We start from the raw sequence: 288,358 nt of genomic DNA, 5'->3' as shown, positions 1-288,358 counted from the left end.
TCATTAAGGTTTCGAGGCTGGCGTTTGGCAACTCGAACCTTCAGCTCCCTCCACAGATTTTCTATGGGATTAAGGTCTGGAGACTGGCTAGGCCACTCCAGGACCTTAATGTGCTTCTTCTTGAGCCACTCCTTTGTTGCCTTGGCCGTGTGTTTTGGGTCATTGTCATGCTGGAATACCCATCCACGACCCATTTTTAATGCACTGGCTGAGGGAAGGAGGTTCTCAATCAAGATTTGATGGTACATGGCCCCGTCCATCGTCCCTTTGATGCGGTAAAGTTGTCCTGTCCCCTTAGCAGAAAAACACCCCCAAAGCTTAATGTTTCCACCTCCATGTTTGACGGTGGGTATGGAGTTCTTGGGGTCATAGGCAGAATTCCTCCTCCTCCAAACACGGCGAGTTGAGTTGATGCCAAAGAGCTCCATTTTGGTCTCATCTAACCACAACACTTTCACCCAGTTGTCCTCTGAATCATTCAAATGTTCATTGGCAAACTTCAGACGGGCATGTATATGTGCTTTCTTGAGCAGGGGGAGCAGGGCGCTGCAGGATTTCAGTCCTTCACGATGTAGTGTGTTACCAATTGTTTTATTTTAACAGTTTTCTTGGTGACTATGGTCCCAGCTGCCTTGAGATCATTGACAAGATCCTCCCGTGTAGTTCTGGGCTGATTCCTCACCGTTCTCATGATCATTGCAACTCCACGAGGTGAGATCTTGCATGGAGCCCCAGGTCAAGGGAGATTGACAGTTCTTTTGTGTTTCTTCCATTTGCGAATAATCGCACCAACTGTTGTCACCTTCTCACCAAGCTGCTTGGTGATGGTCTTGTAGCCCATTCCAGCCTTGTGTAGGTCTACAATCTTGTCCTTGACATCCTTGGAGAGCTCTTTGGTCTTGGCCATGGTGGAGAGTTTGGAATCTGATTGATTGCTTCTGTGGACAGGTGTCTTTTATACAGGTAACAAGCTGAGATTAGGAGCACTCCCTTTAAGAGTGTGCTCCTAATCTCAGCTCATTACCTGTATAAAAGACACCTGGGAGCCAGAAATCTTTCTGATTGAGAGGGGGTCAAATACTTATTTCCCTCATTAAAATGCAAATCAATTTATAACATGTTTGACATGCGGTTTTCTGGATTTTTTTGTTGTTATTCTGTCTCTCACTGTTCAAATAAACCTACCATTCAAACTATAGACTGATCATTTCTTTGTCAGTGGACAAACGTACAAAATCAGCAGGGGATCAAATACTTTTTTCCCTCACTGTAAATAGGGAAGAAAACAGTACCACACAGGGTGATTTCAAGGTACAATACCTCATATTTCTATGATTTCACTTCAGAGCTGAGCTGCTCTGTTAGACACCAAAGCATATGCAGTAGAAATGAACATACTGTAATGGAACATGTAGATACTGATCACATACATATGCCACTAGCCCCTATTGTATAATGTGTCCAATGTGGAGACATACAGTACATGACCACTAACCATGTGATAAAGAGTGGGCTTAATCATGATGTAGAAGATATATGATCTATGTTTCATATCTTCTCATGTGCCAAATACATTTTTAAACGGGTACAAGAACATCGCAAATCTCTTCCACTGGTCATGGATATGTCAAGTTTTAAAATATTTAGATGCTGAAAATTTGAATGTACTGAGTGCTGAAACTGTACCTTATCTAAGTAAAAACTAAACCATTTAGTATAGTGTCATTTTCCTTAAAGTAAATCCTGAAGTACTGCCTATTCTTTGACCTAATGAGTTTATTTTGGCCTTTTATCGATGTGCCTGGTATAGAGATTTCAATTTGAGTTGAATTCCATCTCCTAGTGCATTTTGGGTCATACTTTATTATACCTCATGTAGTACACATATAGCATGTTTTTTCTGCATGGCTGGGTGCTCATTGAGGTGTAACATTTTTCATGTGATGGGCAGGTGAACCTATGGTTTTGTGACATTTCTTTGTTATTCAACATGGTAGCCAAGTGCTATTTATTGGAACTTTGCCCTGAAAATAAAATGACACTATTACAATACGGTCTTGGATGATGATGGTGATGATATGAGGATAGTAGTAGTATGATGATGGTAGTCTCATGTTTCATTAGGGTATTGCATTTGGGAGGTAAAGTATTATCTGGTGTCGCAGAGATGGATGTCCAGTAAATGAGATCAACATGCAAGGGAAAAAATCTGATGCAATCAGTGATGTTGCAAAGTCAGACCATTATCAAATCTTTCTCCACCCCCCTTCCCCAAACACACACCCTTCCATCTCACCAACAACACCTGTGCCCTGCTACCAATCTTTCACGTCTCAGTCTCTCTCTCCACTGACAAACTCGAGCTTGCTGGGGCAGGCAGGCGGTGGGCAGAGGGCCCTGATGAAAAACGATGTGTTCGTCCGAGAGCTGTCAGAAAACTAGGTCAGCTTGCTCCTTGCCACACAGGTCAGTCCTCTCACTGTGGGTTCCTGATTGCCCTGATAATTAATGAACCTGTCTGTTTTAACACTCTGCAAGAGAGTCATACTGCACACTGAATGATGTAAAGCACCCAGCAAGCGATACAATAGCACCAACATTAGTAATCACTCCATAGCATTGGATTAAAATACAGCAGCGTTGGTAAGATTCCATATGGCTGTTCATGTGGCTAGAATAAAGTGATATCTAATCATTCTACCTACAGTTTGGCATGTGTAATTTTCAGGTACAATCTACTCTTGAGCATCTAGACCATTAATCCGTTACATTTAATCTGTTGCATTTTACTTGTAGAGCATTTTGGATTCAAGATGTAACTTGGATCCGCATTAGCTGTAGCAAAAGCAGCAGCTACACTTTCTGGACAACCCTAAGCACACAGCCAAGGCAATGCAGGAGTGGCTTTGGGACAAGTCTCTGAACGTCCATGAGTGGCCCAGCCAGAGCCCGGACCTGAACCCAATCAAACATCTGGAGATACCTGAAAATAGTTGTGCAGCAAAACCCCCCATCAAACCTGACAGAGCTTGAGAGAATCTGCAGAGAAGAATGGCAGAGACTCCCCAAATACAGGTGTGCCAAGCTTGTAGCGTGATACCCAAGAAGACTCGATGCTGTAATCACTGCCAAAGGTGCTTCAACAAATTACTGAGTAAAGTGTCTTAATACTTATGTAAATGTATTTTTTTTTATATATATTAAAAGCTGTTTTTGCTTTTTCATTATGGGGTATTGTGTGTAGATTGATGAGAAAAAGAAAAAAAATATATACATTTTTGAATAAGGCTGTAACGTAAAAAAATGTGGGAAAAGTCAAAGTCTGAATAGTTTCTGAAAGCACTGTATGTGTGTCACATATGTATGTTATTTAATTATACAGACAATTTGGATTTTTCATCACAAGAATATTTCTCATAAAAACCAGAAGTGATGCAGTCAATCTTTGTTCTACTTGAAGCCAACTGAGACTGGCACGGATGTTCTTGATATTAGCCCTCCGTTTACAGTGAAGAGCAAGACCCGCTGCTCTGTTCTGGGCCAGCTGAAGTTTCCCAAGGTCCTTTTTTGCAGCTAACCATATAACCCGGAAATAGTCGAGATGTGTCAAAACCAGAGCCTGCAGGACTTTTTTTGTTGATTGTATGAATACTCTATCTGGCTTTGTATTGTCAGTCTCTCTATTTTTTCATGAATGAATCCTGATGGGTGCACCTCAGCCACGCTCAAGGTCCTAAACGATATCATAACCGCCATCGATAAAAGACAATACTGTGCAGCCGTATTCATCGACCTGGCCAAGGCTTTCGACTCTGTCAATCATCACATTCTTATCGGCAGACTCAACAGCCTTGGTTTCTCAAATGACTGCCTCGCCTGGTTCACCAACTACTTCTCAGACAGAGTTCAGTGTGTCAAATCGGAGGGCCTGTTGTCCGGAACTCTGGCAGTTTCTATGGGGGTGCCACAGGGTTCAATTCTCGGGCCGACTCTTTTCTCCGTATACATCAATGATGTTGGTCTTGCTGCTGGTGATTTTCTGATCCACCTCTACGCAGACGACACCATTCTGTATACTTCTGGCCCTTCTTTGGACACTGTGTTAACTAACCTCCAGACGAGCTTCAATGCAATATGACTCTCCTTCGTGGCCTCCAACTGCTCTTAAATGCAAGTAAAACTAAATGCATTCTCTTCAACTGATCGCTGTCCGCACATGCCCACCCGTCTAGCATCACTACCCTGGACGGTTCTGACTTAGAATATGTGGACAACTACAAAAACCTAAGTGTCTGGTTAGACTGTAATCTCTCAATCCAGACTCACATTAAGCATCTCCAATCCAACATTAAATCTAGAATCGGCTTCCTATTTTGCAACACAGCATCCTTCACTCATGCTGCCAAACATACCCTCGTAAAACTGACTAGTTAACCTACCTGGTTAAATAAAGGTGAAATAAAAAAATAAAAACATTTTTTAGAGCCTAATTAACTTTAAAACATAACATATTGCTTTACATGAAGTTAAAATAACACCTTAAATACAGAAAATGAATTTCCTGTGTACATGTATACGTTTTAATTGGGAAATTATGTTTATTTACAGTGGACGATATGACATTAACTGTGTATTGTTGCCATAAATGGGTTTTATAAATGTTCAAACATAACCTTATTCAGTATTACTATGATTGAGAGTTACTGTAAATGCAGTCAATTATTTATAATCAGGTCTTCATTGACATGGCATTAACATACGTTGCATTCATTCTCTACTCTCACATATTCCTGTTGTTTGTGGTCATTATTAAATCATGTATTCTGATTGGATCATTTTGGAAAATAAGTTTGACTTGGTATGCTAATGAAATACATTACTACTTACCAATTACTACCAATTAGAACACACTGATCCACCTTGATAATATTGTTGCCAAGGTTTAACAACAACAACAACAACAGTAACAATAACAGTTTTGTTTAACTGAAAAATTGAAAACTCGGCTATGCGACAAGACCAGTCTGAGCCATGATGGGCATCTTGTCTCCATTATACCCTGTTAGTTTCCCACTCTACTGTGGCTACAAAAGAAACTACAATCATTGATTCGCCTGTTCCCAGGATTGTTTACTCTGATTGGTGCACTTACAGTAAGTGAATGTATGGAAGACAAACAAAATAACCCATTTAGCTTTGAAACAACATTGTTCGGTTAAATAAAGGTTCCTGTTAAGCCTGGACAGGTGAAAATAGTTTATTTACTGTAAAATCTCCTCTGTAATCTAAGAAAGTAAAACATCGATAAATAAAAAGCCCCAAAAGCCACCCTCTCGCCAGACCATGTTTCCTTCCACCTTTCCTGTCATTGTACTTGTTTACTGCTGCATTTTTCTCCTTGTGTCTGGGGCCATAAAGCCAGAGAGAATCCAGGAGCAGAATTACAGTAAATAAAGTACACACCGGAGCAGGGCCAGCAGAGGTGATTAGAGCTCTCCTTGGTGGAGGCCTCATGGGTCAGTCTGACTGGCCCTCTTTGTGATTGTGGTGAAGTGCTGGAGGATAATGGATTTATTCCCAGTCAACACAAAGACATGCCCAGGCACACACTAGCATGCACACATGCTTGAGTGTTAGTGATGGAGGGGGGGGAATCGATACACTTACATTGGGATATAATATAATTTTTTACGATATTGCAATATTATAATTGCGCTAGTCGGCTGTACTTGCGCCAAAACTGTTTTTTTTACCCTTCTAAAATGTGTTTTCTCATGCTTCTCATGGAATCCTCAGAAACGTGAGAATCGCAAAACATATCGTATCAACACCTAAGTATTGTGATAATATTGTATTGCGAGGTCCCTGGCAATTCCCAGCCCTAATGAGTGCCCGCACACACACAAGCACGCACACACACACACACACACACACACACACACACACACACACACACACACACACACACACACACACACACACACACACACACACACAATATCTGTCATGTCAGAACACTGGCACGAGACCTAACAGGACTGCTGACACAATATCTTTCTGAAATTGTTTGACAAAATTGCAGAGTTTCCACCATTTGATTTCAACAGGAGCACCAGGCTCGAAAAACTATGTACAGCAAATTGCTTTAGTGGAGCAAAGATTTGATTTTGAGGCTCGTTTAGTCCTTGCTGAGCGAGCAAGTTGTCGTCTTCAGAGAGTAGCCAAAGGAGAGATGAAAGTACTCTTCTCCTTAACAAGCATCTCAGTTTCATACTAAAAAGGACAGAAAATACAGCTACTGCTATGACTACAGAAAACCTGATGTGTTAACAAATCAAATTGCATCGGTCGCGTACGCATGTTATCGTGGGTGTGGCAAAATGCTTGTCTTCCTAGCTCCAACAGTGGAGTAATTCCTAAGAATACAAAACAATGCACAAAATCCCCAAAATAAAAATTAAGAAATTAAGAGATAAAGAAATATTAGAATGAGCAATGTCAGAGCCCGGAGTATAAATACAGTACCAGTCAAAAATATTGACTTGCAGCTTCATTAAATAGTATCCGCAAAACACCAGTCTCAACGTCAGCAGTGAAGAGGCGACTCTGAGATGCTGGCCTTCTAGGCAGAGTTGCAAAGAATAAGCCATATCTCAGACTGGCCAATAAAAAGAAAAGATTAAGACGTGCAAAAGAACACAGACACTGGACTCTGCCTAGAAGGCCAGCATCCCGGAGTCGCAAAATTCACTGTTGATGTTAGATTGGTGTTTTACGGGTAGTATTTAATGAAGCTGCCAGTTGAGGACTTGTGAGGTGTCTGTTTCTCAAACTAGACACTCTATTGTACTTGTCCTCTTGCTCAGTTGTTCACCGGGGCCTCCCACTCCTCTTTCTATTCTAGTTAGAGCCAGTTTGCGCTGTACTGTGAAGGGAGTAGTACATAGCATTGTACGATATCTTCACTTTCTTGGCAATTTCTAGCATCCAATAGCCTTCATTTCTAAGAAGTTTGACAAGTTTCAGAAGAAAGTTATTTGTTTCTGGCCATTTTAAACCTGTAACTGAACCCACTAATGCTGATGCTCCAAATACTCAAATAGTCTAAAGGCGGTCAGTTTTATTGCTTCTTTAACCAGGACGACAGTTTTCAACTGTGCTAACAAAATTGCAAAAGGGTTTTCTAATGATCAGATAGCCTTTTAAAATGCTAAACTTGGATTAGGTAACACAACGAGCCATTGGAACACAGGAGTGATGGTTGCTGATAATGGGCCTCTCAACACCTATGTAGATACTCCATAAAATAGTTGGTAAAGGTACACGATAGTGTACCTTTACCAACACCTCTCTGTATTTTGATACGTTCTGGGATGGGGGCTCCTGAGTGGATGGGGACTCCCGCAGTGCAAAATGCGTTGCTACAGATTTGATACCCGTGCCGGCCGCCACCAGGAGACCCATGAGGCGGCTATTGGTTTTAATTTAGAATCCTCCATTCCTGTATATGTAATTGTTGGCGGAGAGTCACGTCAAATGTTATGCTCTTAGTGTAATCTTTACTTTAACTAGGCAAGTCAGTTAAGAACAAATTCTTATTTACAAGGACAGCCTAATCCTTCCTCCCCGTCAGGGAATTAAACCCCGGTCTCCCACATGCCCACATGACACAGGGATTCTTTAGCTAAATAGCCCAGAAATGGAGCCTACTCCCGACCGTCACGTTGTAAAGCCCCATATTTTCCGTTCCATCCCAACGGAAAACCAGAGGGTTTTTTATTTTTCTTGGAATAGAAATACCATAATACGAATCAAATTAATTAAGCAAACTGTCTTAATGTCGTAAAATCTGTCCCATATACTATGTTCTTACAAAAAAAGGTTTTAAATTCTCTAGTAAAGCAACTATTGAAGGCTATCAAATGCTTCTCAAAGATGCCCTCTGGTGGTCAAACTAGCACTAACTAACATTAATGGTGCCAGTGGTTGACACTTAAATAACGTGCCATAGAATTCTGCGGCACCATGCAAACTGTGCCGCTGTACGCTAAAGGATGAACCACTGTAAATGAGTCTTATGATTTATTTAATAGTTTTGATGTCTTCCCTATTAGTAAAAATAGTAAAAATAAAGAAAAACCATGGAATGAGTAGGTGCGTCCAAACGTTTGACTGGTAACGTATATACATTTGTAAACTCGGCAAAAAAAGAAACATCCCGTTTTCAGGACCGTGTCTTTCAAAGATAATTCGTAAAAATCCAAATAACTGCACAGAGCTTCATTGGAACGGGTTTAAACACTGTTTCCCATGCTTGTATAATGAACCATAAACAATTAATGAACATGCACCTGTGTAACTGTCGTTAAGACACTAACAGCTTACAGACGGTAGGCAATTAAGGTCACAGTTATGAAAACTCCATCAGTGCTCAGACTGTCCCCAATAGGCTGAGAGAGGCTGGGCTGAGGGCTTGGAGGCCTGTTGTAAGGCAGGTTCTCACCAGACATCACCAGCAACAACGTTGCCTATGGGCACAAACCCACCTTCGCTGGACCAGTAAGGACTGGCAAGAAGTGCTCTTCACTGATGAGTCACGGTTTTGTCTCACCAGGGGTGATGGTCGGATTCGCGTTTATCATCGAAGGAATGAGCGTTACACCGAGGCCTGTATTCTGGAGCGGGATTGATTTGGAGGTGGAGGGTCCGTCATGGTCTGGAGGTGTGCATGACCACGCAGTCATGGGTGAACAGTGATTACAGAAGGGGTCTGAGCACCCACCCTTGTGGGGCCCCCGTGTTGAGCGTAGCGGAGGTGTTGTTGCCTACTTTCACAACCTAGGATTGGGCCTTTAGGAAGTCCAGGACTCAGTTGTAAAGGGCGGGGTTCAGACCCAGTGATGAGCTTGGAAGGCACTATGGTGTTGAAGGCTGAGCTGTAGTCGATGAACAGGATTCTAACAAAGGCAATCCTCTTGTCAAGATGGGATAGGGCAGTATATAGTGCGATGGTGTCATTCGTGGATCTGTTGAGGCGGTATGCAAATTGTAGTGGGACTAGGGTGTCGGGTAAGGTGGAGATGATATTATCCTTAACTAGCCTCTCAAAGCACTTCATGATGACAAGAGTGTGTGTTACAGGGCGATAGTCATTTAGTTCAATTACAGTACCCTCGAAAGTGGGAACAACATACTGGAATAGGGAGAGATTTAATATGTCCTTAAACACTCCAGCTAGTTGGTCTGCATATGCTCTGAAAACGTGGCTAGGGTTGTCGGCTGGTCAACTTGAGAGGGTTACCAAGCTTGCATTTCTTTATCATGTCTGCCACGTAGAACAAGAGCTCACAGTCCACGTGAGTGGCGGCGGTCTGCGTCGGCTGAAGGGGGCAAAGAAGTCGTTTAGTTTGTCCAAGTCTGCGCGACCTGGCTGGTTTTCCCTTTGTAATCCACGATTGTCTGGAGTCCATGCCACATACAGTACCAGTCAAAAGTTTGGACACACCAACTCATTCAAGGGTTTTTCTTTATTTGTACTGTTTTCTACATTGTATAATAATAGTGAATAACACATCAAATTATGTAGTAACCAAAAAAAGTGTTAAACAAATCAAAACATATTTTATATTTGAAATTCTTCAAAGTAGCCACCCTTTGGCTTGATGACAGCTTTGCACACTCTTGGCATTCTCTCAACCATCTTCATCTGGAATGCTTTTCCAACAGTATTGAAGGAGTTCCCACATATGCTGAGCACTTGTGGGCTGCTTTTCCTTCACTCTGTGGTCCAACTCATCCCAAATCATCTCAATAAGGTTGAGGTCAGGTGATTGTGTAGGCCATGTCATCTTCTTGGTCAAACAGCCCTTACACAGCCTGGAGGTGAGTTTGGGGTCATTGTCCTGTTGAAAAAAAAATTATAGTCCAAGGCACACCTGTTAATTGAAATGCATTCCAGGTGACTACCTCATGAAGCTGGTTGAGAGAATGCCAAGAATGTGCAAAGCTGTCATCAAGGCAAAGGGTGGCTACTTTGAAGAATCTCAAATATAAAATATTTTTTTTACCTGTTTTTCTGTACTGACGTGTTTCCTGTTCGATTGCCTTATGGAGGGCATAGCTGGACTGTTTGTACACGTCCATGTTCCCAATCACCTTACCATGGTTAAATGTGGTGGTGGTTCGCAAAGTTTTGCGCAAATGCTGCCACCTATCCACGGTTTTTGGTTTGGATAAGTTCTAATCGTCACAGTGGGAACAATATCCTCTATGCACTTCCTGTTGAACTCAGTCCCCGAGTCTGTGTATAACATCACTGTTATTCTCATAGGCAACCAAGAATATATCCCAGTCCGCGTGACCAAAACAAATCTTGAAGCATAGATTTTGATTCGTCAGACAAACGTTGAACAGTCCTTACCACAGCTAGTTCCTGTGTAAGCTTCTGCTTATAGAAAGGGAGGAGCAGAATGGAGGTGTGATCTGATTTTCGAAAAGGAGGGAGGAGGAGGGCATTGTAGGCGTCCCAGAAAGTGGGAGTAGCAATGGTCAAGAATTCTTGATGAGCGGGTAGTGCAGGTGTGTTATCATTGTTGATAAAACTTTGGTACTGTTTTCCTCTTGTGGTTTCTTAAAGTTCCCAGCTACAGTAAGTGTGGCCTCAGGATATGTGGTTTCCAGTTTGCACAAAGTCCAGTGTTGTTCCTTGAGAGCCATTGTGGTGTCAGCATGAGGGGAATTACACATGGCCGTGACGTCCGTGACGATGATAATTAAGATAATTATCTCGGGAGGTAATGCGGTCGGCATTTGATAGTGAGGTATTCCAGAGTTGTAGAACAAAAGGACTTGAGTTCCTGTACGTTACCACAATCACACCATGAGTATTTATTCATGAAACATACACCTTCGTCTTTCTTTTTCCCAGAGAGTTATTTCTTCCTGTTCCAGTGATGTACGGAGAACGATGCTGGCTGCATGGACAATTAGATCTATCTATGATTGTCAAATTGTTTGAGTCGGATAGACATTAAAATCCCTTTCATTCTGTCATGTTTTAAAAATTCCAAAGACATTTATCATTAGTTTGACTTTCTGGTACTTCAAATAATTTTTTCTCAATCAATCATTTAGTCTCTCTGACTTAAACTGTTACTGCCTATCACAGAAATCACTACTGTTAAAACACAGAGCTGAGGGATACATGTTACATCTGCTCCAAAGCTCATTTAAAACTATCAATTGAAACAGCAGCCATCTGTTAGAGGGGAATGAAGGAGCAACGAAAAGAGAGAGAAAAGGGAATTGCAGAAGAGTTTCTTTTTCACCTGCTGAAAAGTCAATTTACCTACCTAATGTTCCTACAACACTGCATTCCATTTACCAGGGTTTAGAAGTCCTTTCAAGTCGCGAAAAAGGTCACATTAACTTCAAAGTCTCAGAGAAAAAGTTTGTTTAGCTCATAGCAGCACAAACAACTTTTGCATAGCGCCAAGAAAGGCACTGCAATTCTAGCACCCTTTGATATATAAAAGGCAGTGTTTTTGTTGTTGTTGTTGTTGATCAGATTCATAAGAATAAATGTTGTTTTCACTTATGTATTTCCTGTTCGTTGAATTGTGGCTCATACAGCTATGCATTTACACAAAACGGCCAGACAGAGGAGTGTGTTCAAGAGAGCTGGAGCGACTTGGCGAATTAAGACCTCTCATTTCCCCCTCGCTTATTACCAAATTATAACACCGCCTAGCTGGGAAAAATACATCAAATTGTGTTTTATGATTAGTTGATTTGTTACTCTGTGTGAAAGGTGAAAATACTCTGGAGAAATGCTATTTCATAAGAATGTGTCTTTTTATATTAACGTCTGGGGTAAACAGGCAAAGAAATAGAGAACAAGGGAGGCTGAGAAGAAAAGCAAGAGAGGGAGGATCAACATTGAACCGTAATGATGGAGAATAGTGCTGGTTAAGCACCATGGACAGCCCCATGTGGTTTAAACACCATGGACAGCATCAATTGTTGCAATTACCATTATAAGTAGACTGTTGTGGTTCAGCACCATGGAAAGCTACACAGCAATCTCCAGCAGGACAGTGTTATGGTTCAGCACCATAGACAGTGACAAATGTTACAATTCACATCAGGTGCAGTGTAATTCAGCACCATGGACACTGTCAATGACACAGTCAGGAAAATGGAGGGTGAGCAAGGGAAAGGAGGGACAGCAAGTGAGGGAAACCCATAATAGTGGAGGATAGCACTTTTATCAACACCCTGGATGGCGTTGACTGATTCAAGGCTAATGTGATTCACCACCATGGACAGTGTTGGAATTTACCCCAATATCAGGCTTTGGAAATTCATCACCATGGACAGCTCTACAGCGAAACCCAGCAGCAGGAGCTCAATACATTGCAAATGTACACCTCTCAATTACCCATAGGTATTGCTCTGTATGAATGTTGGCAGAGAGAATGACCTTAGTGAAACTAGCACAAAGGTGCGCTGCTGCTTTCACACCAGAGATTCAGAGACCACATTCGTTAGTCTCGTGATGAAAGGAGTCAAAAGTGTGCGCTGTAGAACGGACCACTTTATGGGGGCTTTTGAAGTGCCTTGCCTCCCTGTGGAGCTTTGTAATCGGTGGGCGGTTTTGGATTTGGATTTCCAACCAAATTTCAAGGGTCCCCCGCTGTTCCTTCGCAAACAAGTGCTCTCATTCCAAGTGACACAACAGACTTATTCGCTACAATGGATTAGAGTAGTAGACACCCATTCCCTCCCCCATCTCTCTTCATGGATAAACTCCTATAGTGAGTTACAACCATAGACACAGTGCCTCTGCGACAACTCTATAGCTCTAACCTGATGAAAAATGGGGTCTATCAACTAGAGGTCGACCGATTATGATTTTTTTTTTTTTTTTCGCCGATACCGATACCGATTATTGGAGGACCCAAAAAAAAGCCGATGCCGATTAATCGGCCCATATTTTTATAAATTTTTTGTAATAAAGACAATTACAACAATACTGAATGAACCCTTATTTTAACTTAATATAATACATCAATAAAATCAATTTAGCCTCAAATAAATAATGAATTTCAATTTGGTTAAATAATGCAAAAACAAAGTGTTGAAGAAGAAAGTAAAAGTGCAATATCTGCCATGTAAGAAAACTAACGTTTAAGTTCCTTGCTCAGAACATAAAAACATAAGAAAGCTGGTGGTTCCTTTTAACATGAGTCTTCAATATTCCCAAGTAAAAAGTTTTAGGTAGTAGTCATTATAGGAATTATAGGACTATTTCTCTCGATACGATTTGTATTTCATATACCTTTGACTATTGGATGTTCTTATAGGCACTTTAGTATTGGCAGTGTACCAGTATAGCTTCCGTCCCTCTCCTCGCTCCTACCTGGGCTCGAACCAGGAACACATCAACAACAGCCACCCTCAAAGCAGCGTTACCCATGCAGAGCAAGGGGAACAACTACTCCAAGTGTCAGAGCGAGTGACGTTTGAAACGCTATTAGCACGCACCCCGCTAACTAGCTAGCCATTTCACATCGGTTACACCGGCCTAATCTCAGGAGTTGATAGGCTTGAAGTCATAAACAGCGCAATGCTTGAAGCATTGCGAGGAGCTGCTGGCAAAACGCACAAAAGTGCTGTTTGAATGAATGATTACGAGCCTGCTGGTGCCTACCATCGCTCAGTCAGACTGCTCTATCAAATCATAGACTTAATTTTAACATAATAACACACAGAAATACGAGCCTTAGGTCATTAATATGGTCGAATCCGGAAACTATCATCTCGAAAAAAAAAATGTTTTATTCTTTCCGTGAAATACGGAACCGTTCCGTATTTTATCTAACGGGTGGCATCCATAAGTCTAAATATTCCTGTTACATTGCACAACCTTCAATGTTACGTCATAATTACATAAAATTCTGGCAAATTAGTTCGCAACGAGCCAGGCGGCCCAAACTGTTGCATATACAGTGACTCTGCGTGCAATGAACGCAAGAGAAGTGACACAATTTCACCTGATTAATATTGCCTGCTAACCTGGATTTCTTTTAGCTAAATATGCAGGTTTAAAAATATATACTTCTGTGTATTGATTTTAAGAAATGCATTGATGTTTATGGTTAGGTACAGTCATGCAAAGATTGTGTTTTTTTCGCAAATGCGCTTTTGTTATATCATCCCCCGTTTGGCAAAGTTGGCTGTCTTTGTTAGGAAGAAATAGTCTTCACACAGTTCGCAACGAGCCAGGCGGCCCAAACTGCTGCATATACCCTGACTCTGTTGCAAGAGAAGTGACACAATTTTCCTAGTTAAAAGAAATTCATGTTAGCAGGCAATATTATCTAAATATGCAGGTTTAAAAATATATACTTGTATATTGATTTTAAGAAAGGCATTGATGTTTATGGTTAGGTACACGTTGGAGCAACAACAGTCCTTTTCGTGAATGCGCACCGCATCGATTATATTCAACGCAGGACACGCTAGATAAACTAGTAATATCATCAACCATGTGTAGTTAACTAGTGATTATGATTGATTGATTGATTGTTTTTTATAAGATAAGTTTAATGCTAGCTAGCAACTTACCTTGGCTTCTTACTGCATTTGTGTAACAGGCAGGCTCCTCGTGGAGTGCAATGTAAGACAGGTGGTTAGAGCGTTGGACTAGTTAACCGTAAGGTTGTAAGATTGAATCCCTGAGCTGACAAGGTAAAAATCTGTCATTCTGCCCCTGAACAAGGCAGTTAACCCACCGTTCATAGGCCGTCATTGAAAATAAGAATGTGTTCTTAACTGACTTGCCTAGTTAAACAAAGGTGTAAAAAAATATATATATTTAAAATCGGCCAAATCGCTGTCCAAAATACCGATTTCCGATTGTTATGAAAACTTGAAATCGTCCCTAATTAATCGGCCATTCTGATTAATCGGTCGACCTCTACTGTCAACCCCCAGACCTCAAATAATTATTGTTTTCTTTGAAATACCTGTACCTTAGCTGAGACTTGATTGAGTTTGCCTGATGCAATGGAACCAATGGGATAGTCCAGAAAGTGCAAACCCCCACTTCTGGGAGGCTTGATCAAACTCTGAAAGTATTTTTAATTAGCAAATACTAATTAAAGCTAGAATTCTTCATTGCGTTTTCACATGTTTGATATATACCCATTGATTATTGAACAATGTATCTTAGAAATGCCTTAGTTCAACTTTCGTACCCCATCAGAACCCAAAATATAAGCTCGTTATACTGCAATGTTGTCAATAAAGTAAATGTAAACAAACACTGTATAGTCTCAAAACATGGTAAGTAAAAATATTGTTTTGATATCATGGATGGTCAGGCCTTGCATACAAAGCTCTCGCTTTGTGTGGCTCATCCCTCAACTTTGTTTTACCAAAACACAGGTGGGATGAATGATTAAGGATTAAGGATTCCAGCTTTAAGTCTGTTCTTTCACCAGTGATCAAACCACTGTGATTAATGAAAAGAAAGATGGGGAGAAGTCTGTCCATAATAAAGTGTTGCTCTGCCTTCTTAACAATACTATCAACAAGGCAGGTCCTACAGGCCCTAGTTTTGTTGCACTTGGACTACTTTTCAGTCGTGTGGTCATGTGCCACAAAGAGTGTGTGCCACACAGCTGGCCCTTAAAAGTACATGGGGAGCTATCATTAATGATATAGATGTCAATCTCTCATGGCTCAAAGTGGAAGAGAGATTGACTTCATCATTACTTGTTTTTGTAAGAAGTGTTGACAAGCTGAATGTACCGACACCCATGCATACCCCACAAGTCATGCCACCAGAGGTCTCTTCACAATCCCAAAGTCCAGAACAGAGACTATGGGAGGATTAAAGAGCCATGACTACATGGAACTCTATTCCACATCAGGTAACTGATGCAAGCAGTTGAATCAGATAAAAAAGAAAACAGGTCAAATACATCTTATGGAGCAACAGGGACTGTGAAGAGACACACACACAAAGGTACAGACACACGCATACGCACACAAGCACTAGCACACACATTCTACAAACTGTGACAAACCTCTTCAAGGTTAGGAGAGTTTGCCACAAATGAAGCAGGAGACCGTCACCAAAATGAAAGTTATTTCATTTCTCCGTCCTGGTCCACCCAGGCTGCAGGCATGGTCAAGGAAAGCAGGGTTCGGCACATGAATCGGGTTCTTGGTAGGTCCAGATCCAAACACCAACAGGTAAATCCAAACAGTCCAGGTCATACACGGTAAATCCAGACTATATATATTGTCACTTTCTCTTTCTCTATGGTTCACAGATCCCCCAGGTCCTTTCTTTCTCTCTTCCTGGTTTGTCTTGACCCCTTATCTGTGGATCGACCCCTTATCTGTGGGTCGGCCCCACCATCCGATCGCTCCCCTTGCTTCTGGGGATTGTAGTTTTTGAGGTTGGACATTTTGTGATCTGTAGTTCTGGTCGGGGTGGCCATTTTAGTGAGAGGGCAGAGCTCATTTATTAGTTCTGCCCTCACATATCTGCCATTTATCACCATTTATGTCCCCTTCGCCACAACACGTACATTGTAATATTGTTGTATGGTGATATTATACATTTTGTATTGTAGATATGCTGTGGTGTAATAATGTTATATGACGTACTGTTTTATCTTTAGTTTTATATGTAATGTAAGTGCCTTAACGTGTTTGGATCCCAGGAAGAGGAGCTGCTGCCTTGGCAGCGACTAATGTGGATCCCTAATAAATACAAATACAAATCATCCATTGTGACCCCGTCACGTTTGTCTGCTCCAGATCTAGACTGACAAACCTCTCTGCAGCTGTTGTGTAAAATTGTAAGACAGGGTGGCTGTAGCATATTCCTGGGGTTTTCATCTCCGTGTTTTTAATAATAAGGGTGTGTGTGTACCACTAATCCACGGCACTACTGGAGGCCCTCCTAGGCTAGAACTGAGGCCAAGCGAGGCCGGCATGTAATCCTACACAGATAGCTTGCCCTTCCATCTCATTTCCTACCATTATCAGCACACTGGACTCGCATGCATTTTAATCAAATTAGCATATTCTCAGAAGCCCCTCTCAAAGAGGCTGAGGAAGGTAACTTGCCGTAGGGTACTGATTGTGAGCCAAGTAGTGTCCAAGTTTGGGGCTGCTGCTTGGGAACAGAGCTGGTGTTGTGACAGTGAGAAGACTGCAACTCTACATATTAGGAGGCTGTGTCCTGTTGCCTTGGCTCACTGCCACCGATGTAAGAGGGCAAGGCAGCCCGGAGGACACTGGGTAAATATTTTGTGTCCGGAGCAGGATCATGTGGTGAGGCGATAGCGAGGCAGGATTACACGGAGGTCAGGGCAGAGCGGGAGCTCAGGGTTCACCCACATCAGCAGCACTGCCATGCATTAGGCTGCCATTCAGAGTGCCTGGATCTGTGCATTAGACTGGCTTGGATAGAGTGTGATCCAGATCTATGCTTCTGAGTAGAAGTCAGAGTAGAAGGTAATCCATATCCTTGCCATCTGCAAAAGATTTTTGAAGCCAACTTTCACGAGAGTAGAATTTCCCGAGCAAGGGCATGTACTAACCACACGTCTTGTCTGGGGGAGACATTCCAGTGGGCGAGTTTGTTTTGCATGACGTACTCGTAATCCCAACCCAACCTTTATTTACCCATTACGATGCACTCAAGTTCCAAACTCCATTTTGGAAATGTTTCTGGCTCGTGCCACATAGTCCGTTTTCAAAGGGATTTGTTGGGTTTTACGGGCAGTAGCTCTTTAAAAGTCCATAATGTAGTTTTGTGTAAAACTTGACTGATTTGAAATTGAAGTGGTAGTTATAGATCTGTCACTCTCATTGAAACCAATTCTGATAAGGTGTAGATCAGTTCTATGTGCGATATCTTTATGCTTCCGGTCCGTAGCTAGCTAGCTACACGTCTTAACAAAAGACTCCACTATGTAAGTATCCATTTCAATAGAATGTCACTGCGACAACTGTTGATAGCCAGAGCAAATTTACCAGCTATGCCTATCTACTCCAATTTCAGAGCAGGGGTAAAAGATAGTCTAGCTAACTACATTTTCATAAATTACACATTTCTAATTTTGACAAAGTCGTTTTCATTTCAAATTAAAATGTACTGTAAGCTAGCGAACATTAGCTGGCTGGCTCGCTAGCTAACATTACATGTATGAGCTTATTATTCGTATCTCAGAGCCATCTGCTTGGCTAGTTATAGCCTAACGTTACCTAGATAACATTGAACCTGGTTGGTTAGTTACCTGAAGATTCATGAAGGGTAGTAACGTCATGAGTTGGGATAATGGTTCATTGTTTACCTAGCTAGCTACATGTCTTAACAAAAGACTCCACTATGCAAGTAACCATTTCAATAGAATGTCACTGCGACAACTGTTGATAGATGTAGCTGGTAAATTCGCTCTGGCTATCTACTCCAATTTCAGAGCACTCTCGTCTGAGTGTGCCAGAGCGCTTAATAACTGACGAATTTACGAACACTCAACACCCGTTGAATATGGCCGGTGTTGCCAGCAGCACATTGCAGTCACCAACGCTCTGGATAACATAAAAACAGCCTAACCAGCTCTGCTAGGGTGAGTAAAATGGTCAGTGAGCTGTTCTCTCATTTGCTAGCCAAAGTTAGTCAGTTAGCTTGGGTGCTTGACTGCTGTTGTTAGGACAGAACGCTAGGATCAACCCTTAAAGATGGGTAGACTAAGAAGAGCTCTTCAGTAGGTACAAAAACATTGAACGTCCCTTTTCTCAAAAGTGAGGTTAGAAGTTTAGCAACTTTCAAGTCAGAATTACTTTCCCATTGTTCCTCAAATACAGTGTATGATATACCATTTTCTATATCTGTGTCTCCGCTTTCATGCAATGTAAAAAACACAATTTCAAATTTTGCTACATCAAATCAAATTTTATTTGTCACATGCGCTGAATACAACAAGCGTAGACCTTAGCGTGAAATGCATACTTACAGGCCCTTAACCAACAGTGCAGTTCAAGAGGAGTTAAGAAAATATTTACCAAATAAACTGAAGTAAAAAATTACTTTAATAACAATAATGAGGCTATACAGGGGGTACCGGTACCGGTACCGAGTCAATGTGCGGGGGTACAGGTTAGTCGAGGTACATGTAGGTAGGCGTGAAGTGACTAAGCATAGAAAATAAAACAGCGAGTAGTAGCAGTGTAAAAAACAAATGGGGGGGACTAAGTACACACCCCTGAGGAGCCCCAGTGTTGAGGATCAATGCGGCAGACGTATTGTTGCCTACCCTAACCACCCGGGGGCGGCCCATCAGGAAGTCCAGGATCCAGTTGCAGAGGGAGGTGTTTAGTCCCAGGGTCCTTAGCTTAGTGATGTGCTTTGTGGGAACTGTGGTGTTGAACTCTAAGCTGTAGTCAATGAACAGCATTCTCACGTAGGTTTTCCTTTTGTCCAGGTGGGAAAGGGCAGTGTGGAGTGCGATTGAGATTGTGTCATCTGTGGATCTGTTGGGGTGGTATGCGAATTGGAGTGGGCCTAGGGTATCTGGGAGGATGCTGTTAATGTGAGCCATGACCAGTCTTTCAAAGCACTTCATGGCTACCGGCGTGAGTGCTACGGAGCGGCAATCATTTAGGCATTAATTTATTGCCACCAAGGCCAGCCGGTGTAACTGCTGAACTGCTTGCTGACTGTACACTGCAATGCATGATTGTAGCGGGTTTACTAACGTGTTAGTTCTAGTTGCTACAATGATGTAGGTAGGCTGTGTGTAAAGGTTAGTGGTTATGATATAATGGTTTGGCTTGGAAAGTTTTTTTTGCCTGGTGTGTTGTGCACTATCCATAAGTCCATAAGCCAATGGAAAAGGTGAGAGGAGGAGAGCCTGTAGATGCAAGAAGGAATTCTACAACGTTCAAATGATCATGCTGTTTGCATGTGGCTGCTATGAAAGTTAACTGTGTTTTTGTGTTATCAAGGGTGTATTAATTCCAATGGAAACTCTCATTTGCAAATGTTGGACTAATGATTACACCCTAGATCAGATAGATGCAGGCAAGAGTGTGCAAGGCGGTATTGAAGGTGTCACTGTCTGTCACCTTGATTACTCAAATGTTTCTCTAGACCTGTGCACCTTTGTTGTAAACTGTAATTCATAGGCTAGGTTGTAGCAACCTCATGATGGGTTTAGGGAAAAATGTTGTATCATATAGTAGCCTAAACCTATCGATGTTACATTGAGCTGGGTGAATGGTATATGAATGAGAGTCATTCAATATGCTGTAATTATTGTATCCCTACCATCATATCTAAGCCAATATGAAACCAATCTCAATGAAAATTCACAAATCAACTTGACTGGAGGTACACAACACACTTCCCACCTTTCGTCATCAGCCGTCCGTTCGTTACTGAAAACCACATACCGGATATTTTAACATGGTCGTTAGCAATTGAGTTTTAAGAGTAATTATTGTGCCTACCTAGCTAAAATTCTAGACTTTGGATTAAAACGAGACAATAGCATCCATAAAGTGACAATTGAACTTAAAAAATTTGTTGATGCAACAGTTTTTATTAAATGTATAATTTATCGCTCTCACATGCACACTTCCGTCCATTAAGAAAAGATGTGGTACCTTTTTGTAGCATTTCAGCACCGGGTCAGTTGCTCGGCAACAACACAGCTGCTTGTAACATGCTGTCAGTCATAAGAAGTGTATGGAACAAACCTAGCTACCGTATATAGCTAGCTATATGATGGTTTTCAAGCTGAGGTCATCAATAAATGAAAACACATATTTTGATACACTAGGTAGCTAACTAGCTAATGTTACCTAGCTAATGTTAGCTTGCTTGTACAAAGTTCAGCAACTAGCCTTTGTAGTTAAATAACACTAGTCAGCTGAAAGCTAGCTAGCTAACGAACAGGCAATTAAAGGTAGCCAGCTAATGAATGTGGTTTTGCTTTGATTAGCTAGATAGCTAGCTAACATAATATGACAGCAGTCAGATGACAGCTAACGTTGGCAAGGTAGGTAACCAACAAGCAAGAAAAGTAGTTATCTATAATTTGCAAAGTAAGATTTTTCACGTGTGGAAGACATCATGTGTAAACTGCTGGTCTAGACACTTGCGTGTAATCGAAATACAAACAAACGTCCTTGGCTGTAATGATAGCCAATTAACTTTAGTTAGCTAAGTAACCTTAGCCAACGTAAGACCAACATTAGCTAACGTGTATGGCCAATTCATTCACCACAATATATCGTACCTGTCACAACGTCCACAGAAGGTGGCGCCTCTCCCCGGTCAGGCGGCGCTCGGCGGTTGTCGTCGCCGGCCTACTAGCTGCCACCAATCCATGTTTCAGTGTCTGTTGGTTATGTCTGTTTTAGTCTGCACCTGTTCCTTGTTTGTCATTAGTGAGGGGGTAGTTAGTTTGTCTGTTTTCGTTTGGGATTTGTGCGGGATTGTTTGGTGTTACGTTATTTGTAGTGGGCAGGATTTATGTATGTATTACGCAACGTATTTGGATAGGCATTAGGGTTGCCGGGCTGTCCCCGTCTATTTGGAGTTTGGAGATATTCTCCTTCCTTTTGTTGATTGTGCACCCTGGCTTGTCGCTGTATTTGCTTTGGGCTTGATTAAACGTTTGTTCAACGGACCTCAGTCTCCTGCGCCTGACTTACCCCTTTCCTGCTATCTTGGAGAACGTGACAGTACCTTCTTATACAAAACATAACTACTTAGTTATGTTAAGTTTAAAACCACCAAACTTTGGAAAACTGCTACATTATCACATTCATTTTAATTGCACAGAGCAAGCTACAGTAAAATTAAGACGAGGTAGCCAGATTTCAGACAGAAGAAACATTGCAGTTAGCTATGCTACATTTCCTCGACTAAGAACAACCAAGACCACAACACAAACCATAGCCAATAAAGTAAATTGCTTTGTTAAAAAAAAAGTCAGTTTGCTATGTTGAACCGCATATAGTAAATGGTTGAACCCCAAACGCACATGTAAACAGAACCTCAGTTGTGCATGCTAGCATCAGTTACCAGACTGACTGCTGTCTTGACATTATTATAATCCAAATGTGTGCTGACTGATCAACACTGTGTCAAATTACATTTCAGTGTGTTCACAGAAAACGTAGTCCCCATCCACAAGTGAAACATATCAGGGGTTTGTGCATAGTGCACCAGGGTAAAACAACATCAGAATCATTGCTTGCTTACAAGATTTGCCATGTGCCAGCCTGCTCTCATAGACTATAAATAACATAGTAAAGGTAAATCTGGAACACTGAAATTAGTATGATATGATAGGTTTAGTATGGTTAGATAAGAAAAAGGTTTCTTAAGGCAAAAACAAGGATGGTTGGTCGGGTTGGAAGGATGGACGTATTCGTAACATGTCACAAAATTTGCCAATCGTAACATATCATACGAATTGTAATTCGTAACATCATATGAATTGTAATTTCTAACATATCATACTAAATGGAGTGTGTTGTGTTTACAGTACGTACAGAATAATATGAAATGCTAGGAGATCAGTTTGCAGCCTGCAGCAGAGTGCAGTCAAGTGCAGTCAAAATAATAATTAAATGAGTCAGTTTTGCACAAATCAACTGTTTTAGTTTATTGTATTTTAACGAAGCAAGAGAAATAAACCTTCAATCACTAAAGAGTAAATTAACAAAATCATTTTGTAACGAATGCTTCCAGATATTTCAATGATTTGTCTGTCGAAGTCAACATGTTAAAACAGGATTCATAGTGTAATGGTTAAAGTTACCGCTTGTGGACCTGAACATTGCGGGTTTGTCTCCCAGAGGAAATATTTTCATCATTCTGCCGTTAATAGTTTTGAAAGCCCCCTCCCGATACACACAGTTATTTGAATTTATTAGGTGGCTATTAAAACAGCCTTTGCGTTCATGGAGAGGCAGGCAAGTTTGGAAAACCCTGCGCTACAGTACTGCCCAGGGACACAGTGATTTATGGCTGAGTGGCGGATTGTTGGCATGTGCCAGTCACAGAGAAATGCAAACACCAGCTGGTTGACAGAGTGCCAGGCCATCTCTATGCGCTTCTTGTTGTCCTCCTCCCACTGGAACATCCAAGTCATCCACTGTGTGATGTCAGAGTAGACCACCATGTCCCAGGGAACGTTTGGATGACTACCTCCAAATCAGCTCGCATCTAACGCACCAGGGCTGTCCGCTTTGTGTCCCAAGTTGTTTCCAACTAGGTGGATGACTATGATATATTCACAGTCACACCTCGCCTTGGCAAGAGAGAATATTTCAGAACCCTTCCATTGAGAGCAGCTCATCCATATTTTGCACTCCTATAGTCATCTAGACAGCTACATTGTGTAATCTCATGGTAAATATTTGCTTCAGTCTTGCCAATTTGCTTTGAGAAAAGATCAGTAGGATTATGAACTGGGATTTTATCAATAAATAAAATCAATAAAAAGCACAACACAGAGGTATTATAATAATAATAATGTGTAATAACGTTGCATAATCCAAGTTATGTTTGTACTTGTATTTCTTTTTGCAATAAAGATGGTGATGCAACAATAATACACATTTACAATAGGCCTATATCTAAAAATGCATACAAACAAATGAGATACAGTATATATATAATTTGGTTGTATGTATTTTTATATATAGGCCTGTTGTAAATGTGTATTATTGTTATATAAACCATGTACATCATTTTAATAGCAGGACACTGTAAAGTCCATTATCCCTCTGAATAGTATGAGCTACTGCAGTAGGTCAAAGGTCTGCTGGAAAACCTTGGTAGAGCATGTGTGGAATAGGCATTGTGGTGCTCATGTGAATTTCCTTTCTTTCTTCAGACCAATGCATACGCTCACTTAAATAATATAGTTTTTTTGTTTTTAATAGAAATAAGGCCATGCTCCCGAAAAAAAAATGGTCCTCCCTCTTCATAAACGACACCGACCGCCACTGGATTCCACTGTAGTAGTGCCTCCAGTGTATGTGTACCACAGGCATATTTGTGCATGTAGAAATGTTGGTGAAAGGGGATGTAGACATGTACTGTACATTTAATGTATTAGGAATTGTAAACAAGCATAATATGGCAGACTGGATTGTGTTACCTGTGATAAGAACCAGTCCTTTTTCAAGACATTTTCATTTCCACTTTAAGATAAGCCTCCAGCAGGTATATCTCTCTGGTCACCCCTAAAGCCAACTCCTCCTTTGGTCATCTCTCCTTCCAGTTCTCTGCTGCCAATGACTGGAACAAACTACAAAAATCTCTGAAACTGGAAACACTTATCTCCCTCACTAGCTTTAAGCACCAGCTATCAGAGCAGCTCCCAGATCACTGCACCTGTACATAGCCCATCTATAATTTAGCCCAAACTACTACCTCTTCCCCTACTGTATTTATTTATTTTATTTATTTTGCTCCTTTGCACCATATTATTTATATTTGAACTTTGAACTTTCTTCAAATAACAAATCTACCATTCCAGTGTTTTACTTGCTATACTTTATTTCCTTTGCCACCATGGCCTTTTTTGCCTTTACCTCCCTTATCTCACATCATTTGCTCACATTGTATATAGTCTTATTTATTTTTTCTACTGTATCATTGATTGTATGTTGTTTTACTCCATGTGTAACTCTGTGTTTTTGTATGTTGTCGAACTGCTTTGCTTTATCTTGGCCAGGTCGCAATTGTAAATGAGAACTTGTTCTCAACTTGCCTACCTGGTTAAATAAAGGTGAAATAAAATAAAAATAAATGAATAAGCCACAATAAAGCATTAATTAGCGGTGGTGGGTAACCTAGCGCTTAAGAGCGTTGGGCCAGTGACCAAAAGGTTGCTGGCTTGAATCCCTGAACTGACTGGGTGCAAAATCTGGCAATGTGCCGTTGAGCAAGGCCTTTAACCCTAAGTGTGCTGGATAAGTGTTTGCTAAATTATTCAAATGTAAATGAATCAGTTGACACTGACCTAAATTTAAGATTAAAAAGAGTATTTGTCTGCACATCAACCTCCTTTCCCAAAGCTGTCTATGATACACAGTAGCGACCGGTCATTCATGGCAGGTGGGGCTCTGCGCCACACTTTTAGGACTTGCCTGTTTTGCTTGTTATTTTGGCATTAATACGTGTCATATATCAGTTTGCAAAAAATGTGCTGAAAAAAAATGTCATTGAGTTATTAAAGCCGCATACAAACATGTTCTCTTTTTTGCTTTCTTTAGTAAGTCAGCTCCAAAATGCAGGTATTTCAGCCTTGCTCAGTGCTTTCTGTGGTGGTGGGGCTAGCCAGCAGAAAATACAGAGCGTTGCGCCTGATTGGCTCAGTTTTCTGTCATGATTGGATCCGTTTTCTGTCACTCATGGGACAGTACGTCATCCCCAATTCTAAGCCTAGAGCCTGAAAATGTGGGTTCTGCCATAGAGTTATGTTAGAAGTGCCCATCCAAGAAGGCTCAAGGTCATTGGCCACAGAGAGAACGACATCAAATCACGTTATATCTACAGTAGCTTTGATTGGACAAAGCTACTGTAGATATATAACATCTTAATTTCAAAGTCTTAGCTAGCAGTCATCATCAGTTGTCATTAAGTCGACAATCTACTGGCAAATCCTTTTTAATCCTTGTCATATGAAGAGAAATAAAGATAAATTATAGATAAAACGTATCAGTGCTCATCGGCCACTGTACATAAAGATTACACAACAAGTTGGAAATCGCAAATACAACAATGAGTTGTTTGGAAAGAATCAGTGGCTAACTGCAAGCGTTGCAAATCAACCACTAACATTCGCCTGCTATTCAATGGAGTGGCTGTGTTTTTTTCTGAGTTCCCGCCATAAATTCAGAGAATTTCAGACTTTGATGACAAATTTTAATTACATAATTTGCCAACAAAGGACCGCTGCGCCATCTTCACAAGGTGAGTCCAAAAATGTCTTGTATGCTGCTGCATAAATGATTTAATATGCCAAGGATAAATGTATACAGCAGCTAAGTAATACTAGGTGTATGTTGTGTAGTAAGCTGTTAGTAGAACATGTGCCTCACCCTAATAATTTGGTCTATTTTCACCAATGCGGTATTGTAAACACATCGTTCGTGGCCCGGTGTGTGCTTGTTTGGCTACTTTTTTTGTACAGCTTTGACAGTGCTACTGATAGTAGTTGTGGTGCTTGGCTTGCACATGGAAATTCAGCACACACAACATTCTATAATAGAATTGTGTTATTTTACGTGTCAAATTAAAGCTTATTTAGTGTTAGATGACATGTATCTTTTTTGACACGCAAAGACCCAAACGGCATTCAATGTGCCTCACCCTAATTTTCAACTCTTAATTTCGCCTACTGTTCTAACTTAGTGGTGCACAAATAGCCTATAACCTGTTTTAGAGGAATGTAATCGTCGAATATTGTAAGAGCTTTCCTTGTCTGTTTATATGCACCATTTATTTATCCTACGGTTCTGACGTGTACAGGGAGTACACTGTAAGAACGGCCTATGTTCTGAATTCTGAGGCTGTACATTTCAAAAGTGCTGAACAAATAGTTATATTGACAACGTCCGTCGTCGCTTGCTCATTAATGTCTTAATCGAAATGACGTATTGCTTCTTATCTGCTTGTTGTCCCTTTAGGACATAGTTCGTACATCTCAAATGTCAGTAGAAACCACATTTGTTTAAGCAAGTCTGCCATATCAGCTATATTTTATGTGTAGTGGCTTTGCTGGCATGGATCAAACTTTTTTTGTTTGTTTGCCCCACCAAGATTTACATGATGAAACATACACACATGTAAATAGTGCCACACATGCACTCACATGCAAATAGTTGGCCTTGCTGTTTTGATTTTTGTTTGTCTTGACGTCCTTTGTTTTTGCGTTGTTGTTTTCTGTTGTTGTTTTCTCTTCTCTTCATTTTGTTGGTTGTTGGTGCATTGGGTGGTTGTTTTGGTTGGGTTGGAGGGGGATGGTGGCTTGGGGGGAACAGTGAAGGTTTGTGTGTTTGTCTGTGTGTGTGGGGGGGTGGGGTGGGGGGGTGGAGGTTTTTCGGGAGGGGTCTATGTGGTTGTCTCGGATGGTTGAGGTGCAGTACTCTGGGAACTGTGGGGGGATCTTAGATGGTTGGTGGCTTGGCCTTTGGGAGCTTGGGCCGGTGGCTGGTTCAGGTCCCAGATTTAACTTGGGAGATCTGTCGACGTGCCCTTGGGAGGGGCGCTTGACACTGGTTGCTCCCGTGACTCGCATTGGATGGGATTGTCTGAATTTTTGTACTGAATGTAATGTAAATGTTGAGCGGTTTCACTGCAGTTAGATTGTATGTTATAAAATAAAATCCTGCAGTGAGCCCTCGTGCAAAAATAAAATCTCACTTTAAATCACCCGTTGTCACGTCCTGACCAGTAAAAGGGGTTATTTGTTATTGTAGTTTGGTCAGGGCGTGGCAGGGGGTGTTTGTTATGTGAGTTTCGGGGGTTTTGGTTTATGTTCTATGTTATCTATTTCTATGTGTTTATCTAGCTTTTCTATTACTATGTTAGTTTTGTCAATGACCTCCAATTAGAGACAGCTGGTTGTTGTTGTTGTTGTCTCTAATTGGAGGCCATATTTAGTTGTATTTGTTTTCACTTGTGTTGGTGGGTGGTTGTTTCCGGTATAGTCTGTGCACCTTACTGCACTGTTTTCATCATTTGTTTTGTTTAAGTGTTTTTCTTTAATAAAATAAAGAAGATGATCAATATACCCGCTGCATTTTGGTCCACTCCTTACGACGCACGTTACAGAACCACCCACCAAAGAAGGACCAAGAAGCGGAGGAAGGAGCAGAAGGAGAGCTACTTGGAGTCGTGGACATGGGAGGAGATCCTCGATGGAAAGGGACCCTGGAGCCAGGTTGGGGAGTACCAGCGCCCGAAGGAGGAGCTGGAGGAAGCTAAGAGGGAACGAAGGAGGTATGAGGCATTATATCCTCCATTTCAGGAGGAGAGGAGGCAGCCCCAAAACATTTTTTTGGAGGGGGCACACGGGTAGTTTGGCTGGGCCAGGGGTGAGCCCTAGGCCAACTCCCTGTGCTTACCGTGGGGAGCGTTTGGCGTGGAGAGCACCGTGCTATGCGGAAGTGCGCACGGTCTCGCCCATCCGCACGCACAGTCTGGTGCGGTCGATACCAGCCACCCGCAAGTGCCGTGCTAGAGTGGGCATCCAGCCAGGAAGGAGTATGCCTGCACAGCACATCTGGCCACCAGTGCATCTCCTAGGCCCAGGCTACCCTGCGCCTGCTCTTCGCACGGCAGCCATCATTCCTCAGCACAGCCCAGTTCGCCCTGTGCCAGCACTCCGCCCGTGCCGGGCTACAGTAACAACTCAGCCAGGACGGGCTGTGCAGGCCGTGAGCTCCAGACCTCCAGTGCGTCTTCAAGACCCAGTGTAATCCTGTTCCTGCTCCTCGCACCAGCACCACGCATCAGGCCTCTAGTGCGCCTGCCCAGTCCAGTACGTCCTGTAACTGCTCCTCGCACTAGCCCTGAGGTGCGTGTCAATAGTCTGGCGCCTCCAAAGCCAGCCCCACGCATCAGGCCTCTAGTGCGCCTGCCCAGTCCAGTATATCCTGTTCCTGCTCCTCGCACTAGCCCCGTGGTGCATGTTACTGTTCTGGCGCCTCCAAAGCCAGCCCCATGCATCAGGCCTTCAGTGTGCAGTCCCCGTCCAGAGCTTCCGGCGACAGTTCCCCGTCCAGTGCTTCCGGCGACGTCCTACAGTCCGGGACCGACAGAGACGGCCCACAGTCCGGAGCCTGCAGAGACGGCCCACAGTCCGGAGCCTCCAGCGACGCTCCTCAGCCCGAGGTCCCCAGCGACGCACCTCAGCCTGAGGTCTCCAGCGACGCACCTCAGCCCGAGGTCTCCAGCGACGCACCTCAGCCCGAGGTCTCCAGCGACGCACCTCAGCCCGAGGTCTCCAGCGACGCACCTCAGCCCTAGGTCTCCAGCGACGCACCTCAGCCCTAGGTCTCCAGCGACGCACCTCAGCCCTAGGTCTCCAGCGACGCACCTCAGCCCTAGGTCTCCAGCGACGCACCTCAGCCCTAGGTCTCCAGCGACGCACCTCAGCCCGAGGTCTCCAGCGACGCACCTCAGCCCAGAGCCTTCAGCAGTTGTCTACAGCCCTGAGCCTTCAGCGGGGGTGGGCAGGTTAGAATGGGGACTAAGGCCGGAGCCAGAGCCACCTCCGTAGTTGGAGGATGGGGGGGGGTGTAGCACGGAAGCCGTCGTTGATGGTGGCCACCCTCCCTTACCTCCCTTTAAGTTGGGGTTATTTTTTGTGGGGTTTTTGTTTTGAGGTGCATTCGGGTCTACACCTTTGGAGGGGGGGTACTGTCACGTCCTGACCAGTAAAAGGGGTTATTTGTTATTGTAGTTTGGTCAGGGCGTGGCAGGGGGTGTTTGTTTTGTGTGTTTCGGAGTTTTTGGTTTATGTTCAATGTTATATATTTCTATGTGTTTATCTAGCTTTTCTATTTCTATGTTAGTTTTGTCAATGACCTCCAATTAGAGACAGCTGGTTGTTGTTGTCTCTAATTGGAGGCCATATTTAGTTGTGTTTGTTTTCACTTGTGTTGGTGGGTGGTTGTTTCCAGTATAGTCTGTGCACCTTACTGGACTATTTTCGTTGTTTGTTTTGTTTAAGTGTTTTTCTTTAATAAAATAAAGAAGATGATCAATATACCCGCTGCATTTTGGTCCAATCCTTACGACACACGTTACACCCGTTAGACAATTTGAGTGGAAGACAAGTGTTTGTTAACAGTTGCCAGGGGAGGCAATCCCCCCATGCAGAACAAACAATTGTGGTTTCATTTGAGAAAGGTGCTATTCTCCTCCAACAGTAGAGATACAGTATATGTAATGACAAGGCATGTGGTTATGCAACATTGTAGAGATTAAGAACCAATAAATGCTATGCTGTAAATCTCTAAGAAGTACAATAGCTATATTCTAAGTGGTAGGTGTCTCAGGAAAACAATAAGTGTTGTTTTCCAATTTTTGCATTCATTAATGTTAGTCAACAATACACATATACATATATATACATAATGCATAAACACAAACGTTTAGGCATGCATGTAATATCATAGATGTCCCTTGTGTCCCTTATGTAAATGTACCTATCCCCTTTTAGATCTTGACAGATGACAGATGCCTGTAATCCCTAGACGTGACATCATCCCTGTCCGCTGACTGATTCTCCTTAGCTGCCTGTTCTAAATGCTGATCAACATTATAATCTCGGGGCACATACATTTGCATTATTATTACCAGGAAATAAATGAATGACATGTAAAAGTGAACATCCGGTTTAATAAATATTGTAATCCCTGTAACTGAATACCAATGCATTGAACAGTATTAATCCATAGAACAGGGATTACAATGCAGGATACATTCTGTGAAAGGAAACATTTTTCTTGATTGCTTATCTTCTCTTCATGAGAAGTATGTTAATGGACATAATGGTTGCATTGCCCAGCTGTCTCTACACTGTTCGTTATTTGTACCACCAAAACTAGTGGCAACTGAGCTGCCACCAGCGTGAAGGAGAAGAAACCTTAACTTTGGTGGAGTATTGAAACATATCATCCTGAGATGTTTTGAAACATTACATGGTGTTTTGTATCACCACTTAATCAAGTGTTTAAACCAATCTTTTTGGTTTGTTTGTTTTTTTTACAGTGTAGCTGTGATGTGAGTTTGTAAAATTCCAATGAAATATAACATCTTGCTGACCCAGAAATCAGGTTTTCAATGCCGGCTTCCGCCTGTCCCACTTGCACTCCTTCTCTGTCTCCTCCTGTTTCTAATGTCAAAATGAAAAAATACAACCAATTAAAGTGGAATTCGACAACAACAAAAAAGCTCCCTAGCCCCTACTCATCAATTTTAAGGCTATAAACTAATTTACATTTCTTAACCATTTGATTGTATGAGAGACTCAGACTGCAAAAAATAAAAAAAATTGTGTTTTAAGCCTGCTGTTTACATGCACTGAAACCCCAAAAGGTGTTTTCAAAACACTCTCTTAAAAACATCAATATTCAGATTGAAGAAACACTTTGGGTGTTTTGGAGTACTTCTATTCTGCTTTAAAACACTGTTTTTGTGTGTATCAAAATGCTTTGGTTTACGTTCAAACACACTCCAAACGCCTGATCTCAGGTTATGTGCACTACCTTTCATGGTTTCAGTACACAATCAAGGTGTTTTGAGTCGTTCTATTTTTACAGTTTACAAGCAGTTAAAGCAAATGACTGTTTGAACATTAACACTCCACACTGTGAGCATGATATTGGCAAGGACATCATCAATACCAATCAGTATACAGGATATGCCTGGGTTTTTATACTTTTTTAAACAAAACCATTGTCTTACTTCAGAGAAAATATGAACACAGGTTCTGGATGTGATGAAAGTGAGTTATAACAGCCATTTTTGCAACACAAAACAGAACAGCCACATACAGTGCATGAGGAAAGTATTCAGACCCCTTGAGTTTTTACACATTTTGTTACATTAGAGCCTAATTCTAAAATGGATGAAATAAAAACAAAATCCTCATCAATGTACACACAATACCCCATAATGACAAAGCAAAAACAGGTTTTTAGATTTTTTTAAAAATCTATTAAACGTAAAAAACAGAAACTTTATTTAAAGTATTCAGACCCTTTGTTTGAGCGTAGAAATTGAGCTCAGGTGCATCCTGTTTCCATTGAACATCCTTGAGATGTTTCTACAACTTGATTGGAGTCAAGCTGTGGTAAATTCAATTGATTGGACATGATTTGGAAAGGCACACAAATGTCAATAAAAGGTCCCACAGTTGAAAGTGCATGTCAGAGCAAAAACCAAGCCTTGAGGTCGAAGGAATTGTTTGTAAAGCTCTGAAACAGGACTGTGTCGAGGCACAGATCTGGGGAAAAGTACCAAAAAATGTCTGCAGTATTGAAGGTCCCCAAGAGCACAGTCGTCTCCAACATTCTTAAATTGAAGATGTTTGGAAACACCAAGGCTCTTACTAGAGCTGGCCGCCCGGCAAAACTGAGCAATTGGGGAGAAGAGCCTTGGTCAGGGAAGTAACCAGACCAAGAACCCGATGGTCATTCTGACAGAGCTCTAGAGTTATTCTGTGGAGATGGGAGAACCTTCCAGAAGGACAACCATCTCTACAGCACTCCACCAATAAGGCATTTATGGTAGAGTGGCCAGACAGGAGCCACTCCTCAGTAAAAGGCACATGAAAGCAAGCTTGGAGTTTGCCAAAAGACACCTAAAAGGACTCTCAGACCAAAGAGAAAAAATATTCTCTGATCTGATGAAACCAAGATTGAACACTTTGGCCTCAATGCCAAGCATCATGCCTGGAGGAAACCTGGCACCATCCCAATGGTGAAGCATGGTGGTGGCATTATCATGCTGTGGGGATGTTCTTCAGCGGCAGTGGCTGGGAGTATAGTCAGGATCGAGGGAAAGATGAACTGAGCAAAGTACAGAGAGATCATTGATGAAATCCTACTCCAGAGCGCTCAGGACCTCAGACTTGGGAAAAGGTTCACCTACCAACATGACAACGATCCTAAGCACACACCCAAGAAAACGCAGGAGAGGCAAGTCTCTGAATGTCCTTGAGTGGCAAAGCCAGAGCCCAGACTTGAACCCGATTGAACATCTCTTGTGACACCTGAAAATAGCTATGCAGTGACGCTCTCAATCCAACCTGACAGAGCTTTAGAGGATCTGCAGAGAAGAATAGGAGAAACTCTCCAAATACAGGTGTGCCAAGCTTTTAACGTCATACCAAAGAAGACTCAAGGCTGTAATTGCTGCCAAAGGGTTTTCAACAAAGTACTGAGTAAAGGGTCTGAATCTTTATGTAAATGTGATATTTCATTTCTTTATGTTTAATACATTTGCAAAAAATTCTAAAAGTCTGTTTTTGCTTTGTCATTATGAGGTATTGTGAGTAGATCGATGATGGAAAAAACGTTTTGATCCATTTTAGAATAAGACTGTAGCGTAACAAAATATGGAATAAGTCAAGAGGTATGAAAACTTTCTGAATGCACTGTATTCCCAAAGAAACTGTAGACTAGTGTAACTCTAACAAAACTTCCTCCAACTTTTCCAAGATGGCAGCCATGATTCTTAATTAGCGAGGCAAAGACTAGCTGTGTTATTTTACTATCTGCCTTTGTGGAGAAGGTATTCTTTCTCCACAACTTCAAAGCATTCGGATTATGGAGTCTATGGTGGTCGTTTGAAATTGCATTGACTCACCATACCCAAAACATCTCTGGGTCTGAGAGGATTTTTAATGTCCTCTCAACAGGTTGAAGTGATGTTATTTCAACCAATCCAATCGACCTCGAACACATCCATGAACACACACTCCACGTCATTTATTTAAAGTAGGCTGAGGCTAATTGTCATGTAACACACCAAAAGTGAAGGTGATCAAACTGGATGCGATGGATTTTGCCTCTTTCCTCGTTTTCTATCTCTGTAGAAGTGTGTGTAAGCTATAATCGAGCCGACGCTTTGAAAGGCCTGTGAAACTTAGATCTCAGTACAAAGCAGGAAACGCCTTGCATTCATCAAGAGGTTTTGCATCCCATTGCAAAGAAGGAAGAAGCATTGAGAAGAACAGAACACATTTTTGCTCGGATAAAGTTTCCTCTTTTTCTATGCATGAGCAAAATAACCAACTACCACAGTCATTTCATACCTGCCCAGAAGGCATTATTACGACAAAATGTGCATGCCACAGGCCATATTCTACCAGCAAAGTCAATTGAGAGAAGGGGCATATTATTGAACTGATCTACCATAAATAACAAAGTACAAATTCATGAAAATTAAAGATGCATTTTCTTATATTTTATCACATCCACACCTTTGAAATGTGTATTAAACAGTGGCGTTATTAAACCTTGCTCCCAAACACACCCTGCATCAACCAGAGACAGATAAAACAAATCAATTGCCTTCATAGCAGATGCTTGCATGTATACGAGATATCTGAGAAAATGGACTGTGCCATAGCCAGAAGGAATGTTAGATGTGATGCTGAAGGGCCATGACAGGCAAACCCCTATCACCCCTCACTCAGACAAACAAATTCATGTTATCCTGACTGGGCTTCCCTCGGATGCTTCACACCCTGGTCAATTCCGTTGGCGTAGGGATTTTATTCCGAAGGCTAAGCATGTTGGGGCCATTTTAAGGATGACCTCAACATGGAACATGGAAGTATATAATTTTCATGACTGTAATCCCTAAAATAGTCTAGGATGGGTATCAACCTAAAGCTTATAGGGATAGTTTCCTTTTCGCAGGCTCTCTGCCGTGCATTTACAACAACCATGTAAAGACATGTAAACATGCACATGGAGAGCATTGTACACACATGTCCCCACGTAAGCATGCACACACTAATACAGACACTAATACAGACGTCTAACAAAAATTTTTGTGTAATGTAGACTTTGTGTGCAATCATTGTGTTTACTTTCAATTATAAGTAAGAACATGAAACTGACATCCCGTAATACTTTGCTCTTGGTTCAAGGTATAAATGAACCAGACAAATAGATAGTGTTGACTCCTTTCTAAACAGCTTAAGTAGTTGATTTTATTTCTCTATGATAAGTAAACCATTTCAAGCTGATTTAAATTTCAATTGGCATAGCAATCGTACCCTAATATTAAAGTCTAACCTTTAGCGTTTTGGCCATCAAGGAAAACGCTATGTCTGGTGCAAACCCAACACCTCTCATCACCCCGAGAACAGCATCCCCACAGTGAAGCATGGTGGTGGCAGCATCATGCTGTGGGGATGTTTTTTATCGGCAGGGACTGGGAATCTGGTCAGAATTGAAGGAATGATGTATGGCTCTAAATACAGTGAAATTCTTGAGGAAACCTGTTTAAGTCTTCCAGAGATTTGAGACTGGGACGGAGCTTCACCTTCCAGCTTGACGATGACCTTAAGCATACTGCTAAAGCAACACTCGAGTGGTTTAAGGGGAAACATTTAAATGTCTTAGAATGACCTAGTCAAAGCCCAACCTCAATCCAATTGAGAATCTGTGGTGTGACTTAAATATTGCTGTACACCAGTGGAACCCATTCAACTTGAAGGAGCTGGACCAGTTTTGCCTTGAAGAATGGGCAAAAATCCCAGTGGATAGATGTGCCAAGCTTATAGAGACATACCCCAAGATACTTGCAGCTGTAATTGCTGCAAAAAGGTGGCTCTACAAAGTATTGACTTTGGGGGGGTGAATAATTATGCACTCTCAAACTTTCTGTTTTTTTTGTCTCATTTCTTGTTTGATTCACAATAAAAAATATGTTGCATCTTAAAAGTGGTAGGCATGTTGTGTAAATCAAATGATACAAACACCCAAAAAATCTATTTTAATTTCAGGTTGTAAGGCAACAAAATAGGAAAAATGCTTTCACAAGCCCCTGTATACATAGATATTTCTTTAAATGTAACCTTTATTTAACTAGGCAAGTCAGTTAATTAAGAACAAATTCGTAAGTGGTAGGTGTCTGCAAAAAATGCAAAAATTGGAAAACAACATATTGTTTTCCAATTTTTGCATTCATTAATGTAAGTCAACAACACACATATGCATACACACACATAATGCATACACACAAACATTTAGGCATGCATGTAATATCATATATGTCCCTTGTGTCCCTTATGTAAATGTACCTATCACCTTTTAGATCTTGACAGATGACAGATGCCTGTAATCACTAGTCGTGACATCATCCCTGTCCGCTGACTGATTCTCCTTAGCTGCCTGTTCTAAATGCTGATCAACATTATAATCTCGGGGCACATACATTTGCATTATTATTACCAGGAAATAAATGAATGACATGTAAAAGTGAACATCCGGTTTAATAAATATTGTAATCCCTGTAACTGAATACCAATGCATTGAACAGTATTAATCCATAGAACAGGGATTACAATGCAGGATACATTCTGTGAAAGGAAACATTTTTCTTGATTGCTTATCTTCTCTTCATGAGACAAAACATGCTGTTGTCTTATCCTGAGGTAGCCTGATGTTTCTGCTGACTTAGAATATGATAGAGTATGAGTATCAAGTATGTTAATGGTCATAATGGTTGCATTGCCCAGCTGTCTCTACACTGTTCGTTATTTGTACCACCAAAACTAGTGGCAACTGAGCTGCCACCAGCGTGAAGGAGAAGAAACCTTAACTTTGGTGGAGTATTGAAACATATCATCCTGAGATGTTTTGAAACATTACATGGTGTGTTGTATTACCACTTAATCAAGTGTTTAAACCAATCTTTTTTTCTTTTTTTTTTTTTACAGTGTAGCTGTGATGTGAGTTTGTAAAATTCCAATGAAATATAACATCTTGCTGACCCAGAAATCAGGGGTTCAACGCCGGCTTCCGCCTGTCCCACTTGCACTCCTTCTCTGTCTCCTCCTGTTTCTAATGTCAAAATGAAAAAATACAAAAAACTAAAGTGGAATTCCACAAAAAAAAAGCTCCCTGGACTCTACTCATCAATTTTACGGCTATAAACGAATTTACAATTCTTAACCATTTGATTGTATGAGAGACTCAGTATGAAAAAAAAGAGAAATTGCGTGTTTTGAGTCTGCCGTTTACATGCAATAAAACCCCAAAAGGTGTTTTCAAAACACTCTCTTAAAAACACCAATATTCAGATTGAAGAATCACTTTGGGTGTTTCAGAGTACTTCTATTCTGCTTTAAAACATTTTTTTTTGTGTATCAAAATGCTTTGGTTTACATTCAAACACACTCCAAACGCCTGATCTCAGGTTATGTGCACTACCTTTCATGGTTTCAGTACACAATCAAGGTGTTTTGAGTCGTTCTATTTTTACAGTTTACAAGCAGTTAAAGCATATGACTGTTTGAACATTAACACCCCACACTGTGAGCATGATATTGGCAAGAACATCATCAATACCAATCAGTATACAGGATATGCCTGGGTTTTTATACTTTTTTAAACAAAACCATTGTCTTACTTCAGGGAAAATATGAGCACAGTTTCTGGTTGTGATGAAAGTGAGTTATAACAGCCATTTTTGCAACTCAAAACAGAACAGCCACATGCAGTGCATGAGGAAAGTTTTCATACCCCTTGAGTTTTTACACATTTTGTTACATTACAGCCTAATTCTAAAATGGATTAAATAAAAACAAAATCCTCACCAATGTACACACAATACCCCATAATGACAAAGCAAAAACAGGTTTTTAGATTTTTTTGAAAATCTATTAAATGTAAAAAACAGAAAAACTTTATTTAAAGTATTCAGACCCTTTGTTATGAGACTAGAAATTGAGCTCAGGTGCATCCTGTTTCCATTGAACATCCTTGAGATGTTTCTACAACTTGATTTGAGTCAAGCTGTGGTAAATTCAATTGATTGGACATGATTTGGCAAGGCACACAAATGTCTATATAAGGTCCCACAGTTGAAAGTGCATGTCAGAGCAAAGACCAAGCCCTGAGGTCGAAGGAAATGTTCGTAAACTTCTGAGACACGACTTTGTCGAGGCACAGATCTGGGGAAGAGTACCAAAAAATGTCTGCAGCATTGAAGATCACCAAGACCACAGTAGTCTCCAACATTCTTAAATTGAAGATGTTTGGAAACACCAAGGCTCTTACTAGAGCTGGCCGCCCGGCAAAACTTAGCAATCGGGGGGTAAGAGCCTTGGTTAGGGAGGTAACCAGACCAAGAACCCGATGGTCACTCTGACAGAGCTCCAGAGTTCTTCTGTGGAGATGGGAGAACCTTCCAGAAGGACAACCATCTCTGCAGCACTCCACCAATCAGACTTAATGGTAGAGCGGCCAGACAGGAGCCACTCCTCAGTAAAAGGCACATAAAAGCACGCTTGGAGTTTGCCAAAATGCCCCTAAAGGACTCTCAGACCAAAGAGAAACAAGATTCTCTGATCTGATGAAACAAAGATTGAACACTTTGGCCTCAATGCCAAGCATCGCGTCTGGAGGAAACCTGGCACCATCCCAATGGTGAAGCATGGTGGTGGCATTATCATGCTGTGGGGATGTTCTTCAGCGGCAGTGGCTGGGAGTATAGTCAGGATCGAGGGAAAGATGAACTGAGCAAAGTACAGAGAGATTATTGATGAAATCCTACTCCAGAGCGCTCAGGACCTCAGACTTCGGAAAAGGTTCACCTACCAACATGACAACGGTCCTAAGCACACACCCAAGAAAATGCAGGAGAGGCAAGTCTCTGAATGTCCTTGAGTGGCAAAGCCAGAGCCCAGACTTGAACCCGATTGAACATCTCTTGTGACACCTGAAAATAGCTGTGCAGCGAAGCTCCCCATCTAACCTGACAGAGCATCTGCAGAGAAGAGGATCTGCAGAGAAGAATGGGAGAAACTCTCCAAATACAGGTGTGCCGAGCTTTTAACGTCATACCAAAGAAGACTCAAGGCTGTAATTGTTGCCAAAGGGTTTTCAACAAAGTACTGAGTAGAGGATCTGAATCTTTATGTAAATGATTTCAGTTCTTTATGTTTAAAACATTTGCAAAAAATTCAAAAAATCTGTTTTTGCTTTGTCATTATGAGGTATTGTGAGTATATTGATGAGGGAATAACACTTCTTAATCCATTTTAGAATAAGACTGTAACGTAACAAAACATGGAATAAGTCAAGGGGTCTGAATACTTTCTGAATGCACTTTCTGAACGAAACTGTAGACAAGTGTAACTCTAACACAACTTCCTCCAACTTTTCCAAGATGGTGGCCATGATTCTTAGTTAGCGAAGCAAAGACTAGATGTATTATTTTACTATCTGCCACTGTGGAGAAGGTATTCTTTCTCCACAACTTCAAAGCACTCGGATTATGGAGTCTATGGTGGTCTTTGAAATTGCATTGACTCACCATACCCAAAACACCTCTGGGTCTGAGAGGATTTTTAATGTCCTCTCGACAGGTTGAAGTGATGTCAATTCAACCAATCCAATCGACCTCGAACACATCCATGAACACACACTCCACGTCATTTATTTAAAGTAGGCTGAGGCTAATTGTCATGTAGCACACCAAAAGTGAAGGCGATCAAACTGGATGCGATGGATTTTGCCTCTTTCCTCGTTTTCTATCTCTGTAGAAGAGTGTGTAAGCTATAATTGAGCCGACACTTTGAAAGGCCTGTGAAACTTAGATCTTAGTACAAAGCAGGAAACACCTTGCATTCATCAAGAGGTTTTGCATCCCACTGCAAGGAAGGAAGAAGCATTGAGAAGAACAGAACACATTTTTGCTCGGATAAAGTTTCCTCTTTTTCTATGCATGAGCAAAATAGCCAACTACCACAGTCATTTCATACCTGCCCAGAAGGCATTATTACCACAAAATGTGCATGCCACAGGCCATATTCTACCAGCAAAGTCAATTGAGAGAAGGGGCATATTATTGAACTAATCTACCATAAATAACAAAGTACAAATTCATGAAAATTAAAGATGCATTTTCTTATATTTTATCACATCCACACCTTTGAAATTTGTGTAATACAGTGGCGTTATTAAACCTTGCTCCCAAACACACCCTGCATCAACCAGAGACAGATAAAACAAATGAATCGCCTCCATAGCAGATGCTTGCATGTATACGAGCTAACTGAGAAAATGGACTGTGCTATAGCCAGAAGGAATGGTAGATGTGATGCTGAAGGACCATGACAGTCAAACCCCAATCAACCCCTCACTTAGTAACCGCACGTGGGCCTCAAAGTTCATGTTATCCTGACTGGGCATCCCTTGGATTCCTCACACCCTGGTCAATTCCGTTGGCTTCTGGATTTGAATTCCTGAAGGTTAGGCATGTTAGGGCCTTTCTAAGGATGGCCTCAACAAGGAACATGGAAGTATATAATTTTCATGACTGTAATCCCTAAAATAGTCTAGGATGGGTATCAACCTGAAGCTTATAGGGATAGTTTCCTTTTTCCTTTTCGCAGGCTCTCTGCCGTGCATTTACAACAACCATGTGAAGACATGTAAACATGCACATGGAGAGTATTGCACACACATGCCCCCACGCAAGCATGCACACACACACTAATACAGTCACTAATACTGACGTCTAACACACAATTTTGTGTAATGTAGACTTTGTGTGCAATCGTTGTGTTTCCTTTCAATTATCTGTAAGAGCATAAAACCGAGATGCCATAACACTTTGCTCTTGGTTCAAGGTATAAATGAACCAGACAAATAGATAGTGTTGACTGCTTTCTACACAGCTTAAGTAGTTGATTTTATTTCTCTATGATAAGTAAACCATTTCAAGCTGATTTCCAATTCAATTTGCATAGCAATCGTACCCTAAAATTAGTTTTTTTTTTCCCCTCTCAGGCCAATTTGCTGTAGGCCAGTGCTGAAAAGCATCATTAAAAACCTGGAGTGAGAGGGAGGAGTGGAAACTTCAAATCTAGCATCAAATTGCTCTTGTTCTATGAACCATTTACTTTACCTGTATGTGTCACTCTAAAGACAATTTCCCCCTGTGATTATGGTAAAATGAAAAGGAATTTTGGGACATTTTTTTATATACTGATATGGAACAGGAATGTACAATTGTCCCTATCTCTGTTGTTCTAACTATCCACCATGCTTGGTCACAGACAGGAAGAAAACAAGTATTAATGAAAACAAGATATCCACTGATTCTGAAGTGAGATGCACAGCATAGACACTAAGCAAAGAGGGTTCCTTAAAGGTTCTCTGGAAGGGTGATGGTTCTTTGTGGAACCATAATGACTCAAATAAACACTTTGAGCCCTTCAATGGTTCTTTGCCGTTCAGAAAAGGGTTCTTTCCTCTTATAATGATAATGAAAATGAAGAGCTGCCGGCTCATTTGAATATTTTGGGCCATGGTTTGAACACAGATCTTTTTTTGCAACTATGTGTGAGAGTGTCATTCCAGTTTATCCAATGTTTTGTGTTATACAGTGTCATGAAAAGGTGTTTGCCCCCTTTCCGATTTCCTCTATTTATTCACATTTTTGATACTGAATGTTTTCAGATCTTCAACCTTTCAGATTTTCAACTAATATTATATAAAAAGAACCTGAGTTTACAAATAACAAAGCAAATTCATACTTATTTAATTAACAAAGTTATGTAACACGCAATTCCCCTTTGTGAAAAAGGAATTGGCCCCTTACACTCAATAACTGGTCGTTCAACTGTAACGTGTATGCTGGGAGTTGGGAAGCAAGTACAGGGAGTGCAAATTGAATAAATAAACGAACATGGAACAAAACAAGAAGCACTAAAAGCGTACAGACATGAACAGAGTCAATAACGCCTGAGGAAAGAACCAAGCGGAGTGATATGTATATATATATATATATTTTTAAATGTAACCTTTATTTAACTAGGCAAGTCAGTTAAGAACAAATTCTTATTTACAATGACGGCCTACACCGGCCAAACCTGGACGACGCTGGACCAATTGTGCGCCACCCTATGGGACTCCCAATCACGGCCGGTTGTGATACAGCCAACCTAACTAAGAAATACATTTGATGATACAATTCTCCCCCCACCTTCCTTCTTGGCAAGAGTCTATTGTCCTGCTAATAACCCGTAATGCCACTGTACAACTTGACCTGTTGGGAGTAGGCTACAGTACTACAGTAAATAATCCTTACATTTCCATACCCAAACGGAGATTCAGTGAAAATAAAAATATTAATTCGTTATGGATCCATATGGAAAATGACATGCACAAGAGACGGTGGTAATATTTTTCCTTTAGAAACTATAATACATGGTGTCCAGGTCAGGATAACCAAAACATTTATTTTTCAAAGACTATCAAAAAGAATGTTGGTACTTATTTATTTTGATCCAAAGCCATGAATTAGTGAGTCACTCAGCTTTATGTAGGTGCCGAGGCTATATGACAACGCCATCAACTTGATTATTTCGCAGACATCACTTGCTTATATTCAGCGGAAGCGACCAGCCAGCTCATGGTCCTCGGGACCATCCCTTTGGTGGCCATCGTCCGGCGGCTGGAGCCGCGCGTCAGGAGCCGCACGTCAGGGAGGGGGTACTGCCACGTTTACTCCCGCCTCCCCTCCCCTTTACTCGACGTCACCAGTTGTCTTATTATTACGCACATCTACCACCATCGTTACGATCACCTGCACCTCATGACACTCACCTGGACTCCATCACCTTCCTGATTACCTCCACATATATTTGAGTTTCCGAGTGGCACAGCAGTCTAAGGCACTGCATTTCAGTGTAAGCGGTGTCACTACAGTCCCTGGTTTGAATCCAGGCTGTATCACATCCGGCTGTTATTGGGTTTGGCCGGGGTAGGCCGTCATTGTAAATAAGAATTTGTTTTTAATTGACTTGCCTAGTTAAATAAAGGTCACGTTGTACAACGCCATATTTTCCTAACGGAAAAGCTGAGGGGTTAGTTTTTTCATTTTTCTTGTAATAGAAACACCATAATATTAATCAGATTAATTAAGCTACGTTTCTTAAAATCAATCCCATGTGTTATGTTCTTACAAAAAAGGTTTTAAATTCTCTAGTACAGCCAATAACTTTCGGTTATTTGAAAACAAAATAATCTCCAAAATATTCTTAATGTTTTCGAACACTTGTTTTTCACAAGGGCTATTAGCAGGGCAATAGACATGATGTGGTCCCAAAAACACCTCTCTGACATAGGGTCCAGCACAACTCTTGTTGATGTCACTGAATGGCTCTGTTTAAGTAGTACTTTAGGATTTTGATACTTTGTGCAAGGCAATAGATCAGCATTAAAACAGTTGTGCATGGGGCCTCCTGAGTGGTGCAACGGTCTAAGACATTGCATCGCAGTGCAAACTGAGTTGCTACAGATGCTGGTTTGATACCGGTGCCGGCCGCGACCAGGAGACCCATGGGGCAACGCACAATTGGCCCAACGTCGTTAGGGGAGGGTTTGGCCGGCCGGGATGTCCTTGTCCAAAAAAATAGGCGTGGTGGGCTTTTGGTTTCTCTCCCTCTAAAAACAGAAAGAAATCATTCTAAATAACAAACTGGCTTTATTTACAAATTAGTAAGAATGTCTCACCCCATGTTCAAGAATGGCCTTTTTCCCATTCGTCAGATTTCAATTGCTCACTTTCAGTTATTTGAAAACGAAATAATCTCCAAAATATCGTTATTTTTTAAACAAGCCGTAGAAAGTTGGTTGCAATTTCAGTTTAGTGTACCAGAAAAAAACTGAACAAATAATGCCAGAAATATTGTGGTTAAAATCAAATATACTAATTGATAAAAAAAACTATCAATTGGAACTGTTAACAAGTGGAGGGGGGAAAAGTATTATTATTAACCCTGCATTACTTTTATATAAAAGCCCCTTTTTATTTACAGTAGTGATGGACAGCTGGAGGCATTTTGTTTTTCACCTGTAAATTGTGATGGTGACGGACACCTGTGAATTCTGCAAACAACGTTTCTAGGATGGGCTATTAGCAGGTGACGCACAGCGTCAACTGGGTTTGGCCGGGGAAGGCAGTCATTGTAAATAAGAACTTGTTCTTAACTGATTTGCTTATTGAAATAAACAACTAGCGGCAATATTATTTGGCCGCCCAAATTAATTGTGAAAATTGTTTTCATGAAAAAAGAACTATAAAAAAAATACTCCCAAATGCAATATCCCAAGAAGGAAGTCACTGTACCTAAATAAAAAATATTGCTAACTTGTTATGCAAGTGTTGCACACCAATGGAATGTGATTTTGATGTGCAGGCAGTCCTCGGTTGACTTATGCGATAGCCGGTTCCTGTTGTGAGTCTATATTGTGTTCATAGAGGAAAATGAGGATTTGCAGGTGTAAGATGATAAAATGCAAGTTTCTTTATTGTGCTGTATTCCTCTGAGCATGCCACCCACAACTCACACAGGGATTCGGCACTCCTGAGCGCATCCCTGATTTGGCTCGATGTCTGGAATTCAATCAGCTCAGTTTGAATTGCGGCCTCATCCAGTGAGGGTATAGTTTTCTTAGCAAGGGAGGAGAATTCTCCACCTGGGCGGACTGTGAGAGGATCACGTACAAACGCAATGATATCCTTGGGCATGCTGTAGTCTTCAAATCTGGTGGATAAGTTGTCCCTCAGCTGCTTGATGAAAACTTCCATCACCTCTGTGACAATGCTGCGGCCTGGTCCCTCTGCCTGTCATTCTTCAGTGTGCTGAAGTGCAGTAACCTTCCAGATGACAAGTCCAAATCGAACAACTCAAGCTTCCTAGTAAGGGTCTCAAATTTCTCCACCATGTCCACGACTGTTTCCTCTTCCTTGTAACTGCAGATTTAACCCGTTTAACTTACAGAATATGTCCACAAAATGTTTCTGCGTCAGGCCTCTTATTGGGGCGGGAAGACCACTGAAAGTTCTAAGCTAAGATTCATAATTACGTCTGAGATTGAATTATTTGCAAGTGTCTTATTTGAAATGAAAATATCGCTATGGAGAGATGACTGCATATCTCTGTACGTTCTTCTCTGAAAATCCTAATTTCATTATCCACCTTTCTTCTTGATACTTTTTGAGAGTGGCATTTTATCTTTCTATCAAGCACATTGTTCTGAACAAATGCTAACATTAAAAACATTTGTGTAGCCTTCAGTAGGCTATGTAGACCTGTTTTTCCCCAGCAATCAACGCACAGAGAAATAGACAAACATAATAATTTAATAGAGACATAGTGATTTTATGAGAATAATCAGATCAAAATTATTATCTTATTGTCAATGAATTTATTGTGTACTAATCATATGTGTTAAACATGTTAAATTTGTAGTGTAGGCCAATTAATTGCTAATATTATATACTTATTGTGTTCTGGCCCGCTGTCATCCAATTAGTATAATAGGATTTGAAGCAGTAGCCTACCCGGGTGTGATCAACTATTTCTGCACCGTTTCACACTGCTCTGAGACAAGCATGGGGACTGGTCTTGATAAATCAATGAGATTTTTATTTTCACTGAATCTCCATTTGGGTATAGGTTAGCCTACAATTAGGATGTGAAAATGGTCACGTTGTACAGCGCCATGTTTTCCTAACGGAAACCCTGAGGGTTTCGTTTTTCTTGGAATAGAAACACCATAATGTTAATTAAATGAATTAAGCTACTTTTAAAATCAATCCCATATACTATGTTCTTACAAAAAAAGGTTTTAAATTCTCTAGTACAGCCAATATTACAAAAATGTAAATGTTTCTCAAAAATGACCTCTGGTGGTCAAACTAGGACTAACTAGCATTAATGGCAACAATGGCTGGAACTTAAATAACGTGTCATAGAATTCTGCTTCAGCCCGCAGTATGACGCAACTTTTACAGGAAGATCCACTGTCCATCCACCCCTGCCAAAGAAGGAGCATTCAAAGTGCATGCTCTGTCTAGCATTGGCATTGACTGGGTCGGTCAGGTAAGATAGCATGACTTTTTTCACTTGTATGCAGTGGTAAGGTACTCAAAACTGTCATATTATTTTACAATGATATATTCATAAAGGATGTGTCCATACATGACAGGTAAGGTATCTTGAATGTATTTTAGAAAACTTGAAAAGTATGAACATTTCATACAAACATATATATTCAATGATACAATGCAGGATACTGATTACTGTCATTCTTTTTCACATAAGTATGAACCAAATGAGTATTGGTGACACAGTCACTGCCAGTATCATCAGCAGGGATGAGAATCAGTAAAGTCTCATCCACAGTGTGCAAGTTCATTTAATTTTGTAGCTTTCTGTTGTAACTTTTTTGATTGTGCAAGTACTCTCAGTCCTTAGCCTCGATGAGTCTCTGCTTGATCATCATCTCTCTGAAGACACAGGATTTTCATGGGAGGATGATGAAATGTCACAAATTCTGACAAGTATCATGTCCTGTGCGAAGATGACATTGTTGGACAACATGCATCTATTGCATATGACCTGAACTTGAGGGAATTGGTGACATTTCTCAGACTCTCTATTACTAATTGTCAGAAGAGGACTTGTCAAGCCACAGCACCCTTTGAAGTGAGAGTTAGATCAAGGGGCAGTGACATGTTCACTAACAATGCCTCAAATATTTGTCTGTCAGCCTTGCATTAAAGAAAATTGTGATAAATAGAAAGTATACCAGTATACCAGAAGAGGAAGGAATTTCCCTGCTGGAGTGTGCCGGGGGGGATTTAGTTTGGGCACACACAGAACAGGAGTTGACGTAGCGAATAACGTCCTGCGCCAAGGTGGGCCACCAATATTTTTTGGAGTGAGATTAAATGGTATGGGTGATCCCTGGATTTCCAGCGATGACAGCTGTTTATGCCCAGGTCAGCAGCAGATGCGCTCAGGAGGACAGGTAGTGGGTGCGGGTTCCCTCTCCAGAGCCTGGCGAATGTCCACATCTACGTCACAGACCACAGGGGCTACGACTCGAGAGGGGCAGGTCCTCCGGCATTCGGGTACCCAGTCCGTGATTATCATCCTTGACCATGAGATGGTGGGGTTATGGCGTTGGAGCCATGGGATGCCGAGGATGATCTTGTGAGCTGGTGCACTAATGATGAAGAAGGGAATGTATTCCTGATGAATGGACTCCACAGTGAGGGTGAGTGGTGTGGTGATGTGTGTGATGGTTCCGGATGCTAGTGGCCGATTATCAATGGCTTAAACCGGACGATGAGATACTCACACCTGCCCCAGGAGGTGGAAGTGCATGTGACCATCCCTCTGTTCTCGTGTATCCCGAGTTGGGATGTACCGGACACTGCTGAAGCTGGTGCCCCCTTGACCACAATAGGGACAGAGCCCCAGCTGTTTCCGTCTGTGTCGCTCAGTCGCGGGGAGGCATGTGACCCCTACCTCCATGGGTTCTGATTCTGAGTGGTAACTGAGGGAGGGAGGGAGAGAAGCAATGAGGGTGCCGACGTTCCCCAAGTAGGTTATCCAGACGGATGGCCATTGCGATGAGTGCGTCCAATGAGAGGTTGTCGTCTCGAACATGCCAGTTCCGTCTGGACCTCCTTGCGCAGTCCTCTTCAGAATAGCATACGGAGTACCGGCTCATTCCATCTGCTGGATGCTGCTTCTCACCGGAAGGTAAGCACGTACTCGGCATCGGTCTGATCATCCTGCCGAAGTTGGATAGGCGCTCACCCCCCTCTCTGCCCGCCGGTGGATGCTCTGCAGATTTTGCTTCGAAGAGACAGAATCCTTAGATCATTTGCTTTGGTACTGTCCATATGTAGCTTGTTTTTGGTCGCAGGTCCAGGAATGTCTGAAAAATTGCAACATTTTCCTGGAGCTAACTCTGCAGATAGCACTACTGGGTGATTTGAAAAGTCATAGTCAATCGATTAATAATATAATAATACTTTTAGCAAAAAATATATATTTTTAATTTGCAAGAGTATAGAAAGGTTCAGAACTTTTGTTAAACATCACAGAACAGTTGAAAATATATATGGCAAATAGAAATCCAGTGCGGATGGTGTTAAGAGATAGATGGACGGGGTTGAGTGGAGCTGAAGGATGGGACTAATAACAACAACATAGCTATTGTAAAATATACAGTACTGTGTCCGTAAAATGTATATAGTTTTAGAATCTTTGTGAAACAGCACAGTTAAAAATATATGGCAAATAGAAATCAAACTGGATGGTCTTCAGAAATACATGGGAAGTGTTGAGGGCAGTGGAAGGATAGCACGGATGGAAAAACAAACAAAAGATAACTATTGTAAAATAGATTGTGTCCGTAAAATGTATATAGTACTTCTAAGCTGGAAGTAGAAGCCTAAGTGTTGTTGATAATTAGTTTACTCCAATTACGAGAGGGGTGGTTGGGTTAGTGGAAAATAACAAAGGAAAATATATTTTTAAAATATACAGTATATACACTACCAGTCAAAAGATTGGACACACCTACTCATTCCAGGGTTTTTCTTTATTTTTAATATTTCTACATTGTAGAATAATAGTGAAGACGTCAAAATGATGAAACAGCATATATGGAATCATGTAGTAACCAAAAAAGTGTTAAACAAATCAAAACATATTTTATATTTGAGATTCTTCAAAGTAACCACCCTTTGCCTTCATGACAGCTTTCAACTGTTCAGATGAGACTGCATGAATCAGGCCTTCATGGTTGAATTGCTGCAAAGAAACCACTGCTAAAGGACACCAATAAGAAGACGAGACTAGCTTAGGCCAAGAAACACGATTAATTGACATTAGACCAGTGGAAAAATATGTTGGAAGCCAATTACATTGATGAAAGCTACAATCTATCGACATCTATAAAAAATATATATATATAAAAATAAATGCAAGACAATGCCTCAAATGTATTTCTTTTATTTGACAATATTTTTTCTGTTTTAGAAATGTTTCAATGGTCACATGGTATGGAAGTGGAACTCCTAACCAACAATTAAGTTGGGGATGCAGGCTGGGGATTTCATGCTGGCGTCGAACATTCTGCTCCCTGGGAACAACTACAGAAAGATCTCCCTTTTGTTCAGATGGGGGTTGTTTCCAGACTCCTCCTTCAAGGTACAGCAGCTGTAATTTGTTGGGGCCATCAAGGCGTTCTGGCAGCACAAACATCATGAAACCATTGACCGACTGAAAACAAAAGATGCAGTTGTCATACTTAGTAAATAAAATACTTATCATTTTCGTAAGGTTGGGAAATTAGAAACATAGCACCTTTATTAAGAGGAAGGATGTTTTTAAATGTATGAATAAAATGGGAAATATCTTCCAAAGTTCATGATTTTCTCAAATTGTTTGTGATACAAATGTAAAAAGCAAATCAGACATCCTTCCTCCCAATGAAGATACATGAGATTTGCCAGAACAATCTGTGATACCAAAACATTTTTTGGACCTTCCTGGTTTGAAATAACCCTTATTACATACAATAGACATTTTACAATATTATTGTAACACTACTGGACATTGTGCCCAGTACTCTTCTTATCCTCTCTGGGACATGTGGGACGCTAGCGTCCCGCGTCCCACACTATCAACAGCCAGTGAAATAGCAGGGCGACAAATTCAAAACAACAAAAATCTCATAATTCAAATTTCTCAAACACACAAGTATTAGACACCATTTTAAAGATAAGAGGCTCCTTAATCCAACCACAGTGTCCGATTTCAAAAAGGCTTTACGGCAAAGCATAACATTAGATTATGTTAGGACAGCGCCTAAACATGAAAAACCACACATCCATTTTCCAAGCAAGGAGAGGTGTCACAAAAACCAGAAATACAGCTAAAATGAATCACTAACCATTGATGATCTTCATCAGATGACACTCCCAGGACTCAATGTTACAAAATACATGCATGTTTTGTTCGATAAAGTTCATATTTATATCCATAAACCCCATTTTACATTGGCGCGTGATGTTCAGAAAATGTATTCCCACCAAAACTCCCGGTGAATGAGCACATCAATTTACAAAAATACTCATCATAAACGTTGATAAAATGTACAACAGTTATTGAAAGAATTATAGATACACTTCTCCTTAATGCAACCGTTGTGTCAGATTTTAAAATAGCTTTACGGCGAAAGCACATTTTTCAATATTCTGAGTACAGAGCTCAGCCATCAAAGCAAGCTATACAGTTACCCGCCAAGTTCTGGAGTCAACTAAACTCAAAATTAATATTATAAATCTTCCCTTACCTTTGCTGATCTTCGTCGGAATGCACTCCCAGGACTCCCACTTCCACAAGAAATGTTATTTTTGTTCGAAAAACTCCATATTTATGTCCAAATTCCTCTGTTTTGTTCGCGTGTTCAGATCACTAATCCAAAGGCATAACGCGCGAGCGCAAAACCAGAGACGAAAAGTCAAATAGTTCCATTGCTGTTTGTAGAAACATGTCAAACGATGTTTACAATCAAGCCTTAGGGTCTTTTTAACATAAAACTTCGATAATATTCCAACCGGACAATTCATTACAGAGGAAAAAGAAGGAGCGGCGCGCCAGCGTCCCTGCGCATTAGACAACTCACTGGTCCCAGGCAGTCCACTGATTGACTGAGCTCCTATTCTCTGCCCAGTAACAGTAGAAGGATGAAACAAGTTTCTAAAGGCTGTTGACAGCCAATGGAAGCCTTAGGAAGTGCAAAATGACCCCAGAGACACTTTAGTTTGAATAGGGATTAGATAGAAAAACTACAAGTCACTTCCTGGTTGGATTCTTTCTCAGGTTTTTGCCTGCCATATGAGTTCTGTTATACTCACAGACATCATTCAAACAGTTTTAGAAACTTCAGAGTGTTTTCTATCCAAATCTAATTTGGGCACGTATTCATCTGAATTTCTGAATACTGCCCCCTGTCACCAACAAGTTATACAGCAATGGAGAATGAGACCAAGGAAATCCTCTCCATCGTGACCATCAACAAAAGGGAAGCCTAGCAGAGCTACTGCAGAATGGAGAAAGAGGGCTTCATAAGGATGAAGCTGGTGACCCAAGTCCCACTGACTGAAGTCTGTAATGATGCCCACGCCCACATTTCTGCCCTAATGAATAAGTTTGGTTTTAATTTGAATATCAACAATAGACAAACACAACTAGACAACAGACAATACATGGCTCCAATAGTATCAACTCATAGTAATTCAAACAATAGTAATTTCATCTCTCAGTGGAATTCAAATTGTGTAATTGACATAATTGCACAGACTTGAATTCTCAAACATTACACACAGTGATATGCATGTTTTATCCTCAGAACCAGACAGGTTGATACAAAGAAATGAAGCACTCGCTTCATATGTGGCATGGGGCAAAGAACTTGGGTAAAAAAAAATGATGCTGTAAATGATTTATATTGAGGAAGTTATGCAATCTCCCCTGCTTATTATATTTTACTTTATGTTTCAACTGAAATGCCTAATTGAGAGAATTCTCTTAACCCACTTTTCAAACATTCTCTCAAAAAAGGCCGGGCAGCAGGCAGCGTACTCCATCCATCTCCAGTGGAGTACGGATATTGTCAACCACAGTGGATGCTGCTGAGGGAGAATGGCTCATAGTAAATGGCCAGAATGGAGCAAATAGAATGGCATCAATCACCTGGTAACCATGTATTTGATACCATTCCGCTCCAGTCATTACCACAGGCCCATTCTCCCCAATTAAGGTGCCACCAAGCTCCTGTTGTCAACCACTTCTGGTGGTGCTGTAAGAAGGCTGGGACATATGAAGAGTTCATTTTAAGTGAAATACTGTGGCACTAAAAACATCTTACTATTGGATCATATATACTTGTAATTTATATTTGTAATGGCTGGTATCATACTTGACTGTAATTTCAGCACTGTCATTACAGTGATTAATGATATTGCATGCTATTGTGTAGTAAATAAATGGTTACTGCTAAATGGTTTTCACTGCTGTAGAACATGAGAGGCATCCTGCACCATGCTGTAGAACAAAAATGGGCCTTCGGCAGCTGTCAGCATGACAGTTTTCCCGAGAAAGGCCCAAAGTCCTGGATGGAGAGAGGTTCAGCAGCCCACAAGACTCTGACTGAAATTGTGCTCAACAAGAGGTGGCTTAAAGTTATCCCCAAATACCTGGCTTTTAGGTATTGTAAATCATATATGTGTCATATATTTTTAGATGTTTGATGAGACGACACACATAAGGCTAATTGTGATGCGTTTCTCAGGTCAACTTCAGAGCTGGAGGCATTCCAGAATCACATTCTGATGTATGCCAGCAATAGGTATGCCATATGAGGACAGAACTCTCCTGGCAGCATTGGACTACAATCAACATCGAGAGAGGCCTGCTCTGAGGAACAAAGCTGGCAACAAGATGTGAGTGATTCCTGTTTCCGTACCGTTTTGGGCACTCATCTGTTATGTACATCTCCGGTAAGAACCAGAACCTGCCCGAACTTGTTCAATGCAGAAGCACATTTTGCTGCCTATTGGTTATATCTTGATATTGTAATGATAATTACTCGTTCCTTGCTGTTCTGTGTTCTATACCCTCAGCTACTACAGTACAGACACTTTAAAAAAAAAAAGTCCAAAAGATGGACAGTGCTTGCGAAGAAGAACCCAAAACCATAGTTAAATCCCTGAGCTGCAAGCAGGTGTGGTCAGACAGAGGTTGGCTTCCAATTTAGAAATGCCGAGGACCATCCCTTGTGTAGCCAGTGACCCAAGAAATCTTGGCCTTCTCCCTGACATTCCACCCATCCACGAGCTGGTTCAGACACATGTCAGCCGGGGGCTAGGTGTGAGTGATAAGATTCAAAACAGTGTTTTTAAAAAGGAGGGTCAAACAGTGTTTCTAGATGCATCTTTTCCTCCCTCTCTCTAAGATCTGAACAGCTGCACTGGCCGGAAACCCCATGTCCACATGCGCACACACATGCATGCATAAGCACCATACACACTGAAAACCAATAGCTAACAATTAGTTCCTATAGTTTCTAGTAAAAAGCAATTACAAATAACCACCATTGTTATTGTACATTGTGTTATTGTTCAGTACACTCTACTCAATTAAATAGACCTCATTGCTTATAAATAGCAATTGTAAATAACCTCGTGTTATTGATCATGTATTATAGAGTCCCCTCTACTCAATCCACCTGTAAATATGCCTTATGAATACTTTGTCACTCATGAATGTTGTCTTACGTCTAAATAAATGTAGTTACACAAAGTCAAATTATTTGTTCTATGATTCTGTTTAATTTTAAAATAATTAACTATTTGTGGAACAAATAAATAATTTTGCACTTACACTATTTTCAACCTTTGTTTGTAACATTAGTTGTTTCATAAACAGTGGGTTAGAGTTCGCAAACACATGAACAAACAAAACAGATCATAATACATGGACAGAATTCTCTAGGTCAGTCTGCCAGGAGTGAACCCTTTATGCTGGCCATTAGGGTCAGGGAAAGTGTCTCTGATGTCCCACACGCAGCAGCTTGGAATAACAATTCTGTGGCCCTGCCAAAGCGTGCCATGCTGCCAACAGATGAACTGCCAGTAGGCAGCATGCCTGTACTCTGCATGGTCTTCTCCCTGTTCCTCGCTTTCATCCAGGGCTAACAGATCATTCCTATAACCCTGATGTTCCTTAGGTTTCCAGGCTCCAGGCAGTATGTGTATGTGTGTGGCATTGTACAGATACAGGTATTTGGCCCCCCACCACAGCCCTTCTTCTCAAAGTCAGTTGGCATTTCACAACACATGCCACAGGTGCAAAAATCTAATCAAATCAAAGATTATTTGTCATGTGCGCCGAATACAACAGCTGTAGACCTTACAGTGAAACGCTTACTTACAGGCTCTAACCAATAGTGCAAAAAAGGGCCTCCCCCCACAACTCCACCACCTTCCTGGTTAGCCTGGATGTCCTCTCCAGCATCCTCATCAAGACACCATGCCTCTCTCTCTCTCCGACAGCTGTTTATGATACACCTAATGTTCATGAGTTAAAATAAGAGCTATATTTCCTGGTAGACATGAGTACCGGAGTTGACAATCTGGTCTAGATTTGGTTTAGACTAATCAGACATGGTGTAATGTGGCTTACAAACCTCCACCTATGCACTTCTATCTTGACTATGATGATCAACTCTCTCCCTGTCAGGGATATTTCCCAGATTCTGCCCCTTCTACCTCTTTCCCTGTTCCCGCCCCTGGCCCTGTTTGATCATCTTGCCCTACTCATTACATGGGCCCCTGTCTCTACACTGGCCCTCAGCAATCCTCCACGGACCCTTTGACATCTGCCCCTGGCTTTCCCTCTCTGTGTAGGTGTCACGACTTCCGCCGAAGTCAGTTCCTCTCCTTGTTCGGGCGGCGCTCGGCGGTCGACGCCGCCGGTCTTCTAGCCATCGCCGATTCACTTTTCATTTTCCATTGGTTTTGTCTATGTTTCCCACACACCTGGTTTTCATTTCCCAATTACTGGTCATGTATTTAACCCTCTGTTTCCCCCATGTCTTTGTGTGTGTTTGTTTATTGTTAGGGTCGGTATGTTTCCGGCTGGTTTGTTCCGGGTGCTGTGTTCACCAGTGTTGTATGGCAACCATTATTGTTCGCACATTGGTTTTGTTGGTTTTGTGACTTTGTGCTATTTTCTATAGTAAAGTGCGTTGTTCACTCATCTCTGCTGTCCTGCGCCTGACTTCATGCACCAGCTACACCCACCGCCTGACAGTAGGCTTATGTGTGCCATGTTCAGGCAACAGATTCTCCGAAAAGGAATAATTCAAGAATCAGGATCCGCCAAGTACATTTACATGTACCAGAAATTTGACCTGGTGAAATGGTGCTGCCAACAATTGACAGAAAATATACTCTATGTATGAATAGCAATTAGTAGATGGTAATAGTATTTACTGAAAATATTTTGTTGACCAAGCCTTGACTGATAGGTAGCTAGCTAACTTAGCTACAACTATTGATACATTCATATAGTCATTAAATATTAGCTATATTACCTCGACATGATCTGGATTTTTATGTTGTGGAAGAAAGACAAACGTGACTAATTAGCTAATAAAAATATACTCAATGTTTTGCTAATACATGAAATGAAAACAAGCATTTTATATTACAACGGACCTAACTTTAGCTAACTGTTATTCTGCTCCCTAACTAGCTCCCTAACTAATTTAGCCAGCTAGCTAGCTGACTAGTCTAGCCAACAGGCGGAACACAGCTAAACACTACAAAACATGCAGAACAGGTTGTCAGAAACTACATATTTTACAGAACAGAACGAAGTGTACAATATAATGCATGATGGCTAATCACATAAAATAATTGAATGTTTTATTCCAAAAGTACTTACCAGTATATTGGATTATAGTCCGACTGGATTGACTGCAAGGCTAAACTGCAATACGGCAGAGTGACAGTTGAGTTATAAACATCACTCAACACGTGAGCGAGATTACATATTGCCTACAATCGAGCCCTATGTCATCACCTCGCCTGGCTGAGAAATCAACTGCAAAATGTAAACAAACCTGAGGGGGTGAAAATTGAAAAAAGCTTGGGTATTTCCAGTGCTGTGGTGTCAAAGCATTGAATAGGTATAGTTAAGCCTTAATATCTCTTATTTGAGAGATATAAACCAAAATAGAAAGTGCATTATTTTATTTTCCACTTACTGAGTCTGGTTTTATTAGAGGGAACCATGAATTCTGCTTTATATCAGAGAATTCGATTATGTCAGGCCATCTGTCTGGGAGCTGAATCTGAAGCGCAGCGGAGTCATACAGCAAGACAAAGATCCAAAACACACAATCAAGTCTGAAAATGGCTAAAAAGCAACACATTTTAAGTTTTGTAATGGCCTTTAGTCAAAGTCCAGACCTAATCCTAATTCAGATGTTGTGGCAGGACTTGAAAAGAGCAGTTCATGCTTGAAAATCCACAAATGTTGCTGAGTTAAAGCAGTTCTGTATTGAAGAGTGGGCCAAAATTCCTCCACAGTGACGTGACAGACTGATAAACAACTACAGGAAGCTTTTGGTTGTAGTCATTGCAGCTAATGGTGGCACAGGCAGTTATTGAGTTTAAGAGGGAGAATACTTTTTTTTACACAGGGGCATTGGGTGTTGCATAACTTTGTTTATGAAATAAATGAAATAAGTATGTCATTGTTGTGTTATTTGTTCCCTCAGGTTCCCTTTATCTAATATTAGGTTTTGTTGAAGATCTGATAACATTAAGTATCAAAAATACGCAAAAATAGAGAAAATCAGAAAGGGGGCAAATACTTTTTCATGGCATTGAATATGACCATGGCCAGTTCTGTTGTCTTGTGAAAGACTCAAGTAAGGCCTTGCTTCAATTGAGAAATGTTGACCAAATCAGCTGTCCCAGAGCTAGCAAACCTTATTCAACTTGTCAATTAACACAATATTAACACCTATGGAATTTTAACAAATAGTATGGCAAACCAGAATAAAAAAACCCTGTATTGTTCTTGAAAAGGTTATTTGTAGAGCCTTTGAGATTGGGCTCCTGAGTGGGGCAGCATTCTAAGGCACTGCATCTCAGTGCACGAGGTGTCACAATAGTACTTGGTTCAAATCCAGGCTGCATAACATCTCATAGGGTGTCCCATAGGGCAGGGCACAATTGGCCCAGCGTCATCCGGGTTTGGCCCGGGTAGGCCGTCATTGTAAATAAGAATTTGTTCTTAACTGATTTGCCTAGTTAAATAAAAATATAGAACCATTCTCCATGAATATTCTATAAAGAACAAATAAAAGGCCCTTTTTTTATGGTTCTTTATAGAACCTTAGGGAACAGTTCTTTATAGCACCATAAATGTTCCATATAGAGCCTTATGAACACGGTTCTTTATAGAACCTTACAAAAAGGGTTCTATATAGCACCACAATCTGCTATGGTCAGCCTACAAGCCAAATAACCCTTATTTGGCACTATATATAACGTTTTTTGTGTGTGTGTATTTATGAAAGAATAACATTATGATTGAGAGTATAAACAATTAAACTGGGCCACTTGAAAACATAAAATGAACACAAATAAAGCAAGTGGCGTGTGAAATGATATTGCAAAACTCTGACTCAGACTTTTGCAAGTGGCCTGTGTGTCGCCCTCGCAATTTTACGGGGAACCGAAAATCACTTTGTATAGGGCTGTTAAATGCAAGCATGGTCAATCTTGAATCACTTAAATCTATTTTATATTGAAATATCTAGGCCTAATGTTTTAACTATGACTCCAAATGTGACATTTCAACCAAGGCATTTGGCATCATCTTCTGAATGCGCGCCTATAGACCCACTTATCAGTGGGCTGTGAAAAAAAATGCCGTTAGATGGCATGTGTGACAAAGAGGACGATAAAGCGCAATATGCGGTCAATGTTGGTCAAAGTTCAGATGGAACCCTGACTATAATAGTGTTGTAGGGGGCGAATGAGCGCGTCCTCCCAGCCTCTCACTGCCTGTCTCTCTCCTGCGGTTACCGAGACGCAGGCTGGTCGTGCCACCTAAATACCTCAACCAGCTATCTGCTGCTCTGCGTTATCCCCTCTGTGCCGCGGTGTACAGCTTGTGTGATTGTTGCAGAGGATTAGGCAACTCGTTTCTACAAGGTTTTGCTCTGAGCGCAAAATTATCCGCTATAGGTGTTTTGCCAAAAATCAACTAATTCTGAATTGAACAGTAGGCTATTGCTTTTTAATACATTTGTCCTGGTATGCTTTTAATCCTGTGCTATTTTTCAAGTATCTTAAGGAAGAATGGAAATCGATTCAAGTAAGGACGAATTACGATACATCCGAAATATAGGCTTACAGTAAAATTGAGTGAGCGTTTGAGTTTGATTGAATTAACTCAACATAGGCTACATTTGACCAGTTTCGCTGCACCAATATAGTGCCCGTCTTTCAAACTGCTGAGAGACTGGAGAGGTTGTCTCGCACTGAGTGAGTCGCTTTGGAACGCGCACTATCCACAGAGCGAGCCGGTGATGAAAAAGGTCGGGATGGCGATCAGTAGGCTAGCCTATATTGGACATTAAAAGCGATTTTGGAATAATGGTGAAGTGAAAATAAGATCGCCGAAGATGCAACATCTCCTTGGTAGAATACACGATGGACAAACGCCTGCCATGAATGGTAAGAAAAAGCACCTGTCCGTTTTGGGTGAGGTTTCATCACTATCAAGTCGTTAGAATGGCACATTGAAAAGTCCATTCATTTGTCTAAACATACTTTCTCATAGTAAATTATTATCAACATTTTCTATTAATTTGTGTGCAAATCATGGTGCCATTATTGGCAAAATATTTTGATGTTAGATGGAATTACTCTTGTGGTTGTTTAGGATATACTTCTGCATTGTATCATTTTTCACCCGCGCCCCTACCCTAGTCGCCTCCATGCCCCATGGTTAACAAATATTCAACACCCATGATCAAACCAGAATGTAAGATAACAATACCCATATTCATTCAGATTTTCGATTATTTCATAGAAAGGCAAAGGAACAAGTATACGTTTTTAGGGGACATATGAAAGGAGAATGAAATTGGACGTGATTATTATCTTAGTATGACCCCAGTGCAGATGAACGACAGTTATTGCTTGACTAACGAGCATTTCTAAATGCATGTTACTGACTATCTGGGCATGTTAACAATTTGGAGCCATCTCTGACCTTAACATATGAACCAATTTTGCACTCTCCTGTGCATGAATGCATAATACACATGTGACCCAGACTAAAGAGTGAACTGCTTGCATGGCTGGGATTTCTGGTTACCTTTCATCAATCTATTAAATAGGATTAGTCAACTTGGGAAAGCAACACTACTGGATACTGTGTTTATGGTACTTGCAGAGTAGCCCAAGTATTCGCTAGTTCTTGAAAAGGACTCCCTATTTCACATATTGAATTACTTTTGGGAAAGTAATCTGATTCAAAGTGTGGAGTCATCCTGAATAGGATGGGTTCCATTTGGTGGTGTAGATGGAAAGAGCACCATTGAAAAGAAACACCAAAAAAATGTGTTGGGTATTGATGTAGCCCATTCTTTTTACTCTCCATTTCAAGCGCTTATGCAATTAAAGTCATTTGTCCAATTTGCACATGCCCATGCCTGCACATGCCACAAGTCATTTGTCCAATTTGTATCATTCTAATGTTTTTTCGCGAAGGTTTTAGGGCTGGCCGATATATTGTATTTTAAGGTATGGATCCACATACCGGTATGGATTTTTACAGTACCAACTATAAATCTATTTAGATCACATTTTAAATAAATTAGAAGTTCTACACATTGGATCACTTCACTGTCAATTTTTATCCTCTGCCAAGGGATAATCTGCGGTGGAAGGTGGCCGAGCCACCTCGATGTTTGTAACACCATGAGACATCCCGAAAATTGTTCTTCACGCAAACACCTCTGTAGCGTCGGAACAGTTTGGCCTAGAAACTGCAAGTCCCACGGGACTCGTCTGAAGTCGGTACCGTCGAAGTGCCAACTTCTTTTTGTAGCGTCCGAACCGTTTGGGCTTCAAACTTTTGTGACCCTCCCCTCCAATGGCTTAGACTCTTAAGAATCAAAGGGATACTTTCGGATTCTGGCAATGAGTCCCTTTATATACTTCCCCAGAGTCAGATGAACTCTTGGGCACTATTGGCCCTGCTTCTGTGTCCAGTATCTAGTTGATGACCTTGACTCTCCTGTCAAACGCCATGCAGCCGCCAGTTCAAGAATGTGTGAAGAAAAATAATGAGCACCTTCCACAACATGTTCTCCAAACCTCCAGTTCTGCTTCTAAGATAGTTGTGGCACTGCTCCTAGATTCTCAGTCCTGCCAGAGCTGTGTGTGTCAGTCCACAGATGGGTTGGTCAGTACAGTATGGGTGAAGTGTTTTACAGAGGGAAGAAAGCCCTGCGAATACAGGGCCAACAATAGCTTTAATACCTGTACTGTGCATGCAGGAACACTAACTCCTTCCCTGGCAGTGCCAACTGTTCATGGCCAGAGCTCACTACAACATCACGCCAGGCTATACAGAAGGAAAGGGAACCTCGCTATAGTGCTTACTGCGAACCCACTGTCTGCTGTTTTAAGAGATGGCGTTTGCCTCACAGGGATTAGAGGCGTGCCTCTAATTGACTTAACATGAGCCATTTTACACCATACAACCCACAAGCACACTACAAACCCATGGTGACACATGCATGGAGATCCTAGCTCAAATCACCATGATGTGGTGGAGAGGTTAACCAATAAGTAACAGCCAATAAGACCAGAGCCAGATTCCGTCATTTTAAAATGTATGCTGCCTTGTGTGTAAAACAAATGCTGGGCTTAGCCCAATCAAACTGCTAATCTCTTGGTAATCACATATTAGGTACCCCACGTGAGTTTTGTTTACATTTAAGGTAGGCAACATTGAATATGTGCCTTGTATCTTTACTGAAAAATATTCAATATATTTGCAACCATCAGGGAACCGATTTTCTTTATCGCACAACATCTGTATTGCTAACTCATGCATTCATATGAATCCATCACCTCCTCCCCATCTGTATCTTGGGAGCCTCTGTGAATACACTGTAAATACAGCAGTTCTGTAAACAGTCACGTATTCTTATAATTGTCTTCAAATGACTACATTACAACCACTCTCATAAGTATACTTGATTCCTTATGCAGTTGTCATTTTTGGTCAATTGAATTGAATTACTTAATTTTTAAAGCAGAACTTCAGTATTCATTGTGAAATGGCCTGCGTGTTGGGTTGGATAGTGCCCAGGCAGACAGGTCTTTGGGCTCTCAAATAACACCTCTCTAAGCAGCCCCTGGGCTGGGCCTCTCAGAGGATCTGCTGGCTATAAATAATGGCACATATGTCGCCATGCTTCTGGCTGACGCACACTAAGCCCCATCCTTAGCTGCCTGCACAGTGCACTGGGACGCACAGTACAGAGAGCTCAATGCATGCACTGCTGTGTGGTATGACTGAGGAGCTGAGTGATAGGATATGTGTGTGTGTGAACGGTGGGTTTTGTGTGTGTGTGTGTGGGGGGGGGGGATTGGGGGGTGACATAGGCCTCAGGCGTGCCTCCCTCTTCATCTTTCTCGTCATATTTGTCATTCTTGTTTTATCACTATAACCTCACTCTATCACTGTTGTGTTCTTCATCTCCTCTCTCACTCTTACCCTCTGCCTCTCCACACCCACCCCTTCCCTTTCCTCCCACCCAGCTTGCACTCCTGACTGGCAGACTCTTAACCTGTCAGAGAAAGAGGTTACTGCCACTTTCTTTTGCCAAATATATTTCAGAGAATTTTATAGGCCCGTCAGCAGAAGGAAACAATAGCATCGCCATGGGACATGTAAAGACTGCTTGGTGTGCTAAGCACTGAAATCATGAAAATAGCATTACAGTTTTAAACCACAACACCAACCACAGGGGGACACACACAATTACTACAAAAATGCTGGCCAACAGGCCTGATATCAGGTGTAAGATGGGACAAAAAAAATGAATTCACAAGCTTTTCAGCTACAGGCATTCCCACAATGTCCATATACCAAGTTATAGTGAGTTAACACTTTCATTAATTGTCATTCCCTGACCTTAGAGGGACGTTTATTTTCCTCTAGTTTGGTTGGGTCAGGGTGTGATGTGGGGTGAGCAATCTGGTTTTTCTATTTCTTTGTGTTGAGCCAAGTATGGTTCCTAATCAGAGGCAGCTGTATATCATTGTCTCTGATTAGGAATCATACTTAGGCAGCCCTTTTTCCCACCTTTAGTTGTGGGATTTTGTTTTTATGTAGCTGCCTTTGAGCAGCCCCAGAACGTCACGTTTTCGTTTTTCTCCTGTTTGTTGTTTTGGTGAGTTTCATTTTCATTAAAAAGATGTGGAATTCCATGCACGCTGCGCCTTGGCTGATCTATGACAGGGAGTTCTAAGATGGCGATCGTGACAAAAGATCCCACCAAAAATGTACCAAGCAGCATGCCCAGGAGGAGCATGGATCCTGGGCTTGGGAGAAGAGAGAATGGAGGACGTCCTGGACCTGGGAGGAGGTAATGGCAGGGGATATGACCCTGCCATGGAAGCAGGTGGAGACGGTGCAAGCGGAACGGCGACATTACGAGGAGCTAACCCAACGACGGAAGCCCGAGGGGGGGGGGGGGGGGGGGGGCACACGGGCAGAGTCAGGGTGGAGACCTGAGCCAACTCCCCGTGCTTACCGTGGGGAGCAGATGAACAGTCAGTCACCATGTTATGCGGTGATTCGCACCGTATTTCCGGTGCGCATTCATAGCCCGGTGCGCTCTGTGCCTGTGCCCCGCATTTGCCGGGCTAAACTGAGCGTTCAGCCAGGAAGGATTGTGCCAGCTCAGCGTTCCTGGTCTCCGGTGCGTCTCTTCGGTCCAGGATATCCTGCGACAGCTCTACACACTGTGTCTCCAGTGCGCCTGCACAGCCCAGTTCGTCCTGTGCCCGCGCCCCGCACTTGCCGGGCTAAAGTAAGGATCCAGCCAGGACGGGTTGTGCCAGCCCTAAGCTCCAGACCTCCAGTGCGCCTCCACGGCCCAGTATATACTGTGCCAGTTCTACGCACAGTGTCGCCAGTGCGCCTGCACGGCCCAGTTCATCCTATGCCCGCGCCCCGCACTTGCCGGGCTAAAGTAAGCATACAGCCAGGACGGGTTGTGCCAGCCCTAAACTCCAGACCTCCAGTGCACCTCCACGGCTCAGTATACCCTGTGCCTGCTCTGTGCACCCAGTCTCCTGTGCGTCTCCCCAGTCCGGTGAGACCGGTTCCAGCTCCACGTAAGAATCCTCCAGTGATGATCTATAGTCCGAAGCCTCCAGTGATGATCCATGGCACGGAGCCTCCAGTGATGATCCATGGCCCGGAGCCTGTAGGAATGATCCATGGTACGAAGCCTCCAGTGATGATCCATGGTCCGGAGCCTGTAGGGATGATCCATGGCACGAAGCCTCCAGTGATAATCCATGGCATGGAGCCTCCAGTGATGATCCATGGCCCGGAGCCTGTAGGGATGATCCATGGTATGAAGCCTCCAGTGATCATCCATGGCCCGGAGCCTGTAGGGATGATCCATGGCCCGGAGCCTCCAGTGATAATCCATGGTCCGGAGCCTCCAGTGATAATCCATGGTCCGGAGCCTCCAGTGATAATCCATGGCACGGAGCCTCCAGTGATGATCCATGGCCCAGAGCCTGTAGGGATGATCTATGGCCCGGAGCCTCCAGTGATAATCCATGGTCCGGAGCCTCCAGTGATAATCCATGGCACGGAGCCTCCAGGGATGATCCATGGCCTGGAGCCTGTAGGGATGATCCATGGCCCGGAGCCTCGAGTGATAATCCATGGCCCAGAGCCTCGAGTGATAATCCATGGCACGGAGCCTCGAGTGATGATCCATTGCCCGGAGCCTCCAGTGATGATCCATGGCCCGGAGCCTCCAGTGATGATCCACGGCAAGAAGCCTCCAGTGATGATCCATGGCGCAGAACCTGTAGTGATGATCCACGGCACAGAGCCTCCTGAGACGATCTGCAGCCCAGAGTCTTCAGCGGCGGTCTGCAGCCCAGAGTCTTCAGCGGCGGTCTGCAGCCCAGAGTCTTCAGCGGCGGTCTGCAGCCCAGAGTCTTCAGCGGCGGTCTGCAGCCCAGAGTCTTCAGCGGCGGTCTGCAGCCCAGAGTCTTCAGCGGCGGTCTGCAGCCCAGAGTCTTCAGCGGCGGTCTGCAGCCCAACGTCTTCAGCGGCGGTCTGCAGCCCAACGTCTTCAGCGGCGGTCTGCAGCCCAACGTCTTCAGCGGCGGTTTCCAGTTCTGAGCCTCCGGCGATGATCCACGGTCTGGTTCCTCCGGCAACACAGCAGCGGGGGGATCAGCGGGTGGAGTGGGGGCAACGCCCGAACCAGAGCCGCCGCCAAGAATAGATGCCCTCCCCTATAGGTTCAGGTTTGTGGCCGGGAGTCCGCACCTTTGGGGGGGCGGGTACTGTCACGCCCTGAACTTAGAGACGTTTATTTTCCTCTAGTTTGGTTAGGTCAGGGTGTGATGTGGGGTGGGCAATCTAGTTTTTCTATTTCTTTGTTTTGGCTGAGTGTGGTTTCCAATTAGAGGCAGCTGTCCATCGTTGTCTCTGATTGGGAACCATACTTAGGCAGCCCTTTTTCCCTCCTTGAGTTGTGGGATCTTGTTTTTGTGTAGCTGCCTTTGAGCAGCCCCAGAACGTCACGTTTTCGATTTTCTCCTGTTTGTTGTTTTGGTGAGTTTCATTTTCATTAAAAAGATGTGGAATTCCATGCACGCTGCGCCTTGGCTGATCTATGACAGGGAGTTCGAAGATAGCGATCGTGACATTAATGGTGTAAATTCCTCCTGTAAATAAGGCATTTATAACACTTTTGATAATGCAACACCCATGAAGGTGTGATGACTGGTTTCATAAAGGGTATTATTAAAGGCCTTATGTATACCCTCTTGAAGTAATGTGTTTTCGTTATAGCATGGTTGGAACAAATAACAAAGAGTAGCATCATCTGATAGCAAAAATGTGGCTAAATATGAATTTATATCAGTCCCCTTCTAAAACTTAGCATGCATTTCAAAAGAGTGACAACATCGCTGGTCCATCAAATAATTATCATATACATTACTCTTACAGAATTTTCACTTGGGCGAGGATATTGGACATTTAATGAAAGCCTATTGGATGATACATTCTTCTGTCCTAGATAAAAGTTATAACTGACTTTTCCGACATAACATAGAGCAGATTGTATGGGACACTTTTAAATGTGCCTTTAGTGGCCATGCAATTCAATACTCATCTCTAAAACAAAAGCAATTTAGGTCAAAAGAGTCCTTATTAACAAAGGAAATAAAAGGACTAACAGTTCAGATATATAGCAATACAAACTGTACCATAGAGGCACAGAATATGTTAGAGGAAAAACAAAAAGAAATGGAGGAACTTATTCAAGAAAGATAAAGTGTAATGTATTCTAAAAAAAAAAGTGAACTGGATGGAATATTGGGAAAAATGCACCAAATTCTTTTTACATTTTCAACTTAGAAATGCTACCAAAAATAATTTACAGAAACTTCTTACAAACTATATATTCACCATTCAATATTTTGAAAGAGGATGTAAAGTACTTTAAGCATATGCTTTTGTTTCAGTCTCCTCCATTTCCACTAACCGAAGTCATTGTATGGATTTTTTTCTATTAATAATGTAAAATTAACATCTGTACAGAAAGACTCATGTGAAGGCCAAATTTCAGAGGAGGAACTTCTTGATGCAATTAAAGCCTTTAAGTCTGGGAAAGCTCCAGGGCTGGATGGCATAGCAGTTGAGGTATACCAAACCTTTTTTATGTACTCAGAGGAATGATATTAGTATGTTTTAACCACTCCTATAAACATTTTTGATGATCAGATACTCAACAAGAAGGCCTGATTTAATTATTACTGAAACAGGGGGAAAAAAATTATCTAGGCCATTTAGCAAAATGCATAGCGCATATACTGTAATTTAAAAGGTATTGTTGGATATTATTCATCCTAATCAGACAGGTTTTTTACACGGATGATAGGTTGAAGATAATATAAGACAAGTACTGGAAACAATTTAACACTATGAAAAATCTGGGAAACCAGGCCTGCTGACTTTGAAAAGTATTTGGTAAAGTACAACTGGAATTTATACATAAATGCCTGGAATATTTCAATTTTGGAGATTCTCTTATACAATGGGTTAAAGTTATGTATTGTAACCCTAGGTGTAAAATAGTAAATAATGGCTACTTCTCAGAAAGTATTAAACTGTCAAAAGGAGTGAAACAAGGTTGTCCACTATCGGCATGTCTATTTACTGTATTATGGCCATCGAAATGTTAGCTTCCGATCCAACAAAAATATCAAGGGGCTAGAAATCCACGGCTTAAAAGCGAAGGTATCATTGTACGCTGATGATTCATGTTTTCTTTTAAATCCACAATTTGGATTCCTCCAAGGTTCTTAGATACTTTTTCTAACCACTCTGGATTACAACCAAATTATGATAAGTATACTATATTACTTATTGGATCACACAAAAATACAAATACAACAATAAAATTGTCTGACGGTGATGTGGACATACTTGGTATTCAAAGGAATTATCTCACTGAAATATATTTTTATAGAAAGTTAGCAACAACAGATACGATCTTGATACTATGGAAAGAAAAATATCTGTCTATTTGTGGAAAAATCACCCTGATTAACTCTTTAGTCATATCGTAATTTACAGTTGAAGTCGGAAGTTTACATACACCTTAAACTCAGTTTTTCACAATTCCTGATACTTAATTCTAGTAAAAATTCCATGTCTTAGGTCAGTTAGGAACAGCACTTTATTTTAAGAATGTGAAATGTCAGAAAAATAGTAGAGACAACGATTTATTTTAGCATTTATTTCTTTCATTACATTCCCAGTGGGTCAGAAGTTTACATACACTCAATTAGTATTTGGTAGCATTGCCTCTAAATTGTTTAACTTGGGTCAAACGTTTCAGGTAGCCTTCCACAAGCTTCCCACAATAAGTTGGGTGAATTTTGGCCCATTCCTCCTGACAGAGCTGGTGTAACTGAGTCAGGTTTGTAGGCCTCCTTGCTCGCAAACTATTTTTCAGTTCTGCCCACACATTTTCTATAGGATTGAGGGCAGGGCTTTGTGATGGCCACTCCAATACCTTGACTTTGTTGTCCTTAAGCCATTTTGCCACAACTTTGGAAGTGTACTTGGGGTCATTGTCCATTTGGAAGACCCATTTGCGACCAAGCTTTAACTTCCTGACTGATGTCTTGAGATGTTGCTTCAATATATCCACAACATTTTCCTCCCTCATGATGCCATCTATTTTGTGTTGTGCACCAGTCCCTCCTGCAGCAAAGCACCCCCCACAACATGATGCTGCCACCTCCGTACTTCATAGTTAGGATGGTGTTCTTCGGCTTGCAAGCCTCCCCCTTTTTTCATCCAAACTTCTTGTGGATCAGTGGGATGCTAGCGTCTCATTTCAACAACTTCCGGTGAAATTGCAGAGCGAGAAATTCAAATGACAGAAATAGTGATATTTAACATTCATGAAAATACAAGTGTCATACATCAGTTAAAAGCTTAACTTCTTGTTAATCCAGCCGCTGTGTCAGATTTCAAAAAGGCTTTACGGCGAAAGCACAACATGCGATTATCTGAGGACAGCGCCCAGCACAAAAAAGCATTAAAAACATTTTCCAACCAGGCAGATGTGCTACGATAGTCAGAAATAGTGTTAAAATAAATCACTTACCTTTGAAGATCTTCTTCTGTTGGCACTCCAACAGGTCCCAGCTACATCATAAATGGTAATTTTGTTCTATAAAGTCCGTCTTTATATCCTCAAAAACTCAGTTTAGCTGGCGCGCTTCATTCAATAATCCACCGGTTTTCCTCCTTCAAAATGCATACAAAATGAATCCCAAACGTTACCAATAAACTTCTCCAAACAAGTCAAAGAACTTTTATAAATCAAACCTCAGGTACCCTAATACGTAAATAAACGTTACAAATTAAGACGGATAAATGTTATTGACATTACCGGAGATAAACAACAAAGTACGCGCATTCGCCAGTACACGTAACAAACACTACAGCCAAAATGAGAGCACTTAGAAAAACTACAAATTCTAGTTCATTTTTCCAAAAACAAGCCTGAAACTCTTTATAAAGACTGTTGTCATCTAGTGGAAGCCCTAGGAACTGCAATCTGGGAGGTTTTCCCTAAATATTAATAATGACAGCCATTGGAATCAATGGTGGGCTGAATCTTTTTTTTCTGGATGGTTTGTCCTTGGGTTTTTGCCTGCCATATCAGTTCTGTTATACTCATAGACATTATTTTAACAGTTTTAGAAACTTTGTGTTTTCTATCCAAATCTACCAATTATATGCATGTCATAGGTTCAGGGCCTGAGTAACAGGCAGTTTACTTTGGGCACGCTTGTCATCCAGACGTCAAAATACTGCCCCCTATCCCAAAGATGGTCATTATGGCCAAACAGTTCTATTTTTTTTCATCAGAGCAGAGGACATTTCTCCAAAAAGTACAATCTTTGTCCCCATGTGTAGTTGCAAACCGTAGTCTGGCTTTTTTATGGCGGTTTTGGAGCACTGGCTTCTTCCTTGCTGAGTGGCCTTTCAGGTTATGTCGATATAGGACTCGTTTTATTGTGGATATAGATACTTTTGTACCTGTTTCCTCCAGCATCTTCACAAGGTCCTTTGCTGTTGTTCTGGGAATGATTTGCATTTTCACACCAAAGTACGTTCATCTCGAGGAGATAACGCGTCTCCTTCCTGAGCAGTATGACGGCTGCGTGGCCCCATGGTGCTTATACCTGCGTACTATTGTTTGTACAGATGAACGTGGTACATTCAGGCATTTGGAAATTGCTCCCAAGGATGAACCAGACTTGTGGAGGTCTGAGGTCTTGGCTGATTTATTTAGATTTTCCTATGATGTCAAGCAAAGAGGCACTGAGTTTGAAGATAGGCCTTGAAATACATCCACAGGTACACCTCCAATTGACTCAAATGATGTGAATTAGCTTATCAGAAGCTTCTAAAGCCATGACATAATTTTCTGGAATTTTGCTTGCTGTTTAAAGGCATAGTCAAGTCAGTGTATGTAAACTTCTGACCCACTGGAATTGTGATACAGTGAATTATAAGTGAAATAATCTGCCTGTAAACAATTGTTTGAAAAATGACTTGTGTCATGCACAAAGTAGATGTCCTAACCAACTTGCCAAAACTATAGTTTGTTAACAAGACATTTGTGGAGTGGTTGAAAAACGAGTTTTAATGACTCCAACCTAAGTGTATGTAAACTTCAACTGTACCTATTTGCTTATGGCCTTACCTACACCTATTGACTTGTTTTAAATTATATGAGCAAAAAATCTTTCATTTCATTTGGAACGGCAATCCAAACAAAATTAAACGGGCCTATTTGTATAATTAATATGGGCAGATTAAATATTAAATATTAAAGCATAAAGGCTTCAGTCATACAAAGTTGTACTTAAATCCAAACTGGTAGTCTAGCAAATTAGCAAGAATGTCTCACCGAATGTTCAAGAATGGCCTTTTTCCCCTTATTCAGATTACAACCTCTCACTTTCAGTTAATTGAAAAGTAAATCATATATATATATATATATATATATATATATATATATATATATTAGAGGTCGACCGATTAATCAGAATGGCCGATTAATTAGGGCCGATTTCAAGTTTTCATAACAATCGGTAATCGGTATTTTTGCCGGTATATATTTATTTTTTAAACATTTTTTACAATTTTTTTACACCTTTATTTAACTAGGCAAGTCAGATTAAGAACACATTCTTATTTTCAATGACGGCCTAGGAACGGGGGTTAACTGCCTTGTTCAGGGGGGATTTGTTTTTGCAACCTTCCGGTTAGTAATCCAATCCAACGCACGAGGAGCCTGTATGGCAGCCTGCATACCTGTTACACGAGGGCAGCAAGAAGCCAAGGTAAGTTGCTAGCTAGCATTAAACTTATCTTATAAAAAAATGTCAATCTTAACATAATCACTAGTTAACTACACATAGTTGATGATATTACTAGTTTATCTAACGTGTCCTGCATTGCATATAATCGATGCGGTGCCTGTTAATTTATCATTGAATCATAGCCTATTTCGCCAAACGGGTGTTGATTTAACAAGCGCATTTGCGAAAAAAGCACTGTCGTTGCACCAATGTACCTAACCATAAACATCAATCCCTTTCTTTAAAATCAATAAACAAGTATATATTTTTAAACCTGCATATGTAGTTAATATTGCCTGCTAACATGAAATTGTGTCACATCTCTAGCGTTCATTGCACGCAGAGTCAGGGTATATGTAACAGTTTGGGCCGCCTGGCTCGTTGCGAACTAATTTGCCAGAATTTTACGTAATTATGACATAACATTGACATAACATTGACATAACATAACTCATAAGCATTCATTCAGACATCAATTTTGTGCGTTTTGCCAGCAGCTCTTCGCTGTGTTTCAAGCTGTTTATGACTTCAAACCGGGTGGGTATAATTTGTGGAACGTTCCAACAGGAATCTATTCCAAAAACTTTTTAAATAACAAGGTTGCCAAAAAACAACGCATACAAAGTTGTATAGTGGCAGAATAAGATACCGGGTAGTGAGTGGTATATTTCATTGCGTTTTTCACTCTACTTTGTATGCGTTGTTGGTTGGCAACCTTTTACTTTACGTTTTTTGGAACAGATTCCTGTTGGAACGTTCCACAAATTATACCCACCCCTTCAAGCCTGTCAACTCCCAAGATTAGGCTGGTGTAACCGATGTGAAATGGCTAGCTAGTTAGCGGGGTGCACGCTAATAACGTTTCAAACGTCACTCGCTCTGAGACTTGGAGTAGTTGTTTCCCTTCCTCTGCATGGGTAACGCTGCTTCGAGGGTGGCTGTTGTCGATGTGTTCCTGGTTCGAGCCCAGGTAGGAGCGAGGAGAGGGACGGAAGCTATACTGTTACACTGGCAATACTAAAGTGCCTATAAAAACATCCAATAGTCAAAGGTATATGAAATACAAATCGTATAGAGAGAAATAGTCCTATAATTCCCTATAATAACTACAACCTAAAACTTACCTGGGAATATTGAAGACTCATGTTAAAAGGAACCACCAGCATATGTTCATATGTTCCCATGTTCTGAGCAAAGAACTTAAACCTTAGCTTTTTTACATGGCACATATTGCACTTTTACTTTCTTCTCCAACACTTTGTTTTGCATTATTTAAACCAAATTGAACATGTTTCATTATTTATTTGACGATAAATAGATTTTATTGATGTATTATATTATGTTAAAATAAGTGTTAATTCATTATTGTTGTAATTATCATTATTATAAATAAAAAAAACAAAAATAAATCGGCAGATTAATCGGCCCTCCAATAATCGGTATCGGTATCGGCGTTGAAAAATCATAAATCGGTCGACCTCTAATATATATATATTTACAAAACATTATATGGGGGATTGGAAATGATGCAGAGAGTTACATTGATGGAAGCTACAATCTTTCTGCAAAATTTAAGCTGATCTACCACATTAAAAATGTTAAAAAATGTAGCCACCTTACTGAGCCTTTTTATATCTATACACTGCCATTCGTGTTCCACACTGCTAAGCAGTTTGTCAAAGCTGAGCTCTTGTGCATTGGCACAAATGATTTATCATGGTGTATATTAGTGATAGTGCAGAGATGACATCCTCCCTAAGTGTTTTGTGCTGTGAAGATATACAATGCCTTCGGGAAGTATTCTGACGCCATTACTAGATTAAATAAATACAAATCCTCAGGTATCTACATACAATACCCCACAATTACGAAGTGAAAACAGGTTTTAAAACTTTTGGGAAAATGTCTTAAAAATTAAAAACAGAAATACCTTATTTACATAAGTATTCAGACTGTTTGATATGAGACTCGAAATTGAGCTCAGGTGCATCCTGTTTCCATTGATGATCCTCGAGATGTTTCTACAATTCAATTGATTGGACATGATTTGGAAAGGCACACACCTGTCTACATAAGGTCCCACAGTTGATAGTGCATGTCAGAGCAAAACCAAGCCCTGAGGCTAAAGGAATTGTCTGTAGAGCTCCGAGACAGGATTGTGTCAAGGCACAGATCTGGCGAAGGGTACCAAGCCATTTCCGCAGCATTGAAGATCCCAAGAACACAGTTGCCTACATCATTCTTAAATTGAATAGGTTTGGAACCACCAAGACTCTACTTGGAGCTGGCCGCCCAGCCAAACTGAGCGATTGGGGGAGAAGGGCCTTAGTCAGGGAGGTGACCAAGAACCTGATGGCTACTCTGACAAAGCTCTGGAGTTCCTCTGTGGAGATGGGAGAACCTTCCAGAAGGACAATCATCTATGCCGCACTCGGGCCAATCGGGCCCTTGTGGTAGAGTGGCCAGATGGAAGCCACTTCTCAGTAAAAGGCACATGACAGCCTGCTTGGAGTTTCCCAAAAGGCACCTAAAGACTCTCAGACCATGAGAAACAAGATTCTTAATGCCATGTGTCACCTCTGGATGAACCCTGGCACCATCCCTACGGTGAAGCATGGTGGTGGCAGCATCATGCTGTGGGGATGTTTTTCAGCAGCAGGGACTGGGAGACTAGTCAGGATCGAGGAAAAGATGCACGGAGCAAAGTACCGAGAGATCCTTGATGAATACCTGCTCCAGACCACCCAGGACCTCAGACTGAGGCAAAGGTTCACCTTCCAACAGGACAACGACCCTAAGCAGACAGTCAAGACAATGTAGGATTGGCTTCGGGACAAGTCTCTGAATGTCCTTGAGTGGCTCAGCCAGAGCCCGGACTTAAACCCGATCGAACGTCTCTGGAGAGACCTGAAAATAGCTGTGCAGCAACGCTCCCCATCCAACCTGGCAGAGCTTGAGAAGATCTGCAGAGAAGAATGGGAGAAACTCTCCAAATACAGGTGTGCCAAGCTTGTAATGTCATACCCAAGAATACTCGATGCTTTAATCGCTGCCAAAGGTGCTTCAACAAAGTACTGACTAAAGGGTTTGAATACTTATGTAAATGTGATATCAGTTATTTAAATAATTGTTTTTTTAGCAACAAGTCCTAAAACCTGTTTTTACTTGGTCATTATGGTGTCTTGTGTGTCCATTGATGAGGGGAAAAAACGATTTCAAAAACGTCTGAATTCTCTCCGAAGGCACTGTATGCTGTTGCTAGGATGTGTTTGCTCTCATCTCTGGGTTGAGTGTTGTTTGGTGCTGTGTCATGAATGGTCAGAGTGCCCTCACTGTTGTGCCTGCCAGTGGAGGCTACTAGCCTGAATGTCAGTCAGAGCAGAAAAGGCATTAGACTAAAAGGCTCAAGAGATGAAGTATCCCCTGCACAGCACAGACAGGCACTGCACTCAACTATATAGGCCTAGCCTGGTCTCCCTAACTGCCTTATTCATCATGTTGGACAAGACAGCAGCAAGTCTAATTTGTCATTACAGCCACTACAATGTCTCCTCATCAGCCATTTATTCTGTCCTTGGACCAGTAGCATCCCTAAAACTGGGATTAGAAGGTCATGCCTGCCAGCCCACTCCATCACCCAGTGTACAGAAACATGTATGGGAGGAGAGGGGTATTCAAACAAAGGCATAGAGGTGGATTATACACAGGACGGAGATGGAGAAGATCTATTGAACTTATGCACAGATGCAAGATTAATTAGTTGAATTTTTGTGTCACTAACAAAATTTGCCCCCAAATGGTTAATCATGGCGTCTAATGCTAAAGGTGGGCTTATACATACAGTAGGTTCGGTTTGCTCCTAGCAGAACTTGGCTAGCCTAAACGAACATCTGTGCTCTTATTTAACCCAATTCAGGAAACTAGGTGCATGTCGCAAGTCACGACTTCACAGGAGAGCCGTTTGAATATATATATATTTTTTTTAATCAAAATGCGTTTTTGGCCAGAAATGCCTTCTCGAACATGTGAACTTTCATGTGCCTTAATAACAAAGTTGTATGTCATCTGTAAATACAATTGTTAAATTACGAGCCTTGTTGGTTAAGTCACAGACAAAAGGGAGCAGCCTTCCCACTAGCCATGATTGTTTGAGATAATGAGTGGGCTGGACATGCCGAGAGATGATTTGGGACTGGTCTGCCATATAGAATGCTTCTGTCTATTTGAGCTCGTCAGTCAGTAAACGTCTGCAAAAAGGCGTAATGAAATTGTTGCCAGCAGAGCTGGTTAGGCTGTTTTCATGTTATCCAATCATCGGCCAGAGCGTCAACTGTACGCTCCGAGAGTGAAACGAGATTTGTGGGGCTAAAGCTTAAGAGGGTGTGAACAATGCTGAATGGGTGTAGACAAAGAAGGTCAGACGTTTCTTGTAGTTGGTCACCAGGTTTGCACACATCTCAGGAGGGATTTTGTCCCACTCCTCTTTGCAGATCTTCTCCAAGTCATTAAGGTTCTGAGGGTGACGTTTGGCAACTTGAACCTTCAGCTCCCTCCACAGACTTTCTAAGGGATTAAGGTCTGGAGACTGGCTAGTCCACTCCAGGACCTTAATGTGCTTCTTCTTGAGCCACTCCTTTGTTGCCTTGTCCGTGTGTTTTGGGTCATTGTCATGCTGGAATACCCATCCACGACCCATTTTCAATGCCCTGGCTGAAGGAAGAAGGTTCTCACCCAAGATTTGACGGTACATGGCCCCGTCCATCGTCCCTTTGATGCGGTGAAGTTGTCCTATCCCCTTAGCAGAAAAACACCCCCAAAGCATAATGTTTCCACCTCCATGTTTGACGATGGGTATGGTGTTCTTGGGGTCATAGGCAGCATTCCTCCTCCTCCAAACACGGCGAGTTGAGTTGATGCCAAAGAACTCCATTTTGGTCTCATCTGACCACAACACTTTCACCCAGTTGTCCTCTGAATCATTCAGATGTTTATTGGCAAACTTCAGATGGGCATGTATATGTGCTTTCTTGAGCAGGGGGACCTTGCGGGCGCTGCAGGATTTCAGTCCTTCACGGCGTAGTGTGTTACCAATTGTTTTCTTGGTGACTATGGTCCCAGCTGCCTTGAGATCATTGACAAGATCCTCCCGTGTAGTTCTGGGCTGATTCCTCACCGTTCTCATGATCATTGCAACTCCACGAGGTGAGATCTTGCATGGAGCCCCAGGCCGAGGGAGATTGACAGTTCTTTTGTGCTTCTTCCATTTGCGAATAATCGCACCAAATGTTGTCACCTTCTCACCAAGCTGCTTGGCGATGGTCTTGTAGCCCATTCCAGCCTTGTGTAGGTCTACAATCTAGTCCCTGACATCCTTGGAGAGCTCTTTGGTCTTGGCCATGGTGGAGAGTTTGGAATCTGATTGATTGATTGCTTCTGTGGACAGGTGTCTTTTATACAGGTAACAAACTGAGATTAGGAGCACTCCCTTTAAGAGTGTGCTCCTAATCTCAGCTCGTTACCTGTATAAAAGACACCTGGGAGCCAGAAATCTTTCTGATTGAGAGGGGGTCAAATACTTACTTCCCTCATTTAAATGCAAATCATTTTATAAAATTTTTGACATGTGTCTCTCACTGTTCAAATAAACCTACCATTAAAATTATAGACTGATAATTTCTTTGTCAGTGGGCAAACGTACAAAATCAGCAGGGGATCAAATACTTTTTCCCCTCACTGTATACCATTTTGTAGCTTTGAGTCTCTACATTTGTTCAATGTAAAAATCACCATTTCAATGTTGCTACATAAGACTGAATAAAGGTGGTGAGTCACATATACTCCTTAAAGACCTTTGCTTGAAAATCTAGAAAAAGCGGCAACATAACTGTTGTTTGTCCCTCTTGAGCCACCGTAGCAACAACATAGCCTGTACACTCCCTCAAAATAGCCCAAATTAAAAGATAAATCAAGAAATCATTTTGTTTTGTTACTGCCTGAATTTAAATGTCTTCAATTGAGATTTAATGGAATTATGTTCTTAGAATTTTTTACAAATTAATAAAAAATGAAAAGTTTATCATGAATCAATAAGTATTCAATCCCTTTGTTATGGCAAGCTTAAGTTCAGGAGTAAACATTTGCTTAACAAGTCACATAATAAGTTGAATGGACTCTGTTTGCAATAAAAGAGTTTAACATGATTTTTGAATGACTACCTCATACAAAGCTCATCCTCACCCTCCATTTGGCAAATCTGACCATAATTCTATCCTCCTCATTCCTGCTTACAAGCAAAAATTATAGCAGGGAGCACCAGTGACTAGATCAATAAAAAAGTGGTCAGATGAAGCAGATGCTAAGCTACAGGACTGATTCGCTAGCACAGTCTGGAATAAGTTCCAGGATTCCTCCGATGGCATTGAGGAGTACACAACATCAGTTATTGGCTTCATCAATAAGTGCATCGATGACATCATCCCCACAGTGACCATACATACATACCCCAACCAGGAGCCATGGATTACAGGCAACATCCGCACTGAGCTAAAGGCTAGAGCTGCCGCTTTCAAGGAGCGGGACTCTAACCTGGAAGCTTATAAGAAATGCAGCTATGCCCTTCGACAAACCATCAAACAGGCAAAGTGTCAATACAGGACTAAGATTGAATTGTACTACACTGGCTCTGATGCTCGTCGGATGTGGCAGGGCTGGCAAACCAATACAGACTACAAAGGGAAGCACAGCCGAGAACTGCTCAGTGACACGAGCCTACCAGATGAGCTACTTCTATGCTCGCTTTGAGGCAAATAACACTGAAACATGCATGAGAGCACCAGCTGTTCTGGAAGACTGTGTGATCACGCTCTCCGCAGCAGATCTGAGTAAGACCTTTAAACAGGTCAATATTCACAAGGCCGCAGGGCCAGACGGATTACCAGGACGTGTACTGCGAGCATGCACTGACTAACTGGCAAGTGTCTTCACTGACATTTTCAACCTCTCCCTGTCCGAGTCTGTAATACCAACATGTTTTAAGCAGACCACCATAGTGCCTGTGCCCAAGAACACTAAGGTAACCTGCCTAAATGACTACCGTCTGTAGCCATGAAGTGCTTCGAAAGGCTGGGCATGGCTCACATAAACACCATTATCCTAGAAACCATAGACCCACTTCAATTTGCATACCTCTCCAACAGCTCCACAGATGATTCAATCTCTATTGCACTACACACTGCCCTTTCCCACCTGGACAAAAGGAACACCTATGTGAGAATGCTATTCATTGACAACAGCTCAGCGTTCAACACCATAGTGCCCTCATAGGTCATCAATAAGCTAAAAATAGACAGTATATATAGGCCTAGAGTGTCAAGCTTTGGTTGATTTAAAATGTAATCTTCAAGTAATAAATTAATATGTTTGATTCTCATCTCCATTTCAACCAAAAATTGAATTTAAAGAATAACACTAAAGCAAATCAAACTTTAGTTAAACATTTATTTAACGTTTGATTTGATTTAGTTCTATTCTTTAACTTAGATTTTTGGTTGAGATGGAAACATGAATCCAATATATCAAATATGAATTTGTAGACAAATTAGATATTGAATTATGTTTAGTTGTCAATTCAACCACATATCAACATTTGAAGGAGATGTGACTTATGCTTTAAGTTGGGGCCACCCCTTCCCATTCTTATCCCGGTAACGGGATTGCTTCACAAGATACATGGCGCGAAATTCAAAACAGCAAAAATCGAATAATTTCAATTTCTCAAACAATCAACTATTTTACACCATTTGAAAGATAAACATCCCCTTAATCCAACCACATTGTCCGTTTTCAAAGAGGCTTTACGGCAAAAGCATAAAGTTAGATTATGTTAGGAGAGAATATAGACAAAGAATTACACACAGCCATTTTCAATGCAAGGACATGCGTCACCAAAAGCAGAAAACCAGCTAACATTATGCACTAACCTTTGACAATCTTCATCAGATGACACTCCTAGGACATTATGTTAGACAATACATGCATTTTTTGTTCTATCGAGTTCATATTTATATCCAAAAACAGCATTTTACATCAGCGCGTGACGTTCAGAAAATGTATCTCCCCAAAACTGCCGATGAATTTACAAAAATACTCATTATAAACATTAATAAAAAATTAAACTGTTATTCAAAGAATTATAGATTAACATCTCCTGAATGCAACCGCATTGACAGATTTCAAAATAACTTTACTGGGAAAGCACACTTTGCAATAATCTGAGTACTGCACTCAGAAAAATACACTAGGCAATACAGATAGCTGCCGTTTTGGAGTCATCTAAATGCATAAATAACATTAGAAATATTCACTTACCTTTAATAATCTTCATCAGAAGGCACTTCCAGGAATCCCAGGGCCACAACAAATGTTGTTTTGTTCGATAAAGTTCATAATTTATGTCCAAATAACTCCATGCTGTTAGCTCGTTCAGTAAGCTACTCAAAATGTAGGATGTGCGAGAAAAGTGTCACGATGAAAAGTCAAACAAAAAAATCTATTTACGTTCGTTCAAACATGTCAAACGTTGTATAGCATCAATCTTTAGGGCCATTTTAACGTGAAACTTCCGTAATATTTCAACCGGACCATTCCTATGTCTTGAAACCATTTTGGAACACAGGTCCCTTCTCACATGAATGCGCGCCAATGAAGTGATGTCATTCCCTGGGTTACCAACTTCCCAGCCTTCTCATTCGGTCTCTGTTCATCATAGATGCGACAAACAACTTTCTAAAGACTGTTGACATCTAGTGGAAGCCTTAGGAAGTGCAAAATGAATACTTAGTCACTGTGTGTTCCATTGGCAATGACTTGAAAAAAGTACAGCCATTTTCATTTCCTGCTTGTATTTTTCTCAGGTTTTTGCCTGCCATATGAGTTCTGTTATACTTACAGACACCATTCAAACAGGTTTAGAAACTTCAGAGTGTTGTCTATCCAAATCTACTAATAATATGCATATTCTAGTTTCTGGGCCAGAATAGTAACCTGTTCAAATTGGGTACATTTTTCATCCGGCCGTGAAAATACTGCCCCCTAGCCCCAACAGGTTTTAATAGTTCTATCTGTGCCCCACTGACTTAGTTTGGCTTTAATGTCAGTTTGTCTAAAAATGTATAATTTATGTTGGATTCATGTTTCCATCTCATCCAAACATCTAAGTAAAAGAATAAGATTAAGCCATCCAAGTATTAGATTAAAACTATCCAAGTATTAGATTACATCTCTTTTAAATGTTGATATTTGGTTGCGTTGTCAACCAAAAACAATTCAATATTACTTTTGAAATATAGTTAATAGCCTAAAGTTAAGGCGATCTTACAAACTTATGTAACAGTATTTATTCAGCCATAAAATGAATAACATAGCCACATTTTGAAATTACTTTTAATAAATGTCTTCTTATGTAATCATAGAAAGCATGCATGTTCAAGATAGCATGCAAAGGTCACAGGCATGTGGAGAGCTTCACAATTCCTCTAATAATCTGTGCAGAATCTTAATCACTTGCAGTATGTACTTTTAATGGAATATCAACTTCAATTGAGGTCATTTGGTGGGGCTATTAGATGAAGCACAATTGTAAAACATTAAGTTGTTGTGTAAATACAAAATATCTGACATTGTGTTCCCATTTTAACTTTTTGTGCTTTAAATTATTGTAAGCGAAGTGATGACACATTTAGATGACAACTAAACCAAAAATCCGACAATGTTTTTCCATTGAAATTTGCTTGTGCTTTTAGATGGTTGAAAGCATGGCGATAACACATTGGGAATTCAACAAACTTCTGGCTGTCTTTTTTGAGTGGGTGAATAAAGGTTGAAATCTTATTCATCATCGTCTTAACCAAATATTACCCAAAGTTCCACAATTAAATGACGTGGTGTGCCCAGCGGGTTATGTCTGCAGCCAATCAAAGCTCAATCGTGGGACAAAATGTCCTAATTTCTTTGTCTCAAACTTGTCTGTGCATAGCCAAACTGGGCCCAAAGCCAAATCCACTCCTTATTTACATATTTATTCATGATTCTCTGATCCCTCTCTTCTATGGACAACCCAATCCTGCAATTGACAGGTCAGCACTTAGAGAGTTAGAAACCTGCCCCAACAGAATTGTATACTGAACAATATTTAGTTGTTTTGTCAAGTGGAAATGTGTGGCTGTATGATACAGGCCTTGCTGCAGGCATTTCTTGTTTTGGTAATTGATTAAGATATCATCTTTGCCCCCCCCCCCGCGCGCCCCGCGAAGCTTCACAGTCCTCCAGTGCTCCAAAAGTGCTGATTTCTTCGAGCAGCATGCATTCCATCACATCGTTTACAGACCAAGCTAAATCAATAACTTCGCTGCATCAAAGGCGCTGAGTGTCTCCAGAAACTGAGGTCAAACAACGGCAGAAATTATTCAGAGGCTAACATGTATTGTTGGTGCTTTTGAATTGTTATCTGTTCGATTGAATTATGCCTGTCCATGTCTGCAATAGCTTGGAACATTTGAGAGATTTAGGCACACAGTGCATACTTACCAGAATATCATGTTGAGTAAACTGCTGCCTACATGTTCTCTTATTATGATTAAAGAAATTTGAGAAATTAGAAGTACTGCTGGGTTTTACACACTTAAATGTAACAAAGAAACATACAAATAATACATTTGTGATATCAGTAGGTCATTATCATTAAAACGTCAAATTATGGTGCAGAGCATTCGGTTTGGCTGCTGAGGGGGCGGGGAGATCCCCAGCTCCGCTAAGACCATTGACAACTACGTGTCGTTGGCAAGGGATTGGTAAATAAATATTATAACTATTCGGCTTTAATATCATCACCTTTTGAAGAACATATTCAGAACTACACATTTCTGATTATTGCACATTTAGCTCTATCATCAGAGTTATACAGCAAGTAACTGCATGCTTTCATGATCAGTAAACATCAAGGACATATATTTTCATATACAGTGCCTTCAGAAAGTATTCATACTCTACCACTTGACTTATTCCACAATTGTGTTGCCTGTATAGATTGTCTTCTCTCAGTCATCTACACACAATACATCATGACAAAGTGAAAACATGTTTGTAGAAAATTTTGCAAATGTATTTAAGAATGAAATATAGAAATAACTCATTTACATAGAGTACCAGTCAAACGTTTGGACACACCTACTCATTCCAGGATTTTTCTTTATTTTTACAATGTTCTACATTGTAGAATGATAGCGAAGACATCAAAACTATGAAATAACACATAGAATCATGTAGCAAGCAAAAAAGTGGTCAACAAATCAAGATATATTTTATATTCTTCAAAGTAGCCACCCTTTGCCATGATGTCAGCTTTGCACACTCTTAGCATTCTCTCAACCAGCTTCATGAGGTAGTCACCTGGAATGCATTTCAATTAACAGGTGGGCCATGTTAAAAGTTAATTTGTGGAATTTCATTCCTTCTAAATTATTTTGAGCCAATCAGTTGTGTTGTGCCAAGGTAGGGATGGTATACAGAAGATTGCTCTATTTGGTAAAAGACCAAGTCCGTATTATGGCAGGAACAGCTTAAATAAGCAAAGAGAAATTACAGACCATCATTACTTTAAGACATGAAGGTCAGTCAATGCGGAACATATCAAGAACTTTGAACATTTCTTCAAGTGCAATCGCTAAAACCATCAAGCGCTATGATGAAACTAGCTCTCATGAGGACCACCATAGGAAAGGAAGACCCAGAGTTACCTCTGCTGCAGAGAATAAGTTCATCACTAGCCTCAGAAATTGCAGCCCAAATAAATGCTACACAGAGTTCAAGTAACAGGCACATCTCAACATCAACTGTTCAGAGGAGACTGCGTGAATCAGCCCTTCATGGTCGATTGCTGCAAAGAAACCACTACTAAAGACACCAATAAGAAGAAGAGACTTGCTTGGGCCAAGAAACACTCTGTGTCTTTATGAGACGCAGAGTAGGTGAACAGCTGATTTCCGCATCTGTGGTTCCCACCGTGAAGCATGGAGGAGGAGGTGTGATTGTGTGGGGGTGCATTGCTGGTGACATTGTCAGTGTTTTATTTAGATTTCTAGGCACACTTAACCAGCATAGCTAACACAGCAATATGTCAGCCCATCTGGATTTTGCTTAGTCTGAATATCATTTGTTTTTCAACAGGACAATGTCCCAAAACACACCTGCAGGCTATGTAAAGGCTATTTGACCAAGACCAAGAGTGATGGAGTGCTGCATCAGATGACCTGGCCTCCACAATCACATGACCTCAACCCAATTGAGATGGTTTAGGATGAGTTGGACTGCAGAGTGAAGGAAATGCAGCCAACAATTGCTCAGCATATGTGGGAACTCCTTCAAGACATTCCTGATGCATTCCTAATGAAGCTGGTTGAAAGAATGCCAACAGTGTGCAAAGCGGTCATCAAGGCAAAGGTTGGCTACTTTGAAGAATCTAAAATATTTTTTGGGTTATTCATGATTCTAGATGTGTTATTTCATAGTTTTGATTTCTTCACTATTATTCTACAATGTAGAATGAGTAGGTCTTTACAAGTATTCAAGTAGTCAAAAGTTTACTATTTGGTCCCATATTCCTAGCATACAATGATTACACCAAACGTGTGTTTACAAACTTGTTGGATGCATTTGCTTTGCTTTGTTTTGGTTGTGTTTCAGATTATTTTGTCCACAATAGATATTAATGGTACCCCATAACGACAAAGCAAAAACAGATTTTTGGAGGATTAAAAAAAAATTATCTCCCAGAGTCTGGTGGAAAGCAGACTGAACAAAGTTTCGTCTAGGATTTTGCACGTGCTTAGCTCCATTCCGTTTTATTTTTTATCCTGAAAAACTCTCCAGACCTTAACAATTACAAGCATACCCATAACATGACGCAACCACCACTATGCTTGAAAATATGGAGAGTAGTACTGAGTAATGTGTTGTTTTGGATTTGCCCCAAACATAACACTTTGAATTAAGGACAAAAAATACATTTCTTTGCCAAATGTTTTGCAGTATTACTTTAGTGCCCAGTTGAAAACAGGATGCATGTTTTGGAATATTTGTATTCTGTACAGGCTTCCTTCTTTTCACTCTGTCAATTACAGTGCATTCGGAAAGTAGTCAGACCCCTTGACTTTTTCCATATTTTGTGACATTACAACCTTATTCTAAAATTGATTAAATTGTTAAGGCTGTGTAAGGGAGGCGAAGTCAGGTGCAGGAGAGCAGAGTAGAGTAAACAGGCACACTTTTATTCCGTTCAACAATAGGCACAACAAATGACATAAGTGCCCAAATAACACAGAACATAAACTATAAAAGTATCGTGTGTGAACATACACCAGTAACAATGAACAATTACACACAAAGACATGATGGGGAACAGAGGACTAAATACATGTAGATTGATTGGGGAATGAAAACCAGGTGTGTATGGAACAAGACAAAACAAATGGACGTATGAAAAGTGGAGCGGCGATGGCTAGAAAGCCGGTGACGTCGATCGCCGAACGCCGCCCGAACAAGGAGAGGAGCCGACTTTGGCAGAAGTCATGACATAAATAAAAAATTTCTCATCAATCTACACACAATACCCAATAATGAAAAAGCAAAAAAAAAATGTTTTACATTTTTGCAAAGGTATTAAAAATAAAAAACAGAAATACCTTTTTTCTGTAACTATTCATACCCTTTGCTATGATACTCGAAATTGAGCTCAGGTGCATCCTGTTTCCATTGATCATCCTTGACATGTTTCTATAAGTTGATTGGAGTCCACCTGTGGTATATTTAATTGATTCAACATTGAAGGTCTCCAAGAACACAGTGGCCTCCATCATTCTTAAATGGAAGAAGTTTGGCCAAACTGAGCAATCGGGGGAGAAGGGCCTTGGTCAGGGAGGTGACCATGAACCCAATGGTCACTCAGACAGAGCTCCAGAGTTCCTCTGTGGAGATAGGAGAACCTTCCAGAAGGACAACCATCTCTGCAGCACTCCACCAATCAGGCCTTTACAGTAGAATGGCCAGATGGAAGCCACTCCTCAGTAAAGGGCACATGACAGACTCCTTGGAGTTTGACAAAAGGCACCTAAAGGACTCTCAGACCATGCAAAACAAGATTCTCTGGTGTAAGATTGAACACTTTGGCCTGAATGCCAAGCGTCACATCTGGAGGAAACCTTGCTCCATCCCTACGGTGAAGCTTGGTGGTGGCAGCATCATGCTGTGGGGATGTTTTTCAGCGGCATGATTTTATTCAGCGACAGGGAGTGGGAGACTAGTCAGGATCGAGGGAAAGATGAATGGGGAAAAGTACAGAAAGATCCTTGATTAAAACCTACTCCAAAAAGCTCAGGACCTCAGACTTGGGGCGAAGGTTCACCTTCCAACAGGACAATGACCCTAAGCACATAGCCAAGACAACGCAGGAGTGGCTTTCGGACAAGTCTCTGAATGTCCTTATGTGGCCCAGCCAGAGACCGGACTTGAACCCGATTGGACATCTCTGCAGAGACCTGAAAATTGCTGTGCAGCGACTCTCCCCATCCAATCTTACAGAGCTTGAGAGGATCTGCAGAGAAGAATGGGAGAAACTCCCCAAATATAGATGTGCCAAGCTTGTAGCGTCATACCCAAGAAGACTCAAGGCTGTAATCGCTGCCAAGGATGCTTCAACAAATTAATGTGTAAGAAGTCTGAATACTTATGTAAATGGCATGGTGTGAGGTTAGCAATCTTTTTACTACTTTAATACGCATATAAGTGAAGATGTGCCAATACTTTTGCTCCCCTAAAATGGGGGGACTAAAAAGTGTTGTAATCTCTAAACGGTTCACCCAATAAGGTTGAAAATACCCTCAAATTAAAGCATTGTAAACTCATAGTCATTGTTTGATTTCAAATCTAAACTTTTAGAGTATAGAGCCAAAAGAAGAAAAATGCTTAACTGTTCCAATAATATGAAGGGCACTGTATATATACTGAACAAAAATGCAACATGTAACAATTTAAACGATCTTACTGAGTTAAAGTTCATATTAGAAAATTAGTCAATTGAAATAAATTCAATAGGCCCTAATCTATGGATTTCACATGAATGGACAGGGGCGCAGCCATGGGCGAGCCTGGGAGGACATAGGCCCACCCACTTGGGAGCAAGGCCCACCCACTGGAGAGACAGGCCCAACCAATCAGAATTTGTTTTCCCCTCACAAAAGGGCTTTATTACACACAGAAATACTCCTCAGTTTCATCAGCTGTCTGGGTGGCTGGTCTCAAACGACCCCGCAGGTAAAGTTGCCGAATGTGGAGGTCCTGGGCTGGCGTGGTTACACGTGGTCTGCGGTTGTGATTCCCGGTTGGACGTACTGCCAAATTCTCTAAAACGAAGTTGGAGGCAGCTTATGGTAGAGAAATGATGGTGGAAATTCCTGCAGTCAGCATGCCAATTGCACGCTCCCTCAAAACTTGAGACAGCTGTGGCATTGTGCTGTGTGACACAATGCTAAGTGCACAAGGTGCACTTGTGTAATTATGATGCTATTTTATCAGCTTCTTACTATGGGGGGCGCAGAGAAAGAGCAAGAGAAGAGAGAAAAGAGGAGAAAGAGACACTGCAAAGAGAGCAAACAAGAAGGAGCAGAAAGATTGAGAAAGGGAGGTGCAGAGTGACATAAAGAGGAGGTACCGAGGGCGACAAAGTGATACAGAACCTGTCAGGTGGATGGATTATCTTGGTAAAGGAGAAATGCTCACTAACAGGGATGTAAACAAATTTGTTCACAAATAGTTTACACACACATAACCAATAATCTCTGATGAAAAAACACAAATGTAAAAAATTGGTGGATACATCATTCTGGAAATAAACTCTTCATATGCTGCTGTTCTATCGCACATGCAATGATGTCCCACAGACAAAACAGTGTGCGTTGTTTCCGGTATCTTCTTTATTGTCGTAATATCGTAAATGGATGTCGCAGTTTCACCATTAAAGTTGAGATCCGCATTAGGAGAAATAGAGCCACTGGCCACCTTAGGCATGTGTTGTTGTTTTTGTTGGGTTTATTAAAACGGTCGAGAGGAACTTCAGCATCAAGGTAAAAAAAAAAACGTAGTACATACTCTGCTGTTCTACGGCGCGTGCAATGATGGGCAATGATAATTAAACAGTGTTCATTATTTGAAGTAGTGTCTTTGTTGTTGGAATATCACAAAGGGACTTGGCAGTTTCACTGGCATTGGATTCCATCTTTAAGTATTCCATCTTTAATGTTTTGCCTATCAGAAGTGGAACCTGAGGCATTTGTCTCACTTGTTAGCTCCTGTGGGATACTAAGATGGCTAACGGGGGGTAAAGACATAAAAATAGATAAATTGAGCTGTGTGTCTCTCTCAGCCACCAGAGAAGAAGCCCTGTGTCAGCTCTTCCCCACTGTGGCCCTGAAATGAAACACTCTAAGCCATAGATTTATGGCGAGCTTCAGTTGGCCTTTGTGTAATTTTCTAAAGATTCCTTTTGCAATGAGGGCCAGACCTTAGCCACTCAATGGCCCTACTCATTTTTAGACGCCAATGCAAAAATAGACAGAGAGAAGGAACCAAAGGCTTAAAGAGGGAAAGATATGGAATAGACAGAGGGACAGCCAAACACAGAGAAAGAGCAAGAGAAGAGAGGAGAAAGAAACACTGCAGAGAGCAAACAAGAAGGAGCAGAAAGATTGAGAAAGGGAGGTGCAGAGTGACATAAAGAGGAGGTACTGAGGGCGACAAAGTGATACAGAATGAGAGAGGGCCTTACTCATGAATCATTGAGCAACGTATGATGAGAAAGAAACAAGGAGAGAGTGAGATGATGAAAAACAGTGACAGAGGAGAGAAAGAAAAATGATAGATGAGAGAAAGAATGTAGGCTGCAGCGAGTGAGAGCTGGGGAATGAGCAAGAAGCAGGGGAAGAAAGAGAGGAGTGTTACCCGGCATTGCGCAAGAGGCTTTCATTAACACAGGGCCCTATCTGAGGGGGGTACTGTGTTCATGTCAGTGTGCCACAGCTGACCCGCTTTCTGCCACACGCTGCGCCATGGCCCTTGAGCCAATTAGAGGCTCACATTGGCCCTGCTCATTTCCTTGCTCACTGCAACACCTCGGCATGCTCACTGCATGCTGAGTGAGTGTGATCTGAATGTGAAAGGAGACGCTTTAGGGGACAACGCCTCCACATGAACGCTCACTGAACACTCTCTTTATCTTTCTCTCTTGACGTGAACACTCACCTCTTTCTTGCTCTCTTTCTCTTCATCGCTCTCTCTCTCTCTCCCCCTCTCATAGAGATGATAGAACATGTTGGCTACTACAATAGCCTAATGCAGGGGAAAAGGGAAAGTTTGTTATTTTCACATTCATGCCCATTGTCACGCCCTGACCTGAGAGAGACGTTTTATTTCTCTATTTTGTTAGTTCAGGGTGTGGGGTGGGCATTCTAGGTGTTATATTTCTATTTTGTCTTTTTCTTTGATTGGCCTAGTATGGTTTCCAATCAGAGGCAGCTGTCTATCGTTGTCTCTGATTGGGAATCATACTTAGGCAGCCCTTTTTCCCACCTTCAGTGTGGGATCTTGTTTTTGTACAGCTCAGTTTAGCCTGCAGAATGTGACGGTCGGTTTCTGTTGTTTATTGTTTTGATTTAGTGTTCTGAGTTCAAATAAATGTATCATGAGCACTCACCACGCTGCACCTTGGTCTCCTCATTACGACGATCGACACACCCATATGTTAGACAGCGATTTCCTAATAGTACCAGCCAGGTTGTTCAAGATTGGCGTCGATTACGATAAATTAGACTTGGGTTTTGCTAGGGCTCTGTTGATCAGGTTGGATGGGGAATCCCATGACTCTGGATCAGAAGGTTACGTGTTCGATCCCTGTAGTGGCATTGACTTTCTTTGGGGGGGGGGGGGGGGGGGGGGGGGGTTTAACCCTATCCCAAACTTAATCCTAACCATAACCATTTGGAATGAGTGCCTAAACATAACCCTTACCTTCGAAATGTAGAGAAATGGAATGATACAGGGCAGCAGGAGCAACAAAAACACTTCGAAATTTGATGTTTGGAGTAACATTGAAATTTGGAGAACGTGGATAAACTTGTTGACAGGGAGCTCAGTATTGGTCTTATTACTAATACTGTATACAGTTGAACAAAAAGTCAAGGTACTGTAAATTACACGCATGCACTCACTCACGAATACACACACACACACACACACACACACACACACACACACACACACACACACACACACACACACACACACACAGCTGTGTCCCAGAGGATGAAGTATAACAGCTTTTGGAGTGTGTAGTGGGAGGGAGAACAGCAGGATTAGCATGGTTCTGCTGCTGATGCTAAAGCCACTGGAACTCAGCATGGGTCTCCTGCAGAATATAGCTTCCATCTTGTCTTTGATAACTCTCTATATAACACCCTATATTATATCAGAAAATGACTGCCCGAAAGGTCAAGATTGGGTTTGTTTTGAAATTACTCCCCTTCTTCGATAGCACTCTCTTCTTACATAAAGCTTTTATATCGGGGAGCCATGTGGCAAGAAATGTTAGGCAATTATTGGATTTCTAAAGGTCGCGAATACACTCTTAAAAACACACACGCATGCTTGCACGCACGCACGCACGCACACACACACACAAATACACACACAAATACACAAGCACACTCAAACATAACCGTTGTTATGTATGAATTAGTTCTATTAGGGCTGTGTAAAGATAACGCCCTCAAACAGCAATGCAACTCAGGCTTCTTGGCAACTACATTGGCCCTTATTTATCCTAGCTGCCTGGTAACTCGAGCGGTTTGTAAAGTGGTTATCTCCTTAGGGAGTAGCTGAAATATGTCCTCCCCTCCCCTTAGGGTAGTATCAGGCATGCCTTGGCAGAGATAAACGCTCAGGATTATTGTTGTCACCATGTTGGCGAACCTCCCATTGTTTTCTCCTGACATTGTTCACCTGTCAGAAATGCTTAGCTGCCTTTAGAGAGTTCTGTCTCCTCTCCACATGTATATAATTCACCCTGTTCTCTCTCCATGTGGCCCCCGCATGACTTTGTTCTTTGCACGTTGTCCTCAGCCATTGTATAATGGATGAGTGGCTTCAAAACTTTTGGTTCCCCCTGCTCAAGTGCTAGCATGTTGTGTTAACTTCATTAAATTATTCAGGCAATGAATGGCACTATTTCCTATCTCAAAGACATCAAGGATCAACTCATTCACCCTTGTTACTGAATTTGGCTCATGAAATAGCATGATTGTATAAAATAAATAGGTCATGATAATGTTTTCTCCTAATCTCCTCAATGGATACAATTGTTTACTATATCAACAATTGAGCGCTAATCATTGAAATGTTCAATACTTAGCATCCTTAATTAGCAGGCTTTTGTCGAGGACAACTCTATCCAGGGCATTACCTTTTTATGGCAATTTTCTCACACAGCTTCATTGTGTAATTGATATCCCGTTCACTGCATAGCCGTTCGTGCCAGGCAAGCCTGAAAAGAGGACGGAAGAGCCCAGAGGACCAGCGCAGCACACAAAAAAAGAGCTTTGAAGTGAAGCTAATAGTGGAGAATTCAACCTACATACGGCTGTGAAGAAGAAACACATGGTTGCTTTTCAAGGCCCACATTTTGTGTCATTTTGTGTTTTGTGTCTGTGTTTGTGTGTTTTAGGTTATACTATCCTTTTGGGGACCAGAAGTCCCCACAAAGATAGTAAAACAAGAAAAATTGGGACAAGTGGGGAAGTTTCACCGGTCCCCACAAGGAAAAATACAATTTTAGGCTTAAGGGTTAGGGTTAGAATTAGGAGTTAATGTTAGAGGTTTGGGGTTAAGGTTGGGATTAAGGTTAAGGGATATGGAAAATAGTATTTTAAATGGGAATCAATTTTTTGGTCCCCACAAAGATAGTAAAACAAACGTGTGTGTGTGCATGTGTGTGTGTGTTTGCATATATGTGTGTACACTCAGTGTTTGTTTATCTTTTTTTGCCTGGTACCACCCCTTTTTGTGTTATCGACACAGTTTGGAAAATCGTATAATGAATATTTGCGTGATACAGTACCGCCTACTTAATAACTGAGTCCTAACTGCCTCACTGCAGTAATTTAGGCAAGGCCTCTTGATTGGCATGGCATGATGTCAGGATCTGACCTTTTGGTTGCTCTAAATATCAGTTGTTTAGTGAAGCGGAGACCACAGTTTGTTCCCTACTCGGGCCTTGCCTCTGGCTGTGCTTGTACTGTGGAACCACATTACTAGTCCAGCTATTAGACAGATAAAATGTTAAATTTTTCCTTTGAAGTAAGCCAGCTAAGGTCTCGCCCACGGATTAGCCCCATTTCCCCCTCAGGCAATCAGTTAGTCTGCCAGACTGCCATCCGGCGCAGTTTTGGCCCAGCGTTGGCAACTGACCTCCTTAGGATTGACCGAGGTCAGAATGCCCATGTCAGGACAAATGCCAGATCAGACTTTTGATGCTCAAATATTAACACATTTTATATCCCTAATATCTGGGCTGTAGTTAGTAAATAATGTCAAAGAGCTTGTTTTCTGATAAGCACTTTATTTGATCGTATTTTCGTCAGTGACAGATTTGACTTGATGTATTTCATAGCTGATAGGAAAGATTACGTCGGCTCATGTTTTTGGAGGTATCGGGTAATGTTTTATATTTTGTAGACTACGATAGGGATTATGTCTGTATCATGTTTTTACCAACTGATAAGAGCTGGATTCTGCCTAATACAAAGTCAGTATTTCTATAAGCATCCTTACATAGATAAGGGTATTTTAAACCATCCTACTTTAATTTGGAGACAGCCTGGTCCCAGATCTGTTTGTGCTGTCTTTCGAGTTGGAAAACAGCACAGACAGATCAGGAACCGGGCTAGCTTTGAGACCAGTTAATAGCAAGGCAGTGCAGAACTGATCGCCTCTACCCTTTTGCGTCGCATCCTTAGGACGTGTCAGTGTGTATTGTGTTTTGAGGGGTATTGTTGTCTTATCAAAATGGATTCTTAGTTTGTACTCTGTAGCTGAAGATTGCGGCAATAACAAAGGGGCTAACGTGATAACAGAACCCTGAGCACTAATGCAGCCCAATGCATTATACATGGCCCAGCGGCCCTCCATTAGAGAAGCCTATTCCCCACTCTTTACTACTGCATGGGGAAGCAGAGCAGGTACAGCTATACCGTACAGTACTCCTCACAGTTTCTTTGCCTACCCCTCCTGCACTCTTCTTCGTCTGTAGTTGTCTCTAGCCGTCTCCATACAGCTGGTGAAAGCAGATGTAAGACAGGGTGGCTCTTCTGAGCACACCCAGACCGCCGTGACATCAAACAGAGATGAGGGGGAACGAGAGGAAGGAAGAGAACACACAGCACTTTGATGCGGAACAGGATTTTTTTTAAAATGCATGTTGACATTTGGCACCTTCATGTGTACTTCAGTAACAAGTTGTTAAAAAATGTCTTACAATGTGTCAAAGCAACATCCTGTATTCTTGTTAGTATTGAAACGTTGAGTTGTGGCATTGACTTTTGAATGGCACTGATCTGATGTACAAAGAGTCGTAACTGTCAAATGGAGGCTCTTAGCTCAGGGTTATACTCATAATACAGAGGTGTCATTGGTGTTGCCGTTGCCACTGCCTGCGAGAGTACATCTATTCTATTTTATGGGAGTTAAGTACTCCCATGATCCCTTGGATTATTACAGCATGATTTGGTGGATGCAAACTCATAAAGGGGACATTGGGGATTAAGATTGAACTCAGCCAACCCCAACATGTATCCTAATATTATGCTGTTGTGATCTTGGACCGACTGTTATGCCATGGCCATATAGTTAGTTAAAGGTCTCTAGATGGATAAACCCATTTTGGCATAGACATTGCCATTGAGGGCTTCCACCATTTTTAAGTAGTCAATTTGGACGGGGCATTTTATGGGTTAAGGAAGGATCACAAGATTCCATCTGGGTAATCAGTAGGGACCAGCTAATGAATTATACTTGTGAGCAAACATTGGGAGGCAGTATGCACCCTTTCAGTTTGTTTGCCAACTCATAGTAGAAGACTATAAATTACTTCTTTAAAATGGAGATTGCCTCAATAGTATATTTAAACTCCTTCAAGGGTCTCAGCTGCCTTATACCACTGGGATTAGAAGTTATTTGAGTGACTAAACAAGAAAATAGCCTGCTCCTATTTCCCGCTTACGATCATGGCGATAACTCAGACCTCTTCGATACTGTGGCCAAATCCAAACAGTTTCACTGTCTTAAAATTAAATTGCAAAACTGCTGGATTGCTCAATATGCTCTTTGATGCATTGACCAGAAATCATCTACATGGATATGCAGTATGAATTTAATGAATTAAGATAAATGAAAATCAATTGCTAAGGAGGAGTGGGGAAGTCGTTCTTCTCAACTGCCCTTGCCCCAGTAATAAAAAGAGCAGCCTTGCAGTTTCAGGCCTGTTAGTAAGCACAGCCAATGTAATATTTATAACATTTATTGGCTACAAAATAAAGTCCAGCTTTCCTGAATTTAATCTCCAGTTCACAAAAAGACCAAGGCTACGGGGGATGGCAGGAGAATACAAATCACCTCTCTGCTTCCCAGTGAAAAATGGCCTGCAGCCCACCATACAGCTATTTATGTCTCACTTAATTTTAATACCAACTTATGTGGGTCAATACTGCAATATCAAAACGGTCATGATACACTGAGTGTACGAAAAAGTAAGAACACCTTCCTAATTTTGAGTTGCACAGTCTCAATTTGTCGGGGCATGGACACCTACAAGGAGACGGAAGCATTCCACAGGGATGCTGGCCCATGTTGACTCCAATGCTTCCCACAGTTGTGTCAAGTTGGCTGGATGCCCTTTGTGTGGTGGTGGACCATTCCTGATATACACACAGGAAACTGTTGAACATGAAAAGCTCAGCAGTGTTGCAGTTCTTGACACAGACCAGTGCACCTGGCACCTACTACCATACCCCGTTCAAAGGCACTTAAGTATTTTGTCTTGCCCATTCACCCTCTGAATGGCAAACATACAGTACAGTACACAATCCATGTCTCAATTGTCTCAAGCCTTAAAAAAATTATTCTTTAACCTGTCTACTTCCCTTCATCTACACTGATTGAAGTGGATTTAACAAGTGACATCAATAAGGGATCCTAGCTTTCACCTGGATTCACCTGGTTAGTTTATGTAATGGAAAGAGCAGGTGTTCTTAATGTTTTGTACACTCCTTGTATATCAAGGTTACTGGACATGCAAAAAGGGGTGTTTTTTAAATAAAGATGACAAAGTGCTTGACTGAAAATCTGCTTGGTCATTGTGTTGTATGATAAGTGATGTACTATTGCTGCAGTTCTCCATCACAAAATGTGGTGGGGAGTAGTTATTGTGGTGCCTATACAATCTTAAATAGCTGCTGTTGTGGCCATGTTTGCCTATTAAATAAATGTGGTGCATGCTTGAGTAGCTAAAATAGAATTTAACAAGAAAGTACATACTGTATGTTCAGCTGCAATATTTGGCTGAGATTAAGTGTCGCTGTTCTTTCTCATGTCACTGTCCCTCACCAAATCCCTATTGTTGGTGTACTTGTTGGTTGTCTTACTCACTCCCTGAGTCTAAGCACACTAGACCCCTACCTCTTTATCAGCTTTGCCCTTTGTAAGACACCCTGCTATACAGGCTCAGTTCCTACGCATTGGGACAGGCATCACGTTATATTGGTAACCCCTCTAGCAATTCAAATAGAGCAAATTGGTTAAATAGATCAACATCAACTATTTATTAACCCATCCCCTCAATTGGCTACCTCGCCAAACCAGGCCAATTTAAAAATAGTCTTCTGTGATTTTGTTAAAGCTGACATCTTCATGAGAGAAGCAGTGGCACTGTCCCCCCTCCCCCAGGCACATGTATTATAGCTTATTTAAAAAAAAATAATAATAATAATCATAATACATATTCTGCTGTTGTATCGCGCGTGTAATCTCGTGCAATGATGTCTGACGAAGGAAAAAAAAACAGCGTTCGTTGTTTGAAGTAACGTCTTTGTTGTAATATCGCAAACGGGCGTGGCAGTTTCACCGCTACGGATTCCAACTTTAAGTTTATAACTAGGTCTATCTGTACACAACGACTCCATGCCGAGTCCATTTATATTGAATCAGGTTATAAATAGGCCACCACTTCAAACCCTGTCCCATTGCCTAGTAAGTGACATTCGAAGCATGTTGTTGGTGCACTCGGACAGTAAATATATCTCCAATTCAGTTCGAAAGCTTTCTCGTGATGCTTTCTCTGTGTCTACTACTGGGATGTACTGTATAGTAGTAATTGCACAACCTAACTAGAATAACCTTTGTGAACATACAATACCTTGGCAGGGCTTTCCATTGATTTCCAATGTGTTCTCACATACGGTAAAAAGCCCCATTCAGACTTCAGAAGGGCACCAGCGTAACGATGTACGCTGTGAGTCGGGAAGCAAGTTCAGGGAGTGAATACATTTAATAAATAAATGAGCAAAACAAGAACCACAAAAAGCGCACCGACATGACACAGGAACAATGACGACTGGGGAAGAAACCAAAGGGAGTGACATATAAATGGCAGGTAATCAAGGAGGGGATGGAGTCCAGGTGAGTGTCATTATGCGCAAATGCTCGTAACGCTGGTGACAGGTGTGCGCCATAAGCGAGCAGCCTGGTGACCTAGAGGCCGGAGAGGGAGCACACGTGACAACCAGGCATACTAGAAAACCCAACACACACACACACCAACATGCACACAGTCAGTTAAACGCCTCAGCAGTGTTTTCCCGAATCCTCTTCTTAATCAAGGTAAATAGAGTGGACCAAAGCTTTGATTACTCCAGATTCTGAGAAGTGATTTAATCCCTGTTCTGACCATCTCATTAAAGCCCCTTTAAATATCAGTCTAGAACCTTAAGATGAGACCCTCCTCAGTGACATGCAGTCTTCTTTCAGGGTCAGACACTGACTTTCACCATTAGGATGCAGGCCAGACAGGAATTTTACATGCTTATTATTGCACAGTTAACGTTTATTGGAATAGGCAGTGTGTGTGTGTGTGTGTGTGTGTGTGTGTGTGTGTGCGTGCGTGCGTGCGTGCGTGCGTGCGTGCATGCGTGCGTGCGTGCGTGCATGCGTGTATCCAGGAGTCTGCTTGATGGAATAACTGAATGTTTTAAGTAAATGTATACTGTAGGTATTAAACTGGCAACACACTCTTGAGATAAGTAGCCTAATTTGGGCGATACAAAGGACAGTCATTTATGGCCTCTGAGCATTTCTTCATGATCTATCACCACTGCGGTTGGGCTGCCTATAAAGGTGTATTTAAAGGTGCTTAACGCTGATAAAGGAGTAATACTAAATAATGTTATGTTGGACTCCGACTAGGCTGTCTTTAGCCTACTTCAGCAGTTGAATTGTGCTATCAACAGTGTCAACAGTAAACAGAGTCAACAGGATAGATGGCGAGAGGAAGAGGCAGTGCAGAGCTACTTTCGCAACGTTACTAAAACATACATATTGAGCCATTCTGCCTTTGTGACTGGTGGCTGTGTGTGTGAAGGGGAGGTTGTTGTTGTGCATGGGAACTGCAGTGTCTGTGTATGTGGGGGGGGTGTAACTGTGTGCGTGCGTGCGCGCGCGTGCGTGCGTGCTTGTTTTGGTACTGCATGCGACAGTGTGTATTCAAAGGCTCTGAAGTGCACCCACTGTGTTTTTGCACCTTCAGCCTGTTCCTCCTTTCAAAATGACTCCATGACTCCATCTTTCCTTTGCCAGTTTCCACCGAGACTGGAACTGCTCTGTGATGACTCACACAAACAACTATTGATCAGTTGTTTAAAAATGCACTTCTGCACTCTACAGTATCTACTGCTGTGTTTGAGTGTAGCCCTGCTAGTGCCTGTTAAGATCCGGCTCAATCCCCACAGTTCAGGATAAGGCTCCCATCTCCCATGCAGTGTTCATGTGAGGATACGATACAGTGGGCATGTGTGGAAGACGAGGATTTAGCCCAGATAATCAGATAAACTTGGAATGAAAGACGAATTGCCTTCGGGCATTCCTGTGCTTAACCTACTTAATTGTAGCATTCTCACTGTAACAGGTAACTGTTTAGTGGAAGGGGACATTCACATTAGGAGACTATTAGGAAGCATTACTTTGTAATTAGTCATTTAGCATGTCATTTAGCCCTTAGCACATTGAATTTGAATTTCAGCTACTGGTGGGCTGGATATTGTGTTCCAATACAATTATTAGGGTCCTACCATTTGGGATTTTATAGTAAATAATGTAATTAAGTTATCTGTGGTTTAGGAGCCTATATGGGTTTTATATAATTGTATAGATTGAGAGCAGTAAACTGTAGCAGCCAGGCCTCAAAGACTAGATGTACTATAGTAAACCTAAATCTGTGACACTCAAATGAGGATGATATGTTACATGTGGTATGGTTACATAAGACAGAAGGTTACTTAAGCCAAAAATGAAAGGAGGGAGGGAGGTTGGGTGGGTGTATAGCGTGAACGTCTAGCAACCCAAAGATTGAGTGTCTGAATCACATCACAGACAACCTTCGAATATTAGCTAATTAGCAACTTTGCAACTGCTTACTACATTTTTGCTTCTTTGTAACTACTTAGCCTGTTAGCTAACCCTGACACTAATCTTAACCCCTAACCCTAACTCCTAACCTTAACCCTAACCTTAACCCCTAACCCCTAGGTTATTGTACAAATTGCAATTCATAACAGATCATATGAAATGGATGATGGGCATCCACAAATTAAAACATACCATAGGAAACGTAACATATTATACTAAATGGAGGGAGGGAGATTTACATTTACTATGTTCTGTCTATCCCTGAGTCCAGGTTGGCTGTACTGGCAGTATCAATAATTATGGCTTGTACTATTATTATACTTGTAATGGACACTAATATTATATTAGCTGAAATTGAGAAGCATGATTGCAGTTGGGTAATCTTCCAGGAGAGAGCTTTTTTAATTTAAGTATTCAGCATGTGAGTCCAAAATGGCTGTTTTAGTTAAGAGGATATCTATTCATATTTCTACACCGTGCATGATTATTCAGTTCTGATTTTTGGCCTATGCCTAATGCCAAGCCCATACAGTAGTAATGTAATGTACCCCTGAAAGACATCATAAAGATGATCCATCTCAACCCAGAACCATATCATATACATACAGTATGACTCTCTCAACCCAAACACAACTTGACATCCAGTGAGGGCACACGCTGATTTCCCCCTAAGTGTGCATGTCCAATCGAACAGGACAACAATAGTCACAACATCCCTTCAGCGGTCTCCGATCTGAGTGTGTAAATGAGCGAGTCAGGAACTTGTAATGAGAGCAGAGCAGACTGCACACAGCGTGCGCAGAAAAACACACCGTTGCTCATTTCGTTTCTTGCTTTGTTTCATTCCATGCTCCGGCCTCAGAGTTCATTTGGGCCTGTCAAGATTGATAAGCATGCGTCATCATGCTCTGATTAAAATGTAATGTCTTCTCGATGCCATGTCATTTGAATAAGAGATAGATGGAGGAGGTAATGCAGTGGAAAGCAGAATAGATTTCATGCAGTGCTTCTGTGTGAAGCCTGGTGCACAGGAATAGCACAGGGTGGAGCAAGTCTACATCAACCCCTGGCAAGATGTTTAAGTTGCAGTCATTCATACTTGTGTGGACTAGCTAGATACCTGGTTCTTGAATGCGTTACCTCTTCTAGGTCTTTTCTCTTTTCTGGGTTGTGCATTGTTCTTCTTTGTTGCATTAGTAGTCAGGAGCATTATCATTATTGTCAAGGTAATGTAGGTCTCTGGTAATGTTTTTAGTCGGTTTTAGTCTTTCTTCCAAACAATTTAACAAATGGATGAAAAGCACATGGTAAACAGCGTTCACTCTTTGCAAACCCCGTTTGAGAGCGGACATGCAAAAACACTTTCTCCCCAAGCCTAGCGCACTTTCTCCCTTAGATGTGATGGACATTTTAAAAACATGTTTACTTTGATTTTGCATAAAAACATGCCTTAGCGAGACTATTTGAGGCGGATTCAGAGGGTGACAGGTGGAATTGAGGCGTCTTTTCTGAGGGGCACCTTTGTCAACCGTGTCACCCTACCTGAGTGACTGAGGACGGCCCTGTCAACACCAAGTCACACTGATGTTTATTCATGTCCCCAGAACAGACCTATATATAGCGGAGCAGAGAAGCTAGCGGAGAGAGATACAATTGCATTTCAAGGCAAAAATGAAAAACACCTTCCGGATAGGCTGTCAGCTGTATACACATTTTTATTTATTGGCTGGCTTCTCGAGACATTGTTTTGTCAGTGAGGCCTGTGCAGGCTGTTTCTATGTCGTATTGTTGTGTGTAGACATGGATGGTAATAGTTTTGTTCCATTAAGATTTAGTTGTTTTTCTCTGGACTTAACTGTATTTTCTCTAAGACCTTTTGCCACAAAAGTGGAAGGGTATGCAAATTATTATCACTTCACTGTGTACACTTTCTCCTGCATCTTGTAGAGAAGAGCAGTCACAGACGATTAAATGTGGAGCACACAGAGGATGGTCCATTTAAGACAAAGATGTCTGAAACTCTTACGCTATTAGCACGTTCATGCACATTCTGTCAGTCCATGTGTTTTCCTGTGTTCTTCTTACCTAATAGTATTAATTAATTACCTGGAAAGTCTTCTTTCTCTCTTTGTCTCTCTCTCTCGCTTTCTCTCTCTCTCTTTCTCCTCTCTCTCTCTTTCTTTCCACTGCCCCAAACCACTGTTTTTTTTCATGAGATTAGTTGTGCAGTTTGAACATAAATCATTCTAAAGCTGACAGTGGGGCTCGATTTGCATGACACAGCAAGATTCCTATTTAGGAAGTTCGTCTCACCTAGGAATGAAATACAAGGCACCATGGCTCACTGCAACACAACTGTGTTGGATTTGGGTTTGGGAGCTTATACTTTGCGATGATGATGCTTTCAAGCGAAATATCCGGGAGTCATGGCATCTAGGGGTTTAGGGTGATGATTTGGGGAGGGGCAGAGCTGCAGCAGCTAACTGTAATGACAAATTCTAGAATAAGTCCATAAGAAGAGACAGCGAAGCAAACCCATGTGTTGGCGATAGCCCCTTTTAAATCTCTGCCAGGGATGGGTGGTGTGTGTCTGTGCGTGTTTGAGCTCTTTAGCCAGACCTGACAAAGAAGCAGGTCTTACAGTTGTAGACACTGATGATCTAAGTAGGCAGGGAGGCCAGGGATTGAGGTCACATTACACCCAAACCAGAACTGTCCAACTTCATAATACGGCAGCTTGGCTCAACTTTTGAGTTTGGGTGTACAGTTTTTTTTAGTTACGTTTTTGGCTGAAATGCTTTGGCTGAGGTAATTCAAATGAAATACTTTTGGTCAGTTGAAACCTAACTATAGCTAACAGTTAACTATATTTTTGATGATGGTAATCTTTATGTGCCAACAAAACTACCGAACAACCAATCAAGTGCCAGATCCCTTATAATTGTTGCTTGACTTTGTTTTCTTTCCCCTTGCCAAAGACACACTGTGTAGCTTTGCCTCAGTAGCACCTGATAGGTTTCAGTGACAAGAGGAACCAACTCCAGCCAGAGGGCTGCTGCTACTTGTGTGCTGCTGTGCCTGGGAGAACTCATCCGGCAACACATCAGAAGTCGTAAATCCATTATTTATGCTCTCCAGAAACATCAAAAAGGTTTTCTTGGCATTCATGAGCACGATGAGATGGGATGCGTGCTAATCAGCCGAGCACGCAATCTCTGAAGACTCCTGGCCACCTCTGACCCTTCCAACACAGGGGGTTTCAATCAGAGCCTAGCCAATTCATTATTGATGTCAGTGTAATGGCAATAATAATAATAACATGGTGATTTAGCAGATGCTTTTATCCAAAGCAACATACTGTACTGATTAACAAGATATCTCAAATATGTGCTGTTGCTGAAATTTACAGCACTATGCATGCTCCAACCAGCTGAGCTATCTGGGCAACTATTTAGTGTCTACTCTTTAGTGTGCCTGCACATCAACTTTTTTTAGTTCCTTATATTTTGGGCACTGATGTCTCTAACTCTCTGCCCACTTTGGTATGTTACCTCTAGTACATCTCGGCCCTGAGTGTGAACAACCTGCCTACCAACCAATGCCATTATGACAGACACATCTTGCCTCTGGGGCAGGAAAGCCTTCACTGCATTGACTGGGGGCCTCATACAATGCCGCCACGCATTTTGAGAGGTGTGACACCACCTGCTCGGTGAGCTCTCTCTCTCTCAGTCCAGATGAATCATTGAAGAGGGAGGGAGGTGCAGTGAGTGAACTCACACTTTGTCTTAGAGAGTGTGCCTGGCTTCTGCTATCATGGCGTGCAGAACACCATGCCATGTATGATCAGTCCCAATACTGTGCCGTGTCCTACAGTCCAAACACTTTAGTGGTTAGAATCGTCCCAATACCTTGCAGTGTAAAACAGTCCCAATAACTTGCAGAGTAGAACAGTCCCAACATTTTGCAGAGTAAAACAGTCCCAACACTTTGCCATGTAAAACAGTCCCCAAAATGTGCAGTGTTCAACGGTCCCAACACTTTGACATGTACAACAGTCCCAACACTTTGACATGTAGAACAGTCCCAACACTTTGACATGTAGAACAGTCCCGACACTGCCATGTAAAACAGTCCCAACACTTTGACATGTAAAACAGTCCCAACACTTTCACATGTAGAACAGTCCCAACACTTTGGCATGAAGAAACAGTCCCAACACTTTGACATGTAGAACAGTCCCAACACTTTGACATGTAGAACAGTCCCAACACTGCCATGTAGAACAGTCCCAACACTGCCATGTAGAACAGTCCCAACACTTTGACATGTAGAACAGTCCCAACACTTAGACATGTAGAATAGTCCCAACTCTGCCATGTAGAACAGTCCCAACACTTTGACATGTAGAACAGTCCCAACACTTTGACATGTAGAACAGTCCCAACTCTGCCATGTAGAACAGTCCCAACACTTTGACATGTAGAACAGTCCCGACACTTTGACATGTAGAACAGTCCCAACACTTTGACATGTAGAACAGTCCCCACACTTTGACATGTAGAACAGTCCCAACACTTTGACATGTAGAACAGTCCCAAAACTTTGACATATAGAACAGTCCCAACACTGCCATGTAAAACAGTCCCAACACTTTGACATGTAAAACAGTCCCAACACTTTGACATGTAAAACAGTCCCAACACTTTGACATGTAAAACAGTCCCAACACTTTGACATGTAGAACAGTCCCAACACTGCCATGTAGAACAGTCCCAACACTTTGACATGTAGAACAGGCCCAACAATACCATGTAGAACAGTCCCAACACTTTGACATATAGAACAGTCCCAAAACTTTGACATGTAGAACAGTCCCAACACTGCCATGTAGAACAGTCCCAACACTACCATATAGAACAGTCCAATCACTTTGACATGTAGAACAGTCCCAACTCTGCCATGTAGAACAGTTCCAACACTTTGACATGTAGAACAGTCCCAACTCTGCCATGTAGAACAGTCCCAACAATACCATATAGAACAGTTCCAACACATTGACATGTAGAACAGTCCCAACACTGCCATGTAGAACAGTTCCAACTCTGCCATGTTGAACAGTCCCAACTCTGCCATGTAGAACAGTTCCAACACTTTGACATGTAGAACAGTCCCAACTCTGCCATGTAGAACAGTTCCAACACTTTGACATGTAGAACAGTCCCAACTCTGCCATGTAGAACAGTCCCAACAATACCATATAGAACAGTTCCAACACTTTGACATGTAGAACAGTCCCAACACTGCCATATTGAACAGTTCCAACTCTGCCATGTTGAACAGTCCCAACTCTGCCATGTAGAACAGTCCCAACTCTGCCATGTAGAACAGTTCTAACTCTGCCATGTTGAACAGTCCCAACTCTGCCATGTTGAACAGTCCCAACTCTGCCATGTTGAACAGTCCCAACTCTGCCATGTTGAACAGTCCCAACACTTTGCCATGTAGAACAGTCCCAACACTTTGACATGTAGAACAGTCCCAACACTTTGCCATGTAGAACAGTCCCAACACTTTGACATGTAGAACAGTCCCAACTCTGCCATGTAGAACAGTCCCAACTCTGCCATGTAGAACAGTCCCAACACTTTGACATGTAGAACAGTCCCAACACTTTGACATGTAGAACAGTCCCAACACTTTGACATGTAGAACAGTCCCAACACTGCCATGTAGAATAGTCCCAACACTTTGACATGTAGAACAAGTCCCAACACTTTGACAAGTAGAACAGTTCCAACTCTGCCATGTAGAACAGTCCCAACTCTGCCATGTAGAACAGTCCCAACTCTGCCATGTAGAACAGTCCCAACTCTGCCATGTTGAACAGGCCCAACTCTGCCATGTTGAACAGGCCCAACTCTGCCATGTTTAACAGTCCCAACTCTGCCATGTTGAACAGTCCCAACTCTGCCATGTAGAACAGTCCCAACACTTTGACATGTAGAACAGTCCCAACACTTTGACATGTAGAACAGTCCCAACACTTTGACATGTAGAACAGTTCCAACTCTGCCATGTTGAACAGTCCCAACTCTGCCATGTAGAACAGTCCCAACTCTGCCATGTAGAACAGTCCCAACTCTGCCATGTTGAACAGTCCCAACTCTGCCATGTTGAACAGTCCCAACTCTGCCATGTAGAACAGTCCCAACACTTTGCCATGTAGAACAGTTCCAACACTTTGACATGTAGAACAGTCCCAACACTTTGACATGTAGAACAATCCCAACACTTTGACATGTAGAACAGTCCCAACACTTTGACATGTAGAACAGTCCCAACACTTTGACATGTAGAACAGTCCCAACACTTTGACATGTAGAATAGTCCCAACACTTTGACATGTAGAACAGTCCCAACACTTTGACATGTAGAACAGTCCCAACACTGCCATGTAGAATAGTCCCAACACTTTGACATGTAGAACAGTCCCAACACTTTGCCATGTAGAACAGTCCCAACACTTTGACATGTAGAACAGTCCCAACTCTGCCATGTAGAACAGTCCCAACACTTTGACATGTAGAACAGTCCCAACAATACCATGTAGAACAGTCCCAACACTTTGACATTTAGAACAGTCCCAACAATACCATGTAGAACAGTCCCAACACTTTGACATGTAGAACAGTCCCAACACATTGACATGTAGAAGAGTCCCAATACTGCCATGTAGAACAGTCCCAACACTTTGACATGTAGAGCAGCACACCAGGGTGGGGTGTAGAGAGCGAGGAGGAATACCTCACTGTATCTCACAGCGTGAGAGACTGCCCCAGCTCCTGCTCTGTACTGATGCAGATTAAACAGTCCCACTTCTACTTCAGGGCTGCTTTAGATTGGCAGTGCTTTTAGTTCCCTGGGTTTGCAGACAGTGAATTTTAAAACATGCGTGTGCACACAATGTAGGGTGGTTCATTTTTTTGCCATGCATATGCCACAGTGTGCATGAAGACGTGATTTTAGCATAAGAACAAGAAGAGGTGTTACATGAGAAAGAGAGAGTGAGATTGAGACAGAGACAGAGACAGAGAAAGCACTTGGTGTATGTGCACCATCAGCAGGCTGGTCCCTTACAACATCAAAAAAAAAGATGTCAAATTTGCTGCAGTTTCACATGTGAAATAGCTGTTTTTACATGTTGAGCTTAAATTGTTAGTTATATTATAATTATATTTTCACATTAAATTAAGAGTTCACATGCAAGAAAACTCCCACCTATTAAAATCTCACTTTCACGTGTGGAAATCCAGATTCATGTGGGGTTGAAATAATGTTATTCTCCTCACGTGTGAAAAGATGATGTCAATATAATTAAATGAAGGATATATACCCATTGATTCTTTGAGAATATAACGTCATACCCCATCAGAACCCCAAATGCTGTATAAGCTTGTTTTACTCCAATGTTTGTAAACAAAATAAATGTAATCAACCAGTGTATAGCCTAAAAACATGGTTAAAACTTTCATTTTAATATTATGGATGGTCAGTACTTGCATCCATAGCAGTGGGGATTTTAGCATGTAAACCTTGGTGGGACAAACAAAAAAAAACAAAAAAAATGTATGCATGCCAGCAAAGCCACTGCACAACACAACACTGAACAATACATGAATTGCACTAACAATAACTGACGTTGCCCACAAACTGTTAGGGCATGCGTAAAGCTGTCGCAAAAAGCTGGGACAGCTTGTCCCAAGCAAAACATAAACCCAAAAGTATTGGTAGCAAAACAAAATATTGAAAGGAAATAATTTTGAAATGTGAGAACAAATGAATTGTAAATGGATGCAAGAAAATAGTTTTCAGTGATTTTTTTGATGATAACGTGATGAAATGAAACGCCTCCCTCTTTCCTGCAATTTCCCCTATCTTTGATTATGTTTCTTTGGCCTTTGCTTATGCTGCCTTTTTTTGCAAGTTGCAAGTTTTAGACCATTCATTCCCTGGATGGGAGTTGTAGTGTAAAGAGACTTGGACAATTATTCAAACAATCACCTTTATTCAACATCGATTCATTATTGCAATAATGAAACCGTCGACCTCACACACGAGGTGTCGAGAGCTTAACTGATAATGAAAAAACGGTGATCTTATATAGGCCATAAATGCTGTCAGTCATTTCTACCGTTCCCATAAGCTACTTTGATCCATCTCCTAGTTATCTGCATGGGATGTTGTTTTACTTCCAACCCGGCTTAGTTTCCCAGTTGCCAGGAAGATGAGACAATGAGTCTTTGTTCTAAACTCTTCTAGGCCATCTCTATCTCGGGTCACACACAAACATCTTGTCTATAGAATGCCAGCTTTTAGAATTTTATCACCAAGTCATTGTCAGCTCAAGCTAACCCTAGCAAAACCCATTTCCTTAACCAGGTGCCCAGACTAACTGCAGGAAGCTAGAGTGGACACCATAAAAACTCAACATTAGCAGGGCAGTCTTACTCTTAGCTAAATATATAAGCGTTTACTATTAATATCAAACAAATCAGGTAAGTATGTAATTTTTCCCTGACAGAGTACTAATGTAGCTTGAACTGGTGAAAATGTCTAAAAGTAATGTTTGAAAACCAAGTGTCTGAAAATGATGGGGTTTGTTCACACGTGTCCGAAAATCATGTGATTTTTAAATGTTTTTTTTGTAAGGGGTAAGCTATGGAAGAAGAACCTTCACATACTGCTTCGGTCCACCGGTGCGTGACCGAATTTGCCTGTGCTGCATATCTGCCATGGCCTCAAGTCACAGCTCTCTTATAAAGGGAAACTAACACAAGAAAGGAACATAGTAGGTCAGCATCTTCTTACTGAGGTGATCAAAGCAATATGGCGAACCTGAAAAACTCTCTGGTATCCCCTGATGTCTATTAGATTTCTAATTACTGAAGGACTTTTTTCCTTACCAACATTCATTAATAATTAAAAAGCTATTCGCATAGTATGATTCAACTTGGCTGGTAGGGGTTAAGATTGTGCTGAAAGGTTAAGCATTGAGTACCTCTCAGCAAATGTTGCTTTAAACCACTGTAATTAGCAGACAAACTACAAGCTGTAATTATTTCCCATCATTATTATTAACAGCTGGCTACATTCATTCTTAGGTAGATTTATGAATGTATGTTTTAATGTTTAAGCACTCATTTGTAATTTCAAATGAAGGTCACGGCTGTACAAAGCTTGTTTTTGTCTCGTTTTGTCTCTTTTTGTCTCTTTTGCCCATTTCGTTCACCATGGCATTGCAAGCCTATGAAAAAACTTCAATGGCATAATACATCTGCATTGGTGCTCCAAAGTTGTGAAAATGAGTGTGTTCCATATCTTAAGTCTCAATGGGCCATAAAAAAAAAATGTGTTCATCAGTTTTGTACAAAGACGTTAGACTTTATCCTGGCAGTGCTTCCCTTTGCCTCTGTGAATATTTAAGTCATGTTGTGCAGAATTATGCAAAATGTATGCAGTGCACATATTTTTCCTGCAAGGCCATCACAATATTTGTTGCACTATGGCTTATATTCCAGGGGGGTGAATACGATTCAGCAGCAGATGCCAAAAAGCCAAGTCATTTCTTGGAGAAGATTGTGTTCCTGTCGTCCTGTGGACTGGTGCAGGTGTCCCAGGGGTTAGGTATACATATCATCTACCAAAATGGGAACGTGTCCCGTCCTCCACTAAAGAGCAACAAATTAGGTCACATATGCAACAAAATATTTTGCTGACCAAGAGTTGTATTTTGAGAGCACTGTGTGACTATGAAAAAGAGTCTTGCAGATAATAATTGTTGTAAAAATCTAATCAAAATCAAATCACATTTTATTTGTTACACGCGCCGACTACAACAGATGTACAGTCGTGGCCAAAAGTTTTGAGAATGACACAAATATTAATTTCCACAAAGTTTGCTGCTTCAGTTTCTTTAGATATTTTTGTCAGATGTTACTATGGAATACTGAAGTATAATTACAAGCCTTTCATAAGTGTCAAAGGCTTTTATTGACAATTACATGAAGTTGATGCAAAGAGTCAATATTTGCAGTGTTGACCCTTCTTTTTCAAGACCTCTGTAATCCGCCCTGGCATGCTGTCAATTAACTTCTGGGCCACATCCTGACTGATGGCAGCCCATTGTCATGATGTGGCCCTCTTTGGGTATAGCGAGTACCCTCCCTCTCTCTCTTACCACCCCTCTCTCTCCCAACTACCAAGGCTCTGTTATCACAGGTCGTAAATTTCATGAGGAGACTCTCTTCCCCCCCGGCCATGCGGTATAGAGAGAGGGTTCACAGTAGAACAAAGGAACTTATTCTACATCACAGAACTTGAGAACTGAACAATATCCATGTTTTGGAGAATGTGTAAGCGGTCGGTGGAGAATTCAGCTACGAGCGGTCCATTTTGTTTTATGACTGTGACCTCAGGAAAGACAATACAGCCACATTATCATAACTCTGTTCATACAAGAGCCTCCGTTCTGAGGCTTGCATCTAATTATTGTATGAAATGAATGAGTTCAGACCATGCATACCTCGATAACCGAGAGGGATAAGGTTTGAGTAGAGACCATGCGTACCTTTAGTATAAGCTAAGGTTGTAATGGTTGTTAAACTCTGAGACTATCGATACCGACAGAATAAGAGCAAATATTCAATACTAATTACTAGTCTGCAGATAGAATTTATGTCGACTGAATGCGAAGACCGACAACCGCCGAAACATCCATTCTATGAGAACATTTCTGAATGTTACTCTGTCGTATCCATTCTAACCAAAGACTCCAGGGATGCAGAGAGAATCTCGGATTAACTTTCCAACAGAAAAGGACGATTCCAATAGAAATCACGATGACACACTGAGTGTAAATATATGTATTGATTGCAATTATTCCCGAATGAGTGAGCGTTCATGTGCAAAGGATTAGCATTTCAATTATTATAATTATCAACTGTGTAATGTCTTATGTCTTTCGTGCCCTTCTCAGTCCCTTTGTCTACCAAGCCGCCCTACCGGTTTAGCCCACTAGGGCACATCCCCTATCATTTCCTTGTAACCATACCTACTGTTTGTTTGTTTGTTTGTTATGCATTTATGTGATTATTTAGTTAGTTAGTACATAAATGATTAAGACAATTGATGTATGGATGATTCATAGCAAAGACTGGGTTTGTGCAGATAACCAACAATTTACGACGTTTGGAATGAGACTAACGTGAGGTAAAGAATAATTCATTAATTAGAAGACTAATTGATCAGATATTAAAATATCTGAAAAGTTATATTAGGAAAATTATAACTTTGTAATCTGAATATTTTCCTTGGTGCCCCGACTTCCTAGTTAATGACATTTACATGATTAGTTTAATCATGTAATAATAATTACAGAGAATGTATTTGAGAAAATAACAGTCTACACTTTAATGATGCCAAAGACACGACACCATTCTTGCATAATCAATGCTTGGAGTTTGTCAGAATTTGTCCACTCGTCTCTTGAGGATTGACCGCAAGTTCTCAATGGGATTAAGGTCTGGGGAATTTCCTGGCCATGGACCCAAAATATCTATGTTTTGTTCCCGGAGCCACTTAGTTATCACTTTTGCCTTATGGCAAGGTGCTCCATCATGCTGGAAAAGGCATTGTTCGTCACCAAACTGTTCCTGGATGGTTGGGCGAAGTTGCTGTCTGATGATGTGTTGGTACCATTCATTATTCATGGCTGTCTTCTTAGGCAAAATTGTGAGTGAGCCCACTCCCTTGGCTGAGAAGCAACCCCACACATGAATGGTCTCTTGATGCTTTACTGTTCACATGACACAGGACTGATGGTAGCGCTCACCTTGTCTTCTCCGGACAAGCTTTTTTTCCGGATCCCCCAAACAATCAGAAAGGGGATTCATCAGAGAAAATGACTTTACCCCAGTCCTCAGCAGTCCAATCCCTGTACCTTTTGCAGAATATCAGTCTGTCCCTGAGGTTTTTCCTGGAGAGAAGTGGCTTCTTTGCTGCCCTTCTTGACACCAGGCCATCCTCCAAAAGTCTTTGCCTCACTGTGCGTGCAGATGCACTCACACCTGCCTGCTGCCATTCCTGAGCAAGCTCTGTACTGGTGGTGCCCCGATCCCGCAGCTGAATCAACTTTAGGAGACGGTCCTGGCGCTTGCTGGACTTTCTTGGGCGCCCTGAAGCCTTTTTCACGACAATTGAACCACTCTCCTTGAAGTTCTTGATGATCCGATAAATGGTTGATTTAGGTGCAATCTTACTGGCAGCAATATCCTTGCCTGTGAAGCCCTTTTTGTGCAAAGCAATGATGATGACACGTGTTTCCTTGCAGGTAACCATGGTTGACAGAGGAAGAACAATGATTCCAAGCACCACCCACGTTTTGAAGCTTCCAGTCTGGTATTCGAACTCAATCAGCATGACAGAGTGATCTCCTGCCATGTCCTCATCAACATTACAGTTTTCAATGTCCCGTTGGTAGGATAGTCTTAATCATAGAGCGTCCAATTTGTTTTCAATGATTGCACATTGGCCAATAAAACAGAGGGTAGTGGTGGCCGACGAATTCTCACAAGGCACCCAGACCGCACACCCTGTATTTCCGTCTTTTCTTGACTCAAATGACGGGGATTTGGGCCTGGTCTCCGGGAAGCAGTATATCCTTCACGATGAACTCATTAAAAAAAAAACATTTGTCCAGTTCGAGGTGAGTAATCGCTGTTCTGATGTCCAGAAACTCTTCTCGGTCATAAGAGATGGTAGCAGCAACATTATGTACAAAATTAGTTACAAACAATGCGAATAACAAACAAAATAGCACAGTTGGTTAGGAGCCCGTAAAACGACAGCCATCCCCTCCGGCGCCATGATAAGGCTTTGCTGTGCCGTTGTTTCGTATTGCCCTAGAGAAACAATAGAGTGCAGATTAGTTTGAGTCATGGTTGCACCGTTACTTCAGTGAAAATGGCTTGCTTCTAGCTCAACCAGATCAAAAGATCTGACCCATATTACCACAACAACATTTTTATCTTCCTAGCGAATCGCCGGGACCATAAACAATGTCGTGGGCAGTGGTTGAAAAAGTGGTGGAAAAAGTACCCAACCGTCATAATTGAATAAAAGTAAAGATCTATTGAAAAGTAAAATACAACAGTACTTGAGTAAAAGTTTAAAAGTATTTGGTTTACAATATACTTACGGATCAAAAGTAAAAGATAAATCATTTCAAATTCCTTACATTAAGCAAACCAGACGGGACCATTTTTCTTGTTTTTTAATTTACGAATAGCCAGCAGCACACTCCAACACTTAGACAACCATTTAAAAACAAAGCATTTGTGTTTCGTGAGTCTGCCAGATCAAAGGCAGTAGGGAATATTTTCTTTATAAGTGTGCGAATTTGACCATTTTCCTGTCCTGTTAAGCATTCAAAATGTAGCCAGTACTTTTGGGTGTCAGGGAAAATGTATGGAGTAAAAAGTACATTTCTTTAGGAATGTACAGTAGTGGAGTAAAAGTACAGATATCTAAAACAATGACTTAAATAGTACTTTAAAGTATTTTTACTAAAGTACTTTACACCACTGTGGACTATTCTCAAACGACTTGAGCGTCTGTCTACGTCGTTAATAAAGGGATACTTCGGGATTTTGGCAATGAGGCCCTTTTCTACTTGCTCAGAGTCAGATGAACTTGTGGATACCCTTTTCATGACAAAATCTCGACTTATCCTTTCAACCATTTGTTTACACTTTGCTCAATCAAGTTACCTTTTTGGTTAGAGCTAAAAACCTGGTAACTTTACTATTATATCCAAACATTTTTGGGCACAAAAAGGTGGCGAATGAATGAATGACAGAACTCTTGCATGTTGTCATCACAAACCTGATGTTTTTAAAGAGACAGTGCACAATTTTCAATGTAATGCATCTCAATAGGAAAATAGTGCTTTTACACAATGTACAAACCTAATATTCCACGAATTACTTTGTAATTTCAGTGACAGGTATTTGTATCAACATTTTAGCTTTTATAATAAATTAATGTATTTATAGTTATACATATTGGTTTCTAGGGATTCTAAAGTAGCTAGAATTCATATAGGCCAAATATAGGCTGAATCAATTTAAGAAATCTTATTTTTTGTTGCTCCAAATTTGAATGTGGTGCTCCTAACATTTTAAAGTGCTACCAATTAAACATTTTAATTTAGAGCCCTGCCTATGCAGAACCAACAATGCATGTCTGGATCAATCTACACTCCTAAAAAAATATTCCTGTAGATATTTTTCTATTATCTTCATATTCATACCCTCGTAAAACTGACCATCCTACCGATCCTCGACTTCGGCGATGTCATTTACAAAATAGCCTCCAATACCCTACTCAACAAACTGGATGCAGTCTATCACAGTGCCATCCGTTTTGTCACCAAAGCCCCATATACTACCCACTACTGCGACCTGTACGCTCTCGTTGGCTGGCCCTCGCTTCATACTGATCGCCAAACCCACTGGCTCCAGGTCATCTACCTGCTAGGTAAAGTCCCCCCTTTTCTCCGCTCACTGGTCCCCATAGCAGCACCCACCTGTAGCACGCGCTCCAGCAGGTATATCTCTCTGGTCACCCGCAAAGCCAATTCCTCCTTTGGCCGTCTCTCCTTCCAGTTCTCTGCTGCCAATGACTGGAACGAACTACAAAAATCTCTGAAACTGGAAACACTTATCTCCCTCACTAGCTTTAAGCACCAGCTGTCAGAGCAGCTCACAGATCACTGCACCTGTACATAGCCCATCTATAATTTAGCCCGAACAACTACCTCTTCCCCTACTGTATTTATTTATTTATTTTGCTCCTTTGCACCCCATTATTTCTAATTTGCACTTTCTTCTACTACAAATCTACAATTCCAGTGTTTTACTTGCTATATTGTATTTACTTTGCCACCGTGGCCTTTTTGACTTTACCTCCCTTAACTCACCTCATTTGCTCACATTGTACATAGACTTATTTTTCTACTGTATTATTGACTGTATGTTTGTTTTACTCCATGTGTAACTCTGTGTTGGTGTATGTTGTCGAACTGCTTTGCTTTATCTTGGCCAGGTCGCAATTGTAAATGAGAACTTGTTCTCAACTTGCCTACCTGGTTAAATAAAACAAATAAAAAATATTCCTGTGAAAAACATGCTGCACTGTAAATTACGTCGAGATAGATAGAAGCGGTCAGGTGACAATGTAGCTGTAAATCATCTTAAAACAAGACATCTTAATGAAAATGACTGGTGGTGTCATTACATGGAGTGTGACTAAATGTGGATTGAGGGAACGATATTCTATACAATGTGGGGGTATAAATTGTTTATGCATATAGTTGTTGTAATGGGAACTTACCTGTTAGGGAGGAGACTGACTGTGAAAGACCACGAGCTCTCCTTGAGTTTCACAGATTGTGATATCAGCAGACGAAATTAGATATGGCGGGTGCAGTGTAATAGTATTGGCTCGGCCCCAAGGGAAGGATTGCGTATCGGTGTAATGAATTGCAGGGGAGGGAGTCCCTGGGCTTTGCTGCTCCATGTAAACACCATAATGGAAATATATTGGATTTCCTTTAGGCTCCTTGCACTGGTTAATTGCCAGATTGACAGACCAACCTGAGATCTTTATCCAAAAACCACCTAGAATACAGAGTTCCCTTCCCTAAGTGAACAGCCAGCAGAGGCATCCTCTGTGTGTGGTTCCTCTTTTTGGCCCCTTTTCTGAAGTTTATGAATATTTCACGCTAGTGTTTGTTTGCGTTTTTCTTTTAGGTGAGAGCGTAACCCGATGAAGTATGATACATGTATATCACATGCAAGGGAGAGCAATTGCCAAGAATTTTCTGGAAGAGGAGAACGAGACATACCTTGTTTACTGCCAACAAGGAGGCAGAAAGGTCAGTGCTCCTTGTTATACCACAAATTGCTCTACATCCCTCATGTTTGAACAATAACTTTGTTTTGAAATAACATGCTCACTCCTGGATTTGTCAAGATGAACACTTTCTAACAGTGTAGCCTGCCTATGTTGGCTTCAGAGGTGAACAGCAGTGCAGTGGGGAATCAGGCTAATTTCTTTAACTAATTAAACAGAACTGTGACTAACTACCCTGGATTTACGTAGAAACACACTTAACCTCCCAGTGAGATGTTGCCAACAGTCAATGCTACCTTCTAGCAGCAGACAGTGACGCCAATTAAGTAATTTAACTTTACTGTAACTAACTACCCTAGATGTATGTAGAAATATTGTCACGAATTGCTAGGAGTGGTGGTAGGAGTCAGGCGCAGAGAGCAGAGGTAAGGAAATAATGGATTTATTTTCTCCGGTACAAAACGGTCAACGCCAACACAACAGGCGTGTGAACAAAATGACCAACCCAGTAATAACGGGCACACAGTCCAGAAAGAAAATCAAGGCGAATAGCCAGCACATCCAAAAAGCACACTGACATAAAATAATCCCGCACAAACCTGGGCGGGCTAAGCAGGCTTAAATAAACACAAATCAAGACACTCAAATAGGGAACAGGTGCAACCAATAAGACATACAAACAGAAAAAGAAAAAAGGCTCAGCGGCGGCTAGTAGGCCGGCGACGACGACCGCCGAGCGCCGCCCGAGCAGGCAGGGGAGCCACCTTCGGTGGGATTCGTGACAAATATAGTAAATATCCCAATGTGATGTTGCTACCTGCCAATGCTACCTCCTAACAGAGATTCCATTTCAAACTGACACTGATCCACCTCTCAAAGTCGCAAGGCACTGAGAATGGCAGCAGACGAGCAGAGCAATGTTGGTGAAAAGTTTCCCTTTGTGCTGTGCAACTCATTAGAGACTAGACAGACACTATGGCTAACACAATCCCATTAGCCCAGGCTAGGAGTGGGAAAGGGTCAGACAAAGACACAGCCTCATCTTTATTTTATTCATTCGACTGAGAGTCTGTGTGAGTTTGATTGCTCTTCACTCACAGTGAGACGTGTCCTCCATTCGTAATCATGGCCAAGTCCATGGCATTAATTGTATGTACCACTACCATAGATTTGGCTGTGTAGGGTTTTTTTTCTCCCAAGGTTGATGATTCCCTCTGGTTTCATCTGTCGTCTCCCAGGACATACAGATTTATTTGGGTAACGGCGCTAAAACGGTGTAAATGCCATCTGCATTGAATAACAAATTGTTGATTGCAGATGCTACCACGGCTGCACGTACGCAGTAGCACCCGGGTAATGTGTTTGTCAGGTTTCTCCCATACCGGCCACAGCTGTTTTACGGCTGTGAATTCACAGAGACAGAGATGGGGATGTTTACAAAGCCAAAGATATCCTGCCTTAAAGCGCAGAGCCCAGGGCCTTGAGTGCTGCTGGAGCTACACTAGATACCCCCCTAAACTGTATCCTGTCTGTGGCTGGCTGGATCTCCCTGGAGGTATATGCTTTTAACCTTGACTCACTCCCCATTCCCAAGCCATTTGGCAAAATAAAGGAGGAAGGAAGGAACACACAGAGGTAAATTACACACATTTGACCACTCTCACTAGACAGGCCACTGGAGCCTGGGGAAATTAAGCTCCACTGATAGTCTGTACTGTGCTTTATCAAACAGTGGTTATCAGTCTTTATATTCATTAGGACTCCATTTGTGGCTGTCCTGTTGTTGTGGCTGTCCTGTTGTTGTGGCTGTCCTGTTGTTGTGGCTGTCCTGTTGTTGTGGCTGTCCTGTTGTTGTGGCTGTTGTTACTGGTCACAAAGCATTTCACACTTCTTCACCATCAAGAAAATCACTAGATTTGAGATTGATTTGCCCGGCTCAATGTTTTAGCAATTTCAATATCCCGGCTCCTCGGTTCTGTCCAACTTGGTGTAGATTAAAGGAGGATTGAGAATGAAGAAACAAGCACCACGATATACAAGGATCTTTTGGATAATTAAAGGGGACTAGAAACACTTCAGAAAGTAAAGAGATGTCTTCAATTCATTAATACTAAACAGGTGCATTGAACATGGCAACATCTCTATTTTGGGGGATTTTGATCTTGAACAATGTTTATTAGTGGTATGGGTAGCGCCATCGTGCATTGCTATAGCAACGACTGCGTCATTGGCAGTGTTGAGCAAATGGTGAGTTTTGGCATGGGGACTGAAAGTGAATGTTGCCCTTTCCTCCACTCGCCTCCAACTTCGACACTGCTCTGTCATTGAGATCAGGACAACAATGTTAAGGTAAGTAACTGATACAATCACTTTTATGTTGGTAATTATAATATTTACATTTTAGAGTATTTTTTCTGATTATTAAGATTAACTTTTGATAACAAGCCGAGTAGACAGTCAGCCGAGTAGACAGTCAGCAAGGAAGCTCGCTGGCTAGTACTTGATTTAGCTCTTGTCTTGTCTTTTTTTATGCTAATATTTTATTTGATAGCTGTACAAAATAAAATTATCTTATTGACACTTTGAAGAGTGTTTGTCTTTAGGCATTATTCAGAGCTCAAACAAATTTGCTAGTGATGCGATATGTAGCTAACCAGCCAGAGAGGGCTAATGCAGGATTGCTATTTTACCAGTAAAATGTATGATATCCATACTTATTATTATTAGCTAGCTAGCTAGACAACTACATAGCTAGATATCTCTTTAGGTGTTTGTTATCTGTGTCATGTTGTATGATTCCTAAAATAGTAGCTAAGCCAAGCTTTTTGACTGGAAGGTGATTGTCAATTATGTATTATTGTTATGTACTATTAGGACTATATACAGTGCATTCGGAAAGTATTCAGACCCCTTGACTTTTTAAATTATTTGTTACTTTACAGCCTTATTCTAAAATTTATGAAATAGATTTTTTTCTCATCAATCTACACAAAATACCCCACAATGACAAAGCAAAAACAGGTTTTTAGAAATGTTTGCAAATGTATAAAATAAAAATTGAAATATCACATTTACATAAGTATTCAGACACTTTATCAGTACTTTATTGAAGCACCTTTGGCAGCGATTACAGCCTTGAGTCTTCTTAGGTATGACATTACAAGCTTGGCACACCTGCAGTTGGGGAGTTTCTCCCATTTTTCTCTGCAAATACTCTCAAGCTCTGTCAGGTTGGATGGGGAGAGTCACTGCACAGCTATTTTCAGGTCTCTCCAGAGATGTTCGATCAGGTTCAAGTCAAGGCTCTGGCTGGGCTACTCAAGGATATTCAGAGACTTGTCCGAAAGCCACTCCTGCATTGTCTTGTCTGTGCGCTTAGGGTCGTTGTCCTGTTGGAAGGTGAACCTTCGCCCCAGTCTGAGGTCCTGAGCGCTCTGGCGCAGGTTTTCATCAAGGATCTCTCTGTACTTTTCTCCATTCATCTTTCCCTCATCCCTGACTAATCTCCCAGGCCCTGCCGCTGAAAAACATCCCCACAGCATGATGCTGCCACCATCCATGCTTCACAATATGGATGGTGCCAGATTTCCTCTAGAGGTTAAGCTTAGCATTCAGGCCAAAGAGTTCAATCTTGGTTTCACCAGACCACAGAATCTTGTTTCTCATGGTCTGAGAGTCCTTTAGGTGCCTTTTGGCAAACTTCAACTGGGCTGTCATGTGCCTTTTACTAAGGAGTGGCTTCCATCTGGCCACTCTACCATAAAGGCCTGACAGGTGGAGTGCTGCGTAAATGGTTGTCCTTCTGGAAGGTTCTCCCATATCCACAGAGTAACTCTGGAGCTTTGTCAGAGTGACCATCGGGTTCTTGGTCACCTCCCTGACCAGGGCTCTTGTACCCCGATTTCTCAGTTTAGCCGGGCAGCCAGCTCTAGGAAGAGTCTCGGTGGGTCCAAACTTCTTCAATTTAAGAATGATGGAGGCCACTGTGTTCTTGGGGACCTTTAATGCTGCAGACATTTTTGGTACCCTTCCCCAGATCTGTGCCTCGACACAATCCTGTCTCAGAGCTCTATGAATAATTATTTCAACCTCATGGCTTGGCTTTTGCTCTGACATGCACTGTCAACTTTGGAACTTTATACAGACAGGTTTATGCCTTTCCAAATCATGTCCAATCAATTGTATTTACCATAGGTGGACTCAAATCAAGTTGTAGAAACATCTCAAGGATGATCAATGGAAACAGAATGCACCTGAGCTCAATTTCAAGTCTCATAGCAATGGGTCTGAATGCTTATGCAAATAAGGTTTTTATTATTTATAAATTTGCAAACATTTCTAAAAACCTGTTTCCCGCTTTGTTATTATTGGGTATTGTGTGTAGATTTACGAGGGGGAAAAAATACTTTAATCCATTTTAGAATAAGGCTGTAACATAACAAAATGAGGAAAATGTCAAGGGGCCTGAATACTTTCCGAAGGCACTGTATTTCAGTGGGGGGTTTTTTTCTCTCTCTCTCTCTGACACTCTCTCTCAGACCTTTGTGCGGACATGCAGGGGCTGGAGAGAGTGGACAAGATGCTGCTGAAGTTTCAAAATGTCTGAGGGACAATTACACCCTCACAGGACACACCCTCACAGCCTAGCTGAGCCTAAATGAACTTCAATGTACTGGAGGACTTCTGTAGAAATTGTTGACTTTGTTACAGCAAAGTTAGAAAGGAGAATATGATGTGGTTTGTTTGTGTAGCACCTGAATGGGTGAGCAGTTATGTATTGTAGGGGACCAAAATTGTTTTAGGTAGTGGCACTCCAGTGTGTGACTCATTGCGCACATAGGCACTAGTAAAGGAACTCCAAGTCTTCACCAAGTATGTCAGACTGTCACTGGTAATTTCGCCTCTGTTTCATGCTTTTCATTTTTTTCCATTCTGCCTCTTTGTGTGTTAGGATATCGGCCTAGTGGAATGTAGTACAAAAGAAAATGACGTTGTAAAAGCCAATTTGTGTCAAAATATCCCTTATTCTTATCATATTTTCTAAATACATAACAATTTTGGTAACAATATCCCTGAGATGAATTTTGGATATAATGTTTTGGTCATGACAGCGATGTAACTTCCACATTGTTTTCAGGTTTGAATGAGACAATATATTCCCCTAACCTTGTTGTTTCAATAAAGTTTTTGTTTTATTCATATTATATTACTTGTGTATGTCTTTTCTTGTGTTTTCACATATAGTCCTCTTTTAACCGATCTCAGTCCTCTTTAAAGCGAACTTTGGGGAAAAAAACAAAGCAACATTTTTTTATTCACACTGCCCCTGCCTTTGAATGAGGACTCAAACTCTTTGCCAGTTCACTTCATCTATTTTGTGGTCTGGGTCCTCTTTGCATTCACATTGCTATGTTTAGAAATTAACCACAATCTTTTTCCAACATTCTCTAGGTTTTTACAAAGTGAAGGACAAGCCATTCAATCAGAATGAGTCATCGGACAGCTATATACAGTATGTGTTTAATATACTATCAAGATAAGAAAATGTCTGATCACGGAACATCCATATAATTATAGAAAAATACCACTGTTCTCACTAAAAGAGATTTAACTCATTCAAAGTTAAAAAAAAATGTATTACTATTCTGATTTCTGATTTTAAACCCTTACTAAATAAGGAAGACTCAAAATGTGACCGACCGGCTCGATTCGGTCTTATTTAGCAAAATTTGAAATTGTGTTTTTTACATTGGATAAAAGTAGAGACTCAGAGATAGAAAATGGTAAGTCATACACTACAGTTGAAGAACAACGGGAAAGTAATTCTACTTTTTGATAAACTTGTAACCTCACTTTTGAGAAAATGGCCTTTGAATGTTTTGGTACACATACAGTACTGGAGCGCTCTTCTTTGTCTACACCCATTCAGAAGCTTTAGCCCCACCCATCTCTTTAACTGGGCGCTCTGGCCGAGGAGTAGGGTTGATCTGAGCGTTTTGTCCTAACAACAGCAGTCAAGCACCCAAGCTAACTGGCTAATGTTGGCTAGCTACTTCCAGACAAAAATGAGAGAACAGCTCACTCTGACCTTTTTACTCACCCTAGCAGAGCTGGTTAGGCTGGTTTTGTGTTATATATAACTATCAAAGCAAATGGCTCTGAGATACGAATAATATTACTACACAGATCATACACATAATGTTATCTAGCTGACCTAACAACAGCAGTTAATCACCCAAGACAACTGGCTAATGTTGGCTAGCTTGCTTGCTATTTCCAGACAACAAATGAGAGAACAGCTCACTCTGACTATTTTACTTACCCTAGCAGAGCTGGTTAGGCTGGTTTTGTGTTCTCCAGAGCATTGGTGACTGCAAATGTGCTGTTGGCAACAATTTAATTACAATTTTTTGCCAACGTTTACTGACACCGGCCATATTCAACGGGTGTTAAGCGTTCATAAATTTGTCAGTTATTCTGTGCTTTGGCACACTCAGACAAGAGTCCTCTGAAATAGCCAGAGTAGATAGCCGGAGCGAATTTACCAGCTACGTCTATCAACAGTTGTCGCAGTGACATCATTAACATTCTATTGAAATGGTTACTTGCATAGTGAAGTATTTTGTTAAGACTTGTAGCTAGCTAGCTAAACAATGAACCATAATCCCAACTAATGACGTTACTACCCTACATGAATCTGCAGGCAGCTAACCAACCAGGTTCAATGTCAGATAGCTAACATCAGGCTATAACTGTCACGACTCCCGCCGAAGTCGGCTCCTCTACTTGTTCGGGCGGCGTTCGGCGGTCGACATCAACCGGCATTCTAGCCATCGCCGCTCCATTATTTCATTGTTCCATTTGTTTGGTCTTGTTCCCTGCACACCTGGTTTACATTCCCTAATCACACTGCATGTATTCATTCCTTTGTTCCCCCATGTCTTTGTGTGAAATGGTTTTTGTTACGTGTTTCGTGTTACGCGCCAGGCTGGGTTTTCCCCTGTATTTCCGTGGTATTTCACGAAGGATGTTTAATTGTTAAACATTTGCTTATTTTTGTGACTGTTTCACGCCTTGCACTTTTTACCTTTGGCTGAAGGTTTTTGACGCAGTGGCGTCTGTCTGTTTTATTGCCTCTGCCTAAATAAAGTGTGCCCCTGTTCACAACTCTCTGCTCTCCTGCACCTGACTCCTCCACCAGTAGCGCACAACCTTGACAATAACTAGCAAAGCAAATGGCTCTGAAATACAATTATTATTACTACACAGATCATACATGTAACGTTAGCTTGTGAGCCAGCCAGCTAACGTTCGCTAGCTAGCTAACAGTACACTTTAACTATAAGTGAAAATAACTTTCTGTAAAAATTTTAAACGTGTAATGTCTGAAAACGTAGCTAGCTAGACTATCTTACCCGTATACATGAATGAACGCTTCTCCCTCTGTCACAGATGCCGTGGCTGCCCTTAGTTTGAAGATGTAATCCAGAGGCAGGTGTTTTTCTCCATCTCATTAGTGTGATGGCTTTTGTCGTAAGGAGAAGGGGACCAAAACGGACCTAAGTATGATTCCCAATCAGAGATAACGATAGACAGCTGCCTCTGATTAGGAACCTTACTCGGCCAAAACAAAGAAATACAATACATAGAATGCCCACCCCATATCACACCCTGACCTAACTAAACAGAGAAAATAGCTCTCTCAGGTCAGGGTGTGACAATTAGCTATCAATCTCTAATTCCACTGATTTCAAAACTCAGTCCAGAAAGTGGAGAGCAACACTAATGCCGTTTTAAAACGTGATATCGTTTTTAAAAAAGCCTCGTTAGAAAGGATTACCTACTACACATACTGACCAGCTCAAATAGATGTGCTTCATGGCAGACCAATCTAAACTCATCTCTCTGGATGTCCAGCTCACCCATTATCTCAGACAATCATGGATAGCAGGAAGGTTGCTGACTTTTTTGTGGCTAAACCAACTAGGCTCGTAATTTAACAATTGTATTCATATTTACAGATGGCATACAAGTTTGTTATTTAGGCACATGAAAGTTCACATGTTCCAGAAGGCATTTCTGCACAAAAACTCATTTTCATAAAATAAAATAAAAAGTTTATGTTCAAATGGCTCTCCTGTGAAGTAGTGATGCGCGGAATTAGTCACATATGCTCTGTTTTTTCTCGATCTTCATTAGGAATTTGTGTAAATGGCAGCTTTTTGGGAAAAAAGTGTTGATTTTGTTTAAGATACACATTTTCACGTGTTTTTTCTTGACTGACTACCATTTGATTGATGTGGTGCTATTGTTTGTCATATCATTTGAAAGAGCTGTTTTTCAGCTTTCAAATATGTATTATGTTTTCATATATGGTTTGAGACCAACAAAGTATGCTCACTAATGCACACAGAGGTCATGGTCTCAGTTAATTCAGAAATTCCCAAACTCTCCTGCCAGTGAGGCAACAATGCCAATATGGCAATTTACAGTTACAGTTAGCTGGTGTTCTAAAGCCAAGTGTTTCCATTCCCCTTCAATGTGCTCTCCTTTTCACACAGATTGATCTTTCTTTCTCTTCTTTCCAAATGGATTTGTTCATAATTCATGGCAGTTTGGTGCACTGTGTACAGTGAGTGATCTATGTGTAGTCAGAGCAAGTCCCCCATGCCCACCCGTCTCTATTATACAGGCTCAGCTCAGAGCCAGAAACAGTAAAGCATGGCATGGCCTCTCTACTCCGCTCTGCAGAATGTTGCCAACATCCTCCACCCCCAGGCTGCTTTACAGAGCCTTTCATTGGTATGTGTCACTCACGACCCCGCTGATTCACCCTGGCTGGTCACCCGCCACTGGCCTCCAGTCACTCGCCCACGAACAACATGACAATGGCAAGCTAGCCAAGTATGTGCTGTGTGTGAGCCTAGGTGTGAATATCGCTGGGCTGCTGGAAGTGTCCAGCCATCTGCCAGTGCATATGGAAATAGCTCTGAAGCTTGGATAGACACCCTCTGAGCTCAGGAATTAGAGCATTTTCACTGAGGCATAGTTTTCACTGATGATGCTGTACAGTATATTGGTCCCTGTGGTGCTGGTGTCAGGCAATATAACACATGCACATTTGAGTGAATGTGATTTACACATTCTAGTCTTGTTGTGGTTTGTTTAGGTTGCCAGGATCATTTTAAAGTCTCATTTAGCATAGCAGATACAGTACTAGTCAAAAGTTTGGACACACCTAAACATTCCAGGGTTTTTCTTTGTTTTTACTATTTTATAAATTGTAGAATAAGAGTGAGGACATCAAAACTATGAAATAACACATATGGAATCATCTAGTAACCAAAAAAGTGTTAAACATATCAAAATATATTTGATATTTGATATTCTTCAAAGTAGCCACTGTCACGACTTCCGCCGAAGTTGGTCCCTCTCCTTGTTCGGGCGGCGTTCGGCGGTCGACGTCACCGACCTTCTAGCCATCGCCGATCCACTTTTCATTTTCCATTGGTTTTGTCTTGTCTTCCATCACACCAGGTTCCAATTCCATCAATTACATGTTGTGTATTTAACCCTCTGAGATTTCTGTTATTATAGATATATATTTTATATTTTCCTTGTTGCAGTTTTAATTTTGATAATGCTAAAGTAAAAAGCCAACTGCTTTGATCATTTGACATGTTTTTTTTGTGTGTGATCCATTAACCATCCTCATCCTCATCCTCATCACCTGCATCTGTGGTTAATGTCCTTGTCCGTAATTGTTTGTTGTAGTGCTTGTGCACGGTATGCTGGTATTTACCGGGTTTTGTTTGACCCATTTATTGTATTGTTCTGTTGACGGTGGTTTATGGTTATTAAACACAACTGTTGTAAATCAGTTTACGGTCTCCTGCGCCTGAATTCTCTGCCACCAGTAGGATCGCATTACAGCCACCCTTTGCCTTAATGACAGCTTTGCAGAAGCTTCGCATTCTCTCAACCAGCTTCATGAGGTAGTCACCTGGAATGCATTTCAATTAACAGGCATCCCTTGTTATAAGTTACTTTGTGGAATTTATTTCCTTAATGCGTTTGAGACAATCAGTTGTGTTGTGACAAAGTAGGGTGGTATACAGAAGATAGCCCTATTTGGTAAAAGACCAAATCCATATTATGGCAAGAACAGCTCAAATAAGCAAAGAGAAACTACAGTCCATCATTACTTTAAGACATGAAGATCAGTCAATACGGAACATTTCAAGAACTTTGAATTGTTTTTTCAAGTGCAGTCGCAAAAAACATCAAGCGCTATAATGAAACTGGCTCTCATGAGGATCGCCATAGGAAAGGAAGACCCAGAGTTACCTCTGCTGCAGAGGATAAATTCATTAGAGTTAACTGCACCTCAGAAATTTCAGCCCAAATAAATGCTTCACAGAGTTCAAGTAACATACACATCTCAACATCAACTGTTCAGAGGAGACTGCGTGAATCAGGCCTATGTGTTCGAATTGCTGCAAAGAAACCACTACTAAAGGACACCAATAAGAAGAAGAGACTTGCTTGGACCAAGAAACACAAGCAATGGATATTAGACCGGTGGAAATATATCCTTTGGTCTGATGAGAGACTTTTGGTTCCAACCGCCGTGTCTTTGTGAGATGCGGAGTAGGTGAACGGATGATCTCCGCATGTGTGGTTCCCACCTTGAAGCATGGAGGAGGAGGTGTGATGTGTGGGGGTGCTTTGCTGAGGACACTGTCTGTGATTTATTTAGAATTCAAGGCACACTTCACCAGCATGGCTACCACAGCATTCTGCAGCGATACACCATACCATCTGGTTTGTATTTAGAGGGACTATCATTTGTCTTTCAACAGGACAATGACCCAACACACCTCCAGGCTGTGTAAGGGCTATTTGACCAAGAAGGAGAGTGATGGAGTGCTGCATCAGATGACCTGGACTCCACAACCACCCATCCTCAAACCAATTGATGGTTTGGTTTGGGATGAGTTGGAATGCTGAGAGAAGGAAAAGCAGCCAGCATATGCAGCTCAGCATATCCAGGAACTCCTTCAAGACTGTTGAAAAACCATTCAAGGTGAAGCAGTTTGAGAGAATGCCAAGAGTGTGCAAAGCTGTCATCAAGGCAAATATATTTCAATTTTTGTAACACTTTTTTAGTTACTACAGGACTCCATATGTTTTATTTCATTGTGTTGATGTCTTTTACTATGTAGAATAATAGTAAAAATTAAGAAAAACCTTTGAATGAGTATGTGCGTCCAAACTTTTGACTGGTATGGTATGTGTGACTCAAATTGTTGTTAAACCTGTTATGGACAGGAGTTCTGCTAGCGGAGCCCCTCGCTACCAGCCAATGTAATAGCAGGGCGCGAAATACAAAACAGCAACAATCTCATAATTAAATTTTCTCAAACATACAACTATAATACACCATTTTAAAGATAATCTTCTCGTTAACTTTTTAGGGTATAGGGGGCAGTATTTTAAATTTCGGATGAAAAGCTTGTCCAGAGTAAGCTGCCTAATACTCGGGCCCAGAGTCAAATATTTGCATATTATTAGTAGATTTGGATAGAAAACACTCTGAAGTTTCTAAAACTGTTTGAATGATGTCTGTGAGTATAACAGAACTCATATGGCAGGCAAAAACCTTAGAAAAATCCAACCAGGAAGTGTGGAAATCTGAGAATTGTAGTTCTTCTCTTGAATCCCGATCGAAACTACTGTGTCTGTGGGGGTCACGTTGCACTGCCTAAGGCTTCCATTGGCTGTCAACAGCCTTCAGAAAGTTTTTCCATCATTGTCCTGTTACTGGACAGAGAATAGTAGCTCAGTCAATGAGTGGACCTGGTCCCGTGTGACTCAGTTGATAGAGCATGGTGTTTGCAACGCCAGGGTTGTGGGTTCAATTCCCACGGGGGACCAGTACGGAGAAAAAAATGTATGAAATGTATGCATTCACTACTGTAAGTCGCTCTGGATAAAAGCGTCTGCTAAATGACTAAAATGTAAATGTGGACTGCCTATGGACAAAGGGCTTGGTGATGTACAATCCCGCGAGCACGCCCCTCCTTCTTTTTCTTCTTGAATGAATACGCTATTGTCCGGTTGGAATATTATCGACATTTTATGTTAAAAATACCCTAAGGATTGATTGTAAACATCGTTTGACATGTTTCTACGACCGGTAATGGAACATTTTGACTTTTCGTCTCTGGTACTGCGCTCGCGCGTTATGCCTTTGGATAGTGATCTGAACGCACAAACAAAATGGAGGTATTTGGACATAAATATGGAGTATTTCGAACAAAACTAACATTTCTTGTGGAAGCAAAGGTAAGATAATATTTATAATACTAATTCAGAGTTTTGTTGATGCCAGAACTTGGCGGGTAACTGTATAGCTTGCTTCGATGGCTGAGCTATGTACTCAGAATATTGAACAATGTGCTTTCTCCGTAAAGCTATTTTGAAATCTGACAAAGCGGTTGCGTCAAGGAGTAGTGTATCTATAATTCTTTCAATGACTGTTCTAAATTTTATCAACGTTTATGATGAGTATTTTTGTAAGTTGATGTGCACATTCACCGGACGTTTTGGTGGGAATACATTTTCTGAACATCACGCGCCAATGTAAAATGCTGTTTTTGGATATAAATATGAACTTTATCGAGCAAAACATACATGTATTGTATAACATGAAGTCCTATGAGTGCCATCTGATGAAGCTCATCAAAGGTTAGTGAATATTTTAGCTGTACTTTTGGTTTTTGTGATGCATGTCCTTGCTTGGAAAATGGCTGTGTGGATTTTCTTGTGAAGTTTATGTCCTAACATAATCTAATTTTATGCTTTCGCCGTAACGCCTTTTTGAAATCGGACACTGTGGTTAGATTAACGAGAGTCTTATCTTTAAAATGGTGTAAATAGTTGATTGTTTGAGAAAATGAAATTATGAGATTTTTGCTGTTTTGTATTTTGCGACATGCTATTTCACTGGCTGTTGAATACTGTGGGACGGTCACGTCCCACCTAGCCCAGAGAAGTTAATCCAACCACATTGTCCGATTTCAAAAAGGCTTTACGGCGAAAGCATAACACAAGAAAAAACACACAGCCATTTTCCAAGCAAGGAGAGGCATCACAAAAACCAGAAATACAGCTAAAATGAATCACTAACCTTTGACGATCTTCATCAGATGACACTCATAGGACTTCATATTACTTTTGACTCCACCTCCTTTTGTTCGTGCGTTCAGATCACTATCCAAAGGCATAACGCGTGAGCGCAAAACCAGAGCCGAAAAGTCAAAATGTTCCATTACCGTTCGTAGAAACATGTCAAACGATGTTTACAATCAAACCTTAGGGTCTTTTTAACATAAATATTCAATAATATTACAACTGGACAATAACGTATTCATTACAGAGGAAAAAGAAGGAGCGGCGCGCCTGTGTGCTCGCGCAGTAAACAACTCCTTGGTCTCAGACAGTCCACTGATTGACTGGGCTCTTATTCTCTGCCCAGTAACAGTAGAAGCATGAAACAAGGTTCTAAAGACTGTTGACATCTAGTGGAAGCCTTAGGAATTGCAATATGACCCCACAGACACTGTAGTTTTGATAGGGATTCAATTAAAGAACTACAAGCCTCAGACTTCCCACTTCCTGGTTGGATTTTTCTCAGGTTTTTGCCTGCCATATGAGTTCTGTTATACTCACAGACATCATTCAAACAGTTTTAGAAACTTCAGAGTGTTTTCAATCCAAATATACTAATAATATGCATACCTTAGTTTCTGGGAGTGAGTAGGAGGCAGTTTACTCTGGGCACGTCAGTCAGTAATAATATGCAAATATTTGACTCTGGGCCCGAGTAGCAGGCAGTTTACTCTGGGCACGCTTTTCATCCGAACATGAAAATACTGCCCCCTATCCCAACAGGTTTTAAAATGTGTGTTGCATGAGAGAGATTAAACTATTTTCTGGGTGGCTGCACTGCCATTAAAGAGAGAGAACTTACTAAAAGTTCCAACCTTTTCTTTGGCACGATGTGTTGTGGTGCCATGAACAGAAACATACTAATTGCTCGTCAAGGCTATCCACAGACGTGCTCTGTTCTCAGACTAAAGGGAATCATATACACTGTGTACAAAGCAGATAACAATGTGTAACAGTGTACACCAAGGGGAGGGTTTTAGCTAGCGTTCTTGGCCCTCTACAGCTTAAGTTGCATGCTTTAATGTGTGCTAAGCTTTGGCACCACCTGTGATAGGTGGGTGAGGGATAAAGAGGATTCAATTTGATTGGCACGGTGGCATGAAGGTGACATGTGAATGTGAAATGTAAAATATACATTGGTGAACATTAAAGGCGCAATCTGCAATATTAACTACTGTTCAATGTTCATGTACATACATGCTGTACATTTATCCAACACCTTCCGTCAACTTTATAGCAAACCTAGTTGTGGGGTTTTGGTGGATAATGGCACATTCATTTCATAAATCCAGTCATGTTCTCATAGCACTAGGTCAGAAAATGTTATCATAGTTGTTACTGTAAATACTGTATATATCTCTATGCTGTATCTATATATATGGTTGTGACTGTGTAATAGAGAGCCATAAGAGAGATTTATGTAAGGGATGACATAAAGGCCAAATGCATATGCTGATGTTTGCATTACTCAGAATCTAGTGCTGTGTTCATACAGTGGGGGAGAGGCTTCTGGCTCCAGATGGTGCCACACGATTTTCATAGTATTACGACTGCAGTATTGTACAGTAGCTGTGACGCACACAGTCTTCCAAGCAGTGACCTCGCTTTTCTTCCGTTACATTCGCCATGGGCATCATGCACCAATTCTTTTAGAGGGACCACAAAGTGTGTGAGGATGGAAGCAGGGGTGGTCTTAGAATTTTCCAAACACCTGAGACTGATTTTTTCCTGCAATCTAAAACCATAATCATTATGCCTAATTCTATGTTTAAAAAAAATCATAATAATCTGCATAGGTTATCTAAGAATACATCTTAACCAGTTCAATTGTCATTTTAATTAATTCACTTTTATGCCTTAAGAGTTTAATACAACTGCCACACAGGTATAAAGTATCATAACCCAAGAATGAAAGCACTTTTAGTCTTTCCTGATGTCAGCTAAGAAAGTGAGACAACTTGAGTGACAGCCTGAAATGCCTTGGTAGCTAGTTATGAGGTTGGGAAATTGTATCACGTTTCAGGTAAGACCCAGATGCAGACAACGTCAAAGTAACAACAGTTTATTAATTGAACAGGGGCAGGCAAAAGGCAGGTCAATGGCAGGCAGAGGTCAGTAATCCAAATAGGTGGGACAAAGGCACAGGACGGCAGGCAGGCTCAGGGTCAGGGCAGGCAAAGGTCAATAATCCAGAAAGGTGGGGCAAAGGTACAGGACGGCAGGCAGGCTTAGGGCAGGCAGAACGGTCAACACCGGGAAAACTAAGAAACAGGAACAATCGAGAGACTGGAGCAGAGGGAAAACCGCTGGTAGGCTTGCCGAAACAAAATGAACTGGCAACAGACAAACAGAGAACACAGGTATAAATACACAGGGGATAATGGGGAAGATGGGTGACACCTGGAGGGGGGTGGAGACAATCACAAACACAGGTGAAACAGATCAGGGTGTGACAGATTGAGAGCCTACAGTATTTAGCTGGCTCACTAAAGCCAACTTCATAAAATTGCATGTTGGCTAGTATTACAGAGTGTCACGGCTGTCTAGGACCAGTGGAGATGTGGAATCAGGAGCAGGAGACAGAGGGCCGGAGCAACTGTGTTTTAATAATAATAGAAAAATGCAATAGCCGTAGGGCACCGGGCGCGTGGCGAAGTCCGCCAGGGGAAAACACTTTTCCCAAAATAAGCGCACTGAAAAAAAAAGCGCACGGGGCGCAGCCCGGCAATATAATGGACAATAACAGGATACAATCACAACTGTCCTGAGTGAACAATAAACAATCCCGCACGAGAACCCCAACTGAAAATACACACTAAATAACCCCCCACTAATGACAAACACAAAACAGGTGCGGGATAGACAGACAAAACCAAAAGACACAGAAACAACGATCGGTGGCAGCTAATAGGCCGGCGACGACGACCGGCGAGTGCCGCCCGACCGAGGAGGGGCGCCACCTTCGTTAGATACTGTGACACAGAGATACAACAAAACAGTTGTGTTTTATTCTTTCATCACTTCTTATGGATGGTGGCAGTATTGAGTCGCTTGGATGACTGACGTGCCCAGAGTAAACTGCCTCCTACTCACTCCCAGAAACTAAGATATGCATATTATTAGTATATTTGGATAAAAACTGTTTGAATGATGTCTGTGAGTATAACAGAACTCATATGGCAGGTAAAAACCTGAGAAAAATCCAACTAGGAAGTGATTTGTAGTTCTTCTATCTAATCCCTGTTCAAACTACAGTGTCTGTGGGGTCATTTTGCACTTCCTAAGGCTTCCATTGGCTGTCAACAGCCTTTAGAAAAGTATTTCATGCGTCTCCTGTTACTGGGCAAAGAATAGGAGCTCAGTCTATCAGTGGACTGCCTGGCAGCAGTGAATTGTTTACTGCGCATTCACGTTGGCGCGCCCCTCATTCTTTTTCTTCTGTAATGAATACGCTGTTGTCCGGTTGGAATATTATCTACGTTTTATTTTAAAAAGACCCTAAGGATTGATTGTAAACATTGTTTGACATGTTTCTATGAACGGTAATGGATCAGCAAAGGTAAGATAATATTTATAATACTAATTCAGAGTTTTGTTGATGCCAGAACTTGGCGGGTAACTGTATAGCTTGCTTTAATGGTTGAGCTATGTACTCAGAATATTGACAAATGTGCTTTCGCCGAAAAGCTATTTTAAAATCTGACACAGCGGTAGCATTAAGTAGTAGTATATCTATAATTCTTTCAATAACTGTTGTAAATTTTATCAACGTTTATGATGAGTATCTTTTTTAAATTGATGTGCACATTCACCGGACGTTTTGGTGGGAATACATTTTCTGAACATCACGCGCCAATGTAAAATGTTTTTTTTGGATATAAATATGAACTTTATTGAGAAAAACATTAATGTATTGTGTAACATGAAGTCCTATGAGTGACATCTGATGAAGATCATCAAAGGTTAGTGAATATTTTAGCTGTATTTTTGGTTTTTGTGATGCCTCTGCTTGCTTGGAAAATGGCTGTGTGATTTTTCTTGTTTTGGTGCTGTCCTAACATAATCTAATGTTTTGCTTTCGCCGTAAAGCCTTTTTGAAATCGGACACTGTGGTTAGATTAAGGAGAATCTTATCTTTAAAATGGTGTATAATACTTGTATGTTTGAGAAATTCTAATTATGCGATTTTTGTTGTTTTGAATTTGCCACCGTGCACTTTCACTGGCTGTCGTCACATCGATCCCGCTAACGGGATCAAGCCATAACAGGATAAAGATGGAATCAATAGGCTATATAGCTTGATCTTATTAATTAACAAACATACCTCCTGTGAGTCCTGCCCATCACCGGCCGCTAAAATCAAATCAAACATTGTGTGTGTCACTCGATACTCTCTCTCCTCCTCCACTGACGATACTGTCTGCATGTATTAGAGTCCTGCCTAGCATATCTTTGCTCTGTGGTGCACCTAGGAAGGAACCACTTACAAAGGAGAATAGGGGGAGGGGTAATCTTTGCACGGTCTAGTCAGTGTGCCCCCTCTGCAAAATACAGCCGACAGATCTTTTTATAAATAATTATGATAAAACTTGGGCTTAAAAATGAAGTTGAGTAATTAATTTAAATCTGAGGGGGCACATGCCCTTGTGCCTCCTATGAGAAATGATGCCTGTGACACTCACCCATATTCCCATGGGGAGGATTACCTTGATGGCTTTCCAAAGCAGAACATCCTCATTGTATTTTGTTAATTCATTTATCTATGAAACATGCTCAATCGCCACTATATCCTATAAGCTGCTTTGCATAAAGCCGATCATGCTTACCTCAACTTGCCAACAATCAATTATATATTTTTGGGTCATACCTATGTCATACCTTATCTTACTGTTGCATGCTTAGCTGCATGCAGGATGTAGCAAATGTTGAGTGGTCCTCATAACATTGTTGAAGAGCAGTTGTCAGTAGATTGGTGAAGCGGTCAAGCACATGTGCAAACATTTGTGCTGCACCTCCCACTCCACTCGAAACTGGAGCACACTACAGTGGATGGTGCTCCACATTGCATCAGGGAAAATTAGACTCATTGGAACAAATGAGTTTTGTTGCTCAATTTTTGTAGCTGCAGTATGAAAGTGGTTAAAATACACTATAATAACCTTGTCTCGTCTGCTTTTTCTTACTCACCTCACTATAAGGCAGTCTTCGTAAAAATGTAATCCATTGCCCCCTAATTAGTTATCAACATCCCTATTTGAGAACAGGAGTTATGTAGAGAAGTACAGCAGGCTGTATATTGGACGTTTGGGCATTTTTGGCTGTGCAGTGGCAGTATGAGCTGGGACTGTGTAGAAACTCCTAGCATTAAAGTGCAGTAGATTTGAGAAATTATTTCATCTTCAAAAGGTAACTGTAGGGAAATGTATTTGTTCTCAGTCCCCCATTTCCTGAATAAATGTCCTTGTGATATAATGGCGAAGGTGCAGAAAGATGGCGGCCCCCAAACGCCTTATTTGCTAAATTTGCCAGATTGTACAGTGCTCTTGTATAAATGATTGGAGACAGGCGCAGGACTACGTAATAGGGGGTTTTAATACTCCACCCAAAAAGACAACATGCCATGAAAAGGCACGGGGACGAAGCCCAAAACAAACATGCATAACAAAACACAAGGATGTAACCCAAATAAAAGAGCGAGGTTAAACCCCTCATAAATACATGGGACGAGACCCATAATAACAATACACGGGACAAGACATGTAATAACAAGTGCACAACAATACACGGGTCGAGACCCGTAATAACGAATACACAATACACGCAGCATGGAAGCCAAAACAACAAAGCACAGGTCCTCACAAAACCAACGGATATGGGAACAATAACTGACAAGACAATGTGTCACGTCCGTTGTTGGAATGAGACCAAGGTGCAGCGTGGTAAGCGTACATCTTTCTTTTATTAGATGAACACCAACAAAACAGCAAAATACAAAACCGAACGTAACGTTCTGCAGGCTTCACAGCAGCTATACAAAAACAAGATCCCACAATCACAGGTGGGAAAAAGGGCTGCCTAAGTATGATCCCCAATCAGAGACAAACGATAAACAGCTGCCTCTGATTGGGAACCATACTAGGCCAACAAAGAAATAGAAACATAGATATGCCCACCCAAGTCACACCCTGACCTAACAAAATAGAGAATAAAAAAGGCTCTCTAAGGTCAGGGCGTGACACAATGGTGAACAGAGGGCACATATATAGAATTATCAATCAGGGGGAATGGGAACCAGGTGTGCATAATGAAACAGTTAAGTGATGCCTAGAGGCCGGTGATGTAGACCTCCAGAGCTGGTGCATGGAATGAGCAGCCTTTTCCCACCTGTGTTTGTGGGTAGTTGTTTTCTGTTTTGTGTTTCTGTACCTGACAGAACTGTGCGCTTTCGTTTCCCTTTGTTATTTTTGTTCGAGTGTTTGTTTGATTTAAATAAATAATCATGAACACGTGCCACGCTGCATCTTGGTAACCTCTCTACGATGATCGTTACAGCCATTGGCTCACCATTCAGGGACATAGCATCACATACAGTAGATTACATCCCTGTGAATATGATTGGGTCGGATCTTGTTACACAAGGCTACACTGGCCTTGATGTATGTTATGTGGTTGTTGTTGAGTCTCATCATTTTATCCTCATCAAAAGCTCTTATCATCTCTCCAAATCATTTATACACAAAATCATTTTGTGTTGTTTTGGTTGTTCTTGTTTCTTTTTACTTTGTGTTTTCCTCAATGGATGTTTTATTCATTTATTCTGGGATGTTTATTAAGGTAATGAAAGGAGAGAAGGGGATGGAACTCATCATGTTTTATGGATCAAAGACACAATGAGGTCTAAGCTTCTTTGGTGCTGTGTTTTCCCCCCAATTAGTCAAGACTCTGACAGCCTTATCACTGGCTAACATAATAATACAGTTTATGCCACTTAGGAAACGCTTTTATCCAAAGTGACAATCATGCAAAGATACATTTTACGTATGGGTGGTCGCAGGAATCAAACCCACTACCCTGGCATTACAAGCACTATGCTCTACCAACTGAGCTACAAAGGACATTTGCTGCCTTTTTGCCTCTCTCTAAACCTCTCTCCACCAACCCTTTGTTCACCACCATGACTGATATTAATCAATAGTAAACGTGATGGGGGCCCATGGGACTGCAACTGATGTGGGTGTCAGAGGCAGTTCGGGGTATGTAGGACCTATGAAACTACGTCGCAGTCAGCCGAAGTCCATGTAAAACACTTGGGCTCAGCCTATTTTTTGTCAACTGTCCTTTTTTTTTACTTTATTTGTTCTTCTTTTCCTCATTCTCTCTCTCATGTTTCATTCATTGTAGTCCCGCGGAACTCAGTCTGAGTCTCAATAATGCTGTTTCTCTGTAACAAATTAACAACAGACTTTCAGCATGTCTATAGAGAAGGGCACTCAACATGTATAGTAATGCACTGACACAAATGACTGATAATTGGTTGAAAGAAATGTACACTACTCAAAAAAATAAAGGGAACACTTAAACAACACAATGTAACTCCAAGTCAATCACACTTCTGTGAAATCAAACTGTCCACTTAGGAAGCAACATTGATTGACAATACATTTCACATGCTGTTGTGCAAATGGAATAGACAACAGGTGGAAATTATAGGCAATTAGCAAGACACCCCCAATAAAGGAGTGGTTCGGCAGGTGGGGACCACAGACCACTTGTCAGTTCCTATGCTTCCTGGCTGATGTTTTGGTCACTTTTGAATGCTGGCGGTGCTTTCACTCTAGTGGTAGCATGAGACGGAGTCTACAACCCACACAAGTGGCTCAGGTAGTGCAGCTCATCCAGGATGGCACATCAATGCGAGCTGTGGCAAGAAGGTTTGCTGTGTCTGTCAGCGTAGTGTCCAGAGCATGGAGGCGCTACCAGGAGACAGGCCAGTACATCAGGAGACGTGGAGGAGGCCGTAGGAGGGCAACAACCCAGCAGCAGGACCGCTACCTCCGCCTTTGTGCAAGGAGGAGCAGGAGGAGCACTGCCAGAGCCCTGCAAAATGACCTCCAGCAGGTCACAAATGTGCATGTGTCTGCTCAAACGGTCAGAAACAGACTCCATGAGGGTGGTATGAGGGCCCGACGTCCACAGGTGGGGGTTGTGCTTACAGCCCAACACCGTGCAGGACGTTTGGCATTTGCCAGAGAACACCAAGATTGGCAAATTCGCCACTGGCGCCCTGTGCTCTTCACAGATGAAGCAGGTTCACACTGAGCACATGTGACAGACGTGACAGAGTCTGGAGACGCCATAGAGAACGTTCTGCTGCCTACAACATCCTCCAGCATGACCAGTTTGGCGGTGGGTCAGTCATGGTGTGGGGTGGCATTTCTTTGGGGGGCCGCACAGCCCTCCATGTGCTCGCCAGAGGTAGCCTGACTGCCATTAGGTACCGAGATGAGATCCTCAGACCCCTTGTGAGACCATATGCTGGTGCGGTTGGCCCTGGGTTCCTCCTAATGCAAGACAATGCTAGACCTCATGTGGCTGTAGTGTGTCAGCAGTTCCTGCAAGAGGAAGGCATTGATGCTATGGACTGGCCCGCCCGTTCCCCAGACCTGAATCCAATTGAGCACATCTGGGACATCATGTCTCGCTCCATCCACCAACGCCACGTTGCACCACAGACTGTCCAGGAGTTGGCGGATGCTTTAGTCCAGATCTGGGAGGAGATCCCTCAGGAGACCGTCCGCCACCTCATCAGGAGCATGCCCAGGCATTGTAGGGAGGTCATACAGGCACGTGGAGGCCACACACACTACTGAGCCTCATTTTGACTTGTTTTAAGGACATTACATCAAAGTTGGATCAGACTGTAGTGTGGTTTTCCACTTTAATTTTGAGTGTCACTCCAAATCCAGACCTCCATGGGTTGATAAATTGGATTTCCATTGATTATTTTTGTGTGATTTTGTTGTCAGCACATTCAACTATGTAAAGAAAAAAGTATTTAATAAGATTATTTCATTCATTCAGATCTAGGATGTGTTATTTTAGTGTTCCCTTTATTTTTTTGAGCAGTATATAATAATAAGGTTGTGGGAGCTGTATTTGTCACGACTTCCACCGAAGTTGGTGCCTCTCCTTGTTCGGGCGGTGTTCGGCGGTCATCGTCACCGGCTTTCTAGCTGCCACCGATCCATGTTTCTTTGTCCATTTGTTATGTCTTGATTGTTCACACCTGGTTCCCATCTCGTTATGATTATTTCCCTATTTAAACCCTCTGGTTCTCATGATGTTTTGTGCGTTATTATTTTCCTGTTTGTCGTGTTAGTTGTGTTTTGTCATTATTGTTTATCCCTGCGTGGATTTTGACTGATGAGTTTTTATAGAGTAAATACGCTATTTTTACTCAGTTCGGTGTCCTGCGCTTGACTCTATTCGTCATCTCCACTACACTGACAGAATAACGCACCATATTATGGAGTCAGCAGGCGCATCAGTTCCTCCAGTACCAGTAGAGGAACAAGTCCAGCAGCACGCGACAATGCTACAACATCTTGGCACAGCCATGGATTGCGTGCTGCTCACCATGTAGCGTTGGGAAAAAGGGGATTTTCCTACGACTTCATCCACATCACCTCAACCAGCACCACCGCTGCCCACCCCTCCGTCAATTGGACCCAGTGGGATTAGGCTCTCGCTTCCGGGGGCTTATGATGGAACGGCTCCCGGGTGCAAGGGTTTCCTGCTCCGGATGGAACTATACCTGGTGACCGTTCACCCAGTGCCCTCGGGATACGAGAGCGTGTCCGCCCTCATCTCCTGTCTGTCTGGGAAAGCCCTTGAGTGGGCCAATGCAGAATGAGGGAGTATAGACGCTACGTTGATCCGCTATGAGGATTTCACCCGTCGCTTTTGGGCTGTCTTCGATCATCCACCTGAGGGGAGAGCGGCGGGTGAACGGTTATTCCATCTCAGACAGGGGATGACGAGTGCTCAAGAGTTCGCACTGGACTTTAGGACCCTGGCTGCCAGCGCGGGATGGAATGAGAGGGCCCTGATCGACCATTACCAATGTAGTCTACGAGAGGATGTCCGTCGGGAGCTGGCCTGTAGGGACACCACACTTACCCTCGACCAGCTGGTGGATTTATCCATCCGGCTGGATAACCTGTTGGCTACCCGCGGACGTCCAGATCAGGGTCCATCCGTTCCATCCCCCAGTACCTCCGATTCTACACCTATGGAGCTCGGGGGTGTTGCTCTAAGGGGGACCGGAGGGGGAGCTATTTCCTGCAGTACCTGTGGCCGCAGAGGACACACTGCTGGTTGGTGCTGGAGAGGTACCCCAGGAAATTGAGGCAGCAGGCAGGGTACTGGTGGATCATCCCAGGTGAGTAGGCACCCAACTCACCCAGAGCTTCCTGTTGCGCACATGTATATATCTATAGAGTTCCCTGAGTTTTCCCCCGAATTCTCAGCATAAGGCGCTAGTAGATTTAGGTGCAGCTGGGAACTTTATTGATTGTGTGTTTGCTAGTAGTTTAGGGATTCCTATTGTTCCTGTTGATGTGCCCTTCCCTGTACATTCTTTAGATAGTCGTCCTTTAGGATCGGGTCTTATAAGGGAGGTCACGGTTCCACTATGCATGAGAACGCAGGGGGGTCATGAGGAGAGAATGTCTTTTCCTGATTGATTCTCCTGCGTTTCCAGTGGTACTGGGGTTTCCCTGGTTGGCTTATCATGACCCCATTATTTTGTGGCAACAGAAGGCTCTTAAGGGATGATCACATCAGTGTTCAGGGAGGTGTATAGGTGTTTCCATAGGTGCAACTATGGTGGAGAGTCCAAACCAGGTCTCCACCATGCACATCCCCTCTGAATATGCTGATTTGGCTCAGAAGGCGACTCAATTACCTCCCCATCGACGGGGGGACTGTGCGATAAATCTCTTGGCAGACGCTGCACTTCCCAGGAGTCACGTGTATCCTCTGTCACAGGAGGAGACGGCGGCTATGGAAACCTGTCACCGAATCTCTGGGACAGGGATACATTCAAACGTCCATTTCAGCTGCCTCCTCGAGTTTCTTTTTGTGAAGAGAAAAGATGGAGGTTTGCGCCCGTGCATTGACTATAGAGGTTTAAATCAGATCACTGTGAAGTATAGTTACCCTCTGCCTCTTATAGCCAGTGTGACTGAGTCATTGCATGGGGCGCGCTTCTTCACCAAATTGGATCTCAGGAGTGCTTACAACATGGTGCGTATCCGGAAAGGGGATGAATGGAAGACGGCATTTAGTACCACATCTGGGCACTTTGAGTACCTTGTCATGCCGTACAGGTTGATGAATGCTCCATCCATTTTCCAATCCTTTGTTGACGACATTTTCAGGGACCTGTACGGACAGGGCATAGAGGTGAATATAGATGACATTCTAATATACTCCGCTACACACGCCGTGCATGTGGCTATGGTGCGCAAGGTGCTTGGTCGACTGCTGTAGCGTGACCTGTATGTGAAGGCTGAAAAATGTTTGTTCTTCCAACAGTCCGTCGCCTTTCTAGGGTATCGTCTGTCAGAGTCAGGGGTGGAGATGGAGAATGATCGCATTTTAGCCGTGCGTAATTGGCCGAATCCAACCACGGTAAAGGAGGTGCAGCGGTTCTTAGGGTTTGCCAACTACTACCGGATATTTATCCGGGGCTTTGGGCAGGTAGTGGCTCCCATTACCTCACTGCTTAAGGGGGGACCTGTGCGACTGCAGTGGTCAGCTGGGGCAGACAGGGCTTTTAATCAACTGAAGGCTCTGTTTACCTCGGTTCCGGTATTGGCTCATCCTGATCCCTCCATACAGTTCATAGTAGAGGTGGATGCGTCCGAGGCTCGGATAGGAGCTGTACTGTCTCAACGCTCGGATACGCCACCGAAACTCCGTCCCTGTGTGTTCTTCTCGAAGAAGCTCAGCCCGGCGGAGAGAAACTATGATGTGGGGGATCGGGAGTTGTTGGCTGTAGTTGGAGCTCTGGAAGCGTGGAGGCATTGGCTTGAGGGGGCTAAACACCTTTTTCTCATTTGGACTGATCACCGCAATCTGGAGTACATCCGGGTGGCGAGGAGAATGAATCCTCGCCAGGCAAGGTGGGCCATGTTTTTCACCCGTTTTGTGTTTACTCTATCCTACTGACCTGTTTCCCAGAACACTAAGGCAGATGCACTGTCTCGCATGTATGACACAGAGGAACGATCCATGGATCCCATTCCCATAATTCTGGTTCCTTGCCTGGTGGCACCGGTGGTATGGGAGGTTGACGCAGACATCGAACGGGCGTTACGTGCGGAACCCACTCCCACCCAATGCCCAGTTGGACGTAAGTACGTTCCGTCTGATGTTCGTGATCTATTGATCTGTTGGGCTCATACGTCACCTTCCTCTGGTCATCCTGGCATCGATCGGACAGTGCACTGTCTTAGTGGGAAGTACTGGTGGCCCACTTTAGCTAAGGACATGAGGGAGTATGTTTCCTCCTGCTCGGTGTGCGCTCAGTGTAAGGCACCTAGACATCTGCCCAGAGGGAAATTACAACCCCTACTCGTTCCACAACGGCCATGGTCACATCTATCGGTGGATTTCGTTACGGATCTTCCTCCGTCACAAGGAAACACCACGATTCTGGTAGTTGTGGATCGGTTTTCTAAGTCCTGCCGTCTCATTCCTTTGCCAGTCTCCCTACGGCCCTACAGACTGTGGAGGCCCTGTTTACTCACGTTTTCCGGCACAACGGTGTGCCTGAGGATATAATGTCTGATCGGGGTCCCCAGTTCACATCAAGGGTCTGGAGGGCGTTCATGGAACGTCTGGGGGTCTCGGTCAGCCTGACTTCGGGGTTTCACCCCGAAAGTAATGGGCAGGTGGAGAGAGTTAACCAGGATGTGGGTAGGTTTCTGCGGTCTTATTCCCAGGACCGGCCGGGGGAGTGGTCGGTGTTTATCCCCTGGGCACAGAGATGGCCCAAAATTTCCTCCGCCACTCCTCCACTAACCTGTCTCTGTTACAGTGTGTACTAGGTTATCAGCCGGTTCTGACACCATGGCATCAGAGCCAGATCAAGATACCTGCGGTGGATGATTGGTTTAGGCGCTCAGAGGAAACCTGGAATGCTGCCCATGTACGCCTGCAATGGGCCATCAGGCGACAGAAGGCGAGCGCCGATCACCACCGTAGTGAGGCCCCGGTATATGTACCGGGAGACCGGGTCTGGCTCTCGACCCGAAACCTGCCCCTTCACCTGCCCTGCCGGAAGCTGGGTCCGCGGTTTGTGGGGCCATTTAAAGTCCTGAGGAGACTGAACGAGGTATGTTATAGGTTACAGCTTCCCACTAATTATCGTATTAACCCCTCGTTCCATGTGTCTCTCCTCAGGCCAGTGGTGGCTGTTCCTCTCCAGCAATCTGAGGTATGGAATTCCCCCACCCCCTCTGGACATCAAGGGGGCCCTGGCGTATACTGTGAGAACAATCATGGACTCCAGGCATCGGGCTAGGGGTCTTTAGTACGGTCCGGAGGAGAGATGCTGGGTGTCGGCGGAGGACCTTTGTCCATTTGTTATGTCTTGATTGTTCACACCTGGTTCCCATCTTGTTATGATTATTTCCCTATTTAAACCCTCTGGTTCTCATGATGTTTTGTGCGTTATTATTTTCCTGTTTGTCGTGTTAGTTGTGTTTTGTCATTATTGTTTATCCCTGCGTGGATTTTGACTGAGTTTTTATAGAGTAAAATACATTATTTTTACTCAGTTCGGTGTCCTGCGCTTGACTCTATTCCTCATCTCCACTATACTGACACTGACAGTACTGTTAGATTTCAGAGCTGCCTTTGATATTATTGACCATAACCTGTTGAAAAAAAGTTTGTGTTATGGCTTTTCAACCTCTGTGTTACATGTGCTCCCTCTCTGGCCTCTAGGTCACCAGGCTGCCCGTTATGGCGCACACCTGTCACCATCGTTACGCGTCCCTGCGTGTCGTCAGACTCACCTGGATTCCATCACTTCCTTGATTATCTGCCCTATGTATGTCACTCCCTTTTGGTTCCTTCCCCAGGCGTCATTGTTTCTGTTTCATGTTTGTGCGTTGTTCGAGGTTCTTGTTTTGTATTATGTTCCGTTTATTTTCATTCACTACCTGAACTTGCTTCCCGACTCTCAGCGCACATCGTTACACTCTGTCATAATGTGGATTCAGAGCTATCTAACCAATAGAACTCAAAAGGTTTTCATCATTGGAAGCTTCTCTAATGTCAAACATGTCAATTGTGGTGTCCCGCAGGGCAGCCCTCTACTCTTTTCTATTTTTATCAATGACCTGCCACTGGCATTAAACAAAGCACGTGTGTCCATGTATGTTGATGATTCAACCATATACGCATCAGCAACCACAGCTAATGAAGTCACTGAAACCCTTAACAAAGAGTTGCGGTCAGTTTTGGAGTGGGTGTCCAGTAATAAACATCTCTAAAACTAACAGCATTGTATTTGGTACAAATCATTCCCTAAGTTCAAGACCTCAGCTGAATCTGGTAAGGAATTGTGTGGCTGTTGAACAAGTTGAGGAGACTAAATTACTTGGCATTACCTTAGATTGTAAACTGTCATGGTCAAAACATCTTGAATCAATGGTTGTAAAGAATGGGAGAGGTCTGTCTGCAATAAATAGATGCTCTGCTTTTTTGACACCACATTCCAAAAAGCTCTAATTTTGTCTTATCTTGATTATTGTCCAGTTGTGTGGTCGAGTGCTGCAAGGAAAGAGCTAGTTAAGCTGCAGCTGGCCCAAAACAGAGCGGCACGTCTTGCTCTTCATTGTAATCAGAGGGCTGATATAAATACTATGCATGCCAGTCTCTCTTGACTAAGAGTTGAGGAGAGAGTGACTGCATCACTTCTTCTTTTCATAAGAAACATTAATGTGTTAAATTGTTTGCATAGTCAACTTACACACAGCTCTGACACACACACTTACCCCACCAGACATGCCACCAGGGGTCTTTTCACAGTCCCCAAATCCAGAACAAATTCAAGAAAGCGTACAGTATTATAAAGAGCCATTATTGCAATGAACTCCGTTCTATCTCATTTTGCTCAAATGAACAGCAGGCCTGGTTTAAAAAAAAAACAGATGAAGCAACACCTCACAGCACAATGCCTCTCCCCTATGTGACCTAGATCGTTTGTGTGTATGTACTGGTAATGATATATTGGCTTCGTGTGCCTTTTTTAAATTAATTGATGTAGTTCTGTCCTTGAGCTGTTCTTGTCTATTAATGTTCTGTATTATGTCATGTTTCATGTTTTGTGTGGACCCCAGGAAGAGTAGCTTCTGCATTTGCAACAGCTAATGGGGACCCTAATAAAATACCAATACCAAACTTACTGTTGAGAGTAAAAAAAAAATGAATTTCCAAAATTTGGTTGTACATCAGCAGTTTGTCTTTTGATATGTCAGTCACTGACAGTCACTAAATTAGCGCATGTCAGCTAACATATTTATATTGGTAAGTTAATCTAGTGGCCAGCTATATAAACTTGCGGTGATAATGGTCGAATTACCGACCAGGAGTGGCCCCATTGATCATCAGATATCATATTAAAAACTGCAAACATTTGTCTCCACCCTATGGAAAAATGTGTAGAATTCCGGGGAAATTAGCTGCATAACTGCAAATTTTTCTATCCATCCCAAAGGACAAATCTGTAGAATTGCAGCAAACTGGCTTGAAAACTGCAACAACATTTTCTTAGGGCATGTGACTGCATGTGTGGGTATAGATATGGGTACGCAGACCCGCGAGCCACTGAGGCCCTTCATGATGAGTTCAGATTTTCTGTGGCCCCCACCCCATCAAAGTTGCCCATCCCTGCTCTAGATACAGATGTTGGGTTTCATCAGCAATGCAGTGCTATATTTAGAACAGGCCTAGGCACTGTTACCTAATTGGTAGAGTGAGGGGGATGGAGTTCAACACAAGACAAACAGAAATCAGTTACAAGTAAGAATGCCAAGTATCATAAAATGGATATATTGGAGTACAATGGAAGTTCTATTTTCCCTTGCATTCCTTTTTCTGAATGGATATGAGTGTTACTGACCAGCCCTTTGGGATGGCATATTTTTGGAGAGGACTTGAGATGGCTGTAATGGACAGACAGAAATAGCTTTCCTTTGTTCCGTTATCCTTTGGGAATGAACATTCACAATGAATGGGCTTGCAGAGATCAGTCTCCTTTATCAGAGCTGCAGTCTGCAGTGTTAGCCCATTTACCTCATGTAGCCTAACACTATAATATTCAAATGCATCTCATTCATATTGATACAGTAGTTGCAGTAGCCCGAAACACCATACCTCTTCAAAGGGTCAGTTTAGAGAAGGTCAAATCCCAGTGTTATTATTACATGGCAGTGCCTCTCTAAAGCAGGAAACACAGTCTATGAGATATATTTTCATTTCAACGTACTATAATTCACTCAAGAGCTAGACTCTCTGTTCTTCTTATCATGAACTATTCCATTGTAAACTGAATGGAAAAGCTGTGGAGTAGGAATCAATGCGGTGCGAGTGGTGAATTGGGGTCTGATATTAAATTAAATATTAGACTATTGAAGGATTGAGCCATAGTGCTTTATGCAACCAAGCCTATGCTCCCAGAATCAATTTAATTTACATGTTTTTATTTGTTGATGACCCTCCAATTGGTGATGAGAGATTTAGGTTCAGAAGATGAGAGAGATCAGAGATTTCATGCCGAGAAATCACATCAAAAACATGTATTTGGAATGCTTTTTTTCAAATTCCATAAGATATTCAGTGGCAATACTATTTGCATGCAGTAATAAAAAGTATCAATATTTGTTTTGGTTCTGAGTGTTATGTTCACACTCATTAGTTGAAGGTGTTTTTGCTGGCTCTGCACTGTATTTTAATAGGGTTTTATAGGCCTGTATGCAGACATTGGCTGGTGGCTCCAGTCTCATCATTCTGCTTAAAAGGTAGTCATAGTCAGTATGTAATTACAGAGTATATTAAAATGCTCCGTTGGGTTCCTTCCCTATTAAAAGTGGTCTTGTTAGGAATATATAGTTATCACAGACTAACTGCACCGTCAGCTCATAGCACCCAGCTGGGAGTCTCTCACTCTCTCTCTCTCTCTCTCTCTGCAAAATGATAAAACCAAGCTGGGGGCTAAATTATATTTGTTAAATTAAGAAATAAGACGGGACAACAAGTTTGTTATACATGATGAGGCAGTCGTGGGCTATCAAGAAACAATGTGCACATACTGTTTACATAGTTTTACATAGGAGTGACTGTTTACACCACCCCGCTCACGAAAATGGTTCGCCAATACAGACAGTGAGTCACGTGGTCGTGGCTTTCTATATAAAGCAGGCAGACCTGCATCAAGGCATTCAGTTACTGTTCGATTGAACATTAGAATGGGCAAAACAGACTTTGAGCGTGGTATAATCGGCAGTGTCAGGTGCGCCGGTTCCAGTATCTCAGAAACAGCCGGCCTCCGGGGCTTTCACGCACGACAGTGTCTTGGGTTTACCTGGCACACGTTAGGTCCCTTGATACCAACTGAGCAACGTTTCTATGCCACAAATAATTCAGGATGTTCTGGAGGCAAAGGGGGGTCCATCCCGGTACTAGATGTACCTAATAAACTGTCCACTGAGATTATATTGTACTGTTTGTTTTCTCATACTAGTACAGTGACGCTAAACATTTTGGGGTGGTTTCTCAGACACAGATTAAGGCTAGTCCTGGATCAAAAAGCAAACTCAATAGAGAATCCACAGTCAATAGTCTGACACTGTTATATCTGACACCATTACACACCATATAACCTTTATCAACAGGTGTGACAACAGTACTCACTCCACCATGTTGCTGGTCACACACAGTACAGTGCATTACAGTTTCTCTGTGGGATTGACAGCTAAACTATTACGTGTAAAACACTAGTTGAGCGGCGGTGACTCAGTCAACTAGGCGGCAGTTGGCGGGTGATGTATCTGCTCCTGGCTGTGGCGGCTGACTGGCTGGTGCAGCCGGTCCGTGGGTGTTGCCTCGCAGTATTGCCATGTCACTTTGATTAGGAGCACAGTCGCACACCATTCACATATAACCTGGGCTCCTTAGTCACGGTAATCGTGTCCATTTGTGGAGTGACATGAGGCGATTGATGTGTTGTAACGACCTGGGGCTGAGCACTGAGCATAGCCCCGCAGCAACACAGGTGGAAGGAAAAAGAAAGCGACTTAAAGAGCTGGGAGACCTTGAAGTGAGACAGACAGACAGACAGACAGACAGACAGACAGACAGACAGACAGACAGACAGACACACAGACACACAGACACACAGACACACAGACACACAGACACACAGACACACAGACACACAAACAAAGGGACAGAGAGGGAGATAACAGAGAGCTCAGTAAAGGTCCCTTTAGAACTTTCAGAATCAAATCAAAGTGTATTAGTCTCGTACACAGATTTTCTGGTGTTATTGCAGGTGCAGTGAAATACTTATGTTGCCAACTCCAACAGTGCTGTATAATGTCTCACAAATACAATACTAATACACCAATATGCGCAGTCCCGCAGATGCATTTGAGCAAATAAATGGCATTTGTGGTGCTAGAATTAATAAAGCTTTGTATTTTGTATTCTTTTCCTGTTCTCGGGTAAAAAACTTTAGTATTGGTCATATTGTCACAATGTACTTTTGTAATTGCCATTGGGCGGGCCTGGGAGCCATGTGTCAGCTTCTTGGGTAGCTGCATGCTGTGTATAACGGAATCCGCTAGACTGCGAGTACGGCGAAAACAAATGCGAGGGGGAAATGTTGTGAACTCACGTAGATTTGGGTCACTTTTGAGGATGTTCCAGTGTTTGAATACAATGTATTTGACACGACCGGCACAAGGGTTATACTCCGTGAAGCTAATGATATGCGCACTACATTCCTGCAATGCCGGTATGATAAGAGGGTCATTGAACAGGCCTTACCCATGCAAGAGCAACTGAACGTCAGAAACAGAAACCAGGACAAAACGCCCCCACGTTTGTGTTTTTCCATAGAGTATAACCCATGTGCCAGTCTCATCAAATCCATTGTATTGAAACACTGGAACATCTTCAAAAATTCACAAAATTGCCCCATCATATTTGTTTTTGCCGTGCGCGCAATCTAGCCAGTTCCGTTACACACAGCACACAGCTACCCAAGAAGCGTGACAATTTGCCCCCAGGCCCGGCCAATGGAAATTACAAATGCGGCCACTGTGTACTGCGGGGCTGCGTATATTGCTCAAACTAAATGAGCATTTAAACTTCGCATTGCAGAACATAAGGCTGCTATTCAAAATAAAAACACGGACTATGTTATTACGCTACACTGCATTGAAGCCAACCATGGCTCATCTTCCTCCCTGTGCTTTGTAGCCATAGAACACGTCCAAATTTCCCCGAGAGGATGTGACATCATAAGTAAACTAAAACAAAGATTGGCATTCTGGCTGTACTCCTGAGACTCTGTGGATCCTAAGGGTCTAAGTGATGATTTTTCACTGTCCTCGTTTCTATAATGTTGTTGCCTTGATTTTTTGGGTCTCTGTGTCTCTGGATTCACTGGTCCTTAGCCATCCTTTGACACTAGTGCTGTAAATGTCCTGGAGGGCATGCCCCCTGTGATGCATTGGGCTGACCGCACTACCCTCTGGAGAGCCATTCGGTTGAGGTCAGTGCAGTTGCCGTACCAGGCGGTGATGCAGTCCGACAGAATGCTCTCAATGGTGAATTTCTTCAGCCACCTGACGAACTTAAAGCTTTTGAACCTCTCCACTGTGACCCCATCGATGTGAATGTGATGTCTCGTTCCCTCTTCTGTCTCCTGTAGTCCATGATCAGCTCCTTTTGTTTTTTTTACGTTGAGGGAGAGGTTATTTTCCAGGCACTACTCCGCAAGGGCTTTAACTTCCTCCTTGTTAGCTCTCTAGTCATTGTTGGTAAGCAGGCCTACAACTTTGTGTCGTTAGCAAACGTAACGATTGGTTTGGACTCGTGCGTAGCCATGCAGTCATGTGTGAAGAGGGAGTACAGGAGGGGGCTGAGCACACACCTTTGTGGGGCCCCGGTGTTGAGGATATGAGTGTGCCTACCATCATGCCTACACTCAGGTGTTGCCTGAGTGTGAACTGTATTATTATACATTCTGGATGGACTGGTTACCTTACGCAACGCTTGAAAATGTCTATCCATTAGTCTGGGAGAGAACGTATAGCCCTAGGTGATGCTGTTGGTATCATTTTTCAGGTAAAACCCAGATGCAGACAATGTCGAAGTAACAACAGTTTACTAATCAAACAGGAGCAGGCAAAAGGCAGGTCAAGCAGAGGTCAGTAATCCAAATAGGTGGGGCAAAGGTACAGGACGGCAGGTAGGCTCAGGGTCAGGGCAGGCAAAGGTCAGTAATCCAGAAAGGTGGGGCAAAGGTAAAGGATGGCTGGCAGGCTCAGGGCAGGCAGAATGGTCAACACCAGGAAAACTAGGAAACAAGAACAATCGAGAGACAGGAGCATAAGGGAAAAATGCTGGTAGGCTTGATGAAACAAACCGAACTGGCAACAGACAAACAGAGAATACAGGTATAAATACACAGGGGATAATGGGGAAGATGGGCGACACCTGGAGGGGGTGGAGACAATCATAAAGACAGGTGAAACAGATGAGGGTGTGACAGTTGGTTCATTGATTGTGCAGGGCTGCTTACAGTTAGCCTGCAATTGGTGAATTTGTATTTGATTTTGAATAGCCTATTAATAGGGAATGTTTTATATTTTAATAATTAATTGAGTGACACATTACCTTCAGCTATACAAAATATCTCACCACCATGCGTTTCCTTCTCCTCCTCTATCTCCTTTATTTCATTCTTGTGTGCGAAGACAGGCTGTCAACAGTTTAGTTAAATATATTTTATTGCTAAAACATACACTGCTCAAAAAAATAAAGGGAACACTAAAATAACACATCCTAGATCTGAATGAATGAAATAATCTTATTAAATACTTTTTTCTTTACATAGTTGAATGTGCTGACAACAAAATCACACAAAAATAATCAATGGAAATCCAATTTATCAACCCATGGAGGTCTGGATTTGGAGTGACACTCAAAATTAAAGTGGAAAACCACACTACAGTCTGATCCAACTTTGATGTAATGTCCTTAAAACAAGTCAAAATGAGGCTCAGTAGTGTGTGTGGCCTCCACGTGCCTGTATGACCTCCCTACAATGCCTGGGCATGCTCCTGATGAGGTGGCGGACGGTCTCCTGAGGGATCTCCTCCCAGATCTGGACTAAAGCATCCGCCAACTCCTGGACAGTCTGTGGTGCAACGTGGCGTTGGTGGATGGAGCGAGACATGATGTCCCAGATGTGCTCAATTGGATTCAGGTCTGGGGAACGGGCGGGCCAGTCCATAGCATCAATGCCTTCCTCTTGCAGGAACTGCTGACACACTACAGCCACATGAGGTCTAGCATTGTCTTGCATTAGGAGGAACCCAGGGCCAACCGCACCAGCATATGGTCTCACAAGGGGTCTGAGGATCTCATCTCGGTACCTAATGGCAGTCAGGCTACCTCTGGCGAGCACATGGAGGGCTGTGCGGCCCCCCAAAGAAATGCCACCCCACACCATGACTGACCCACCGCCAAACTGGTCATGCTGGAGGATGTTGTAGGCAGCAGAACGTTCTCTATGGCGTCTCCAGACTCTGTCACGTCTGTCACATGTGCTCAGTGTGAACCTGCTTCATCTGTGAAGAGCACAGGGCGCCAGTGGCGAATTTGCCAATCTTGGTGTTCTCTGGCAAATGCCAAACGTCCTGCACGGTGTTGGGCTGTAAGCACAACCCCCACCCTCATACCACCCTCATGGAGTCTGTTTCTGACCGTTTGAGCAGACACATGCACATTTGTGGCCTGCTGGAGGTCATTTTGCAGGGCTCTGGCAGTGCTCCTCCTGCTCCTCCTTGCACAAAGGTGGAGGTAGCGGTCCTTCTGCTGGGTTGTTGCCCTCCTACGGCCTCCTCCACATCTCCTGATGTACTGGCCTGTCTCCTGGTAGCGCCTCCATGCTCTGGACACTACGCTGACAGACACAGCAAACCTTCTTGCCACAGCTCGCATTGATGTGCCATCCTGGATGAGCTGCACTACCTGAGCCACTTGTGTGGGTTGTAGACTCCGTCTCATGCTACCACTAGAGTGAAAGCACCGCCAGCATTCAAAAGTGACCAAAACATCAGCCAGGAAGCATAGGAACTGAGAAGTGGTCTGTGGTCACCACCTGCAGAACCACTCCTTTATTGGGGGTGTCTTGCTAATTGCCGATAATTTCTACCTGTTGTCTATTCCATTTGCACAACAGCATGTGAAATGTATATTCAATCAGTGTTGCTTCCTAAGTGGACAGTTTGATTTCACAGAAGTGTGATTGACTTGGAGTTACATTGTGTTGTTTAAGTGTTCCCTTTATTTTTTTGAGCAGTGTATTACTATTGATGTTCGCAAAGAGATCTCCCAACTTAAGCACTGGGAAGCTGCAAGAGCAAGGTTGGAGAGCCCATGGCATACAGAGTTTGGGCGGAATATCATCTGTCGGGCAGCGAGAGCATGCTCCTTAAACAGTGTTTGATGTGTGGAGTGAAATAAGTGTTTTTATATTTATTTCTCAGTTGCATACTTAGCACATGATCCACAGTGGTGGAAAAATGTACACAATTATCATACTTGAGTAAAAGTAAAGATACCTTAATAGGAAATGACTCAAGTAAAAGTGAAAGTCTAAAAATATTTGGTTTTAAATATTAAGTATGAAATGTAAATGTAATTGTAAAAACTTAAGTATCAAAGTATAATTTCGATTTTATTCAGCTATGTTCAATTATATCCTTCTTACTATAAAATCATATAATATAAAATAATGTTACGGACTTATAAGCATATCCTGTCAGCTAAATGAACAAGCCTACAGCATATGGCATGGAGCATAGCCAGATAACATAAGCCTACAGTAGACCAACTCATATTCTGTTCTTCCGAAATACATTCTCTTCATATCGTAATGTTTCTTTAGATCTTACTGAAATAAATAATATATTTATTGTGATGGTGTAAATGAAATTGATTGATTGATTTATTTCAAAGGCGCGCATCAGCGGCTTGTATGCATGGAGGCCTGTTTATGTTAATTAACGGTAAATCACCGTAAGACCGGCAGTCTTTTGCATGACAATAACCAGCTGACGTCATTTAATGACTGCCACAGCCCTATACAGTACATGGCTGATGTCAAAGTGTATTATGGGGACATGAGCTTCCCAGAATGTATGATTATGTAGCTGGATATAAGAATGGACATATTGGAACCATCATGCATCATGATATCGTTTTAGGCCCAGTAGACAAGTTCACCATCCAAAACAGCTGTGCAATCCACAAGCCCATCGATATCTAGCAGATGCTATCATTGCAGTAGGCAGTACAGTAGGCAGTACAGTAGGCAGTACAGTAGGCAGTATATTAATGTTAAGTGAGTGGTTTGTGGACCTAAAGAGCACTAAAGAGTGAGTGATAGGTTTAGTTTACCATTGTTGTTGTCACTGCTGTGTGGTGAATCATGGCCTGTCTGACCCTCTGACGGATGACGCTGCCTCGTGCTAACACCAAAGCTCGCTAATAGGGTCTGGTGTAAGATGTGCGCCAGTCACAGTGCTCATGAGAGAGACCCATCTATAAGGGACAGGAAAGACGGTAGAGTGTTGTGACCTTGAGCAAAGGAACTGGCTCGACCCAAAGTCAGATACGTAGTCATACTATATGGATGAGGATCAGGAATTTGTCAGTCATGGTCTCGTCAGTCTAGCTCACCTTCTTGTTGTAGCTCACTGTGTACACACCTAGCAGACTGACACCCGGAGGCTTTCTCTAGGGCAAAACAGTCAACGCTGAGATCCTCTCGCTGAGGAAGCAACTCACAGAACCTTACTTTTGTAATCGAGGGATGAGTTTGATTTCATGAAGTTCTGAGATGGGTTTGATGTTTTAAACGGTGTTTTCCTTCTCTCTCTTTCCTACAGGAGGGTCTTATGATGGTCAGAATGAGCTCAGGAATAAGGCCTTTGCTGAGGTGAAAATTATGGAAGCCTGACCCAAGGAGAATCCTCCACCTGATTATCCATAGCCTGATCGCTGTGAGTCTTACATCCTATATCCATCTCTCACTGACACACACACATACACACACACGCCTCTATACAATCCTCTGTTTCGAATAGCTCACACCTCCTCAGGCGGTCTGATTGTGGCCACTGGGAGAATGATCACAGACAGCAGATATAAATAGCGTCCGATGAGAGGAGGCAGAATCCACACCTCTGTGTGTCCGCCAAGAGGAATCGCCTTTTAAATTCAACCTCTTAGTGCTGTTTAGCGCCTGGAGATGGCTTTCCAGGAAGTTATGTTTAATCCAGTTGGCGGAGAGAAAATCACCATTGATTGCCTTTTAAGATACATTTTTCAGTGTTGGGCATCTGAAGGTCTACATGTGAAGGAGTAGAATATGGTCTTAGGACTCTTAGGATGGTGTAAAACTGGCCCCAAAACGTCAGCACTAGAATTTTTTCTCCTCTGTGACATTTGGGGGATGAACGTTTCAAACCTATTTGTATCTAGGAAATACTGGCTCTGGAGCAGTTGTGTAAAGTACTTAAGAAAAAATACTTGAAAGTACTACTTAATATCACGTCCTGACCAGTAAAGAGGATTATTTGTATTATTTGGTCAGGGCGTGGCAGAGGTATGTTTGTTTTGTATGGTGTTTTTTTTTGTATATAGCTTAGAGGGGTGTGTTATTTATGTGTTCCGGGGTTTTGTGGTGTATGTTTTAGTATGAGTAGGTTCTAGGTTAAGTTTGCTATGTGCAGATTTGGTTGCTGGACTCTCAATTGGAGGCAGGTGTTTCTAGTTGCCTCTGATTGGGAGTCCTATAAGTAGGTGTGTGTTTTGTTTGTCACTTGTGGGTAGTTGTATGTTAGCACTGCTTTTGTTTAGCATGCTACACTGTGCCTGTCGTGAGTTTTGTTTATTGTTTTTTCCTCGTGGTCACATTTAAAATAAATGATGATGAGCACGCAATCCGCTGCATATTGGTCCACTTTGTCCAACAGCGATTTCAACATATCTTCTGACGAAGAGGTTTGTGACACTTAAGTCGTTTTTTTGGGGTATCTGTACTTCACTTGACTATTTATATTTTGACAACTTTTACTTCATTACATTCCTAAAGAAAATGATCTACTTTTTACTCCATACATTTTCCCTGACATCCAAAAGTACTCGTTACATTTTGAATGCTTAGCAGGAGAGGAAAATGGTGTAATTCACAAACTTATCAAGAGAACATCCCTGGTTATCCTTACAGCCTCTGACTCACTAAAAACATGATTCATTTGTAAATGAAGTGTGCCCCTGGCTATCCGTAAATAAATAAAAAAAACAAGAAAATGGTGCCGTCAGGTTTGCTTAAAATAAGGAATTTGAAATTATTTATACTTACATTTTACTATTATGTATCATTTTATATTTTAGCAATTACTTTCACTTTTGATACTTAAGTATATTTAAAACCCAATACTTAGACTTTTTCTCAAGTAGGATTTTACTGGGTGACTTTCACTTTTACTAGAGTCATTTTATTCTAAGGTATCTTTGCTTTTACTCAAGTATGACAATTGGGTACTTTTTTCCACCAGTGCTCTGGAGATATCAAGCTGTCTTTGATATCAAAGATGAGAACAATTCAAAAATATTGATAAACCTCTTTGTCATGCTAGCTGTAACTTCAAGGACACTGTATGTCACTCGAACTCAACTCTGGAGCTCAAAGCCAGTTCCACTGCATTTTTTCATTGTTCTCCTCTAATCAGGGACTGATTTCGACCTGAAACATCAGGTGGTTGCAAATTAAATTGTCTGGTAGAACAGAAAACCAGCAGGCTCCGGACCTCGAATGGCAGGGTTCTCCAAATGGCATCCTGCGCAGGGTTTTATTTGGCCCCAAGTAAAAAATAAATGGTATGTTCATTGTTGGACATAAAAGACTCAAAACACTAGGAAATCAGCTCCAATTGATTTTAATTTTGGAAATCTTTTCCCAAGTATTTCCACTCATAATAGAGAGATGTGATCATATACAAATGTAAGCAAGGTTTGAAATGAATATGTTTTAGTCAAATATTATATCTGTGGTCAATTTGCGGTCAATTTTGTCTACAAATGATTTGTAATTATGTGTGATAAATAAATTCACTCTGGTGTGCCGTTGTCAGATTGTCCGTTTGTAAATTCGGAGTGTTTCACACTTGGCGCGTTCAGAGTGCAGACTGGACGCTCGGGCCAAGGAGTAGAGTTGATCCAAGCATTCTGACCTCACAATGGCAATCAAGCACCCAAGCTAACTGGGTAAAGTTGGCTAGCTTGCTCACTACTTCCAGACACAAATGAGAACACCTCACTTTAACCATTTTACTCGCCTTTACTCGGCTCTTGTCATGTTATCCAGAGTGTTGGTGACTGTAACTGTACTGCTGGCAACAATTGAAATAGTTTCTTTGCAGACGTTTACTGACACCAGTCATATTCAACGAGTGTTGCACATTCGTAAATTCATCAGTTATTCTGCACTCTGGCACACTCAGACAAAAGTTCTCTGAAATCTGAGTAGATAGCCAGAGTGAATTTGTGTTCCGGCCCCCCGACCATCCGCTCCAGAAAAAATTGGCCCGGGGTTGAATCTAGTTGATGATTCCTGTCGTAGGTTAAGAGTTAAATGCCCCTTCTGTATGAATTTCTGAATATGCCTTGTTTTCCTCATCAGCGTTCTGATGGAGGCCGGGGAATAAATGAATAATGTTGAATTTATGATCTGGAGAGTGTTCATTTCTACGCTGGCTCTTTGGGGAACTGGAACAACCATACAATCAAGCCACATCCAAAAAAAGCTTGAAACCTCGTAATAGAGTTCCAATATTTCCCGAATACACCATTTGTTATTCTAACTATGCTCATTAGGTTAAACAGTAGTCATTGATTAAGGGAACTGGTGATAGCTTGTGAAACCCACACACTCCTGATCAGCGTATTTAAAGGCTGGACATAGCATATTTCACCTTACCAAAGTGTTCCCTGTCGGTATTATTATTAGCAATGATCTCTAAATCAATCCACGTTGTAGCAAAGCATTCTGAAGCAAAGCAAAGCTTCTGGTGATTTTTAAGAATGAGATACAGTGCAGCCAAGATAGTTGGACTCACTTGGCAGCCATTTCCCTTTCGCCAGTTTACTAATTACCGGCCCTGTGTTTGGAGCAGAGTTCTCTCCATTTATCTCCATCTCTCTCTATGGAATAGGTAGAAGTCATTCAGATCTCAACATTTGAAAGTCAAAGGATTTGGCTCTGGATGAGGTGAGAAATACCTAGCAGATGTTAATTTCACAGAACTAAAATCTGGTGTAATTTGGTCAGATGCTCGATTTACACAGTCTGTCCACTAGAGATTAGGGGGGGGGGGGGGGGGGGTCTGGTCAGATGTAGCTACCCTCTGTTTATAAATGTGGATATCGACTTTGCCACTACAGTATGCTTTTCTGGCACAGTCGATGCCACACAAGGTTACAGGCCAGAAGGTGGTGGGTTCGCCGACCACCACAGAATAGCTCACTCTCCCTGCCTGTTTCATTACACTACGATCAGAGCCAGCTGCAGACAATGATTAGCTAGGGGAAAATCAGATTTTCAACATTTTGATGCCATATTTATAATTATATAAAATATATACAACAAATTTCTGTGCCAATGTTTCTGTGCCAATGCACCACGCAACCAATAAACAAAGCATACTGACTTCAGGTACTTCAATATCATGGTTTGTGTTTTCAACACCACAATAAATTGACTGTCAATCTTTACAAACAGAAAATGCATCCCTCCGTACCTTGTAGGCTTACCCAGGATCGAAGGATTGGCTTAACAACATCCAAATGTTATTGAACTTTTTAGTGTTTTGTAACATGTCTCTTTCCATTCATCAATTGGCACAGTTTGGATTGATTGATAGATTTTATTTGTCAGTTAGTTAAAAATAATTCATACACATATGTTTTATAGTGACCAGGATTGCACAAAGTCGGGGACTTATTTCCGTTGTGGTCCCTATGTTTTACATAGATACAGACACATTACGTAGATACTGACACAGACAACCTCCAGATGAGTATGAGGGGGAGTTGAAGTACAATTCTTACAAGCTTGTTTGGCTGGTAGCTTATTATTTAGATGTTTGGGGTTGCTGGTGAACCATGATGTGCAGGCATAACAAAAGTAACACTGGACTTGTGCACTTGCTAGTGTCTTTAGGGTATTTCTAGCTAGGTATAGCCTCTTTTTATTTAATATTTTGGGGATACTTTCTTAAAACAATAATTGTCCACATTACAGTTCAGCTGTCAGAGATTTGAGCACTAAATGTATCAGGGCATTGCATGCGAAGGTTTAGGTGTCCACTGTATGATATTGATATTCAAATAAATACATAGCCGGTATAACGGAAGAGAAGCTTAAGCCTAACCCCAGAGAGAGAGCGATATACCGGTGAAACGCTACGACACCGACATGCATTTACAGAAGGAGGGTAATTCATTTATTTTCAATACAAATATTTTGTATAAAGAGAAGGATTATATTGTTAGATTATAGGAGTGACTCTGGTAGGACTGAAACATTCTTCCTCACCAAGTTTAACTGTCGGAGTCAGTTGGAACGCCAAGGCGCACTGCCTTTGTATCATAGGCCTGCAGTAACTAAAGCTTAATAATAGCCACACCATACCAAACCTTCACCAACATCTTTGTAGGGTAATATCAAAAGTAAGTCAAGCCATAGTTTATAGTGAAAATACAAGCAGAAGAGCAAATATAAACCAGAGAAAAAACACACTACCCTCCCCTGTGCCCCCCAAAAAACCACATAACCCTCCCAGAAGCAAAAAAAAAGTTTGACAACCCTCCCCTATTTTGGACCACCCTCCCCCCCAGTAAATGTTGATCTGTCCCTTAAGCAGATGTGGCTGCTAAGAGGCTGAGAGATCAAGTTCTCTTCCTGTGTGTAAGATTCTGCTTTGCACTTTGTTTATCTTGCATGATGGCAAACACAGAAGCAAAAATAGCTGTGCAAATGTGATGATCTGTCAACCTTATGGAACATTAGCCACTTAATGGGAAAAGCAGAATCCTCCTTTCAATATGGGCTAAAGAAAAAAATCGACCATTAGCTTGTGTCGTTAGTCGAAAACTAACTGTGTTCAAAGAATGTTCTGCATATTTATACAGATGAAATTCAAATTCTGATAGATGAGAGTGTGTGTTGATGAGTTTGAGCAGTCAAGGGTTTTAAGGGGTGAATGAATTGAAATCCTCTTATACCTTCTGCTCTTTGTTGCAGTGTGTGGCACATCCAAGTGCTAGATGAATAGAGATAGATCATTATGAAAATAGGTTAGGCCTGAAATTGATTTGAAGGCTCTATTTATGTTAGAAAGCAAACATTTATTCCCTGAAGTCTTGCAAAAAAAAGCAGAAAGCAATCTGTCTTGCACATATCGCCCTATGCAGTTAACATGTTTATGACTCATGTGTCTTTTGAACTGAACGTTTTGCAAGAATAGGAAGCTACACAATTAAAAAACATGTAATGTCTCTACCTCATAAAGCCTCATAATCCAGTGCTATCCGATTTATTATAACTTCATCAAGCTCTCAATTTACATAAATGCGGCTCAATCCTTCACCCTAATATCACAGAGCTAATGAGTTTGGCAGGTGCGCTAGGTTGTAATTATATGAAGTAGGTTATTAAACACTTTCTTATCACAATTATTTTCTGTCAGATTGAATTATCTTAAATGTAGTTGAGAGGTCTACACTGCTACAATGGGCTTCACACTATTTATCCATGTTTCTGTCAAGCAAACCCATTCAGCTGTCTGTCTGGGAGGTGTCTGTTTTCTGTGTCTGTTCAAACTAGTGGAACGCAATTACTTGTGTTATGGCACAGTTTGGGTAGCTCTTTGATTCTACTGTTTTGTCCCTCTTCACTTACTGTATTCAGTGAGACAACTATTTTCTAACATCATCATGCTCAGTGTGCATGAGTCATCTTTATTTTGTCCCTCTTGGGCACTATTTAGATGGCAGACTTGGTAACATGCCACCCTTTGCCACCTATCACACCTACTGTATCTTGATTAGAGATTCAAGCTCCAGCTGCAGGGTAACGACTACATTGGTATGGATGTGCATTTCATTTATATTCAGTTTGAGCTCCCACACTGTGAGTGAGTGCACCTCATTGTTTTTTTTATTTTTTTTATTTATCAGACAGGATTTGCAGACATTGACATGTTGGGGTCTGCCCGAGGAACCATTCTACGGCGTGTTAAAGCGTTGACGCAAAGCTCTCAGAAATCCGCCCAGATACGGGGATCCCCTCCCCTGCATCTCGTAGGCTGTTCTATGGATACGTCTAGAAAGAAAATCCCCTTTGCAGGGCATTTGACAGTCATATTCAGATTCAGATTCCACTGGGTTATAAGAGGAATCAGAGTTTTTTTTAGTAATGCTGCTCTGAAAATCTTTATCAAATTCATCCAACACAAAACATTAAATCATAAGGACTTAAGTTGAGGCTGTCTATTGCATTGATGCTAAATAAATAGCTCTTATGCATCCACCAAGACTAGATTAGTATTATTGGAAGCCGGAACCCATTATGCGATAAATCGTATTCGTACTGTACAAGGGGCTAATTTGACCACTACTTGTACAAAATTCAAAAAGGCACTCGCACATCTGAGCAATCTTTTGTTGCAGGTGCATGGCAACAGTTGAAACTTGATGAAGGAAAAAAGGAAACCGCACACTGCTCTTGATAGTATCACTGATATTTAATAAGCTTACGTATCGGCCTAACGGCCTTCGTCAGAGCTTTTGTGAGTTTTCTGAAAACAGCACCTCTATGTAGACTTAGCCCCACCCACATCCATTCCTTTGCCTCCAACCCCTTACCACTACTTGTACAGGAATGCCACATCCATTACATTTTCACTATTTACACATTATCTGTGTTTGAGCTGATCGGAGCGTGTTTCCATGTGTAAACTGAGCAGATTGTGTGTGTTGGTGTGTGCGTGCCCTCCAGGTTGGCCATTCCCTCTGGTGTGGTGGGAAGAGACGTGCAGGCTGTGATTGACGGGCGATGCCCCGTGAGTGAACCTATGGCAGTGACACAACACAATACAGGTAAGTAGCACAGAACACAGCACAGGTGTTTGGGAAACCACTCATCTCACACACCTACATCAGACCCAATACCTAAGAGCCTTAACCTTACTGGTACAAAAACAAAGTTCTCTAGAGGAAAAACAAAGGTTGATAAATCCTTCAAAGGTCTTCGCTTTTGATGGAGAAGGTCTTGGGAAATGAAGGGTTTAGGTGGAACAAGGTGGTATGAGGCTGGACTGATGATGGTTTTGAGTGTTGGCGTGGCAAGTGTTGAGCAGCGTAGGGCACGTAGAAGCATGCAGGTTTATGATTTCTCTCAGACCAACCCCTGGGTGCCCTTAAGAGTGGAAGAGATGCTCCAGAATGCAGCCAGGGCCCTCGAGCAGCCTCCAAAAAACGTGAAGTTGATAATTCCCTGCCGAGAGAGGAGATAATTAAATTAAATTTCAGCCAAAGGCCTGCTTCTATCTATGATGTAAACACAGCCTCTTGTGAAAAGGTGAGCTGCTGTCTGATGAAGAGGAACAGATATATTGTCACGCCCTGACCTTAGAGAGCCGTGTTATTTCTCTATTTGGTTAGGTCAGGGTGTGGGGTGGGCATTCTGTCATGTATTTCTTTGTTTTGGCCCGAGTATGGTTCCTATCAGAGGCAGCTGTCTATCGTTGTCTCTGATTGGGAATCATACTTAGGCAGCCTTTTCCCACCTGTGTTGGTGGGTAGTTGTTTTCTTTTTTGTATAGTGTACCTGACGGAACTGTTTGGCTTTTCGTTTTGTTATTTTTGTTTGAGTGTTTTTGATAATGAAAATCATGAACACGTTCCACGCTGCGCTTTGGTCCCATTCTTCCGAAGAAAGCCGTTACATATATCTAGAAATAAGATTTCATTTTTTGAGTGCATTTGAAATACCCAGCATGCAATACGAATTGTCTTGATCTTATGAAGAAGTAACTTCATTGACCATTTAGCCAATTTTTTGAAAGCTAGCCAATGTTACAGTTTGACTAGCCTAGCCAGCTACTGTAAATGTCAATTTGTGCTTACTTTCTCTGTCAGTGAACTACATTTTTTTATCATCTTTTGGCATGATTATATTTCTCATTTCAAGTAACTAGCTGCATGCTTAAATAGACATTCAATCATATACTTTGCATTGAAACCCAAGCACGTTGATAGAAAGGTGTGTTTGTGTCATGTACAGTACCAGTCATAAGCATGGACACACCTACTAATTCAAGGGCTTTCTTTATTTTGACTATTTTCTACATTGTAGAATAATAGTGAAGACATCACAACTAAGAAAAACACATATGGAATCATGTAGTAACTAAAAAAGTGTTTGAGATTCTTCAAAGTAGCAACCCTTTGACTTGATAACAGCTTTGCACACTCTTGGCATTCTCTCAACCAACTTCATAAGGAACGTTTTTCCAACAGTCTTGAAGGAGTTCCCACATATGCTGAGCACTTGTTGGTTGCTTTTCCTTCACTCTGTGGAGGAATCCCAAACCATCTCAATTAGGTTGAGGTCGGGTGATTGTGGAGGCCAGGTCATTTGATGCAGCACCCCATCAAACTCCTGCTTGGTCAAATAGCCCTGACACAACATGGAGGTGTATTTTGGGTCATTGTCATGTTGAAAAACAAATGATAGTCCCACAAAGTGCAAACCAGATGGGATGGCGTATCACTGCAGAATGCTGTGGTAGCCATGCTGGTTAACCTCTCTAGGGTCGGTGGGACGAAATCGTCCCCCCTACTCAACAGCCAGTTGAATCCCGTGGCGCGTTATTCAAATACCTTAGAAATGCTATTACTTCCATTTCTCAAACATATGACTATTTTACAGCATTTTAAAGACAAGACTCTCGTTAATCTAACCACACTGTCCGATTTCAAAAAGGCTTTACAACGAAAGCAAAACATTAGATTATGTCAGCAGAGTACCCAGCCAGAAATAATCAGACACCCATTTTTCAAGCTAGCATATAATGTCACATAAACCCAAAAGACAGCTAAATGCAGCACTAACCTTTGATGATCTTTATCAGATGACAACCCTAGGACATTATGTTATACAATACATGCATGTTTTGTTCAATCAAGTTCATATTTATATCAAAAACCAGCTTTTTACATTAGGATGTGACGTTCAGAACTAGCATACCCCCCCGCAAACTTCCGGTGAATTTACTAAATTACTCACGATAAACGTTCACAAAAAACATAAATTATTTTAAGAATTATAGATACAGAACTCCTCTATGCACTCGCTATGTCCGATTTTAAAATAGCTTTTCGGTGAAAGCACATTTTGCAATATTCTCAGTAGATAGCCCGGCATCACAGGGCTAGCTATTTAGACACCGACCAAGTTTAGCCCTCGCCAAAATCAGATTTACTATAAGAAAAATGTTATTACCTTTGCTGTCTTCGTCAGAATGCACTCCCAGGACTTCTACTTCAATAACACATGTTGGTTTGGTTCAAAATAATCCATAGTTATGTTCAAATATCCTCTGTTTTGTTCGTGCGTTCAAGACACTATCCGAATGGTAAAGAAGGGTGACGAGCACGACGCATTTCGTGACAAAAAAATTCTAAATATTCCATTACCGTACTTCGAAGCATGTCAACCGCTGTTTAAAATCAATTTTTATGCCATTTTTCTCGTAAAAAAGCGATAATATTCCGAACGGGAAATCGGTTTTTAGTACAAAGAGAGAGAAAGTAAGAACATGGGATCCCCTCGTGCACGAGCCTCAGTCTGATGGCCCTCTGATCGACCACCATCCAAACGCGCTAAAGTTTTTCAGCCAGCACCTGGAATTACATCATTCAGCCTTTTCCCGGGTTCTGAGAGCCTATGGGAGCCGTAGGAAGTGTCACGTTACAGCAAAGATCCTACATTTTCTTTAAACAGAGCCAAGAAGCTCAAGGAATGGTCAGACAGGCCACTTCCTGTACAGAATCGTCTCAGGTTTTTGCCTGCCATATGAGTTCTGTTATACTCACAGACACCATTCAAACAGTTTTAGAAACTTCAGGGTGTTTTCTATCCAAAGCCAATAATGATATGCATATTCTAGTTTCTGGGCAGTAGTAATAACCAGATTAAATCGTGGTACGTTTTTTATCCGGCCGTGTAAATACTGCCCCCTATCCCTAACAGGTTAAATGTGCCTTGAATTCTAAATGAATCCCAGGCAGTGTCACCAGCAAAGCACCCCTACACTATCAGACCTCCTCCTCATGCTTCACGGCGGGATCCACGCATGTTGAGATCATTCGTTCACCTACTCTGCATCTGACAAAACCACGGCGGTTGGAACCAAGCATGTTAAATTTGGACTCATTAGACCAAAGGACAGATTCCACCAGTCTAATGTCCATTGCGCATGTTTCTTGGTCCAAGCCAGTCTCTTCTTCTTATTGGTGTCCTTTAGTAGTGGTTTCTTTGCAGCAATTCGACCATGAAGGCCTAATTCGTGCCGTCTCCTCTGGACAGTTGATGTTGAGATGGGTCTGTTATTGTACTCTGTGAAGCATTTATTTGGGCTGCAATTTCTGAGGTGCAGTTAACTCTAACTTATCCTCTGCAGCAGAGGTAAATCTGGGTCTTCCTTTCCTGTGGTGGTCCTCATGAGAGCCAGTGTCATCATAGCAGGCAGTTAGAAAAGTCAAGGCTAGCTTTTTCAAGCAGAAATTTGCTTCCAGCAACACAAACTCAAAAGAGTTCTGGGACACTTTTAAGTCCATGGAGAATAAGAACACCTCCTCCCAGCTGCCCACTGCACTGAGGATAGGAAACTCTGTCACCACCGATAAATCCACTATAATTGAGAATTTCAATAAGCATTTTTCTACGGCTGGCCATGCTTTCCACCTGGTGACCCCTACCCCGGTCAACAGCACTGCACCCCCCACAGCTACTCGCCCAAGCCTTTCCCATTTCTCCTTCTCCCAAATCCAGTCAGCTGATGTTCTGAAAAAGCTGCAAAATCTGGACCCCTACAAATCAGCCGGGCTAGACAATCTGGACCCTTTCTTTCTAAAATGATCTGCCGAAATTGTTGTAAGCCCTATTACTAGCCTGTTCAACCTCTCTTTCGTGTCGTCTGAGATTCCAAAAGATTGGAAAGCAGCTGCCGTCATCCCCCTCTTCAAAGGAGGGGACACTCTTGACCCAAACTGCTACAGACCTATATCTATCCTACCCTGCCTTTCTAAGGTCTTCGGAAGCCAAGTCAACAAACAGATTACCGGCCATTTCGAATCCCACCACACCTTCTCCGCTATGCAATCTGGTTTCAGAGCTGGTCGTGGGTGCACCTCAGCCACGCTCAAGGTCCTAAACGATATCGTAACTGCCATCAATAAGAAACAATACTGTGCTGCCGTATTCATTGACCTGGCCAAGGCTTTCGATTCTGTCAATCACCACATCCTCATCGGCAAACTTAACAGCCTTGGTTTCTCAAATGATTGCCTTGCCTGGTTCACCAACTACTTCTCTGACAGAGTTCAATGTGTCAAATTGGATGGCCTGTTGTCCGGTCCTCTGGTAGTCTCTATGGGGGTGCCACAGGGTTAAATTCTTGGGCCAACTCTTTTCTCTGTATACATCAATGATGTCGCTCTTGCTGCTGGTGAGTCTCTGATCCACCTCTATGCAGACGACACCATTCTGTATACTTCTGGCCCTTCTTTGGACACTGTGTTAACTACCCACCAGACGAGCTTCAATGCCATATAACTCTCCTTCCGTGGCCTCCAACTGCTCTAATATACAAGTAAAACTAAATGCATGCCCTTCAACCGAGCGCTGCCCGCCCGTCCAGCATCACTACTCTGGACGGTTCTGACTTAGAATATGTGGACAACTACAAATACCTAGGTGTCTGGTGAGACTGTAAGCTCTCCTTCCAGACTCACATCAAATATCTCCAATCCAAAGTTAAATCTAGAATTGGCTTCCTATTTCACAACAAAGCATCCTTCACTCATGCTGCCAAACATACCCTCGTAAAACTGACCTTCCTACCGATCCCTGACTTCGGTGATGTCATTTACAAAATAGCCTCCAATACCCTACTCAATAAACTGGATGCAGTCTATCACAATGCCATCCGCTTTGTCACCAAAGCCCCATATACAGATACTACCCACCACTGCGACCTGTACACTCTCGTTGGCTGGCCCTCGCTTCATACTCGTCGCCAAACCCACTGGCTCCAGGTCATCTGCAAGACCCTGCTAGGTAAAGTCCCCCCTTATCTCAGCTCACTGGTCACCATAGCAGCACCCACCTGTAGCACGCGCTCCAGCAGGTATATCTCTCTGGTCACCCCCAAAGCCAATTCCTCCTTCCTCCTTTGGCCGTACAAAAATCTCTGAAACTCGAAACACTTATCTCCCTCACTAGCTTTAAGCACCAGCTGTCAGAGCAGCTCACAGATCACTGCACCTGTACATAGCCCATCTATAATTTAGCCCAAACAACTACCTTTCCCCCTACTGTATTTATTTATTTATTTTGCTCCTTTGCACCCCATTATTTCTATTTCTACTTTGCACTTTCTTCCACTACAAATCAACCATTCCAGTGTTTTACTTGCTATATTGTATTTACTTTGCCACCATGGCCTTTTTTGCCTTTACCTCCCTTATCTCACCTCATTTGCTCACATTGTATATAGACTTATTTTTCTAATGCATTATTGACTGTATGTTTGTTTTACTCCATGTGTAACTCTGTGTTGTTGTATGTGTCGAACTGCTTTGCTTTATCTTGGCCAGGTCGCAATTGTAAATGAGAACTTGTTCTCAACTTGCCTACCTGGTTAAATAAAGGTGAAATAAAAATAAAAAATAAGAAAAACAGCACTTGATGAAACTTTCAAAGTTCTTGAAATGTTTACTTTATGTGAACTTTATGTCTTAAAGTAATGATGGACTGTAGTTTCTCTTTGCTTATTCCAGCTGTTAATTCCATAATATGGACTTGGTCTTTTACCAAATAGGGCTATCTTCTGTATACCAGCCCTACCTTATCACAACCAAAATTAACTTTTAACAAGGCACACCTATTAATTAAAATGCATTCCAGGTGACTACCTCATGAAGCTGGTTGAGAGAATGCCAAGTGTCCAAAGCTGTCATCAAGGCAAAGGGTGGCTACTTTGAAGAATCTCAAATATAAAATATATTTTGATTTGTTTAACACTTTTTTGGTGACTACATGATTTCATATGTGTTATTTCATAGTTTTGATGTCTTCACTATTATTCTACAATGTAGAAAAAAGTCAAAATAAAGAAAAGCCCTTGAATGAGTACGTGTGTCCAAACATTTGACTGATACTGTATGTTAGAATGGAGGTTTAAAAAAACAACAGCTATATATGCATATTAGCCAATACATGTGGCATAGCTTGCACTTATAGCATACCTTGCAATACAATCTTCTCTAAAAACAGTTGTACAATGTGCTCTGCAGTAAGATAACCAGAGTTTGATTTCTAAACCATATGAGGTCTCAAATAGCAGATGCCCAATACCATGGTGGGCATGCATAATGTTGGATCCATTGGAATATAAGGTATGGAGAAAGATAAAGAGCCGGTAGGATTATAGAAACAGCAGTTGGAAAATTAATGTCTGAGTTTCAAATACTAAATGTTCAGTGAATGTGAGTATATTAACTTTCCTACTAACCTTCTAAAAGTTGAAGGTCCCAAAACCTTGCCAATCCATTCATTATTCTACTGACTATAAGACATGTTTTCCATAATGTACGTTTCATGCATATACATTAGAACAAAGAACACCACCACATTTAGTGTTTCACAGAGACAAATAGCAAAGGTGTCTCAGGCAGTATTTGAAGTATCTAAATATAGTTTAACTTACCAATCAATGTATATCAAGTGTCGTGGAGGGCACAGTCTTACAATGTTGCAGTCCATAAATGAGAGCTTTACCATCTATGCCAGGGATGGGCAACTTTGATGGGGGTGGGGGCCACAAAAAAAACAGAAGTCCTAATGAGGGGCTGCAGTTGCTCGCAGGCCCTGCGTACCCATATCCATACACACCCCCCCCCCCCCCCCCCCCCCCCCCACACACACACACACACACACACACACTGCGAGCAAAACATTTTAGTGACCCCCCTCTTGAAAGCGGAGATCTTTTTTCTTTTTTTTTTGCAATTCTAAAAAATCTGCCATGCGGTGTATAGAAAATGTTGCTATTTTATAACTAATTTCAAGCAATTCCACAAATGTTGCTATTGGGTAGAGAGAAATGTTTGCAATTTTGAATATAATATCTGAGTGAGACTGACTAACAAAATCAATGTGGGCCCCTCGGCCGGTAATTCAACCATGATAAGTTTAGATAGCTGGCCGCTAAATTAACTTACAACTCAAAAAATGTTAGCTGACATGGGCTAATTGACTGACTATTAGTTACTGACATAAAAAAAAGATGCAATACAAATTGCACCTTGTGTATTCTACTATTCTAACTCACAACAATAAGTTCAGATCATGACTGAGTTCCAAAAAATATACATTTTGGGGAAATTCATCTGAGGGTCTTCAAAAGGGGGGGTGGGGGCAGTTGCCCATCCCTGATCAATGCCAAAAGGCTGGGCCTCTGATGGAGACTGTCGAACGGTCATCAACGCATGCTTCAGTATTGCCCCTTCTCTTTAGGAGAATGTGTGTGCCCTGGCCCCATAGGCATATCGAAAGGATCCCACGGTGGTCACCAATGTAGCTGACGGAGAGAGACAAGTCCCTTAGAAGAATGCAGTCTAAATATTGTGTGGTCCAGAGACGAGAACTATCATCTATGGCATAAGCCTGGGCTCCTGACAGGGACTTGTTAAACTGATTCTACATTGAATTTAGTCTTTGAGATGCTCAAAAAAGCATGTGTATCTGTAGTTGGTGTTTCTTCAACTTTAAAATGCACTAGGCTGTGTAAGACAAAACCAACAAAGGAAAGACAACAGGCAAATGCATGTGGTCCCAATGTCTAAATACTGATGGCAGGCCTTGTTCAAACTGCAGCAGGATGGTTCTCCTCACAGGTGAGTGAATCAGCCCATGATTGGTTAATAGCACTGTGTTTGAGCTCTGAGAGCAGGACACATGAGAGCTGAATAGACCACGTGAGACAAAAGTGAAAGACAAGAATGAATAACATAAATAATCACAGAAAGGAATGGAGCTGTGAGCTAGAAAATTAACATCCTGATAGACTCTGGCAGGGTGTTTTGCAATCATCCTACTCCAACTATTAATGTGGCATTTTACATTTTTCAGTATGAATTAAATGTATGGGTTCTGCCCTGATGACTGTATTAGATTTAGACTAGATGTCATATAGATTTTTGTTGACTTAAATTATTACATGGAATAAACAACTCCTTGTCCTGGAATGACATGCTAGCTAGTGATAAAGCTATTTGCTCCAGATCTACTTGTTGCAACTAGCTAGCTCACTAGCAAGCTTGCTAAATTACTAAGGCAGCTGTGTTATAAGTTGGGAGGCATTTTATAGCTTGCATTGATGGTTTCATGTTTCCATAACTCAATAGTTAGATTGGAAAAAGCTAAAAGACTTACCTGATAGCAATTTGTCAGGCGATCTCTCTTGAGATTTGTCACCAGCTGTCTATATAAGGTGATTGGCAACGTGATCAGCAGCGATATTACCAAATCAAATCAAATTGTATTTGTCACATGCGCCGAATACAACAGGTGTAGACCTTACAGTGAAATGCTTAGTTACAAGCCCTAATCAAGATTGCAGTTATATATATATATATATATATATATATAAATAAATAAAGAACTTAAAAAATAAGAAGAAGAAATACAAGTACAAATAATTAAATAGCAGCAGTAAAATAACAATAGCGAGGCTATATACAGTGGGGGAAAAAAGTATTTGATCCCCTGCTGATTTTGTACATTTGCCCACTTACAAAGAAATGATCAGTCTATAATTTTAATAGTAGGTTAATTTGAACAGTGAGAGACAGAATAAGAATGAAAAAATCCAGAAAAACGCATGTCAAAAATGTTATAAAATGATTTGCATTTTAATGAGGGAAATAAGTATTTGACCCCTCTGCAAAACATGACTTAGTACTTGGTGGCAAAACCCTTGTTGGCAATCACAGAGGTAAGACGTTTCTTGTAGTTGGCCACCAGGTTTGCACACATCTCAGGAGGGATATTGTCCCACTCCTCTTTGCAGATCTTCTCCAAGTCATTAAGGTTCTGAGGGTGACGTTTGGCAACTCGAACCTTCAGCTCCCTCCACAGACTTTCTATGGGATTAAGGTCTGGAGACTGGCTAGGCCACTCCAGGACCTTAATGTGCTTCTTCTTGAGCCACTCCTTTGTTGCCTTGTCCGTGTGTTTTGGGTCATTGTCATGCTGGAATACCCATCCACGACCCATTTTCAATGCCCTGGCTGAAGGAAGAAGGTTCTCACCCAAGATTTGACGGTACATGGCCCCGTCCATCGTCCCTTTGATGCGGTGAAGTTGTCCTGTCCCCTTAGCAGAAAAACACCCCCAAAGCATAATGTTTCCACCTCCATGTTTGACGATGGGTATGGTGTTCTTGGGGTCATAGGCAGCATTCCTCTTCCTCCAAACACGGCGAGTTGAGTTGATGTCAAAGAGCTCCATTTTGGTCTCATCTGACCACAACACTTTCACCAGTTGTCCTCTGAGTCATTCAGATGTTCATTGGCAAACTTCAGACGGGCATGTATATGTATTCTTGAGCAGGGGGGCCTTGCGGGCGCTGCAGGATTTCAGTCCTTCATGGCGTAGTGTGTTACCAATTGTTTTCTTGGTGACTATGGTCCCAGCTGCCTTGAGATCATTGACAAGATCCTCCCATGTAGTTCTGGGCTGATTCCTCACCGTTCTCATGATCATTGCAAGTCCACAAGGTGAGATCTTGCATGGAGCCCCAGGCCGAGGGATATTGACAGTTCTTTTGTGTTTCTTCCATTTGCAAATAGTCGCACTAAATGTTGTCACCTTCTCACCAAGCTGCTTGGTGATGGTATTGTCCAGCCTTGTGTAGGTCTACAATCTTGTCCCTGACATCGTTGGAGAGCTCTTTGGTCTTGGCCATGGTGGAGAGTTTGGAATCTGATGATTGATTGATTGCTTCTGTGGACAGGTGTCTTTTATACAGGTAACAAGCTGAGATTAGGAGCACTCCCTTTAAGAATGTGCTCCTAATCTCAGCTCGTTAGCTGTATAAAAGACACCTGGGAGCCAGAAATCTTTCTGATTGAGAGGGGGTCAAATACTTATTTCCCTCATTAAAATGCAAATCAATTCATAACATTTTTGACATGCGTTTTTCTGGATTTTTTGTTGTTATTCTGTCTCTCACTGTTCAAATAAACCTACCATTAAAATTATAGACTGATCCTTTCTTTGTCACTTGGCAAACGTACAAAATCAGCAGGGGATCAAATACTTTTTCCCCCCAATGTACAGGGCGTACCGGTACAGAGTCAACATGTGGGGGCACCGGTTAGTTGTGGTAATTGAGGTAATATATACATTTAGGTAGAGTTATTGTGACTATGCATAGATACCAACAGAGAGTAGCAGCAGCGTGAAAGGGGGGGGGGGCAATGCAAATAGTCTGCGTAGCCATTTGATTAGATGTTCAGGAGTCTTATGGCTTGGGGGTAGAAACTGTTTAGAAGCATCTTGGACCTAGACTTGGCGCTCCGGTACCGCTTGCCATGCAGTAGCAGAGAGAACAGTCTATGACTAGGGTGGCTGGAGTCTTTGACAATTTTTAGGGCCTTAGACCTGCCACATCCGATGAGCGTCGGAGCCGTTGTCGTACAATTCGATCTTAGTCCTGTATTGACGTTTTGCCTGTTTGATGGTTCGTCGGAGGGCATAGCGGGATTTCTTATAAGCTTCCAGGTTAGAGTCCCGCTCCTTGAAAGTGGCAGCTCTACCCTTTAGCTCAGTGCAGATGTTGCCTGTAATCCATGGCTTCTGGTTGGGGTATGTACATACAGTCACTGTGGGGACAATGTCATTGATGCACTTATTGATGAAGCCAGTGACTGATGTGGTGTACTCCTCAATGCCATTGGAAGAATCCCGGATCTTATTCCAGACTGTGCTAGCGAATCAGTCCTGTAGCTTAGCATCTGCTTCATCTGACCACTTTTTTACAGACCAAGTCACTGGTGCTTCCTGCTTTAATATTTGCTTGTAAGCAGGAGTCAGGAGGATAGAATTATGGTCAGATTTGCCAAATGGAGGGCGGGGGAGAGCTTTGTAGATGTCTCTGTGTGTGGAGTAAAAGTTGTCTAGAGTTTTCTTCCCTCTGGATGCACATTTAACACATTTGGTAGAACAAATTTAAGTTTCCCTGCATTAAAGTCCCCGGCCACTAGGAGCGCCACCTCTGGATGAGTGTTTTCCTGTTTGCTTATGGCCGTATACAGCTCATTGAGTGCAGTCTTAGTGCCAGCATCGGTCTGTGGTGGTATGTAGACAGCTACGAAAAATACAGATGAAAACTCTCTAGGTAGATGGTGTGGTCTACAGCTTATTATGAGATACTCTACCTTAGGTGAGCAAAACCTTGAAACTTCCTTAGATATCATGCACCAGCTGTTGTTTACAGATATACATAGACTGCCCTTGTCTTTCCAGAGGCTGCTGTTCTTTCCAGTTTTTAATGTCCCGTTGGTAGTTTAATTTTGCTTGTTGGTCTTCGGTTTTATTTTCCAATGATTGCATGTTTGCCAATAGAACGGATGGCAGTGGGGTTTTACTTGCTCGCCTACGAAATCTCAGAAGGCAGCCCAACTTCTGCCCCCTTTATTTCCGTCTTCTCTTCACGCAAATGACAGGGATTTGGGCCTGTTCCCGGGAAAGCAGTATATCCTTCAAGTCGGACTCGTCGGAGACATTAAAGGAAAAAGCTTCTTCCAGATCGTGGTGAGCAATCGGTGTTCTGATGTCCAGAAGTTATTTTCAGTCATAAGAGATTATGTACAAAACAAGTAAAAAAATAAGTTACAACAAGGCAAAAAAACGATGGCTGGTACACAAGTTGTGATTGGTTTACAGTTTAGTACTCGGCTGCATGTGCCTGTCCAGCTAGTGAACATTATAGTATGTATTTTGAAAAAATTGCAAGAATTTACATTGCCAACAAACGGAAATGTGTTCAGAATAAATAAATATACAGAATATGTAAAAACCAGCTCCTCCCTAGACAGAGATTGATCATCTCGAAAACTAAAGCAGATAGCTTGCTATTTATGGCCCCCCACCACCTAGGGAAATATGTTGAAGATTTAAACATTTCTCTTGCCTTGCTAGCCAACTACAAAGCCAGAGGTCTTCAAAAGTATTGTCCCTCCCTGCTGCACATGCCTTGCCAGAATGATTTGTTTCATTTCCACAGAAAAACATGAATAAATGTTTTTATTATGCATTTTTATCTCTTCAAGTAAATAGAAAACAGCGGGAGGAATCTCAATCTCAAACCCTAATTTCGTTACCCTAAACTTGAAAGTAGAATCTAGTGCTGCTGAATCAAAGTTGTCCAGTTGTTGTTACTTTATAAAAGTAAAGGAAAAGTCTTATTGCTTGAGTAAAAAATACTATTTTGCTATATCTTTTTGACAGCAATACTTTTTGTCTGTTTTTGAAATGGGCTATTTCCTGGCTTCTGTTGTGAACACAGCTGGAGTTGCCTAGATCCATGGTGTGAGAAGGAGGCACATCCTCCACCTCTCTGACCCAGCCACCACAGGTAGCCCTGCTTTATGTTGCTCAGTAATGCTTCCTCTAGATGGAGAGGACGATAAGATTCGACCTCTGGATGTGAATGGGGATACTGTTACTTTTGATAATGAGAGGTAACAGAGGGGCAGTATACGGGGGTATTCTCAATGGCAGCCATTTTTTTTAATCTGCCGTAGCCTGATGCCAACTATGCCTAGCTGTGTCCTGCTTTTTTCATACAGACCAAATCCATCAACCAACGATGGGGGTAAAAACAATGTAGTGGACCATGCTGTAGGGGAGGATATATGTTTCAGTCTTGTTTTATTACACCTGTCTTGTCGCCAGTAAAAGGTGATATGTCATCTTATTCTGAGTCGGGCAGGGTGGAAAGAGGAGACGAGGGATGTTGGAATCCCCCTATATCCGTGAAATTATATACAGTACACGGAGGAATCCGTAGAATTTCATGGGCATTTCTAATATTGATACACTCTGCTTCAGTTGAAACTCTTAGTGGAGCCAGAGAGAAGGGCAGTGACTGAGACAGTGAAGTACATAAAATCCTCTCCTGCAGAAAATCCTCTCCTGTTAAAGTGATCCGCAATTCATTCCAATAAAACATCCCCCGTCCCTTTAAAATAAAATTGTTAACGATTGCTTCAAAAGATTTTTCAGAGGGTAAAAGTGATTACCCTAAAACATCATATAATGTCCATAAAATCTATTTACGTGCACAGATTGTTGGATTTTTGGCTATTTGTCTTTAGACTGAAAATCCACTTTCAGGGAAAGAAAAGTGCAGTGTTAGAATATTTGACTTTATATCAGTCATGCAATTCAAGTAATAACTCCTAAACAATAATGACTTCGCTAAAGCCTTGCACAATCCAACAAGAATAGATTCAACCACAGTGTGTTTGTTGACTTAAATTACTTGGAATAAACAACTCCATGTCCTGGAATGACATGCAGCTAGTGATAAAGCTATCTGCTCCAGATCTACTTGTTCTACTTACATTTCTAAGGTTGCTGTGTTCTAAATTGGGAGTCATTTTATAGCTTGCATTGATGTTGTCATGTTTCTATAACTAAATAGTTTGATTAGAAATAACTTAACTTACCTGATAACAATTTGTCAGACGGAGATCTCTCTTGAGATGTCACCAGCTGTCTAGGTAATGTGATTGGCAACGTGATCAGTAGAGATAGTACCATGGCTGGTACACAAGTTATGATTGGTTTACAGTTTAGTACCCGGCTGCATTAGCCTGTCCAGCTAGCGAACATTAAAGTATATATTTTGAAAAAAAAAATGCCTTGTCACTGTCCCAGTAGCCTGTTTCTGTTCTCAGGTTAAGGAATGGATGAAAAACATAACATGCATCTAAAATTGACCTTACAAATAGCATTGTTGGGAGATCTGGAGAGACCTGGTCAGTCAATTACTAATACTCTTAGTAAAAGCATTTATCTTCAACTTGCAATCTGTGGATTCTATTAGATTAGACAGATTTAAATTGTGTGTTAAACATCACAGCATAGTTGAAAGATATATGGCTGGTAGAAATCTGAAGAGGGTGGCCAGCAGAGATAAGTGGGGTGGGCTGAGGGAAATTGTGGGTTGAAATGTGGAACTGGAGACAAGCGGGAGTGAAGTTGCTGGGCGAGGGATAGAATGACAGTCAAAGGTAAAAGTAAAAAATTAAGTCAAAGTAAACAACAACAAAAAGTATGTTTGAATGACACAGGGGACCGCTGTTACATCCAATACCTTTTTGCTGGAGGCTGCTTGTACGCACGTACACATGCATACACACACAATCGCATTTAAACGCACACGTGCACACACACATACACACATGTAAACAGTGCCACACATGCACTCCAACGCATACAGTTAGTTAGCCTTGCAGTTTTGATTTTTGTTTTCCTTGATGTCTTTAGTTTTTTCGTTGTTGTTTTCTGTTGTTGTTTTCCTTTGTTTTTCTCTTTTGTTCATTTTGTTGGTTGTTGGCGCATTGGTGGACGGGCAATACTAGAACAAATGGTCTATTGATTCTGTATCCTCACAACAAAATCTGCAGAGCTGTGATGATTGTATGCCCCAAATATTCAACATTTTGTTGGTGGCAAGAATTCTGTACAATAATTTTAGTTGAAAATAAACAAAAAGTCTTGAATCTTGCATTGTCTATATCAACTGTGCCATGGGGTACATCAAAAATCTCTTCCCAGCTTTTTGCAATCTGTATGACACAGATGTCACCATACTCAAATTAAACTGGTATACTTTCCTATTTATGCCATTTTTGTTCCTTCGCCAGTTTTGATCCTTTATATTGGGCAGACAGACCAATTTCCTATCTCCTCCTGCTGCCACTTGCTTTCTCCATCTTTGGAGTAATGCTGTAATCAATTGGTTGTAATTTTGGATAGAATTATTTATTACATAATTGAGCTGGATAATTTCACTCACTCAATGAATGTCTGTAACAGGCTAAGGATGATTGCAGACTTATTTCAAAGACTATTGAATATGTTTTGTTATCGTGATGAAATCAGGGGATTGCTAGTAGTTGGGCTTAAATCACAGACCATGCATGTTTACCAAACCAAAAGCACACTGTTTTGCAATGATGGTCTACGACAGTCTCAACAGCACTCTCTGGGATAGGACCATGGTGTAGCCAGATGTCAGCTAGTTTTCAGCCTCCTGTGGGTACATTGTCTTCAATATGAAACCTAGGAGGCTCATGGTTCTCACACCCTTCCATAGACACACAGTAATTATGACAACTTCCAAACCTATTAGAGATCTTGCAGCATGAACAGACATGCTTTACACTCAAAGGATCAGAGAATGAATCTAGTACTGAAAGCATACGCTACAGCTAGCTAGCACTGCATAAAATGTGGTGAGTAGTTGACTCAAAGAGACAGAGAGACAATAGTTAAATAAATGTCAGAGAGAGAGAGCGCGAGAGAGAGAGAGAGAGAGAGAGAGAGAGAGAGAGAGAGAGAGAGATTCAGACCCCTCGACTTTTTCGTCATTTTGTTAATTGCAGCATTGAAGTTCTCCAAGAACACAGTGGCCTTCATCATTCTTAAATTGAAGAAGTTTGGAACCACCAAGACTCTTCCTAGAGCTGGCCACCCGGCCACAGTGAACAATCATGGGAGAAGGGCCTTGGTCAGGGAGGTGACCAAGAACCCGATGGTCACTCTGGCAGAACTCTAGAGTTCCTCTGTGGAGATGAGCGAATCTTCCAGAAGGACAACCATCTCTGCAGCACTCCACCAATCAGGCCTTTATGGTAGAGTGGCCAGACAGAAGCCACTCCTCAGGAAAAGGCACATGACAGCCCGCTTGGAGTTTGCCAAAAGTCACCTAAAGGACTAAGACCATGAGAAACAAGATTCTCTGGTCTGATGAAACCAAGATTGAACTCTTTGCCTGAACACCAAGCTTCAGATCTGGAGGACACCATCCCTACGGTGAAGCATGGTGGTGGCAGCATCATGCAGTGGGGATGTTTTTCTGTGGCAGTGACTGGAAGACTAGTCAGGATCGAGGAAAAATGAACAGATCAAAGTATAGAGTTCCTTGATGAAAACCTGCTTCAGAGCTCTCAGGACCTTAGACTTGGGCGAAGGTTCACCTTCCAACAGGACAACGACCCTAAGCACACAGCCAAGACAACGCAGGAGTGGCTTTGGGACAAGTCTCTGAATGTCCTTGTGTGGCCCAGCCAGAGCCCGGACATGAACCTGATCTAACATCTCTGGAGACACCTGAAAATAGCTGTGCAGCGGGGATGGAGCTTGAGAGGATATGTAGAGAAGAATGGGATAACCTCCCCAAGTACAGGTGTGCCAAGTTTGTAGCGTCACCAAAGGTGCTTCAACAGAATAATGAGCAAATGGTCTGAATTCTTATGTAAGTGTTATTTATTTATTTATTTATATATATATATATATATATATATATATATATATATAACACTTACATAAGAATTCAGACCCTTTGCTCATTATTCTGTTGAAGCACCGTTGGCAGCGATTACAGCCTCAAGTCTTCTTGGGTATGACGCTACAAACTTGGCACATATGTATATATATATACACACATATGTGTGTGTGTGTGTGTGTGTGTGTGTGTGTGTGTGTGTGTGTGTGTGTGTATATATATATATATACACAAATGTTTTAAAACATTTTTGCAAAAATATCTACAAACCTGTTTTGCTTTTGTCGTTATGGGGTGTTGTGTGTAGATTGATGAAGGAAAAAAAACGATTTAATCAATTTTAAAATAAAGCTGTAACATAAAATGTGGAAAAAGTGAAGGGGTTTGCATACTCTCCGAATGCATTGTATATTTCATTGTATTTTCACTTACTTAGCTAGCAAATGCAGCTAGCTAGTTTAGCCTACTCAAACACCTGGCTCAGAGAGGGATGATATGTTAGCTAGCTGGCTATGGCTCTCCAGCACTGGAACTCTTCCAAGTCAAGGTAAGCTTTTGGTTTTATGAATGTATTGCCACCAGGGCCCACCGGTGTAAAAACGAATCTACCTCCTGTAAACTGTACTGCATGATTGTAGTGGGTTTACTAACGCGTTAGTTCTAGTAGCTACATGGACTACGACGTTAGCTAATATGGTGACGATGTAGGCTGTATGTAGCGGTTAGCGGTTATGGTATGAAGGTTTGGCTTGCAAAGTTTTGGTCACAGACAGTGGTTATGTTGCACAATGAAGTCCACAAGTGAAGGGAAAAGGTGAGAGGAGGAGAGCATGTAGATTCAAGAAGGAATTATACAACGAGAAAAGTGATCATGCTGTTTGTATGTGGCTGCTAAGAAAGTGATCTGTGACGGGGATAAACATACCTGAATTTGTCCAATAGAAACTTTCGTTCTTCAGCAGTGCGGTCAACAGTAAAATCCACTGTAAAGTTCCAGTCCCCCCTAAAACCATACACCCCTCTTGGTCACACTGTCTTAAGGTTTCCTTTATTTTAGCAAATACAGCAATACACTCTGTACCCTCATTAGGAGTATAAACAATAAAAAAAAACTAACAAAAAACACATAACATCTGCCATGACCAATAAAACCTGACCTTTGACAATCTCTGTTGTAGATACCACAGTCACCACTAAGACTGAGGAAAGCAAAATTGCCACCCCAGCATTGAAATTAGCACCATGACTGAATATATGCTGCCCCTCCCACCACATACCCCAGTCAACCTCGTTAGCCTCATCACGATGTGTCTCCTGTAGAAAAACTACATTAAGCCTTTTCTGTTTTATTACTTCTAATACCCAAGCCCTCTTATTCCTGTCCCTTCTCCCATTAATATTGAGAGAACCTACCCTTAGTACCTCCATATAGAAAAGAGAACAGAAAAGCATAACAAACCACAGAGAAACCAGACAAAGAGAAAAAAACACCCTATGAGGGATGATCATCATAATTGTTTTAATTTTCTTTTAACCTTACCACGTTTCCCACTACCTTTTGCTGCTGTGACAGCAGTAACACATTCCCTCAAGCAAAAACGCTTCTTCACACTCAACTGGTCCAACCCCACCGTCTTCTGTAACCCCACAGCTGAACTCAAACTTATCAACAGCCCAAAAATCTGCCAATTTCACAGATTTCCCAAAAGTCTGATCCAAGAACCCATTTACCCCTTCTAGATTTTAAATTGAGTCGTCGCCAGCTGCTATCATATCAAAAGAGATATCCATATCCTTCTCCTGATTTTCCTCAACTGAGGCCACAGACCCCTGACTCCCCTCAGCCACATCCCTCTCAACACTCCCCACTTGCACCCCATCACTCGTACCAGGCATCTTCTCTACTAGCTGGGAGACTAGCTCCACATGAACCCCCTCACCAGTCTTAGGAAATGTCTCCCCAGACCCGTCCTTACCTCCTACAACAATATTTTTATGCTGCACATCATACGCTATGTTCCCCTCTGGTACAAGCTGCAACTCCGTGCCCTCAACACGGACAGCTTGTTCCTCATCAACAGGTGCTTGTGGCTGCTCTACCACTGTCGGCCCACCTCTCCCTACATCAGTGGGCCCAGGCGTTACGAGGACCACCTCTCCCTACATCAGTGGGCCCAGGCGTTACGAGGACCACCTGCACCCCTCCCTCCAACTTCTCCCTTTTCGGGCAAGCATGTCGCTTATGGCCAACATCCCCACACTCAAAACACCGTTGACTACCCGTACTAGCATAAACCATATATAGTCTGTTGTCATACTTGACTTTAAACTATAACTGCATAGTCTGCTCCGGTGAGTCCAAAAACATGAACGTCTGTCACCGGAACGACATAACCTGTTTCAAAGCCGGGTGTTTGCAACCCAACGGGACAATCTTAATTGAACTTACAAACTTCCCAAACTGCAACAACTCGCCCTCCAATAGCTCATTGGGAATAAACGGCAGTTCTTTCGAAATCGTTACCCTTGTTGATGGAGAAAAAAGCGGCGTAACTTGAATAAACATACCTCTAAGAAGTATGCCATGCTCAACCATCCGATCAACAAGATGCTCTTCTTTAAGAAAAACACCACCGCTTTATTCATCCGCGATGCATAAGAAACATTTTCATAGCCTACCGTTCTCTCCTACGGCGACCAGTAACACACCTAAAGCCGTGCCGAAGTGACAGGGACGGCGTTCCCATGTGGGTCGTCATCCCTGCCAAAGCCAGGGCAATTCCGACAAGAAAAACAGTATACTTAATTCTACCACAACAAATAAATAAAATAAGTAATAACCTTAATCATGCACAGAAAAAGGAAAACCACCAAGAAAAGGAAACAAGAAAGAAAACACAGGCCATCTAACTCCAGACAACACTCGCACTCGCTCATACAATTCCCAGCATGCACCAAACACTCCCAGCATGCAGAGAGAGAGAGAGAGAGAGAATTTCTTTGGCAGAGCAATAGCAGCAGTCATGGCTCCTTAGAGCTACCATATGGACACTGTCGGCTGTCATCTCTGGCTTTACACGCACTTTCACAGAATGAAAGGGAGGGTGCATCCAGCTCAGTGTCATACACACGCTGACACACAATGAGATACACTGACACATATGCGTGCATGTTTGTGCATGCAAACACATGCGCTTGTATTAGTCAAACACGTGTTCACCACTGACTACGTCCGATAACATATTTCACTTTTAAATTCAGATCGCAAAGATATTCTACATTAATCAGAATAAATTTAATCAGCCTTATCATTGCTGTTCAAAGGAGATATGTCATCGCCAGGTATCCTTGGGGTAATCCCACAAACTGTCGAGAAAATATGGACGCCAATGTAACCCAATATAATCAACAATATTAACAACAGTCTCGCTTTCCCCAACAGTGGAGGAAAACTTTTATTCTGAAAGACACTGTGTATTTTTCCGTCTTAAAGGGACCCATTTTTCCCAGTTTGTTCCTCTGCGAGCCTCTGTGAGGTGCCTGGTGTTCATCCAAAAGGATTAGTGATTTGAGGCCGACAGCCAGTGCGTAGGTTTTTGCTGCAATGTTCTGGAGAGTTGTGCTGTTGTGGAGAGTGTAGTGCTCGGGCCTGTATGGGAAGGCAGAGCTCCTCTGTAATCCTTCCTTCCATCTTAATGCCAGCAGTGGGACTCTGTGTCCAACCGGCGGAGGAATACGTGTGGGAGAGCAAGGGAATCAACACTAGCTGTGGTGGAGAAAGCATTCAAATGGAACAAAAAACAGACCCACCCGCTTTCTGTTTTGTGTGGGCACACACTACATTAAAAAAAAACATTTTGGGGGTCATTTAGCATTTGCTAATCCAGAGCGATTATAGTTAAGTGCCTTCCTCAAGGGCACATTGACAGATTTTTCACCTATTCGGCTAGGGGATTCAAACCAGCCACCCTTTGGCTACTGGCCCAATGCTCTAAACCGCTAGGCTACATGCCGTCCACAGGCACACACACATGCATGTTCTCTCTGCTACCGCACGCCAAGTCTTATCAGCCTCTACCCCCAAGCCATAAGACTGCTAAATAGTTAGTTAAGTAGCTATCTGGACTATCTGCATTTTCCCTATTTGCACAACCTTTTTCTTCTCCTCAATTTCATGGTATCCAATTGGTAGTTACAGTGCTGTCCCATCACTGCACCTCCCGTACAGACTCGGGAGAGCCATGCATCTTCTGAAACACAACCCCCCAGCCAAGATGCACTGCTTTTTGACACAATGCACACTTAATCCAGAAGCCAGCCGCACCAATGTGTCGGAGGAAGCACTGTACACCTGGCGACCGTGTCAGCATGCATTGCGTCCGGCCCGCCACAGGAGTTGCAAGTGCGCAATGGGACAGGAACCTCCCTGCCGGCCAAACCCTCCCCTAACCCGGACGACGCTAGGCCAATTGTGCGCCGCCCTATTGGTCTCCCAGTCGCGGCCGGCTGCGTCACGGCCTGGACTCGACCCAGATTCTCTTTTGCCACAGCTACCACTGCCCCACTCGGGAGACACTGCACAAACTATTTTGACTCATCACATATGCTGTTACTACTGTTTACTATCTGTCACTTTATCCATAGTTAGAGTGTATGTACATACAGTATCTACCCCAATTACATCGTACCCCTGCACATCGACTGGTATCCCATGTATATAGCCAAGTTATCGTTACTCATTGTTTATTTATTCCTTGTGTTAATAGTTTTTGATTATTTCTTTTTTTATCTCTGCATTGTTAGGAACGGCCCTTAAGTAAGCATTTCACTGTTAGTCCATGCCACACAAATACAATTTGATTTGATGTACACAGAAAAACATGCACACATGTGCATAGACACACATAAATGCATGTAGGTGCACACACACTCAAACTAAGCAGTTTTAACTGTTGGGGATAGCCCCCTTTTTTTAAAATCTTTGCCTAAATGACATACCCAAATCTAACTGCCTGTAGCTCAGGATATGATTATTCTTGATACCATTTGAAAGGTAACACTTTGAAGTTTGTGGAAATGTGAATTGAGTGTAGGAGAATATAACACAATAGATCTGGTAGAAGAGAATATAAAGAAAAAAAACAACCAATTTTTTTCTACCACCATCTTTGAAATGCAACAGAAAGGTCCCACTTCCAGCCATCACTCTGGTTGTAATTCCGATTGTGTCCACAAGATGGCAGCAGTCTATGTGCAAAGTTTCAGATGGATAACTTGAAGCGAGCTACATGACATTTAGTGTGACGTCACCAGGTACATTTGGGCAAATCGTGAAGGAGCCATTTGCATTCATATTACATTTTTCTGCAAGAATATCGTCAAATCTGTATACTTAGACTTTGATTTAGCTTTTCCAGTATTAGTAGCCATATAAGTTCAGCATTTGCAAAACAACCAGTTTTCATAACTTCATAACTCTGAATATTCTTATACTTTTTGTCCAAAACGAAAAGGCATGCTATCGCAAAAGGTTAGCGCCTACATTTTGCGACCGAGAAAGGGTTTCTGGATACTCCCATAAAGCCCAGCTCATTGGCTATCTAGCTAGCGTTGTTTGATCCGGATTGACTATCTTTGTCAAATAAGCACCAATCAAATGAAGTCCGGCCGCGTCATCAGCGTGCCATGAAAGCGTCGCTCTCTGACAAAATTTGGTGTCCTATAGGATATACGACACACCTAATGATATATTGAAGTCTGGTTACATTCTAGGATCTCTGAGGAATACATACAAACGTGAATTGACCGGTTGAAACAACGTTTAGGGTTAAATTTTAACAAATTCCTTTCTTTGCAAATTGAACGAGTGGAAATACAAAATCGATTGTGAATGCTATATGGACCTTTTTAGGATATGAAAAAGGATTTTATCTAACACAACGACACTTCATGTTATCTCTGGGACCCTTTGGATGATAAATCAGAGCAAAATTTCAGAATGTAAGTACACATTTCACCTTCAGAGGTGAATTTATCAAACCTATCGCAGTGAAAAACGTGTTCTGTTGTTGGGAGCTCTCCTCAAACAATAGCATGGCATTTCTTCACAGTAATAGCTACTGTAAATTGGACAGTATTAACAAGAATTTAAGCTTTCAGCCGATATAAGACACTTATATGTACCGACATGTGTTGTTTTTCTAAAATCTGCAATGTTGACATAAGGCTCTGTATTGATTACAACTGTCCAGTTAACAGGATGCCTATCCCTAATAAGTTTATAAGTAGGCCTATTTCTTCTTCTGAACTTCTTTTCTAATACAAGATGCATTGATAATGCATTGAAGTTGTGTGTGAGTGTGTCCACCCTGAGCACAGGCAATGTGTAGAGGCCTTTGTGTGTGTGTGGGGGGGGGTGCAGAGTGGACTGAGAGTGACTAAGAGCAACCTATACATAAATCCGAGACACTCCATTTAGTATGATATGTTACATTTCGTATGGTATGTATTAATTGTGTATCTCCATCATCCATTTCCTATGATACTGTATGTAATTAATCACAATTCCTATGATATGTTACGAATTTGCTAAATGTCCAATATGTTACAAATTTGCTCAAATGTACAATATGTTACAAATTACTCAAAGTATGTTGTGGCTAACATTAGCTAGGTGGCTAACATTAGCTAGGCTGGGGTTAGGGTTAAGATTGGAGTTAGGGGAAGGGTTAGCTAAAATGGTTAGGGTTAGGGGAAGGGTTAGCTAACATGCTAAGTAGTTGCAAAGTAGCTAAAAAGTAGTTTAAAAGTTGCTTAGTAGCTAAAATGCAAAAGTTTACATAATGAGATTCGTACACACAACCTTTGCATTGCTAGATCTTCACATTATACACCTACCCATCCAGCCCAACCAACCAACCAACCAACCCCCCTAATTTTTTTGTAACCTTCTGTCTTATGTAACCATACCAACGTAATATACACTATACATACAAAAGTGTGTGGACACCCTTTCAAATTAATAGATTTGGCTATTTCAGCCACACCCGTTGCTGACAGGTGTATAAAATTGAGCACACAGCCATGCTTTCTCCATAGACACACATTGGCAGTAGAATGGCCTTACTGAAGAGTTCAGTGACTTTCAATGTGACACTGTAATAGGATGCCACCTTTCCAACAAGTCAGTTCATCAAATTTCTGCCCTGCTAGAGCTGCCCCAGTCAACTGTAAGTGCTGTTATTGTGAAGTGGAAACATCTAGGAACAACAACGGCAAGCTCACAGAACTCGAATGCGTGTAGCACGTAAAAATCATCTGTCCTCGGTTGCAACACTCACTAACAAGTTCCAAACTGCCTCTGGAAGCAACATCAGAACAATAACTGTTCATCAGGATCTTCATAAAATGGGTTTCCATGGCCGAGCAGCCACACACAAGCCTAAGATCACCATGTGCAATGCCAAGCGTTGGATGGAGTGATGTAAAGCTCGCTGCCATTGGATTCTGGAGCAGTGGAAGCGCGTTCTTGGGAGTGATGAATCCCGCTTCACCATCTGCCAGTTCGACGGACAAATCTGGGTTTGGCAGATGCCAGGAGAACACTGCCTGCCCCAATACATAGTGCCAACTCTAAAGTTCGGTAGAGGAGGAATAGTCTGTTTTTCATGGTTCAGGTTTTTCATGGTTCAGGCTTCTTAGTTCCAGTGAAGGGAAATCTAATGCTACAGCATACAATGACATTCTAGATGATTCTATGCTTCCAACTTTGTGGCAACAATTTGAGGAAGGCCCTTTCCTGTTTCAGCATGACAATGACCCGTGCACAAAATGAGGTCCATACAGAAATGGTTTGTTGGGATCGGTGTGGAAGAACTTGACTGGCCTGCACAGAGCCCTGTCCTCAACACCATCGAACACCTTTGGGATGAATTGGAACACTGACTGCGAGCCAGGCCTAATTGTCCAACATCAGTGCCCGACCTCGCTAATGCCCTTGTGGCTGAGTGGAAGCTAGTCCATGCAGAAGTGTTCAAACATCTAGTGGAAAGCCTTCCCAGAAGAGGGGTGGAAGTTTTAGCAGCAAAGGGGCGACCAACTCCACATTAATGATTTTGGAATTAGATGTTTGACGAGCAGGTGTCAACATACTTTTGGTCATGTAATGTATCATACACATTTGAGTGTCCCGGATTTACATTCACTATGTTACGTCTAGTCTATGTGACCAGGCTGCTAATGTAACAGTGGTCCAGCAAATACAAAAAGATTGATCTCTATAGAAAGGACTATCCGGCCAGCAAGCCCAGTTGATTGGTGTTTATTCTGATGATAGACACAAGAAAGCATATTAGACATGCAAGACAACAGTATGCTGATGGCGGTAGATTTGTGATTCGTCTGTTAGCATGGAAACAACTGTGACTTAGCAGGGGCTAACGTGTCCATTACAATTAGAACATGCTAGCTAACTCTTACAGCAAAAGCAATCAAAGCACATCCCAGGATGCCCCCAATATCTTACAGGTATCGTACACATATGCATACAGATCAGGACATGTACATAGTGAACTAGTACTCATTTCAAATATGAAAATAGAATACATTATTTCAGAACGTGACCTACCGTTTGCATGTCAATATCAGACTGCGAAGTATTTACGTTCGCAATCTGCAAGCGTAGCCAATGACATGACATCGTATTGACATCTGACTTCAACCAACCAATTAGAATACATAAGCATACAATACACATTTCTGCAGCGGCAAGTGGAAACAACCAACTCTGTTACATTCTCCCCTACTGAATTCCACTTGCACACTATAAACAAAATGAGGAATATAATACCCTGCACGTTAAAACACCCACATGCAATCAATACAAGACAAAACTAAATGAGAATATTATATATACAGTACCAAACAAAATGTTTGGACACACCTACTCATTCAAGGGTATTTCTTTATTTTGACTATTTTCTACATTGTAGATGTCACGACCGTCGGATGAAGTAGACCAAGGTGCAGCGTGGTGAGCGTACATTTTCCTCTTTATTGAATGTCGTCAGCAAAACCAATAAACAATACAAAACGACCGTGACGCTTACAGGGCAAAGTGCCACAAACAAAGTTAACTACCCATTTGGACACGTGGGAAAAAGGGCTGCCTAAGTATGGTTCTCAACCAGAGACAACGATAGACAGCTGTCCCTGATTGAGAACCATACCCGGCCAAAACAAAGATATACAAAACATAGAAAATAGAACATAGAATGCCCAAAACCCCAAAACACACAGAAAAACACCCCCTGCCACGCCCTGACCAAACAACAATAACAAATAACCCCTTTTACTGGTCAGGACGTGACAGTAGAATAGTAGTGAAGACATCAAAACTATGAAATAACACATATGGAATGATGTAGTAACCAAAAAAGTGTTAAACAAATCAAAATATATTTATATTTGAGATTTTTCAAAGTATCCACCCTTAACCTTGATGACAGCTTTGCACACTCTTGGCATTATCTCAACCAGCTTCATGAGGAATGCTTTTCCAGCAGTCTTGAAGGAGTTTCCACATATGCGGACCACTTGTTGGCTGCTTTTCCTTCACTCTGCGGTCCAACTTATCCCCAACCATCTCAATCTGGTTGATGTCGGGTGATTGTGGAGGCCAGGTCATTTGATGCAGCACTCCATCACTCACCTTCTTGGTCAAATAGCCTTTACACAGTCTGGAGGTGTGTTTTGGGACATTGTTTGCACACAAGTGCAAACCAGATGGTATGACGTATCACTGCAGAATGCTGTGGTAGCCATGCTGCTTAAGTGTGCCTTAAATCACTAACAGTGTCACCAGCAAAGCACCCCCACACCATCACACCTCCTCCATGCTTCACGGTGGGAACCACACATGCTGAGATCATCCGTTCACCTACTTTGCATCTCACAAAGACACGGTGGTTAGAACCAAAAATCTCAAATTTGGACTCATCAGACCAAAGGACAGATTTCCACTGGTCTAATGTCCATTGCTCATGTTTCTTGGCCCAAGCAAGTCACTTCTTCTTATTGGTGTCCTTCAGTAGTGGTTTCTTTGCAGCAATTAGTCATGAAGCCCTGATTCACGCAGTCTCCTCTGAACAGTTGATGAGTCTGTTACTTCAACTCTGTGAAAGATTTATTTGGGCTGAAATGTCTGAGGTGCAGTTAACTCTAATGAACTTATCCTCTGCAGCAGAGGTAACTTTGGGTCTTCCTTTCCTGTGGCGGTCATCATGAGAGCCAGTTTCATCTTAGCGCTTGATGGTTTTTGCAACTGCACTTGAAGAAACTTTCAAAGTTCTTAACATTTTTCGCATTGACTGACCTTCATGTCGTTTCTCTTTGCTTATTTGAGCTGTTCTTGCCATAATATGGACTTGGTCTTTTACCAAATAGGGCTATTTTCTGTATACCACCCCTACCTTGTCACAACACAACTGATTGGCTAAAACACATTAAGAAGGAAAGAAATTACACAAATTAACTTTTAACAAGGCACACCTGTTAATTGAAATGTGTTCCGGGTGACAACCCCATGAAACTGACTGTGAGAATGCCAAGTGTGTAAAGCTGTCATCAAGGCAAAGGGTGGCTATTTTGAAGAATCAAAATATATTTTCAAATCAAATTTGTATTTGTCACGTGCCGAAAACAACAGGTGTAGACCTTACAGTGAAATGCTTACTCACAAGCCCTTAACCAACAATGAGGTTTAAGAAAATACCAACAAAAAAAAGTAAGAGATAAGAATAACAAATAATTAAAGAGCAACAGTAAATAACAATAGCGGGGCTATATACAAGGGGTACCGGTACAGAGTCAATGTGCGGGGGCACCGGTGTCGAGGTAATTGAGGTAATATGTACATGTACGTCGGGTTTTTATAGTGACTATACGTAGATAGCAGTAGCAGCAGCGTAGAAGAGGCGGGGGGCAATGCAAATAATCTGGGGAGCCAATTGATTAGCTGTTTGGGAGTCTTATGGCTTGGGGGTAGAAGCTGTTTAGAAGCCTCTTGGACCTAGACTTGGCGCGCCGGTACCGCTTGCCATGCGGGAGCAGAGCGAACAGTCTATGACTAGGGTGGTCTAGGGTGGCCTTGTATAGAGGTCCTGGATGGCAGGAAGCTTGGCCCGGTGATGTACTGGGGCGTACGCACTACCCTCTGTACTAGCTTGCAGTCGGAGGCCGAGCAGTTACCATACCAGGCAGTGATGCAACCCGTCAGTATGCTTTTGCTTTGTTTACAGTTTTTTGATTACTACATGATTCCATAGTTGTAATTTCATAGTTTTGATGCCTTCACTATTATTCTATAATGTAGTAAATAGTAACAATTAAGAAAATCCCTTGAATGAGTAGGTGTGTCCAGACTGGTATTGTATACACAGTGTCTTGGGAAACTATTCAGACCCCTTGACCTGATCTCTCTGTACTTTGTTCCGATCATCTTTGCCTCGATCCAGTCCCAGTCCCTGCCTCTGAAAAACATCTCCACCAGATGATGCTGCCACCACCATGCTTCACCGTAGGGATGGAGCCAGGTTTCCTCCAAACGTGACACTTGGCATTCAGGCCAAAAAGTTTAATCTTGGTTTCATCAGACCAGAGAATCTTGTTCATCATGGTCTGAGAGTCTTTAGGTGCCTTTTGGCAAACTCCAAGTGGGCTGTCATGTGTAACGTGTACGCTGGAAGATGGGAAGCAAGTACAGGGAGTGAATACATTTCATAAATGAACGAAAATGGACAAAACAAGAAACACGAGCAGCGTACAGACATGAAACCGAAAAATAAATAATAATGCCTGGGGAAGGAACCATAGGGAGTGACAGATATAGGGAAGGTAATCAGGAAGGTGATGAAGTCCAGGTGAGTCTGATGAGGCATTGGTGCGCGTAACGATGGTGACAGCTGTGCGTAATAATGAGCAGGCTGGTGACCTTGACCTAGAGTATACGTGACAGTCATAGGCCTTTTCCTGAGGAGTGGCTTCCGTCTGGCCACTCTACCATAAAGGCCTGATTGGTGGAGTGCTGCAGAGATGGTTGTCCTTCTGGAAGGTTCTCCCATCTCCACAGAGGAACTCTAGAGCTCTGTCAGAGTGACCATCAGGCTCTTGGTCACCTCCCTGACCAAGGCCCTTCTCCCCCGATTGCTAAGTTTGGCCGGGCGGCCAGCTCAAGGAAGAGTCTTGGTGGTTCCAAACTTCTTCCATTTAAGAATGTGTTCCTGGGGACCTTCTATGCTGCAGAAATGTTTTAGTACCCTTCCCCATATCTGTGTGTCACGACTCCTACCGAAGGTGGCCCCCCCTCCTGCTCGGGTGGCGCTCGGCGGTCGTTGTCACCGGCCTACTAGCTGCCACTGATTCCCTTTTTGTTTTCCACCTTTTCGTTATTAGGTGCACCTGTTCCTAGTTGGGTTGATTAGCGGGCTTTATTAGCCAGTAGGCCCGCCTGCTCTTTGTGCGGGATTGTTTCATTGTATGCTGTGCGTGGTGACACGCTGTTGTTGTACATTTCAGTAGTGCGTGTGTTTTGCGCAAGCTGTGTTTTGTCCCTTGTGTTTGGGGCACTTTGTTTTGTTGTGCGCTCTGAGCGCTGTTTGGGTTGGCTTGTCGTTTCAGCCATTTGTGCCTATTAAAGCCAATACCCTACATCGCTGCTTCCTGCACTTGATTCCTCGTCAGCAAACACCCACGCCTTACACTGTGCCTCGACACAATCCTGTATCAGAGCTCTACGGACAATTCCTTTGACCTCATGGCTTGGTTTTTGCTCTGACATGCACTGTCAACTGTAGGCCCTTATATAGACAGGTGTGTGCCTTTCCAAATCATGTCCAATCAATTGAATTTACCACAGGTGGACTCCAATCAAGTTGCTGAAACATCCCAAGGGTGATCAATGGAAACAGGATGCACCTAAGCTCAGTTTCGAGTCTCATAGCAAAAGGTCTGAATACGTACAGTATGTAAATAAATACATTCTGTTTTGTATTTTTAATATATTTTTTACATTTCACTTTGTCATTATGGGGCATTGTGTGTAGATTGCTGAGGAAATCATTTTATTTAATCCATTTTAGATTAAGGCTGTAACGTAAGCAAAATGTGGAAAAAGTCAAGGGGTCTGAATACTTTCCAAAGGCACTGTACTGTATGTATTAACCACGAGTCACATCAGCACAAACATGTGGCTAAACACTATCTCTAAGACACAGAAGGAAACACACATGACACACCTGGAATATATATATATATACAGTTGAACCTAAAACTTTTACATAGTAGCTTAAGACAGTAAAGAGTGCCGATAATTTGCAGTTACAGTAGTCCAAATAGTAATTTATATAGCATTTATATATAGTAATTTTGGTCATTTTTGCGGCTTCTTATTTTTTTGTACACTTATTTTTTATTCATTTCATTTTCAGATCACTTTATATATGTTATATGTTTTCAAATATCTGAAATGTACTGATGCACTGTATATGTGTGGCACTTTGAAATGGTATCCTCTGTCCGTATGAATAACTGTTGCTGCTACTCTGCTACTCAAGTGCCCTGAGACTCTTGAGTAGATGTAACCTTTATTTAACTAGGCAAGTCAGTTAAGAACAAATTCTTATTTGCAATGACTGCCTACCAGGGAACAGTGGGTTAACTGCCTTGATCAGGGGCAGAACGAAAGATTTTTACCTTGTCAGCTCAAGAATTCAATCCAGCAACCTTTCGGTTACTGGCCCAACGCTCTAACCACTAGGCTACCTGCCACCCCAGATGGGTTAGGTTTGTATTGAAAATCTGCCGCGATATAATAACTTCACTTCCTTCCCACTGAGTCGACATAATTGCATCTTCCTGAGCTTTCCATTACCGCTATTTAAAATGCTCCGTCATCATTTATTGAGTGACTTATTGTTTATTTGTCTTCTCATCTCTTTCACAGCAGCGCTGTGTGGCTCCAATTCAGACGGCAAGGCCGGAACTAACCCCGTCATAATTTCATCTGATCCAACAAATTGAGACATGGATTGTGTATGTGTGCCATTCAGAGGTTGAATGGACAATACTAAAGATTTAAGTGCCTTTGACTGGGTTATGCTAGTAGGTGCCAGGTGCACTTGTTTGTGTCAAGAACTGCAATGCTACAGGGTTTTTTTATGCTCAACATTTTCCTGTGTTGATCAAGAATGGTCCATCACCCAAAGGACATCCAGCCAACTCGACACAACTGTGGGAAGCATTGGAGTCAACATGGGCCAGCATCCCTGTGGAATGGTTCCGACACCTTGTTGAGTCCATGACCCGACGAATTGAGGCAGTTCTTAGGTCAAAGGGGGGTTGTGGGGGGACAACTCAATATTAATGTTTGATAAACTCAGTGCACAACGTTATTGTTGTTTGGGAAGTTTCAAAGAGACAATGGAATGACATTTAGTTATTGGCCAGATGGGACTTATTTGCAGCCTAGCTATAACCCCCTCTGGGCAGCCACTGCATAGGCACTGACTCCACGGCATTTCATTATTCTAATGAGTTATATGACAGGAGATAAGAGAGGCTCACATAAACATGAAGGCTGTTTATGGATGGGGATTGTTTACTGTAAGCCATTTCTCTAGACGATTTCTGCTTCTTTTAGTTTCCGTATTTAGCCTGATTTCCTGAGTAGGAAGGATGCTACCAAAGAACCATGCGGAGCCCCCCGAAAAGCAACAGGACCTTACTTTTTATGCCACTTGTATTGACTTAGAAATTTACAGGAAAGTAATATCCTGCCCTATTAATATTTCATCCCCATTTAATTGCTCTCATTACCTCGAGATTGCTCTGAGCTCTGTCTATAATTATTTCATGCGATAATGAATCCTTTTTTTTTCGACTGTACGCATGCAACAATCCGCAGTATAGTATTCAAAGTCCCCTTGAATGCCCTATGTGAATCACCTCAACAAAGACATGGCTTAACAAACAGAAAACAAACATTAGAAAGTGGGCCAACAACACTCATGCTCAATTTGTTGTTCACAAAAGCCCCAGAAGAATCCCAATAGAGAACTCCATTGATCTTCTCAAGGCAAATCACTTCCACTCCACTGAAAGCCATTTACAAAACTATGATGGTTAGATGACCTTGGAAGACATGCTGTGCCAATAGAAGTCAATAGATAATGCCACATAATAACAACAGTGTCTCTGTAGTGAAATCTCTCTGTGCTTTTAGCTCAATCTCTAATCTACATGAAAAAAGGTTATGTAAGACTTATTAAAAATATTAAAATAAATGTTGCTTCCCCCCTTTTGATTAGTTTAAAGGCTAGAGCACACTGGATAAGATCTGCCTTTTATCGTTCTTCACCAAAAAGCCCACTGAATTTGATACTCTCTGAACTAATGATCGTATAATCTTTTATTAAACAGCTTTGGCAATACAAAATCCAATGCAGAAGTGGGATTGAAACAATTTTACAAAATATTCTACGAGTTTGATATGTTGTGGGCTGAGTACAGTGTTGCACCATTACATTTACATTCATACCAGTAGGAGTAGAAGTAATGTAGCTTATTTCATAGCAGTAGCAAGACCGCAATCATCATCATTGCCACCGCCACCACCATGACCATTGCCACCACCCAAAATACTGTAATGTTCTGAAATGTGCAGTATGTAAGAGGAAGGAAGTATCTCCGTCGATCCCTTTCTCCATTCCTCTGTCCATCTCTGCCTCTCTGGGTCTGTGTGTCCCTCTCGTCCTCTTTCTCTTTGTGTATGATCTTCACTGACTCTTTTTAGGCATACATGTGATTCCTGCGTGTGTGAGCCTGCGGGCTTCGTGTACTGTAGGAGGACGTGGGATGCTGTCTGACACACACTGATAAGAGCAGTCGCCTCTCCTGGTCCTACTCAAACAGAGAAAATGGGGAGAGAGAGAAAGAGGGAGCGGGAGAGAGAAAGGCAGAGAAAACGAGAGAGGCAGAGAAAGCAAGCGAGAGAGAGAGAGCGGGAGAGAGTGGGAGAGAGCGCGAGAGAGAGCGAAGCAGAGAAAGCAAGAAAGACAGAGAGAGCGGGAGAGAGTGGGAGAGAGAGCGAGGCAGAGAGAGCGAGAGAGGCAGAGAAACTGCACGAGAGAGAGTGGGAAAGAGAGTGAGAGGCAGAGAAAGCAAGAGAAAGGGAGAGAGAGAGAGATAGAGGGAGTGGGAGAGAGGCAGAGAAAGCTAGATAGAAAGAGAGAATGAGAGAGAGAGGAGAGCAAGAGAGAGAGAGGCTGAGAAACGAGAGAGCAAGAGAGAGGGAGAGTGTGACACTACTGTAGTATTCACTGTAGTATACTGTAGTATTTACAGTTGACTATAGTATGAATACTGTAGTAAAAAAATACTCAAGTGTTTTTGCGGAATGTAGTATACTGTAGTATTTTTGGGGACATTACTGTTTTACTATCTTTGAAAATAGAAGTTGGGGGCTTTCTCATTGAGAAAACCTACTAAAAATCACCTTCTCTATAACCTGTAGATGGGTAGGACTGGGTTCTTTTCTATAAACTGCTCTTTTCTATAACCTGTAGAAAAGAGACAGAGAGAGAGAGAGAGAGAGACAGCCAGCCAACCAGCCAGTTCTTTCAGGAGATAAGAGCATATGGTTATAGGAAGTGCTGGGCAGGAGTCATATGAGGGGGATTGGACAATGAGCTAAGTCAAAACAACATTGACTACAGTGTTGAATGATGGTGACTATTTGCAATGTTGTGGAGTGCTATATTCAGAGATGATGATGATGATGATGAAGAGGAGGATGAGGGGCTGGGGTTCGTGGGTGTTGTCTCACTCATTCACAGGTGCCATTGACACCACAGCAGCAGGAATAGCCCTGGTTAGTTGGTGACTAAGACTGCCCTGTTATCAGTGATATCTCACTCTGTCTCTCTCCCTCCTATCTCTCCCTCCCTCTCCCATGCTGCCCCCTCTCTATCTCTCGCATCTCTTTTTACAAACAGCCGTGCTTATATTGTTCGCCTCGGGCGGGTTGCTTCTTCTCACACTCTTACCACTGGGAACACAACAAACGCCTCTCCCAGAGAGATTAAGAACCTGTTTTTGTCGGACAGCATTTCTTAGCCTGTGTTTAATGCTCCTAATTTTCTAAGTCATTCATTAGAGCAGGTGCAGCACCAGGGGAAGTCTACTGACTATCTGAGCTGCCAGATGGGCCAACTACAGCTGACCGCTCAGCCAGGGAGACCAGGGGGACTGAGGGGGGCGGAGGGGGACTGGCAGGTACAGTGTGGGGGTCAGCCTGGGCAGATGCTCCCTGAGACACAGCGCTCTCTGTCTCATCCCATTACCTGTGACTATGGTCCAATAGGGAGGCTAGATTGGAATGAAGATCTGTCCATCCTGATTTATGTCTTGTTCCCAGTGCAAAATGAGTGTGTGCGTGTGCGTGTGTGTTTGCATGCATGTGTAGTTTGTGTGTGTGCGCACTCATAGTCTGTGTGTGTGCATGTTTGTGCATGCTAGTGCACCCATGTGTCTTCATGCCTATTTAACTACTCTGCCAATATACTCTAACGTATATTGCCCCTTGCATGACTGCGCTGAGAGGGCCACTCTCTCCCTGCAGCCTGTTATTGCCCTGAGTATTCTCCCTTGAGAGATTTGGTCATGAAGCCTTCTGATCTGTGGCAATGTGATCTATGGTGCTCGGGAGATAAAGGCTATTACCACATTGCAGGCATGCCAGGGACTTTTCTCTATTGGACCAAGGAAGGATCCAAATGATGGCCTGAACAATTGAGTTGTCAATGGTTTATATATTTCATTTCGATTCCTAATTGTGGAGAAGGTAAAAGTAATCCCCTCATATGTCTTCCCAAAAGGGCAAATAATTTCCCCTGAAATGCAATCTCACCGCTGCGTTAGAAGGAAGGAATCCTTTGCCATGGCACACCAAAGAAACCTTTGAGTAGGTGGACAGAGAATTAGCTGATGAGGTTAATGAAGCAGACAATAGAGGATCCATCTCATTGTGTCACCAACAGCCATTATTCTTTTTCATCTTTTTAATGGGAGCTTGCTCCTCAAAGTCATAGGAAACTTGGCGGCGGAAGACAGAAGACCTGGTTTGTGAATGAAGAAGCTCTGGGGTAAATTAAAAATGCAATGCTCTGCATCTATTATGTTACTTAACGATGATAGCCCCTCGAATCTCTCAATCAATCAGAGAAGATTACTGCTGGCAGGCATCACTGCTACGAAAAACAGGTGGGGAGGATGTGGGCGGGTGGATGGGGACTGGTTTGGGGTTATCTTTGTATGCTTTTCTTTGATTGTTTTTGTACCTGTAACCCCCGTCTGAAAAAAACCCCACAAAACTAAATAAAAAGTTGTGGGGTTATTAAAATGAGAGAAAGAGACAGGGCTATGCAAAGGTGAGGGAGAGAGAGTGTTTTCTTTTCTCTTAGTTAGAATATGCTGATCTTTAGCCCAGGCTGTCACTTTTGATAAATGAGATCAGTGTTGCCCGAGAAACCATGCAGCCATGCGGGAAGAATTAAAATGGCACTGCAGCAGAAAAAAGGCGACACATCACAAGAACGAAACCTTACAGGGCGTGATGTAGTGTGTGTGTATGTGCGTGCGTGCGGGCATCTGTCTGTCTGTCTCGCTATATCTCTGTCTGTCTGCCTTCCTGTGTGTCTGTATCTCCGTCGATCCCTTTCTCCATTCCTCTGTCCATCTCTGCCTCTCTGGGTCTGTGTGTGGATGCTCCATTTAACAAGCCGAGTGAACCACAGCTCTCCACTCCCTCCACAATTCCCACCCTACCCTGTACCCCTGCCATTTAGTTCTTCAGGCCCTCCTTCCCGGCCAAAATCACTGACATTTCCCCTAAACACAACCGTCTCCATCAACCTGGTAGTTCACTCTCTAAAGTGCACACTCAGAACAGACGTCTTTGCAGACTCATGCAGCCCTCCATTCGGGAAGGGGATAGGGGAGAGGAGATTTCTGTCGGAAAGCTACTTAGAGCCTGTTCACTAAACCGCTAGCGGAAGAATGCTAATAGGCACCCGGTCTCCCCATGTCTTGAAGATGAAATAAAGTATCAGTCCTGATCCAGCTCCTGCAGACAAAGACTCAACACCCAGATCGAGACGTTTACACTGGATCACTCTGTCTGCAAGGTGACAAGAGATGGGATTGTCATATGCAGACAGGCAGAACCCTCCCAATCCCGTATCTTCATCTGACTCGAACTATGCAGCACACAATACTAACATGCACAGATAATCCAATATCTAAATCTCACTAGAAAGCATACGGTGTACAATCCGAACATACAGCATAAGTTCAGGCAGGCACTGTCAAAGTAAATGTGTGGGTGAGATTTATATATTCACCCACACTTTTTTCTCTGTAGGCTATGTTATTATCATATATATAAGGGAAGATGTATTGTACCTGCCTGCAATACCAATTATAGAACTGCAAGTACCCACGTCTGAATGTGATGTGGAGGCTTGATAATTATCTGGGTCGGAAACATCTCACCTTCAGCTGAGCATCTTAATAAGAGCGATACCTGCTAAAACAATGCAAGAAACCGGTAGGAGTATCATATGGAAATATGATTCATCGCTTGTTTTCCCGAGAAGTGTAGCTTGATGTCTTCGACTATATTTGCTGTGCTATAGTCTAAGACCTGAACAGTCAGCACCCCGCAAGAACATCTGAACGTCGACAATCTGTTTTCCCCTGAGTAAATGATGATTTGACAATAACAATGAATAATACAAGAATGATAAGAAACGAGTGAGCTTCTTCGATACAACCAACATTCGATTTGAAGAGTTCACTGTACAGTAGAAATCCTTTGACCAATAAGGATTTGATTTGATTTGTTATACAATGGATAACACCAGAATTATAACAAATTAGTCATCATGCTGTCGTGGCCTCTGTGCGACCAACATTCTATCCAGGCGCCATGTGTTCCTCTCCTTTCCTCAGGCAACTGATTAGCCCATATTGTAAACAGACATTTTAACCTCTGTGATAATGTTCTGATGCACCTGCCAGTGGGTGAGCATGTTAGAAGCTAGACCTGTGATGATTTCTTCACAGCCTCACAGTTCCCCATGTCTGTCAGTGTACTGTGATGAGTGTCCACATCACGGCCCTATCCTGATTACTACTACCGTGTTGCCGGTCAAATTATAAACCCTTGTTAGAAATCGGAAGTTCCGGGATGCGAAATCTAGACCCTCGCAAAGGGAAACTCTCAGTCCCCCCCCCCCAATTTGAGAAAATGTCCTGTCACATAGCCCTGTTTTACCATTAGTTCACATTCACGAGGTTGACAACATTAGCAAAAAAACCTTCAAATTGCAACTCGTCCTCAAGTCTTTTCAGCAGTTGGTTCACAACAGTTCTTGTGAATCAAAAGGTAATTATATTTCCTTTAACGTCCTGTGCTTATTCTTTAACCATTGATAGACTAGAACATGTTTTTAGATCTTAAGGAGCATCAGGTACTGCTACAAATGGCATGTCCATCTTTTTGTGAGAAATTACACTGGTCACTCCATTTTTTGTAATAGTATTCATTTATATTTTTTACCTTCATTTAACTAGGCAAGTCTGTTAAGAACAAATTCCTGTTTACAATGACGGCCTAGGAACAGTGGGTTAACTGCCTTGTTCAGAACGACAGATTTCTACCTTGTCAGCTCAGGGATTCGATCTAGCAACCTTTCAGTTAATGGTCCAACACTCTAACCATTAGGTTACCTGCCGCCCCTGTTTATAAGGTATAAACAGCCCACACTTGATGAGGCCACGCAGAAATACTTAAATCATTATTAGTAAATGGTTAATAAGGACCTATATTAAATCATCTTATGAATGGCGTAGTGATCAATATGAATAAACATTTTACTAATACATTCTAAATCCTTTTTACGCAAAAATACTTAAATAACTGTAACGGTCATCGTAATGAGTGGACCAAAATGCAGCGGGTGTATTGATCATCTTCTTATTTATTGAAGGAAAAAACACTTAAACAAAACAAACGGCGAAAACAGTCCAGTAAGGTGCACAGACTATACCGGAAACAACCACCCACCAACACAAGTGAAAACAAACACAACTAAATTTGGCCTCCAATTAGAAACAACAACAAACAGCTGCCTCTAATTGGAGGTCATTGACAAAACTGACATAGAAATAGAAAAGCTAGATAAACACATAGAAATAGATAACCTAGAACATAAACCAAAAACCCCGAAACACACAAAACAAACACCCCCTGCCACGCCCTGACCAAACTACAATAACAAATAACCCCTTTTACTGGTCAGGACGTGACAATAATTATTAGTAAATGGTTAATAAGGACCTATATTAAAAATCTTATGAATGGCGTAATGATCAATACAAATAAACATTTTACTAATACATTCTAAATGCTTTATTATGTGATTGATATGTTGATATGTTCTAGTCTATTTTCAGATTTTAAGGCGCATCAGGTACTGCTACGAATGGCATGTCCATCTTTTTGTGAGAAATTACACTGGTCACTCCATTTTTTGTAATAGTATTTATTTATATTTTTTAGCTTCATTTAACTAGGCAAGACAGTTAAGTTATTATAAGGTGCTACCGCAATCTGCAGTTGCTGCAACCATTTTTGGACTTGTGAATGAATGATGTTTACACATTGATTCTTGAAGAATATAACTTATAAATGCCTCATGAGTTAAGTTCAACTGTCTGACTCAATCAGAACCAAAATATAAACGTATTTTACTCCAATGTTTGTAAACAAGGTAAACGTAAGCAAACACTATACAGCCTCAAAAATGGTTCAAACTATAATTTTGATATCATGGATGGTCAATCTTTGCGTCCATAGCTCTGTCTATGGATTTGAGAGTGGTTACATTTCTCCAGACCCATCCCTCAGCTTTTTACTGAAACAGGGGCGGGGATTTGCTTTGTTATTGTTTCAGCTGCTGATTGCCGCTTTAAAGTGAAGCGTGCTCTCTTATCCATCCTTACAGCTTTGCCATTTCTCTATTCACCGGGCCAATGATTAGCCACCTCCATTTTCTGGAGATCAAAAGCCTCAGAGATGCTTTGTGTTGCCAAAGGTCTTTGAATTCTGCAGCAAGTCGACATAAATACAAATGCGGTTCAAATCAAATGATGCAAAAAATGTACAGCTTTATAGCAAACGCTACTTTATATGGAAATCCTTGAAAGATAATATACAGGTAATTGCCAAAATAAATTAAGCACTTGAGTAAATGAGGGATACAAAGTATATTGAATGGGGTGCATGGTTAAAGTCCACTCAACCCTTCCGAGGGCAAGGTGAACACCAATAAACACACAGTCATTCTGAGTGATCACCTTTAACCTATGGTGAAACAACTCTATTCTGATGGGAGTGGTCTCTTCTAGGATGACAATGAAAACGATGTAAAATATATGCCATGTCCATCTCAGCCACCAGATCTTAACCCAATTGAACAATTTTGAGAGATTTCTGGAGCAACGCCTGATAGTGCGTTTTCCACCACCATCAACAAAATACCAAATTATGTCATTTCCCGTGGAAGCATGGTGTCGTATCCCTCCAATAGTGTTCCAAACACTTAACACTCCTGGTGACCCAATACATTATTAAGACACTTCATGTTGGTGTTTCCTTTATTTTGGTAGTTACCTGTATGTATGTATGTGAGTGAGTGAGTGAGTGAGTGAGTGAGTGAGTGAGTGAGTGAGTGTGAGAGAGAGAGAGAGAGAGACTAGGCTTGTATGTTGTTAGATAAACAGGGTACGTCCATCACGGTGTGATGAAAGAGGGTGTGGATGTTGATGGATGAGTAGACAGTGAGGTCATAGAGGTGTATGTGTGTGTCACAGGCAGCTGGTGGCACCTTAATTGGGGAGGACGGGCTCATAGTAACGGCTGGAAGAGAATAAATGGACCGGTATCAAACATATCAGACACGTGGTTTCAATGTGTTTGATACCATTTACTCCATTCACGCCATTATTATGAGTCATCGTCCCATCAGCAGCCTTGTGTGTGTCTGTGTGTATGTGTGTTTGTGTGAGGACTTGGGCTTGTGCCCGCTTGCGTGCCTAATGTGTGTGTGTGTGTTTGTAGACCGCATGTGTGTGTGACTGACATTATCAAGATTAATAAGAGGAAGATTAATGAAGCAAGTCATAGACATCGCCAATGCTTTGGGCTTGAGTTATTACCCAGAATTCCCTGATCACAAAGAATACATCATGTTTACAGTATTATCTCCACCTGAGTGAAATATCCATTATTGGAATTGACCTGTGTCACATGACTTCCCCCGAAAGGGACCATTACGGTGTCCTCAGAGGACCATAAACGTCAGGAGCCATTAAAGGGCAACCTTTTCCATGATTAATGGCTCTGTCATAAATGCGGTAGTGTGTTTTAGACCAATTGTACATGTGTTGCGGAACTGTTTAGACAACCTAAGCTTGCACAATTGTTCTGTATCCTGACTAGGTGTGTGCATTAGCGTGAAAGTAGCACAGGCGGGTCGTTGATGCTTAAGTTGGTGACAAACAAATTATAATACGAAAATGAAACTCCAAAAGGGCATGTCAAACGAAAGATACCAAATCACAAGCCCCGCGGGTCGGGAGATCACACTCATTCAGCTGATTAGCTCGGTAATTCCCTCCACCTGTGCACACTACAGACTTGTTATGCATACCGACGGCTCCTTACCTGGTCCCAGCTGCCACTGCCCCCTATAGGTGGGATGCATTTTACCTTTATTTCAACAGGGAGTCAGTCCCATTGAGACCAAGGTCTCTTTCGCAAGGGAGCCCTGCATGCACACAATTGACTAAATATAATAGAATACAAATATACAAAATAACAAACACACTCAAGAAAAACAATGACATCACTCAAAGAGGTCCTCAATTAACCTTGTGAACTGTCCAAAAGACACCATCAACTCTGAAGATTGTTCCATGTGGGTTGCTAAGAAATTTTAAGCTGATTTTCCAGAGTTCGCAATCCATGAGACTGGGTATGGTAACTCGTACATCTAAAGGTTATTAGTGATGTGTATTATGGCAGTGTGCTACCACACTTACTGTACCAACATAACACATTGGGAGCTTGGGACTATAGCGTTCTATCTGCAAAAAGATGATTCTGAGACAATTGGCATTACATTTCAGAACCCTCATCAGTTTGACTGGTGGTCAGCTATTTTTATTTTGCATTCTTTTGAACTTAACAACATGAATTGGGGTATTTAGAGTACGATATACACCCCCCCAACCCCTCTTTTTACGCTGCTGCTACTCTCTGTTTATCATATATGCATAGTCACTTTAACTATACATTCATGTACATACTACCTCAATTGGGCCGACCAACCAGTGCTCCCGCACATTGGCTAACCGGGCTATCTGCATTGTGTCCCACCCACCACCCGCCAACCCCTCTTTTACGCTACTGCTACTCTCTGTTCATCGTATATGCATAGTCACTTTAACCATATCTTCATGTACATACAGTGAGGGAAAAAAGTATTTGATCCCCTGCTGATTTTGTACGTTTGCCCACTTACAAAGAAATTATCAGACTATAATTTTAATGGTAGGTTTATTTGAACAGTGAGAGACAGAATAACAACAAAAAACGTTTGTCAAAAATGTTATAAAATGATTTGCATTTTAATGAGGGAAATAAGTATTTGACCCCTCTGTAAAACATGACTTAGTACTTGGTGGCAAAACCCTTGTTGGCAATCACAGAGGTCAGACGTTTCTTGTAGTTGGCCACCAGGTTTGCACACATCTCAGGAGGGATTTTGTCCCACTCCTCTTCGCTGATCTTCTCCAAGTCATTATGGTTTCGAGGCTGACGTTTGGCAACTCGAACCTTCAGCTCCCTCCACAGATATTCTATGGGATTAAGGTCTGGAGACTGGCTAGGCCACTCCAGGACCTTAATGTGCTTCTTCTTGAGCCACTCCTTTGTTGCCTTGGCCATGTGTTTTGGGTCATTGTCGTGCTGGAATACCCATCCACGACCCATTTTCAATGCCCTGGCTGAGGGAAGGAGGTTCTCACCCAAGATTTGATGGTACATGGCCCCGTCCATCGTCCCTTTGATGCTGTGAAGTTGTCCTGTCCCCTTAGCCTTCTCACCATGCTGCTTGGCGATGGTCTTGTAGCCCATTCCAGCCTTGTGTAGGTCTACAATCCTGTCCCTGACATCCTTGGAGAGCTCTTTGGTCTTGGCCATGGTGGAGAGTTTGGAATCTGATTGATTGATTGCTTCTGTGGACAGGTGTCTTTTTTACAGGTAACAAGCTGCAGTTAGGAGCACTCCCTTTAAGAGTGTGCTCCTAATCTCAGCTCGTTACCTGTATAAAAGACACCTGGGAGCCAGAAATCTTTCTGATTGAGAGGGGGTCAAATACTTATTTCCCTCGTTAAAATGCAAATCAATTTATAACATTTTTGACATGCGTTTTTCTGGATTTTTTTGTTGTTATTCTGTCTCTCACTGTTCAAATAAACCTACTATTAAAATTATAGACTGATCCTTTCTTTATCAGTGGGCAAACATACAAAATCAGCAGGGTATCAAATACTTTTTTCCCCCACTGTACAACCTCAATCAGCCTGACTAACCGGTGTCTGTATGTAGCCTCGCTACGTTTATAGCCTGTCTTTTTACTGTTGTTTTATTTCTTTACCTACCTATTGTTCACCTAACACCTTTTTTGCACTACTGTTTAGAGCCTATAAGTAAGCATTTCACTGTAAGATCTACACCTGTTGTATTCGGCGCACGTGACAAATAAGCTTTGATTTGATTTGACATGACCAAATGTGGACACCTGCTCGTCGAACATCTCATTCCAAAATCATGGGCATTAATATGGAGTTGGTCCCCCCTTTGCTGCTAAAACAGCCTCCACTCTTCTGGGAAGGCTTTCCGCTAGATGTTGGAACATTGCAGGGATTTTCTTCCATTCAGCCACAAGAGCATTAGTGAGGTCAGTGATTAGGCCTGGCTCGCAGTCGACAATCCAATTCATCACAAAGGTTTTCGATGGGGTTGAGCTAAGGGCTCTGTGCAAGCCAGTCAAGTTCTTCCACACCGATCTCGATTTCTGTATTGACCTCGCTTTGTGCACTGGGGCATTGTCATGCTGAAAAAGGAAAAGGCTTTCCCCAAACTGTTGCCACAAAGTTGGAAGCACAGAATTGTCTAGAATGTCATTGTGTGCTGTAACGTTAAGATTTCCCTTCACTGGAACTAAGGGGCCTAGCCCGAACCCTGATAAACAGCCCCAGACCATTCCTCTTCCAACAAACTTTACAGTTGGCGCTGTGCATTGGGGCATCCGCCAAACCCAGATTCGTCTGTCGGACTGCCAAATGGTGAAGCGTGATTCATCACTCCAGAGAACTTGTTTCCACTGCTCCAGAATCCAATGGTGGACAAGCTTTTCACCATGAAGGATGGCATTGCACATGGTGATCTTAGTCTTGTGTGTGGCTGCTCGGCCATGAAAACCCATTTCATGAAGCTTCTGACAAACAGTTATTGTGCTGATGTTGCTTCCAGAGGTACTTTGGAACTCGGTAGTGAGTGTTGCAACCGAGGACAGACAATTTTTATGTCCTACGCACCTCAGCACTTGGCGGTCTCATTCTGTGAGCTTATGTGGCCGACCACTTCACGGCTGAGCCGTTGTTGCTCCTTAACATTTACACTTCACAGTAACTGCATTTACAGTTAACCGGGGCAGCTCTAGCAGGGCAGAAATTTGACGAACTGACTTGTTGGAAAGGTGGCATCATATGACAGTGGAACATTGAAAGTCGCTGAGCTCTTCAGTAAGGCTATTCTATTGCCAATGTGTGTCTATGGAGATGGCTGTGTGCTTGGTTTTATACACCTGTCAGCAACAGGTGTGGCTGAAATAGTCGAATCCACTCATTTAAAGGGGTGTCCACATATTTATTTTATATGGTGTAGGTAGAGAACATTGAACAGAACAAAGTTATAACTTAATTCTGACAAAAATGCAAATAGAACTTGGTAAATATAAATGTTTTGATGTCTCACTGGAGCAACACTTGGTTATATCTGCCTTTATGTATGACTGTCTTGTGACTAGGTGTTAGTAGATAAGTGACTTAATATTGTTATTTAAATGATTAATTAGGATTCACAGATTTATTGTAAAGATTCCCTCCCACACACACACACACACACACACACACACACACACACACACACACACACACACACACACACACACATCCACCCACATACATTCCTATCCGGCCATAAACAACAGATCAAATCTAGTTCTAATCCATGTGGATTTGATGGCAGCTGTTGAGTTTGATCAAAATGCAGTCCAATCAATACACATCAAGATTACCCAGGGAGGCTGTCAACAACAGGCCCCAAAACCCCACTGCTCTAGGCAGAGACCCGCATAGATAGTTTACAGCAGCATGAGCTCATGATTGTCTGCCACAGCAATAGTGAAATGAGAAGTGCCAGCCATGAAATAACTATTCATGTCTTCTTTTTTCTCTTCTCTCGCTCTCTCTCTCTCTCTCTCTCGCTCTCTCTGCGTGTAGGTTCCTTTGTGTGACTCTAGCATGGACCACATCCTCTGTTGCCTGCTGGTCTTGGGAACCGCAGTGATGATGGCCCATGCATGCCCTAAGTACTGTGTCTGCCAGAACCTATCCGAGTCCCTGGGGACCCTGTGCCCCTCCAAAGGCCTTCTCTTCGTCCCGTTGGACCTCGACCGGCGCACTGTGGAGCTCCGGCTGGGTGGAAACTACATCCTCCGCATCACCCAGCAGGACTTTGCCAACATGACCGACCTGGTGGACCTGACGCTCAGCCGCAACACCATCAGCTACATCCAGCCCTTCTCCTTCAGCGACCTGGAGACCCTGCGTTCCTTACACCTGGACAACAACCGCCTCATGGAGCTGGGACCAGAGGATCTCCGGGGCCTGGTTAACCTGCAGCACCTCATCCTCAACAACAACCAGCTGGGACGCATCTCAGACAGGACCTTCGAAGACCTGGCCCCCTCCCTGGAGGATCTGGATCTGTCCTACAACAACCTGAGGAGCCTGCCCTGGGACTCAGTCAAGCAGATGGTCTCCCTGCACCAGTTGAGTCTTGATCATAACCTCCTGGACTTTATCCCTGAGGGCACCTTTACTGATCTAGAAAGGTTGGCTCGCCTGGATCTCACCTCCAACCGGCTGCAGAAGCTGCCCCCGGACCCCATCTTCGCCAGGGCACAGGATTTGGTGCTGTTGACCACGCCCTACACCCCTCAGCTGTCCCTTAGCATCGGGGGAAACCCCCTGCACTGTAACTGCGAGGTGCTTTGGCTGCGGCGGCTGGAGAGGGACGACGACATGGAGACCTGTGCTTCCCCTCCCAGCCTGAAAGGGCGCTACTTCTGGTATGTGAGGGAGGAGGAGTTTGTGTGCGAGCCGCCACTCATCACTCAGCACACCCACAGGATGCTGGTGCTGGAGGGCCAGACGGCCAGCCTGAGGTGCGAGGCTGTTGGAGACCCCACCCCTACCATCCACTGGATGGCCCCCGATGACCGTCTCCTTGGCAACTCATCCCGTACCGCCGTCTACCGCAACGGCACCCTGGAAATCCTCATTACCACCTCCAAGGACTACGGTACCTTCACCTGCATCGCTGCCAATGTGGCTGGAGAGTCCACCGCCTCTGTGGAGCTGTCAATCATTCAGCTGCCCCACCTTAGCAACGGCACCAGTCAGGCCTCGCAGCCCAAGTCCCGCCTCTCAGACATCACAGGCACCACCAGGATCAGCAAGGGGGGTCCTAAGAGCTCGCCTGAGAAAGTGGTCACTGTGTCAGAGGTGACGGCTATTTCAGCTCTGGTTAAGTGGACAGTCAGCAAGGCAGCGCCCAAGGTGAAAATGTTTCAGCTCCAGTACAACTGTTCCGACGACGAAGTCCTCATCTACAGGTAACAAATGCAGACTTTTTTAAACGTTTCATTCATTTTCAGATGAGAAGGTACACTGATAGCTTTGATATATGAAGTAACAAAATAACAAGTTGTGATATATTGTATGGAGGAGACACTCAATACAAGTGTTGTTTTAACACTCCAGGTGACTTGTTATGTTTGCCTGAAGAGAATTTGGCTCTCAGCTTTCACCAAAGATAGATGGATTGTGCCAAACAGTAAACAAAGCCTTTTACACTAGACAAAATGCACAGCATCAATAACACTGCCATGTGTACAGAACTTTCAGCCTTTCAAACCGAGTTTTCCATAATAATCGAGCTAATATAGCTCAATCCTAAGTGATCCATCCATCATCCATTGCTTTTGTCTGTCCGTTGATTTGTTCGACAGCGAAACAACTCACTCTCCAATTTTACACAGCCTTTTTTCGCTAAGTGCTGCGTGGCGTTTGGCTCGCTTATGCTTAGTAGGCCATAAGCAAGAGAATTCCATCCCTAAAATCAATGGGTGGATATTCTGTCAATCCAGAGCTATTTGATGAGGCTGAAAATGTATTACTGGAAGCTGATACATTGTAAAGTAGCACATCTCCAAACGACTGTGAAACCAGCCAGAAAGGAAATCCAATTACTTAATGCCATTTAAATCAGTTACTCTGTTAAAACCTTGAGAAAGTCAGATCATTTCAGCTGGAGCCTCGAGAGATGTATCCCTTTCGTTATATATTATATTTTATTTCTCTGTAATCAGTTTTTTCAGTCATTGCCACTACAGTTCGTTATTATAGCATTTTAGTTTAGAACATTACTTATTTCAGTGGAATTGGACGGTAGATTATAAATTGCCATTATAACAGTGATGATTAAAATGATAGTGTAAATCTTGCAACCTATGGTCAGTGTAATAAAACATTTTTAGAACAGGAGGGAATGGCAGCTGTTTTCCGAGCTCCTGACCAATTGTGCTATTTTGTGTATTTTTTTGCGCTGATCTTAACTTTTTTGTACATAATGTTTCTGCCATCGTTTCCTATGCTTCTGGACATCAGAACAGCGATCACTAACCTCGATTTGGACGAGGACTTCTACTTCAATGAGTTGGAGGCGAAAGACATAGTGATTCTCCTGGACCAGGCCCTAATCCCTGACACTCGAAGGACATGAAGACGGCTCTATAGAGGCCGGCGCACAGGCACCCTGGTGAGAATACAGCGGAGAATAAAAAAATTGCCTCTACATTCTCTGTTCTATTGGCGAATGTGCAATCGCTGGAGAATAAACTGGACAAGCACCATTCGGACATTAAGAAATGTAATATCCTATGCTTCTCGGAGTCTTGGCTGAACAAGGACATGGATACTATACATCTAGCTGGTTTTTCTATGCATCGGCAAGACAGAATGGCAGAGTCCGGTAAGATCAGGGGGTGGTATGTGTGTCTCTTTATAAACAACTGCTGGTGCGCAATCTCTAATATTAAGGAAGTCTCGAGGTTCTGCTTGCCTGAGATACGATACATCGTGATAAGCTGTAGACGATACTATTTACCAAGAAAGCTTTCATCTTTCACAAACTGATGCTGGCATTAAGACCGCACTCAACAAGCTGTATAGCGCCATATGCAAACAAAAAATCGCTCATCCAGAGGCGGAGCTCCTAGTGGCCGGTGATTTTAATGCAAGAAATCTGAAATCCATTTTTATCAGGTATGAATGTAAGACCCAGATGCAGACCACGTCAAAAAAACAATAGTTTAATATTCCAACAGGGACAGGCAATAGACAGGTCAAGGCAGGCAGTAGTCAGTAAACCAGAGGTGGGGCAATGGTACCGGGTGGCAGGCAGGCTCAGGGTCAGGGTAAGGCAGAGATCGGTAATCCAGAGGGGGGCAAAGGTACAGGTCGGCAGGCAGGCTCAGGGTCAGGGGCAGGCAGAGTGGTCAGGCAGGCGGGCTCGGAGTCAGGACAGGCAAGGGTAAAAAAAACAGGAGGGCAGGAAAAAGAGAGACTGGAGAAAGCAGGAGCTGAGACACAAAACACTGGTTGACTTGAACAAACAAGACGAACTGGCAACAGACAAGCAGAGAACACAGGTATAAATATAGAGGGGATAATGGGGAAGATGGGCAAATCCTGGAGTGGGGTGGAAACAATCACAAAGATAGGTGAAACAGATCAGGGTGTGACAGTTTTACCCCATTTCTACCAGCATGTCACCTGTGCAACTAGACGGACAAAAACTCTAGATCACCTTTACTCCACTCACAGAGATACATCCAAAGCTCTCCCCCACCCTCCATTCAGCAAATTGGACCATAACTCTATATTCCTGATTCCTGCTTACAAGCAAAAACTCAAACAGGAAGTACCAGTGACACACTCAGTACGGAAGTGGTCCAATGAAGCGGACACTAAACTACAGGACTTATCCGATGCCATTGAGTTTACCACATAAGTCACCAGCTTCATTAATAAGTGCATCGACAACGTTATCTCCACAGTGACCATACATACATATCCCAAAAAATAAATCCATGGATTACGGGCAACATCCGCAGTGAACTAAAGGCTAGAGCTGCCGCTTTCAAGAAACAGGACACTAATCCGGATGCTTATAAGATATCCCGCTACGCCCTCCGACGAACCATCAAACAGGCAAATCATCAATACAGGACTAAGACCGAATCCTACTACACCGGCTCTGACACTTGTCGGATGTGGCAGAGCTTGCAAACTGTCACGGATTACAAAGTGAATCCCAGCCATGAGCTGCCCAGTATAGCGAGCCTAGAAAACGAGCTGAATGCCTTCTATGCTCGCTTCGAGGCAAGCAACACTGAAGCATGCATGAGAGCACCAGCTGTTCCAGATGACTGTATGATACATAGCCGATGTGAGTAAAACCTTTAAACAGGTTAACATTCACAAGGACGCAGGGCCAGATGGATTACCAGGATGTGTCTTCACTGACATTTTCAACCTCTCTATGACACAGTCTGTAATACTTACATGTTTCAAGCAAACAACAATAGTCCCTGTGCCTAAGAAAGCCAAGGTAGCATGTCTAAAGGACTACCGCCCCGTAGCACTCACATCTGTAGCCATGAAATGCTTTGAAAGTCTGGTCATGGCTCACATCAACCCAATCATCCCAGAAACCCTGGACCCACTGAAATTCGCATACCGCCCCAACAGATTCCCAGATGATGCAATCTCTATTGCGCTGCCCTTTCCCACCTGGACAAAAGGAACACCTATGTGAGAATGCTGTTTATTGACTACAACTCATCATTCAACACCATAGTGCCCTCCAAGCTCATTACTAAGCTAAGAAACCTGGGACTGAACACCTCCCTCTGCAACTGGATCCTGGACTTCCTGACAAGCCGTCCCCAGGTGGTGAGGGTAGGCAACAACAACACATCTGTCACGCTGACTCTCAACACGAGGGCCCCACAGGCATGTTTGCAAACGACATGATGGTGGTAGGCCTGAACACCGATGACGATGAGACAGCTTATAGGGAGTAGGTCAGAGACCTGTCAGTGTGGTACCAGGACAACAACCTCTCCCTCAACTCGGGCAAGACAAAGGAGCTTATTGTGGATGACAGGACACGGCGGGCTGAACACACCACAATTCACATCGACAGGGCTGTAGTGGAGCGGGTCAAGAGCTTCAAGTTCCTCACTGTCCACATCACTAAGGACCTTTCATGGTCTAAACACACCAGCACAGTCGTGAAGAGATCATGACAACGCCTCATCCCCCTCAGGAGGCTGAACTGATTTGGCATGGGCCCTCAGATCCTCAAAAAGTTCTACAGCTGCACCATTGAGAGCATTTACACTGGCTACATCACCGCTTGGCATGGCAACTGCTTGGCATCCAACTGCAAGGCGCTACAGAGGGTAATGTGTATGGCCCAGTACATCAATGGGGCTGAACTCCCTGCCATCCAGGACCTCTATATTAAGTAGTGTCAGATGATGAGCATAAAAATTGTCAAAGACTCTAGCCACCCAAGTCATAGACTGTTCTTTCTGCTACCACTCGGCAAGCGACACCGGGGCGCCAAAGTCTGGGACCAAAAGAACCTGAACAGCTTCTACCCCCAAGCCATAAGACTGCTGAACAGTTAATCAAATGATATCTTTATCTTAATTGTTTTGCACATACCCTTTTGCACTGGCTCTATGCACACTCACGAGACTCTCCCCACACACTCACACATACTACACTGACACTCCAACACACATACACTACATACGCTCACAGACACAAAACACACACAGATGCATATTGACACCACACACACACACACACACTCACACATAGACACATTTTCACACTTCACATACACTACTGTTCAAAGGTTTGGGGTCACTTAGAAATGTCCTTGTTTTTGAAAGAAAAGCACATTTTTTGTCCATTAAAATAACATCAAATTGATCAGAAATACAGTTTAGACATTATTAATGTTGTAAATGACTATTGTAGCTGGAAAGAGTTGCAAAGAAAAAGCCAAATCTCAGACTGGCCAATAAAAATAAAAGATTAAGATGGGCAAAAGAACACAGACACTGGACAGAGGAACTCTCCCTAGAAGGCCAGCATCCCGGAGTTGCCTCTTCACTGTTGATGTTGAGACTGGTGTTTTGCGGGTACTATTTATTGAAGCTGCCGGTTGAGGACTTGTGAGGCGTCAAACTAGGCACTCTAATGTACTTCTCCTCTTGCTCAGTTGTGCACCGGGGCCTCCCACTCCTCTTTCTATTCTGGTTAGAGACAGTTTGCACTGTTCTGTGAAGGGAGTAGTACACAGCGTTGTACGAGATCTTCAGTTTCTTGGCAATTTCTCGCATGGAATAGCCTTCATTTCTGAGAACAAGAATAGACTGATGAGTTTCAGAAGAAAGGTCTTTGTTTCTGGCCATTGTGAGCCTGTAATCAAACCCACAAATGCTGATGCTCCAGATACTCAACTAGTCTAAAGAAGGACAGTTTTATTGCTTCTTAAATCTGAACAACAGTTTTAAGCTGTGATAACATAATTGCAAAAGGGTTTTCTAATGATCAATTAGCCTTTTAAAATGATCAACTTGGATTAGCTAACACAATGTGCCATGGAACACAGGAGTGATAGTTGCTGATTGTAAGGGCTGTCGTCGGAAGAAGACCAAAATGCAGCGGAGTTAGTGTTCGTCATATATTTAATTACGGCAAGAACACTATACAATACAAAACAATAAACAGACAACCAAAACAGTCCTGTCACGTTTAACACAGTAACACGAACAGAAACAATTACCCACAAAACCCCAACGGAAAAACATGCACTTATGTGTGACTCCCAATCAACAACAACGAACTTCAGCTGTGCCTGATTTGGGAGCCACACACGGCCCAAAACAAAGAAATACAAACACATAGAAACAGAACATAGAACGCCCACCCAATGTAACACCCTGGCCTAACCAAAATAAAGAACAAAAAAACCCTCTCTGTGGCCAGGGCGTTACAGTACCCCCCCCCCCCCCCCAAGGTGCGGACTACGGCCGCAAAACCGGACACTGAAGGGGAGGGTCTGGGTGGGCCCTCTTACGGCTCAGGTGCGGGACGTAGCCTCTGCCCCACCCTTGGCGTCGCCCTCTTAGGTGGCGCACTTGGCCGCGCCGAAGGTCTGGTGGGCGACCCTGGCTTCGCCCGGCTGGCGGGCGACCCTTGTTGCGCCCGGCTGGCGGACGACCCTGGCTGCGCCCGGTTGGCGGGTGTCCCTTGCTGCGCCCGGCTGGCGGGCGGCGATGGCTGATCCGGGCAGACGAACCACTCTGGCTGATCCGGGCAGACGGGCCACTCTGGCTGATCCGGGCAGACGGGCCACTCTGGCTGATCCGGGCAGACGGGCCACTCTGGCTGATCCGGGCAGACGGGCCACTCTGGCTGATCCGGGCAGACGGGCCACTCTGGCTGATCCGGGCAGACGGGCCACTCTGGCTGATCCGGGCAGACGGGCCACTCTGGCTGTTTCGGGCAGACGGGCCACTCTGGCTGTTTCGGGCAGACAGCGCACTCTGGCTGTTACGGGCAGACGGGCCACTCTGGCTGATCCGGGCAGACGGGCCACTCTGGCTGATCCGGGCAGACGGGCCACTCTGGCTGATCCGGGCAGACGGGCCACTCTGGCTGATCCGGGCAGACGGGCCACTCTGGCTGATCCGGGCAGACGGGCCACTCTGGCTGATCCGGGCAGACGGGCCACTCTGGCTGATCCGGGCAGACGGGCCACTCTGGCTGTTTCGGGCAGACGGGCCACTCTGGCTGTTTCGGGCAGACGGGCCACTCTGGCTGTTACGGGCAGACGGGCCACTCTGGCTGATCCGGGCAGACGGGCCACTCTGGCTGATCCGGGCAGACGGGCCACTCTGGCTGATCCGGGCAGACGGGCCACTCTGGCTGATCCGGGCAGACGGGCCACTCTGGCTGATCCGGGCAGACGGGCCACTCTGGCTGATCCGGGCAGACGGGCCACTCTGGCTGATCCGGGCAGACGGGCCACTCTGGCTGATCCGGGCAGACGGGCCACTCTGGCTGCGCCGGAGGGCAGACGGGCCACTCTGGCTGCGCCGGAGGGCAGACGGGCCACTCTTGCTGCGCCGGAGGGCAGACGGGCCACTCTGGCTGCGCCGGAGGGCAGACGGGCCACTCTGGCTGCGCCGGAGGGCAGACGGGCCACTCTGGCTGCGCCGGAGGGCAGACGGGCCACTCTGGCTGCGCCGGAGGGCAGACGGGCCACTCTGGCTGCGCCGAAGGGCAGACGGGCCACTCCGGCAGCTCCGGACAGGCGGGCCACTCCGCAGATCCTGCACGGCGGGCCACTCCGGCAGATCCGGCACGGCGGGCCACTCCGGCAGATCCGGCACGGCGGGCCACTCTGGCAGATCCGGCTCAGGATTCACCAGGCTGGGGAGACATGAGGGAGGCCTGGCTCTGGGCGCAGGCCCTGGACTCACCAGGCTGGGGAGACCCGCTGGAGGCCTGGTCTGAGGAGGCGGCACAGGAGAGACCAGAGTGGAGGGATCCACCGGCGGACTGGTCCTTGGAGGAGGTACAGGCTTGACCAGGATGAGGAGACCCACTGGAGGACTGGTCTGTGGAGGAGGCACGGGCTTGACCAGGATAGGGAGACCCACTGGAGGACTGGTCCGTGGAGGAGGTACGGGCTTGACCAGGATGGGGAGACCCACTGGAGGACTGGTCCGTGGAGGAGGCACGGGCTTGACCAGGATGGGGAGACCCACTGGAGGACTGGTCCGTGGAGGAGGCACAGGCTTGACCAGGATGGGAAGACATGCAGGAGGCCTGGTTCTGGGCGTAGGCACAGGACGTGCAGGGCTGGGAAGACATGCAGGAGGCCTGTTTCTGGGCGCAGGCACAGTCTTCACCAGACAACCAGCACGTACCTCAGGACGAGTATGGAGAGCTGCCTCAGGTGACATCATTTCCACGACACGCTCCGTAGGGCGAATGCCATGCCTTATGCACCAAACTAGCAGCTCTCTCATCTCTCTCTCCTTTAATTTCCCCATTAACTCCTTCACAGTCTCTGCCTCGTACCCCTCGCTCACCTCCAATGTCAACCCGACTGGCTCTGGTTCCGACCTCGGCTCCGCCGACTGCCCCGTGTGCCCCCCCCCAAAAAATTATTGGGGCTGCCTCTCGTGCTCGTTGCGCTCTCTCTCCTCATAATATCGCCTCTCCGCTCTCGCCGCTTCAATCTCCCACTGCGGGAGGCGATACTCCCCAGCCTGAGTCCATGGTCCCTCTCCGTCCAGCATCTGTTCCCATGTCCACGAGTCCATCAAGCTGTTCTCCTGTTGCTCCTTCCTCCTCCACTGCTTGGTCCTGGTTTGGTGGGTAATTCTGTAAGGGCTGTCGTCGGAAGAAGACCAAAATGCAGCGGAGTTAGTGTTCGTCATATATTTAATTACGGCAAGAACACTATACAATACAAAACAATAAACAGACAACCAAAACAGTCCTGTCACGTTTAACACAGTAACACGAACAGAAACAATTACCCACAAAACCCCAACGGAAAAACATGCACTTATGTGTGACTCCCAATCAACAACAACGAACTTCAGCTGTGCCTGATTTGGGAGCCACACACGGCCCAAAACAAAGAAATACAAACACATAAAAACAGAACATAGAACGCCCACCCAATGTAACACCCTGGCCTAACCAAAATAAAGAACAAAAAACCCCTCTCTATGGCCAGGGCGTTACACTGATAATGGGCCTCTGTACCCCTATATAGATATTCCATTAAAAATCAGCTGTTTCCAGCAACAATAGTCATTTACAACATTAACAATGTTTACACTGTATTTCTGATCAATTTAATGTTATTTTAATGGACAAAAAATGTGCTTTTCTTTCAAAAACAAAGACATTTCTAAGTGCTGCAGCTCTGTTTATTATATATTGCCTAGTCACTTTTATCCCTACCCACATGTACATACTGAATTACCTCATATACCTCAACTACCTCATACTCCGGCACATTGACTCAGTACTGGTACTCATTGTCTACTTTTTAACTCTGCATTTTTGGGAATGGGCTCATAAGTAAGCATTTCCCTGTAAAGTCTACACCTGTTGTATTCGGCGCATTTGACCAATAATATTTGATTCGATTTTGATAACAGCAAGTGAGAAAAACAGTCCTTCTTACTCTTCCACACAAATCTCTGACACTCAAAATAATATGTTTTCTCGTTTCTCTGCCAAACCTAAATCGTCAAGGGTAAAATATGTAGAATTGACAAAGGGTTTGGAAGAGAATCAAACAGTATACTGATTTACCATATGGTTAGGGAAAGATAGAAATAATATGCTGTATACCCAGAGGATGTATCATCATGAATATGTTAAGGGCATTATGTTTATCCATCAGGATTTTAGAGGCAGAGATAGAAGCCAAGGAAGGTACTATACACTTAGACAAAAAGGTGCATTCTAGAACCTAAAATGGTTCCATAGGAGAACCCTTTGAAGAACCTTGTTGGTTCCAGATAGAACCCTTTTGGGTTCCATGTAGGACCCCTTCCACAGACGGTTCTACAAGGAACCAAAAATAGTTCTCCCTGGAACTAAAAAGGGTTATCCTATGGGGACAGCCAAAGAACCCTTTTGGAACCCTTTTTTCTAAGAGTGTATATGGACATACTAATGGAAGTTATGTGTCAGACGGGGACATTCAGTGATATTTCAGTTGAAGTGCAATGAGGCCCCCCCATATAATGGTTGGATTGTCGCATGCCATGTGATTTAATGCCTATGCTTCTCCTCGGCTTGGAGATGTGCTTCAGAAATGATAGCAAGCTCCTGGGGCCACTATTATTGGCTATTAGCTGGAGTTGAAGAGAGTGGTGTGGATCCACGCTCCACTGCTCACGCATAACAAAGAAACATGCTACTTTGATTAGCACTCTCTGTGAGAAACGGTTAATGTGCCTCATGCCATATAGTACTCAACATCATGTAATGTCAAGATAATTGTCTCCACTCTTTTTACTGTATGTTATGTAAGCATTAGCCCATAGTACACACAGAAACAGGGTTCTTGCCCATCTAGAGCCTTTCCCTGAACCCATTTTATATTTCTGTTTGTTGAACTTGAACCTATCCTTAGGACAAGACATTAATACTTGAGAATGTGGTATTTTAAATGTGTCCTATTTGGGTACGAGTGAACGGATTACTTACTGTGTTAGTCATAACGTAATGAAATATTCAGGCAGATCATGAGGTTTAGAGTTTTTTTAAAGGGAGGGAGATGGGATCTGCATTTGCATTTTAATGCTGCATTTCAGAAAGAAATCAGAGGTGGAGATGGATACATTCGTCTTTTTAACAGTTATGATGAATACCTTTCTAACGAATGACTGCTGGCTAAGGACGCTGCTGGGACATTGCAGCATTTACTTTTTCGTTCTTTACTTTAATTTCTGTTTGATCTGGCTTTGGAATTTAGCATTTTTACCGGCGTCTTGGTTTTGTCTTCGCCCAACGTTTTTCATTCAGCTTTTCCCTTTGGACGTTTTTATCTGCTCCACCACGTGTCTGGTAAGGTTGAAGGCATCCTCTCCTACTCAGCCTCCTGACAAAAGCTTCTCTCAAGTGGGTGTGACACCTACTCCCGTTGCCTGCTGCACTGCTGCTTGGATCCCACCCAGCGATCTGGGCCCCGTCTGCCCTGGCCTGTGTCCCCCTGTCTGGCACAGGTACCCAAGCCACACTCCCCCTCTCTCCCAAGCTTTCACTCGCTCGCATCGAGCACACACGCACATACAGTTGAAGTTGGAAGATCGCATACACTTAGGTTGGAGTCATTAAAACAAGTTTTTCAACCCCTCCACAAATTTCTTGTTAACAAACTACAGTTTTGGCAAGTCGGTTAGGACATCTACTTTGTGCATGACACAATTAATATTTCCAAGAATTGTTTACAGAGAGATTATTTCACTTATAATTCACTGTAACACAATTCCAGTGGGTCAGAAGTTTACATACACTAAGTTCACTGTGCCTTTAAAAGCTTGGAAAATTAAAAAAAAATAGGTAATGGCTTTAGAAGCTTCTGATAGGCTAATTGACATCATTTGAGTCAATTGGAGGTGTACCTGTGGATGTATTTCAAGGCCTACCTTCAAACTCAGTGCCTCTTTGCTTGACATCATGGGAAAATCTAAAGAAATCAGCCAAGACCTCAGAAAAAACATTGGAGGACTCCACAAGTCTGGTTCATCCTTGGGAGCAATTTCCAAACGCCTGAAGGTACCACGTTCATCTGTACAGACAATAGTACGCAACTATAAACACCATGGGACCACACAGCCATCGTACCGCTCAGGAAGGAGATGCATTCTGTCTCCTAGAGATGAACGTACTTTGGTGCGAAAAGTGCAAATCAATCCCAGAACAACAGCAAAGGACCTTGTGAAGATGCTGGAGGAAACAGGTACAAAAGTATCTGTATCCACAGTAAAACAAGTCCTATATCAACATAAATCAAATCAAATCAAATCAAATTTATTTATATAGCCCTTCGTACATCAGCTGAAATCTCAAAGTGCTGTACAGAAACCCAGCCTAAACCCCCAAACAGCAAGCAATGCATGTGAAAGAAGCACGGTGGCTGGGAAAAACTCCCTAGGAAAAACTCCTGAGAAAGGCCAAAAACCTAGGAAGAAACCTAGAGAGGAACCAGGCTATGAGGGGTGGCCAGTCCTCTTCTGGCTGTGCCGGGTGGATATTATAACAGAACATGGTCAACATAGCCTTCCCTGTAGCTCAGTTGGTAGAGCATGGTGTTTGCAACACCAGGGTTGTGGGTTCGATTCCCACGGGGGGCCAGCACAGAAAAAAAAAAAAAAAAAAAAAAAAAAAAACGTATGAAATGTATGCATTCACTACTGTAAGTCGCTCTGGATAAGAGCGTCTGCTAAATGACTAAAATGTAAATGTAAAAATGTCAAGATGTTAAAATGTTCGTAAATGACCAGCATGGTCAAATAATAATAATCATAGTAATTGTCGAGGGTGCAACAAGCACGTCCGGTGAACAGGCCAGGGTTCCGTAGCCGCAGGCAGAACAGTTGAAACTGGAGCAGCAGCATGGCCAGGTGGACTGGGGACAGCAAGGAGTCATCATGCCAGGTAGTCCTGAGGCATGGTCCTAGGGCTCAGGTCCTCCGAGAGAAAGAAAGAAAGAGAGAAAGAGTGAATTAGAGAGAGCATATTTACATTCACACAGGACACCGGATAAGACAAGAGAATACTCCAGATGTAACAGACTGACCCTAGCCCCCCGACACATAAACTACTGCAGCATAAATACTGGAGGCTGAGACAGGAGGGATCAGAAGACACTGTGGCCCCATCCGATGATACCCCCGGACAGGGCCAAACAGGCAGGATATAACCCCACCCACTTTGCCAAAGCACAGCCCCCACACCACTAGAGGGAAATCTACAACCACCAACTTACCGTCCGAAGACAAGGCCGAGTATAGCCCACAAAGATCTCCGCCACGGCACAACCCAAGGGGGGGGCGCCAACCCAGACATAACCTGAAAGGCTGCTCAGCAAGGAAGAAGCCACTGCTCCAAAACCACCATAAAAAAGCCAGAGTACAGTTTGCAACTGCACATGGGACGAAGATCGTACTTTTGGAGAAATGTCCTGTGGTCTGATGAAACAAAAAATTGAACTGTTTGGCCATAATGGCCATCGTTATGTTTGGAGGAAAAAGGTAGAGGCTTGCAAGCCAAAGAACACCATCCCAACCGTGAAGCACGGGGTTGGCAGCATCATGTTGTGGGGGTGCTTTGCTGCAGGAGGGACTGGTGCACTTCACAAAATAGATGGCGTCATGAGGCAGGAAAATTATGTGGATATATTGAAGCAACTCTCAAGACATCAGTCAGGAAGTTAAAGCTTGGTTGCAAATGGGTCTTCCAAATGGACAATAACCCCAAGCATACTTCCAAAGTTGGGGCAAAATGGCTTAAGGACAACAAAGTCAAGGTATTGGAGTTGCTATCACAAAGCCCTGACCTCAATCCTATAGAAAATTTGTGGGCAGAACTGAAAAAGTATGTGTGCGAGCAAGGAGGCCTACAAACCTGACTCAGTTACACCAGCTCTGTCAGGAGGAATTGGCCAAAATTCACTCAACTTATTGTGGGAAGCTTGTGGAAGGCTCCTCGAAATGTTTGACCCAAGTTATACAATTTAAAGGCAATGCTACCAAATACTAATTGAGTGTATGTAAACTTCTGACCCACTGGGAATGTGATGAAAGAAATAAAAGCTGAAATAAATTATTCTCTCTACAATTATTCTGACATTTCACATTCTTAAAATAAAGTGGTGATCCTAACTGACCTAAGACAGGGATTTTTTACTAGGATTAAATGTCAGGAATTGTTTAAAACGGAGTTTAAATGTAGTTGGCTAAGGTGTATGTAAAGTTCCGACTTCAACTGTACATGCACACACACCACAGAATTTTGACTGATCTGAATTTTATGTTGGCTAATTAACTTGTGAATCTTATTATTTGAGCTTTACTCAGTAACACTTTAATTAACTATCATAAGCCTACTATTTATTTATTTTATATTAGACTTTTATAACCTACTGAACTCATAAAGAGCTACTCTCTCGCGTTTTTTTGTTCGGGCGAGTGACTCTTTGAAGTTACAATGGTTAGCCCCAAACCATTTAACTTTTTTCTTCTGGTTTGTGCTATTTGCTCCATGACCCCTGCACGCTTTGTTGACTATGAACTTGCTTGTTTACTTGACCGTGGGACAGGCAATGTTTGTTCCCCAACTCGTGACTCTCTATCAGTTGCACGGTATCTTGGCCTTCCATCCTAATCAAACCCCCTCTCGCCAGCCTTTGTATTCAAGTTACCTGATGAAATTGCTGTACACTATTATCTTGTTGCCATCTGATGCACATTCAAATATCATAAAAAATCAGCTCTCCCTGTCCTCTGCTGTGCCATGATTGTATTACTGCAGATAATATCTGGAAATGTGCATGTACACCCTGGCCCTACAGTTGCTAGCCCCAATTCTGACTTGTGCTCTGATGATTTCTGCTTCAATGATTTTTGCTCCCGTAAAAGCCTGGGTTTTCTGCACGTTAACACTAGAAGCTTATTATCTAAAATTGATCAATTGAAAGTGTGGGTTCACAGCTCCAATCCAGATGTGTAATTCCTTACTGCGACATGGTTAAGAAAGAGTGTTCTCAACACTGATGTTAACCGTTCTAGTTATAACCTTTTTTGGCAAAACAGATCTTCCAAAGGGGGGGTGGAGTGACAATCTTTACCAAGGAAAACCTTCAGTGTTCGGTTTTCTCCACAAAGTTTGTCCCCAAACAATTTGATTTGCTGGTTTTAAGCATTAAGCTTTCAAATTGCTCTTTGTTGACTTTTGCTGGGTGTTATTGTCCACCATCAGCACCGGCCTTGTACCCTACCTGCCTTAAGCTCCCTCCTGACCCCTTACACTAAGTCACAATTTATCCTACTTCAGTAGTTGACCTAAACTGGGACATGCCACCTGACCAAGTCTTAAAACAATGGGACACCCTAAATCTCTCTCATATTATTACCATTCCCAAAGGTATGATTCCAAACAGAATTAAAAACAGGTTCAGCCACTGGTTCGACTGTGATCTGGCAGAGTCACCCCACCTCAAGAACACCATTTGAAGAAAAGCTCGGCACACAAAAACTCAGGCTGACTGACTTTCGCCCAGGCAAATAAGTGCACTCAGGTTATCCGGAAGGCCAAAGTGAGTTACTTTTAAGGAGCAGTTTTCTCTCTGTGGGTCTAACCCCAAGATGTTCTGGAAAACAGTGAAAGACCTGGAGAATAACTTCCTATTTGACTCAGCCATGCCTCCTTGCACATCCAACACTTCCTCATCTCCCAGCCCTTCTAATGCGACTAGCCCTTGATACTCCTCTCTCTTTTCCCCCTGCCCCGCTACACAGCTTCTCCCTGCAGGTGGTCACTGAGTCTGAGGTGCTAAAGGAGCTCCTTAAACAACACAAAAAACAACATCTAGGTTAGATGGTTCAGATCCTTTCTTCTTTAAGGTTACCTTCCTTCTCTCACCTTTTCAACCTTTCTCTCCTCTCTGGGGAGGTTCCCAATGCTTGGAAGGCAGCCACGGTGCGTCCTTTATTTAAAGGGTGAGATAAAGTTGATCCTAACTGTTATAGGCCAATTACTAACTTGCTTTGTTTATCAAAAGTGTTGGAAAATCTTGTCAATAATAATTACTGACTGGCTTTCTTGATCTATAGTATTTTCTCTGCTATGCAATCTGGTTTCTGCTCAGGTTATGGATGTGTCACTGCAACCTTAAAGGTCCTAAATGATGTCACCACTGTCCTTGAATCTAAGCAATGTTGTGCTACTATTTTTGTTGACTTGTCCAAAGCTTATGATACAGTAGACCATTCCATTCTTGTGGGTCTAAGGAGTAATGCTGTCTCTGAGGGGTCTTTGGCCTGGTTTGCTAATTACCTCTCTCAAAGAGTGCAATGTGTAATGTCAGAACATCTGCTGTCTCAGCCACTGCCTGTCACCAAGGGAATACCCCAAGGCTCAATCCTAGGCCCCACGCTCTTCTCAAATCAACAACATTGCTCAGGCAGTCAGAAGCTCTTCTCATCCATTTATATGCAGATTATACAGTATTTTGTGTTAAACACTCTACAACAAAGCTTTCTTAAAGTCCAATAATTATTCTCTGCCCTTAACCTTGCTTGAAACACCTCCAAAATAAGACTCAACTGCAGGCTAAGGTTAAATCTAGGCTTTGTTTCCTCTATCGTAATCGCTCCTCTTTCATCCCAGCTACCAAACTAACCCTGATTCAGATGACCATCCTACCGATGCTAGATTACAGAGAAGTAGTTTATAGACTGGCAGGTCTCTCGAGCGGCTAGATGTTCTTCACCATTCGGCCATCAGATTTGCCACCAATGCTCCTTATAGGACACATCACTGCACTCTATATCAAATCAAATGTATTTAGAAATCCTTTTTTTTCCATCAGCTGACGTCACAAAGTGCTTATACAAAAACCCAGCCTAAAACCCCAAACAATGCAGAAGTACTCTGTAAACTTGCCATCTTTGTATACTCGGCACAATTTATTTTACCTTTATTTAACTAGGCAAGTCAGTTAAGAACAAATTATTATTTTCAATGACAGCGGGTTAACTGCCTTGTTCAGGGGGAGAACAACAGATTTGTACCTTGTCAGCTCGGGGATTCAAACTTGCAACCTGCAATTCAAATAAATAAAATTAACTTTGGATTTAGGAACTCCATTTGTGAACATTTTGTGTATTGATGGGCTCATAGCAGGATTCTCTTACATTTTAATAGCCTGGGCTTCCCGAGTGGCACAGCGGTCTAAGGCACAGCATCGCAGTGCTGAGTCGTCACTACAGACTCCGCTTTGATCCCAGGCTGTGACCGGGAGACCCATGAGGCGGTGCACAATTGGCCCAGCATCGTCCGGGTTAGGGGAGGGTTCGGCCGGCCGAACTCTGCTCTAGTGATTCTTTGTGGCGGGCCGGGCGACTCCAAGCTGACTTCGGTCGTCAGTTGGTTTCCTCCGACACATTGGTGCGGCTGGCTTCTGGGATAAATGAGCAGTGTGTCGAGAAGCAGATTGGCTTGCCAGGGTTGTGTTTCGGAGTACACATGGCTCTCAACCTTCACCTCTCCTGGATCTACCAATTGGACACCACGAAGAAGGGGTGAAAAATGTAAGATATGAGTAGCCTAAGGGACGTAAAAAATATTTTCACATGACACTCCCGTTGTACTTGAAAAAAATCGCAGCACCCTCCCCCTTCATTGAATTAACCCAAAACAATGATTACCATCAAATTAGGCCTACCTACCTCATTATTACAATCAGGGGGTAAAAAAAATATCTGCTTTATAATAGAGCATTTCATGCACCTATAGTTTTATTTGCGGGTCCCGAAAAAAAATTGTTTTATAAATGCATTTAATGCAATTCTAGTCATTTGAGTCAATTGGAGGTGTACCTGTGGATGTATTTCAAGGCCTACTTTCAAACTCAGTGCCTCTTTGGTTGACATCATGGGAAAATCAAAAGAAATCAGCCAAGACCTCAGAAAAAAAATTGGAGACCTCCACAAGTCTGGTTCATCCTTGGGAGCAATTTTCAAATGCCTGAAGGTACCACATTCATCTGTACAAACAATAGTACGCAAGTACAAACACCATGGGACCACGCAGCCGTCGTACCGCTCAGGAAGGAGACGCGTTCTGTCTCCTAGAGATGAACGTACTTGTCACGTCCTGACCATATACTTAGGTATTTTTGTATTATATTTGGTCAGAACGTGGCAGAGTTATGTTTGGTTATGGTATAGTGGGGTTGTGAGTGTTGGGTTAGGTTCTAGGTTAGGTTTTCTATGTGTAGGTGTATGTCTATGTTTGGTTAATTGGGGTTGGGACTCTCAGTTGAAGGCAGGTGTTGTCTATCTGCCTTTGATTGAGAGTCCCATATAGTGGGGTGTGTTTGTGTTTGGTATTTGTGGGTAATTGTATTTTGCACTGTGTTTCGTTTCACCTGTGAAACTGTCACCTTTCTCCTTTGCGTGTTTATTTTGTTTTGTCGTTCCAATCTATAATAAATATGATGTGGAACAGTCAACCTGCTGCGTATTGGTCATCGAGTGATTTCGACATGTCTTCCGATGAGGGAGAATACGAGGATCGTGACAGAATTACCCACCACCAACGGACCAAGCAGCAGAGGAAGGAGCAGCACAAGGAGAGGCACCAGGAGAAAAGCTATCTGGAGTCATGGACTTGGGAGGAAATCCTGGATGGGAAAGGACCATGGGCTCAAGCTGGGGATTATCGCCGCCCGCAGTGGGAGATCGAGGCGGCGAGAGCTGAGAGGCGCTGGTATGAGGAGAGGGAGCGCAACGGACACGGGAGGCAGCCCCACAATTTTTTTTGGGGGGGGCACACGGGGAGATTGGCGGAGTCAGGTGGTAGACCTAAGCTAACTCCCCGTGCTTACCGGAAGCAGCGTGGTACTGATAAGACACCGTGTTATGCTGTGGAGCGCACGGTGTCCCCAGTGCGCGTTCAAAGCCCGGTGCGCTACATACTAGCCCCCCGCAAGTGCTATGCGAGTGCAGGCATCGAGCCAGGGCGGATGGTGCCAGCTCAGCGTGTCTGGTCTCCAGTGCGCCTCCTCGGTCCAGGTTATCCTGCACCGGCGTTGCGCACTGTGTCTCCAGAGCGCTGGGAGGGTCCAGTTCGCCCAATGCCTGCTCTCCGCCCGTGCCGGGCCAAAGTGGGCATTCAGCCTGGAGTGTGGGTAAAGAGTGTCCGTACCAGAACTCCAGTGCTCCCCCACAGCCCGGTTTATCCTGTGCCTCCTCCTCGGACCAGGCCTCCAGTGGGTCTCCCCATCCTGGTCCATCCTGTGCCAACTCCCAGGACCAGGCATTCAGTGGGTCTCCCCATCCTGGTCCATCCAGTGCGTAAACCCAGCACCGCCAGTCAACAGTCGTCGGAGCTGCCCGCCAGTCAACAGTCGTCGGAGCTGCCCGCCAGTCAACAGTCGTCGGAGCTGCCCGCCAGTCAACAGTCGTCGGAGCTGCCCGCCAGTCAACAGTCGCCGGAGTGGCCAGACTGCGCTGAACTGCCGGAGTGGCCAGACTGCCCTGAACTGCCGGAGTGGCCAGACTGCCCTGAACTGCCGGAGTGGCCAGACTGCCCTGAACTGCCGGAGTGGCCAGACTGCCCTGAACTGCCGGAGTGGCCAGACTGCCCTGAACTGCCGGAGTGGCCAGACTGCCCTGAACTGCCGGAGTGGCCAGACTGCCCTGAACTGCCGGAGTGGCCAGACTGCCCTGAACTGCCGGAGTGGCCAGACTACCCTGAACTGCCGGAGTGGCCAGACTGCCCTGAACTGCCGGAGTGGCCAGACTGCCCAGACTGTCCCGATTTGCCAGACTGCCCAGACTGTCCCGAGTTGCCAGACTGCCCAGACTGTCCCGAGTTGCCAGACTGCCCAGACTGTCCTGAGTTGCCAGACTGCCCCGAGCTGCCAGACTGCCCAGACTGCCCCGAGCTGCCAGACTGCCCAGACTGCCTGGAACGGCCAGAACCTGAGCCGCCTCCAATATAGGTGGGTTGGGGAGGGGGGGTGTAGCACTGTGCCGTCGTTGACGGCAGCCACCCTCCCTTCCCTCCCTTTAGTTAGGGGGTTAATTGTGTGTTTTTGTTTTTTCGGTTGGTTTGGTGCATTCAGTGTATGCACCTTTAAGGGGGGGTAATGTCACGTCCTGACCATATACTTAGGTATTTTTGTATTATATTTGGTCAGAACGTGGCAGAGTTATGTTTGGTTATGGTATAGTGGGGTTGTGAGTGTTGGGTTAGGTTCTAGGTTAGGTTTTCTATGTGTAGGTGTATGTCTATGTTTGGTTAATTGGGGTTGGGACTCTCAGTTGAAGGCAGGTGTTGTCTATCTGCCTTTGATTGAGAGTCCCATATAGTGGGGTGTGTTTGTGTTTGGTATTTGTGGGTAATTGTATTTTGCACTGTGTTTCGTTTCACCTGTGAAACTGTCACCTTTCTCCTTTGCGTGTTTATTTTGTTTTGTCGTTCCAATCTATAATAAATATGATGTGGAACAGTCAACCTGCTGCGTATTGGTCATCGAGTGATTTCGACATGTCTTCCGATGAGGGAGAATACGAGGATCGTGACAGTACTTTGATGCGAAAAGTGCAAATCCATCGCAGAACAACAGCAAAGGACCTTATGAAGATGCTGGAGGAAACAGGTACAAAAGTATCTATATCCACAGTAAAACGAGTCCTATATTGACATAACCTGAAAGGCTGCTCAGCAAGGAAGAAGCCACCACTCGAAAACTGCCATAAAAAAGCCAGACTACGGTTTGCAACTGCACATGGGGCAAAGATCGTACTTTGTGGAGAAATGTCCTCTGCTCTGATGAAACAAAAATAGTACTGTTTGGCCATAATGACCATCGTTATGTTTGGAGGAAAAAGGGGGAGACTTGCAAGCCGAAGAACACCATCCCAACCGTGAAGCACGGGGTTGGCAGCATCATGTTGTGGGGGTGCTTTACTGCAGGAGGGACTGGTGCACTTCACAAAATAGATGGCATCATGGGGTAGGAAATGTATGTGGATATATTGAAGCAACATGTCAAGACATCAGTCAGGAAGTTAAAGCTTGCTCGCAAATGGCCAATGACCCCAAGCATACTTCCAAAGTTGGGGCAAAATGGCTTAAGGACAACAAAGTCAAGGTATTGAAGTGGCCATCACAAAGCCCTGACCTTATTCCTATAGAAAATATGTGGGCAGAACTGCAAAAGTGTGTGCGAGAAGGTCTACAAACCTGACTCAGTTACACCAGCTCTGTCAGGAGGAATGGGCCAAAATTCACCCAACTCATTGTGGAAAACTTGTGGAAGGCTATCCAACACGTTTGACCCAAGTTAAACAATTTAAAGGCAATGCTACCAAATACTAATTGAGTGTATGTAAACTTCTGACCCACTGGGAATGTGATGAAAGAAATAAAAGCTGAAATAAATCATTCTCTCTACTATTATTCTGACATTTCACATTCTTAAAAAAGTGGTGATCCTAACTGACTTGTAACAGAACAGTCGCTGTTTGCAAAGAATTCAATTTGAGACATCATATGATTGATTATAAGCATTGTAGCCTAATTTCAAAAGTTACCTTTCCACCCCAGACAGAGGACTTAAGCAAAAAAAAAGTATCCTTAACTGCTGGCTACTCTTCCTAGGTGTAACCCAACAAGAGAAGGTCATGAGTGCGTCCCTCAGAGCTGCCTGGGTTTAAATATCTTCTCTTTTAAAGAATGTGAATAGGCCTAGCTCAATTGATAGCGTCAGAACTGTAGGCCTATTAAATTACTTGGCAAAAAATAAAATAAAAATTATTACTCGGCTTAAGAATTTCGTAGCTCAGCATCGTAGCTGAATTTCATAGACACGAACTAAAGACATCCCCATATGCATCAGACATCCCCATATGCATCATATGCATCAGAGTCGCGTCTGTCTTGTGCATTTTTCAGCTAATTTCTAGCATAAAGCATTGCGGAGGAAAGCGTTGTTATAAACAGCTTTATAAAATCAGAATTCAAATTCTTAAGCTTAAAAGGGGTATGCTTTTTGCCATTGTCTTTATCAAGAAGTAGGCTATGGTATACCCTCACTTGGCCTACCCTCTCAATTTGAGCACTGGTTTTAACTTAACAGACCAAACCCTTCACGGACACAGGTACACTATATATACGAAAGTATGTGGAAACCCCTTCAAATGAGTGGATTCGGCTATTTCAGCCACACCTGTTGATGACAGGTGTATAAAATAGAGCACATATTCATAGACAAACATTAGCAATTTTGTCAATGTGGCACTGCCATAGGATTCCACCTTTCCGACAAGTCAGTTCATCAAATTTCTGCCCTGCCAGAGAGAGTATTAGTGTTCTGTCCTCGTTTGCAACACTCACTATCGAGTTCCAAACTGCCTCTGGAAGCAACGTCAGCCTAAGTACTGTTCGTCGGGAGCTTCATGAAATGGGTTTACAGGCCGAGCAGCCACACACAGGACTAAGATCACCATGCGCAATGCCAAGCATGGGCTGGAGTGGTGTAAAGCTTGCAGCCATTGGACCCTGGAGCAGTATAAATGCGTTCTCTGGAGTGATGAATCACGCTTCACCATCTGGCAGTCTGACGGACGAATCTGGGTTTGGCGGATGCTACCAGCCCCAATGCATAGTGCGAATTGTAAAATTTGGTGGAGGAGGAATAATGGTCGGGGGCTGTTTTCATGGTTTGGGCTAGGCCCCTTAGTTCCAGTGAAGGGAAGTTTTAACGCTACAGCATACAATGACATTCTTGACGATTATGTGCTTCCAACTTTGCACAGGGCCCTGACCTCAACCCCATCGAAAACCTTTGGAATGAATTGGAACACCGACTGCGAGCCAGGCCTAATCGCCCAAAATCAGTGCCTAACCTCAGTAATGCTATTGTGGCTGAATGGAAGCAAGTCCCCGCAGCAATGTTCCAACATCTAGTGGAAAGCCTTCCCAGAAGAGTGGAGGCTGTTATTGCACCAAAGGGGGGACCAACTCCATTTTGTTCAACGAGCAGGTGTCCACTTTTGGTCATGTAGTGTAATTAATGAATGGTGACACTACGAGAGGAATTGGACAAAAAATGTATGGGTGGCCCATAATTCAGTCTGTCAACAGGTAGGACTACATTTTATTTCTTAAATAGGAAGAAATAGGCTCCAATACAAAGTCCTCTCGTTGTTAGTTAACTTGAATTAAAATGAAGACTGCTGAAATGAATTACTCGAATTAGGATAATTTCAGCACCATGTGCTGTCCACCACCCGATTCTTGTGCCAGCGTGATGAATATGAGCCCTGAGCTGACGGCGGCAACCCATGTGGAGACTGTGGCACAGGCTGGTGATGTGGAAAGTACCAAAACCCCTGATAGGGGAGGTGCATGCAAGCAGATGGTCAAAGTTGGCTAGGATAGAATAAATTATATATGAAAACCTGCAAAATTGTGAATGTAAACAAGGCAAAAAACGCACTACCCTACCCTATCCCCAATAAAAATCCACACACAAATCCCATAGGTGCTCCCCTCACCTATCACCCTATTATTTCTTTTTTTCATTCATCTATTATAGTTAGTATAGCGGGAAGTTTTATTGCAAGATATACACTCAAGGGTATGGACAAAGACACTGGCGAAAGTCACGACTCATTTAATCTCCCCGCTGCCGCTACAGTACAATACAGTGCAGCAGCATCTCCCAAGAAATGCCCTAGCAGGGACTGCAGAGTCCATTAGGGATTTTTGCTTATAAAAGCATAATCAAATTTCCCAGCACCCTGATGTTTAGGCTAAATCAATGGAGCAATAGACCCATTTGGCATGACCTTGTCTGTATTTGCACAGAGAGAGGCCGCCTTAAGAAATCAATGAGAAGAATGAGCTATGCTTCTAAACCCAGAGGTGCAACATCGCAAGGCTTCCGTGAACGCTTGCGAAACCAACCAAACAGACCAGGCCTGGGTTTGGGAAGTCAATGAGAGAAGTGAAAAATTCTTCCTTAGTTGTTCATTTTATAAAAATCGAAGGGTACAACCTAGATTCGAGCCATGGTGTTAAGTAGTTGAACTTGTTATTACTCCAACCTCTTGAAAGTGACAAACTGACACGTTTACATTTTCATCAAAAACAACTTTATATCGAAGGAGTACCTTTGATTTGATGGCCTGCACATGCGCAGTTCGGCGCGTGATGACCATTAGACCCGATTATGTGTTTCTACGAATGAGATTAGATAGCCAAATAAGAAATGATTTAGCCTGAAATAATGATTTGTTTGTTTGTTTTCACTGGGTCTATTTCTTGCCAATGAGGAAGTGTGTTGAAATTGTAACTGACAATACTGTGGCTCCCCTCTCCTTTTCCTTCCCAGAAGCAATGTTTAAGGACTATTCCTCTCCTTCTCTTTCTGTGATTAATGTTATGGCCTCATGCCCTGTCCAAATTGCCTTTGCAGCCCACATTTTTTGTTTATCTCCCCATGATAAGCACCAGCAGATGTTTTTCTTGAGTTCCACTTTGTTCTGTATTTCAATTCATCTGAATAAACCAGTCAACAAATATGTTTAAAATCAATCAGTCACGGACAGAGGAGAGAGCAGCGCACAGAGAAACGGGGCTATTCATCATGATAAATGTCTATTTGGGTGGGGGCAGGGTAGATGTCTGTTGAGTGGGGGGTAGAAGCTATTGGCCAGTCTGTTAGTTTTTGCCATGATGCTCCTGCCTGTACTGCCCGTGTCCGAGTGATGGAAGTGGGGAGAACAGGCCGTGGCTCTGGTGGCTGAGGTCCCTGATGATCTTCTTGGCCTTCCTGCGACACCTGGTGTTGTAGGTGTCTTGGAGAGCAGTCAGTGTGCCCCAAATGGTGCGTTCGGTTGAGTGTACCTCCCTCTGTAGTGCTCCTGTAGAATACTGGGCCCCTGGGGACAGGACAAATTTCTTCAGCCTCCTGAGGTTTACCTTTTATTGCAGTGGGATAAATCAGGGTCACGCAGAGTGTTTCTTGGTAGTCTTAAACAAACCTACTGTGAAACAAATCAAATACATTTTTATTGGTAACATAAACATATTTAGCAAATTTTATTGTGGGTGTAGTGAAATGCTTGTCTTCCTAGCTCCAACAATGTATCTAACAATTCACAAAAATACACACAAATCTCAAGGTAAAATAACGGAATTAAGAAATATGTAAATATTAGGACGAGCAATGTCGGAGTGGCATTGACTAGAATACAGTAGAATACTGTATATAAACTAAAATGAGAAAAGAATGTCCTCTCACTGTCAACTGCGTTTATTTTCAGCAAACTTAACATGTGTAAATATTTGTAAAATCATAAGATTCAACAACTGAGACATAAACTGAACAAGTTCCACAGACATGTGACTAACAGAAATTGAATTATGTGTCCCTGAACAAAGGGGGGGGGGGGGGGGTCAAAATCAGAAGTAACGGTCAGTATCTGGTGTTGCCACCAGCTGCATTAAGTACTGCAGTGCATCTCCTCCTCATGGACTGCACCAGATTTGCCCGTTCTTGCTGTGAGTTGTTACCCCACTCTTCCACCATACACCTGCAAGTTCCTGGACATTTCTGGGGGGAATGGCCCTAGCCCTCACCCTCCGATCCAACAGGTCCCAGACGTGCTCAATGGGATTGAGATCCGGGCTCTTCGCTGGCCATGGCAGAACACTGACATTCCTGTCTTGCAGGAAATCACGCACAGAACGAGCAGTATGGCTGGTGGCACTGTCATGCTGGAGGGTCATGTCAGGATGAGCCTGCAGGAAGGGTACCACATGAGGGAGGAGGATGTCTTCCTTGTAACGCACAGCTTTGAGATTGCCTGCAATGACAACAAGCTCAGTCCGATGATGCTGTGACACACAGCCCCAGACCATGATGGACCCTCCACCTCCAAATCGATCCCGCTCCAGAGTACAACGCTCATTCCTTCAAAAATAAACTCGAATCCGAACATCACCCCTGGTGAGACAAAACCGTGACTCGTCAGTGAAGAGAACTTTTTGCCAGTCCTGTCTGGTCCAACGACGGTGGGTTTGTGCCCATAGGCGACGTTGTTGCCAGTGATGTCTGGTGAGGACCTGCCTTACAACAGGCCTACAAGCCCTCAGTCCAGCCTCTCTCAGCCTATTGCGGACAGTCTGAGCACTGATGGAGGGATTGTGCGTTCCTGATGTAACTCAGGCAGTTGTTGTTACCATCCTGTACCTGTCCCACAGGTGTGATGTTCGGATGTACCGATCCTGTGCAGGTGTTGTTACACGTGGCCTGCCACTGCGGGGACGATCAGCTGTCCGTCATGTCTCCCTATAGTGCTGTCTTAGGCGTCTCACAGTACGGACATTGCAATTTATTTCCCTGGCCACATCTGCAGACCTCATGCCTCCTTGCAGCATGCCTAAGGCACGTTCACGCAGATGAGCAGGGATGCTGGGTGTTTTTCAGAGTCAGTAGAAAGGTCTCTTTAGTGTCCTAAGTTTTCATAACTGTGACCTTAATTGCCTACCGTCTGTAAGCTGTTAGTGTCTTAACAACCGTTCCACAGGTGCATGTTCATTAATTGTTTATGGTTCAAGCATGGGAAACAGTGTTTAAAAGGGACGTTTCTTTTTTTTGCTGAGTTTACATATGAAATGAGTAAAATAGTATGTAAACATTATTAAAGTGGCCAGTGATTCCATGTCTATGTACATAGCGCAGCAGCCTCTAAGGTGCAGGGTTGAGTAACCGGGTGGTAGCTGGCTAGTAACAGTGACTAAGTTCAGGGCAGGGTACTGGGCGGGGGCCGGCTAGTGATGGCTATTTAACAGTCTGATGGCCTTGAGATATAATCTGTTTTTCAGTCTCTCGGGTCCCAGCTTTGATGCACCTGTACTGACCTGTCCTTCTGGATGATAGCGGGGTGAATAGACCATGGTTTGGGTGGTTGATGTTCTTGAGGATCTTTTTGGCCTTCCTGTGACATCAGGTGCTGTATGTGTCCTGGAGTGGAGGCAATGTGCCCCCTCTGGAGAGTTCTGTGGTTGCGGGTGGTGCAGTTACCATACCAGGTGGTGATACAGCCCAACAGGATGCTGTTAATGGTGCATCTGTAAAGGTTTGTGAGGGTCTTAGGGGCCAAGTCAAATTTCTTTTCTTAAGCACTGTTCCTCCTTCTTCACCACACTGTCTGTGGGGTGGACCATTTCAGCCAATTTCTCAACAGCGACCCCGTTGATAAATATTGGTCATTTGACTGCAGGAAAGGGCTACAGAGTCGCTGTCGTGCCTTCTTCACCACAGTGTCCATGTGGTTTGCCAATTTCAGCCAATTTCTCCACAGCGTCCCTGTTGATGATTATACGGGCACATCTAAAAGCATTGCCAACCTTGATAAAGATTTGCAAATAAGACTGTATAAAATAAATATTACAAATAGTGAGCTATATTGTATGCTCCAAAAATTTTTTAAAATCACATTCTTTTAAACTAATACAATTTCTCTGAGATAATTTAAAAAAAAATGTTTTATTTGTAATTTAAAAAATCTAAAAAAGATGTGCCAGAATTATTGGCACCCCTGTTTTCAATACTTTGTGCACCAAGTCTGGAGACAGAGATGGCCATTGCAAAATGTTGATTTTGTGGTCAATGAACCGTTTCTTTGTGGATTTTGATGTATGCATTGTCTTACTGGAATGTCCACTTACAGCCAAGTTTTAGCCTCCTGGCAGAGGCAACCAAGTTTTTGGCTAAAATGTCCTGGTACATGGTAGAGTTCATGATGCCATTGACCTTAACAAGGTCCCCAGAACCAGTGGAAGTATAACAGCCCCATAACATCAAAGATCAACCACCATATGTTACAGTAGGTATGGGATTATTTTCTGCAAATGGACCTGCATGGCCAACATATCACATAGCCCTGCATGGCTAGCATATTACCTGGATCGGTCACGTCCTGACCGGTGAAAAGGGTCATTTGCCATAGTAGAATGGTCAGGGCGTGGCAGGGGAGTTGTTTTGTGTGTTTTGGGGTTTTTTGGTTCTAGGGGAATTTGTTCTAGTTTTCTATTTCTATGTTTCGTTTTCCATGTTTGGCCGAGTATGGTTTCCAATCAGAGGCAGGTGTTTTTCATTGTCTCTGATTGGAAGCCATACTTAGGCAGCCTGTTTTCCTTTGGGTTTTGTGGGTGGTTATTTTCCGTTTAGTTGTTATACCTGACGGAACTATTGAGTGTTTGTTATTTTGTTGTTTTGAAGTGCATTCATTAAAATCTAAGATGAGAACTATACACGCTGCGCCTTGGGCTCTTCAATACGGTGACAGGACCTGCATGGCCAGCATATTACATGGACCTGCATATTACATGGAACTGCATGGTCAGCATATTACATGGACCTGCATGGCTAGCATATTACATGGACCTGCATGGCCAGCATATTACATGGGTGTTCATGGCCACCATATTACATGGACCTGCATGGCCAGCATATTACATAGACCTGCATGGCCAGCATTTTACATGGACCTGCATGGCCAGCATATTACATGGACCTGCATACTACATGGACCTGCTTGGCCAGCATTTTACATGGACCTGCATGGCCAGCATTTTACATGGACCTGCATGGCCAGCATATTACATGGACCTGCGTGGCCAGCATTTTACATGGATCTGCATATTAAATGGACCTGCATAGCTAGCATATTACATGGACCTGCATATTACATGGACCTGCATGCCAGCATATTACATGGACCTGTATATTACATGGACCTGCATGGCCAGCATATTACATGGACCTGTATATTACATGGACCTGTGTGGCCAGCATATTACATGGACCTGCATGGCTAGCATATTATATGGACCTGCATGGCCAGCATATTACATGGATATTACTTGGACCTGCATGGCCAGCATATTACATGGACCTGCATGGCCAGCATATTACATGGACCTGCATGGCCAGCATATTACATGGATATTACATGGACCTGCGTGGCCAGCATATTACATGGACCTGCATGGCCAGCATATTACATGGACCTGTATATTACATGGACCTGCATGGCCAGCATATTACATGGACCTGCATGGCCAGCATATTACATGGACCTGCGTGGCCAGCATATTACATGGACCTGCATGGCCAGCATATTACATGGATATTACATGGACCTGCATGGCCAGCATATTACATGGACCTGTATATTACATGGACCTGCATGGCCAGCATATTACATGGACCTGCGTGGCCAGCATATTACATGGACCTGCGTGGCCAGCATATTACATGGACCTGCATGGCTAGCATATTATATGGACCTGCATGGCCAGCATATTACATGGATATTACATGGACCGGCATGGCCAGCATATTACATGGACCTGCATGGCCAGCATATTACATAGACCTGCATGGCTAGCATATTACATTGACCTGCATGGCCAGCATATTACATGGACCTGCATGGCCAGCATATTACATGGATATTACATGGACCTGCGTGGCCAGCATATTACATGGACCTGCATGGCCAGCATATTACATGGATATTACATGGACCTGCATGGCCAGCATATTACATGGACCTGCGTGGCCAGCATATTACATGGACCTGCATGGCCAGCATATTACATGGATATTACATGGACCTGCATGGCCAGCATATTACATGGACATGCATGGCCAGCATATTACATGGACCTGTATATTACTTGGACCTGCGTGGCCAGCATATTACATGGACCTGCATGGCCAGCATATTACATGGACCTGCGTGGCCAGCATATTACATGGACCTGCATGGCTAGCATATTATATGGACCTGCATGGCCAGCATATTACATGGATATTACATGGACCGGCATGGCCAGCATATTACATAGACCTGCATGGCTAGCATATTACATTGACCTGCATGGCCAGCATATTACATGGACCTGCATGGCCAGCATATTACATGGATATTACATGGACCTGCGTGGCCAGCATATTACATGGACCTGCATGGCCAGCATATTACATGGATATTACATGGACCTGCATGGCCAGCATATTACATGGACCTGCGTGGCCAGCATATTACATGGACCTGCATGGCCAGCATATTACATGGATATTACATGGACCTGCATGGCCAGCATATTACATGGACATGCATGGCCAGCATATTACATGGACCTGTATATTACTTGGACCTGCGTGGCCAGCATATTACATGGACCTGCATGGCCAGCATATTACATGGACCTGCGTGGCCAGCATATTACATGGACCTGCATGGCTAGCATATTATATGGACCTGCATGGCCAGCATATTACATGGATATTACATGGACCTGCATGGCCAGCATATTACATGGACCTGCATGGCCAGCATATTACATAGACCTGCGTGGCTAGCATATTACATTGACCTGCATGGCCAGCATATTACATGGACCTGCATGGCCAGCATATTACATGGATATTACATGGACCTGCGTGGCCAGCATATTACATGGACCTACATGGCCAGCATATTACATGGATATTACATGGACCTGCATGGCCAGCATATTACATGGACCTGCATGGCCAGCATATTACATGGACCTGCATGGCCAGCATATTACATGGACCTGCGTGGCCAGCATATTACATGGACCTGCGTGGCCAGCATATTATATGGACCTGCATGGCCAGCATATTACATGGATATTACATGGACCTGCATGGCCAGCATATTACATGGACCTGCATGGCCAGCATATTACATGGACCTGCATGGCCAGCATATTACATGGACCTGCATGGCCAGCATATTACATGGACCTGCATGGCCAGCATATTACATGGACCTGCATGGCCAGCATATTACATGGACCTGCATGGCCAGCATATTACATGGATATTACATGGACCTGCGTGGCCAGCATATTACATGGACCTGCATGGCCAGCATATTATATAGGTGTTCATGGCCCGCTGGTAACGGTCCATAATAAACCATTTATAATGCCTTTATAAATGATGTGTTCACCTTGATTAATCATTACTCCCACATTAATAAACCATTCTCAAATCATTATTAAAGTATTTTTGCTGTCCGTAATCTAAAGTGGGCACTTTTTATACTTGATAAATACTCTATCAATGTTTTGAGTGACCAGTGGTAGACATTCCAGCAGTACCTGATACTTAAAATGACCTAGAACAAACATATAATCTGTGAAAGAATAAGAACACAACACAGGATGTTTAAGGATTCAAGGAAACATACTGAACATTTTAAATAAATGTGTAAAAATCTAGCTTACTGACACTTACAATTGTGGGAGTAATGATTAAGAAATGGCGAGCAAACTGTTAGTAAATGCTTTGTTATAAATCATTTATTACAGACAGTTCAAATAAAGTGTTACTCCAGCATGGGAAATGGGTCTTCATGGCCAGCATTTTACATGGGTGTGCATGGCCAGCATATAACACAGGTGTGCATGGCCAGATACCTTGACTGAATGGCTGATGTTGTCGAGCAACTGACAGGATGTTACAAGCTCCAAGCCAGTTCCCTGGACATTACTCACTATGTTCTCAGACATGATACTTCTGCCAGCTCCTCCAGGATCCTTTCTTTCTTTTTTTTATAGTTGTGTGCCAAAAGTCTGACATTTTTCCTAGGCAATTTGCAATGATTTTGTAAAATTTGGCTCAAAAATGCGCTGAGTGGGTGAAGTTTGTTGATTTACCAATTTTGTTTTTAAAAAAAGCCCTCTTTTTGTAGTGTGGTGATCGGACAGTTATATGAAGGAATATTGTAATGATTTCGCTGTTTTATGCGGTAATAGTGAGGTGATTGGTCAAATTTGCAAGTCCTCAAATATGTGGGGAATCTCAAAATCCTGGAGGGACTGTTCTGTCCTTAAGGGGTATAAGACCCTCCTCTGGACAGGTGAGATGGTCTCATCCATTACTGTTTTATAAGGCTACCTGTCTCTCGCCTCAGAGACTCTATCTTCTGAATGTAAGAAAGCGCTTGCAGCTGCCTGAGCGACATAGGTATCTGAGGCTCTCGCTGTTACACAAGGCTTTCAATCTTCTCTCTTTCACTATCTTTCACTCTTTTTTCACTCTTCCTCTGTGTTCTGGTTATTTATTTCTCTCTCATCTCCATGGCTCAGATATGGGATGGAGCGTCTGTTTGCTGCAGCAGGACAGACTGCTTAAAGAGATAAAGCCAATTACAGCTGGCTGTCTGTTAGACTAAAACAGCAACCACAAATAGACAATACTTGACATCTCCTCGGGAATAAACATAGGAACACGGAAGCCCTCTTTTTCTTTTAGTGGAAATTACATCATAAAGAACAATCAAACACAGTTTTATTTTCGTTGCATTGATATTACGTGTATGGTGTTGAAGAAAGACGCATGTTGATAGCATTATCCCTCCAAATCAATTCAATTGTACCAAATCTACTAGGTTTTCACCATGCGTGTTTAACACTTGCTCTGTGTTTCTATAGGATGATCCCGGCCTCCAGCAATGCCTTCCTGGTGACCAACCTGGTGTCGGGGACAAAGTACGACCTGTGTGTCTTGGCCGCCTGGGATGACACCGCCACCACCCTGACTGCCACCAACGTGGTGGGCTGTGCCCAGTTCTTCACCCGCGACGACTACACCCAGTGCCAGTCTCTCCACAGCCAGTTCCTAGGGGGCACCATGATTCTGGTGGTGGGTGGCATCATTGTGGCGACGCTACTCGTCTTCATCATTATCCTGATGCTGCGCTACAAGGCCACCGACAATGAGGGGGGTGGCACGGGGGGGATTGGCAAGCTGACCAGCGTTAGTGCCACCCACTCACAGACCAATGGGGGCCGGCTGGGACAGAATGGCATGCCCCTGCCCTTGCCCAAACCTAAGGCCAAAGTGACCATCCAAGATGAGGTGGTGGAGTTTAAATGCGGATCCCTCCAGAGCAGCCTCACCTCCTCCTCTTCCTCGTCGGGTAGCTCGATGGCCGGGGGTGGCTCTCACAGCCCCAACAGCACCCTGGCCAACATGTGGAGGCAGGCGGCCCCCTCCAAGCCCCGGGCCAACCTGGACCACCTGCTGGGGGCCTTCAACTCCCTAGAGCTCCGGGCGGGCCAGGCCAGGGGTAGGGGAGACCTGGGGGAGCCATCCTCCAGCAGTAGCACTCTAGTGGCGGGCGGCAATAGGCCCCCCACAGACAGGGAGCCCCTGCTGGGCCACACAATGGACTCAAAGCTCAGCCGGGTGCTCATGCTGCCTCTGGACTCCAAGCCAAAAAGAAGCAAGTCATTTGACATGGGGGACTGTATGGATACAAACCGACAAACAGAGAAAGCGATGGCCTCCAGCGTCTCCACGGCCACAACGCCGGTGTGCAGCTACCCCCGGCGCATCAGCAGCATCTGGACTAAGAGGAGCTTGTCTGTGAATGGCATGCTGCTGCAGTGTGACGAGGAGGGTGATATGGGAGGGAGCAAGGGGACCTTCGAGAGCCAAGAGTGGGTCATGGAGAGTACTGTCTAGGAGAGATGATGACACACTTTGCATCTTCTAAAACACTGCCCCAGAAAGGTGGCAATACGCCTCAGTTCTGATAGACCCACCGGTGAGTGGAGAAGCCCCTGCTTCCTCCCTCCTTCCTTGTTTGCATGGAATTAATTCATGTTAATCTATCATTGTTGTGACAGATAAGTAAAGCTCAAACCACGCCTCTCGAACCCCAAATGGGTAAATAGGGTAAAGACGCTCGGTGGACGGAGCTGATTGGTGGAGTGAGGTTGTTTTGTGTTTGTATGTGTGTGTTCTCTACATGGGGAGGGGCGGACGCACAGTAATGGTCAACCACAATCTACAAGTAAGTCATGCAATGAAACCTAGTGGATTGTGCAATCTGTGTGCGGTATGGAGTCACATGGAAACTCAGAAATTGGAAGCAGGCCTGTTGTTCATTAGGAGGGTCTTAGTTTCTCAGACACAAGGAACGTAAAACAAATCACTGTATTTGTTGACTTGTAAAATGGCATACCATAAAAGCCACTCTTGTTACTGTTGCTGAGATGTTGGGCCATGCCTCTGGACTATACTACTGCTGCAAGTTCATCTGAAATATGTAATGAATTTTTATATATTTAATTTTGCCGATCAAATACACATTGTACAATACTGTTCTTCACCTCTGTACAAGATGGGGCTCCGACCTCAATATTTGCATTATGAAAAACCACAATATACAAGTATATCCAGCCACATTTTTTTATATCCACAGAACCATTTTGTTTCTTAATCCATTCGGACTGAATGGTATTTATATATCGGTGATGTAATTAATCCTTACAAAAAGATATAAAAAAGATTTCATGAAAACAATGTCTGTGAATATATTAATTATATATACAGAGTATATATTTGAGGGTTCCTTAAATAATTCCATATCTGGTACCCTATCAAGTTGGATTAATGTATAAAGCAAGCAAACAATTTCCCTTTCTTAAAGTTAACAACGTGAAAATGGTAAGGTCTTACGTGAAAATTGAACCGTTATCATGAATTAACCCCATATAGAGTTCATAACCAACACAAGTTAACACTCCAGCACAGAAAGATTAAGTCCCCAGAAAAACTGCAGCTCAACATGCACAATTGTTGAGAGACAAGCATTTTTCTCCAATTCCAAGGAACATTTGTACATGTTTATGAACTTTGATGCACTGACCTTTATTCTCTATCTGGAACTCACCACCTTAAATGATCGATATTTGAGAGTAAGCATACAGCTTGCCACCCTCACCAGTTATTGGCATGAGAAATGTACAGGGAATTCGTACTTAACTATCTGTGTTGCAAAACCATCCATCTCTTTGTGATCGTGTCAAAACAGCCCTTCATGAACTACAACTGATTTAACTTGAGTTTACAAAAAAATCCATTGTAAGGTACCATAAACGTACAGTGCACAATGGTTATGCTCTCAACAATGGTGAAGTTGTTGGCTTTTCTGTAACGTGTACAACTTGCATGTTTATCGAGGACTAACTCATAAGACCATGAAGGACCTTATACACTATCTATATCTGTCCTTTCTCACATTGTGTTGTCTGAATGACTTCGACTGCTTCTGTACATTGACTCTGTATACTGGCTTTTTTGTACAATAATTGAGTGAGAATGTTCAATGGAGAAAAGAATAATGTATACCAGTGTCTTTATTTTCTTTGTAAGTATAAAGATATACAGAGGTGCTTCACTGTATCATTACAGCGTAACCATGTACATTTCTCACCTGGAATTGTAGACAATGTTTCGGTGGTCAAACCTATTGTTTTTTGCTACAAAATGAAAAAAAATAAAATAAAGATATTCTAAAACATTCATGTTGTGTCAGACCCTTATTATAAGACATGCTAATGTGCAACATTTGCCACATAAATGTATTGAATTGTTCAGCATTGCAATTATTTTGTCAGCCTCTGGTAGTTCTGGGGTAAACCCTAATCTGATCCGTATGAGGTAACCTGTCTAAATGACTATAGCCTCGTAGCACTCATATCTGTAGCCATGAAATGCATGTTATAATGTTAAAACACACTTGGGTTGCGTGGGCAGAGAGTTGGAGGCAGGTATGGGCTTAAAGTGTTAAAGGTGGAGTGAGGTGTATGAAGCCCTTTCTTCTGAACACAGGCAGAGTGCACACTGGGTCATATTCATTAGGCACCAAAATGAACCAGGAGGTACAGTGGCTATACTATGCCGTATGCATTTTATTTTTAATTAACAAAGCTTTATTTGGAATCTTGATCTTTGAATCTGTGTAGCTATCCAATGTGAAATGCACTGTCTATTTTAGATGAAGTATAATGGTTTATATTTCATATCAGACTACACAGTACTTGAAGTTGTTCTGACTAGGGCCTAGATTCAATCAGATTAAGTATTAACCCTCAATAGCCAACACCCACATAGCTGGTGTTTTGGTCGTGTTGGAAGGGTAATCACATATGGATAAGGGAAACCCAGATGGATCACAGGGGGTGAAAATTTGAAGCATCTGGATGGAACTTCAACTCATTACCAAATATGGCAAAATGAGTTATTGCACTTACACAGAGTAGGCGTTCCCTTACGGAAATGTGCAAATACATGCTAAAACACGCCAATAGGATCTTGCTAGCTCATGCAGCTAGATGCAGATGAACTATCGTGGGTTAGTTATAAGTATCTTTGGTGTAACTTCATTAGAGCTTTCAAATTGGTTGTATGGTTATTATCACGAAGTCACACAGGCCCCACACAGGCCCCACACGCGTTAAAAGTTTAGAACAAGAAAGTGTAGGCAATATGGAAATATTATTAAACCAAATAATGAGGATTTCTATGAAGGTGTAGATCACACATTCCAGTGTTTGAATGTGTAAACACAGCTGCATGGGATTGATACTAACGCGACTCCATGCAGCCAATGGCAAAATCCACAACTGATTTGACAGCTCTAACGTAGCTCCACCGCCGACACTGTCAAAACACCTGCTATGCACAATAGTGTGTGATTACGGGCCACAATTCCGGTCGTTCCTGCATGTGGATATTCCACGCCCTCGAACATCCCATTCGTTTGTGCATGAAGGCCCCCCTTGAGCACGCCATCTTCATGCTTGTGTGACACTTTTGATATTCTAGATGTCCTCTAAAATGTGGGTCAAAATGGAAATAAAAGTATTATCAGAGTTTTTTGGGTGACGAAGGACACTGTCTACCAGTGTCCTAACTAGCTACCGGTGTCACCCCCGCCTCCTGTACACCGGAGTCCTTCTAGCTAGCTAGCGCACAATGCCCTTCGCTCCCACCTGCCGAACACCTGCCATGCCATCGTTAACAGAACTTCGGGAAAGCAGTGCCCGACAGGTGGGGGGGTGAAGAACACTGTCTATCGTTGGCTACATAGCAACCCTTTTTATTTATTTCACCTTTATTTAACCAGGTAGGCAAGTTGAAAACAAGTTCTCATTTACAACTGCGACCTGGCCAAGATAAAGCAAAGCAGTTCGACACATATAACAACACAGAGTTACACATGGAGTAAAACAAACATACAGTCAATAATACAGTAGAGAAATAAGTCTAAATACAATGTGAGCAAATGAGGTGAGATAAGGGAGGTAAAGATTAGAAAGGCCAGCTCGATTAGAAAGGCTTGCTCGCTGAAGTGTTTCAGGGAGCGTTTGACAGTGATGAGTGGAGGTCGTTTGACCGCTGACCCATTGCGGATGCAGGCAATGAGGCAGTGATCGCTGAGATCTTGGTTGAAAACAGCAGAGGTGTATTTAGAGGGCAAGTTGGTTAGGATGATATCTATGAGGGTGCCCGTGTTTACGGCTTTGGGGTGGTACCTGGTAGGTTCATTGATAATTTGTGTGAGATTGAGGGCATCAAGCTTAGATTGTAGGATGGCTGGGGTGTTAAACATGTCCCAGTTTAGGTCACCTAGCAGCACGAGCTCTGAAGATAGATGGGGGGCAATCAGTTCACATATGGTGTCCAGAGCACAGCTGGGGGCAGAGGGTGGTCTATAGCAGGCGGCAACGGTGAGAGACTTGTTTTTAGAGAGGTGGATTTTTAAAAGTAGAAGTTCAAACTGTTTGGGTATAGACCTGGATAGTAGGACAGAACTCTGCAGGCTATCTCTGCAGTAGATTGCAACACCGCCCCCTTTGGCCATTCTATCTTGTCTGAAAATGTTGTATTTAGGGATGAAGATTTCAGAGTTTTTGGTGGTCTTCCTTAGCCAGGATTCAGACACGGCTAGGACATCCGGGTCGGCAGAGTGTGCTAAAGCAGTGAATAAAGCAAACTTAGGGAGGAGGCTTCTAATGTTAACATGCATGAAACCAAGGCTATTACGGTTACAGAAGTCATCAAAAGAGAGCGCCTGGGGAATAGGAGTGGACCTAGGCACTGCAGGGCCTGGATTCACCTCTACATCACCAGAGGAGCAGAGGAGGAGTAGGATAAGGGTACGGCTAAAAGCAATGAGAATTGGTCGTCTATGACGTCCGGAATAGAGAGTAAAAGGAGCAGGTTTCTGGGGGCGATAAAATAGCTTCAAGGTATAATGTACAGACAAAGGTATGGTAGGATGTGAATACAGTGGAGGTAAACCTAGGCATTGAGTGATGATGAGAGAGATATTGTCTCTAGAAACATCACTGAAACCAGGTGATGTCATAGCGTGTGTGGGTGGTGGAACTGAAAGGTTGGATAAGGTATAATGAGCAGGGCTAGAGGCTCTACAGTGAAATAAGCCAATAAACACTAACCAGAACAGCAATGGACAAGGCATATTGACATTAAGGAGAAGCATGCTTAGCCGAGTGATCATAAGGGTCCAGTGAGATTCAGACAGCTAGCCGGGCCATAGGTAGCAAGCTGGCAGAAGATGGAGGGAGCTCTGTTTTTAGCCACCTCGTGCGTTTCCGTCTGTAGATTAGTGGGGTTCCGTGTGGTAGAGGGGACCAATCCAATTGGCAAAATAGTTATAGTTATAGTGGCCCAAGAAAATTGTCCGATAGACCTATTCAGATAGCAGCCGATAAGACAGCTAACGATTAGTGGGCCGCAGATGGGTGTTCAGGTTACGTCGCGACGGAGGGGCCAGTTGGATAAGTCCCTCGGGCAGATAGCGTCGGTAGTCCAGTCGTGAAGGCCCGGTGGGGCTCCGCATCGGCAGTAAAACGGGTCCGGATAGGTGATCGTAGCCCAGGAGTGGCTGATGGAACTCTTCAGCTGGCTAGCTCCGGAATAATTGATGTTTGCTCTGGGACCGACGTTAGCCAATAGTCAATCGAATAGCAGCTAGCTAGTTGCAAGATCCAGGTGTAAATGTCCAGAGCTTGTGATAGAAATCTGGAGAGAAAAATCTGGAGAGAAAAATAGGTTCGGTATGCTCTGGTCTGCTTCGCGTTGTACAAAACTGGCGATAGCTATTCGAGCTAAGGGATAGCTGATGACCGCCAACCGTGGTTAGCTGAATACTAATGCTAGCTTCTGGCTAGCTTCTGGCTAGCTTCTGTTGTGGATTTCAGATTTGAGGTGAATAATACTTTTTTTTTTAATTGGTGAGGCGAGTTGCAGGAGAGTGCTTTGAAGTTGAGGTTTTTTTTAAATATATAAAAAGATATGCAAAGAAAATAAGTAAATATATATATACACGGGACACGACAAGATGAGGACAAAAGACGTCTGACTGCTATGCCATCTTGGAGATGGAGATATAACCTATCCCGCCTGCTATGTACCAGAGTCCTAACAAGCAAACTAACTAGCTAGCTAGCACACAGTGTCCTCCGGTAACGCCTCCCGAACACCTGCCCTCGCTGTCATTAACAGAACTGCGGGAAAACTGTGCTCGACAGGCGGGGGCAAAGGACACTGTTTATTGTTGTCCTAGCTAGCTACCGGTGTTGTCACCCCCTTCTTGTTCTGTGGGGTTTATTGGCGGTTGGCATCCAACGTTATGGTGCATTACCGCCACCTACTGTACTGGAGTATCCCCACCTCACACCTATGATTAGGAGTCCTAGCTTAAAAATGTAGCAATGTGTGTAAAGAGAAGTGTAAAATGTGTAAAGAGGTTCCTGCATATGCAAGAATGCCCATATGTAGGAACGCCCTCAATTGCCGGGGGCAATTGTACCCTTCTCGCTATGCAGGGCTGGCAACGTGGTCTCAGTGCAATTTGTATCATTCTGTAAGTAAATCTGTGACATGCCATAGGTGTGATATATTACGTTATGTTAAGTTACATTATGAATGGAATAGCTGTCGTACAATAGCATATGAGTTATAGGACGTATAGTATCATACAGTACCTCTTACCCGGTTGTACAACAGCCAGCAGCCTTCCATGCTGCATCCTACTGCTGGTTTGTGTGTGAAGCTCAGCAGGGTTGAGTCTGGTTGGTCCCTGGATGGGAGACAAGATACTGCAGGAAGTGGTGTTGGAGGGCTAGTAGGAGGCACTCTTTCCTATAAAATACATCCCAATTCTCCAGGGCAGTGATTGGGGACATTGCACTGTGTAGGGTGCTGTCTTTTGGATGGGAAGATAAGGTGTCCTGACTCTCTATGGTCATTAAAGATGCCATGGCACTTATTGTAAGAGTAGGGGTGTTAACCCCAGTGTCCTAGCTAAATTCCCAATCTGGCCCTCATATCTTCATCCCCAACTTCCAATTGGCTTATTCATCTGCCCTGTAACTATTCCCCAGGTTGTGGCTGTAAATGACAATGTGTTCTCATTCAACTTACCTGGTTATAAAATAGTGTATGAATTGGATTACTTAATTTATCATCCTTCTTGGCTGACGTATTGTATTATACGTCTTTCCCTGAGACCAGTTTGCTGGTTGCACTGTAACAACAAAGAGGAATTACAGGGATAATTTAGAAAGGTTAGGGTAATTTATGTAAATAGTTAGGAGAACTAAAACAACAAAGGTTAGGTGAATTTACATAGCAGGTTAGGTTGTTTGGGTTAAGTTTATAAGAAGGGTTAGGGGAAGAGTTAGCTAAAATGCTAAAGTTGTCACCAGCGCCACTCGAACACGCAACCTTTGGATTGCTAGATGTTCACGGATTATGCCCACCCATCCTCCCCAACCAATGCAGTAACTAATGGTCTAGTTACCTTAGGCAGAAATTAAAGTACTAAGCTACTTACATTTCTGTCTAAAGTAACTAGAACATTAGTAGGTATCATACGTCTTGGAGGTGCCCAGAAATACGTAAAGTATGTTTTGTATTCCTCATAGCAGGGCTGGCGCCAGAACTAATCAGTTGGATGGGCCTTTGATTTCCATAGGGGGGCACGTTTTTTTCACAGGAACTCCTATGTGTGCACACGCTTGCGCATTCACAATTTTTTGGGGGGGGTGTAATAATAAAGACCATAGCAGCTTGTGAGTTAAGTTTGGGGAAGCTTACTGTTTATATGTGCATTTTCGTTTCTCAACATCGTTGTCATGTGGTTAATCGTCAAAATCTGTAGGAAAATGATGCAAATCTAAAAGTTCCAATTAAATTATAATTATGGCGAGAGCACCAGCCTCTGCCATATGGACACATTAATACACTGTGATCCGTGGCGGCTAAAGAAATGAGAGCATAGAACTCAGAGATAACCTATAGGCCCATGCAGCAGTAGGCCTATAACTTCCATTAACTAAGTAAAATACATAGGCCTAAAGCTGACAGATAAAAACTATCCTAATGAGAATTCTGGTTCTTTCAATCGCATTAATCTCTCTACTCCATCTGTCTGCTTCCCTTTCTATCTGTCTTGACTTGAGCTATTGCTAATGAAGTGCAACATTATATCAACATCATGTTGGGTCCAACCCGAAGCGCTTGCAACATTGCATCAACTAGCGCAGGGGTGTCAAACTCATTCCACGGAGGGCCTAGTCTGCAGGTTTTATGTTTTTCCTTTCAATTAAGACCTAGAGAACCAGGTGAGTAGAGTTCCTTACTAATTAGTCACCTTAATTAATCAATCAAGGGTGGAGCAAAAACCTGCAGACACTCGGCCCTCCGTGGAATGAGTTTGACACGTGTGAACTAGCCTATTCAGAGTTTCCCTCAGAGTTTCCTGCGACAGTGAGCTCGGGGCAGACAGTCTCTTATGACGTTTCCACTGGATATATGGGATCATCAGATCGTTCTATTCTGCTCTTTCACACCAAGGCTTGGTGATTATCGAGGCCGGTTGTGTTGGAAAGATTTATCAAATATTGAGGAACTATCATTCACAATGGATGTTAAAATAAGAGACTTCATTGACTTGTGAGGCAAAGACAAATTACTGAGAAGCTCAGCTTATTAGTGGTGTACGTGGTGAGTTAAGACAATCAAAAATCAGACATTGCCAAATTGTCACTTTCCTACATGCATTCTGGAGAGACGCACCATATCTTCGCCACACACCCCTCTCCTCCCTTTCTTCTTGATGCAACATTTTAAACTATGCTCAAGACGCATTATCTTCACACTGACAGCCGCAACGCAATCATCTAGACCTATTGCCACACACACTACCCAAAAAGAGACATAGTCCTACACACTTGTGATTTGAAACAATCCACAGCAATTCTTTCAAAAATAAGCTAATGATCCTCTGTGGCTAAGTCATGCCCCCTGGTGAAATATTTTGATAGTATAATAATAACAATAGTATAATTTTGGTGAAACATCAATTTAGCCTAATTGTGCACCCACCAACTTTCCTTACCAATTCGCGAGAGGCTTAAACCATAGATCTGTATATAATGACGAGAGGCTCATGTCTCCGCCCTAACAATGGGAGTCTTTGTCTCAAAGGCGGTAAGGCAGGCGACAAGATTAGGTCTGCAAATCATTCACATAGAAATGCATTGGGCTTATTCTGGACAGATTTTGGTGATAGCGAGCCCTCTCGCTTCGCCTCTTCTTCTCTGCTGAAACTATATCACTGGAGAAAGCATTCGAGGGAGCGAAACAGCACCCGTCTATATGTATCCCATGTATCTGATACTGTCTGGCCAGAAATAGTATGACATGTCATACTATTTTTGTCCAGACAGCATCAGATACATGGTCTACACATACTGAGACAAAGGGGCACTGTTTCGCTCGCTCGGACGCTTTAACTGAGCTTGATGTGTCTTTCTGTCGGCGCGCATCACAGTCAAATAAATTATTTCAATATTTCAACATTTCAATATTTTAATTGGACGGGCAAGTAGGTACGGTAGGGCGGCAAGGGCCCCTAATGCCCACCCATAATGCCAGCCCTGTCTCAGAGGCCAGCCTGATGCAGGTGTCGGCTAGCGCCAATCTAATTGAATCTAGCCCAAGGTTTGGCAAATCAGAGATCTGTCCAACTGTAAACCAAAAAGTCTTACCTGTGCCATGTACTTTATGATCAGCTGATTTAACAAGAGAGATGGACCCACATTATCAAGGGATTATGTTGACAGAAATAGAAACTGTATTCCAGCATCTTCACATTGCCAAGGTCATCAGTATGGAGACTTATTTGTATTCTCCCATTTATCAGACCTGCACCACATTCCAGCCTTAAGACAGACACAAAAGAGAAAGAGCGGGGCTTTTGCACAATGCACATCAAACGCAGCATCTCTTCATTACAAAGTCCACTCACTCTGCGTGCCACCACCGACACACAACACAACAACAGTCAGCATTCAATCCAACTCCCCATGAGATACTCGACCAGAAATGCCACTCTTTCTTCTCTTTCTGTTGGTCACAGTGTGGTTCCTCTAGTCAGAATCATCCCTACCTGTTGACCACAACACTCTGTGTGTAGTGGGCAGCCTTTCTCCAATAGGCCTAGTCCCAACTGAGGGGCTGTGTTGTGAGTGTGTACGTGCATGCACTTAGGCGTTCATTTGTGCGTATGTGAAAAATATGTGGAGGAATGTGTGTGTGGAAGGATATTCAGAGGGTGTGAGACGCTCTGTGCCGGGTGAGAAAGAGGGAGGAGTGATAGTGCTGGCTCAATGTGGAGGACGCACAGCTTGATTGGCAGGCTGCCCACCACTCGGATCCTTCACGCCACATCCATCCAGAGGATAGGATATGGGGCCCTCGGCTTCAGCTATCTTCCCCCGAGTAGCAGCCACATCAGCTCTACCACAAACCACGAACTCACAGCAGCCTCCCCAACCAGCAGGAGACAACACAGCATCAATTAGTGGAAGAATCAAACAATGGCTTTGCATAGAAATGAGGACCCTTTGCAGATGCAGCAGCCAGTCATGTTGTGTTTCAAGGGAACAGTGCGTGCAGTACTGTCTGTACACATACAATGGCTCCTATTTGACACTTAGGCCTAAATTCAATCAGATCAAGTGTTAACCGGTGATAGCCGACACCCGGATAGCTGAAGTGTTGGTGGTGTCAGAGGTGTAACTGCATTGGCGCTCTCAAATCGGTCAACAGCTGCTCGATCAACAGCTGCTTGATCATTGTCATGAAGCCACACCCGTCCCACTCCCGTTAGAAGTTCAGAATAAGAACGTGTAGGCTATATAGAAATAATGACGCTTCTGTCAGCCTAATCGAGGTGTAGATTAGGCTATAGCTCACATTCCAGTGTTCAAACTTGTAAACAATGCTGCATGGGATTTCTCTTAATGCAACTCTGTGTAGCCAATGGCAATGTCCACATTAGGCATGACCTAATGCCAGGAGCCGCATGTGGACAGCTCTAGCACAGTTCCACCTCTGACACCGCCAAAACAACCGCTATGGGCGTCTTCAGAAAGTATTCACACCCCTAGATTTTTTCTACATTTTGTTGTGTTACCTGAGTAAAACATTTATTAAATTGAGATTTTGTGTCACTGGCCTACACACAATACCCCATAATGTCAAAATGGAATAATGTTTTTCAATTTTTCTTTTTACAAATGAAGTAATAAAAATGAAAATCTGAAATGTCTTGAGTCATTACTGTAAGTATTCAACCCCTTTGTTATGGCAAGCCTAAATAAGTTAGGACTAAACATTTGCTTAACAATTCACATGATAAGTTGCATGTACTCACTGTGTGCAAAAATTGTGTTCAACATGATTTTTTTATGACTACCTCATCTCTGTACCCCACACATAAAATGATCTGTAAGGTCCCTCAGTTGAGCAGTGAATTTCAAACACAGATTCAACCACAAAGACCAGGGAGGTTTCCCAATGTCTCGCAAAGAAGGCCACCAAAAGCAGACATTGGATATCCCTTTGAGCATGGTGGTTATTAATTACACATTGGATGGTGTATCAATACACCCAGTCACTACAAAGATACAGGCGTCCTTCCTAACTCAGTTGCTGGGGAGGAAGGAAGCCGCTCAGGGATTTCCACGAGTCTAATTGTGACTTAAAAACAGTTACAGAGTATAATGGCTGTGATAGGAGAAAACTGAGGATGGATAACAACATTGTAGTTACTCCACAATACTAACCTAAATGATAGAGTGAAAAGAAGGAAGCCTGTACGGAGTAAAAATATTCCAAAACATGCATCATGTTAGCAATAAGGCGCTAAAGTAAAACTGCAAAAAATTTGTACAAAAAAAATTAAAAATTAATGTCCAGAATACAAAGCTTTATATTTGTTGTAAAATAAGGCAGGGTTACACAGGTGTTCTGATCGCTAAGCTAGGTTGCTGGGTTGGATATTGAATCACTACATGGCTGCCGGCTAGAGCAGTTATGGATGCCAGTCTTAATTGGCTTGTTACCTCACCACCATGAACCACACACTGGTACTCTTTAGGCTTCTTTAAGTAACAACTGTAGGATGTGGTTCTACAAGGAATAGAAAATGAACATTATAGGACACAATAATATGTGATTATTACTATAAGATGCATATAGTATAAAGGCTTAACCAGATGAGCTTATTACTACGTAAGCAATGCAACCGAATGAAACAAGACACAGATGTGAATACAATGGTGACTTAAAATGATATGTGGTATGTAATAGGCTCCTATTACATCTAAAAGACAACGCAGTATAGGAGAACATGAATACCAGCCGCAGAATACAGCTGCAGTCTATACACTGCTACACAATACAGCCCTAGTTTGCTAACGTAGACGGTCAACTATAAAGTGGTCCGAAAGGACACGTAACACCAGGAAAGCGCAACAACTGCGCACTGACCATGAAAATGGTGGGACAGAGCGAAAGCGCACACTAACATAACTTAAACCTGCTATCTTTAATAAGCTGCTGCAGTTACCAGCAGGCTGTACAATGTAAACAAACTCTGCATATTATGACCACGATAATAAATGGACCTAAATCTTATATCTCAAGCATAAACATAACTGCAACGCACTGTGTGCATGACGCATTGAAAATAGTTCGCCTGAATAAGTAGCTAACGTAACGTAAATTGCTAGCAATGAGGATGCATAATCAATTACAAATTACAACTTTATAATAAACCGTTTACTTTATCCCCACCCCCCTGACAGCATACATACAGTATGATAAACATGACATATTCTTACTTAGTTTTAGATGAAAACGCACAAATACAGTTAAACATGCTGAAACATGTCTTCTTATTACTTCTGTGGATAATCACAACTGTCCATTCCCTGTCTACACCAAAACTCACAGGCTGGATGTGGGACTTGCAAAGACAGGATAAAGAGAATGTCTCTGATTGGATAGAAAGTTAGGGGTGATTGATTGATGAGCTTTCGGACATTCTAACTAAAGGGACAAACTAGAGCTGCATAGAGAAATACTAAATCTGAAGGTCTGGCCTTTTTCTACATTTCGGGACATATCCAACACAACACATCACTGAGTACCACTCTTCATATGTCCAAGCATGGTGGTGGCTGCATCATGTTATGGGTATGCTTGACATCGGCCATGACAAGGATTTTTTTTTAGGATAAAATGAAACGGAATAGAGCTAAACACAGGCAAAATCCTAGAGGAAAACCTGTTTCAGTCTGCTTTCCAACAGACACTGGGAGCCAAATTCACCTTTCAGCAGGACTATAACCTAAAACACAAGGCTAAATATACACTGGAGTTGCTTATCAAGACGACATTGAATGTTCTTGGCCTAGTTACAGTTTTGACTTAAATCGGCTTAAAAATATATTGCAAGACTTGAAAATGGCTGTCTAGCAATGATCAGCAACCGACTTGACAGAGCTTGAAGAATTTTAGAAAGAATAATGTGCAAAAATTGTACAATCCATGTGTGCAAAGCTCTAAGAGACTTATCCAGAAAGACAGCTGTAATCACTGGCAAAGGTGATTCTAATATGTATTGACTCAGTGGTGTGAATACTTATGTAAATTAGATACTTCTGTATTTCATATTCAATAAATGTGCAAAAAATTCTACAAATCTTTTTTCACTTTGTCATTATGGGGTATTGTGTGTAGATGGTTAACAAAAAATATGTACATTTTTAATTCAGGCTGTAAGACAACAAAATGTGTAATAATAAGTATGAACACTTTCTGAAGGCTTTGTACATGGTCATTTCTGACCACCAGCTAGCTGACCAATAGGCAATCTGTCTATTCCATCAAAGGCTTATCCAATCAGCTCTGAGTGATTTAAAGGATGGCGAAGGTTAGATTGTAATTAAAGGAATCTCATTGATTGAAACTGCATTTATGCAATATATACATTTCATTATTTGCCCATCATCAATAAACATTTGAGTTTTATGTTATTCTGTCCTGTCTTCAGTTACTGGCCATTAAGGATGAAGTGGGAACCTGTTTTTAGCTGATACTGTACCAATTGCACAAATCACCTTTGATGGAGTTGCAAGGAATATACTATAGTGCTTTCGGAAAGTATTCAGACCCCTTGACTTTTTCCAAATTTTGTTACGTTACAGCCTTTTTTTTAAATGGATTAAATATGTTTTTTCCTCATCAATCTACACACAATACCTCGCACTGAAAAAAGGAAAATAGGTTGTTGGACATTTTTGCAAATTTACAAAAAAATAAATGTTTTACAGAAGAAGTATTCAGACCCTTTGCTATGATACTCGAAATTGAGCTCAGGTGCATCCTGTTTCCATTGATCATCCTTGAGATGTTTCTACAACTTCATTGGAGTTCACCTGTGGTAAATGCAATTGATTGGACATGATTTGGAAAGGCACACACATCTGTCTATATAAGGTCCCACTGTTGACAGTGCATGTCAGAGCAAAAACATTGGTTATTAGGTTATTCAATTATTGCATCTGAGCTCCTAGAGTGTGTGGCTCTCCTTTTCTTTTTCAAGTGTTCTACTCCGCTAGCCAGCATCTCGCCCAAACAGGTGTGCATTTCTTTCGCCTCCAGAGCAAAAACCAAGCCATGAGGTCGAAAGAATTGTCCGTAGAGCTCCAAAACAGAATTGTGTCGAGGCACAGATCTGGGAAAGCGTACCAAAAGATGTCTGCAGCATTGAAGGTTGCCAAAAACACAGTGGCCTCCATCATTCTTAAATGGAAGACGTTTGGAACCACTAAGACTCTTCCTAGAGCATGCTGCCCAGCAAAACTGAACAATCGGGGGAGAAGGGCCTTGTGCAGGGAGGTGACCAAGAACCAGATGGTCACTTTGACAGAGCTCCAGAGTTCTTCTGAGGATATGGGAGAATATTCCAGAAGAACAACAATCTCTGCACCACTCCACCAATCAGGCCTTTGTGGTAAGCCACTTCTCAGTAAAAGCCACATGACAGCCCGCTTGGATTTTGCCAAAAGGCACCATGAGAAAACAAGATTATCTGGTCTGATGAAACCAAGATTGAACTCTTTGGCCTGAATGCCAAGCAACACGTCTGGAGGAAACCTGGCACCATCCCTATGGTGAAGCATGTTGGTGGCAGCATCATGCTGTGGGGATGTTTTTCAGCTGCAGGGACTGAAAGACTAGTCCGGATTGAGGGAAAGATGAATGGAGCTAAGCACAGAGAGATCCTTGATGAAAACCTGCTCCAGAGCACTCAGGACCTCAGACTGGGGAGAAGGTTCACCTTCCAACAGGACAATGACCCTAAGCACACAGCCAAGACAACGCAGGAGCGGCTTAGGGACAAGTCTCTGAATGTCCTTGATTGGAACAGCCAGAGCACGGACTTGAACTCGAACTAACATCTCTGGAGAGACCTGAAAATAGCTGTACAGCGACACTCCCCATCCAACCTGACATAGCTTGAGAGGATCTCCAGAGAAGAATAGGATAAACTCCCGAAATACAGGTGTAAAAAGCTTGTAGCATCATACCCAAGAAGACTTGAGGCTGTAATTGCTGCCAAAGGTGTTTCAACAAAGTATTGAGTAAAAGGTCTGAATCATTACGTAAATGTGATATTTCTGGTTTTTTTGTATACATTTGCACACATTTCTTAACACCTGATTTTGATTTGTCATCATGGGGTATTGTGTGTAGAATGATGAACAATTAATCCATTTTACAATAAGGCTGTAACGTAACAAAATGTGGAAAAGTCAAGTGATCTGAATACTTTCCGAAAGCACTGTATATAACCAGTGTTCTAGACAAACACCCATTTTTTCAATCATTCTAAAATATGACATAGTCAACAAATAGGATTATTTCAATTGGTAGTGCTGGAACGGCTGAAGGTCAGTTGTTCCAACATATAACCACCTACCTCAAAACTGAAGAAGTGCTTGAGATTCTCCATGGAACCTTCAAGAAGTGTGTCCCTCCTGCACCACAGAATCAGGGTCATCATGACTGGTTTGCATTATTTACTGGGTCCATGTGTGGCTGTTCTTCCAAGGCTATTAGGGAATGGCCTTGGATGGTGATAGGGTCCATGTTGCCATGACTAGAACATGAATTCCGAGCTGGAGCGTATGGGGACTGGAGCCATGGGGAGCTCCTGGGGCAAAGGAACCCATGGGCTGAAACCTTCCACTCAGCCATTATGGGCTTATTTAGCATATGAAAAGGTTGATCTATTTTAAAATAACTCTAGAGAGCACAATACACAGTCTATATGTTTTCCATATTTGATTATGTCTGTATTTTGTATCGTCTGCAACTAAAGTTAAAGTGAACTCAAGGAGAATACAGATGAGGTAAAAGTGGATAGGTGGCTTCATTTAAATTAATTAGCTTTAAAGTACATTTATGCAAAGATGGACCCCAATGTGTTGGGCATAATGGGTTAAAAAAAACAACCTACATTCATAGTACACTAGTGCCTCCCTGTGGTTCTAAGGTAGCTTTACACGTGGTTGTAATATAGTAAATTCAGAGGCTGATCAAATAAAACCAAAAGTGAACATAATGACTGATGTCTATGAACGAAAGATGGAAGTGACCCTAATGCTAATATTAGCTCATTAAACTTACCTACAGTAAGCACCTTGACCGGGACTGCCCCCTCCAAGTTGAATATCTTTTCAATAGGTCCACACAAACATGATATATAATTTGAGGACGCTTTGTGTCATTCAATCACATTTTTGACTGGTCAACAAGGTGGTTGCTTCTGGGCAAAAAAATCCATGTCCCAGGTTTTTGTTCCACTAGATAAAATCAGGATATGCCTTCTGTGTACGTGACTGCTGTAGCCTATCCACTTCGCATAGTGCATCAAGAATGTATCAGAAATGTGACACATTTATAAAAAGTCAGGGACATTTCAGGGCATATGATGAAAAAAATGTTGGTCACTTATGACCATCAACCTACAGTAGCTAGCTAGAACACTGGGAAGAACATAACACCTCTCTCTGCACCAGATATTTGTGGAGTGAGTGATAGCTAATAGCTGTGTTCCTGTATGATGAGGGAACCTCCAAGGAACAAGGGGGAGGGTGGTCCGGTGTCAAATGTTAAAGGAGTAGGTAAAGGTCACTCATCCCAGTGACTAGCACAAACAGATGGCTGGAGACAGCTGTTGAATACTAGTGTGTTTCAAACCATAGAACAAGCAAGTAAAGGAGTGAATTCATGTGCTATTTTTGTGCTATCTCAGTGGCCTCAAATTTTTAAGAGATGCTGGTTCAGGAATTCTTTAATATGCCACAGGGCACATCTTTGCTGTCCCAATAGATGGCAATATAATTATAACTGACGGCTAATTCTTCTCATGTCAAGGCAACTGGTGATACACCTTGCCTTGATATTTTGGGTCAATTGAACTCAACAAATAGCATATGTTCTCAGTTTGAGCTTTTGTAATTTTGTCTGGATTAGGGTTGTGAGTTTGTAGCCATAAACAAGTACTAAGGTGTTTGTTTTTTTCTGCACAGGACTCTGTAAACAATATTGACATACAGAAAGGATATGTTGGGGTCAACCTAGCTTCTCATGTCTCCACTCCAATAAATTCCTTTTTGTTTTGTTATGTTGTTGCTTGTAATTTCATTGTTATGACTAGGAATGTCTTTTTTGTTCCCTTTGAACTGTCTGAGGGGAATGTGAACAATTTCTGCATCTGTCAGTTCTCTAATAGCATTCCAACGGGAAGAACATTAGGTAATGCTTTCCGATCTCACTGAAAAAAAAATTGCTATATTTTTATACTGTAGTGACTTTTTTTCATGTTACATGTATTTATGCTGTGTCTTTACAATTCATCTATATATCAATATCAGCTAAATTTCTCTATACAATATTGACACATATCAGTTTTATTAAAAAAAAGAAAATAAGCATTGTAACTGTGTGAATGTTCACTTCCACAGGTCTGTAAAGTTTAGACAACTGCTTGCTGATTGGGGACAGGTGTGAATGTTCTGGGAGGCAACAAGAAGGACATGCCTTGCTCATATTGATATCAAATTGAACTATAAATATTGGTGCCCACCACCTATTACCATGTTATTATGCTGGTTTTATTCAGAGCCATATAGCCTACAAAACATATTGACTGATTCAGCTAATTCTGTCATTATAGCACTGCTAAGGACATCACCCAGTGGTCTTATGTTGAATTACATGTTGTATTGCTTTTGCCAAAGGAGGTACTGTACGCAACAAACAAGCATATAAACTCAGCAAGCATATGAACGTTTTCAGGACCCTGTCTTTCAAAGTTAATTCGTAAAAATCCAAATAACTTCACAGATCTTCATTGTAAAGGGTTTAAACACTGTTTCCCATGCTTGTTCAATGAAGCACAAACAATTAATGAACATGCACCTGTGGAACGGTCGTTAAGACACTAACAGCTTACATACGGTAGGCAATTAAGGTCACAGTTATGAAAACGTAGGGCACTAAAGAGGCCTTTCTACTGACTCTGAAAAAACATCAAAAGAAAGATGCCCAGGGTGAACATGCCTTAGGCATGCTGCAAGGAGGCATGAGGACTGCAGATGTGGCCAGGGCAATAAATTGCAATGTTCATACTGTGAGACACCTAAGACAGCGCTACAGGGAGACAGGACGGACAGCTGATTGTCCTCACAGTGGCAGACCACGTGTAACAACACCTGCACAGGATCGGTACATCCGAACATCACACCTGCGGGACAGGTACAGGATGGCAACAATAACTGCCTGAGTTACACCAGGAATGCACAATCCATCCATCAGTGCTCAGACTGTCCGCAATAGGCTGAGACAGGCTGGACTGAGGGCTTGTAGGCCTGTTGTAAGGCAGGTCCTCACCAGACATCACCAGCAACAACGTCGCCTATGGGCACAAACCCACCGTCGCTGGACCAGACAGGACTGGCAAAAAGTACTCTTCACTGACGAGTCGCGGTTTTGTCTCACCATGGATGATGGTTGGATTCACGTTTATCGTTGAAGGAATGAGCGTTACATCGAGGCCTGTACTCTGGAGCGGGATTGATTTGGAGGTGGAGGGTCCATCATGGTCTGGGTCGGTGTGTCACAGTATCATCGGACTGAGCTTGTTGTCATTGCAGGCAATCTCAACACTGTGCGTTACAGGGAAGACATCCTTCTCCCTCATGTGGTACCCTTCCTGCAGGCTCATCCTGACATGACCCTCCAGCATGACAATGCCACCAGCCATCCTGCTTGGTCTGTGCGTGACTTCCTGCAAGACAGGAATGTCAGTGTTCTGCCATGGCCAGCGAAGAGCCCGGATCTCAATCCCGTAGAGCACGTCTGGAACCTATTGGATCGGAGGGTGAGGGCTAGGGCCATTCCCCCCAGAAATGTCCGGGAACTTACAGGTGCCTTGGTGGAAGAGTGGGGTAACATCTCACAGCAAGAACTGACATATCTGGTGCAGTCCATGAGGAGGAGAGCACTGCAGCACTTAATGCAGCTGGTGGCCACACCAGATACTGACTGTTACTTTTGATTTTGACCCCCCCCCCCCTTTGTTCAGGGACACATTATTCAATTTCTGTTAGTCACATGTCTGTGGAACTTGTTCAGTTTATGTCTCAGTTGTTGAATCTTATGTTCATACAAATATTTACACATGTTAAGTTTGCTGAAAATAAACGCAGTTGACAGTGAGAGGACATTTCTTTTTTGCTGAGTTTAGCTTGCTTTGTAGAATAAGTCCTAAAGTTGAGAGCCTGTAATGTCTTTTTACAATAATAGTGACAGGAAGGGTAAACCGGTATCACAATGCTTTGCTTATATCGATATTAAACGATATTGATATCATATCAATCAAACTATCGATAGGCAATTGAAGCCCACCACTAATATTTTAACATTCATATTTATTATGTCAACATTTTTCCTTGTATTCCTTTCTATATTTCAAGACTTTGTAAATGATCAATGTGGCCTTTTGATATAATTAGCAGAATTTGAGGGTCTCTGCCTTTTGAGTAGCCTACTCATAGGCTATTACAAGAGCTATATACTGTTCCCTGAAGGAGGGAATGAGGTTGTTACGGATACAGGTAGTGTGTGACCTGTATTTGTATTTGCTTTCTCTCCTTCTCCCCTCACAGGTGACAATCATCATTCCCCCAATCAGTCATCAATCAGTCCCCAATCAGAAGACACCTGTTCCTTTTCCCTCAACCAATCACAGCCCCTTTCCCTTGGTTTAAAAACCCAGTCAGTTGTTTTCTCCCCAGATCAATCTTTGTGTTCAATCTCTCTCTTTGTCCCTAGCTCTATATCTCTGTATTGATCTCTTTTGTTTTGCAACTACATGTCACATTTGTCCGGTTATCCTGTGAGTATTGTTTGACTGTTTGTTTGGTGGGAAAAGGGGGTACCAAGACAAGTCGCCCATGGGTATATATTACCCGTAGGAATACTTTGTCTAAGTACCCTAGTTAGAACTGGGCGGACCACCCACTGTATTTTTGGTTAGCTAGCTGTTCTTGAAGTAGGCTAGTCTAGTTTAGGGGTGTTTTGGATTATTGTTTCTTTGCTTGGGTCCAGCTCAGCCCCTTTTCTCACACCCCTTTACTGTGTGTTTAGCAATAAACCTTTGGAGTTTGACGGTAAAATTAAGTTGTCTGTGGTTTTTGGTTCTCACTGTTACTTGTCACTATTATAATTTGCATGATTTATGTTACGGGTCTCGTATCCATCCCCCCTAGACTGCAGGGCCAAAAAGGGATTCGTAACAGAGGTATAACGTAGTATGGGAGTTAACGACCAATCCTATTCACGCACAATGAGACAATGGATGCAGAGTCCGCCCACTGAAGCCCCACCTTCCTGGCTATAATATCGGGGCTTGCATCCATTTCCTCAATTCAGTACCGATCTTCAGCTAAACCCCCACTGCAGCCCAAGTCCATAGACCCCATGGTTCCAAGAACAATACTTACAGTACCTTCCAAGTCTGAAATGTCAGAACTCGTACAAGGAACCGCAAGTCCAAAACCACAGAACACATGTAGTGACTTGGTAAAGCGCACACGCACACTACATAGCATCAACCAGAATCGATGAACTACGGCAGACCGAGGCTCAAACCCACAGGGAACCTGCAGTAACCTGGAAACTGTGTACACGAGCACTGTCATAGCAGCCCAAGGCTCAAATCCACAGGAAACTGTGGTAACCCTGATAATGCTTACTCTGCCGCCCATCAAGGCAGCCCAATATTCTAACCCACAGGGAAACTGTGGTAACCCGGACAAAATGCTGCCAAAGTCCATAGACCCCACAGTTCCAAGATCAATACTTACTTCGCGAGCCTGAAAAGTCAGAACTCGTACAAGGAACAGCAAGTCCAAAACAACAGGGCACTTCCTGTGACTTGATAATCCGCATTCCCGTGCCACCTCATCGACGAACCATGGCAGCCAAAGGCTCAAACCCACAGGGAAACTGTGGTAACCGTATAAATGTGCAATCTACGCAATGCTGGACACCAAGGCAGCCCAAGGCTTAAACCCACATGGGAACTGTGTTAACCCGGATTAATGTGCAACCTGCACACTGCATAACACCCACTCCCGGACCCAGCCATAAGAACACTATGAGACACACTGGGAGCAGTTACATCCAAGCGATAAAACTTCACAAAGGTATGTGAGGAACCCCAACTCGCTGCAGCACTGAACAATGCCCAATAAAACCACCACACCCCTACTAGAGTGAATACGCACACCGCTAGGCAACCCTTATCGTTTGCTGTCCCATGCCAATGAAGTAGCCTCCACAATCCAATGAGAAAGACATTGCTTGGAAAGCGTCCTACCGAGAGCTGGATTAGCGAAACGGACAAAAAGCTGGTTACAACGTGGACATCCTTGTTCGTACGTAAAGCACGCACCGGTCACAGGCCATGCAATCTCTGTTGTTTACTGGAATCAATCGAGCAGGTGAAACAGGGAAAGCTGGAAAGCCAGGGACCTGTAAGACATAGGCATTACCTTGGGAGTAACTGCATTAGGACGTAATGTCACTTTAGATTCGCCAGGCGCAGGGCACGAACTCTAAATAAGAAGGGTGTACTGATAGCTTCGGTAGATCCTCAACGCGCTTGGCCAACACCAAGGCCATGAGCAGGGCAGTCTTGTAGGAAAGGACCTTCAGGTCCACAGACTCCAATGGTTCAAACGGAAGCTCACACAGATTCCTGGACCAACGCCAGGTCCCAAGTCGGTGCCATAGGCATAGACCCTGGTCCGAGCCGACGCACGCCTTTCAGGAACCGCACCACCAGATGACACCACGGGGTAGAGCTGTCCATCCCTGCATGACGTTGAAATGGCTGCCATATAATCCTTCAATGTGGAAAAATAATGGCCCTGTCTTTGCAATAATATCAAAATGTTCACCAAAGAGCTCTGGAAAGGAAAAAATCCCTCAACCTGACACCAACCCTCTTGTAGAGGGCGCACTCGCCGACTGTACAATCGTAATCACATTCGAGGGTAAACCACTAGTCGTCAAATTCAAGCCCACAGATCCCATATCTGCGGTCATGTATGCCACTCCTCCCGTCCACCTGGGACAATAGATCCCGACAACATGGAACCCCCCCAGGCGGATGATTTCCAGGAACCAGGTTTGTCATGCCAACGGGGAGCCACCAGAATCGACAAGATGGACCCTCTCCACAGGCGCCTGAATCAGATCCATCGGAGGAACACATAGAGCAGGCTCTGTGGCCACTGATAACCCAAAGCATCCTTTCCAACAGAGCGCCCAGAATACTTATTGAAAAGAACAGATGACAATGCTCATTTTCTCGCTATGCGTAAGATCTTTGTGGGCCCTGCCGAACCGGTCCCATATCTGGGCCACCACTAAGGGAAGCAGTCTCCACTCTGTAGCGATAGGACCCCCTGGAAATTAGATCTGCACCCATGTTGAGAGATCTGGGAATATACGTCACCCTAAGCGACAGGAAATGAGCACTGCTTCATATGAGCAGATAATGGGCCAGGTTTAGGAGAGAGAGACCGAGTCCTCCCCCCGCCTGTTGATGTAGCCACAACCGTCCTGTTGTCGGACCTCACCAACACATGCTGGCCCTTTGGAAGGAAACGCCTCGGCGCTAGCAAAACAGTAAGTAGCTCTAGGTAATTGATATGCAGTGCCCTTTGCACGGTAGTGGGGTTTTAGCAAAAAACAAATCCTTCCCAAGCCAGGAATCATTAGCTACACAAGCAGAGCAGAAAGTAGTTCGCTTTTAGCAAACACAAAAAACAATCCCAAGACCCAAAACTCGCAACATCTAGGTGGACAAGTACCTTCATGTGCTTGAAAAGTTTGTAAATTGCGTGACACGTTCTGCCTTCAGACGAACTGAAGAGCAAAGAATTTAGTAATTGGATGCGAGCCCCGATATTATAGCCAGGAATGCAGGTCTTCCGAGAGCGGGCTCAGCTTCCATTGGCCCGTTGGGTACGATTTCAGTTTGCTTCAGGTGAATAGGATTGGTCATTGACTCCTCATAGTATGTTATACCGAGTGAACAACTGAAAGTGAACCAAAAAAATACAATGGCTGCATGGTAAAATCGTTGATTTAAATGATCAATGATGATTTATCAAATCATTTAAGAAATACTAGCCTAAATAAATAAATACTTTATAATTTTGTTGTTTGGACTAAGAAGGTCAGTTCTGCAAGGTTTTCAACTAGCCTATTTTTTTAAAGACAACAATAACTACAAAAATGTTGACAGGGTTTCTGAGGTGATGTCACATGTTGGTGGTCTGGAACCTTTTTGAAGGTTCTATAAAGAACCATGCTCATAAGGTTCTAGAACCATTAATAAAAGGTTAATGAACCTTTATGGAGAATGGCTCTATAAAGAACCTTCCTCAATTTCAAAGGTTGTATATACTTTTTAACAACCAAACAGGTATTTTTTTATTCTGGTTAGGCATATTATATTTTTTAAATTCCATATGTGTTATTATTGTGTTCATAGTCAAATTGAATCAGGTGTACTAGCTCTAGAATAGCAGGGGGTCCCTGAGGTGAGAATTGAGAACCACAAATTTAGTCAACTGTTCTCAAATAACACAAGCGAGTCTTCCACAATACACTGTAACTGGCCATATTCATATTTAACTAAGAGCGAAACACAACAGATTAGATAAACTGGAATGACACTCATAGTTGCACAAAAAGAGGTGTGCAAACCGCGCCCCAAAATATTCTAATGAGCCACCGCCCCTTGAGGGGCTCCAAGTTCTTTGAGTCATTATGGTTCCACAAAGAACCATCAACCTTACCAAAGAACCCTTGAAGAACCCTAATTTCTAATTGTGTAACACACATTCATCAGTCTTCAATCACTATTTAAAAAATAATAATAGGCATTTATCAGAAGAGCAGGCAAAGAAAAGTAGCTAGCTGACAGTTCTCTCCAGGCTCCTCTCGTCTCACCCAGCAAAAACGTGTCTGTTGCTATGGAAACTCACACGCAGCAGAGGTGGGGCAGACAGACGAGCGGTTAACGGAATAAGTTATTTCTGATTTCAGGGTGTTAAAATGAGCACAGGACGGTAATGATCTTTCGTAACAGGACAGGAAAGGTATCGGGTTATTTATATAACTGTTGCGGGATCGAGACAGTGCTGGAAAAAAATTACAAGATGGGAGACGAATTAATTTTCACTCCAGTGCGTCAACCTCTATTCCGAAGCCACATTTAACGTAAATATCACAATATCCACTTGTATTACACATTAAAGCATAGCTACAAACTATTCAACAATGCAATCAACTTTTAAGACATATTACACTCCTGAATAATGCAACCAAACAATTCACAAGTATGTGCAGACAATGGGTTTATTTTCGTGTCCGTACACATTACATTAGCAGACAATACACAGCTAGTTAACTAACAACATGCTTCATGATCAATATATTGTAGCGACCCGCACAGACAGCTGTGTGTTAGGCTATTAGTGGGTTGTGTTGTTCTTACCAGTGTTCGCAGGGTCATGCCAATCAACCTGCTATCTGCCAATCACGGGAATGCCTGGAATGTTCTGATACCGGGCAGCCTGGTGGTTGGCGGAGTGGCGTGGAGGGGGGTTGGGCAGGGGGATGGAGCATTGGAAGTTAAGACCGGGTTTAGCCATTGTTCTCTCTCTTACGTCTGGGCTTCACAAGAGAAGGTCACCGTTGGTTTGTAGGGTACCTTTCATTTATTTGGCGTGGGCTACGGCCAAACAGTAGCCTGTGTTAATTTGGGTTAATAAACCGTCAATTCGTTAACTCCATCCTCTGTCTGGACAATTGTTCCTTTATGATCTAGTCAGGTCATTACAATATGAATATAGAAGTTCAGTAACCTTATTATACAGTGTCATTAATTGTATAATATAGCTATAATACACAGGTAGGTAACGTTAGCTAACAAACTAATCAAAATACGTGCTAGCTGTTAGCTGAATGCAGACATTTTGCTGAACCATAGCTAGATAGCTCTTACGCTAGCATCTTGAAGTTACATTAGAACAAACCACGTTTCATTTTATCAGTATCATGGAAGGTGTCACGTCCTGACCAGTGAAAAGGGTCATTTGCCATAGTAGAATGGTCAGGACGTGGCAGGGGGGTTGTTTTGTGTGTTTTGGGGTTGGTTTGTTTCTAGGGGAATTTGTTCTAGTTTTCTGTTTCTATGTTTAATTTTCCTTGTGTGGCCGAGTATGGTTTCCAATCAGAGGCTGGTGTTTTTCATTGTCTCTGATTGGAAGCCATACTTAGGCAGCCTGTTTTCCTTTGGGTTTTGTGGGTGGTTATTTTCCGTTTAGTTGTTGTACCTGACGGAACTGTTGGTCGTTTGTTATTTTGTAAAGTGTTCATTAAAGATTTAAGAATGAGCACTATCCAAGCTGCGCCTTGGTCTAATCAATACGACGCATGTGACAGAAGGATTATATTTAGTAAAGGCTAAATAGCGACTGAAAACATTGATAATTCCCTGCTGCATGCTTGCATAACCTTAGCTTTTTCTTTGTTAATTTATGGGTATCAAAGTGGGTCGCAACCTGTCAGAGTAAATTGATAATTATTTCATGAGTTACTGGAATTGATTTGGCCAAGTGAAACTGCGCTCTCTGCTTAGCAGCGGTCTCTGCTTAGTTTGGCAGCTGCGCAAGTGAGAGAGGAAGATGCCCGTGTGCTTCGCGGTTTACCGGATATTTTTTCTGCGCTTTCTTGAAGATCACTGCGACACACATTGGCTTGTCATTCCCACTCGCCATCACTCACTGCTGTCATCACATGGACTCATGCTAGCCACAAGTTCTGACTGAACTCAATTGTCATGAAACGCAAATACAGCGATGAGTTTCTCTTCTCTTTCATACAAACTTTGAGAAATAACGAGGAGCGCCCACATTGTGTTTTGTGCGGGGAAGTGCTTTGTAATGAGTCTTTCAAAACGAACAAAGTAATAAAACGACACGTCCTGACCAAACATCCACAGCATGATGGTAAACCCAGGGAGTTCTTTCAGAACAGGGCAGAATGCTTCAGGAAACAGTGCTTCCACAGTGGAAAAGTAAGTCAGCTAGCAAGGCATTGTTGTCATTTTATAACAGGTGATGATGAGCAGAAATAAGGGAGTACTAACTCTCATAGTAGTAGATGTGAATTTCTCTTTCAAACAATCCCTTGGCCTTATACACAGCTAATAGCCAACATTAGCCAAAGCAAACTAGCTAGCTTAGTGCAACCCTTAGAAACAGCACAGATGAAGATGAAAAATGATCAGGCCTACTGTACATCTCACTGTAGAAACTACTGTTGAAAACTAGTCTAGGTTGGATCTGTTGCTGTTAAAATACAAGTAATCATTATTCTGAACTGGAATAAAATGATTGAAGCAAGACGCTTTTGAGGCAAACACACTCACAGTTCTGGGTTGCTCATCTACAGCAGGAAGCGGTTTCCTGACTGACTGAGGAAGCAGTAGATGTTCTGATCCAGTTTGGCACCACATACCTATGCGAGTCAGGTTTTCAACTCTGACATACTTAAAAAACAGGTATAGAAACAGTCTCAATGCTGAGCATGACCTCAGTGTTGTACTGTCAGAAACTGAGCACAGAATAGACATGCTGGATGAAAACTTCAACCAGCCACACACCTCTCATTAGGAGTGTGTGTGTGTGTGTGTGTGTGTGTGTGTGTGTGTGTGTGTGTGTGTGTGTGTGTGTGTGTGTGTGTGTGTGTGTGTGTGTGTGTGTGTGTTTTCTGGTTTACATCTGTGTGATGTGATCAATCATTTTATTCCAGTTCGGAATGAAAATTATTTATTGTATTTTAAGAGCAACAGTTCCAAGCAGTAACAGATATGTAAGAGTGCTTTTAAATGGGGGAAAATAAACATTAATAGATATTTATATGGCTATTTAATTTACAGTTTTTTCCAACTGCTTACACACAAAATCTTTCCATGTCACACGATTTTTGGAACCTCTCACTCAAAACTACACACCAAATATCCAAAACCATAAGCTATTTCTCAGCCTTTGACTCAGTTGTCAATTGCATAAAACACTTTTTTCAAAACACTACACACAATTCTCTACCTAAAACACAAAACTCTAACAGGAAGTGACTTGCTTTCCTTTTCCAAACACAACCAATCAAAATGCTACACTTATTCACCAGGTCACACACACACTCCTCACATGTGCAAACACTAATTGCTTAACTGATCACTAACCAATCACTGCTTTACTGTAGTATAGGCCTATAAATAGGTCAAAGGTCAGATTGCCTGTTTTGAACAATGGATGCCAACAATGGACAGAGAGCAAGAGGAGTAGGAGGGAGAGGCAGGAGACAACAACGGGGACAAATTCAAAGATGAAGAGGACAAGGGCAAAGAAGAGAAGGAAGGAGAGCCATCTCTGATGAGATTAGGGCAACACTTGTTGATCATGTGATCAACCACGGTTTGACTATGAGAGAGGCTGGACTGAGAGTCCAGCCCAACTTGAGTTGATTTACAGTGGCGTCCATAATTCGAACCTTCAGAAATGAGAACAGGTATGGAACTATCTAATGACTATTTTAGCATTACAGTAATGTACTGTAAAATACGTATGACTGCATAGTATTGCATAAACATTTGTAACTCTAAGCCATCCATTTACTGCACTGCATTGAATGAGGTTGGTTACCATGCTGTACTACCTTTTTTGTACATTGTTTACAGTTCCTATGCTGAACACATACTGTGTTTGAATTCTGTACAGAGTGGAAAGGCAAAGACATCATGGAGGACGAGGACGCTTGTTTACAGATGTACAAGAGACTGCAATTATAAATATGGTTTTAGCCAACAATGCAATTAGGATTCGAGAGATAAGAGAGCATATCAATACAACGCATCCTCCAACGGCACCGAGTGACGATGACACAACTTTACAAGGTGCCATTTGAGAGAAACTCTGACAGAGTCAAGAATATGCGACATGACTTTGTAGAGGTATGTATGCAACACTACTTCCAGTACTTCAGACATACCATTTTTACTCATCTGTATATCCTTTTGTCTGTTACATAGAGTATTGGAGTTGGATGCCCATGTAATTCGCCATGAATTTATTTATGTGGATGAGGTTGGCTTCAACCTCACCAAAACCAGGTGCCGCGGAAGAAATGTAATAGGACAGAGCGCAATTACCAATGTCCCTGGACAGCGTGGGGGTAATATAACTATGTGTGCTGCCATCACTCAAAACGGGGTCCTCCATCACAATGCCACACTGGGTCCGTACAACACCAGCCATATGCTCACTTTTCTAGATGCAATTTACACAGTGCTTGTCCCTGATCCAGATCAGGAGCCTGCTAGATTTGTGGTTTTATGGGACAATGTTAGTTTTCACCGGGCTGTTCTGGTCCAAAACTGGTTTGCCACCCATCCACAATTTGTAGTTTTGTACCTACCCCCATATTCACCTTTTCTAAATCCCATAGAGAAATTCTTCTCAGCCTGGCGCTGGAAAGTGTATGATCGCCAACCCTATGCCCGCATGCCGCTTCTCCAGGCAATGGAGGACGCATGTGGGGACATAGGTTGCCTCTGTCCAAGGTTGGATATGCCATGCTAGGAGATACTTCCCTCCATGTTTGGCAAGAGAAAACGTATCGTGTGATGTGGACGAAGTATTGTGGCCAGACCCAGCCCGGAGAAGAGATGAAGCGTAGCTTAGCACTGGTGACCCCCCCCCCCCCCCGACTGCCCCCCCCCCCCCCGACCACAAGCAAAAACGAAAGCAGGAGGTACCAGTGACTGGCTCAATACAGAAGTGGTCAGATGACATGAATGCTACACTACAGGACTGTTTTGCTAGCACAGACTGGAATATGTTTCAGGATTCCTCCAATGGCATTGAGGAGTATACCACCTCAGTCAGTGGCTTCATCAATAAGTGCATCGACGACGTCGTCCCTACAGTGACTGTACGTACATATCCCAACAAGAAGCCATGGATTACAGGTAACATACGCACCAAGCTAAAGGCAAGAGCTGCCACTTTCAATGAGTGGGACACTAATAAGAAATCAGGCTATGCCGTCAGACAAACCATCAAACAGGCAAAGCGTCAATACAGGACTAAGATTGAAATCCTACTACACCGGCTCTGATGCTCATAGGATGTGGCAGGGCTTGAAAACTATTACGGGCTACAAAGGGAAACCTCGCCTATCAGACAAGCTAAATGCCTTTTATGCTCGCTTTGAGGCAAGCAACACTGAAGCACGCATGAGTGCACCAGCTGTTCCAGACAACTGTGTGATAACGTTCTCCGTAGCCAATGTGAGCAACATTCTAGGAAGTGTACTCAAAGCACGCGTGGACCAACTGGCAAGTGTTTTCACTGACATTTTCAACCTCTCCCTGACCGAGTCTGTAATACCTACATGTTTCAAATGGTGGTCACACCAGATACTGACTGATTTTAAAGGTATCCTTTTTTAAAGGTATCTGTGACCATCTGTATTCCCAGTGTCATGACGTTTCCCTGTTGGTGAGGTTTATGACCCCCAATAAATACCTTTCCCCCTTTTCTCTCTCTACTCTATAGAATGGACTCTTGGAAAGCCCTTTGTTAACATAGAGAGAGTATGGTAACATCAAAAGGTTGGGAACGGAACAATATTTAGGTAATCCAACCAGTTGAAAGTATCCGTTAGTACTTAAAGAATATGATGTCAGATCAGTTGTCGTCTGAGACATTATTGCCGATGATAGGACAACATAAATTGTATCTTGGAAAGTCTACACATTCTAGTTATCATATTCACATGGAATTGTTGTGCAATTTAAATGTTTAAATATGAAACTATTTGTGAAAAGATTAAATGTAATTTTAGTTTTTAAAATGAGAGAATTGTTTTCATAAGTAAAATATGCTCACTCAGTGGCCATGCCCACATGAATAGGCATTGGTTTGAACCAACCCCTTTTCTACATTTCTATAAGAGCCCCCGTGACCCAATTCACGGCAGACTAAGCCAACCCCAGCGTGAGCTGTGGTTGCTAATGGTTTAACGACTACAACCTAACGAAATTAGCATTGTGTTCCCGATGACGTGAGGACTGATGTCCATACGTTTAAAAGGGCTAATTTCAACATGGTGACAATCGCCACGCTGGAAGGATGAATTTTGACTATACCAGCCAGAATATAGCATGAGTTTATAGTATGGCAACGTGGTAGGAACTTTGAACTCTTATTCACTAAAGAATTGATACATCCTAGATGTCGAGTTATCAGCAGCAGCTGTAAATGTGCGTGGCCTAGGAAAGGACGGACCCGCTTCAGAACGACAGGGTACTACAACGTATCCGTTCTACCACACGACACCAGGGTACTACAACGTATTTGTTCTACCACACAACGACAGGGTACTACAACGTATCCGTTCTACCACACGACAACAGGGTACTACAACGTATTTGTTCTACCACACAACGACAGGGTACTACAACGTATCCGTTCTACCACACGACAACAGTGTACTACAACGTATTCGTTTTACCACACAACGACAGGGTACTACAACATATCCGCCCAGAAATATTCTTCAAAGGACAAGGGAGATCTCTGCTGTGCAACCAAACCTTCCATCTTCGACCAATCTATCGAAGCGCAGCTCAGAGTAAATATATTTCTTGCATTTTCCTTTTCGGAATGGGGGGTTATTTAGAATGCATAAGTTTCTGTATTTACGATAGCATAGCTTCATAAGGTCCGCTAGAGACCCAATCCTTTTGTTCCTCAGTCTTCCTGCTCTTTCATTCAAACCCAACCCCCTTTCTTTGTGTAACCAGCCGTCATATCGGTTTTGTCCAGTAGGGACATTTTCTTTTATCACATAATTAGTACATCCTGTGTTTATGTAATTCTGTGTGATTATTTAGGAATTGACTAAATAAATAATTAAACCAAATGTTGTATTGCTGATTCAACTTGTTAGCCAGGGTTTGTGAAGATAGCCAAGAATTTTAAGACGTTCAGATGAGACTGAATAAGGTGACGATTAATAATTGACTGCTATTGATATAAATGATCACCAGGTCTTTAAGAGTTTATTTGGAAGACAACAGCTCTATAAACATTCCTAGTTAATTGCATTTACATGATTAGTTTAATCAGGTCATGTTAATTACAGAGAATTGATTTGATAAAATACCATGTTATATATCATTTAATCCATAGTAAAGACACAACACAAGTCATGTGAAATCCATAGATTCAGGCCAAATGAATTTATTTAAATTGACTGATTTCCTTATATGAACAGTAACTCAGTAAAATCTTTGAAATTGTTGCATGTTACATTTATATTTTCCCCAACATCTCTTTACATTGCGTATGGATATTCGGTGGTCTGATTGTGTCCAGACTATCAGATTCCGAACAAATGCCCATCTGAACCTAATGCAAGCACAATGTGACTTTCGTGCATTCAGATCTAATGCAGCTTGAAGTAACCGGATGACAGAAGTCACATTTAAGTGCCGGGTGTAACCAAGGCCATAGATGCTACATATCCATTACTTTGAGTATGTTATGTACCTAAATGTGTTTCTTTCTGTGTTGCAGGGGCAGTCAAGAAATGGAACGGCAAGGCCACAGAACATGACATTCGCAGAGCTGTGGGAGGCCACCTCAAGCATGCCCCTGGTAGAGCTGCGGGTGGTGTTTGCCATGCCGTCACCAAATGCCTTCAGCAGGCTTGAAAAGTGGGATTGATCTGTTTGTCTTTGTTTGATACATTTTTTTGTTTCAGTTTTCAGAAGTTAAATCCTTTGACATTTTTCATTTTCAGCTAAAATGTACTGGATTGGTTAAAATGTGATTAAATTACACTGAGTGGACAAAACATTAAGAGCACCTTTTTTACGCTCAGAACAGCCTCATTTTGTCGGGGCATGGACTCTACAAGGTGTCGAAAGCGTTCCATAGGGCTGATAGACCATGCTGACTGCAATGCTTCCCACAGTTGTGTCAAGTTGGCTGGATGTCCTTTGGGTGATGGACTATTTTTGATACACATGGGAAACGGTTGTGAAAACCCCAGCAGCGTTGGAGTTCTTGACACAAACCAGTGCGCCTGGCACCTACTACCATACCCAGTTCAAGGGAACTTAAATATTTTGTCTTGCTCATTGAATGGCACACATACACAATCCATGTCACAGTTGTCGCACCTCGCACCTCAGAGCTAGTGCGAGGAGCAGGAATAGGACGAGTAGGACCGGGCTGACGCAATGGAGGCCTGGTGCATGGGCCTGGTACTGTCTTTACCAGACGGCTAGCACGCACCTCAGGACAAGTATAATGTACTAACTCAGGTGACATTTCTAGGACACACTCTGCAGGGCGAATGCCGTGCCTAATACACCAACACAATAGCTCTCTCATATTCTTCTCCTCCAATTTACCCATCAACAGTCTCTGCTTCGCACCCCTCCAATTTTACCCCGACTGGCTCTGGTTCCATCCTCGGCTCCGCCGATCTGTCCATGTGCCCCCCCCAAAAAAAATTATTGGGGCTGCCTCTCCGGTTGGTACGCTATCGGCGTTCCACTGTAATCTTCCCGGTCCTCCTTTGCCTTCTTCCATGGGCCCACTCCGGCTCTGATCTCCTCCCAGGTCCACGACTCCCGATAGTCCATATTATTGTTCCGTCGCTCCTTGTGCTTCTCCTTCCTCCGCTGCTTGGTCCGTTGTTGGTGGGTGATTCTGTAACGGCCGTCGTCAGAATTAGACCAAGGTGCAGCGGAGGATGTGTTCATCATTAGAATTTTTATGAAAAGAGAACACTTTACAAAAATAAACAAAAAACGACAGCCAAACAGTCCTGTCAGGAAAAACTCTAAACAGAAACAATCACCCACAAGGAAAACCAGGCTACTTATGTGTGACTCCCAATCAGCAACAACGAACTACAGCAGTGCCTGATTGGGAGCCACACGGCCCAAAACAAAGAAATACAAAAACATAGAAAAATTAACATAGAACGCCCACCCAATGTAACACCCTGGCCTAACCAAAATAAAGAACAAAAACCCCTCTCTATGGCCAGGGCGTTACAGCCAGCCATAATGTGCAAACAGAGTGTAAAGTGATTCTACATGTACAATCTCGCGAAAATGTTGGCAGTCAGACACCCATCTGCGGCTAGTCACTAAAACACACAGTGCTGAACGAACCAGCAGAACAGCAGATCAGCATTGGATGCGGTGTATGCACTCCCTAAGTGCTGTAGGATAAATCAAGATAACTTTTTGGTATATTGAAGATAATAGACATGCAAATTATGATAAAAGCTAATCATATGTGACTAATTACACAAAATACCACTTGTAAAGGTTGTGAACAACCCTGTATTCTTTATGATTGCCCACATGGTCACATCCATAACAAATAGATTGGATGAACTCTTGACTCGGTTGAATCAGATGTTCCTGAGCAGAGAAGTTTCTACGCCACTGAAAGTAGCGCAGATATGCCTCATCATCCTTGTCCAACTTAAGGAGGAATTCAGCCAGGGCTTTTGCATCGGGAAAGTCATTAATATGGATGAAGGAATCTCCTGGGACAAAGTCTTCATAGTTCTGTCTCGGTGGGCCCAATACCACTGGCACAGTTCCTGCTGCAAGTGGTCCGTTTAGCTTCTCTGTGATGTAGTCTTTGTGGACTGAGTTCTCAAAGGAGAGGTAAAACTTACAGCTGGAGAGTGTTGAGTAGTAGTCCTCATATTTCAAGAACCTTGCATAGGCCTTGCCAAAGAGTTCCACTTTAATATGTTTGGCAAGTTCTCTGTAATAGTTATCCCGTACCCCTGTTCCAGTTGCAGGGTCTTTGTTACTCACAATCCAGCAAACTAATTTATCCTTCTTTGGCAGCATAAAGTCTTCACCCTGGCTTTTCCTTGCGGTCAAACGCCAACGAACAGGGACGTCTGCGTCTTCCCTATAACTCAAGGTCAAGTTGAAAAGGTTATCTAGACCAGGTATCCTAATTGTGTTTGTAGGTGATTCCACATGATACCAGATCCACTTCTGGAATGGTGGTCGAGGTGATGGAGGCAAGTTGGATAAATCGTGTTTGATGGATTTGTGAAAGATGAGCACACCATCTGCCTTGTTGTACAGAGACCTGTCATCTGTCAGGTGGCAGCCATCAATGTTGAAGAAAGTGGCACAATCGCTAAAATCAAACCTGCGGTTTTCAGGCCAGAACCACAACAGCAGGAGGGGCTTTTCTGGCTCTGGCTGCTTAAACAAGGACCTGTTCTCAGGTCTTTTTGAGTAAGGACCTGGCAAAGCAGGCTTGGGAGGGCAGATCTGAGATGGAGCTGATTTATCGTACATTAAAAACAGCATCAGAAATCCTCCTAGACCAAGAATCGAGAACAGGATGACACGTTCAAATCCAGAAGGCATTGTTGGTCCTGCAAAAAACAGAGAACTTATTACTTTAAGTCAGATCAATCTTGTTTTATTTATTAACAACCTGTTTTGTGTACAGGAAGTATGAAAACATACCAAATGCAACAAAGGCAGAAAGCCCGGAACTGTAAACCACATCCTGTTACACATCAGCGAAGTTGAACCAACTAGTCAGACTAGCTTCAAAAGTACCTATTCTGCTTTTATCAATACTTATGAACCCAATAACTGGGGTGTAAACCTCCTCCTTCCAATAAGGAAATGTGCTCATGGCTCACTCTTTCACTATATACCCAACACCTCAGTTTTGTGTCTAAGTTAATAGTTAACCTTTGTTCTCAGTACAACACAAGTTAATGGAATTTTTACAATGGTGGGTGAGGTGTGCTTTAATTTTTTGACTTTTGCTTTACTAATAGTACTAACCTGCAGTTCTACTTTATGTTGCCTTATGCTGTGCTCTTTTGTGTAAAAACATTCAACCAGACTCGACCTGAGGGTTAGCCAATACAGTAAACGACAATACGTGTTTTTGATTATTTTACTTTCAAAACTGCACTCACTCTGACATTATGAACCTCAGAGGATCCTCTCCCTTCCTATTTACAGACAGACACATGAAACTAAGAAACCATGTTTGCATAGCAACCCTTAGTCTTAGTTTAAGTCTGTAGTTTAATGAGTTAAATAATTAAAGAGAGAAAGATAACGACTCACCAGTCAACAGGTTGTTCTTGTCACAGAGTATTCAGAGTTGCTTGGTGATTATTCTTGCTTTGCGGGTTAATTCAAACACACTCCCAGTGAGAACTGTGCAACTGTATGAGTTTTGCATCTGTAACTTTGGTAGTAATCTGTTCAAGTAAATACATTTGAAACAGTGAGAAGCTGTATCAAATCATCATCAAAATATATAGCTATTGTTTAAGTTTGAAAAGGAAGAAACACCCGACAGACCCTCTTACAGCAACAGAAACAGGAAGCAAATTAGGGGAGGGGCAAGGTCTTAGCCACAGCCAATGAGCATCCATTTTTGCCCTTACCTGACCTGGAAGAACCTTCGATCTCTAAGCATATGGAGAATGACTGCCAAGAAGATCTACTAAACAAACATATCTGATATCTAATAGCTGGTAAGCACTAAACCTTTGTGAAAGTAATTTGAATACCTGTGTAAAGCCTGAAATTCAGACCTGTTTTATGCTAACATTCCACACTTGGTACTCGGTGTCGTATGCAAAGCATGCTCTTGGCATTTATGCAAACACTTCCGAAACTGGTAAAATAAAATAAAATCACATTTTGAACAGTTGCAGGGTGTGGGCATTGAGAGGAGGGGCTGCAACAGGATACATGTGCTACCAGTTTTCAAAGTAAAAGCTGTGTGACTATCGCTCAAACTTGCTAGCTTCCATCAGGTTAGTTATAAAGGGCCACCAACAAGTAATGTTAGTTAGTTAGCTATAGTGGCGATTTTAGCATGTAAATCTTGGTGGGGCCGCCCCAAAGAAATGGGGACTGCATGCCAGTAAAGCCACTACACTACACAGCACTAAACAAAACTTGAATTGCACTATAAGGCTGACAAATGGTGCCCACAAACTGTTAGGGCCTACATAAAGCTGTCCCAACAGCAGAGTCCCAACAGCAGTCCCAACATCTTACCACTGCTACACCTTACTATCAGCGGAGCCTTGTCTGGCAGCAAAACAGTTCATTCAGCCTCATTTACTGCCTTTAAAAAATATATAGCTGATATGGCTGACTTGCTTAAACAAATGTGGTTACTACTGACAATTGAGATGTATAAACTATGACATAAGGGGACGACAAGCGGAAAAGAGGCTATCCGTAATTTCGATTAAGACATTAATGAGCGAGCTAGGACAGACATGGTCAATATAACTCTTTGTTCAGCACTTTTGAAATGTACAGCGACAGAATTCAGAACATGGGCCGTTCTTAGTGTTCTCCCTGTATACCAAGTCAGAACCATAGGATACGTAAAGGGGGCATATAAGCAGACAAGGAAAGCTCTTACAATATTCAATGATTACATTTCTCTAAAACAGGTTATAGGCTACATGTGCACCACCAAGTCTGAACAGTAGGCTAAGTTCTGTGGGGGAGAGGGGGACCAAATTCTTAGGGTGAGACTCATGGGCTACTAACAGCTTACTACTCAACATACCCTTAGTATTACTTTTTTACTTACTGAATACATAATTCCCTGGCATATTACATCATTTATGAAGCAGCATACAATACATATTTTTGGTCTGCACCATTGTTGTGCTGTGCTCACTTGAACAGGAAGGTGGCACGGCGGTCCTTGTGGGCAAACTTTGTCATCCAAGTGTGGTATTCTCTGGATGAAGTCATGCTGCATTGACAGCATGGCCCATGTATTCAACCTTTTCTGGCCCATGGTGTTGCATGTGAATGTTTATCCTTTTAAGCTTGGAAAAGAGACACTTTCAAATAGATTTTTTTTTAAATCCTTAAACCCATACTCTGACCACACCAGCAAATTATGTATATTGATGAGGGGGAAAAAAACAATTTAATCAATTTTGGAATAAGGCTGTAATGTAACAAAATGTGGAAAAAGTGAAGGGGTCCGAATACTTTCCGAATGCACTGTAGCCCTGTATTTGTGTTATTTATTTCATTCAGAATTTTTTACTAATCTTTATTAAGGGTGTCACAAATGTTGGACAACACAGCTGCTTGCACCAGGCTGCCAGTCATAAGAAGTGTATGCAAACAAACCTAGGCTACTGCAGAAAGCTGGCGATTAATTGTCAGTTTAAATAGGTAGCAGGTCTGAATTGATCTGGCGTAGGCTACTAGCTAGCAGCTAGCCAACTAGCTAGCTAAGCCTATATGTCGGCCTAGTAGGTCTATCTGATCGATTTTTTTACAGGTCAGAATTATCTTATTGAAGAAGAACATTTAACAACCTAGCTGAGCCTTTACAGGTAAGTCAAACAAAGACAGTAGTCGTACAGTATGTCAGTAGTTGGTATGTCAAACACACACTAATAATCCAAGGAGAAGATTATGACCAGGTGTGCATAATGATGGGGAACAGGTGTGCGTCTGAGGCAGAGAGTAGGACTATGTGTGACAATCCTAGCCAAATTTCCTCATCGGCTTGCATGCATCTCCACTATATCAAGGTGTTTTGGTACCTCCCTTATTCACTACACCTTTCTGTGTGCTAACTTCTAGTGACCACAGGTCAATATAGTCTACCAGTCTAGCTGTCTATCCTGCCCTCTATCCAACATTCGTGGTGACAATAGTGGTAGGTGGATCATATGTCCAGATCTGCAATAGGCTAACTAGCAATCATACCACACATAAAAACATTCAAAGCTGCATACCTTTTTTATATGAACTGACAAGAACAAATAAGAATAGCTGATAGGCAGCAGAAAAGACACTGAAGACAGTCTGGCTGTATTTCTTTCTTCTGACGCTGTATGAGCTGTCTGTTGCCGATCATCAACCAAGTAGCCTACATGTCTGATTAAAAAAAAGTCACCACATCATGGGAAAGCATGCCGTTTATTAGGCTACAGGTTAAATAAGTTATGATGAACTTCACAGAGTGGTAAAAGTGCACAGTGATGAGGGTGACGCTTCTTTCAATAAATATCGAGGGTCTTATTCTGTTGACATGATGATCGATAAAAATAATCTTGCACTTTTTTCCGTAATAATGCTATAGCTGCGCTGTATCTGCAAGCTGTTGGCTAGAGCGCACATGCCAATATTAGAGTGGAAACATTCGCTATGCCTACACAACATTTTCAGTGACAAAAAAACATCAGTACTCTATGTATTTAAGAACAGACTTGTATCCACGACAAGTCAATTTGATGGAAACAACTCTGATGGGAAAATGCTTCAGGGTTTCCTTTAGCTGGTAAATCTCTCAGCCTTGCATTCACCTGCTCCTGCTGCTGAGGAGGTTATATTTTATTAATACAATTGCTCGAGAAAGAGATTTTTGTTTAACAAGTAACAGAATAAATCTGAAAAAGATATGTCAAATGTATTGGCACCCTGGCAGAGGCAACCAGATTTCGGGCTAAAATGTCCTGGTACTTGGTAAAGCTCATGATGCTGTTGACCTTAACAAGGGCCACAGGACCAGGGTAGGCAAAAGAGCCCCATAACATCAAATATGCAACCACCATATGTTACCGTAGGTATGAGTTACTTTTCTGCATATGCTTCTGTTTTTTCGACGCCAAACCCACCACTGGTGTGTGTGGCCAAAGAGCTCTATTGCCATGTCATCTGACAATAGCACCGCCTAGAGTTTAATAGGTCTAGGCGGTGCATTGGCACTTGGATTGGAACCGGTCCTATGACCACAAAATCAACATTTTACAATGGCCATCTCTGTCTCCAGACTTAAACCCTATTGAAAACCTGTGGTTTGAATTGATCCTCTTTTTTTAAATAACCTTTATATAACCAAGAAAAGACCTTTGAGGTTAGAAACCTCTTTTGCAAGGTGGACAATAGCAATTAGGTGGTACCATGTAGCCTCGCCAACTCAGTGGTTAGAGAGTTCACCTTGAGATTGAAAGGTTGGGGAGTTTGTTCCCCAGCCGAGTCATACCAAAGACAAAAAAATGGGACCTGATGCATCTCTGCATCAAGGAGATGGATTGGAGGTAAGGCCATGCGATAGCCTACTGTCTTTTCCAGGGCGTGTACTTGTACATCAAGCTGCCACGCTACAAAAACAGGAGATGGGCTCCTGCTCCTATGAGCCTTTATGGCCAAGGCTACTTAAGGGAGAGTGGGGTAAGTTGAGTTTTTTTTTTTACATGGAGCATCACTCCATCAAGGGAAAATATTGTATTCTTTCTAACAAATATATCTACATATATTTCAGGATGTTGTGTATCCCTGGAAATAATCTGAATTAATGTAAACATTGCAGTTTTGAAAACATAGCTTGTCCAAAAAAAAGTGGTCTCTTGGCACAAGTTGAGCCGCGGGACAGGGTAAGTTGAGCCGCCTACCAATTTCTGTACTGAATTAAATATTACCTCTATCTTTTTAAAACCATGTCTATCTTTATTTCCCAAACACAATTCAACACAATCACAATCACTTTTTAGTCTTTTAATCATTGCATCTTTTAACACAGGCTTAACGCCTAACAAACACTCACCCCAAGGAAAACATTTTTACTATACTAGCCCACACAGGTACAAGGATGCACTTCACGCTAGGTTTACGGCCTCATATTGAAGCTAGAGACACCAACTGATGTATAGGACAATCTTAAAATGATCTATTTTGGTTTAGATACTGAAACCTCTAACACAAGAAAGTAATTTGACTTGGTGAAAAACAGTTTTTTATACTTAACTTGATTACCACTTTTTTCATTTGGTTTCTTCTATTACAGACTCCATGAAATGATGACCTCTTCCTAACTATTTGGTCAAATTATTCCTTTTGTGTATGGTGTCCTAAAAACAAGGAGTGGCTCAAGTTATGATGTGGCTTAACTTACCTCGCTCTCCCATACTTACTTTATGTAGCCTTGTCTACTGAGGAAACTATTGACAGCGGCAACATTTTATTACAAACAGGCAAACTGTCAAACTAGACCACCAGGTGGAGCCATGTGTACACGTTTTAAAGATGTGAAGAATCTTCATTGAAGAATACACCTGTAGAGGTTCATACAACCTTTAGATGGCAACATTGATCAACATTTACTGAAAAACAGACATTTTAAATGAGTGCCTTTACAATCGCTAACATCCTTTTGCCCAATCTGTAGTCACATTTTCAAAACTCTCAACACAATTAGCAAAACATCCGTCTGTTGTGGACCATACCATTAAGACAATTCATGTTGTTTTCACAGAATATCCAGTCAATTAACACATTTCTAAAATGCTTACATTTTCTTTACATACAAGCTTACCCAATACCAAAATTATGGATCTTTCTTGTCTTATTTACACATGCTTGCACACAGACTGCCAGAAATGTAGACCTAATGTGGAAAACCTTAAATATAGTATAAAGTCTCTACTTCTGCAACAACAGCAGCTCAAAAGCTATATTGAAACAGCTGATAAGCATTTTTGAATGAACAGATCATAGAAACATTGAGAAATAGCTGATTTACTGTAGGTTGTGTAAAATAGACCAACCACAGCTGATTCCAATCTCCATCGGAGACAGCCAGGTGTTGAAGTTCTTTCAATTGCATGGACATACACAGTAAAAAGGGGAGTCTTTGGACTGATTTTGTTCAATCTGGATACAGAACAGCACAGAGGAGCAGAGAGAAAAAGGACAGGAATAGCTGGACCAGGAAGAGGAATAGCTGGACCAGGCAGAGGAGTAGCCGGACCAGGCAGAGGAGTAGCCGGACCAGGCAGAGGAGCAGCCGGACCAGGCAGAGGAGCAGCTGGACCAGGGAGTGGAGTAGTTGGACCAGGCAGAGGAGTAGCTGGACCAGGGAGAGGAGTAGCTGGACCAGGCAAAGAAGTAGCTGGACCAGACAGAGGAGTAGTTGGACCAGGGAGAGGAATAGCCGGACCAGGCAGAGGAGTAGCCGGACCAGGCAGAGGAGTAGCCGGACCAGGCAGAGGAGTAGCCGGACCAGGCAGAGGAGCAGCTGGACCAGGCAGAGGAGCAGCTGGACCAGGGAGTGGAGTAGTTGGACCAGGGAGTGGAGTAGCTGGACCAGGGAGAGGAGTAGCTGGACCAGGCAAAGAAGTAGCTGGACCAGGGAGAGGAGTAGTTGGACCAGGCAGAGGAGTAGCCGGACCAGGCAGAGGAGTAGCTGGACCAGGCAGAGGAGTAGTTGGATCAGGGAGAGGAGTAGTTGGACCAGGGAGGGGAGTAGTTGGACCAGGCAGAGGAGTAGTTGGACCAGGACAAGGGAGAAGGAGAGGTAGGGGGAGAGGAGTAAGAATGTGTGGGGGTGTTCAAAGGAGAGTAAGAGCTGTTGTCACTGATGAAATAAGAGCCACCATCATAGACCATGTGATAAACCATGGTCTATCACTGAGAGAGGCTGGTGAAAGAGTCCAGCCTAATCTCAGACGGTCAACCGTGGCTTCCATTATCCGTAATTTTCAACAAACCAACAGGTAAGTAATGCATTTCACAAGGGCTTCTTCTATCATTACTGTTGCTATGTCCCACAGTAACTGTAGGCCGCCAGTCTCAATGCAAATACATATGTAGTATTTTTGGTTCTCTAAAGGACGCAACGTCTTCCTCCCTCTGGGGGAAGAGGAATGCTCCTCAGTGAAGACCAAGAGCATGCCATTGTAGGATTGGTTATTGCTGACAATGCAATTAAACTGAGAGAAATTCAGACCAGAATTGTAGAGGACAACCTGGTATTTCACAATGTGGAAAGCATCAGCCTGACTACCATTGCTCGGACTCTGACCAAACACAGAGTTTGAATGAAACAGTTGTACACAGTTCCTTTTGAAAGGAACAGTGAGCGGGTCAAGGAACTCCGGCACCAATATGTCCAGGTATGGTGTCTATCCAATATGTCTTGTTCTATAGTGAGTTTTACACTATGCTACTCCACATGTAAACATGGGTTACAGTACATACAGTAGGACATACTGAAAAGCATTTACACATACTGTGTTTGATTTCTTTCAGAGGTCATGGAGTTGGAGGCTAATCAAACCCCACATTAAAACATTTATGTAGACGAGGCAGGGTTTAACCTGGCAAAAACACGTCGGCAGGGAAGAAACGTCATCGCGAAAAGGGCCACCGCTGACGTGCCGGGTCAGAGAGGAGCAAATATCACAATGTGTGCTGCAATCTCGAGTGCTGGTTTGGTCCTGCAGAAAATCCAGATTGGTCCACACAACACTGAGCGCCTTCTTTTGTTTTTAGATGACCTCTACCAACAACTGGTGCCAGAAGCAGAAAGGGTACAGGTGGGAGGAAACATGAGGACATTTGTGATTGCATGGGACAATGTAGCATTCCACCATTCACATGCAATCACAAACTGGTTTGCAGCCCATCCAAGAATGGTTTGCCTTTTCCTCCCCCCTACTCACCTTTTCTCAACCAAATTGAGGATTTTTTTTCTGCCTGGAGGTGGAAAGTGTATGATCATCGACCACATGACCAAATGTCCCTCCTGGATGCAACGGATGCCGGCTGCAGAGACATCTCAGCTGAAGACTGCCAGGGGTGGATAAGGCATGCCAAGAATTTATATCCAAGGTGCATAGCGAGAGATGACATAAGATGTGATGTGGACGAGAACATGTGGCCAAATGCTGAAGATTGTATAGATTAGAACAGGACTTGATTTTTGTGTTTTGTCCCTTCTGTGCATTCTTTACTATAATTGTTGAATTTTTACACATTTGGAACCAAAGGCCATGTATGTTGGATTTTTTGTTGATCACTGGCAGCAATTTATTGTTGCTAATAAAGCTTTTACTGCAGCAATTCTGTCACTTTTTTTCTGCTGTACATTCTATAAAGTAAAGATGACTCATTCACTTTTAGATAGTATGTTGCCAAAAATGCACACATTCGACACTTAACCAAAAAATGGGTTGGGTGGTTTACAGTAAAAGGAAACTGAACTATAAAAAACTATGGGTTTTGTATTGTCTATTGAATGCAGGTAGAACTGAGACATGAAAAGTAATGCAGTTTTTGTAATACCATCAACTTTTAGTCAATCATAGCACAACAACTTTCAAAATACTATTTGTTCCTCTTGGTTAGAAAGCGTGCTAGTGTTTTGACAGAGTGATTAGATATTGAGTCGGGTTTGCCGTGTTTTGAAAGAGTTAGTGTATGTTGAGTTTTTTGGCATTTTGAAATGTAGATTTGGTATTTACAGTTGAAGTTGGAAGTTTACATACACCTTAGCCAAATACATTTAAACTCAGTTTTTCACAATTCCTGACACTTAATTCTAGTAAAAATTCCCTGTCTTAGGTCAGTTAGGAACAGCACTTTATTTTAAGAATGTGAAATGTCAGAAAAATAGTAGAGACAACGATTTATTTTAGCATTTATTTCTTTCATCACATTCCCAGTGGGTCAGAAGTTTACATACACTCAATTAGTATTTGGTAGCATTGCCTCTAAATTGTTTAACTTGGGTCAAACGTTTCAGGTAGCCTTCCACAAGCTTCCCACAATAAGTTGGGTGAATTTTGGCCCATTCCTCCTGACAGAGCTGGTGTAACTGAGTCAGGTTTGTAGGCCTCCTTGCTCGCACACAATTTTTCAGTTCTGCCCACACATTTTCTATAGGATTGAGGGCAGGGCTTTGTGATGGCCACTCCAATACCTTGACTTTGTTGTCCTTAAGCCATTTTGCCACAACTTTGGAAGTATACTTGGGGTCATTGTCCATTTGGAAGACCCATTTGCGACCAAGCTTTAACTTCCTGACTGATGTCTTGAGATGTTGCTTCAATATATCCACAACATTTTCCTCCCTCATGATGCCATCTATTTTGTGTTGTGCACCAGTCCCTCCTGCAGCAAAGCACCCCCCACAACATGATGCTGCCACCTCCGTGCTTCATAGTTAGGATGGTGTTCTTCGGCTTGCAAGCCTCCCCCTTTTTTCATCCAAACTTCTTGCGGATCAGTGGGATGCTAGCGTCTCATTTCAACAACTTCCGGTGAAATTGCAGAGCGAGAAATTCAAATGACAGAAATAGTGATATTTAACATTCATGAAAATACAAGTGTCATACATCAGTTAAAAGCTTAACTTCTTGTTAATCCAGCCGCTGTGTCAGATTTCAAAAAGGCTTTACGGCGAAAGCACAACATGCGATTATCTGAGGACAGCGCCCAGCACAAAAAAGCATTAAAAACATTTTCCAACCAGGCAGATGTGCTACGATAGTCAGAAATAGTGATAAAATAAATCACTTACCTTTGAAGATCTTCTTCTGTTGGCACTCCACCAGGTCCCAGCTACATCATAAATGGTAATTTTGTTCGATAAAGTCCGTCTTTATATCCTCAAAAACTCAGTTTAGCTGGCGCGCTTCATTCAATAATCCACCGGTTTTCCTCCTTCAAAATGCATACAAAATGAATCCCAAACGTTACCAATAAACTTCTCCAAACAAGTCAAAGAACTTTTATAAATCAAACCTCAAGTACTCTAATACGTAAATAAACGTTAAAAATTAAGACGGAGAAATGTTATTGTCATTACCGGAGATAAACAACAAATTACGCGCATTCGCCAGTACACGTAACAAACACTACAGCCAAAATGAGAGCGCTTAGAAAAACTACAAATTCTAGTTCATTTTTCCAAAAACAAGCCTGAAACTCTTTATAAAGACTGTTGTCATCTAGTGGAAGCCCTAGGAACTGCAATCTGGGAGGTTTTCCCTTCATATTAATAATGACAGCCATTGGAATCAATGGTGGGCTGAATCTTTTTTTTCTGGATGGTTTGTCCTTGGGTTTTTGCCTGCCATATCAGTTCTGTTATACTCATAGACATTATTTTAACAGTTTTAGAAACTTTGTTTTCTATCCAAATCTACCAATTATATGCATATCATAGCTTCAGGGCCTGAGTAACAGGCAGTTTACTTTGGGCACGCTTGTCATCCAGACGTCAAAATACTGCCCCCTATCCCAAAGATGGTCATTATGGCCAAACAGTTTTATTTTTTTTCATCAGAGCAGAGGACATTTCTCCAAAAAGTACGATCTTTGTCCCCATGTGTAGTTGCAAACCGTAGTCTGGCTTTTTAATGGCGGTTTTGGAGCACTGGCTTCTTCTATGCTGAGTGGCCTTTCAGGTTATGTCGATATAGGACTCGTTTTATTGTGGATATAGATACTTTTGTACCTGTTTCCTCCAGCATCTTCAAAAGGTCCTTTGCTGTTGTTCTGGGAATTATTTGCATTTTCACACCAAAGTACGTTCATCTCTAGGAGACAACGCGTCTCCTTCCTGAGCAGTATGACGGCTGCGTGGCCCCATGGTGCTTATACCTGCGTACTATTGTTTGTACAGATGAACGTGGTACATTCAGGCATTTGGAAATTGCTCCCAAGGATGAACCAGACATGTGGAGGTCTGAGGTCTTGGCTGATTTATTTAGATTTTCCCATGATGTCAAACAGAGGCACTGAGATTGAAGGTAGGCCTTGAAATACATCCACATGTACACCTCCAATTGACTCAAATGATGTCAATTAGCCTATCAGAAGCTTCTAAAGCCATGACATCATTTTCTGGATTTTCCAAGCTGTTTAAAAGCACAGTCAACTTAGTGTATGTAAACTTCTGACCCACTGGAATTGTGATGCAGTGAATTATAAGTGAAATAATCTGTCTGTAAACAATTCTTGGAAAAATTACTTGTGTCATGCACAAAGTAGATGTCCTAACCAACTTGCCAAAACTATAGTTTGTTAAAACAAGACATTTGTGGAGTGGTTGAAAAACGAGTTTTAATGACTCCAACCTAAGTGTATGTAAACTTCCGACTTCAACTGTAATGAAAAAAAAAGTGGTTTCCACAAAATGTACTATTTGGCTAATTGTGTGATGTAGGTGTGTTGCTGTGTTAAGAAAAAGTATCTTAAGTATAGGTAAACTTTTGTTAGCAATTGTTAAAAAAAAACTGTTGTAACACAAGAGTGGAGCTTTATACAGGGAGTACCTGCACCAAGATCAATGTGCAGAGGTATATATACATGAAGGCAGGGTAAATGTAACGAGTGTGCTGAGAGTCAGGAAGCAAGTAGAGGGAGTGAGTGTTTTAATAAATAAAACAATAAACAGTACCCCCTCCCCGACGCGTGGCTCCAGCTGTAGGATGCCGAAAATTGGGGCGAAGCCTTCGAGCCGGCTGGGGCAAGGGAACCTGAAAGACCGGCTGAGGCATGCAAGCACGAGCTCCGGCGGAGGCATTAGAGCCTGGTGATCTGGCTGAGGCATGAGAGCCTGTAGCGGCTCCTGGACCCGACGTCATTTACACTGACACAAAAAAAAAACAAAGAACACTTCCTGCTGCTTCCTTAGGTGAGGTGTTATTCTGTAACGAGTGCACTGAGAGTCGGGAAGCAAGTACAGGGAGTGAGTGTTTTAATAAAACACTTCCCCAGGCGTTATTATTTCTGTTCCTGTTAAATGTCGGTGCGCTGTTTGTGTTTCTTGTGTATTCACTCCCTGAACTTGCTTCCCGACTCTCAGCGTACATTGTTACAATGGTGCTACGATGCTCCGAGATTCATAATTTTAATTCACACTTTGTTTTACCCACAATTTTTACCACAAGGACAAGTTATAAGATGAATAACTGCCTTAGTGGAGCACGTAATAACACCTTTGATTGGGGTCTGTTTCCCTGTTTGAGGGTGTTTAAAGGATCTACATTTATAAGTGCCATTGCATTGAGCAAATAGACGTTGTGCAGAGATATCTTGGGGTGGTAAATCAGAGTTTACCAATTGATCTCTGAGATTTCTGCCCTGCGAGAATACGATCAAGGGAGGGTCCGAAAACACATTACCGATACTGTCATCGGAGCTTAGAATGTGCCAATGTTTGTGAATGATTCCCATAATTTGTTCAGAGCACTTTGAATAGTGGGTAGTTAGAACGCAAGAATGCTTCTTTTTGCGAGACTGTCCATGAAAAGATCATGTCTCAGTTTGTTTTGAATTTTCTCAATGGTAGTATTAATCTGACCAGTTTTGTACACCCTCTCCTTGAATTTTCTTTGTGTCTCAGCCATATCTGTCGAAATCTGATTGTTTTTTGCAAATTCTTTTGATTCGACAGAATTGGCTGTAGGGCAAACTGTTTTTCAAGGGAAGCGGGTGACAACTATCAGCCCTCAACAAACTGTTACGCTCAGTAGGTTTCCTGCAAAGATCAGTGTATCTCCTTTAATTTTTCAAGTGATCTAGTCCGCTAGCCAGCACCTCACCTAAATTGGTGTGCATTTTTTTCGCCGCTAGGTATACTTCACACCACTTTATTCAGGACTTACTGTAACAAGAAAGTATTTACACCCCTTCACTTATTACACATGTTCTTGTGTTACAGACTGAATCACACAATACCCCATCTACACACAATACCCCATAATGACAAAGTGAGAGAAAAAAAGGATTTAGAAATGTTTGCTAATTTATTGAAAATGAAATACAGAAGTATCTAATTTACATAAGTATTCACACCACTGAGTCAATACTTTGTAGAAGCACCTTTGACAGCGATTACTGCTGCGAGTCTTTCTGGGTAAGTCTCTAAGAGCTTTCCACCCCTGGATTGTGCAACATTTGCCAAATATTGTATTATTCTTTATAAAATTCTTCAAACTCTGTCAAATTGGTTGTTGATCATAGATCTGGTGGAAATCAGACTGAACCATGTTTTCCTCTAGGATTTTGCCTGTGCTTAGCTCCATTCCTGTAACGCCCTGGCCATAGAGAGGGGTTTTTTGTTCTTTATTTTGGTTAGGCCAGGGTGTTACATTGGGTGGGCGTTCTATGTTCGTTTTCTAGATTTTTTGTATTTCTTTGTTTTGGGCCGTGTGTGGCTCCCAATCAGGCACAGCTGAAGTTCGTTGTTGCTGATTGGGAGTCACACATAAGGAGCATGGTTTTCCTTTGGGTTTTGTGGGTAATTGTTTCTGTTTCTGTTGAGTGTTTTGCACCTGACAGGACTGTTTGGCTGTCGGTTTTTCTTATTTTTGTATAGTGTTCTTTCTGTTATTAAATTCCATTAAAATCATGATGAACACTAACTCCGCTGCGCCTTGGTCTACTCTCTCCCCCGACAGCCGTTACAATTCCATGTATTTTCTATGCTGAAAAACTATCCAAAAACATGTACATAACATGATGCAGCCACTAGGGCTGTGGCGGTCACAAAATGTAGTCAGCCGGTGATTGTGAAGCAAATAACTGTCGGTCTCAAGGTGATTGACGTTAATTAACCTAAGCACATTTAGCATCTCCTGGCTTCCACAAGCCACTGATGCAGACCTTTGGAACATGTACATTTAAAAAAAAATCTTATAAATGCATGTAATATAGCCTACACCTTCAAAATAAATCTAATATTTATTTTAGACAGGTCTAAAGAAGCATGATATGAAGAAAATGTAGTCTATTTTAGAAGAACAGAATAACATACTCTGAGTTGTCCAGATGTGGCTATGCCAAATGGCTGTGGGCTACAATAGTTCATTTAGCAGACAAGATTTGCTTAGAATTCTGTGGCATTATTTAATATTATTTTATAGTATGAAGAATAGAATTGAACAAAGCTGAATAAAATAGAAAGGTTATTTTCTCTAAACAATTTGAGGAAGTGATTATGTGTTGAACAGTTAACGACGAAATAGGTACTCCTATATGCTTCATTTAGAGTTATTAATGTAACTTTAGATGTTCTACAAACATTTGGCTATGCGTTTGGATTTTTAATACTTTGTAAGGCTGCATGATGCGACTCTAAATGATGATTTGAAAAAAGTCGCTTGAAAGACATGAGATCTGCTTTGTTTTTTGGACAGGCTGTACACACTTCTCGTTCACAATTTGACAAGCACTTGATAATGTCTCAAATTTAATGGCGGCATCCCCTTTGTGTGGCCGTAATGCGCCATAAAAAATGTGTATGCCTTTTGCGGCCAGTGTCCTTGGCCCGGAGTGCCGCATTGTGCCCTTCTCTGTGAGTGCTGCGCTCTCACTCACATGGCTCTCCATCACGATCGGGTCTTTCTCACAGGCTACTCCTTCGACAAACGTGATACCTAGTCAGTTGTACAACTGAATGCCTTCAACTGAAATGTGTCTTTTACATTTAACCCAACCCCTCTGAATCAGATAGGTGTGGGGGACTGTCTTAATCAACATCTTCAGTGCCCAGGGAACAGTGGGTCAACTGCCTTGCTCAGAAGCAGAACAACAGATTTTGACCTTGCCAGCTAAGGGATTCAATCCAGCAACCTTTCAGTTACTGGCCCAATGCTCTAACCACTAGGCTACCGTGGATGGTTGTGATTTGATCATGTGGGGAAAAGATGGAGAACATTCAAAGTAAGGGGGAGATACCACATATCAGGAGAAAAAATTTAAGTTTTATTCCACATTTTCCAAATTTTTGCCAGTTTTGTGAAGAAAGTTTTCAATGTGTCCTGCTGCTACAACTGCACCCCATGGGTAGAAGGGACCTTCACTACCAGGGGTAAGTCTTGCGTCAAGACGTTTCTTCTTTAGTTAATTTTGTCCTATGTACTCTATTGCTCCAATGCTTCTATTAAACCTGTTATATTATTTGCCTGTATGTTGTCGAATCTCATATCACTTTTATGCACTTCACACCTGAATATGAAAATGTATCCCAACAGTGGCAAGTATAATATCTTACCATGTTTCCCTGGTTCTCATAGATCAGCACGACTCTTGCAAGTGTTCAAATGGCACTTGGTCCCTTAAGGGGTGGACCCATTGCAAGCCAGGTGGAACGACGGTCATCCAATTGCCCTGGTGGCTTCGGCAAATGTTTGAGGTGGTGCTACTGTTTATCATCTTTATTATTTTCTTAGTGCACAAAGAATATCTGCACATGAAAAGAGCTGAAGTTAAAATGTTCTGTGTCGGCTGTGCTACCAGTAAGTTTTGCGAGCGTTATTTGTTTCATAGGCAAACCGAGCCTCCAACTCAGTCGAGCTCGCCAGACCATGTACGGCTTGGGCTTCACACTGTGTCTCCTGCGTTCTAGTCAAGGCCTTTCGCACGTTTCTGGCCTCTCTCGCCTTCGATCGAGAGAAACAGGACCGCCTTCATTACAAGCCTCCAGTAATCATCACTCGTCACTGCTGTCCAGGGGGTAATTTGCACCCTCTTGCTGATCGTTGACTCTCCCAAGGTAGGCAACGCAACATCCCCACAGAGTATGCAGATCCAACACCAGTGTGATGTGGGCCCCAAGTTCATAGGTTTGGGTATTATGGTGACCTACAAAGCCCTGCTTGCCTTGGTCCACTTCCTCTTCGCCTTCGAATGCAGAAAAGTCCCACAGAGTTCAGCGAAACAGGCTACATTAGCTTTAGCATACTAATGTACCTCTTGTGTGGGTGTGTTTCATCCCCATCTATATCTTCAGGCATGAACAGAGCGCCACCCTCCAGGCCACTTCTATTCTAGTCTCGAGCTATGGCATCATCTTCTACCACTTCCTCCCCAGGGGCTATGTGGTAGGCCTACTCTGCACTGGGTTTGAGGGAGGGAAGTTAGATGCTACTTCCACAGACTCTGGAGTCGGCACTGAGATCAGAAGGCCATAACCTCCCTCAAGGGTCTGACACCCCTCGTAGCTCCACCTCAACTGTAGACAGGGCCATTGGGCCCAGTCACCCCAACAGGGTCGGAGGTGGTCTTTATGTCGCCCCAACTTCAATTTGACTGCATGTCCTGATCGGAGCACATACAGTAATAGCTACTATAGTTCCCAGAAGACAACAGTGCCTATCTGCCTCTAAGTTAAATAAAGGCATCATATAAGCAGTGGTGGAGTTACAATATCAGCATACAACTCATTCTATGTAGAAGAACAATGCTATTTCAGTTACTTTTTATGGGTTGATGGAGCCATGCTAAGAGGCTAAGAGAATAACACAAATAGGCTAATCAACATAAATCATCAATTCTGCCATAAGGAGGAAGTGATGGCGGTTAATGAAAATATACAAGGCAAGTGGCAACAACAGACCTTTCACAGGCGAAGCTCCATCTGCTCCCCTAACAGAGAGGTACAGACAGCTGTCGTGACTTTACATTCATTAATCTGATGACTGTTACTTATTTAATCCAAGAAGAAGAAGTTGTTTAGAGAGTTACCATCTCCCGTATTAAACTCTATAAGGTCTTTACCTATTTCATCTATAATCATTACCTCTAATCATATCCTAATTCGTAACCTCATGCATCTGCAAAAAACCCAACCTTACTCATGATTCAGTAACACACCAATTTGTTTGATTATTTATTTACTAGCTAATTAAAATGTACAAAACAGGATAACATACACACATAATACATGAAGAAAGGTCGCTAGTGGACTGACAAAATATGGCAGCTTATACACAACAAATGAAGAGGGGTGGGGAGGAGAGAGAGAGAGAGAGAGAAAGGACACTTATTGTGGATACATTCTAGAACTGTCCTCACATTAATCATATACCTTGCACACGAACACCACCCGTTTGGAATAAGAAATCATGAATGTATTTACGTGTTAATGTCGTTCGCCGTTTCTCTGTCGGAATGAGCCCTCCTTCGGAAGAATGTTGTTTTGGCCTTTCAGCGGCACGCTAGTAAGGCTCGGGTGTCAAAAAGGGGGGTTCCTACATTTTCCGTCTTCTTACTGTCACACCCTAATCTGTTTTACCTATCTTTGTGCTTGTCTCCACTGACTTAGTCTGGCTTTAATTCCAATTTGTCTAATTATTAATTGATATGTTGGATTCACATCTTCATCTCAACCAAAAATCTAAATTAAAGAATAGGATTAAATCAAATCAAACTTTAAATGCACTTTAAATAAAGTTTGATTTGATTTAGTCCTATTCTTTCACTTAGATTTGTGGTTGCGTTGACAACCAAACACAATTCAGTATCACTAAATATACATTTTGAAATCAACCAGATCTTGAAACCTTAGGCCTGTTGTATTGTATTTTAGTTTAATTCTGGGATAATTGAAACAATAGCTGTTGATGACTTTGCAAATGCTATATAGGCCTAAATAGCATCATTGATGATATACAGTATGAGTGATTAAAGTATGGTTACATTTAATTTGCTCTGTTAAACATATCCTTTGGAATGACTTCGATAGCAACAGTGAATCTATTTAGTTGAAATGGAGACCTCTCAACAATCATTTTCACGATAGCACATTGGTAATAGTCAGTGACAAATATCATAGCGAAGCAGGGATGTACTGGGTTAAAAACCTGGATGGGAAACCAAAGGGTAGCTGTAGATAGATACATTCTTCAGTAGGAGGAGCTGCCCAGCCTATAGTTTGTTTTCTGATAGTGGATATAATGTTGAAGATCTGACATTGTTTT

At 42.6% G+C, this 288,358-nt stretch overlaps 2 protein-coding genes across 3 annotated transcripts; one reads left to right on the top strand and one right to left on the bottom strand.

Annotated features, from left to right (window-relative positions):
* Nucleotides 1–57,195: 57,195 nt before the first annotated feature.
* LOC115174578 (leucine-rich repeat and fibronectin type-III domain-containing protein 2) lies at nucleotides 57,196–237,188 on the top strand. 2 transcript variants are annotated; one of them, XM_029733244.1, is made up of 6 exons: nucleotides 57,196–57,955; nucleotides 112,162–112,286; nucleotides 149,761–149,874; nucleotides 156,936–157,036; nucleotides 201,556–202,952; nucleotides 234,310–237,188. In XM_029733244.1, exons 5-6 carry the CDS (start codon nucleotides 201,577–201,579, stop codon nucleotides 235,343–235,345), a joined length of 2,412 nt encoding a protein of 803 aa, XP_029589104.1. In that variant the 5' UTR covers nucleotides 57,196–57,955; nucleotides 112,162–112,286; nucleotides 149,761–149,874; nucleotides 156,936–157,036; nucleotides 201,556–201,576; the 3' UTR covers nucleotides 235,346–237,188. The 2 variants fall into 2 exon arrangements, with proteins under 2 accessions (XP_029589104.1, XP_029589105.1); XM_029733245.1 differs by lacking the exon at nucleotides 112,162–112,286.
* Nucleotides 237,189–268,757: 31,569 nt separating this feature from the next.
* On the bottom strand, nucleotides 268,758–271,195 carry LOC115174576 (alpha-(1,3)-fucosyltransferase 9). The gene is made up of 2 exons (XM_029733243.1): nucleotides 270,930–271,195; nucleotides 268,758–270,214 (listed from the first exon to the last, which is right to left on the bottom strand). The coding sequence occupies exon 2, from the start codon at nucleotides 270,204–270,206 to the stop codon at nucleotides 269,106–269,108; it is 1,101 nt and encodes a 366-aa protein (XP_029589103.1). The 5' UTR covers nucleotides 270,207–270,214; nucleotides 270,930–271,195; the 3' UTR covers nucleotides 268,758–269,105.
* Nucleotides 271,196–288,358: the final 17,163 nt, after the last annotated feature.

Source organism: Salmo trutta, chromosome 35 (genome assembly GCF_901001165.1).
Source record: "Salmo trutta chromosome 35, fSalTru1.1, whole genome shotgun sequence".
NCBI lineage: Eukaryota > Metazoa > Chordata > Actinopteri > Salmoniformes > Salmonidae > Salmo > Salmo trutta.
The sequence above is the reverse complement of the archived record's forward strand: the minus strand, read 5'-3'. Positions and strand labels throughout refer to the sequence as shown.

What these genes read in the sequence shown, in the direction of transcription:
- LOC115174578 (XM_029733245.1), top strand. Translation starts at nt 201,577, where the DNA reads ATGGACCACATCCTCTGTTGCCTGCTGGTCTTGGGAACCGCAGTGATG. An exon ending in GACGAAGTCCTCATCTACAG is followed by an intron (nt 202,953 to 234,309) that starts GTAACAAATGCA and finishes GTGTTTCTATAG; the next exon opens with GATGATCCCGGCCTCCAGCA.
- LOC115174576 (XM_029733243.1), bottom strand. Translation starts at nt 270,206, where the DNA reads ATGCCTTCTGGATTTGAACGTGTCATCCTGTTCTCGATTCTTGGTCTA.